General features: G+C 43.6%; 3 protein-coding genes and 1 pseudogene across 11 annotated transcripts in view; 2 read left to right on the forward strand and 2 right to left on the reverse strand.

The window, feature by feature from the left end:
- Positions 1 to 5,032: 5,032 nt before the first annotated feature.
- PHF21B (PHD finger protein 21B) lies at positions 5,033 to 170,079 on the forward strand. Its single transcript, XM_088149773.1, has 13 exons — positions 5,033 to 5,383; positions 6,390 to 6,455; positions 114,278 to 114,370; positions 127,302 to 127,652; positions 129,186 to 129,305; positions 144,405 to 144,456; positions 145,629 to 145,705; positions 150,055 to 150,109; positions 151,842 to 151,864; positions 156,172 to 156,330; positions 158,604 to 158,679; positions 160,191 to 160,294; positions 167,220 to 170,079. The coding sequence occupies exons 1-13, from the start codon at positions 5,327 to 5,329 to the stop codon at positions 167,445 to 167,447; spliced, it is 1,461 nt and encodes a 486-aa protein (XP_088005899.1). The 5' UTR covers positions 5,033 to 5,326; the 3' UTR covers positions 167,448 to 170,079.
- Positions 170,080 to 179,532: 9,453 nt separating this feature from the next.
- Positions 179,533 to 222,734, reverse strand: ARHGAP8 (Rho GTPase activating protein 8). 3 transcript variants are annotated; one of them, XM_088149895.1, is made up of 14 exons: positions 222,540 to 222,734; positions 220,585 to 220,679; positions 211,930 to 212,035; positions 207,859 to 207,999; positions 204,828 to 204,915; positions 203,892 to 204,023; positions 201,912 to 201,998; positions 198,319 to 198,417; positions 196,712 to 196,822; positions 193,520 to 193,593; positions 187,597 to 187,674; positions 186,150 to 186,278; positions 184,669 to 184,772; positions 179,533 to 179,930 (listed from the first exon to the last, which is right to left on the reverse strand). In XM_088149895.1, exons 3-14 carry the CDS (start codon positions 211,964 to 211,966, stop codon positions 179,733 to 179,735), a joined length of 1,278 nt encoding a protein of 425 aa, XP_088006021.1. In that variant the 5' UTR covers positions 211,967 to 212,035; positions 220,585 to 220,679; positions 222,540 to 222,734; the 3' UTR covers positions 179,533 to 179,732. The 3 variants fall into 3 exon arrangements, with proteins under 3 accessions (XP_088006021.1, XP_088005969.1, XP_025026216.1); XM_088149843.1 differs by lacking the exon at positions 220,585 to 220,679; XM_025170448.2 differs by lacking the exons at positions 220,585 to 220,679; positions 222,540 to 222,734 and adding an exon at positions 217,889 to 218,271.
- An 8,235-nt stretch (positions 222,735 to 230,969) lies between these two features.
- PRR5 (proline rich 5) overlaps positions 230,970 to 288,358 on the reverse strand; it is a 58,161-nt gene continuing 772 nt past the window's right edge. Inside the window, exons 1-10 of one of the 7 annotated variants that reach the window (XM_088150094.1) lie at positions 274,183 to 275,621; positions 268,953 to 269,086; positions 260,403 to 260,516; positions 249,533 to 249,613; positions 244,399 to 244,447; positions 242,574 to 242,631; positions 239,622 to 239,713; positions 237,847 to 237,987; positions 234,031 to 234,169; positions 230,970 to 232,254 (exon numbers count right to left, since the gene is read on the reverse strand). In XM_088150094.1, the coding sequence (XP_088006220.1) occupies positions 231,716 to 232,254; positions 234,031 to 234,169; positions 237,847 to 237,987; positions 239,622 to 239,713; positions 242,574 to 242,631; positions 244,399 to 244,447; positions 249,533 to 249,613; positions 260,403 to 260,506 (1,203 nt within the window). In that variant the 5' untranslated portion in view covers positions 260,507 to 260,516; positions 268,953 to 269,086; positions 274,183 to 275,621 and the 3' untranslated portion in view covers positions 230,970 to 231,715. Of the gene's footprint in view, positions 232,255 to 234,030; positions 234,170 to 237,846; positions 237,988 to 239,621; positions 239,714 to 242,573; positions 242,632 to 244,398; positions 244,448 to 249,532; positions 249,614 to 260,402; positions 261,491 to 268,932; positions 269,087 to 274,182; positions 275,622 to 288,358 lie in introns of those variants that run through there. The other 6 variants (XM_088150034.1, XM_088150223.1, XM_088150277.1 and 3 more) reach the window with 6 other exon arrangements.
- LOC148217192 (uncharacterized) lies at positions 252,130 to 252,804 on the forward strand (annotated as a pseudogene).

The following is a 288,358-nucleotide window of genomic DNA, read 5'->3' on the forward strand; positions in this document are numbered from 1 at the left end:
CTTGGCTCCTTTAAGATGTGTGGACTTCAACTCCCAGAATTCCCCAGCCAGCATGGGGAATTCTGGGAGTTGAAGTCCACACATCTTAAAGGAGCCAAGGTTGAGAAACACTCATCTAGAGAATCTCAGTGCTTAAGAGATGGCACCAGCTTTCCTTCATCTGTGGAACCATCTTTTGTACCCATATGAGCAGGGGCATCTGTGGGTGGGTTGGTGGGAGTCAAAAAAGTCAAGCTGTCTGCAATCACATGGCTGTGGCCACCAACTTGATTTTTGTCACACACAGAGACACACACACGCACACCATGGATGTCTCTGCACATGAGATAGTTTAAGGGTACCCTCAGATTTCAGGGTGCTCTGTCAAAGAAAAACACTCAACGGCCCCTTCAGACGTCAATCGGTCTTGAAAGTTCCACCATTCATAATGTAGAGGTTAGATAGTTGTACTTTTGACTTAAGCTTTCCTCTGGTTTAAAATGAATGGGAGGGAGGGAGGAACTTTATTCTGGTCAATGGCTAGCTTGAAACAAGGTATAACAAGATCCTGCTAAAGAGAAATATTATACTTAAGTATATGTATAGTAGTCAATGGCTCAGCTGTTTGAGGAAGCAATTCCTGTAATTGTAACTGGAATCTCTCTCAGCCTAGCCCACCTCACAGGGTTGTTGTTGTGGGGAAAATAGGAGGAGGAAGGAGTGTTAGCCAGGTTCACCACCTTGAGATATTTATAGAAAATAATAAAGGTGGGATAAAAAATATAGGTAGGTAGGTAGGTAAATAAATAGATGAATGAATGAATGAATGAATGAATGAATGAATGAATGAATGAATGAATGAATGAATGAATGAATGTAAAATACCACGTGCCACATTGGCACCGATTTAAGACCAAGATTAAAACTAAAGGCTAAAACTAGCTAAGACAGGGGGAGGGAAGAATCTCTAAAATTAATTACAAGCGGAATCTAAAAGTAGATGATGAGTCTGTAGTGCAATGAGTTAAGAATATAGAAATAAAATGCACCGTAAAATCTAATAATCTAAAATATTGACAAGTCACAAGTAATCGTCCATTCGTACACGGCCGAGGATTAACGGAACAGAGACAAAGATATTGCTCATTGTGGAACAGAAGCCAGGTCTTTCCACACATTCACAGCTGCTGTGCAGAATTACATTACTGTACGCCTAATAAGGCTTTTCTTATCAGATTGGAGGAAATTAATATAAAATTCCTCAGATTGGTAAGCCTTGCCAAAGTTTTTTTTTTACATGCACGTGCTCTTTTTCTCATTTGTTATATTTCCCTTGCTGTTCATTTTGGAAGTTTTAGTCATTCATTTACAAAAAAACAACAAAAAAAGTAAAAATGTTAGAGGCAATTCAGACTTTTTATTTCTAAAATGCAGTCTTTCCAGGAGAAAGTCTGAACCGCTAACTACTACTTTACATGGGGTCTGGATTGTACCACGAAGCATGCAGATATAAAATTGCTTTGGTATTCTATTTCTTACAGTTATTTGAATAAGAATCTGGGCTGGGTCTTTCAATATAAGAAATAATTGTCACTTATCTGGTCCTATTTTTTATATTTTCGTTCACTAATATTCATAGGAGCATAACATACAGCAGAATACAAAATGGTCCTCCTCGTTACATCAGCAGGCTGAGAAGAAGTAACTGGTCCAAGCCCTAAAAACTGGGGGTTACCCAGCTGTGTCTTTAGAGAGACTCAAAAGAAGATGGCGGCCATGATTGCAAAAGCCCCACCCCTTCCATCCCATACATGGAAAGGTTCACAGCCACCATCTTGACCTTTTTGACTCCTGCTGCAAATGCCCCAACTTTTTCTGACCCAGTGGACATTATTGTGACAGGAATACGCTAGAAACTACTTCTTTGATTTCTTGCAAGCTCCCGCGTAGGTCATCTAAGTGATGCTATCTAACCACCTTGTTTTATTTTGGGTTTTATTTCGATTGGCTTCCATTTTTCCAAGCATTGGGTCTTCTCCAATGACTCTGGCCTTTGACATGGTGTATTCTTTGATTATTAGCACTTCCAGTGATCTATCTGGTTTTACTTCATGTACTCGTAAATGATTTTATCTCCTTTCTGTCCAAAGTATTCTCAACAATTTAGCATTTGATTGATTGATGTGTTATCAAGTTGGTGTCAACCCTTAGGGACCACATAGACCTTCTCCAGAATTCTGTCCCCAATCTGGTTCCTCCAATGTTGCACCCATTGCCACCGTCTCTACCCACCCTGCTGATGATCATCCTCTTCTTTCTCCTTCCACCTTTCCCAGCATTGGAGCCTTCTCCAGAGAGCTGGGTCTTTGCATCATGTGTTCAAAGTAGGATAATTTGAGCCAGTCATCTGTGCCTCGAGTGAGACCTCTGGGTTGATTTGTTCAAAGATGCATTTTTTTGTTTTCTTGGCTGCCCAGGGTATTCTCAGGAGTCTTCCCCAACCCCAAAGCTCAAACAAATTAGCATTTTTTAAAATGTATCTAATTAATAATTTCAAAGATGTGCGTAGGGCCAATTATTTGTAGGGTTTGTTTCTGTATTGTGCATTATTAACTTGTAATGCTATGAGAACTTTTTTCCGGAAAAGCACAGTATAACTGCCATTTGAAGGCTTCAATACAAGATGGTGAGCTAAATGCTAGTTTGGCTAATAATTCAGGATTGTTTTGGAATTACTTTTCTCTATGTACTCAAGACTGAAGGCAGAAATACTCAATCTGCCTAGGTTTGCAATGCATCTACTTGGTATTGTTCTGCATTCTAACATAATTGATATTCCTCTATTTCTATTCCGTGTTTAATTTTTTAAAGAATATTATTGTTATTCTCCTCTATTGGAATATTATCGTTGCTGCTGCTGCTGCTCTTTCCACAATCTACCAGAGTTCTGACTGGATTTGGTACTTTTGACTATCGGATTCTTCCCAAGGATCTAGGATAGCTATACTATTGTAATATATGTGTTGTTCCAAGTAATGCAACTTTTTGTAAATGAGGAGTTTAAACCTGGTCCATTCTTATTGTCTCCAAGCGCTTCTCCAGATCTTCTGGGATGGCACCATGCCCACCAATCACCACTGGCACCACTATGACTTTCTTTTCCCACACTGGCACAATCTCTGTTTGAAGGTCTTTACATACCCTATTTTTAAAATTTCTTTCACTGACCCTTCTGTCTCTAATTATCATCATCACGGGCATGTGCGTAGGAAAAATAGATGTCCAGGAGCAGAGGACAAATGACCCTAAATACATTAATGCATAATTAACTTTAAATATGAACTCGGGCATATAATAATGCCCCAAAGCTAAAGTGACACAGTGACTACATTCACACAACTCGCTTTACCTCGAGGAACTGAGTTTGCCAATTTTCTCAGTTTGTACAATACTTTCAGCCATAAAGGAACCCAACCATTCATGTTCACCCCCAACCGAAAAACTCAGCAAGGTTAAAATGAACCGCTACAGCTGTCACCCAGTTAGGTACGTTGTGTGAACAGAGCCTCTGACTGCAGAAAGAAATTCAAGACTGGAGAGCCCTGACCTGACCCAAGAGTTTGCTCTAGCGCACACGTGCAACAGAGGAAGACCCAACAGAGACGTCTCTTTGCTCATCCAGACCCGAAACCCTAAGGGCAACATCTTTGTCACTTCCCGGTAATCTGGGCGGTGAATTGCACAAGTCGAATTGTGTGTAAAGGGGAAGAGGCAGGGGAAGGAGGGAGGAGAGGCAGAAAGGGCAAAGCCAAGGGAGGGAGCGAAAGCTTTGACCTCCATGTTGCTAATTGGCACCACATTGCCGCACTGGGAACTCCCACCCTCTGGGAAAGCACCCTGTCTCTGACTCAAGGCTTTTCAGCACCCTAAAATCTCTAAGTCAATGTTTCTCAACCTTGGCGACTTTCAGATGGCTGGACTTCAACTCCCAGAATTCCCCAGCTGGCTGGGGAATTCTGGGAGTTGAAGTCCAGCCATCTGAAAGTCGCCAAGGTTGAGAAACATTGCTTCAAGAGCGCCAATTCACACTCTTCTCCAGCACTTGAGGTCTTTAGATCCAGCTTCTTTTACCGCTGCCGTTCCTTGGAGCAGGGGGGCCTTGTCCTCTCGGTTGGCTCTGAAGACAACTCGAACGGCAGGCGTTGACCCCACAGCAGCCACCGCAACCAGGGCTGTGGACGGTTGACTTTGGCCCTCCCAAGTCCAGATTCTAGGCCTTATGGCAACCTTTCTGGGTCCTGCGGGAAACGCGACCCATGGACGGACCCATGCGTGGCCAGCAAGATTGCAGGCAGGGGAGTCCGCAGGGGGGTCAAAAGAGTCAAGATGGCCACCTCAAGCCCTGCCCCTCCTGCCTCTTCTGGGCCCGCGGCGACCGTCCCACCAGACCCGGGGGGCTCGGCTTGGAAGGGTGCCCGTGCGCCGAGCAAGAAGAGCAGCCCGGCTTCTTCTCGAGGCTCTTAAGAAGGCGGCTTCAGCGCTCCGTCCCCGACAGGCCCGGAGCATCCAGCGGAGCCGCAACGCCCGCACGGGCTTCCCACCCCGCCGACCCCGCGCCCTTCCCGAGCTCCCCGCCGCCGCCGCCGCGTCTCCCCATCGCTCCGTTGTTCTTCCCGAGGCCGCCCAGCGCGCATGCTCCAGCCGAGAGCAGCCTTTCCCTTCGCACTCGTCCCCTCTCCCTCTCTTCCTCCTCTTCCTCCTCCTTCCCCCCCCCGCCTGGCTCCATCCGGGCAACTCCGAATTAGCATTGACAGCCGTGGCACAACTTTTCCCGAGGCAAAGGGAAATCAAGGCGCGCACTCGGAGGAAATATAGTCCCTGCCGTTTTTCAAAGTCTTCTGGGTCCCCGAGCTGCGCGGGGCGGGCCGCGGGGGGCCCGGGCGGAGGAGGGGGCCGCCGCGAGGCCCGGGGGGACCTTCGGCCGGGCGCTGGCGGCGCGGGGGGGGCCGGGACTCGCGCCCCCCCAGTTTGGCGGAAAGTGAGTGATTTGTCTGTGCCCCTGGCCAAGAGGCAAAGAACTTGCTCTGCTGCCGAGTTCCCGCGTCTTCCGAGTGTTGGGGTCGCTTCCCCCTCTGTGGCGACGGCGCCCTGCCCGGGGAGGGCGCGCCCGGCGCTCCGGGGGGAGGCGGGGGAGGCAGGCGGGCGGGCAGGTGGGCAGGCGGGCGCCCAGGCGCGGGGCTCGGCCGGCCCGGGGAGGGGGCCGAGCTCCCTCCCCCCTCCCCCGCTCCCTCCCCAAACTTCCCAGGCGGCGCGAGGGGAGGACCAAAAGTGCCCGCAAGTTGCCAGGATGGAGGCGCCCGGGTGGCCGGAGGCGCTGAGAGTGGAACTCCAGGCCCGCCAGCAGGTAAACACCCGGGCCGGCGGGCGGGCGGGCGAGCCGCGCCGGGCAGCCCCGTCTGGGCGCGAGGAGGCGCCCGGGACGGGCAGGGTCGGCCCCGCCGGCGTCCCGGGAGCTCCGGCGCCCGGCCGCGGGCTGGCTCGGTCGGGGTGGCGGAGGACGGGGAGCGCAGCCCCCCGGAGGGAGGAGGGAGGGAGGGAGGGAGAGGCTCGGCGGGGCGGGCAGAGCGCCCGCCCGCCCGCCTCCCTCTCTCGCCCGGCCGCCCGCCCGCCCGCCCGCCTCCGACCGCCGCCGGGAGCACTTCGGCGAAGTTCCTCCACGGATTGTTTGGCTGACTTTCGGCGTGGGAATCTGCGGGGCTTCGATCCGGAGTCGCCCTTGCGGTGGATCCTCGTACGTGTGTGCGCGTGCGAGCGAGTGTGTGTGTAGACGTACGCCCGTGAGTGTGTGTTGGAGAGATTAGGACGAGACTTGAATATTTATGAGCTTTGCTTGAAACTGACTCGCTGTGTTTACTTGCCTCTTTGTTCCACACCCCTCCCTCCCCGTCCTCCCCGCACACACACACACACACACACACGCACATATACACCCGCACGTTTTAAAAAATCCATTACACCTCTAAGACTTTTAATTCGTTCTCTTTCGGGGTGCTTTCCCCCCCTTTAAACAGAAACTAGTTGCACAGATGAAGCAAAATCCACAGGTAAATGCAGATGGGTGTATTTTTTAATTAAAAGAAGAGCCCGGCTTCCTCAGGATTTCAGCTCTGCTGCCATAAGTGCGGTGACCTCCGGGGGAGAAACTTTATCCATAGGAGGTTGCCTTTGAAGTCCGGGCTGATCTTTGTTACTTTATCTCCATCTCTGCCTCGACTTCTCTCCCTTCCCTGCTCATTGTGCCTGATTTTCCTAGCGCTTTCGCTCGGAGCCATTCCTAGACGCAAGTTTACTTTTAACTAGCTGTAGTTTGCACTTGGTTTTTAATCTGCATTTTGTTGCCATTTTTACAGAACGGGAATCTTAAGAAACAAGTCCAAGAGAGGCAGTCGAGAATAGCAGCTCTTAATGAAAAACAAGTAAGAACAAATCAATTCAGTTCTGTTTCTCTGCACTGAGCGTCCTTCTGTTCTCTTTCTGCCTTTTCTTCTTCTTTTGATCGTACACTTTCTAAACAGCCGGAGAGTCCGCGTTAGCTGAGAAATACCGACCTGTGAGCAAGACGCTTTTATTTTTTGTTTTGTTTTTGTTTCTTGGAGTGTGTGTGTGTGTGTGTGTGTGTGTGTAACGAAAGGTTGCCTAAAGTGAGGAACGGTTTTAAAGATCAGCCTTTATTTCTCTGTGCTTTGCCTTGAAATGCCTTTATGTTAATAATCATAACAGAGGGAAAGAGTGAAGCTGTGCTTGGAACGGTTTTTTTTAACACTCTCTCGCTCTCGCTCTCGCTCTCTCTCGTGCACACACACACTCAGGCGTCCATTTTGAGTTGGTCGACATGTTTTAGGAATATGGAAAATTCTTGGGTCTTGGATTAGTTTGTGTTCACTTCCCTTCAGCGTGGAATAACTCAGAGCTGGGAAGGAGGAGGCTGAGACCAGCCCCCTTGGAACGGCTGCAGATCCGGATTTGGTCGGAAATGTTTATTTTGTGGGTCCGTGGTGTGTGTATTTCTCTCTCCCGCCCCAGTCACCCACCCAGGCACTCGCCGTTTTTTCTTTCTTCCCCTTGATCTGATGCGTTGGCTTTCGCCTCGCCTCGATGTGGGCGCTTTTACTTGCAGCTCCGACCCTCCCCCTCTCCTCCCCCCTCCCCCTCCCCCCGTTCCACCTAGTTAGGCAAATCTGAGCAGGAAAGTGAAGCGATGCCAAAGCAGACCTGCTCTGCTCTTCCCCACCCTTCTTCAAACAAACTTTCTTTGTGTGCATGCCTGCCCGCCTGTGTGTGTGTGTGCGTGCCTGTGTGCCTGTGTGTGCGTGTGTGTGTGTGTGTGCGGGATGCGCGCGCGTGCGATCTTTGTCAGTACGTCTCCAGCTATTGCGGCGAATGACCCTGATGCGCCTGCCATGCAATTACGGGCTCGGAGACGGCTCCCTCCCCCCTCCCCCCCGCGGCTTTCCCAGCTGAAAAGAAAGTTGGTTGGCGGGGCTGAGTTGCTCGCAGCCGCGGAGGGGCCCGGAGGTCGGATGGCTTCGGTTTCAGCACCACGAACAGATGCCCGGGAACGCTCCGCGGCTCCGCCAGCAGCTCGGGAGCTTGGGAGGGAGGCGCGCGCGCCCCGCCCGCCCCCCAAGCGCGCCCCCCGCCCGCCCCAGCCCCTTCCCTTCCCTTCCCTTCCCTTCCCTTCCCTTCCCTTCCCTTCCCTTCCCTTCCCTTCCCTTCCCTTCCCTTCCCTTCCCTTCCCTTCCCCCTTCCGCCTTCCACCACTCTCGAGCCTGCCCGTGCATAAACCGACCGCGGCGGCTTAGCCGACGATCCTGCGGTCTGCCGGATTATGCATCCCCCACCCCCACCCCCTCGGCCGGCGAACTTTCCCCGGGGCGCCCCTCCTGCCCAGACCGCCCCCTCCGCCCGCCCGCCCGCCCGCCTCCCGCCCTCCCGGTCCTCTGGCGGAATCGATGCCGCGATTCCTTCGGAATGCTGCAGACGTTTCAGCACCAAAACTTGGAACAGCGCCCTTTTTCCTCCTGCCTTCGCCGGGGGGGGGGGGGATGCAATAAAATCCGGGGATCGACTTCGTGGCATGCTCGCCCTCCCAACGGGGGTGGGGGGAGATCAGGGGAAGGGAAGGGAAAGGAAAGGAAAATCGCTCTAGGTGGTCTGTTTCCCGTGATAAACGACCTGGTCCACGTTTATAGTACTGTGCCCGGGCTCCTGTATTCCTCCAACCTAGCTGGGGAGCGTGCGGAAGTGTTTGGAAAGGGTGCCCGCAGGATGCGTGCTCCCAGTCCCCGGGATGAGACCCCTCAGCATTCCCACTGCTCTCCTCCCCCCCCCCCCAGCTCCCTGCAACCCTGATTGATCCTCGCTCAGAATTTGCCAGGCTCTCAGTTTGTACTGGAAGCTTCCATTTTGTGACAAAGGGGTGTTGGTTTCTTCCTAACATGGAGAAAAGTCTGCAGAGTTTTAACGGGGGGGGGGGGGAGGAGGGGCTGGTGGCCCATTCATGCTAAGCATTACCATTTTGATTGCTTTGATGCCATTTTGGAGGGGTGGGTGGGGGTGGGGAGAGAAGACCCCTGTCAGCAGAGCACAAAGATACACAGAGATATTTAATCAAACCAGATAGTTTCTTTTATTTGGGGGGGGGGATCATAGAAGGCAAGACGGTAGCTTAGCGCCCTTAGTTCTCTTTCTAGCAGGATAAAACAGCTTGTTGTATTGATTCTGCACTGAGCCAAGGATTTATGTAAAACAAGGCAACAGCCTTATACTGCAAACAATGCATGTTAATGTTTTCTGTTTGATAAGGAGCTAGGTGGCTGCGTTAAAATGGACATGTATCGGATGGCGCTTCTCTGGATTACTGCAACTGTTTCAAGGCAATTTAAATTTTTGATGCTGATAGTCGAAAAGAAGCAATTTTTACGTGCTGTGCTGGAATTTAGATAAAGCAAAGACTCAGACCTGGAAAATAGGACTCGATGCACGCTGCGGGGTGACATTTTTAGCATTGTGAAGCACTTCCTGGACTAAACATTAAATTATGGCTCTCTGCCACTCACATTACAAGCAAATACTCAGTTAACGATTATAGAACAAACAGCCACTACCTCTGTAGAAAAGTGTTGTATGTTATCCTCTGCCTGTTTTACTGCCAGTGGCGAAAGGCTAGTTGAGGCTCCTGTATTTTCACCTTTCCAAGCCACGCAGCAAACCCGTGGACAGGTGGCCTGAGTTTTAAGGCTGATGGTGCTGAAGTTATTGTTTTTTTGCTTTGAGGAGAGGTGAAAAGTGTGTTATTTTCCCACAGCCTCCCTGGAAGAGGATGCTTCATATCAGCTCGGTGCTGGTGGATATGTTGAATGAATGCTGGATGTCCCTTTCAGTGGAGGCCGTGAACCCGGGGATGCTCTTGAGGGATTCTGAAACGGAGTGTAACTCAAACCCAAGGAGGACGAAGTTACTTTCATTGGCTCTGTGCTCCCTGACGTTGCTTTTCCCAAGACAAATATTTCTAAAAATCAGGTTCTTCATCAAAGTGGGCTCTTGATGGTCTGGGGGAGTGGCATAGATTAAAAAAAAAAAAAGCAAAAATAAATGTCTAACTCTTGCAAAGTTCTGCAGAGGATTAGGCACCCTTACCTTACTCCGTTGGACTGTCCGTGTGTACCCAGTGGCTGAATGCTTAATGCTTCACAGAGCATCGTGACTGTAGCCATTCCTTCCCCATGAATTTATCTGATGTCTTTTTTAAAGCCTCAAAATGGATCAATAGATTTCATGCTTCTTTTTCTCTCTTCTGAATCACCCACCGCTCAACTTCCTTGGATAACTGTAGGTTCTAAGGTTGCTCCACACCACGTGTCCTTTTTATAAATGATGGGCAAGTCCCCCTTATTCTCCTTTTCTCCTAAATTAAACATCTTCAGAGTATCCTCTTCACCCCAGCCCACCAGTAATTTGTGATGGCCCCTTGGAAGGCCCAAGTACAGTTACTACCTGTAACTGCCTAAGTTACGGATGTTCTGAAAGTAAAGTTGGCGAGACAAGTTACGTATTTTTCTGAGATCTTTGTGTTTGGGTCTTAGTTTTTAAAGAGCTACCTAATCAAGGGGATCATTCCTTTGAAACCTGTCTGTAGGATGTAGAAGTCACCTCTCGAAACCCCTCCCTGCCTTCCTGCCTCTCTTCTCTCCATCGTTGTCTGGAAATCCAGCTCGAGACAGAGATACCCGTCCTCCATCTTATGGAGCAGAGCGTATATATTTTGGCCAGCTAATAATCTATTCAAAAGCATTTTTGCCTAAATGTGCACCTGCCTTACTTGCTTCTGATGCTTCAAAAGCATTGTTGTTATTGTTGATGTATGTTTCTAATGATACATTCCAAATTTGCATCCTTTTTGGGATACCAGGCTAGGGGGAGATTCAGAATCTGCGAGAGGGTGGGTGGAGCATCGCTCTTGAAGCCCCGCCCCTTTTGTACATGCATGCATCGCGCGCACACTGCACACAAAAGAGATGGGGGTTCAGTTGCGACGCTGGGCCCGCCATCCTGCAGATGGTGGCCTCTCATGTGGACACCGCTGATAGATGCGTATACAATTAGTGGCAATTTGTTCCTTTGGAAAACGATGGGATGTAAGTTAAGACACGACTGCTTTCTTCCACTGAATCCTGTAGGTTGGTGTAAAACTACTTTTCAGAAAGGTAAACTATGCCAGAGGGTTGACGGAGGGTATGGCAGAAAAAACCAAGATGGCGGCTGCAGGGATGCAACTGGAGTTCTGCCTGTTTTTTCTGTGGGACCTTAAGAAACGTTGTGGTGCCATCTTGACTTTTTTGACCGTAGTCTGCAGACACCCCTGCTGTACAGGAGCACTCAGCAAGCTCGTTTAACCCTATACTGTACAGCTATTATTAGATGGTGAAACTGGGTGACCACCTTTTTATCTCATGGATTTCAACCTGATTTGTTAAACGGACTGTATATGAAAAGGAAATAAGAATGACTGCCTCCAGGGACAGCTATGAAATATGTGGAGGAAGGGCATCCACTCAAAATGTGCATTTATAGAAGAAATCAGACCATTATTAGCTTCTGTAGTTAAGAGGGTTTTAAATGTTTTACTTTCATAGACTTTTTCAAAGCCTTACTTTGTATTTTCAACATTATTTTCGAGAATGGCCTGTGACTAGCTTTCTTTCTGATAGATCTTGAAACAGTGAAATATTAGAAATTGAAATACTATCAGATATCAAAGGGCAGAATCAGAGGATCCCCCCCGCCCCAATGCTAATGTCTCTAGACCTTTCCCATTATCCCCTGAGCTTGAAATCTTAATTTCGAAGAGCTGAACCAGGCTGCCCGTGGTGGATGGGAAAGGTGGTTGGGGCAAGGAGGTCAACGGGGGGTTAAAAAGTCAAGACAGTCACCACGGGTGTAGGATCGGCTTCGATCACATGGCAGCAGCCTCCATCTTGACTTTTTTGACCCCTCCTGGGGATGCCCCTGGATTTGGAGCGGATCGCTTTAAAACCTTGATGAAACGTAATATCGGTTGAGAATAGTGTGGCCTCTTCTTTAACCAGACAGAATGCGTGAAAACTCCTTAGTTGCTCCAATTGCTTTATATCTTGAAACCGCCCTGCCAACATAACAGCTGTAACATTTTTATCTATACTGTCATGAAACAAGCTTGTGCTTGTAAATAAAAACCCTTTCCTAAAAAGCAGAGTTATTCTTGCACAGTGCATCCGCAGCACCCAGCTTCGTGTTTTGCCTACGCTTTCTAAACCTCCCTTAACAGCCCTTGCTCCTTTCTCAAACACGCGACTTAATAATTGTACAATTAAACTCTAACCTGACAATTAGTATTGCCTGCTAAACCCAGATCTTGGGAAGCCTTGCTGTGTTTGCATGGCTGATGAACTCTGGATTCAGACAAGCCAATCCTGGAGCAGAGCATTAAAAATATGTCTCCCTAAATGACATAATCTATGTGTCATTCAAGCGTATTCTTTTCATTTCTTAGCTATTATTTACTGTCTGTAGAGAAATCAGCTGTCGTTGCTGGGTTTGACATTGAGAGTGGTGTGTCTGGAGTGACATTTGCAGGCAAATATGTGAACGGGCTGGAACAGAGGCATTGGGGTGGGGGCAATCCAGACCTCCAAGAGGACAGGCATGGGGTTATAATCAGAAGCTGGATTGTCATCCCCCCCCCCTCGATTCCCCTGGGTTAGAAAGACATTCTTAAGATTTCTCAGTCATAAGATGCTTTCTTAAGTACTAGGAATTTGTGAGCAAATTGTATCTTTCATACAGCATAGAATTTGTCTTTTGTTCTAAGCCAGGGTTGCTCAACCTCAGCATCTTTAAGATGGGTGGACTTTAACTCCCAGAATACCCCAGCCAGCCATGCTGGCTGGGGAATTCTGGGAGTTGAAGTCCACCCATCTTAAAGTTGCTGAGGTTGAGCAACCCTGTTCTAAGCTGTTGTCTTTTGGGGCAGCTTGTATCCCAATGCTTTGAAATAGATGGGCGGTTTACTTTTGGTTACAGGGAAAATTAAGGGTCATTTGCGAAAATTCATGTACAATAGCTAGACCTGAAATCAAGGAAGGGATAAATTATCGGTAAAAAGAGGAAATGGGCCCACAATCCAAAGTCTAGTGCAGTCTTTTTCAAAGTTGGCAACTTTGAGATGCGTGGACTTCAACTCCCAGAATTCCCCAGCATAGCCAAGCTTGAAAAAGACTGGTCTAGTGTATTCCTCAAATATGGGGGTAGCAGCAAGGAGCTATTTTATAGCAAAATTGCACGTATTACTCAGATAACATATGTGAAGCAACTTGAACACTTAAAAAAGCAGTAGAAAGACAAACCATTTACGCATCCTTTTAAGAGCTCTTCGTATTCCTTGACTTTTTTGCTATTCATTTAATAAACAAGTTAGTGATTGAACTGGTTCAAAGTAGATTTTCCTGCAAGTAAATGTTTTTAATATTCAATGGCAATGAAGGCCCTATTTCTTTTTCAGGCAACTTTGCACTTTGCACACTGCTACCCTTGGGAATTTTGCATTTTAATCAGTTATAGAACCCAAGAAACTTTTAAGCTTCAGCTAAGTAACATTCTCTCCCCGGAATGAAGTCCTTCGGTCATCTTTGTATATTTTCACTTGCGATATTCTTTCAGCTTTGTTGTGAATCGTAAGATTATGCTAAAATTAAAAGCAGATAATGAGATTGTTGAGTTCAGTTGCAGGTGGAAACAAATGTTCTTCTCGGAAATCCTGGAATAGTTCATTCTTAGGGCAGTTGTTACACTGATGTCTGTAAGCGTGTTTGCGTGTATGTGTGTATACGTGTATCCACGTTTCTTCCGTAAAGTCTAATTTTTTTTTTTTAAGTAACTACTGTATTGTAATATCTCGCTTGGAAATGCCAGAGGTTGAAAAGTGAATGTAGCATTTGTTGTAACTCTTTGAAAGGGTTTGCTCTGGTACAATGTTTCTCAACCTTGGCAAGTTTAAAATGTGTGGACTTCAACTCCCAGAATTCCCCAGCCAGCAAAGCTGGCTGGGGAATTCTGGGAGTTGAAGTCCACACATCTTAAACTTGCCAAGGTTGAGAAACACTGCTCTACTATTTTGAACCCCTTAAAACATCTGCTGTTTTCAGACATTTGCTGTGCTTTACATCTTGGGGAGATTCGTAATCTGCAGTGAGCCAAAACTGAGTCTTAAGCAGCTGATGCTTTGATTGCATGGGCGCTGAAGAAACTTCGTAGATGCTTAATCGTAGTTCTCTTGTAAGTTTAAAATCACTTTCCCTGCATTTCTAGGCTTGCTGTAACTAGCTATTAAATTACTAAATCCGTTCTTTGCACGAAACTTTGCTTAAAACCATCAGATTGCAATCTGGCGTTCAGTGACGTCTTTCAGGACCTCGTGTGTCACTTTGTATGGAAGATTGTTATCTGAACGTACCTCTGTGGTATGCAACGTCTTGCTTACATTACTTTCAGATCCACCCTGAGCAAGGGTGGCCAAAAAAGTCAAGATGGCAGTTTTATGGCTCACACACAAAAACAAGCAGAGCTTCTACCGCACCATCATGGCTGACATCTGGACCTTTTTGATCACACCTTGCAGACATCCATGACCATGAGGGTCTGTGCTGATAGTAGATAAACTTCAGGCATGCTGGATTTATTTTGTTTTTACAACAACCACAGAAATCATGAACAGGAGCCTCCGCCCTCCCTCCTAGGTAACCCTAGTCTTTCTTAATTTACCCCCCCAGCCCCAGCCCCAGCCCCAAAAGTCATTTTATTGTTTTTATTGTGAAGCAAAAGTCAGGCTGTTGTTTCTGTGGTGGAATAATGTGGGGTTTAAAAAAGTCAAGAGGTCAGCTGGGGCTGTGAGGTCGAAGCCCCTCACATTTTTAATAGAGCATCATCGCGTCGTAAAAAGGGGCGGGGCGATGGTAGTGCATTTGTGGCTGTCACAGTGACTTGTTTTACACTCCCACAACTAGAGAGAGATGTACGTGCCTAAGATTTTCTTTGATTGCTTTGATTCATGAAGTTGAGCGGGGATTTCCACGTGTAACTGGAGCTGTGGCTCTGCAAATGTACCTTTAGAAGGAGATTAAGACCAAGACGTGCTTTGCGTTGAGGAGATTCTTTGCGTTTCACGATCCTGAAGCTGCAGAATGTGAGAAAATGTGACACTTGTATTTACATTGGCCCGTTATTTGCTCTCTTTTTGTTGCGACTCGCTTAGTTCGGCGAAGGCGTTTAATCATTTTCTTGTATCCCATAACGGAGGCGGTAACAGACCATGCCTGAGCGAAGAAACTAAGCAGTTTTGTGCCCGGGTTGGCCCTTGGATCAGAGACCACCAGGAGATCTAAGGGTTGCTTGCAAAAAAAAGGGGCGGGGCTTTGGTTGTGCAGTTGTGGGTGTCATCTTGACTCTTTGCACCCCCTGCTTCTTTTCCTGATTTATATACTCTGTATAGACTATAGAAGCTCTTCAAACAGATCGAGTATCTTTTGATTAAGGTAGCATCAGTGTATTATTAGAACTTTCTCTCTCTCTCTCTTTCTCTCCTTTTTTCCCAATCAATATTGTTATGTACTAGCCATTTCCAGAGCGTCATATGAAAATGCTGATGTAGCAAAGTTCTAGCTACGTCCTGCCATCCAATAGGAAAGAGCTTTTGAAACCTAATCGCTGTTATGCTTTTGCACGGAGCCTGCTGCTCTCGTACTTCATCTAACAAAGGAATCCTGGTAGGAAAAATGCATTTTTAAGCCCTAGAAGCATTAAACATGCAACTCAAGGTTAGGACAGAAAAGCAAGGAAGATTTCCTTGGCAAAAAGTAAAGCAGAAGAAACTCTCAGTAGAATAAGTAAGTCTGCGTTGGAAGGTCTGGGGCTGTGCGGAAGTTGAGGGCTTTTTCCTTTGGAGAGCAGATTTACTCCAAGGAGGTTGAATGTAGCAGCTGTAACAGGAGCAATTGGATGTAATATTCACCAGACATTGAATCAACCAGTGCAAGTAATTGGGCTTGAAAAGGTTTTCTTTCCACGGCTATTTAAATTAACAGTGGTTTATATTCTTTGTGAGAGATGGGATACCTTTATTTTGGGGGTAGCTTACATTTCAGTGCGGCATGGAAGAGGATTTACTTGTTTAGTCAATGTAACTGTTGAGAAACGTGCATTATCCCAATTTTTATTTTTTTTTTAAAAAAGGCGTCAAATTGCATTCTGTGTCACTGGAGCTGAATAGTTTGATATTCTGCAGCGCTTAAAAGCGACGTTTGGTGTCATTTCTACTTTCCAGACCTCTCTGAATGAGCCGTGATTGCTGAAAGAGGTCTTGGTAGACTGAAATTTCCTTTACAAAAATGGATGAGAAAGGGTGGTTGATTTAGAAACGCAACAGTTTCTGGTCTCACTTTCTGCACGTGCGCATATGTAAATATATGTCCGCGCGTGCAAGTGTGTGTGGTATAAATCTATAAATTATTCCTCAAAAGTTAATATCCTTATGTAAATGAATCTGTAAGTCTAATGAAAAATGTATAGTGTTTATTGCTGACTGCAATAGGGAGAATTAATTACAACATGACGGTTAATGGTCCCCATTTCTAAGATAAGCGACCTCTTATCTCCTGCCAGGCGCTGGGTAGAATTCGGTACTCAGGTAATCCCAATTCCTCTTTAAATTTAATTCCTCTCTAAATTGAATTCTGTAACCAGTGTGTAATATGCAAAATGACCCCATTTGCATGATTTTTGTTAGCTGGCATAATTTGCTTCTTAGTTTCTACTGTTATGCATACTTTATTCTGATTTAGCGCGGCGTAGGCGCTAAAATTCTGCTTCTGCTGTGCCATTCCTTATCCTGCTGTCCTTCTTATCTCTCAAGACTTTCTCGACAGACGGATGTGGTCTAGAAACATAGGAAGAAAGAAAAGCAGGGATCTTGGAAAGTCAGTTTCTGGGGCTACCCTATGGCCCCATTCGGCTTGGCTCCAGTTAAATCACAGCATACGTGCATGGCTCTTGCCTCGTTTATGGTCACTGAAGATGCCTGAGCGAGGGCATGAATTCCACAAAAAAATCATTTTCAAAAACAGTTAATGCCTTTGTGCCCCTGTTCGAGATCTCCCACTGCCGTTGCTCAGTTTACAGTCTCGAAAGAGGCTAATAATTACGCTGGTCATTGAAAAGTACCTCTGATGGTATATTTTTGGCGAACAGATAATGTATTCAAATAGGCCGTGGCATTAATAAATTAAGAGTGACAGTTTTGCAGATGGGCAATGGATGTTCAGGATTTCATCCAAATTTGGAAAGGGAAGGCTGGCCCATTTGTTAAGGAAAGGAACAAATAGGGTTGACTTTCATATTCCAAGCTTACTAGGAAATCTTGAATAAGCCACTGCTGCTTTTCAGGCACAAACCTTATCCACGAAGTTTGAGTTTTCTTCAAAATACGAAGACTTATTTCCTCCTTTCTCCTCTACCTTTGTGCCTAGGCATTTTGCATTTCTTTGGGTGCATTTGTGTGGGGGTGTATATGTGCGACACACAAATATACACATGCCCAGAGATGCATATGCTATGCGTATAATGACTTATTTGTCGGCGTTGGGTTTATTAACATGGTTTAATGATGTGCCAGGTCCATATAGATGATCTGATTGTAATCATAAGGGACAGAACAAAATAAGCCGTCTTTAAAAGAAAAAGGGGTCTGGAAGCTTTGTTTAAAGTGTCCTTTAATGAACTTCTTTAGCAGCTTGTATCTTAGCAACACATTTTATTACAGAGCAGTGCGGGAAAAGCAGTTTGCAGATGGATAGCAACAATAATTTATTCTCTCGGTTTCCACTATGCCCAGTCCCACCCCCCCTTGCCCCTCCATTTTCTGCTCGGTAGTGAGTCAACTAAAATATGCAGAATAGCTTCCTAACCCTGACGGCTCACTTGAAATCCCTGATTGGTTCATTTGTATGAGCTCTGCCTTGTTAGCTGATGAAAACAGCATTTGCGATCTTAAAGACGGCGCGCTTTCCTCGCCGGATCAAAAGCGGCAGAGGGCTGGCAGCTCTTCTGAATGGGAAGGGGGCTTAAGGCAGTCGCGGTTGCTCGCTCCCCTCCCTTGTCTTCTGAGTAGCCCTATTACATTCGCGAGGCACATCCATTTCTGGCCCTTGTGGTGTATTCATTATCAGCGCCAGTGGGTGTCTTCTCATCTCGCATCCCTGCGTTATCCGGAGTACGTCTGGCTTCTCTCTTCTTCTGCAAGCGTCCTGCAGTTGACGATATCCAACTCCCTTCCAGCTGGAAGTTCTGCTCCCCGTCCATTGGTAGCCTGGGTCTTCTCATCAGTTTTGAAACGTTGTCGATTTGGGTCTATTTATAGTTCAGGCACCTTCCTCCAGCTTCAAATCAAGCCGTCGACACTGATTTCAGTGGGACTAATCAAGGAGATCAGGGTGGCTTAGCATGACTAAGCTCTTTGGAGAGCTTTTGTTCCAAAGTGAAAAGAGAAGACATTCCTACGATGGAATCACACAAATGTAGAGCACCATATTAGCAAAGTTGTGCTGCCTCCATTTCTCCCATCATGTTCAAAAGGAGCAGAATCCTAACCGTGCTCGTATGTAACCGTAGATGGAAAAGAAGAAGAGACTGGAAAAAGAAAGATGGGACATGATATGCAAAGATATGACTTGCATGGAGACCATGTAGGATAAACATCTGGAGAAGATTTCATTGTGGGTGAATTATAATCAGCGGCCCCTAAGCGGCCGTCCTCCTGCTGAGTTCAACAGTATGGCCGGTAGAGTCATGGCAGCTGGGTTGATGGGGCCTATAATGCTACTTGAAGAGCACCTGGTTGGAAAACCAACATCCCTGATACTCTTGGAAGAACGGAACATTCTTTGTAATCTTTCATTAGCAAAAATGAGGATTGGCAAATATATTTCAAATTCCATGGTAATGTTTCTGGGCACAATGATACAACAGAATTGTACAGAAGCCTTTTGCTTCCTGCTGTTCCTGTTTGATGGTCTATATGAATGTGAGCTTATTTTCGTCCTCCTGCAAGAGAATCCAGAGGATTAAAAAAATGGCTGTATAATAGAAGAGTTTCAATAAATATACTTGAGTTTCTTCCCTCTGCCCCCCAGGAGGCTTCAGCTTGTGAACCAAAATAGCAGGATGTCTTTTGAAGCTCAAAGTGATTCATCTGCCATGTGATTCACGTCTTCTGCTTTTTTACAATTCATTCCGCTGTTTTGATAGCTTACAACTGGATTGCAAAAGTAATTTAAGAATGTACTGAGATCTCGTCCACGTGCAAGGGTTAGGGGTGCCCACCTGGGTGGTGGGAAAGCAAAATCATGGTGAAATGCAGGGAGGGTGTGTGTGTCAAAAAGTCAGATGCAGCTTTGAGGGCAGCTCCCGTCTTGACTTTTTGGACTCCCCTGCAGCCAGCCTAGACTGAATAGTTCCTGTAAGATCTGGGCAAGGTAGACCATTGCTAGAATGACCTAGTGAACCATATACACAGGGTGGAGTTTCAAGATGTTTCCTGTGACAGAAGAATCTGCACTACATAATCAGGTTTGGAAAAACAAAATTCAAGGAGCTGTTTAGGAAGGACAGGCTGAATGCTACCTTCCCTCAAACTTTAGGTTGGACAGTTGACCAGGTTTGCTGGTCACTGATTCATTTCATTTTTATCCTTGTCTGCTCCAATAAACTCCCACCGTCTCCCTTACCTAAGCCTGACACCACTTGAGAAGTTTGAAAGAAAGAGTTAGACATCTGTGTACCTCATGTGTATACCTGGAAACGGGTGGAAGTAATTTCTGAATAAACGCCTGCATCCGGATTTCCACATAATCCTGGGCGTTAAATGAAATTGCTGCTAACAGAAATCTGAAGAGCGTCAGGAAGCTTTCAGTCTTGGATTAAACCGAGATTCCTTTCTAAAGATGGGAGATCGGCGCCGTGACAAAGGGAAGTTAAGTGTCGGCTGCATGAATAATGTAACCAAAGTGATGAAAACGCCAAACTGAATGTATGAATGCTTCATCTCACTGGGTTGTTGTTTTTTTGGTAAGAGACACTCTTAAAGGGTTCGTTTCCCAACCTTCCTCTCTTGCAAGGACATGCAAACTTATGGTTCATTGCACCAAATTACCAATTGGAGTTATGCACGACACCAACGTAATCTTGTTAAGGAGCACATTTAGAACAATAAGTCCTGACTTGGATATGAAAATAGAATGGTTGTTAGGTATTTATTTGCTATCCAGGGCACATAAACACAGAGACACAAACACACACGCACCCTATGTCAATGAAAGACGAAACACAACACTTATGCAGCGGATGGGACTGGTACGTGGCTCTCAGAAGTGGGATTCAGTGGGCTTGCCATCCACGTGAACGGCAGTGGATTTGAACGGAAAGGTCACAGAATATGCGAAGAGGCACATTTTAAAAAGATGCCAGAGCGTCTGCTGTCAGCTGATGTGAGATGTTAGCAGATGGTACAGACGTGGGTCTCTGAATATTTCCAGAGGCTGATGCTCTGCAACCCTTAATGCCGTCTACAGCAGCCTTTCTCAACCTTTTGACCCTGGAGAAACCCTTGAAATACTTTTCAGGCCCCGGGGAACCCCTGCCCATTCGGGCTCAAATGTAGGCCAGAAGTTACAAATTTATTATATTTGTTTCATGCGTAGGCCTGCATATGTGAATTAACAGTGTTAAACTAAAAATAAAGAATGAAACTTACCTCTAATGTGAAAGCTGTGCTTGTTTTTTGAGGCACAAATACTCAATTCTGGGCCAAACTTGAGATAAGCACACGCGGATTTCATCTTCAGCTGAAATAAGGCCATTTCTGTCTTTGCTTTTGATGCTTGTTAAATAAGAAGACGCTTGCTGACACATGTAGGAAGTTGAAAACAGCAGCAAAATCTTCAGGGCCTGCCTATGAATGGCAGGATACCCCTCTTTCACAGAAATTGAGACCTTCTCTATGGACAGATCAGTGACTCTCATCTTGAGGGTACGATCAGACCGCAGCTCACGAAGTTCTTCCTCTTCCTTCAAAGTGAACTTCTCAGCCTGAGCAGAAGATACAGAGAAAGGTTCCTTCACCCCAGTCATACATTTGCGTTGAAAGGGAGGGAAAATACTGATCAATTTTGTTCTGCAGTACTTCCAGGCAGTTTTCAGTTAGATTTGAGACTTTCTTTCTCACTCTCGAGCCCAAGCAGCAGTGGAAGCGTTTCAATACTTCCTTTTGCAATGTGGTTTTTCCAAATATCCAGTTTTCTTTTAAATCCAAGAATCTTGTCACTTGAAGTCAAAACATTTTCTCCAGTGCCTTGCAGAGGCTTGTTCGGCTGATTCATGTGATGAAAGATGTCCTCTAAGTATGCTAGTTTCTGCAACCATTCTCCATCTTCAAAGCGCTCAGCAAAACGTGGAATGCTTTTTTATTAAAAATTCTGCCTTCAGCTCAGACACCCTGTTGAAAACTCTTCCTCTGCTGAGCCGCCATATTTCTATGTATAACAGGAGACTTATGTGTTCTTTGTCCAGGTTTTCACACAGTTTTTAAAACATTCTTGAGTTGACTGGTCTTTGTTTAATAGAGCTAACCATTTTTGTAGCAGCCTGCAGAACTTATTTCCTCTCCAAGAGTTTTTGACATCAACACCTCTGTGTGAAAAAAGCAATGTGTTGTGACAACATCAGGATTTTCTTTTCTTACCAGAGAAATGAAACCTCTCCTGGAGCCAACCATTGATAGAGCACCGTCAATACAGATGCCAACACAGTTCCTCCAGGACAGACTTTTTGTTTCCAAAACATTAAATACATTAAATACATCTTGGCCTTTGCGTGTTTCATCTAGTTTTTTGCAGCAGGAAAGGTTTTCTTGAATTTCAGCTCGGTTTGCAAATCTTACAAATGCTGTAACGTGACATTTATTGGTGAAATCTGTTGACTCATCAGCTTGGATAGAAAAGCTGCCGTTCTTCAGTTTATCACACAAAACCTCTTCAGCATCATGTGTCACGTCATCAATGTGCCGACTTACTGTACCGTCTGACAGTGGAACCATTTCAATTTCTTTTGCTGTGTCTGGCCCTAGCATTTTCCCCACTATTATTTTACATGCTGGCACGATTACTTTCTCACCCAAAGTGTGACTCTTCCTTTGCTGTGAAATAAGTTCTGCTACTAAATCACTTGCTTCTTGGGCTTTTTTACTGACTGTCATTTTATTAACAAGAGCTTTACTCTGTTTGTTCTGTGATTCAAATAGCTGTTTAAAAGAATCATGACTTTTACTTGTCATATGGGCGTGATTTGTAGTTAGCTGCGTTTGTAAGTAGTTTGCCACAGGTGAGGCACAACGGATGGGACAACTTGGATCAGTAATCCATGTAAAACCCATTGATAAATAGCTTTCATTGTAAAGATGGACTTTTTTTATTTTTTTGAGTCTGTTGATGTACCAGTGCAGGGAAATGGCTGAGAAGATTTAAATTCTTCATTGTCATTATCATCATTAAACTTATCAGCATTGTCTGTTCTAGAATCCTCCTCTTCTCTCCCACACCTCCTCTTCAAAAATTGCCACATTGGCCCCTCGGACATGACTGAATAAACATGTAAAAAATTTATTTAAAATAACAGGATAAAATAACCACAGGAAAACCTCAGGGAAAAGATGCAGGAGGGAGAGAATGACATCACAGACTAAGTCGGACGAATCCATTAATTTCTTGAAAAATGCACTTCAATACAATCTTCCCTTCCTGCAGTATAGCATTCACCTGTTATCAATGGTCTCCTCTATCTTGCGTCAAAAATTAAAAATGGATTCAATGAAATGAACACGGTCCTTCAGCACACAGAGAGAGAGCTCAGAAAGAGTTGTAACTAGATTTTTGTTCAGTCTCTCTTCATCACTGCAAGAGTGTGTTGCCTGAATTTGAAATAATTTTTTAAAATAAATCATGATCTCCCAGGGGACCCCTAGTGACCTCTTGCGGAAACCTAGGGTTCCACGGAGCCCTGGTTGAGAAACCCTGGTCTATAGTTTTCTAAACTGTAGTTCACTCTCATGGGAGTCTCACAGAAACTAAAAATATGGCAATGGGGCACCACTGCCTTTTGCTGAGATGTGTTTTTACTTCCTGGTCAAGAGCGGTTACGTAGCCAGAAGAAGCTGGAAACCTAGCAGAGATGGAACTGAACTGGGATAAAATTGGATGAAGATCCACCATCCAGGTTTTAACAGGGGTCATCGTCAGGTAAAGGCTTCCATTCTCCTTGACCACCCATCGCTGGCGGTCTAGTTTTTCATTCGTGCGTGTTATGATATCAGTTTACATAGCTGCACATCTGGGAAGCGTGACTTTGGTTGGCAAACATGGGATTCAAAAACCAAGAGAACAACCACAAGAGAAAAAGCCAAAGAAATACGTCGATAAGACAAGAATAGCACACTGGTGCCTGAGGACCACTTAACCCAGCTTTACAACAACAATCAGACTAAGAAGAAAAACTACATGGATGGGCTCACCCAACCTCCAAGCCCCATCTGAGGGAGCATCCAGGTCTTCAAGTACAGGCAGTCCCCAGTTTAAGAACAACTTCTGTTCCCAAGGTCTGTCCTTAAGTCGAATTTGTATGTAAGCCAGAACAGTATTATTGTACAATACTGTATCGGTAGTAGTAGTAACTCAAACCATTGTGTATTTAACTCGAACCATTGTGTATTTAACTTGAATTTTGCTACAGTAGGCTCTGTTCTTAACTATGGGTCATCCTTAAACTGGACGTTCTTAACCCGGGGACTCCCTGTAGTTATGAAATGCCAGCAGGGTTGGGACCAAGGGAATCTCTAGTTCTTCCTCAGCTTCTATGCTCTTCTGGTTTATTTATGTATTTATCATATTTATATAGCCGCCCATCTCACACAAGGTGACTTTTATGGTTAATAGTCACTGGCACACCTCTTTTCCATTAATTTGTAATAATCTGTTTTTATGCCTGGCTGATCTAGACCTAGTTAGATGGGAGCTCAAGTAATGCCAGGCCTGAAGCTGGCAGAGAACTCCAAAAAAACACCCAGAAAATGACACTAAAAAATCACTTTTGTATTGTTGCCAAGAAAACTGCATGGATGCATCCGTGAAGTTACCAGGAGTGAACTCAACTTGAAGGAGATTTGACTTTATTTTTAGCACCATGGAGAGCTACTTATAAATGGACCCGACACATTCATCCTTTTTCCCCTTTTGGTTCCCCGATTGAAATATTATTTCCCCATTTTGAGCAAGGTGCTAAGAAAGAAGCAGAGCCACCAATTCAATGGTTCATAAGGTGAGTCTGGTGGATAAACAGAAAAATACAGAATAGTGATAAATTCTCTGTTTTCTGCCTGCCAAATTCAGAAAATTGGCCAAAATAAATCCTATTTTGTAATTTATTTCTTCATTCATTCTGGGAGGGGCCTCAAACTATGCAGCCCTCCTTGGAGGCTGTGAGCAATTTTGAGGGGGGGTCACAAACTTGGGGGGATATAAAGGACACATAAAAGAGCAGGGGTGTCTGTACAGCATGGTCAAAAAAGTCAAGATGGCAGCTGCAACTCATGCAACATACATAAAAAACAGGCAGGGCTTCGATCTCACCAGTGTGGCCACCATTTTGACTTTTTTGACCGTGCCCTGGGTCTATCCCTGAGGATCATTGCCACCAAATGCTCCCACTTGACCCGAACAAGCCAAGAACATTTTCTGCCGTTGCTGCCGTAAAAGGCAAATACTGAGCCAGAATAAATGTAAAATGAGATGTGACAGGGGCGGCTTCAAAATAAAATCCAGATTTCAAGTATATGCAAGACTCAACAGGTTCATCCTTCCCATATTTTGATTTTTTAAAAAATTAAACATGATTTTATTGTTTATTTTGAATGAAACCTTTTATTATAAAGTTGCAAGGGTCTATCATTCTTTTATTTGATATATCAATTAAAATTATTAAAATTAACTGGTATTTTTATTTATTATTCAATCCTGGTAAGTAATTCACATTCGTATTATTAATATATTTATATGTTATGTGTTATATATTTTATATTATAATATAATATATATTATGATATTTTTATATTATTATTATTATTATATTAGTCATTCCTGGGCGATCACAGAGTCCTTTATCATTTTAATGGGTCATGCCACCACAAAGTTTGAGGACACCTGATTTATTTCATTAAAATGCTGATACGCTGCCAAGCTGAGATTGACTTAAGAAAGACAAAGCTTGAACTTGCAGGGATCTTTGAAGGCAAGGCAGGTTTTAAATTTTAGAAGCATGACAGATGTCTTTTTAATTCCAAACAGCGGGCAGCACGTATTGACTGCTCCAAGCAAAAAATGAGAAAAATTAGATCTCTGCCCATGGAGAAGCAACCTGGGCAGGGGTGTGGGTGAATTTCTTCCTTAACAGGAAAAGTCAAGCCATACATTCATTTTCTTTGCTCTGCAGAGATTCTTAATGTAGGTTGCAAAGTTCTTAAATCGTTATAGGATTTCAGGCTTTGGGTATTTGCACGATACACAAATGCTGTATATCTCCCTGTGGAAATTAAAGAATGGGCAGTTTCTTCAGAAAAGAGGCTGACTTGGACATGACTTTTATCCAGCTGTAGCAGACCTACATTGATTCATGTGGACTGAGGAAGACAGTCAGTTTTGATTTTATTGGATAAAAGACAAGACCGTTGCAGTGACCGGTGGATACGATGGTCAGACGATCCAGTTGTCCGACTGCTGGCCCAGTCCAACTCTTTCCATATTGAAAGATCAAGATGCCTTCAAGTCAAGCTTGACTTCTCATGTCCGCTTGGACTTCATCCTGCCGTTTCTTTGGCAGCAAATGATTTTTTCCAAAAACTTCTTGACCTAGTTCATAATCCTGGTATTTCTTGGTGCTTTAAAAAACAACTGTTCAGCTTCAGAACCCAGAGAAATAAATTCCACTGTGTTCAAGGGAGCTTGCTCCCAGGGAAGTCTCTCTCTGCCAGTGTGCAATTTCCTGGATGGGAGGAAGGAAACCGATAAGGTGCTCTAGTTTCCCAATTGTAGCCAGATCAGCACTTTCTGAAGCCCCCCCCAACAGGTGAGAAAGACAAACCCTTGTACCCCAGATTTATCCCACTTATAATGTGAATGGGAAGTGTCCCTTTTAAAAGTGGCTTTATCTGCTGTGATGAATGCTGTTGGTGGCCTAACAACAGCTGAAACTAATCCATGGGATCGAGCAGGAAATGGGCATCGGTTCCTAACCAGCCATGTGCAACATGTGTAAAAAAGGAGCAAGGCTTTGATTGTGCAATGACAGACACCATCTTCACTTTTTTGACACCCCACCTCACCTCCCACAGATGGCCCCGACTGGAGGGTCGTTAAAGGGCCCGGCTCTTCCTCTGAAAGATCTTCTAAAGGCTTCTGATACTCTCTCAGCCACATTCAGTCCGGCGAGCTGCTGAATGCAAAATCAAACATTTTAGTTAATAATATTTATACTGCAGCTTTCAACAAGCAATAAATATTTATACTGGGTGCAACAAGCAATTCAAAATAATTAAGACACCAGGATATCAAGGACAACCAGTAAATGCAAATCTTTTCACAGTCAGAGTTTCAAAATTATGAATACACAAGAACATCATAAAAACTAACCAATCAAAAGTCTCCAGAACACCACAACTAGTTCAACCGATAACCCCACCCTCTACACATTTGCCATTAACAGAATTCAGTTCAAGAAGGAACCAACGAGCATTGAATGTCAACAGATCACCTGCCTGGCTAAGGATCGGATTTTGCAGCACCGCCTAGACCGTGGTCAGCTTCTTCGAGGGCACCCCAGACTGAAATAGATATATTTTAGACCTTTAAAATGTTAAAATTGGGTCTGAGCCAAAGAGCATTGCAAAAATGAACCCTGTAGCCTAGGAGGAGGTCCCCACAGCTCTTAGCACTGACAGGGCTGGGGAAGAGGAAGCACCCATGTGGTGGCCTAGAAGCACCACAGATGGATTCTCCAGGTTGCAACTGGGCCCATTCTCTTCTACGGAGCCAGGTGCAAAGAGATATGGGAAAACTGGGCAGATCGAAAACATTGCAAATGACAATGTTCTGGATCCTAATCAAGGAGGAAAAGTCCAAAGAGGGTGGACTCTTCCAGTAGTCCAGGGGTTAAGCAAGGAGGGCCTGCCTCGCTGCACCTGTTGTCAGGAAGCAGCTGACTCAGCAAATATACACTGGATGGAAACCCTAGGCTTTAGCCATCCCTGCTACAAATGGCTGCATTTGTAGAAATTAATATAAATTGGTACCTGCAGTCCAAATTTCTAAACAGTTCTCCAGTTTTGCTTGGTCAAAAATAGAAAATAAACCCCAACGTTCTTCAGCCTGGTGTAACCTTATTCTACTGTTGCAACCATAAAAACCCACTGTACAATTTTATCGCCCTCCTGTAAATTTCTCTTATATAGTAATTCTAAAGAACATGGGCATTTACAAAATCCAATGATTCTTCTAGAACAGAACTAAATATGAGAAATAATTATGGCCAAAAGAGAGCTAGTGGAACACATGTAACACATCACATGTTGCCTTGCAAACACATTTCCAACAATTTGCTAAGCCCACAAAAGATGACTGGTTTTCCAGTAGATGCAAAATTAAAATGCTGGTAGAATTAATCATAGTTTTAAATCTATAAGAATATGCCATCTAATTGCCTAACTGATTTTACATTAAGGTTCCTGTAACAGACATTGAAAGTCCTTATTGCACGCCTCCCTGTAGTCTTGAACTTCTAATTAATGTATTTGAACGATCATTTATGAATAGCTGTTATAACAACAATGGCTCAAAATAATAGGCTTATTATTTTGAGCAGCACACAGTTCTTAATTGCTGTTTCAGTTGCAAGTTATCACTGCTGTTCGTAGTTCAACATAACCAAACGTGGCCACCTGGCAGAAGCCATAATGGTGTCATTTGTGTTATGATGTCATCAATCAAGAGATACCAATAATCTAATCCATACATAATTAGAGTCACATGATACTACTGATGCCAGTTGCATAATTCAAACCATTTGCATAATGATATTAGGATTCGTGCCATGCTACTTCCCCACTTGCACTCCCCATAAGGATGGCCTGCATCTAAAGGCTGATCAAGGCTATCCATAAAGTAGTTGAGCTGTGTTTTACCAAAGTCCCCGAGCATGAATAGATTTACCATGGTGTTCGTGCAATAATCTGGAGGGGTACTGAGTTGTCCAAAGGATCCACTTCTGTTTGTTGCTTTATGATGTTATCTTCATTTCTTCTCTCCAACTTGGTACATCTAATTAATTAGAGCAGTGTTTCTCAACCTTAGCAACTTGAAGATGTGTGGACTTCAACTCCCAGAATTCCTCAGCCAGCATGGTTGGCTGGGGAATTCTGGGAGTTGAAGTCCACACATCTTCAAGTTGCTGAGTTTGAGAATCACTGAATTGGAGAGTCAGGAGAGCTCACAGGTGGGGCTTCAGTTTTGTTTCCATAAGAAAAATAAATGCAAAAGGAGGAGGTGGGAGTGCTGAAAAGAGGAAAATAATCCAGAAATATAGGACAGTTCTTTTTGCCTTTGTTCAAAAAAGGATGTTGGGATGTAGACTCTGTAGAATAAGATGCTCCTGTGGAAAAATCTCTTCTCTTGAGACCATGAAAAGAACCGTGCTGGGTCAGGCTGAAGGTCTGTTTTCCACAATACCTGGTCAAATACCTTTTGAATGCAACCAGGAAGTTTGGTTAGCAATCAGCCAGGTATTGGGGGGTGGGCAGGTGGGGGGGGGGAGAAGTATCGATCCATAGTTAGGGAGCAAAAAAACAGTCCAGCAACCCTATATCTTCTGGATGTTGCGATCGTCCTGATTTTATAAAAACAGGCTGTAATGAAACAGGCAAGCCGCCTTTCGAGAGTAGTTTGGGTAATTTTTCAGATTTACATGATACTTTTTTTAAGAAATGTAGTCTTATTTATACTATGAAGAGTGCAATAGACACTTGGCAAGATATGAAATTCTTCTCCATGGTGGCAGACAGGGACTTCCACGGTGTGTGTGTGTGTGTGTGTGTGTGTCAAAAAAATCTAGATGCATAGCCACAACCATGCAATTAAAAAAAACTGCTGTTTTTTTTAAATCATGTGTTGCATATAAAAATGGGGGAGGGGAGGGGAGAGCCTCCGTCTTGACTTTTTTTAAAACCTCCCCCCCCCCTTTGGGTTCCTCTGGTGGTACCCTTTTCTAACTAACCTCTTGACTTTTGGGGGGGGGTATGTTTGATGGATTTATATTTTTTTGGTTTCTTTGCTGATATTTGATTTTTTTTTTAAATGGCGTGCAATGTTTTCAACATAGATTGGGATAACAAGTGTGAAAACGGGCATCTCAGGAAATAAGCGAGCAAAGAAAATGTCGCACTAATACCCGTGAAAGGCAAGTCAGAAGTTGCGTGCCAGAGCCCGCGTTAATGTGTGAAGATGTGATGGAATGGACTTATGAAGGCCAGGCTCAGGGAGATAAGCGTGTTCTTAGCCCCCAGCAGGAGTGTGGGAAGTTCAAGAAGATGAGGCTGGCACCTCCCTAAGGAATTCACGGTGTTGTGGCTGACTGGCTGGCTTGGGAACTTGGGTTCAGTCTGAGGAGATTCTGTCTTGAGGTGGAAGCTAATAAACGCAACAGAACTGTATTTGCATTGTCTCGTGGAGTTCTTTGGGCTAAACCTGACAGAAGCAGGGCTGCCAGAAAGAAATCATCCACAGCCTGAGTTCTCCTTTTGTGACATCCGGGCGGGATGGTGTGTAATGCTTTCCAATGGAGCCGTTAACATTTTACATAAGGTGTTTCCATTTGGTTGCGTTCTTTCACACTTCACGTTCCTGTAACCCCCTGTTTGGCATCCGCAGCGGTCCCTGAAAGTTCAGCCATCATCTGGATTATGACAAATGCTACGAAATCGGGAAGAATTTAATCCACTGTCTCTTTCCCACAAATAAAAACCCCCATGTACGTACTGGGCAGAAAAATCAATCAACACATTAAATTACAATGCTGCCGAGGCTTGCTCTGCAAGACAATTCTGCATTATATTTCTAGGTGTTAGATTTTTCGCTTGACAGGTATCTGGTGAGAAAATTCACATACGGCTGAACTTTCCACTGTCTGACAGGTTTGGGACAGAGAACGAGGCCTGCTGGCTAAGTGACGGGGAAGAGAAGATGAATTACTGATTGGACTGTCCAGCTTTGATCTGTTTTTTGGGGGGGGGATCCATGAAAAAGAATTTTTGGCAAATGCAAACTGAGCAGTATATTGGTTTCTCTGTGTAAGTGGCTCCTTGTGTGATAGATGCAGAAAGAGTTTGATAGAAACTGACATAGATGAGTTTGGAGACAAATGCAGAAAGTTTGTGTCACCCACGTAGACTTCCCATGGTGCTCACTGAGTCTGCTGCTCCAGTCCACTTTTAAAATGTTAATACTATGGTTTTAATCTTAATCAAAATTATAAAAATCAGTTTGAATCAATATTAAAAAGGAGGCTCCTTCAAACCAAAGCACCACCCAGGGTTGCTGGGGAGAGGTGGTGGTGGTCAAAAATTACACTGGCCATTGCAATGGTGTGGTTGTGACTGCCATCTTGACTTTTTTGACCTGGCTGCAGATGACCCTGGGGTCAGCATCCCAGATAACGTTCTTTCCCAGAATGCACTTAGTTTCCACCTTTGGCTCCAAGGGCATTGTCTGCAAACCCAAATGGTGATCCAGAACGTGGTTGGTAAATGAGTCCCCCATCTAGAAGAAAAAAGGAGGAAGAAGATAAAATGAAGCTGAGGTTGATGGATATCCTAGGGGGTAGAAAGGATGGTGGGACGTAACCTCACCAGTTAGTCTTCTGGTAGGTGTTGTAGGAGTAGCCACACCCTGGAGGACCTCTTTTGTGAATGGGCAAGCTCTCCAGGGAAGCCATCTCTTTCTGGTGTGCCTCCATCAATTGAGCAGGAGCTACACTGTAGGCCCAGTAATCAAACCTTTTTCAGGTGGAGATGCAACTGCACATGAGCTTTGTAGTGGATTCAAGGGCAAGACTTGGGTAGAGAGTAATATTATTCCAGACATCAGGGAACTACATAAACCAGCTCCTATTGAGTCTATGAATCCTGCCCTGTTTCTGTCCCCCACCCTTTATTGTTCTGGACCAGTGTTCCTCAACCTTGGCCACTTGGAGATGGGTGGACTTCAACTCCCAGAATTCCCCAGCCAGCCTCTTTCCCATGACGCTCCTGAAAATCTGCTTTGGAAGAGCAGGACAATGGGAAAGACATTGCTAAGGGGGAAAAGAGGAAGGGGAAGATCATCTCTTAAATCCAGTTCAAAAATGGATCGATGGATCTGTTTCTGGTGCTAGTCAGTTTTATATATTATGCATACATCAGTTCTGTTTTCACAACCATCTGATTTTTTTTTTAAAAGAACAAGTTCTACATTTGATAGGCATTTTATTCTAAAATAGGAATCTGTATATTCACTGCCTTCTAAAATGCGCATTTCAGAGTGTGTGTCAGCACAAAAACGCATCCAGAAACGATGCACAAATTCCATTTACAAAATTCAAGTTAGTGTGAAGTCAATTTGATATCTGAATCTCAGTCCACGTCTTTGTCTGAGAAGTGCAGAGCAAGTGCGTTTATTTTGAAAAGGGGGCTGGATGTAAGATTGCTAATCTTTTCTGTAAAGTTTGGAAAGCAAGAAGGTTTAGCTTTGGGAGATGTAATAAAATAATAGTAATAACTGTTGTATTAGAAGTTATCAGCACAGTTAAAAATAAATAACCCAAACCGGGGTGTCCGCAGAGTTTGAAGCCCCGTTCCTTTTTATGTGCATCAGATATACATCCTGGTTTAATCAGGGTTGGGGTTTTTTTTTTGCATTTGTTAACCAAATAAAGCCAAAGAACAGCAGTGAAGTTGGGATCCTGAACATTTAGAAGTAGGGCCATCAAACTTCAGATAAATACAGCATGCTTAGGACGGATGGTTGATATTAGCTGGGAAGACTAAGGATAGTTTCTGTGTGTGGCCAATGCCTCCTTCATGTTGTGGATGTGACTGGATCGTTTTTGATTTGTTTTTTTAGCCTCTTCTTTGACCTTGGGACAGATTGAGGAGGTGCCTTTGAACTTAATTTTAATATGTGCACACATGTACCGGAATTGCTTGTTGTTTTCACCTTCACCGTGATTCAGTCGACTATAAATCCCACCAGGAGTAAATGCATGCATGTAAAGTGTGCTCTTCAATGCACCATCTTGAACATTAGGGCACCATCATGTGCACCGAGTGCTTTGTCAGGTGATACAGCTGGTCAAATTCAGTTTAGCTGATGGTGTCGGAAACACGGGAGAGTAGAAAGAAGTCAAAAGCTGTGTTGGCCAAGGGCAAAAAAATCTAAAATCCATAGGAGCAGTACTGTTATTTGGCGATCATCGCAAAAAGAGTTGCACATTTTTGAGTTTTCGATCAGTTTTCCTTGGGCAAGATGGCCAAAGGAAGTGGGAGGGAGAAAAAAATATAGGCAGTCCTTCAGCCATGGCTATACAAGTTTCCATTCCTGGATAGAATTATGGGAATTCTCTAGATACCCAAACTGGGTCCAGAGGTCCAGAATGGTGGTGGGAGCTCTCTCAAAGCTTGCTTGGAAGAAGAAACAATTACCATGCGTGTCCTCATGGATGTCAAAGAATTCAAGATGGCAGTTGTGGCCATGTGGTCGAAGTATGACTGGTAGTCTAACAAAGTGGTGCCCCCAGTAATTGGTTAGGAAATTTGAATCTCAACCAAACAGTAAGATGCAATGAAAATGCCAAGTGCTAGCTTAGAAACAATTATTAGGATTGTTTTGTGGGAAGATGGAGAATCACTGTTTTCAGAAGATACCTGCTGCCTTTCTTACTACCGCTACTGAAGATCCCTCATTGACAGTTCCCTTAAAGGAGGAAATTGGGGTGTGGTCAAAAAGGTCAAGATGGTGGCCACAATTGTGTGATCAAAGTTCTGCCTGTCTTTGATTGCATCATTGTGGCATCCTATGGAGATATTTGACCACACTCTGCAGATACCCCTGGAAGAAATTATAAGTAAACATGCAATAAAATGCCAAATGTTAAAAGCATAAATGCTTGTGAAATAACCTATAACCCCAATGGTAAAAAAGAAAAAAGAAAAGAAACAGTGGGATTAACAGGCATAAAAAAGGGATGTGATTCTGATTGCATAGTTGCAGATGCCATCTTGAATTTTTTACCCCATGGATGCCCCAAAGAATGGATGTAGTCCAGTCTAAAATTCTATCACTTGAGCCTAGCTCTTCCTTTTGCTTCATGTCTACAAGGACTCTCGGTTTGTTCAAAGGACGGAAGGAAGGAAGGAAGGAAGGAAGGAAGGAAGGAAGGAAGGAAGGAAGGAAAGCTGTACAGAAGGAACATCTGGAGAAGATGCCCTAGCTTTCCATAGTAATGTTCAGAATGAACAACCAGCAGAAATCTGAATAAAATAAAGTTATGGTGTGCATAATCCCATTTATACAGTATTTTATTCCGAATCACCCCAGATCCTATAAAGCATGTTGGAAGTCTTTTGAAGATACTTGCATGCCTCCTGCACTAAGCTACCTCCACTACAGACAGAGCAAATAGCTGCCCTAAGTCGACTTAGACGTTTGTCAAACGTGTTTCAGGATGGAGCGCCCTGGCTGTTCCGCGCTAGGTAGCTGGCCGGTCATTTTCCTTGTCAGCATTATGTAAATGGAGGCCGCTTGATTTCATAGCTTGGCGACAGCACCAGCTTGCAATATTCTATACAAAGATGCACGTGCTGTTACTGCAGTGATTTTTGTAGATGTTCATCTAGTCATAATATTTGCACATGGAACAATGGTGCCCTTGGAATGGTAATTGGCCTGTGGGGGCAGCCACGAGGGTCAGAAAATTCAAGATGGTGGCCGTGACAGTGCGATCAAAGCTCTGCCCCTTTTTACACACACTGCACGTGGACAATATGTGTAAGAAGAGGCAAGGCCTAAATTACACAGTTGTGGATGTTATCTTTTTTCTTACCTTCCCCGTGGCCATGTGAAAAGTGCGTTGTCATTCTGGTCATTCTGTTCTTTTCCCTCTCATTTGCACCCATGTTGGGCGTGTAACTTTTTGGAAAGCAGACTCGGGTCCACCTTGCTGCCCAGGAGGAAGGCTGATTCATTTTTCTTCTGCCTGATTTCATAACTCCTTATTCATCCTGACACCTTTTTAAAGGCTCATTGGCTGTTTGAAGTCAAAAGAGAAAAATGCATTGCGACCTTCAACATCTGTCCGCTGAACACACCTGTTTTGCAGGAAGTGAGGTGCTGAGGTGTTTCTTACAACCTGCAGCAAGGCCTCCATTACACTCAGAGTAGAAACGCGTACGTATATTTGGAAAACAGTATCATGTGGGTCAGGTTAATAACGTGACCATCGTTTCTATTTAACTTATTTCCAATGTTACCAGAAGGGTAAGTGATGGACTTCAGATTCCATGTTCCCATTAATAGTACGTTGCTCGGCCTTTGCAATACGGTAGGGGATGCTGTCGGATAAACCAGCTCCTTCTTGTTGGATGGCTAAGAAGCTCTTGAGAAAGAAAGAAAGAAAATGCTGTACGAAAAATTAGTATGCAGCCCAGCGCTTTGCCAATGAATGCTGATGTCATGTTCTTTTCAGAGACATTTATCCATAGGACCATGTCTTCATTTATTTATTTGACTATGTTTATAAACCGCCCCAGTGTGAACACCTCTGGGCTGTATGCAGCTCAAAAACAGAACCTCTCAGTTTAAAAATGACACAATTATTAATCCAAAGTCAGGATAGTGGCCATAGCGGTACAATCGTCGTTTGGGTGAAGCCTCAGTCACAGTGTTGTGGCTGCGATCTTGACTTTTTGACCACGCCCTGCAGACAAAATCCACTGCTAATAGCATCAATTGAGATGTTTGGTCAGAAGAAGGGATGAACCCCAAGTTGAGGAGGTGCAACCTAGCCTATCTAAGGTCATTATGATTGTATTGTCGAAGGCTTTCACGGCCGGCATACGATGGCTGGTGTGGGTCTTCCGGGCTGTGTGGCCGTGTTCTGGAAGTTTTGTTTCCTACCGTTTCACCAGCACCTGTGACCGGCATCTTCAGAGTGCAGGAGCACAGACAGGAACCCAGAGAGAACTGCTCCTGTCTATGCTCCTGCACTCTGAAGATGCCGGTCACAGGTGCTGGCGAAACGGTAGGAAACAAAACTTCCAGAACACGGCCACACAGCCCGGAAGACCCACACCAGCCATCGTAATTATGATTGCCCATGATTCAAGAGAAGGACAGCTCTCCAGTGAGTTCAGACTACCTCCCCAAACAGAAGCCCAGCTCATTCATTAAGCAAAGCATTTTCTAGAATTCTAAATCAGATCATGAAAAAGAAAGTCTGTTCCAAAACAGACGAGAGGGGAAAGAGACACCACTGTCTCATGGCCAGAAGTTTTGGACAGCCTCCTCACCAGGATGCCAGAATTCATGGTTTCAGCCTTGGATAGTCTACAGTTTGTAATCAGATCGAGGGCCTTGAGCATACCAGCAAGGTGGAGTTTATGCTCAGGCACTGGGAAGTGGATCACCAGTCAAGAGCCAAACCTTATTGGGGAAGAGAACTATGCAGGAAGTCTACTGACTCTGTGTTGATAGAGAACAAGGATAACAAGGAGTCCTTCCTTTCTGTAATTATAGGAGAAGACCATCTGCATCCTTTCAGTTCAAGCTTCATTTGAACAGGAAGCAGGCAAGGAAGCAATGGTTAGAGTATTCAGGGCAGACACTGAAAACACAAGGCCAGCAGTCAGGGTAGAGGAGGCATGTCCCAAGGAACACATTCCTCAGATAATACAACCACATCCAAGGTTGATGGATGACTGCAGAGATTTTGGCACACTGGGAACAAGCCTGCAGAGACAGGTGGGTTTTTAAGGAGGCTGGGTGGGTGCCATGCTGGAATGGAGAACAAAGCCAACGGATGGGTCTGCCTCATCTTCAAGAGCAGGGAGAAGAAGCAGAGGATGAAGGAGACCTTAGAGCATATACCAGGCCTTGGTGGAATAGAGTGAGTTCCAACATGGAAAAACTCTACACCGTGTTTCCTATTTTGTTTGTTTTACGATTTATAAGGGTGCCCATGTCATCCTCCTTCTTTACTTTCCACTGCCCCCACAAAATTAATGCCCAAGTGCAATCATTTTCAGAACTTCAAACCTCTCTGAAATCTGCACAACACTGATTATTTAAATGTGAAGCGCAGTGTCAAACGAAGGCTGCACAGCCAACCATTCCAGATGGGGAGCGTTGAAGACAGCAAGGTAGGAAGCAAAGAGCTGCTGGCCAGGCCAGACCATCACGTCCACATGGCACTGATGTCCTTCACCTTCCGTTCTGGGAAAAGCGCAACAAAGACACTCTGAAAGAGAACTAGGATTTAAACTCTCTCTCACACCCACCCACATGGCTGGATTCCTGTATCCCGCAGTAGCTGATCATCTGCACAGATCCGATTTTAATAAAGATTGTATCTAACTGTATTTAGCCCTTGAAAGCCCAAACCATGTCTGATAAGGAAGATGAGGTACTGCCACTCCCAACACTGTGCCCCCAAAACAATGGCTCCCCATCCTCTTGCAACTCTGTCCTTGGGGATTAGTTGCCGGTGTCTTACTCCAGCATCGGAGCCAAGTGGTGATCCAGATGGACCAGTTACTCAAACCAATGAGTAAGCAGAGGGAGGGGGGCAATTGGCCATACCAAGTGGCTCCAGTCCTTTCCTCAACCCAGAATCCGCAGTACCTCTCCAACACCAAATTCTTGCTTCCTTACCTGACAAGTATTATGGGGAATCAGGGACATCCACAAGGGGAGGTCAGAAACATCAATATGGTGGCCACAACAATCCAGTATTCCAGGTAGAATTTTCATAGTACAGGTAATCCTAATAGGGACCAGAAAATTAGTCATTAAGCAGGGCGGTCGTTAAGTAACCACATGACCAGATCCGATTTTATTACCATTTTTACGACAGTTGTTAAGCAAATCACCATGGTTGTTAAGCAAATCACATGGCTGTTAAGCAAATCACATGGTTGTTAAGTGAATCCAGCTTTCCAAATGGACATTTTTGCCAGAATTCACTTAACAACCATGTGATTTGCTTAATGACTGTCATAAAAAAGGTCACAAATCGTGATCATGTGACTGCAGAGGGATGGTGTGATGGTTTGTGATGGTCGAAAGTGTAAGTATAGGTCATAAAGCACTTTTTCTAAGGCCGTCATAACTTTGAACTGTTAAACAGTCATTAAGTGAGGACTACCTGTACTTATCGCTTAACTTTTCAGAAAGCTGGTTTTCCAGCAGCCAAATGAGAATTAAGGCTAAGTTACTAGATCTAATAAGGACACCACTTTGACTGAAACATGTCAGGAGATTAGTATTACAGTTGTTGAATACAGTCAACTGTGAGAAAGTATAATAGTCTGGGTCATCTGCCGGGGTCAAAAAAATCAAGATGTGCAACACACATAAAAAGAGGGCAAGGTTTCAACTGCATGGTCGCAACCACCGTCTCCCGTGGATCCCCCATCTGCATCTCTTTTTTACAAAAGCCATGGTGTATTCAGAAGAAATGAAACTTCTCGCTAATTTTTCACTGCTAGTTTCCATGCCTCGATAGCAGTTTGGCCAAAATGCTCCTTCGTCCCGCGCAGGGCCCCTGCCCTGTCTCCATGGCAGTGAAAGCACAGGGTGTGCTTTGTCCTTTGGTTCCTATTTAAATTCTAAAAGGGCGGCCACGCCACTTGAAAAACAAAGGGAGAGATCTCAGCCCCCCATCCCCCTTTTCCAGATGCTGCCTGCTCTGAAATACAACTCACACCATCCCGCCAGGGTCACTCTTGGGTCCCAAAGGAGCAACTGCAGAGTCACATAAAATTGGCCAGAGAAAGACCTGGGACCCATTTTCTCCTCCTTTATGGGATCCGGAGCAACTCTTTCTGAACTGATGAATAAACATCATGGGGATGTCCTTCATCAAAGAAGTCTTGCATGATCCTGCATCAATCTTATCTACAAAGCAGATTCCAGAGTATTTTTCACCTCTTTTATTACAGAGCATGACACTTACAGGCGCCGACAGCGAGCCATAACATTGACAGCAATTTGATGATGACCTCTCTTTATAGAATTCAGTAATTTGATGGATCAAGGTTGCAGCTGGCCAACTGGGAATGCAAAATTAGTTCATTTGAATGGGTTTGAAAAGATGTACACATGGGGTGCCTTTTAAAATGTCTGGATCTGGATGCTTAATCCATCCTTTTTACAGCATTTTTGCTCCAGGACAACGTAGTCATCATCAGTTACACCGAACGTTACATGTGGAAGAGATGGGAGATGGCACGAGAGAGATTTTCAACTTCCTATCATCTTCTGAAACCAGTTATAAAACATTTTCCAGTGAGAGATGCAGATGTTTTACCCAGGAGTACCATGACAAAACAAAACTTTTGAATGAATACCGTTATTTTATTGGATAAACATTTTATCTATTCTCAGTTGATAGGAGTATCTGCAACAGAAGTACAGCTTTTCTAGGTATTTCTTAGTTTCCACTTTGGATTAGAGACCAGCCTTTTCTGTAAGGCAATTTCCTTCCTTCTTAATGTTTTAATGTTTTTCTCAATTTTTGCAGACAGGCATTGTTCTTGTACATTGTTCAGTGCCTTGTTTCCCCAGATTCATACACAGCTTTTCCCTCCAGCGTCTCTTGCTCCCTCTTTTCAGGGTGGAGGTGGCATAAGTCACATGGATGATCTCATCCAATCAAAGTGATATAGTGTGCTCATTTGACGGTCGATCAAATTAAGGTATGTGTTCATGGCATTATGGATGCTGTGAACACCTTTGGCTTGCCAGATGTTGCTGAACCAGCAACTAGCATTCCAAATCATTAACTTCTCTGGCCAAAGCTGTGGGAAGCTGTAGGTCCTGTGAGACCTGCTAAGAAATCTCCCAATGATTTTGCTAATATCTGTACTAGTGGCTGCAGTGTATTTGTTCCAGCAGCGCTTTTCTTCTTTGAGAAGCATTTTAGCTCCATCTTCTCTGGAGAACAAGTTGAGTCTGGAGATAATCCACCTGGATTTTTTGCACCTTGAGTGCAAAAAATGGTTTGCTTGAAGAGCTGGTGTGAGGGGTATCCAGAGGGAGAGGATGTCTAAATGTCCAAGATGGAGACTGCATGTGTAAAAAAGGGCAGGGCTTTGATTGCGTAGATGCCAACACACGTGCTCACCCCTGGCTGGTGTTGACCCCGGCTGGCATTGGCCCCTGAGCCAATATTGGGTCAGTGTTAGGATTTGAAGCTGGAAGGGCTAGCCATGTTTTAGGTATTAGAGTGTTTCTGTTTTCACTTTTGTTGCAATAATCTCTCGAAAAAGATCAATGCTCTCATGGGCTTTGCTGTCCTAAACTCTCCTCATAACCCTCTTAGATGATCTCTCTTTTAATTCCCTTTGAAATTGGTGTGAGAAGTGAGAATTCTGTTAGAAATCACTCTGTGGCTGAATAAAAATAGTTCATTACTTAGGACATTAAGATGTTCATACAAGAGAACCCTTTGATGGACCGATTAATTAATTTACTTCCTGCCCTTGGTGTCCTCTGACATTATATCACAACTACAGTCTTGTTTAGTCCAACTTAGATTTTATTTCTTAGCTATACTGTACTGTGAAACAGCTGTTTTAATATAAAAACAGATTGTACGTACCTATATTTGATGTTTAAAAATAAATTTGATTAAAGCACATTGCTGGCACTTAGGAATGGGGCAATTTTAAAAAAAATCTCCATTAAAGTTCTCATTGATGTCACATGAGCCAACTTTTCTGTTTCTGTATTACTTTGGCTGACATTTGACAAGTGAGCGTACTTCTGAACAAAGCACAGGGCTAAATTCATTTTCTGTTTTATATTCTCAAGCTACCTATGAGGCATCCAGAGATCATATGGAAATGTAGATGATCCTTGAGATTGGCGCTTTGCTTTGCAACAGCCTAGTTTCCATTTTTAAAGAATGGAAAATAACCTTAAATCGATAGTTCTTGAAAGCTGGTGGCTGCCATCAGAATTCTTATCCAGAACATTGGCAATGGTGGACATCGTCATATGAATCTAGGGCTTAGTGTAATTTGTTTTCCCAGTCACTCTGTTGTGAAAATTGCTGCACTGAATACTTTGCAACTTTGGGGCAATAGATCTGGGAACTGATATTCTTAAGCTTCACTTTTGCTCTTTTTGCAATTTAAATAGTGTACTATTAATCATCTCAGAAACATAAATGTTTGGGGTAGTCTCCGGACACTTCTAATAGGATAATATCCAGTTTGGATCTCAAACAATTAGCTATTACTGATCCCTTTGTTTTTTCCCAGGCCCCAACAACCTGCTTCAAGCTGTAGGCAATCTTTTGAGGTCTGCCAATGACCTTAGTATTTTGGAGTGAAGAAGTGCCGATGCAAATGGATACGGCTGGCATTATTTTCCCTTGAATTCTGGGAACAGCCATCCTAGCCTTTCTAAAAGTGAAATTAAGCCTGTTTTAGGATGTACTGTGATCTTAATGTGGGAAGCACCCCACACAGCACCAGTTTCCAGTTATCCTGGTGACAGCCAGGACAAGCCCAGGGGCCACCCAAAACCAGTTTAGGAATATGTGCTCCCCCAGTGCAAAGCAAGATAATATGAAGATTAACCACGCAATCCCTACAAGTGCATTATTAAAAATAAGCCCCATTTAGTTCAGTCCGACGATTATAGAGTATCTCCATAAATACCAGTAAAAATGTCCCTACTGGATGGTACCAAGTGCATTTAAAATACTTTCATCTTAATTTTCTACTTGAAAAGCATTCCGACCATGGCCAGCCATCAGTGCTAGAACACGGGGTACATTTTCTTTTTTGAAATGAACTCCAATTCTTACCTTCAGTCTTGCTAAATTTGAAAGGGAATCCGTTGCTCACCTTTAATATTAGCTGATTTCCCCCAGTTATGAGCAAAAAACCCTCCCCTCTTCTCTTCCTCCCCGGACATCCCACTTGTTAAGTATGCGTTGCCTAAATACCTTGCTTTTTAAAATCTTTCCTCTGGATTTAAAAAAAAAATCCCTTGTTAATCAGTTTCTGTAGCCAATAGATTTCAGTTGAATAATAGCTGGGATCTATTTGGGACACTGTTGTAACTTAAACAGTATAAATTATATTAAGGATTATTCTTTGTAAAATAGAGTGCATCTATGATCAACCCTCTCCTAATTACATCAATGGGTTTTGTCATCATCCTGATATTTCCAAGTGCGATCCTATACAGGTTTACTCCAAAATAAGGCCCATGATCCCCAATGGGACTCCCTTCAAGATAACAGGCTTATCACTTTTAATAATTCCAGGAAAATGGAATTATTGAAAGTGAGAAATACCTCTGAAATTATGTGAGGAGTGGCTCACGCCCCGGGGTTTTGTCTGACCTCCTTCCCACTAACTCTGCCACGTGCCCCAGATCTGCTCTGGAGAATTGTAGGGAGACCACATTGGAAAAAGACACCGAGTAATACCTCCTGATTAAATTTGAGTTATTACCCTACGCTGTCACCTTACATCTTAGCTTATCTTAATCTTAATGTATTGATTTGTCAATTTGAACAGCACATATGTGCATATGATTTAAAAATAATATGACTGCTCTTGTTATGTGTTTAACCCAGGGGTTTCTCAACCTTGGCAACTTTAAGACGTGTGGTCTTCAACTCCCAGAATTCCCCAGCCAGCATATGAAGTCCACACGTCTTAAAGTTGCCAAGGTTGAGAAACCCTGGTCTAACCATTTCAAATGTCTGATTTGGTAACAACTTTTGGCAGTCTTCTGAAGCCCTGGCCAAGACTTCTGGGACTTCCTGTTGTGTGTCTAGAGCAGTGTTGTCCAAACCTGGCCACTTTAAGATGAGTGGACTTCAACTCCCAGAATTCCCCAGCCAACCATGCTGGCTAGGGAATTCTGGGAGTTGAGGTCCACTCCTCTTAAAGTGGCCAAGTTTGGACAACACTGCACTAGAGCAAGGCTTTGATATAAAATAGTATTTATTCTTAGATGAGACATGGATGTGCCACAGAAGCATTTCCTCCAATGGGGCAGAGAAGATGGGGGCGAGGGGTTTGTCTCTTCTTCTAAGAAGGCATTTTTCTGCCGTAACTTGGTAATTTTATTATCATTTTTTTAGAAAAAACTCCCTCTTTAATCAATAAATACATTATATTATTCATTTATAAAGCGAATTGTCATTTTTCCCACCGCCACGTTTTAAATATTCCATCAATATAAAGTAGTTGAGAACTTCTAAATAAGTGTTTTCATTATGTCTCGAACTGATCTCACAGCCTTTCTTTCACTGGAACTGGAATCCAAGTGATTGGATTATTATAATACAACAATAATATAATATATAATATAATAATGTATTATAATAAAAATCTTCACATTATTTATACATAGACATAGAGTGATCCTTTTATTTTAGAATAAGGAAATAGCAGGAGATTAAGGAATCTGAAGTGTTCCAACCTTGCCAAGTTTCTTTCTGGCCGAAAAGTCATTTATTTGCATACACTGTCTTTTTCTCCTCCTTTTTTTTTGCAAACTTTGGCCGCCAGCCTTACCTAATCAGTCCTGACTGGTTATTGAAGAAGGTTTATATTCAAGGAGAAGTGAAAATGAGGCTCAGCTCTTCTTCTGTGTTTGGGCTCGTGGGACTGAATACGTTCCTGTCCCCTAAAATTCCCAGCCTGTTTGAGGTTCAGTGTATCTATTGGGGTAGAAGGGGTCTAAGCTTTTTCTTCAGTGGTTAGGGTTTATCAGGGGAGGATTTTATCTGAACTTCCCTACTTCAAAGGGAATAATCACCAGAACCCCTATCAACAGTAAGTACCACTCAGAAACAAATTCTGAGTTTGTTTATTACTCATGAGAGACTCTGAGCAGTTTACATCCATCCATAAAAATACCATCAAAGGTCCACAGTATAGATGTAAAAGAAACAAACAATAATATGAAGCCAATTACACATAAAACAGACAATCAACGATCAACAACTGATGACATTAACTCATACTCCCAAAGGCTCTATGAAACAGCTTGGTTTTTAATAATGTAGAGCAGTGTTTCTCAACCTTGGCAGCTTTCAGATGGGTGGACTTCAATTCCCAGAATTCCTTGCTGGCTGGGGAATTCTGGGAGTTGAAGTCCACCCATCTGAAAGCTGCCAAGGTTGAGAAACCCTGATGTAGAGAAAGCCAGTAGTGTATGGGCTGAGTGAGTTTCTGGTGGGAGGCTATTCCAAAGCATAGGCCCTTTGGCGATAATCTCCACTGTATTTCATGTTGGTCAAATCCCACCTTGAGTCCTATGTCCAGTTCTGGACATGCATCTTAAGAAGGGTTTAGCCAAAGTAGAACTGGTTCAGAGAAGAGCCACAGGGATGATCAGTGGACTAGAAACCAAGTCCTGTGATGAGATGAAAGGATCTGGGAGTGCTTCAGTTTCAGAAGGGGAGACTGTCTGGAGGGATGAGCGTAGTCTTGAAATGCCCCCAAAGATGTTCCACAGAGAAAGAGGAAGATCTGTTCTCTCTTGTTCCAGAGCAGATATGGAGGAATAGCCTTTAGTTATAGGAAGACCAGTTCCAATTTTATATTAGAAAGGACTTCCTAACAGTCAAGGAGCTGAACGACCATGGAGGTGGTGAACTCCTTCCAGCTAGATGTGTTCAAGCAGAGGCTAAACACCATTTCTTGAGGGTGTTTGAATTGGAATTCCTGTTCTGAACAGAGGTTGGACTGGGTGGCCTGATTAGTTCCTTTCAAACCTTATGAGTCTAACGAGGCATTTAGGACAACATATTTTTTAAAATTATTATTGGAGGCTGCTGTATGTAAAACAAATCAACTGACTTGCAAAATCTTTTGCTTTGCACTGTTCATAAACAGATGTTGAAGGAGTTTTAAAAGACCACAAGAATGAAACATTGAGACTATTTTTAATCAGGGAAGTTTTCTCGTTCCTTATTTCTGTTTTGCTTTAATTTAAAGCAGCACCTCCTGGAATGGAGGTGGGTGAATCCATGGGGTGGAGGGGCATGTCAATTATGTAGTTGTGGCTGCCATCTTGACTTTTTTGACATCCCCTTCCTGTGGACACCACTGAGTGGATGTTTCATTGCCTTGTGGTGTGTCAGAACACCGCCCTCCTTTGATGGGGTTGGGACATGAAACAATGGTGATGAACCATGCTGAAACTCGCTCTGATGACCACTTGAGGCAGAAGCCCTGCTAAATCTCGTCGTGCTGCGTCTTGGCCTTAAATGCTTCCTGGGTGCACTCAAGCCTTGGAAGACTTAGAGGTTCTTTAAAAAGGCATCTGTGAATTTGCTGGAGTGTTTTCATTTTCAGACTCCCCACCTGTTCTCTTGCTGACCATGTAGGAGAAGACAATGTCTTCATCTCCTGCTGCTGCTGCTGCTGCTGCTGCTGCTGCTGCTGCTGCTTGGAAAGTCCTCCCGTTCTTTCGATGATCATGCATGGTCAGCAGCAGCAGCTTCCTCTAATTAAGGGAGAAGGCTTTCAGACTAGTCAGAAGACAGCCCACCTTTGGCTGCAAAACAGGTGGAGCGACAGCTGTCTCTTCTGTGAAGGTTGTTCAGCTTGACCAGCAGTGCTTCAGCTGCTTGTAAGGTGGTTCGTCTTTTTCAAATCTGGCAACTTTAAGATACAAGCATAACTCTCGGAGTTGAAGTTCACCCATCTGAAAGTTGCCAAGGTTGAAAAACACTGGGTTAGTGTAACCCTTCCATTCTGCATAATCCTTGAGATCCTTCTAGGCAGCTTTAAGTCTGAGCATCTTAGTCCTTTTTTAGAATGATGGCAAAGACGAGAAGGAGCTTCCTTCTCAAGAAGGAACTGGATTGTACCTACACACTACTGGAAGGCACACAAGTGTGTTCTAAAATAAAGGTTTTTTTTAGAAAACAAAATAAACTCCCTCTCTCACCTTGATGAACAAATCCACGTATGCAGAAGGAGCTGAACATTATAGCTAACTGTGAAGTTGATAGAAAGACCATAGCATTTCCTTCAGAACAATTGCTTCGGTTACGCTATCTAAAGATAAGTACATATTTGAAATTGGGTGTGTTGCTTTTCGGAGTTTTTTAAACTAAAAACAAAACAAAACCCAGAGCTGAAAGTGCTTAGTTAACTAGTGTTTGGGCATAGGACCATCCATGTGTGTCTCTGTGTAAAAATCTACAAGTGAATGGGTTCAGCGTGCGAACAAAGCCCTATTCCTCCTGTACACCAGGTACATAAATGGGACTGGACAGGAGAAGCCCTTATAATGCTGGAATACTGTAAGGCAAAGTTGCTGGATGAAGAAATCTCTGTGCAAAGCAATGCTTGTCCCTCACCTTTAGGTGTGGTGATCTCAGCAGGTGTTAAGAAGAAAGTGGAAATGCTTGAACTTGTCCTATATTTAGCCTCTCGGCTGCTGTGTGAAAGAAGAGAATCAAGATTCAACAATTTGCTGGTCTTGTTTTTTCCAGCTGCTGTTGCACATTCATGTTTTATCGGGAAACTCAGATCAGAACCAACAGCCTTCTCAAAACTGTGTATCATATTGAAAGACAAAGCAATGCCCTAAAACTGAGCAGGGGTGATATTCCCGTGTCTGAAACTGTAACTTTTGAAAAAATGAGGCTTATATTAAAGGAAGGAGAGTAACTAACGGGAGTTATAATCACAAGGGACCAAAATGCCATATTTAAATCATGTTCTTTAATGACCACTTGTTGGGGTAATATTATTAAAATTGAGCTGCAGCTACAAAAATACGATGTATCTTCCATAAAATTATATGGGCACGGATGAACATGAGTCCAAATTATTTGGCTGCAGAAGCGTACCAGATCGGTTGCTCCCAATGAACTGAATTTCTATCAAGGCTCTGTGCAGTTATTGCTATCAGGGCCATCTGTGGGTGTGTCTATGTGTGTCAAAGAAGTCAAGATGGTGGCTTTGCCCATGCAACTGGAGCCCTGTGTGCCCTGTCACCCCTCGCCACGGACACCCCTGATTACAAGTGGTGGTATGCAATGCATGATTTATATGCTGACAATACTGTTCAGTTAAAATGGAAGAACCTCTTTTGGGCTGTATGAAGTTAGATTCTTCTCTGCAAAACAAGGAGATTTGGCCATAGAAATGCCAATTAAAAGAAGTCCTACAAAATGAAATGTATTATGTACATCCATGTTTCCCAACCTGGTGCTCCCTAGATGGGTTGGTCCAACTACCATAATTCACTACTGCCACATCCTAGTTACAGAATGATTATAGATTTATGAATTACAGAGGAGAAAATAGGAAGACAGGCCTATACACCTAAGAGTTTACTAAGCTTCGTATTTCCATTGGATATGCGAATGTACACATGTGTGCAAGAACAACCCAAAACCTTTTTGTAGCAGTGCTTCACTGTTTTATATTTTGTATGAATACTTCTTATGGACATGCCTTGATTAGATGTTGCCAGGAGAAATTAAAAACAAATGTTCACATTTTTATAGGAACTTAAGGCCAGTGCAAGCCAGTCTGTTATCAGAGACTGATGGTTTAATCCAACAGCATGATACAATCCATTTCTTAATGGCAAGAGTCTAGTGAGCAAATCAGAATATTAGCTGACATTTGGACATCTTCCTAATGATATTTTGGATTTGAACTGGAGAAGAAAAGAGGATTTTAACCATCTTGGATTGCGTGAGATAGTGACTACTGAACATCTGCTCTAGGTTGCATTATTGAGATGCAGCTGAAGGTTTTTCACGTTCACTTTGCCACACGCAAAGCACAATCCCTGTTGACATCCCCTATGTTTTCTCCTTCCTCCTCTGGAATACCTGCCAATATAGGCCCAGTCTTCTGGTTACATCTGTGTAAGTAGTTTAGTAACTAGGCCGTTCAAAATCCTCAGCCCTGTCTCTGAAAGGAAGAAAATACTGTGGGCTTTTAAAATTCAAACGGTGTTAAAATGTCTACCTCTTCTTGATGAACTCTTTAAGTAGTCAGAAGGTTAATCATGAACATTACTGATATACTTTCCAGTGAAACTTTTTCCCAACTGTGAGTAATAGTTTGTTCTTTAATTACATTCAAAGGTCAAAAGAGCAGAGAGAGATTCATCTTGGAAAAAGCTGAGAGGTTGAGCCTCTCTGAATTCTGGTCTTACACTGGAACGGCAGAACCTGGAAGAAGAATGCAACGTACAGTTGCATTTATTTCTGTCTCATTCCTGGTTGTAATCGATTGAAGATCAGCCCAGATACACATGCATGCAAGAAGGTTTCTGGGGGTGCAGAGGGGGATGAACGTCCACTTGCATCCCAGGGCCAAAGTCTGCATCTTACCCTAGCAGAGATTCAGTGGCAACCTCCACCAGAAGGAAGTGAGGCCACTTTCAACTTCTCTCGCCTAACTCCTTCCTGCTGCATAGATCATGCTAAGCAGTCAGCCTACTACAGTCTCTATTTTCTGACAAATAATGGAAAAGTGACTTCTTAACGTTGCGCACGCATCCTGCAAAGTACAAGGGCCTTCTTTTCGTTCAGCGCATAAAAAAGTGATAAACGCTAGTATCTCTGCCGTTTAACAATATCATAACCAAAGTTAAATTGCCACCTGCAATGAGTAAATTAAATATTGACTATTTCATTGACTGTTAGATTTAATTTGAAGCAATCATGCAGGAGCAATAATGGTGCAGAAGATGACTGGCTATTTAATTTTGCTGTCATCCCTGTTAAGTGTTGAATAATGAGAAAAATATGCACTTGACAGAATAAGGGAGTTCACTTCATCTCCGGCTTCTGTGTCAGGAGGACCACAACTTCATAAAGCCGTTGGGAACAGCTGTTGAAATAACTCTCCGCCTGGCAGCGCGCAGCCGAGGGTGGATGACATTAATGCTCTCTCTTCCACTTGATTCAATTTCAAGGTAATTGTTTGCATTGGTCTCCGCTAGTCACGGGCCGCACCTTCCCCTTCTGTTTGCACACCTTTGCTGTCAGGTGCTGCAATAAATCAGCCCCGATGTTTACAAGAACTTAATAGATCAAACCAAGTCCAGGTAATCCAGCTTCAATTTTTCATAACCAGTATCTAGAAGAGAGGTGGGAAAATCAGGGCTCTCCAACATCTTTGGCCCAGCTGGTGGGTGTCAAAGGAAATTTATGTCCAACAATATGTCGAGCCCTGCCGGTTTTCCACCCCAGACCCTCTGGATCCTCATAAACAGGACATGAAAATGATGGCCTTCCCACCCCGCATCGTATGGTCTGATGGAGCTGCAATCCATCTACCCTGGCTGACGGCTGTTGATAGATTTATCTCCCTGGATTCCCTTAATTTCCTTGGAAGGCTGCGGTTTAGACCATCCTAAGTCCTCCCCTTGGTTTCAGCATCAATAAGAGCAGCTCCAGATCTGTCCAGAGGAGTGGCCACTGCTTATCCTATTGGTAAATTAAAGGAAATTACTCGCTGGCTGACATTGGTAGATTGCGGAAGCCCATCTGGCGTGGCTAGTTTATGGCTTGTGTTGTGCAGACCCAAGCAAATTGGAATAAGCTGTTAGCCGAGAGTTCACATGATGAGGGACGCAGGCATTACCCTAAGCCATTATTTCTTTCGATCATGGCTTGTTGAACCAACCGCAGTGGTTGAGCTGACACAGAATGCTAAAGCATTCACCGTGATTAATAAACCACAGTTGTACTAAGCCAGAGTCAGATCAAATCTCTTCTTGGCTTGCTTAAAGGGCAGTAGGCAAACCTATTCCAAATTCTTCTTCTTTTTTTTTTCTTGTTCTTATTTATTTCTTATTTTCTTAAAGAAACAAGAACATTTTAAAATAAAGCACCGGAGAAGGCAGTGTTGTGGGGCATGGCGGTGTGTGGGTCAAAAAAGTCATGTTGGCAGGCACAACTGCTTGATCAAACCCCTGCTGCTTTTTTATATGGATCACAAGTCTTTTTCTTCCTTTAACGCATTGTTTATATGGTTACAATTTGGTATTCCACCCTAATAACTTGAAGGCTGCAGTCTGACAATAGATTTGTGCCATGTTTCTCAAGCTCAGCAACTTTAAGATGTGTGGACTTCAACTCCCAGAATTCCCCAGCCAGCCATGCTGGCTGGGGAATTCTGGGAGTTGAAGTCTACGCATCTTAGTTGTTGAGCTTGAGAAACACTGCATTCGACCATTCTCTGCTGTAGTTCCATTTGTGCTGATGTTCAGTAGAATAAAATCATTTTGTAGAAGTAAAGTCCTCTTCAAGATGGGATTGACTCCTGAACCTCTCCACATGTCTTCTTGACAACAATATAAATGTGGTTTCCCATACCTGTGTTCCAGGAAGTTTTTTTTCAACTTCCTAGTTCAACCTACAAGCCTGAGATGTCATAGTTGTCTCCCATCCAGGGATCAGCCAGGTCTAAGCCTGCTTAGCTTTTTGAGCACCTACAAGGTTGGCTGTATGTCCACTTCATGGACAGATCTATGGAACCTTCTTGGCAGCAGTGTGGAAGAGGTTAGCCGTTGGTTTAGAGGTGTCCACAGGGTATAATAAAGAACCTCAAGGTGGTGCCACAAGAGTGTGGCCAAAATCTGCCTGTTTTTTACGTGGGTCACAGGAGGAGCTTTGATCACACCCTTGACTTTTTGGACCATTGCTTGCGGACATCCCCGCGTTGCCTCCTTTTTGTTAATCCTTGAAGAAGCAACAGCAGGTTTTTTTTCTTGCACTGAACTGGTTCCTTTTATTTCCCCCTCTATCCTGCAGCCCTGCAATTTCTGGTTTTTCGACAAGAATTTTTCCAACACCACCTGGCACTTTTGCACGGAAAGCTGTTTCTCCATAAAACTGATGTAGCCAAGTTATCTTGTGCAGATTTGGCCCAAGTAGTTTGGGATCTTGGCTCTTTCAAAATGTCTTTTCTGACCCCAGCAGTATTACATAATTTGGAAAGAGCTCTGAGTTTTAGTTGCATAATTAAAAAGCAGAAACTAGGAACCAGTTCAGAACAAGGAAGAAGAAAAAAAACCCCTGCTGTTGCTTTTTTAATGTAGAATTTTGCCTGACACAACTGGAATCTAGTTTTCTGTGCTTTAAAAAAAGTCCTTTCCCACACTTTTGCATAATTTAGTCTTTGGAATGGGAAAACAAGCTGAAGCATTTAGTTGCATGACAATCAAATTATACACTTTCATGATCTCTTTTCTTGGCAAAATAAGTTCTCTGTCTCTTGTTGGCTGGAAACCAGTTCTAGTTAGTAGGGAAATTGCTATCTTTGCTATATATGTTATAAAAAATATGTACTGCAATGACTATATTTTTTTAAAAAATGAGTGCCAGGTCCACTTCAAACACGTAAATAGCACTCTCCTCAGAGTTTTCTTCTTTTTCTTTTTCCTTTTATTGTAACGTTGTAAATCATGATACGTTGTATTATTTCAATGCAGATTTCAGTGCAGTGATGTTCGTATAATATAATTAAAAATGATTAACAGTCTATTATTTAAAAAGCATGAAGTATTGAAAATAAAAAGAGAAAAGTAAGAATTCTAGCAGTAGGAATTGCTCTTTAGGATGTCAGTGTTACAAGCATAAGATTGTTTAACTTTCATCCAAGGTTGAGTATAAGATAAAAAAGAAAGAATTACTGCAATTCACATCAAAGTATTAGTGACATGTCAACAGTTTCAGTTTTGAACTAATTATTTAATATTAAGATCTCCATTGTATTGTTACTTAATGTGTATATAAGTATTTGTGTGTGTGTCTTCACACACACACACACACATTAAGGAACACACACATATATCTGTGTGTGTTGATAAAAGGAAATTAAAAAAATAGATGAAGCAGATTTAACAAAAGTTACAATAACGAAGGTCTTCACAATTTTCGAACTCTGCTGATTATTGCTCAACCCGTTCATGTCTTGTTTGCTCCCTCTTCATCCTTCACATATCTGGGCATCCCTTTGGACGCACTGCAGTTAGATCAGGGGTGTCCAGGGCGTGGTCAAAAAAGTCAAGATGGTGCGATTGAATGGTTTCAGTGGTGCGATTGAATGATTTCAATGGTGCGATTGAAACTCCACCTGTTTTTTAAAGTGCTTGGTACCTATGCTACGGAACCATGAATGGATGCAGGTTGAAGCGGGTGGGGTGGGAACCTGATTCTCCCAGCCGAGAAACAAGGGACAGGTGGCAGAAGCCATATTGCCATTGATCAAAAAGGTGGAAGGAAGGAGACCATGGCGTGAATCTGGAACGGACCTCCAGAAAGGACCGGATTCCGGTGTGCTGGTAGACCGAAAACTCCTTTATATGTACGGCTTCCTAATTTTCTGACCTAAATCTCGTGATCTGATTCTTGAATCAGCTTCGGGAATACAGAGGACGGGTAAGTGCTGCGGTCGATACGAAACCATGACAAATAGGGCCGGTTTTCCTTTTCTAAAAAGTGCACATTTCTTCACCTCGCCCCGATTTATGGGTGGCAATTGTTAAGGGTGTATTTCACATCTTCTTTTCCTATTGATCAAGCGTAGAACAGATCTCTGCTAAAACTCAGCTCTTACGACTTTAGCCGTCATAACATAGAGCTCATAATTATTGTATCATTTCTAGGCGTTCCGTTTTTAATAGGGTCTCTTAGAGGCTTTGCCCCCAACATTTCTTAACCTGTGCAAAGCAAAGTTCATGTTACAGACAAATCCGATGTGACTAGGAGCATCCTTGAGATTCTAGTTAGTGTACAAAATCACAAGTAGGTAATTTCACTTCCAAATTAGCTAAACTGAGAGTAAGCTTTCAAGAGAGCTTGGACACAGGTATTTCCATCACTCATCTCAGGTTGCACTTTTCACTTTTATAGTTTCAATTCAATTTACATACATTTTAAGCATTCATACTAAGTTGTCCTACAACATCTCACAAAAGCAGGAATTAGGGGCATCCTGGGGGGGTTCAAAAAAGCCAGGATGGAGGCTGTTGTTGCACAATTGAAGCCCTACACATTTTTTAGGTGCAACACGGTGTGATCCACTTAAAAAAACAGCCGACCCTTCCGTTGCATGGTTGCAGACAACCATCTTGGTATTATTGTCCGTGTCTTCCGAATACTGGATGGCCCTGGATGCTATGTTATTTCCAACCTGGATTAAAAAAAAAAAAATTAGCACAAAACGGCAGCACAGAAGACCGTGAGAGTAACAGAGGAGGCAGGGAACTACAACAGCAATGGCACGGGAATTGAGTTGTGCTCCAGTTTGTTCCTTCTCTCAGTGGAACCAAGAGAGACGGTGGCTCCCCTCTTCACTGAATGTATTCAAGCCCCCAGACATCTCTCTGGGATGCGTGGATTCTCCTGCCTGGACCCGGCCGAGGCTGCCTCTTCCAGCCTACGGTTGCATGATTCTTTGTGTCATGGTGGAAACATCACACTCAGAAAGAAAACCAGCCACTAGGGAGGATCCAGACAATTGCTTTCTTGGCCTAAAACTAGGAAGCTTACAGTGAGTCTCTGGTCTCTTGCAACTGGAGGGAAGATTGCAAGCTGCAAGCAGAGCTTTTCAATAAGGATGCAGCAAAGCGACAGAGATTTGCAACCGTCGGAGTAATTGTTTTGCAATGGATAAAAGTAAACAGGTAAAGGGAAGAATGTCCTGGTCTCATCCCATTCTGGGGAGACATCAAGTCATCCATTTTATTTATTTATATATTACAATTTTTAAGCTGCCCAATGGCCAAAGCTTTCTGGGTGGTTTACAATGGAACGCTCTAAAAAGACAATTTGAATAAAAACCTATGCAATAAAGTCAAATACATTGCAGGATGAAAACACCATATAAACTAGGCAAACAGCAAAGCAGTCATTCGGAATCTAAAAGAGTATGAATTCAACGATAATTCAAATCCAGTTAAAAAGCCTGGGAAAATAGAAATTGTGGCAATATGGGCACCAGTCGAGCTCTCGCTTGGAGAGGCCCAGATCACCTGCTTTGGTGGGGGGACTTGGAAGAGGACCTCCTTAGATGATCTTCAAGTCCAGGTAGTACAGTTTTGTAATGTGGGATTGCTTGTTAGCACACCCTGGAACGCAGAGTCATTCGCTCTGAAATGCAGCAGTGTGTTTAACTGTTAATATGCAGCTTTGAGAGTATGAACTCTCATCTCCCCAAAGAGGCTATCAACCTATGGATGACAACCGCCCGTGAAAATGTCGTCATTTTCAGAGAATTATCAAGGGAAGAAAGATGACATGAGAATGTTACAAAGGGTATACTTCTACTGAAAGAGCTATATTTAAAGGATACAAGTTTATATCCTTGGAGCACAAAACACACCTACATTAATGCGGTATTTTATGTTGCCTCCTCCTACAAATAGATGAATTGTGCATCACTCCCAAATTTCCTTCTAGAGCAGTGTTTTTCAACTTGGACAACATTAGGGTGGGTGGACATGGACTCCCAGAATTCCCCAGCCAGCATGGCTGGCTGGGGAATTCTGGAAGTCAAAGTCCACCCATCTTCAAGTTGCCAAGGTTGAAAATCACTGCTCTAATGTATATTCCTACATAGATCCTGGTGGTCCATAGTTGACCACAGTTGATCTAGAAAGCTAGGCAGGATCTGCCCTGGCTAGTAGTTGGATGGGCTGTCTGGAAAGACCAGGCTATAGACCAGTCTGCGAAGTTAAAGAAAACACCCTGGAAGAAGACAATGGCAAAATATTTCTGTATTGCTGCCAAGAAAAATATCTGTCCATGTCCATGAAATCAGCAGGAGTCAAGACAAACAAATAGCTATTAATATATCCGGGTTCCTGAAAGCCAGACTTCACTGGGGAAGGTGGTAATTATCTCTTAGTCAAACCCATGATCGGTAATCCTCATTGCACCTGTGCTAATAATGGAATATTTAGCTTACACCGTAAAAAAAAGACATTAAAAATATATATATATATAAGCTTATGCAGTTAAACATCTGTGTTGCTGACATAATGCTCAAAAATCCCCATTGCTGAACACCAGGTGAGTTTTTGCTGGGATCAGCACAACTGCTTTTCCATTTCGCAAATTAAGAATTGCATACCGAAAGGGTAAAAAGGAGCAGATGCAGTCAACATTCATAGCCCTTTTTGAAAAATAAAACATCTCCAGTTTTCAAAGGAAGATTGTCTAAAGCAGCGTTTCTCAACCTCAGCAACTTGAAGAAGTGTGGACTTCAACTCCCAGAATTCCCTAGCCAGCATGGGGAATTCTGGGAGTTGGAGTGCACACATCTTAAAGTTGCTGAGGTTGAGAAACATTGGGCTAGAGTATGGTGCTGGAGGGTATGTGAAGCTTTCACATAGAGAGGGAGAGGGTTTCTCAAGGACCAGGTTTTAGTTAAATCACCATTTATGTACTTGGTATAATTTCCAGTCAATAACTGAAAGAGAAGAAGATTAAATGCATCCACCCAATATTTCTTTAGCTCTGCCTCATAGCATTCCCTGCTTCAGTCTTATTACCAGAGCTGGTACCGAGTTCATCAACTTTAGGTGAATAAGCCAGGGAAGTTTGCCAGACGTAGCTCAAAATCCTACTTTTATGTCCCACTGCTAATGCTAATCAACGTTGCCCTGACATTATAGATTTTATATATGGAAGGAGATTCTGGAAGTTAAGCCATTTATATGTAACTGATTTATTGCCAGCTAGTAGCAAAAGTGCAAACGTGAAATGCACTCAAGTATATTATGGTATCACATGGATACAGATATATCCTTGTAAGTCACAAGGAGTCCAGGTGAATCCACTAAGATGCCCTTGAATCAAGCTTGTGACTCTTGATGACACCCCTTGTACAGTAGTTACTGGAAACAGTTTGGAAATTGGTGTGCTGTTGCCTTCTTCTGGCATTATTTTGAGGGGAAGGGACTTCTCAACCCAGATTTCCAAAGCTCTGGATTTCTTGGGAATAGCAACAGCCTAGGCTACCTTTGCTATCCTTACTCCTCAATCTATAGGGCAGTGTTGTCCAAACTTGGCCACTTTAAGATGAGTTCTGGGAGTTGAAGTCCACTCATCTTAAAGTGGCCAAGTTTGGACAACACTCCTTTAGATGATTCAAGGAGAACTCTCACAGTGAGAGTGGAGTTCTGTTTTTCTCCAAAATTGTGCTCCAGAACCTGGAATGAGTGAGTCCTGTTGCTTCTCTCTGGGTTGGTTATTTTGGGAATCTTGGATCAGGCCCATGAAGTCGCTTGGATGGCTGGGCAGGGTCTTCGATTTCATCTTTCTTGACTGCTAAACAGAGCCGCTGCCTTGGTTTGGGTCTTGCGTTCGTCCTGGAGATGCGGAGTATGCGTGGAACGGAAATGAAAAGCAGGGGAGGAGAAGTTCGTGCTTTTTGGTAAACTGAAAGTCGTGCCCCGCGCAGAGGGTGGACTGGTGCATGTCTGGAAGCTATCTTGCTTTCTTGGGAAAGGTCATCCTGCTGACGTCGGCATCTGGGTTTGGGTCAGGCCTTTGCGGCTCTATAAAGTTTGGCTAGTATGATGGCCACCTCCAGGAGCATTGTCTCACAGAGAAGTAGAACTTCTGCTATGAAGGCCTCTGCTGCCAGCTACTTTCCCCAAAATCAGGAGCCTCCCCAGCGTGTGTCAAAAAGTCAAGATGGTGACTATGATGGTACAATCGAAGCTCTGCCTGGGCTGTCATCTTGACTTTTTCTATCCTACCCTGGGGACATTCCCAGACAAGAGGTTGTAGGGCTGCTGTTGTTTTTCGAACTAAAATTATTACAGAAAAGAAAAACTGATTAGGGTTTGCCTTTCTTGCTGAAGCTGTAAGTACAAGCGTTCCGGTTCCATATATGGACATTTCCAGGGCGAAGCGTTCATGAAGTTCATCCTAAGTGAAGGATTTCTGCTTCAAGGAGAAATGACGCTTCCTCTGAATGAAAGGAATGGGGTTCTTTTATTTTCCACCACCCTTCCACTTTGAATGGAATACTTTAATGTTAATGTAATTAAGGGCATTACTTCGGCTACATTCATTATGGAAATCCTGCTGGCTGGCTGACTCTGTGGATTTAACTTTCCTTTCTCCTTTCTCCTTTCAACTCCAGATCAGAAACGGGGTGTTGTAAATACCGCTAAATGTGCAGACTTTTCTAGAAGTATGGAAAGAAAAATCAGGCTGGTGCATTCATCCTTCCCAAACGTCATTCTGCTGCATCTTTTCTCTCGAAGGCCTGGTTCTTCCAACAGTCCGTTTCTTGAAGAACTGGTTGCCCAAATAAGCTAGGGGAAAAAAGCTCCTCCGCCCCCACCACTCCCCCACTTTCCCAACCTTTTATCCTCCCTCTGTTTCCCGTTTTGACTCCCCTCCTGGAGGATAATAACTGGGGGAGAGCCGGTGAAAGGAACAGCTGGCAAGTGGCAGAAATGGTGGTCAGGAGGGCCACCAAGGGAGCCATAGGCCCCCTCCCCAAATGGAAGCTTGTAAAGAGATTTGCAAAACGCAGATGGACCTCGTTCTCCCAATTGCCACGGGCAGATGCAGTTCTAAAAGCAACAGATTTGCAAGTGTCGGTGGTTTGCTCTTTGTCGTGCGTGGCTGTTACAACAGAGCTGCGGTGTCTGATTCAGCAACAGCCCTTGCAGGTAGCAGGCTCATGTCCCCTAAACGTTGTACGTAGCTGGTTAAAGGGACATTGAGATTTAATAGCGCTGAATGCTGCCTTCCTCAAAGGAGGGGAACGTAATGAATTCCTCTGAAAAATTAATCAGAACACTGGTCTGTTTTCTTTCTTCTTGTAATAGTTCTGATAGACATGGTGCTAAGCTGGAAAGTAAGTTTGGCATTTCTTCCCAGTCTGAGGCCCTCCAGTGTGCTGGGTTACAACTCCCGTGATCTTCAGCCAGCGTGGCCCCCGACACCCCTTCCTTGCTGTTGATTATTTCTAGGAGTGACTTCTAGCAACATTCTGTAAAAATTGCTACAGAAGTTGATTGCATGTCAAGTCAGATGCTCATGTTTTGTTCCTATCTGGGGGCTATATCCTGCCCAAGGAGAGTGAGTGTCTGTGAGTTCTTCGCAGCTTGGCATGGAAATCCAAGACCTCTTAGGCGCCGGTGCCAAGGGAGGAGCTGAAGCATCGGAGGAGCAGCGTGGCGGGGTGGGCTGGAATGAGGCAGAGGTGAGGGGACACCCCCTCCTCGTACTGAGCAAGCGAGAAGCAGAGGACGTGGTTCGCACGCCAGCAAGAGTGGGCAGCCCTTCTTCAAAAGACAGAAAACGTGCCAAGCGGAGACTGCGGGTCTGAGATTTACCAAGGCAGCTCCGTTTCTGTCCCCACCCTCCTACCCCATGTCTGGGGTGGGTTGCTGGTTCTCGTCCCCCCTCCCTTTCGTCTGCCTTTAAACTTGGACATGTTGGTGCGGAGGAACTGAGCGTGCAGGATGGTGGGTTGCATTTTGTAAAAATGCACCTGGTGTATTTTCGGGGGGATTTAAACCCCCGTGCAAAGCTCTGGCTGCCGGTATCTGGCCCCAGTGGGAATCTGTGCTGGGCAGCCAGTGGGCGCTGGATGTGTGGAGGAAAACGGGGCTTGGGTTGTTTGGCAGAGCGGCTGCAGTTGCCTGTGGCCCGGGTCGAGGGGGCTCTCCCTTCTCGCTCCCAGCTGGGGACAGTGTGTGGGTGTCGATATGTGCCCCCCATGGCTCTAGTTGCCACCACGTGCATCCCCTGAGGCTGAAATCTTGCCTGTCCTTGATTTACAAAATAAGAGGAGGCAAAAGTAAAGCCCCTGCAGATTGTGCTTGACTTCTGGGGACTTCACGGACACGGATCTGTAATTTTCATGGTAGCGGTATGGAAGTGGTGGTGGTGCCCCACGGGCTTTTTCCAAATGCATTGTTCAATTTCCCAGGATAGCCTCACATTTCCTGGTGGTCCCCTATCCAATTATTAACCAGGTCCATTCTTGCGTTCCCTTTTTCCGCCCCCTCAGATTAGCCAAGGTTGGCCCACCTGAAGAGTAAATTCAAAACTTTCATCTTACTCTTCTGCCTTTGGAAGGCCTTTTTTGCTAGAACCATTCTTAAATGAAGTCTTTAGTTTGATTTAAAACAACAGCAGCACCAGCAGAAACAAAGAACCAGGTCCATTCCTGCTTGAAGTTGGTGAGACATCTGCCGTGAATGTATGCCGTCAATTTCTCCTGTTTTAGTCTCCCAATTCTGTATTAATAGCAAGGTTTATATTTTTCAGCGTTGCGCCATCCATACTTCAGTGATTGATGCTCCCTCTTGCCCAAAAGATTACAAAATTAGCCATTTCAATACTCTTGCTAAAAATTGGCCAGGTGCAATATTTACTTTTGGGAACCAAGAAAATATGTATTTTATGAAATGCTTACTATCTCTTTTATAAAGTGGTGAATACAGATTTCCCCCCACATAAAACTCAGATGCTTTACACTCCTGCCTGTTCCGTAGCCACAAAGAAAGAGTGTTTCCATGGAGGTTGAAAAATAAGTTGAATGAAATTTAAATTGCCATCTACATGGAGGGGCATCAATCATACATAAATAAATAAACTACAATTACCTAGCCAAGGGAACCCGTGGAGTCGATGTAAGAATCCAAAGGTGGTCTCAGCAGACAATGAACTTGTAATTAGGGTATTTTTTTTTTATTCTTTTTCTTTCTGCATTTTCAGATATTTGAAAACATTGAAAAGAGGAAAAATCTCAATAGCAGAGGCCGTGCTTTGTATGGAAAGTACAAATTCTGAAATCCGCGGAGTTTTGGAAATATTAGAGAACTGAGCTGACGCTGTTAGACCAGATAAACTGTTGGTCTGCCCAGGGGCGCCCACGGGAAATGGTCAGAAGGTCAAGATGGTGGCCGTGACAGAGCGATTGAAAGTCCACCTGTTTGTTATGTGCGTTGTGATGGACGTAAGAAATGGATGACGCTTCAGTCATAACTTCATGGACGCCATCTGGACTTGTTTGACCACCCCTGTGTCTGCCTCAGCAACATGTCCTGCGCATTGCCAACATCATCTTCTTGCGGCTCTTTCTGGAAAGGAAGCCTGCAAGATAGCTAATCAACTGTGAGTTTGAGGCTTCCAATCTGGTCGTCATCCTTTCTATTAATGCAGCCCCTGAAAATCTTTGTTGTGCCACCATGCATGGCCAGCAGAATTTATTTAAGTAGGGGACAGCTTCCTAACAATGCGTTCAAGCTTAATTATTCATGCAGGAAACTACTATACAAAGCAGATTGAATATGTAACTCAGCAAAGTCCTTATGTTCAAGGATGTTATATTCTTCTGATCTGATTGTACAGTACTGGCTCTTTGGGGAGAAGATGGCAAAGGGAGAAGGTCCATTGGAAGTTGGTCCTCTTTGGCATAGCAGTCATGCAGTTATTGCAAGATATGGTTTGAACATCAGAAACTGCTAGAAAATGAACCTCCCCCTGAAAGGCCTATCATCACTGATTGACGTTGTTTGGGTGCATGGCTAAAATCATGCCACAGTTTCAGAGTACATTTCCTTTCAAGTGAATTTCAAGGGTTAGTGAACACAAGTGGAAGAGCCTTCCCAGGAAATCAGATGGTTTTCTCTAATATTCTTATCATCCTTTCTGTGTTAGATAATTATGTTGACTTAGACCAGTGTTTCTCAACCTTGGCAACTTTAAGACTGTGGCTGGCTGGGGAATTCTGGGAGTTGAAGTCCACACATCTTAGAGTTGCTAAGGTTGAGAAACATTGACTTAGACTGTCAGCCTCTGAACTCACCTGCTTGTATTTTCCTTCAAGTTTAGGATGGGTGCTTGGTTGAGTTCATGTAGTAGAGGGACCTTTTGCACAATTTTGCTTTGTCAAACTGGGTTTTCTTTAATTATTCGCTAATTTTTCTGTATTTGGCAGATCCACTGGCAGGGAAATACATTCTTATGAAGGTTAAGAAACTCAGTTTCCATCCTTATTATAAAAAATGTAGGTTGTACTTCCAAAGTATGAAGCTCCAGAACAAGCCTCCATTTCTGATTGACCAGGAAGGCACAACCATCGTTGGGGTGGACACTCTTCAGGGCGTTTTCTCGGTTGGCTTTTGAAGAGCTAATATAATGGAGGCCTTGGACAGTATCTCAGCTAGACTATAAATATGACTTCTGGTCTCCTCAGATTATGTATTATGTCATGCAGGAGCACAAGCAAAAGTCCTCTAATAATTTGTTGGGTGTTTAAAATAGGAATCCCTTCCCTCACACATGTTCACGTTAGCTACTTAAATCTAATTTTCTACTAAATGGTGCTTCCAAGGACAAGCACACCATGATTAAGGGAGAAAGGTGACAGCACATTTGGTCCAGAAATGGATATTATTTTAGGACATGTAAATACCAGGCAACTAATGTACTTTACTAAAGGGAAGTGATGTTGACTCGATTTCTATCCGAAATTCAAGGTTTCTTTTCACCCAGAGATGCTCTGGTGAGAATAGAATAGAACCCAACCTTTGTTTAGTTCTAATGAGAAGTTCAGTTTGAAGTTAAGCTTTATTTTCAGGCTGATATTTTCTTTTTCTTTCTAGATACGTTGCATCTATGATGCAAATGCTAATGTTTTTAATTTGAATTGTGCTGTTTTGATTGTTGCATTTCCTATTTTGTACTTTTAAAGAAATTATTATAAGCTGCCTTGAGTGCTTTTATCAACAGAAAGGCAGAGCCCCAATTTAAGAATGCATAAACAAATGGATAAAATAGACACTGCACCATTATTCATTCTCTTTTAAAAACTTCCCTCCTTCACTGCAATGAAATTAGGTTTGGTACATTTTAAAGGTGCTTCATTTTCCGGCCTTGAGAACCAGCACGATGGGTGATAATCCCACCATGTTGGCTTCTTTGAAAAATTATTAGCCGCACTTAAGAAATGTTTCCTGATCCACATTTTATGGCCAGGTACCTCTGTGTGAACATTACCAACCCTGTCCTCCACATTCTGACAATTTTACAATAATTAGCCCAGAACGCACAGTAAGACTGTGATTAAGTGTTTCTATTAAATCATGATGCTCAGTTGCTTTATGTTCAATAAAGTCTGTATTACTCAACACTTTCTCTTCTAGGAGGAGAATTGGGGGGACGGCAGGCGGCGACCGCTAATGTTGGTTTGCATGTAGAGATGTGGAAGTCATACTTGAATTATTTTGTTCTGGTGCTGTTGCACTGTTAGAACGAAAAAGCAGCAAGACCCAAGTCTTGAAAAAGGTGAACCCCAAGTGGGATTTCATTGTTTCAGTTCCATTGTTTCTGCCAGCCACAGCGTTCATTGCAGGAACAGGTATCTGTTACAAGCCCCAGTGACATCACAGACACTATGATGTCATCGTGCAAGTAATCTGTGCAATATTATGACAAGCGTGGCATCTCTTATCCCCCCCTTGCCCCCTTTATGGATGCCCGTGAGAGAACTTTCAACTTTCTAGCATGAACAGACTAACTAGAAACTATTTGGTGCCTCTTGGAAGGGACCTGTTACCTGTAATAGGAAGACGAGTCCCCTCTGTGGTGGCCCCATTTCTTCAGAGCATCTCACTACAAGGGCCCCTCCATGTTATTGACATCTCACAGGGCTGTTGCATATTTTCCATCATAGGGACTTTCAAAGCTTAAGGATGAGCAGATTTGGGGGAGTGTTAGTTTACTTTTGGTAAGCTGAGGTTGAGAAACGCAGCCCCCTTTGTTGAGGTGTCCATGCGAATCTGAGAAAAACCACACGGGGTCTCCTATCTTGCATTGGCTCCTAACCCATATGCAGCAAAATCAATTAAAGGTCTAATGCAGATTCTCAGCGAAAAGCATGGACCTGTTTTTGCAGAAACAACTTGAATCTCAAAGCAAACTCCACTGTTCCTTTTCCTTGGATTTCCTTGGCTTTTGGGGGTAATTCCAGATGTTTATCAATGCTGTTGGGAAGATGGTATGCCCCCTTTCTTCATCTCAGCTCAAGCACAGCAAATCCTTGTCTTGGGCCCCTGGAGTCTTGTCTTTTCAAAGGAAAACCTTTTCTGTATCTAGCAAAGGAAGGGTTGAAGGAACACCTTGAGCAGATGAACTACAGTGCATGGCAGGGAGAAGGTGGGTGTTCAAACTCAACTGCTGTCTGGCATTGAGACTGGCAGGAAGGCTGTGGTGTTGCGAATACTGGCCCGCTATTCACAAAAGAGCCTTGAAACACTTATTTATTTAATGAATTTATTTTATATCATTTATAAATTACTCCCATTTAACCAACTCTTGATGGTGTACTGTAGAGAGTAGAGAGTGGTGTTTCTCAACCTCAGCAGCTCTTAAGATGTATGGACTTCAACTCCCAGAATTCCCCAGCCAGCCTGGGAATTCTGGGAGTTGAAGTCCACACAACTTAGGGTTGCTAAGGTTGAGGAACACTGGTATAGAGGATGGCCTTGAAAGAGAGAGGAAAGATCTCTTACCAAAGCAACAAACAGATAAATGTAGCTTAAGCCCATACAAAGATAGAGATTTACAAGAATACTTAAGACAGGTGCCCCCCTAATTCACATGAAGATAAAAGAGGGAGGGGAAGCACATTCAGACTTGCAAGATTCTGGGATTATAGCCATTCTAACAGAAATAGTTTTAGGCCTACGCAGCCTCCATTTCTTGATCTGGTCTACCTTGTAGGGCTTTCGTATACATGAGCCAACCCCCCAAAATAGAATAGCTCAAAAACTAAAATAATAATATATCCACCAATCAGTAATAATAACAGTAGATGAATGTCTGCCAATTATCCAAGAGTCTGAAAGCTGGCTGAAACGGAGTGGCTTTAAGGACCTTACTAAACGAGAAGAGAATAGGAGGGAATCTCCCCTTCAGGAGCGATATCATGTATCAAGTGGGCCCACCTAGTCCAAGTCCATTCACTTTTAATGGGCTAGGATCTTTACAGGGCCGCAGACTAGATGGGCAAAATCATATTTGACACATCCCTGGGGTGGGTGGGTGGATGGATGGATGGATGGATGGACGGACAGACAGACAGACATAGATAGATATAGATAGATAGATAGATATCCAGCATATTTGGGCATTGAATAGCTTGATTAGAAGGAGCCAGTTTTATGGCACAGACACCTGTGTTTGACCAGTAGACTTCAATCTTCCAATCATGCCCCACTGACTTTTGACATGCAGTAACTTTCTCTGAAGGTAGAACAGAGGATGGCATGGAGTCATCTCTCAGGCTGTAGGTACCTGGGCCATTGAAACGATGAGTAGCCAAATGAGCTCTGCATCCTGCGGGTTGACATATGATGTGAGTGTGAAAAAGCGAGCAATCCAGATGTTCACCAAAAATTACTTTGGGAGGTTGGTTTCACTTTTCACTGATAAATGAGCTCATAGTTATAGCCATAATGCTACAGTCTGGCATGTATTTATGTGTGTAAGCTACTTGTATACCACTGAATCAATAGAATCATGGTGGTTTGAAAAACAACCAGCAAGAACATCCATAAAATGGCCACAGCAAGTATAAACACACCAAAACAACCAAAAACTAATCAAAGTTACAAGGATACAGTACATTATAACAATAGTGATAATGGAAAATAAATAAAACAGGTCAAATTGAAATCAATTCAAATAATATCAACAAATAAATCGATATAGGTAATTCCAAGTGAAATAAGGATGGTGAGAACTATTCAGTCAAATGCTCCTTGAGAAAAGTCTCATCTTCAGGAACATGAAAAGGAATGGAGTAAGTTTTAATTCTAAAAGAAGGCTATTCTACAAGTCCAGTATAGCGACAGAGGAACAGCTAGAAGTAAATCTCTTGGAAATTTGGCTAGGATCAAACTGATCAAAATAATTTTCTCTCTTTTCCACCCTATTATTTCCCATATAAGACTATTTCATTGTATTATTTATCTTAACTGTCTAGAAAATCCACAAGGAGAACTTCTATATACTGTAACTCTCCTCTAGAAACCCCAGTGTTTCAGGGTCTGTGAATGTCACAATTTACCTTTTGACATAGCTTTGGAGGTACTTTGGTTTCTTTGAGGAGGTTTTCCCCAACCAGGGTGTTATCCAGATGTGTGAACTCCCAGAATTCCCCAGCCAGAATGGCCATTGCAGAGAATTCTGGGAATTATAGTCCATACCTCTTTTGGGCATCTGGGTTGAGAATGTTTGCTTTGAGGTATTTTTTTATTCCTTAATTTACAAGTGAGTTATACATTTTCAATTTTTTGCAGGTAATCAGGATGTCTTTGATTCCAAGTATAATAAAATTCAGAGTTTTTGCATCTCTGGAAGTACTGTATTCTAATACTAATATTCAGTGCACATATTCTCTTTATATATATCTGCATAATATGATGACAAATGCTCATTGAGAAGAGTGCATTGACATTTATTTCCACTCTGATGATTTTATCATTCTATTAATTTGTTGCTATTACATCATAGATTACTGAAATCTGTCAGTGGCTTACAATAAAACATGATATGAAAAAACAATGTAGGAACACAATATCCCGTCAAAGAGCTTAGGCCTCTGAACTCTGCAGGGGGTGCACACCAAAGAACTAGGGGGAGATGCAGAGAAGACATGACCCCCAAGTTCCCACAAGACAGGCTGTTGCAACTGTAACCAGTGTGTCAATCAGAGAGAAATTGGCAGAAACTTCTGTTTCTGGACTAGATTCAAAGACGGACTCAGGTAGAACATATTAGAAAGTCAAGCTTAGAAGTTGCCACACATGAGCACAGTTGAAAGGCCAAAGCAGCAGAGTCACGTCATCAGGCCAAGATAGGCTCAACCCCACGCTAAGCCCAGCTTGAAAAGGGTGAAGATCATGTGCTTCTTCCAACCAACCCTAAAAGGCTAAAGACTGGCCTAAAAATGTGCATGTCCGAGAGACCCAATGCAGACTTCTTTAGGAAAGACCTAATTATTCCCTGCCCAGCTAGGTGGAAATAACTAGCTGACTTTGGTTGGTCCTCAAAGTGGCATCAGACCTGAGTTGTACTTTGCATGTGAACCAGCCTGAAAGTCCATAACTGTAGGATAGAATGGGAAGTCTTGGACCCCTGACAAGCCACTGATGAACTGTTGCCAAGAAATCTCTGTGAATGGGTCCGTGAAATTCCTAGGAGTCAAGCTTGACTTAAAGGAGACTTAAAGGTAGAGGTGTCCTCCAAGAAGCATTTCTGATTAATGTGACAATTCAGGCCTGCCGTCTTCTTCATATCAGTTTATTAACAATGGACAGCCGAAGGAAAAATATTGGTGACGTGATACCTTGGATGGCATAATTTCAGAAAAACTAGAAACAGTATTGTGTATAAACATTTCTTTTTTAAAAAAAGTATGTTTTATTATAAGAAGGCTTTACATAGGTTTAAAAAACTACAGAAACCATAAAAGGAAATGTAGGAAGAGAAAGAAAATACACAAGAGGAAAAGAAAAAGTGAAAGATAACCAGAAAGAAAGAAAAAGAAAAAGAAGGATATCTAAAGAAGCAACTTCTTTGCAGCAGTTACAAACCCAGCAACTACCATGTCCACCTTCCCATATTGCATTTCATGGTTCTCTTCTTCCCATAAACAAAACTTTTTAATCAGTAGATCCCGAAATCAGCAGTTCATTTTCATCCATTTTCAGCAAAAAGCCCATAAAGGGCTTATGGCTTTTATAAAACAAATCGTAGCTCCCTCCTTACGAAACAAGGCAATTTAGCCGTTTCTGCCAACACAGCCATTCTTCACAATCCATTCTTCCACAATGGGTGTTTCTGTAATCTGTCTTTGTGCATGTTTATAAAAATTTCTGAAGCTGTTGTTTTGTAGGATCTTTTAGATGGAGTTGAAGTATGGAGGTCAGACTGTAACGTGAGAAAATAACTAAGTGGAGGCAAGCATTCCTCTGTAATACTTTTGTTAATACTGGGCCATGAGATCCATTTTCAATTTGAATTCTAGAGCAAGAGCTGGAGAGAGAAAAACTCCCTAATAACAGGGTGGACAGCTTCTTAGCACTTTGACACACTCAGCGTACTTCTCGGAGATCTTGTTTTCCAGTCATCCTTTCAACCGACCTCTAGAAGAACATTATTATTCCTGGGTTATAGATAGGGTTAGGGATGGGGTTTGACACTGCAGGTTGCCTCACGCCACCAAGCAAGTGAAGAGCAGAAGCAGAAGTTGAACTGAAACTTTATGGTTCATAGCTTAGTCTCTTTGTTGCTCCACTACACAAGCGCTTTGACCAACGTTCTTGTAACAAGACTCTAGTTAAGCACCAGGATAGAAACAGCAAGATACGTCGTATATTAAAGGTTAGTATCAAAAACCCTACATCTGTCAAGAAGCCACGCCATCTGTCATGGACAGCCCGCTTTTTGATTTATGTCTGTGAAGACACAGTGTGAGCAACCTGTTCTCCTAATGCGAGAGGTGGTTTATTATCAGTAATAACGCTGCACAAAATGTTAAAGATAAAAATCCTGCTCTCTAGTTTACAACTACTAAGACGTAATACCAGTGGGGAGAACAGAGGAAAGCCAGCTGGTACCATTTTTTTCATGAAGTTTCAGGAAAGCTGTAATCTCACATCTTCCTCTGATGGCATCAGCCACATGAAATGTTCAGAATGAGGCCATTCTAGGAGCTGGCATAAGTGTTTAAATCAGTCTCTCGGACTGATGCAAGGGAGCAATCAGAGGAGATGTGACTCTGGCCTTACCAGCTTTGTGATGGCCCTGTTTGTGCATTTGGGACTGTACTTAGGGTGTAAAAATAAGAGATACTGTGGTTATATTGAGATCTTTTGGGTTTTGGGTGCAGCATGGACTTCTTGTTTCAACCAAGCTTGGAAGGAAGTTTTTTCTATTATACATTCAGGAAGAATTACTTGGGAAATTTGTCCATTTTGGTCCAGCAATTCCCAGTTACCAACATGTTTCTGGGCACTCATAAGTAGAAGATGGAGACCTACATTCTCCCACAGCTGATATTTGGAGACATGCTTTCCCCCACCCTGATGGTACCACTGAGTCTTCAAGACTGACAACCCTCGATCGACCTGACCTACATGAATGTATTGAAAGCTATTTAAACTAGCGGCCATCACCACATCTTGCCGTGATGAACTCTACAGGTTAATGAAGCTGTATGTGAAGATTGTTTTCTCCTGTCTGTTCTAAAATTTCCTTCCTGTCAGCTTCACTGGATGATCTCTGATCAAATGTTTTGAGGTAAGGAGAAAAATGTCTCCCTGTCCACTTTCCCATGTCATGGAGGATTTTACACATGTTCCCACTGAGTCATCTTTTTTTCTTCAGCTAATGAGTCCCAAACCTTCCAGCCATTTCTCAGAAGGAAGCGTTTGAGGCTCCGAATCATGCTAGTTGCCAAGAGTATCGTTTTTGAAATGTGGCAGCGAGAAATAGATACTGAACTCCAGATGCAACCAGGCTTTAGAGTCGCATAAGTCCTGAAGACAGAAAGAGCTTTTCCCATTACGGAGGGGCCCCAGGGTGAGCAACGTGCCACAATCAGTTTGTTGTGTGCCCTGAAAAATTGGTTGACCTGCTCATGTGCATTAACAGAAGCGTGATCTGAAGAATCGAAATATTTCCGTGTTTGAAAGAAAAAAAACCCAACATTTTAGTGGCTTGATGTTTGATATGATGACCTTTTGCAACGATTAAATTTACACTGAGCTATTAGTTTAGTGGCTGGAAAAGCATCGATAACGGTCACAAATGCAAAACAGAAAGATTAATCTTAATAATAAATGGGTGATTAAAGTCTCATCCTTTCCTTCCTAGTTACAGGTGTTGCGATTTCATATTGTGATATAACAAAGGGCCAGTTTTTGTGATAGCAAAGAGAAGTCCAGATCATTCAGGGCTTATGAAGGTGGTTTGGAGCCCTGATTGTCCCAGAAGAATGGGGGAAAGAAAGATGCCAGAGAGAAAAGCACTTTGGGGGCAGGTAAAGTAAAACTGAGAAGACATTGCCCAGGGGAGATCATCTGAAGTCCACATATTCATCCAAAGCACCCAAACAACGAAAAAGAGAGTCTAATGTAATATGTGCAAAAATGTTGAGTAGAAGAATGCGGTCATAGCAGGTGGTGGCATCAAGTCAAATCTGGGCTGATTTTGGAAAGCTAAGCAAGGCAGGATCTGGTTCATAGGTCAATGGGAGGTCCCAGGTCTGTAGGAGAGGAAGGCCATTCTGGAATAAGTTAAAGCACTGTTTCTCAATTTTGGCAACCTTGCTGGCTGGGGAATTCTGGGAGTTGAAGTCCACAGGTCTTAAAGTTGCCAAGGTTGAGGAACCCTGTGTTAAAGGCTGGGATTCAGTTCTGGAATATGTTAGACACAAACCAATCATAGTGTTGCCAAGCAGATTACATGGATGCATGAAGGGGACCTTGCATCTAAAGGAGGACACAGCTCCGATTGTGGGTGCCATCTTGACATTTTTACCCCCTTCCTGCAGGAACCCCCGGCTCTTTCCCTTTAGAAGAATATGAGACAGCCTGCGCTGAATGGTCATTAAAATGTGCACAATAATTGAACAGTAATTACAATGACCTTATTCAAATTCATTTTCATGATAAATATTTGTGGGATTTTATTTGAACAAGCGCCTCCTCTGTATATCACTTTGCAATAATTTTCTTTCGAAGGCTGTAATTGACATCATTAGAAATATTGATTCGGGGTTTCAAATGAAACAGGTTAATCATAAGAATACCCGCAGGTAAAACAGAATGATCAATCTACAGTCAGATTTATTTATTTATTTAAATCGATTCATACGGCCACCACTCTCACGAATGTGACTCTAGGCATTTAAAAATTCGGTATAAATACAACGTATATATAAAAAAATATCATATCCAACCAATTAACATAAGGTGGCTCCCCAAAACACCATTTACCAGCTCAATTAATCTCCTGGCCCCCATGCCTGGGAAAACAGCCAGGTCTTCAAGGTTTTCTGAAAGGGGAGCAGAACTGGGGCCAGAACAAACCTTCCCACCTGACCTAATGGGGTAGGTAGAAATGGTGATAGTAAGGCGTTCCCTCAAATACCCTGGCCCCATGTCATGTACGGTGCTCTCGATAACAGCCAGCACCTTGAAGAAAATTGGGAGCCAGTGAAGCTCTAGGGACAAAGGTGTAACATGGGCTCAGTGAGAGACACCCCTAATTGCCTGTGCCACTGCGTTCTGGACCAATGGAAGCTTCCAGATATTCTTCAAGAGCAGCTTCATGTAGAGCACATCCATTCGGGAGGAGACCGAAGCATTACATGTTGCCTCCTTATCCAAGAAGGGGCACAACATGAAGACCCCCCTGGAATGGGATCTTGGTAGAGTCAAATAAAATTAGGAATAGTGAAGATTATACCAGTTCCTAGATCTCTTACAGCAACAGAATTCTTGATCCACCCAATAGAATAAGTTAGGAATATATTCAAGACAAAGATGGGACAGTTCCGCTTTAGATGGCTTGTAGCGGCGATGAGACATATATAGGAAAATCTGTAAATATTAGTAAGTTGTTATTGTAGATAACATTACTGTATTTATTTTATAGCCATCCTAGCTAAATGAGTTTCCTTGCCTGGAGACATTGCATTTCCAAATGCCAGCTGTGGGGAACATATAATAGGGAACCCTATTTGAAAAACATCCAGTCAGATTTATCAGAATATGATTCTGAAATCAGTGGACATGTATCTCATATTTATCTTAACTTTGATGAAGTATGTCTGAGTAAAATGACTGCTTGGGGCACAGATTTAGGTTACCCAAGAGTAATCCTTTTCAGTGGTGGTCGGCTGACCCAGGAACACCAACCCAACCGAGACATACCTGGTGCTAACTTGAAGGTCTTTTCTGTTCCAGATAAAGGCCCTTAATTTCCCCCGACCTTTTAATGAACTGTTAATTCCACTGGGATATTTTTAAAATTTTACTACTGTTGCTTTTACTCTTTATTTTATCTTATGTATTTTACACAGTGTCGTAATGGGTGGTTTTATTAACGCTTTTAACCTGCCGTTTGAACGGTTTGGATTCAAACCAAAACAAAAAAACTTAAGTTTGTAGATTCTGAATAAGGTTCTTCCAGGGACGTCCTGGGAGGGGCGGGAGATAAAAAAAAATCAAGGTAGGATCTGCAGCCAGGTGATTGAAGCTCTGCCCCTTTCTAGATGTGATGTGCGTGTGAAAAAGGGGATGAAGCTTTGATTGTGTGGTTGTGATTGCCACCTTGACTTTTTCGATGCTCCCTGTGGACCCTTTGCTCATCTTTCCTAATACGGAGAAACTTATGGTCTACCAGTTTCACTGAACATAGACATGCTTTGATGTTCAAGTACTTTTGTTGGGAAGTGTAAGGGAACACGAGGGCATTGTGACCTTTAGCTGGGAACCAAAGCAAATGGATGTTGATTTGTACCTGAAATATGCAGATATGCAATAGTTACCGCTGATAATTAATGCATACATTGTGTGAGGAATAATACATTATTGACGTGCTACATGAATGTAACTCTTTCATTGTCTGCAACATCTAAAGGAAAGGACTGTTGGGCTCAACATCAGAAAAACGGCCTTGAGTTGTTTCCGTTCTTTTTCAAGCCGCTCACCATGAGGCCTTTTAATTAACACATTGATTACTAAGTTCTTCTTTTATAGCTGCAGCACAACAATCGTTCCTTTCACCAAATGCCTTTGGAAAGTTCACCTGATGGCAGTTCTGTGTCATACGTAGCCAAGAATGGAGGTTGGAGTGGGGAGGTTATATCGCGATGCTTCTCCCAGGGCCCAACAATTCAGGGCAGAGCTTAGGGGGGGAAAAAAACCAAGATTTGGTATAGTTTTTGGGTTTTTTTCCTGGATTGCTCAAATTCCAAGAGATGTCTTCACTGCTTTTAGCAGCCCCCCAGCGTCACCTTGGACTGAAAACCCAGCGCTGTGTTGTTTCCGACGTGTTACACATGTTTAGTTTACGAACAGAAAGTGCTATTCCTTTTCTAAAATGTGGGAGAGACACCTGCCATCTTGCAAATGTGGGCCCCACAGCCACCACAGTGGCATCCACGGAAGGGGGCAAAAGATGACAGCAACATTGCACCGACGTGACGCGAGCCCTGCCCCCTTTGACATCACTCACAGGCACAAAGGTGTCGAAGATTGCATCGCCACAGTGCAAAGGTGCAATGCTGCTTTGTCATTTTGACCGAAACAGTCGATCCTGCAGGTGATGCTGTGCGATATATAATGATCCTGTAGCCTGAATTCTCCTATCTACTCACTGGAAGAGAAAGGGTTGTTTTTCCTTAAATAATTACTTGTGATTCGGGTGGGTCTTCTTACATTAGCTAATATGGTCAGCAGTGGTTGTTGAAAGCAAGGGAATTAGTCCAAGGTACAAATGGTACAGATGTCTTCCACTGCCTTTGAAAATTAGCCTTTGCTTGGGAGGGCCTGCTTGCCTGGTGAATTTAACCCTTTCTGTACCTTAAGCAGAGCTTTTCTCTCTCTCTTTTCCTTCCTTCCCAATTTCCCCTATCTCATTTCCATTCACTTTTGTTCCCCCATTTCTCTTTCTCTTTCCAGGGCATTTACCTCTTTCTTGTACCCCATTTACATCTTGTTTTTCTCCCTTATTTTTCAGCCATTTCTGCTGGTACTTGTCTCTTTCTCTGTGGAAGAGTGATTTGTACCTGCAAGAGAATTGTTGGTATATGTAGATGAGGAATCATATAATTTTTTTTTAGGGGTTCTCTCTTTTATGGCCATTTAATTGAAATTAATAGTTCAGTTCCTTTCTGGGGGGAACAGAGTGTGGCTTTGATTATATTTATTTATTTATACGTACATGCATACAGCAAGCTGGCTGGGGAACTCTGGGAGTTGAAGTCCACACATCTTAAAGTTGCCGAGGTTGAGAAACACTGCTTTAAGGGTTTAATGCATAGCAAAAAACACCCTATTCTCCTTATGATTCTCTTTGCTGTCTTTCTGCTCACCCAAACACAGGTTGCTTTAAAATGGTCCATTCCTATCACAGCTCTTTGTGAAAGTGAACTCTTGATTAGTTAAGAAACCAATCAAGATTTAGTCAAGACTGCCACAGTACGTACCCAAAACCAGAATAATAATAAAGGTCAAAGCTATAAGGATATATAATTGATAAAGTAATCCTGAACCAAGTTAAAATAGATTAGATCGGGGTAAAACTAGAGCCGTGATAAAATTACCCTACATAAAATATACTGATGTGTAAAAAACAGCAACGTCAGTGCATTAAAAAGTGAGTCTATTAAACCCTGTCTCATCTGATATGATTCCAAATCAAATCTGCTTGGTTAAAAGAAAAAAGAAAAATCACTTGTTTTTGTTAGGATTGACAAGCGAAGTAGAGATGGAAAAGTTCAAAGAAACGTACTGTACTTTATATTTCACTAGCAACAAGCAGCTCTCTTGCTGTGGTGTCTACGAGGGGCTGACTCGTTCTTTAAATACTTTTCTTTCTGTAAGAGATTTAAGGAATAAAAAGAAGGATGCATGTATTCCCCCTCCCCCAGCGTTGTACAATTACATTGAAAATTCACTGCACATTAGTGAGCATTACGTTTGTCTGTTACAACCTGGCCATAAATTCTCCTTGACTTCAGCTGCTGTCACTGCAAACAGAAAGAAAAGGTGCAGATTCCAGGAACCATGTGTATGGAACGAGAAACCAGGACATCTATTATGGTTTGTACCTTTTCCAGTGACCTTGAGAAAGTAATGCATACTGAAATAACATACCTACAACGTCAACCGAGCCCCAGTGGAGTAGACAGATTAAAGATAGCGTGTCAGGGCTGCTTATTTGCAGTTTTTCTAATAGGGTAACCGATAAACCGTGCTCTAGTTACTTTTACCGGTAACCAATGTGGGAACTTTAAAGACAGCCATAAGTTGAGTTTGATGCTTGGGGACTTCATCCATGCCACTTTCTTGGCAGCGCTGGAGAAGTGTTTCCCTACTGCTTTTTCTAGGTTAATTTTTTTTATTCCAAAGTCTTGCCAACGACTCTGGATTTCTGGTGACCTTCCATCCAAGTCTGACCTTAGATTTTTGAGAAGTCAGTCAAGCTCAGCTAAGTTCAGTCACTTGCTTTAGACACAACTGGAGCTTTAGACAACACTAAAGAATCCTGAGGGTTCTTTATTGTACAGTAATTCTGTATTTTAATCCACTAAATTCTGTGAGTGAGCAGCAGGTAGTATCTCCAGGTGGCTTCCTCAGGTTCTCCATAACTTGTAAGGTTCTGAGCCTTATTTACCAAGGTTGATCAAAACTTCAGCAGAAGTTCTCTAGTTTCCGTTGTGGCTCTGCCTTTTCCTTCCAGGTTGTCTGAACATTTGAACGGTTGGGAACAGCCTTTGCGCAAAGAAAAAGAAGTGGAGGAATGCATTACTACAGCCCTGTGGGTCTACTATCACAACTGCCCATCTGTGAAAGGGTTCTAGACTTTGGACAGAACACTGAGCTTGCAGTTATTTGGAACTGGCTTTCTGTGGGGAGCTCTCATGAGGGTGGAGATGATTGTGTTGTTGCAAAGTGGTCAGGTCTCATGAAACAGCTCTTTAGAGTGGATCTGAGCGGAAGGAGGCACTTTGTGATGATACATTTCCTGCAGTCACCATTTCTCCCTTCCTTCTGGATTCCTGCACTGGGCAAGCATTAGATGTTCCATTCCAACCAGGGACGGGGAATCCGAAAATTCAAGACGGAGGCCACCCCAAAGGTCCTGCTGTGACTTTTTTGACCTCCCCTGCTTCCAGTCCTTCTATTCTGTGGTTCTGGTCCTTGGCCCTCAGGCCTTACTTTCACATCAAATGGTCCAAGTGACCAGCGTTGAGTCTGCTGAGGGAACTAATGCTTTTTTCCCCTGAATCCTTAATTCAGTGCCATAGGGACCCTCCTCCCTTCTGACTCTGTGCTAGGACTGCACGTTCGCTGGATATAGATTTTGTGTAACTGTGGAGAGGTTTTTATGCACACACCATTAGTTAATGTAATGAGTTAATCTTATACCAGGCAACGGAGAAAGCCCAAGAGCTTCAAGCTGAGCGTGTAGCTGGTGCGTTTGAAATACGCGCACTCTGATCCTTCTGGTTTGACACAGAGGTAAATACAATTAGAAGCAACCCATAGTTTAAGATACAAAAAGCATTAAAGTAGCAAAATTATGCACTCTTATTTAAAATAGCATATTTAAGTCCCAATCTATTTAAATCCCGGAGTCAACTGGAGGAGAAAATTTTATTAAAAGAAACAGAGATATTACAATGGATGTGTGCCATTTGCAATTAACAATTCTGGATGTATGTGTGGGTGTGCATTTATTTTACTATTTTCACATACACCCTACTTTTCATAAGTAGGAGCATCTCGGGGGGGTCAAAAAAGTCAAGATGGCAGCTAGACCTGCACAAAGTCCTGCCCCTTTTTTACATGTATTATGCATGCGTCACGCATCAAGAATGGGTCGGGCTTGATTTGGGTGGTTGCAGCCACCATCTTGACTTTTTTGACCCTCTCCCACAAATGACCCTACTCGTCATTCTAGGGAGATTAAAAACTAGATGAAAATCCTTTGCCCTCAATTGTCCAAGTTTGTTCAGACTTTTTCTAGTGTAATCAGCTTGGTAGCATCAAGGGCTTCCTTCTGATGCTAAGTGGATTTAAGCCATCGAATCAGTAAAGAGGTAGTTTCTAATATGGCACCAGAGGAGTTTATCTCTTTTTGTTCTTTTTTGCAAAAACTGGTCAATTTCTATCTTTTTTCCATATAGCAGATGAGACTAATGAGACTAATTCTTCACATGTAAATCAGCGGGGAATGGAAAACTGAATCAGAAACAGCTTTAAAAAAGTAATTCTTTGTGAATCGTGTGAAGAGCATTTTTGGAAAAGTGATTTACTGCTACAAAACGCACCCATGCACACACACGGGGTAGGATGGCCTTCTTTCTGTGTTTGAAAGGAAAGAAGGGTGTTTGAGGAAGGAGATGAGGCTTTTGCCCCATCCTGTCCCCTGCACCTTGTTTCCCCAAACATTTTTCCCTTAGTGGGTTGATTTCTAGATCCGTAAAAGGTAAAGATGTCCTCAAGTCAGTCTTGGCCTCTGGTGACTTATGGACACATTAATAAAATTTTCTCATTTACGGTTCAGAAGAATTTGCCATTTCTGGCATTTGGGGACGGTTTTTCAACTTCCTACGGTGCTTCCCAAACTTTTTCCTTGATTACCCAAAGCCCTAACTTCAAACGGTCGCTGAACGAATGGTTGTAACTCGAGGACTACCTGTATTATGAAAACAATATCATTGAATGATCTTGATGTCATTTCAACAAATTGCCCTTGGTAATGTCATCAATTTTTGCCTTAAGAGGAATACTTTGGGAGATTTTCAAATATATTTTAGTACACGTGGCAATCTTGAAGTCAATTTAAATGTCCCTGTTGTGATAGGGTAATGCGTTTGTGTATTGTTACCCGAAGAAAAACCACTTTTACCCAATTTTGGGTAATTTGCCCAGGTTTGGGAAGCACTGCTCTAATATCAATAGAAATGACAAAAATAGAAATCAAGGGTCAAAAGTCCTGCTGTTCCTTTTTCCACATTAGGCGATGTGGGAGTTATTTTAGCGTTAGCTTAGTTTATAGGACTGCTATAAGAACTAGCATGACCATTGTTTTGGTCTTCTCCACCCCCACCTCCCATCCCAAGCCTCAATAGGACATGAATAGTTTGGCCCTGATTCACCATGCTGCCCCGGGCAAAACTAATTGCTAGTGGAAGAGACTGTCCTTTATTCACACATTTACCTAGGTTTTTGCATGCTCTTTGGAAGGAAAGAGAAGAAGAGGAGGATCAGCAGCAAGGGGGACCACAACTTGATGGCACGTAGTCAATCAATAATCAATTTTACATGCTCTGAGGAAGTAGACTTGAGCTGAAATGGTTCCCACTGAGGTCGTGTCTAAAAGCAAAATATTTGAGATGAAAAAGTGAAGCCTACCCCCAGTACTGATTTGAAAAGAAAATGCGCTCTGGCTGCCAGAAGTTTGGAGACTAAATTATCCCTAAAAGGTATATGTTGCTAGTGTTGACGTTCCCTTTTCCTTCAAGCTCAAGATGGCTAGTGGCCGTGTTGGCCAGGGAGAATAAGAAGAGACGTTTGATACAGGTGGACAAGTCCAAACTGGGTGAAAGTGTATAGTTAAATAAAATATGGACGCTAATGTTTTGAAACAACCTGTTCTACATTTTGTTTTGCTTATGAGTTTAAAAAAAGTAATCTTTTCAGAGATATTGATAGGTACTTCCATGGTTTCTCCCATTGTCCCATCCAAGGGCTTCCTAAGATAATAGATAAAAAGGCAGAAAAACCAGAAGGCCCTTCTCCCCCCTGTTCTACACAGAGGGACTTGACTAATGGTTCATTCAGCTCCACATCAAAACCTCAGAATGAATTACAGCGTTTTTTAGGTGTTTTTATCTGTCTTTAGAGTGTGACTCTCCATTACAGCTTCGGAAAGAGAACCGCTTATGTCCTTGTGCACCGTTTAGCTTTTTCTTCACGTTCTCATTGTTGTCGTAAAGTGGAGCCATTCTTCCTCTCCCTCTGTCTTTGGCATTCCACACAATGGCGTTTGGTGCCATTGACATGGACAACATTATCTACCGCTCATCCCCCTTCATGGTCCGGGCCTCAATAGCGAGGCTTTCTAGCACTTCAATTCCATTAGTCACCTCCTTTGTTCATTCTGAAAAGGCCCCCCCCCCCATGCTGATAGTTTCTCTTCGGCATCTCTAATCTCATCGTTCTGCTTAATTCACTTTAGAGCTACACTTTATGTTCTGAGAATGCAACCTTACGAGCTACACACTTTTGCAAAACGTATCCTCAGACAGCAAATACCTGGACTGAATTGCTGTAAATGTCTCGTCCCTCAGAAGACTTTCTTCCACCTGATCACGGAGCTGGTATTGCTCAAACTGTCATTTTTGTATTACGCTTCCTAAAGTCTTTGGCTGCATATAGTCTTACTGGAATTGACTTGTGATACAACTGTTGTTCCCTTTCACCTCCTGTCAGACCCCGAGAGGAGAAGGGGAGGAAAGAGGAGACACGCTGGAAGTTTTGCACTTGATCCATCTTCCATCTTCTCTCTTGCGTTGGGATGGGAGAAAACACTGAGCCTCAGCAGAAGATCTGGTGGTGGAAACCAGTTTCCATGATTTAATTGCATCCATCAACAGTCCTATCTAAAATCTATTCTTCCTTGAATTAATAGTAAAGATATTCACATTTTTTCCAGCAATGATGAAGCACAATGAAAGAAAGAGAGAAAGAAGAAAAAAGAAAGAGAAAGAAAGAGAAAGAGAAAGAGGAAGGGGAAGGAAGGAAGGAAGGAAGGAAGGAAGGAAGGAAGGAAGGAAGGAAGGAAGGAAGGAAGGAAGGAAGGGACAGTCTTCTAAATATTGGGAATGTGGACTGGGCAATGCCGAGGGGGTATATTTGCTATTAAATCCGAAATGGAGTTTGCTATATCACATAGAAGACACAAGTTCCTTAGTTTTTTTCAGGAGTAATGACAGTGGGGCCAAAGGAAATAAAAGAAAAGGAGGATAAGACCAAAATGTAAAACCCAAATTGAATGCTAGTGCTTGGCCTCCTTCACCTACTGGGAATGGTGTTAGATGTCCCTCTCTTTTAAGTTTAGAACAGATACCAGGAGTGCTAAATCTGATAGAGCGACAGGGCTGTGTAGCATTTATTCAGGTCAGAATGGACTCCTGGTGACAGCCTGGACAGCTCCGTACAGTTTTCTGTTCCAGGCAACCATTTTCAGCGGCCTTCTTCCTCCTAGGGCCGAGAGAGAGGGGCTGGCCCAAAGCCCCCCAGCCAGTTTGCAGCCTACGATCAGACTAGAACTCCCATTCTCCTAGCCTGGTGCTTTAACCACCTCACCAAACTGGCTCCATTCTTCTCTTAAACCGAGCATTAATTTCCTTGGCAGGAAATTAAATTCATAATTCATTTCTATAATAACTTATTTCCTTTGGGGCCTTTTAAAATTTGATAAAGTTCAGAAATATTTCAGACATAAGATGCAGTTTCAGAAATAAAGAAATGCTTAGTGATGTGCAGAATACACTTTGCAGTCAACCGGGTGACAAGTAACCCAAAAGCTTAAGTACTGTAGATCATATTGTGACTAATTCATTAAACTGGCAACTTTTTCTACCTGTGAGCCATTCAGCTGCATTTTAAATCATATTCCAGTAAATCTAATAGTGGTAGAAAGCATGTTTTGCATGAAACAGAGTTAGGTTCAATCATCACTCTCTCCCTAACTAAAAGATCTTTATATATTTTTTTATTAGAGAAGTTTTTCCACAGAGTAAAAACAATACAAAATTTAAGTTAAAGATAAGAGGAAGAGGAAAAGTAATAGAGAAGCAAAAAAGAAATGAAAAGAGAAAAGAAAAAGAAAAGAAGAAAGAATAATAGAGAAGTGACTTCTGATCTTCTTAACAGCAGTTATAAGTACAGTACATTTCTATTTTATCCTCTCTCTCTAAGGCTACATCAAACTTTCCTTCTTTCCATGATCTACCCTTTCTGATCATCAAATCCATAAATCATCAATTCATTTTTTTTTCCCAGCAAAAAGTCCTTAAGGGGTTTCCTCTAACTTAAAGATCTTAAGTAACTGCAGAATTTACTAAGCCACTCAGTTATGGTCCCAGAAAACAGAATGTCGCGTGGTTGTTATGCAGTGAACAAAAGTTTTGAACGTGGCAATTGAACGTTCAATGTGAGAGTGACTTTACATAGACATATGCTAATACAAGGGAAAAAATGGGCATAGTGTGATTGTTCGTTTGCTAATACAGGCTAAGCGGCCATGCGTTGCAAACCTGGATGGTGTATATCAGTGTTTCTCAACCTCGGCAACTTTAAGATGTGTGGACTTCAATTCCCAGAAAACTCTGAAAAAGCCAGCCACATTGGCTCAATAACGACCCCAAAGAATTATTTTCATTACCGTTAAACTTCTTTTTTCTTTTTAAAACACAGCGAGGAGTTGAGAGTTGTCTCCTTTGGAAGTCTAACATCTATTCCACACCGGGCTAAATCCGTTTCAGAACGATTGCGTCTTCCTCTCTGCTTGCTTTTTTATCCTGTCAACGTCTCCATTTGTAGCTAAGAGAGAGACGTAGTTGCAGATTCAGCTTGGAGAGGTAGAGAAAATGTGGAAGGACAATCAGGTGTGTTGATCTTCGAAAAGTCTCAGGGTATTATAGGGAATGTTGCTCAGAAGGGTAGGCCCTTGAAATTAGATTTCATAAATTCCTCTGTGTGCATTAATTCCACGGAACAGAGACAGTTTCTTTTTGCAGCTCTCAGTTTAAAAGGGTTGCGCACTTGGAGGCAGAATATTTATAAAGCCAAGTTCACATTTGGGTTGGAAACATTAAAATGCAAACTTTAACAGGATGCAGGCAGAGGAGGAAAAAGGAGGCAATGAATTTGTGCCTTCTGAAAAACAGGATTATTAAGAAAGGTGGGCCCAGAGCCATTATGCAGCATGCTTCTAATTTATCCAGATTTGACAAGATGTACCTCTCCAAAGTACAAAGTCTGCTCTGGAGCTGTGTAATGGAAGAGTCATTGCCCAGTGAAATATCTGCCTGATTCAATGGCACTTCCCAAGTCTCTGTATGCTTCATGTCTTTTCAGCGTGATGTCCTTTTGCTGTTGCAAAAACTTCAATTAGAAGCATGCCCATATTTTGAACTGTGCATAAACTGTTATTTTATTTTGCTTATTTTAAAACATCTCAGCTTAAAGAAACCTCACAAAGGCAGAAAACTTGTGAGTATGGACCAGGATACAGCAAAGTATAGAAAGCAATGACCACAGAGTGGCTAATCATATGTAAGTTGAAGCTTTGGGTGATGAGATGCTTGGGGTTACCCAGCGGGAACAATGTAAATACTGCACAGTCTGTCAAGGGAAGAATCCATGACCCTCTTTCAATTATACTTACGCAACCAAGTTGATCCCCTCTCCTTTCTTTTTCCTTTTTTTTTTGTTTTGTTTTGCAAAAAGATAGTTTCCAGTCTTTTGCAAATCAGTTGCCCAGGGGTGTCCATAGGGTTCAGTCAAAAAAGTCAAGTTGGCAGCTACAGTGATGCAAGTAGAGTTCCACCTGTTTTGAATATGTGCTGTACACAGGCAGAGCTTTGATCTCCCTATTGTGGCCTCTATCTTGACTTTCTTGACCACGCTCTGTGGACATCCCTGCAACTGCCTCTTTCCTTCTCCATGAAGAATAAGGCTCAGCCCTTGAAGCTGTGTGAATCGAGTATTAATGGACTTCAAAAGGTCTTGACTTCGTCCGGTGTGTTTTACTGAACAGTGATTCCCCACCTTGTTGTCTCTGTATGCTGTAGTGCTGCTAATTGATGGCCCATTCAGATCCATAGGCAGGTTTTTTTTGTTGATGTATTATCCCAATTCCTAGACCACTGAATGCATGACTTCTGAGGTTCTACCGAATAGCATTTCTTTAGTTCTTATTCTTTGGGTTCCAAGCTAAGATCTTTGCAGAGAATAAAGACAGGACAAAAAGAGAAAGAAAGAAAGAAGGAAAGAAGGAAAGAAGGAAGGAAGGAAGGAAGGAAGGAAGGAAGGAAGGAAGGAAGGAAGGAAGGAAGGAAGGAAGGAAGGAAAGAAAGAAAGAAAGAAAGAAAGAAAGAAAGAAAGAAAGAAAGAAAGAAAGAAAGAAGTTGCATTATTTCTGTGATCATATCTGCTAGAAAAGCTAAGCCCTTAGCCTTGACTCATTCTCTCTGAACTAACCCTTGCTATTACTGACATGATTATCTGTCCAGCAATCTCTAGGATACTTTGGGAATAAATCTAGTCATTGTCGTGGCATTTTCCTGTGAAACCCGGTTTTGGTTTCTTGGCTTTATGCCTACAAACTTGGCTGAGAAAAGAAAAATCTGAGCTGAAGGCAATCACCATTGCTTCACCCCAGCCTATCCTGGTTAGTAGTGAGAGCCACATATAGGCACATACAAACCTATTCCTTCCGTAGCATATTTAAACTAGTGAGGCTGACACACGAATGCACATTTCACTTGCTATTTCCATTATTTGTGTGTGCATCTGGCTACACAGCAGTCTGTATTCCCCATTAGTGACATTCCTGTATATCTACATGGCTCAAGAGAGATTCTGTGTAGTCATTGCCATAATGGGAGGAAATGCAAGTGCTGGGAAGAGCATCTGAAATCATACCAGTAGCATCGAATCTTCAGAAGCATCCATTGCATGTCCTTTACAGGTGGAGCTGACCATAGGAAGATCTCCACATGGCTTTGCACACCCAGGAGATGCAACCAGCATGACTTTGGAGGGGCAGGGCTAATCCTTGTTATTGGTACGGCAGGTTCCTCCTTGTGGGGTAACATCTAGAGCAGGCCTAATGTGTTCCACCTAGTTGGTGCATGTGAAAATGTAGCCTACTGTACTTTAATGATTGTAGCATTCCTTCAAAACCTGGATCCTAACTGATCCGAAATATTTGCACACACAGTTCCCATGTGCAATGCCATTCTATACCAGATTGCTTCCACATCATGAGTAGCCATGTAGGGTTCTGAAAGTGAGATGTGTACTCACATCAACTAGTTTGCTGAACTAGCCTTTGCAAAAAAAATTATAAAACGTTTCAATAAATAATATTTATCAAGAGGCACAGAAATCCCTTCTAAATACAGGACGCTGTACTGCAAACAGTGAACAAACACTTCTTAGGATTTTCTACAAATACTCATCAGGTTTTCTTTATGTATAAAAACTCCATGCTAGCCTATGATGGTGAAAGAGATTGGTGTGCTTTATGTGTAAATCTTTGTATGTTGAAAGAATCCTGGATCGTATGAGAAACTGCAGGGTTCAAACACTGGGACTGAAACTATATTTGTAGATTTTGCCTATTGAAGCTCAAAATTTGTTAAAATACGTGTACTGGGAATGAACGGAGGGTAAATTAACAGAGGTCAAGTCCCTGATGCTGAAGAAATTGCTATTCAGAGATCTGAAAATATTGAATTATTAATCAATCCTTCCGCTCAGTCTTGAGTTGTGCAGAATATTTTTAGAATTGGCTACATGGGAAATAACAAAATAGGGATGGATTTTGCTCAGCTAAAGAACAGCAGAATTCTAAGATCTTTATTCTCACATCAGAACCTTTGATCAGAGGAATACCATTCTGAAAGAATTAAAGGAAGAAATAGAGTATATTTATATTTAAATATTTAGTGTTAAAAATATTTTAAAAATATTTATATTTAAAGTATATTTAGCAGCATATAAAGTATATTGGAGTTGTGTTGTGGATAGCAACTGTGGGTCTGGTAAGCCAGGATAAAAAAATGCTTCATTGAAACGGTACATTATTCCCCCAGAAGAGCAGCACCTTACATCCTTCACCCTACAAATCCTGGGCTTCAAGCCAATATTGTGGAAGACAGGTGGGGCGCTGGTGTTTCCCAGGGCAGGAATGCCTGTTATGTCAACAACCCACTCCCATCCAGCCCTCAACCACAGAAGGGCAAAGCAGGGGGTCTGTCAAGCCAAGAAGAAGAAATGCCAGATTGAAACTGCTGTGGGAATAAGACCAGTGCTGATGTTTGGCTGAGGGAATTCAGTGCTCTAAACGGCTCCTTTCCAGCACTCAGCAAAGGATATAATCGGTGGGGTCCTTGGTGCTCTCTGAGCAGGGAGGTTGGCTTGCAGGCATCTGGAAGCCAACCACCCAGCTCAGAGAGCACCAAGGACTCCATAGTCCAACCCTGAGCTATAGAGGCTCTCTTCTGTTCGAATATAATCCAGCTGTGCCATGCCTGGGGCCTGGATAATTTCTACTGACTTTGGACCGGGGGGAGAGGGGCTGATCATGAACATCCATGGCCAAATGGTTGAAGGTTGGCCTCCATAGTTGCAAAGGGATGGGAGCCCTAGTCCCACAAGATGTGAGATCCTATCAACACATCTTCCTGCTGGTTCTGGCGAGAGAGCCCCCATTTACTTTTTTCTGGGAAGCCCTTAATATCTCAGGAACCCTTGTCTCAGGAGAGTGCCAGCAAGGCTACCTAACGTCATGTGCCCCTTCCCTATTAGAGCTAAGAGAGCAGGAGTAAGCCCGGCTTGGCCACCGTAGCTCCTCTGTGTTTGGAAGGTGGGTTCTGGGCTGCCAGGTCTCAGCAGTGACCTTTGTGATGGAGAGACCACCATTTTCAGCTGTCCTTGCCCTCCACCTCTGCTTTGTGGAGGACCAGGTAGGGAAAGAGGTTAAGTTTAGGTTTAAGTGTAACCACAGTACAGTTGACTGGATGGAGGTAGGTTAACTTTGTGCATGATGGGTCTGTTTGGGGCTAAATTTAATTCTCTTGGCCTTAGTTGCTTGGGTCAATTGGTTTCTTTCTGGAGTTCCCTCAACTCATCTGTATTAACCTAGTAGGCGTGGTTTGGAAATAGGGCCAAATTGTGATTTCTGTCTGTCTGTCTCTCTGTCTGCATGCCTGTCTGCCTGTCTACCCTTCCCTGTCACTTCCATAAATGGGCAGCGTTTACACAGAAAAGAGACCTCTCATGGTTTGCAATTAAATATTACAAATGCCAATCTCCCTTCATCGTTCATAATCGCAAAGCAGCATTCTTGAAACCTGATCTTTTAAATCCATTCCCAGATATTTTTAAAAGAAAGGTGGCGATTTTTAATAAATAGCACGGTAGGCCTATTTCACTAAATCATCATTCGTGGTTGAGATTTGCTTCCCTTTTAGAGAAGGCTGCCTTCTCCCCCCCACACGTGTTAAATTATTTTCAATAGCAGAGACCTCTGAGATGGCGTGCCATTTGCATTTTAATTACGCGAGTAACAGCACAGCTATTTTGATGAATGAGGAGAAAAAATGCTGGCTCTTCTTCGCATGGTTTTATATTTATGAACAGAACTCCACCATGTAAAAAGCCAGAAATCAGAAACAAGCAGTTGCTTTCCCAGCACTTTGAGGAGCGTTCTCACGTGACTCGCATACTTATTCCAAACGCCTGCAAGCCTGTGGCCTCCTGCCATGAAAATAACAGTTGTGTTGCCACTGAAAGATGCTGATTCAAAGATTGTGGTTTCGTGGAAGCTGCTGGTTTCAGAGGAAAAACTCTGAACTTTCGGGCGTTAAGAGTGTTTTATATATGGGGGTCTCCTTTTATGACTTCAGGTTTTCAAAGGGTGCAACTGAAGCAAGTTTTGAAAAGCCACCTTGTTTAAATAATGCAATAAACGGGGGGATCAGTTCTGCTGACTGTTTCCCGAAACGGAGATTTCCCCTCCCTTAAAAATGAAAATATTCCCTCTAATTAAATTTGGCAGAAATAAAAGAGGGCAGATGTAGCTTTTGTTTGAGAATTTTTTTCCCCCACCTGCCATTTCATAATCCGTATTGTTTCTGCCAGCACCCTTTTATCAGCCTTTCGATTGGGTATAAAGTGAAGAAGAAAGAAGTTCATTAAAGAAGAAGACCAAAGTGTTTTTCCTGGCAAGAGAATCTAATTAGGAAAGATGTTCTGCTATGTTTGATCAATGCTTGGTTCCTTTTTTTTTTTGTTTCAACGTGAAAATGTTGAAGTCAGGCCAACTGTATTGGTGGCTGGGTGGATCTGCAATGGTTTAGGCGTCGGGTTTTCACTCCTTGCACTAAAAAAGATGTCTAGAGTTGGAATCTGTGAGCTCCCTCCACTCGCATCTGTGGCGCTCCTACCCATTATTCCTCCAAAATGTACTGGAGTGAGATATGCCAGCTTCTGTCCATCTGTCTGTCTGTCTGTCTGTCTTGAATGGTCGTAGACCCAAAGAACCCATTTCTGTTGAAGCAACCTGGAAAATAGATGACTTTTTGTGGGCTGACCGTTGTATCCCACACGTGATTACCCGTTTTATGATTTGTCTTCCTTATGTGCTTAAGACTGTAGCCAAAAATGAGCAGATGATACAAACAGTTTAACATCTCGTCTCATTCTTCAAGCAAAAGTAAGCAGGAGATGCAAAGAAGCAGGGGGCCAAATATAAGTTATTGGCGAATAAGAGTTGGGCATGGGGGACGCATAAAGACTTGGGAGTTCATCGTAAAGAAACATCAGGAAAATCACAGCTTAATCGGTTTTCTTAGGAACGTCATCGGTTAGAAATAAATAAATAAGTAATAAGCAGTTATAAATAAACGTCATGCTTTTCTTCCTTTTTAATTTTTATTAAGCTTTTTTTTTTTTAAGTCCTGTTCGCTCAGTACAGGTGAACCAACCAACGTGTGACATAATCCAGTCTGTAATCCAAATTAGATAGCTTGTTAATATAGTTTAAAGTCTGGGGCTGTCAGACCACTTCATTCTTTCACATCCTGTAGTATCTTGAATTTAATCCTCAGTTTTTTATTAGACCATATAACATTTGTTACTTCTCTCTGCCAATCATTTAGTGCCTTGTGTTCCATTTTTATTGGAATCGTTTGGAATTTTTAAAAAATTAAGCTTTGGTAGAATGTGCATTTCTGCAATTCTTCCTAACCAAGACAATCTTAACTGTCTTCACCTTAAAGGATCTGCCTTTATATTTTTCCAGATTGGTGAATGGTTATTTTAAAATAGGTGTTTACTATTTTTGTCAAATAAACAGGTATTTAACCTTTTCAGCAGTGATATGGGACCCCATTATTTGATACAAATATTATTTTTCTTCCTCAGTTAAATTCTCTGTCAATATTTCAGTTTTATCCTTATTGATCTGATATCCTGATAGCAAACTATACTGTTGTATGTATTACGTTATCAATTCTAGAGAATCCTTCGGTTGAATAATAGTAAGTATGACATCACTGGCATATAATTTCAATTTAGGACCTTATGTTGCTAATTTAATTTCTGAAATTTTATTTTCTTAATGTACCTTCTTTGCCAATGGCTCTAATGCCACTAAGAATAAGGAAGGAGAAACAGAAGAATAAAGAAAAACAGAATAAAGAAGAATTGCAGAAATGCACATTCTACCAAAGCTTAATTTTTTAAAAATTCCAAACGATTCCAATAAAAATGGAACACAAGGCACTAAATGATTGGCAGAGAGAAGTAACAAATGTTATATGGTCTAATAAAAAACTGAGGATTAAATTCAAGATACTACAGGATGTGAAAGAATGAAGTGGTCTGACAGCCCCAGACTTTAAACTATATTAACAAGCTATCTAATTTGGATTACAGACTGGATTATGTCACACGTTGGTTGGTTCACCTGTACTGAGCGAACAGGACTTAAAAAAAAAAAAGCTTAATAAAAATTAAAAAGGAAGAAAAGCATGACGTTTATTTATAACTGCTTATTACTTATTTATTTATTTCTAACCGATGATGTTCCTAAGAAAACCGATGTCTTGTCTTGTCACATTCGTTATGGTACATTTTAATGATAAATTACCATTTACTTTGATCTCGGCTTCTTGTTCTTTATAAATATTTTGTATCCCTGTTAAAAAGTTAGAGCCACAAAGTTAGAGTATAAGCATGAAAGACCATTCCAAATTATCAAGAGCTTTCTCTGCATCAAGAAAAATCATAGTTGCCTTCTTGTTGTTCTGATTTATAGTTTTAATAACTTTCAAGACATATCTGTTATTGTCTCATGTATCTCTTTGGGACAAATCCATCTGATCAGGATGCATTAATTTGGTTAGAAAACCATTGATTCTTTTTGCAAGTATTGCTGTAAAAAGCTTTTGGTCTACATTCAATAAAGAAATAGTTCTGTACGGCTCTAGATGAATACCGTAGGCTGGTTTACTTCCTTATAGATCGAGGAGATGAAAGCTTCTCTCCATGACAAAAGGAGTTTTTGAAGTTGTTGTCTGTCAAAATTACTTGAAAAGCCATGCACTATACTGTAGAGATGAGAGCAGGTCATGAAACCTTTTCCAGTTTGGGATCTTGCTTTTTAAATTGCTTTTTTGGTTTCATCTTGTGTTATGGGTTTATTAAAGATTTCCTTTTTTTGGTCTGTAAATATAAGTAGTATTCAACCCCTCCTGGATCAGATGTCTGTTTACTATGTAATCTTGAATTGCTCCATCAGGCCCTTCACTGCAGAATACATCTAGTTCCATCCCAAATAATAGCAGTAGTTCTTGAATCTTGTTCCTTACCAGCAACTGTCTGACTCACTGCCTTTTTCAAAATATTTCTGTTTGCTGAACTTCTAACCAGTCTCTCATTTACTTCCATTAAACCTAGTAGATTACAAATAGCTTTAATCGTTTGTTCCAAGTCCGAAAATAGCTTATACTTATGCCTTAATTTTTGTTACTTCATTTCAACTCAGCAGTATCTCCTACTTCTCCAGAGTTTTCTTTTGTGGATGCCGGAGAGATTAACAGTCTTCTCATAAATACTTTGCTGGAATTCCATACTGTAAATAAAAAGGCATCAGAGATTAAGTTAATTTGGAAGAAGTCTTTTAATACCTGTTGACAGTTCAATTTAATGTCCTCTTGTAACAGTAAAGTCCATTAAGTCTCCATTTCTTTGGTCTAGAGCCTCTTCTGATTAATTTTATAATAAATGGGTTATGATTTATATATGAAGGAGCTACAACTTCCATGTCTATAAAATTAGTTGATAATGAGTTGGAAATCCATCACATACCTATTCTCAAATAGGTTTTATAAACTCAGGAATATTAAGTATATTCTTTCTCTGCAGGATATAGTCCAAGACTATATTGAGGGAGTTTACCAGAATTCCTTTTAGTTGAAGGAGATTTGTCGATATACAAAGGAAAAAGAACATTCATATTTCCAATATTTGCTGTGATGTGTCTATACAAAGATCAGAATCGTGCAGGCCATGGTATTCCCTGTGAACTTCTATGGAAGGGAAAGTTGGACTTTGAAAAAGCAGGATAGCAAGAGTATTGACGCTTATGAACTTTGGTGTTGGAAAAGACTCCTAAGAATACCCTGGGTAGCCAAGAAAACAAAAAAATGCATCTTTGAGCAAATCAACCCAGAGGTCTCACTCAAGGCACAAATGACCAGGCTCAAATTATCATACTTGGGACACATGATGCAAAGACCTAGCTCTCTGGAGAAGGCTCCAATGCCGGGGAAGGTGAAAGGAAAGAGAAGAAGAGGACGACCAGCAACCAGGGGCATGAACTCAGTTACAGTGGTGATGAATGCAGTGTTGGAAGAGCTGGAGGACCAGGTTATGGGGAGATCATCATGGAGAAAATCTATCTATGTGGTCGCTAAGAGTCACAAGGACTTGGTGGCACATAATCAATCAGTCAAAACTTCTGGTAGAAACCCAGTTATTACATCTGCAAGGTTTAAATGTTAGTTCTAGTGTTGTTTTTTCTATCTTTTGATATGTGCATTTAACAAGTATATCATGAAGAGTTTTGTTCTTCATGCTGTCCATTTCTTGATTTTCCAAAGTTCCATCTATGTCCAAGTCAACATACAATTTGAGTATGTTTTCCACTTCTTTTTCTGAATCTTTCTCCAAATCCTAAGGCATCTGAACTTGAAATTATTTTTAGGAAGTTTCATTTCAGCTATTTCCAGTTTAGCTTCCAACTTGATTAACTCTGGGTTCTCGGAACTGAAGCCATCTCCTGGTGACCTGTTGCAAATCTTTAATTTCTTTATCCTGCTGTTCTAATTTGCTTGTTAGTTTGTCTTATTCATCATTAAAGTTAGACTTAAGAGAATCCAATTTTACTTCCAAGTCTTTCTGGTTTTTTGTTGAATTATTTTGATGATATTATCTTCCATTGCTCACAATTCATCTGTGAAGTTCTTTAAATTTTGATAAAGTAACAGAAGGATCCTCTTCTCCTTTAGCTGGGCCTTCTTTACTATGCCATGTTCTACTTATTCTTGATAAATAAAAAGTGATTTTATGCCATAATTTCTTTTCATTAAACCAAACCAGAACAAATTATTTTGTTAACAAAATATATTTCATGTCATAACATATATGCAAATGTCCAGGTAATATAAGATAAAAAGAGCTAAACAAAAACCTTTAAAAAACCTACAAGTCTTAATGCTGAACTCTAGCTATACACTAACATCTTAAAAACAAGTAGTTTCTATTCATCCTTTGTAGTTTGCCATTCTTTATTTTAAAAATCCAAGCATTTCCCTGTCATGTTTTTCCCAAAGACTTTGAACATGTCCTAAGACTGAGATCAGATGTAAAATCATGATTGTGTTTTTCCCCTATAACATACCCAGAGTAACTTGCAAAGCATAAAATGCAGAACTACAATTAAACAATGAAAAAAAAAAACCCACTATAAAATGAAAGGGCATCTTATGTGAATGTGAGAGAAAGAAAGAGAGATCAATTTCAGAAAAATGTTTCAGCCATAACTGAATGAGTATTTATAAAGTCCCATAATAGAAGGAAGATACCTTCTAGCATATCACACCCCAGCTATTTCTAAAATGAATTATCTTAGTAACCTACTGAATTTAGCCACAGCAAAACCATTTTGAAGGAATAGGATGTTAAAATGCTTTGAATCTGACTGAATTATAGTTAATGATGGGTTATTCCTGACAATGTCTTTCGTATATACAGTGGGGCAAAAAAGTATTTAGTCAGCCACCAATTGTGCAAGTTCTCCCACTTAAAAAGATGAGAGAGGCCTGTAATTTTCATCATAGGTATACCTCAACTATGAGAGACAAAATGGGGAAAAAAATCCAGAAAATCACATTGTCTGATTTTTAAAGAACTTATTTGCAAATCATGGTGGACCAAAATAAGTATTTGGTCAATATCAAAAGTTCATCTCAATACTTTGTTATATATCCTTTGTTGGCAATGACAGAGGTCAAAGGTTTTCTGTAAGTCTTCACAAGGTTTTCACACACTGTTGCTCGTATTTTGGCCCATTCCTCCATGCAGATCTCCTCTAGAGCAGTGATGTTTTGGGGCTGTCGCTGGGCAACACGGACTTTCCACTCCCTCCAAAGGTTTTCCATGGGGTTGAGATCTGGAGACTGGCTAGGCCACTCCAGGACCTTGAAATGCTTCTTACGAAGCCACTCCTTCGTTGCCCGGGCGGTGTGTTTGGGATCATTGTCATGCTGAAAGACACGTTTCATCTTCAATGCCCTTGCTGATGGAAGGAGGTGTTCACTCAAAATCTCATGATACATGGCCCCATTCATTCTTTCCTTTACACAGATCAGTCGTCCTGGTCCCTTTGCAGAAAAACAGCCCCAAAGCATGATGTTTCCACCCCCATGCTTCACAGTAGGGATGGTGTTCTTTGGATGCAACTCAGCATTCTCTCTCCTCCAAACACGATGAGTTGAGTTTAGACCAAAACGTTCTACTTTGGTTTCATCTGACCATATGACATTCTCCCAATCCTTTTCTGGATCATCCAAATGCTCTCTAGCAAACTTCAGACAGGCCCGGACATGTACTGGCTTAAGCAGGGGGACACGTCTGGCACTGCAGGATTTGAGTCCCTGGCGGCATAGTGTGTTACTGATGGTAGCCTTTGTTACTTTGGTCCCAGCTCTCTGCAGGTCATTCACTAGGTCCCCCCGTGTGGTTCTGGGATTTTTGCTCACCGTTCTTGTGATCATTTTGACCCCACGGGGTGAGATCTTGCGTGGAGCCCCAGATCGAGGGAGATTATCAGTGGTCTTGTATGCCTTCCATTTTCTAATGATTGCTCCCACAGTTGATTTCTTCACACCAAGCTGCTTGCCTATTGCAGATTCAGTCTTCCCAGCCTGGTGCAGGTCTACAATTTTGTTTCTGGTGTCCTTCAACAGCTCTTTGGTCTTGGCCATAGTGGAGTTTGGCGTGTGACTGTTTGAGGTTGTGGACAGGTGTCTTTTATACTGATAACAAGGTCAAACAGGTACCATTACTACAGGGAACGAGTGGAGGACAGAGGAGCCTCTTAAAGAAGTAGTTACAGGTCTGTGAGAGCCAGACATCTTGCTTGTTTGTAGGTGACCAAATACTTATTTTCCACCATGATTTGCAAATAAATTCTTTAAAAATCAGACAATGTGATTTTCTGGATTTTTTTCTCATTTTGTCTCTCATAGTTGAGGTATACCTATGATGAAAATTACAGGCCTCTCTCATCTTTTTAAGTGGGAGAACTTGCACAATTGGTGGCTGACTAAATACTTTTTTGCCCCACTGTAGATGGCTAAATGAATCGGTAAATAGAGGGCCTCAGGAGCTCACTACTGCAATAATTTGATATACTATTAAGTGCCATTCGGCCATGGGGTTCAGCTGATACACCTCCATTTGAATGCAAAACCCGGAACACACTCCAAATTTAGGACTCTTAACAATCTTATTTTCTGTTCTAAAACAGACGTTATAGTTATTCCCCCCCAAAAAGACTGACATCCTAATTTTGCTTATTTTTTTTTTTCTATTACCCTATTTATAAGGGTAGGTGGGAGGCACATCTTCTGCAAACTTAATTAATTATCAATCTAAATTAAATCAGTACATTTAATTAATTAAAAATTATCTGATGTAACGCAAACTTGATTCTGGTGAACAGTATTTGAGTACTTAGAGCCAACTAGATCATTCTACAATAGTAAAACTACCAGGGGTGTCCACAGCGTATGGTTAAAAGAAGTCAAGATGGTGGCCATGACAGAGTAAATGAAGCTCTGCCTGGTTTTTAGGTATGATGCTTCTTGACTTTTTTGACCACACTCTACAAACACCCCTGAAGACTACATTGAGTTGAGCTTGACTTCTATGACTTGCCTTCTTCCAGGATTTCTTACAGCCCTCGATTTCCTAATCATCTCCCATCCAAGTACTAACCAGATTAACCCTGTTTAGTTTCTCAAGGTCAGCCAGGAGCTGCCACTTACTTAGTAAGTAAAGGTGCTTACCTTTACTGGGCAAATCTAAATAGGCCCTTGAACTGAGCTTGGTTATTGGTGACTGGGTGGACACATCCATGTAGTTTTCCTGGCCACCATACAAAAATGGTTGACCACTGACTTCCTATGGAATGGTCTTTGGACTGTCCAGTTTAGCCTGAAATCTACTGGTGGTCTCCCATCCAAACACTAACCAGATTGACCCCACTTAACTTTATTGAAATTAACCAAGGTCAGATGAGTTGCTGTCACTTCCTGTGCTAAATAAACAATGTTGATAGACATGTTATAGCCGTTCTCTCATGAATCTCACATTAGAAGCGAGGCTGTAGCTTGTAGGAAGATTTTGGCTGCCGTTCTAGAGCGTCCCATTGAATGATATTAATAGGATTGCACAGCTGAATTTGAAGGCCCCAGCAGAATTTTATTTTAATAGATCCACACAATTGTAACTGTTTTCACGCTTGCAGGGCATGATTGGAGGTCAACAGAATGTCCAAAAACAGATGTATTTATGTAAAGTTACACTTTAAAAACAAACAAAGATTACCTTTAAACTTTATGGTTTAAAGCAGTGCAGCCTAATTTACTTTCTGCTAATCTGAAACAATGAGCTTTAATTTCTCTGATTGGAAGGGAGCTAAGCCATTTAGCATCCCTTAGTATTCGCTCTCCTCTAATCTCTCCGTTAACGTATCTAGATCCATTCGCAGCCGTCATTGCCGGACCCCCTGTTAAGAATATGGATTGACAGGGTCTTGCTTTCTAATATCTTGGCTCAAGATGTAATGACTTGGCTAATGAAGCTTTCTCACACGCAAAGGCTTCTCTGAAGGCACGTTTGACCTGCCACAATTAACAGGAATTGTTTCCTGATTAATAGCTCCATTAGTGTAAATCAAAAATACTGTTAATGTTGTCGGGAACAGAAAAATATAACTGAAACACGCATTTCTGATCAATTTCAGCAACACATTGAAATTGTGATAGAGAGAGAAGAGTGGAGGTGAGTTAAAAACCAGAAATGAGGGACAGCTCGTGACTTTCTCGATCCACTTAGTTCCCTCCAGATGTTTCAAACTGACTAGGCCCAGCAGCAGTCTTTTCTTTTCAGGTTTCACTTGGCAAGATGGGCTTTGAGCCTCACTGGCACGGAGATCTGGACTCACTAGGTGCTGCCAGAGAAATCCAAGGGGGGATAGATGAGACATCTGGCATATCACTTCTGTGCTCTTACACAACTGGATGCAGTTTTGAGCTGCTGGGGACATCAGGAGCCAAAATAACGCTCACAATCACAGTGATTCTCCATGCTGATGTCATACGTGCCATGATGTCACTGTGCAAAGGATCGCCAGTTAGGTCATATGCACAATGATGGCAGGATGCGTGCGAGAACATTGGCCTGTTGGGTGCTTTCTCCAAAATCCAGAACGCGTTTACCATTAGGAAAGTAACCCGGAGCAAATGCCATTCAAACCCAGCGCTGAATCCAGATCCGCAAGTTCGGGCGCCTGCTGTCACCGTAAACCTCCCCCAACAGGACAGGGCTCGTCTGCACGAGCCTCACCACAATCCGTCCGTAAAGAAAGGTCCTGCGTAAAAATCTTCCATATAAAAAAAGAGCACTGAGCAACAACGAATGAAACCACGAGCGGGGGACGGACACGAGAGCGCCGAGCTGCCCCGCTTCCGTTCATTTGAATCCTGCGCGCCCCGGAGGACGCTTCCGACCGGCGGGGACTGGAGGATGCTGTCGCTCACTTAGTGCGGAAACTCCTCTCCACACCTCCCTCTCGCCCCCCCCCCCCGCTCTTATTTGGTTGGTTCCAAGCCGTGGGGCCCCAAAGCTGCGGCGGAGCGAGCGGGATGCGGGGAAAGCGGCAGGCGGGGGGCATCGCTCTTCCTGCGCAGCGCTCCCCAGGTTCGGCGGCCGAGGCGAGGGGCGCGCGCTGCCTTCGGAGCTGGGGGCGGGGGAGCCCTTGCTCCCGCCAGTCCAGACCCCCCGATCCCAACCTGCCTTGCGAAGCACCCCCCTCCCTCCCCAGCTCTCAGCGGTCAGCCGGCGAGCGGCCAGCGGTGCGCCCAGGGCGCTCGGAGCTCCCCTTCGGCGCCGCGCCGGCTGCCCCAAAGGCATCGCCGAGCGGGAGGAGCCTCGCTCGCCCCGGCGGCGGCCAGAGGCGAGGGTCGGGCGCGTCCTCGGGCCGGCTTGCGGGGCTGCGGCTGGCCGGGAGGTGCTGCTGCGGCGGCGGCAGCGGGAGGTCGCCGAGCGCAAAGCCGGCTCTCGCCGCCTCTGCCGGGCGATCCTCGCGGCCCTCGACCCCGGCCCCGGTCGCCATGGTGACCGCGCAGCCCCTCGGCCGCCTGCGCCGCGGCGCCCGCCCCCCGCCGAGCGCGCCCGCCACCTGCGGAGCGCGCCGGGAGCCGGCGCCCAGGTGAGCAGCCCCAGGCCGCGGTGCGGCGGCCCCGGATGGCCGGGCGCGGCGCGGGCGGCGTCGCCGGCTGACCGTCAGCGCCGAGCCCGCGGGGACTCTCGGGAGCCTCTTCGGGAGCCTGCGTCCGCGCAAGGCGCGCAGCCCGGGCCAGGTAAGGTAGGGAGCTGGCCGGCGAGGGCGAGGGCGAGGGCGAGGGCGCCTGCTGGGAGGCCGAGCGGGAGGGGGCAATCGGAGGTGGCCGGGCGCCGCGCAGCTCTGGAGCCGCCGCCTCGCGAACCTCCGCTCCGTCCGCCCGGAATGGGTTACGGCCAGGGGCAGCAGCGCCCCGGAGCCCGAGACTGGGGCTCGCGGGTTGGGGTGGCGCTGCTCGCTCAGCGACCCCAGCAAACGCTGTCGTTCTGTAAGGCAAGACGAGCATATTTATTAGAAAGAGTTTTCGAATAAGGCGGTTGGTTAGTACGAGCTGGAGAATTTCGGACCCCTTTCTTCTCCTGCTGCCAGCATTGGCGTGATTGGAGGCGTTTACCCATTTTGCGGAGGGGCAGCGGGAAGGTTCACGGCGATGGCGGTGCTGAAGTCTCCTGACCGCACGGAATGCATCTGGAACTGGGGCGGTCCAGAATCACAGGGGAACCTGCGGAGGGTGATTGGGGGACCAAAGGAGGACGCCTGGCACCCAGACCACCAGAGCCGTCTAGCCGTCTAAAAGTTAAGCCAAGCCTCAAAGCCCAAAGATGATATTCGATAAAGTTTCTCAGTCGGATGAGATCTCTGGTGGCATGAATGATTAGGGTTTCTCGTTGGCTTGTCTCTTCCTTCCTAAAGTCCGCAACATGTCAGTATTGTGCAAAACGAAATAGGCCAACCATTTGAACCCATGGCAGACAATTCCAGTAATACAAAAAGTATATGTGCGTTCCTGGCTATGTTTGGGGAGATAGACGTGTAGAATACACCCCCTGTTTTCTATATGCTGTCTGCCCTTCTAGTTGCTGTCTGTCTGTTAAGAATGAAGAAAAGAACCCAAGTCCTTATGAAGTTATATTCTGTAAGGTTTACCGAGCTGTTTGTTGAAAATCATTTGGGAAGTGAGAAACTCCAGTTAGACGTTTGGCTAGCTGTGAAGTTTTGTGGCACTCGCGGTTCACGTCACTCTTCACTGAGGCAGAGCGCTGGTTTGGCTCATCAAATGTCGAAAGCCTGTTATTTCTTCTTGATTTAATTCATGTTGTAACAGAGTAAATGGGAGATTTACATCCCTCTGAACCAAAACACACTTATCTGTCAATTATACAACTGTCCATCCTCATTGCAGCATCTGAGGCATAAGTTTATAGGATGCAGAACATGAATTCAGTTCTGTATCAATTATAAAATCTTTGAGGGGCCACAGATGTCAAAATAGGTGCAGACAGCAAGGGTGGAATAAAATGGTTTTATTTGCTTCTAGTAAGAATGTCGTGCTTTGTATGTGCCAGTGTGATCTGTTGGAGCAACCGCATTGATGATAATGGGTTGCGAAGCCTCATGATATACTGAGTTCAGTATGAAGTTATTTGCATTACTTTATCATGATTTTGCTGAACTTTTGTTAAATGGAATAAAAGATTAGGGTTGCGTCCTGGCATTCTGCAGTAACTGTGCTTCATGGGCTGTAGGGGAATGTCTGAGTAAGTGTATTTAGTCTTACTTTGCGGAAATATATTCCTAGAGTAGTGTGAAAACTAGCTCTCCATTTTTTCTTTTATCTACAGAGCTTTTTCTGTGATCATAATAGTCTTTCAGCATTTACCAGATTTTGTGGAACCAAAGAACTAACATTTGAATTCCTTTAGAAGCTGTAATAATAGTATTATTTATCTATACTTCTGTTTGTCTTCTAATAATCACTGCCTCTCTGAGAAATCCGCATATTTTTGTTACTCTTGATGTCCATGAGAAACTGGAGATAGCCAGAAGCTTTCTCCCCAAAGAAGTATCCTTTGAATCTGACCAGCTTCTTTGCTTCCAAAATTCAGGGATTAAGTCAAAACCCGAATTTGCTTCCCTTCCAGCTCCAAACTTGCACTGAGAGGGGCGCTTTGTACATTGAGAAAGGAATTCCATCCCTCTCTTTAGAACTGTAGGAGGATAAGGTTTTCTCTTCGCTTTCCGTGGGGCTGAAACATATCCCAAAGTTTGGGACTTGTGTGTGTGAGAGAATGTGTCTCCACAATTTCCCTACAAAGAAAGAAGTCAATCATTACGTAAGCTCCCAACACTTCCTGGTGTAAGTGTGAGGAATGAAAATGTGTTTAATTTGAAACTTGAGTTTGAAACTTGAATTTCCTTCCTAAACATGAGTATCAGTTCCTTCTCAAACCCAGTTTCTTTCATGAAGACTGGCTTAACACCTTTATTGTCAGGCCCAGAGTTAAACAAGGGTCAGTGGATGTAATTAACTCAGCTAATTCGCTATTGGGCTTATTTTTGCCACTCCAATTTCTTTCTTTCAAGTCAGTTTTGACTCCTGGCGACTGCCTGGACAAGTCCCTGCAGGTTTTTTTGGCAAGATTTCAGAAGTGGTTGGCCATTGCCTGCTTCCTAGGGCTGAGAGAGAGGGACTGGCCCAAGGTCACCCAGCTGGCTTTGTGCCTAAGATGGCACTAGAACTCACGGTCACCCAGTTTCTAGCCTGGTGCCTTCACCATGACACCAAACTGGCTCTCTCCCTCCAATTTATACAAGCTCAAAGTGGTTTACATACCCTTATTTTTGTACGTAAGGTTAAAAAATGTAAAAAGAATAGCAAAGCAACATTATAGTTCAACCTACCATTTAATGCTAGAGATCATCACCAGTAAGCAATGGGAGGAATCAGGTTGCAAGGGGCCCAGCTGGGCAGAATACCCAGTCCAAGAAGTTCAGAGCTTAACTCCTCAAGAAGCAAAGGTGCAGATGTGCATAACTCAGCCACGCCTGCATCTAGGCTATTTAAGAGCATCTGCCAGCAGCCTGCCTCCTGCTTCGGGAACAATTTGCCAACCTTGAGTTTGCAGGCTTGTATCCTTGCTTCCTGCTCTGCCTCCTGGATCTCAGCTTTTCAGTCCAGTCCACCAGCTTCCTTGGTGTGTAGACTCTTGGACTTGTAGACTGTGTCTGCATCTCTGAATTCATGATCAATTTTGATTCTGGAGTGAACTTTCTAAGTGCCTGGTTCTCAGCAAGACCTTGTTCTCCTGTCTGTATTTCTGGGGCATCCGTGTGCTTGCACAACCATCTCTTTGCCTGCTTATGTGTGTGCTTGCTTGCTACTCACCAGTAAACTGTTTTTAAATCAGGGTGGCATGTCCACGTTCTGCCTAAAACAGGACAGTTGGAAACAGGTTGATAATTGTGCAATATTTTGGGGCTAAGCAATGGCTACTGAAGGAGAGGTACACCACTTCCCCCTTCAAGGCAGGTGCACCATCCCTCACCCAAGGTTACCTTTACCACCACCCTGACCAAATGCCTCTCACCTCCTGGAGACTTTCATCAAGGAAGGGTGGGAATCCAGATTACAAGAGTTTGATGTGACCCAAAACTCTGTCCGCTTCCTAAGAGTAACCAGTTCAGGCTCATCCTAGATAATTGTTATGATTTGTGGGAAAGTCCTTGGGAGATGGGGTGAAGAGATGCTGCTGAGGGAACGGTCAGATAAGAGACAGCATTGTCCACAGCTGTATAGTGGGCAGAGCAAGAGGCTCAGAGGGGACCCTCCTTAAGTTCCTGGGCTGTAAAGGTGAAGGTGGGACTCAGTCATCTCAGCAGGGCTTGCCCAGATGGAGTCCTGAGTCTGAGCGAATCCTCCAGATGTGGAGAATATTGCTTACAACGATCCTGCGACTGTTCTTCTGCTTCATCCTTCTTAAGTAGGATCCAGGTCATCTTAAACAGGTTCTTTGAGCAATAGTCTGCAGATGCAATAAGAGTAGAGAAATATTGGCCTTCTGCTGCAGATATCACTGGTGTTCAAACATTCACACTTGTTCCTCATCTGCCAGTGGTGCTCTAGGGATCTCCTCTGTCGCTTCATTACCTAGAATTCCTCAAGAAATCAAGGAATTGCTGTGGATTGGTGAACAAGAGAGACCACAGTTCTACCCAAAGCTGCAGTTGCCTCCTCTTTACAGGAGAAACTAAAACCTCAGGAGAACTGCCCACCAGAGCAGTGGGAAACATCATCGTCATTGTCATCATCATCATCATCATCATCATCATCATCATCATCATCATCTATTAAACTTGTATGCCACCTGACTCTCAACGACTCTGGGCGTCTCACAACAATCAAGCAAAGTAATTACAATCAAATAAATAAAACATAAAACTAAAAGATGGCAAGTGCAATGAAGTGAGGGATCTCACTGTCCCTCGCCGAAGGCCTGAGTGAAGAGCCAGGTCTTCACTGCTCTTCTGAAAGAATGCATGCTTCTGGGATCCTGATAGATGACACTGCTTAATTGAAGGAGTGTTGAGACTTTTGGAGGGCCTCTAATGACTCACTTAATCTGGGCCCTCAAACTTTGGGGCCACCCCTTCTGGGAAAGCTAAGAGTTGTACCAAGTCTTCTTCTGGAGGACATGTTATCCTCAACCCTTTGGGGAGAAGTGATTCACTCATATCAGTGCACTCGATGAAGTGCCCTAATTTATTTGAGACTTCACTGATGTGAGATTCAGTACACTTTAACGCTCTATAATAAGTGAAGAATACTTTTGTGATGTTTTCATTCCTCTCACTGCATGTGCTGAATATACAATGCAAGTCACGTTATCCATTATCAATTCATGACATTTAAGTTTGGGGGACATAGCATAACCCAGTTGTCTTAAGCAGCACCTTGGAAATGTTGATTGTGTTCAGGGACTGTATCAAATTATTCAGGTTTTCCTTTCTTATTAAGAAAATAGTAGTGAGAATTAATTATGTAAATTAACTCTATAATTAAATTCAAAAGCTTTGGAACAAGAGCAGGTTTTCAGATCAGAGGATGTCAGAACAAGTATATTGTCCAGAGTACTCACATGCATGAGAAATAGTGAGGCTTTGATTTACACCAATTTATATTTCTATTTATATTGATTTATATTGCAATCCAATATATTGATTTGTGTGTTCCAAAAACAGGCAGAGCTTCAATTGCAGCCATTGCATCTTAACTGTTATGACTATAACCTATGGGTACCCCTGCCCCCCAGTTGCCCCTCATCGCCCCCAGCGTGCCTTCCAAGATTTCAAAGACTACCACAAGGGACATTCTTGGAAAGAAACATTTCTTGGGACTGGAACTTCATTTAGCAGTGTAACAGTTTCTGACGTCTTCTTTTTTAATGTTATCATTAGTTAAAAATTGGTAAGGCAGGAAGCCCTGTGTCCTCAAAACAGGTCCAAGTGTCATACTTTGGGAGTCCATATGGGTTTGTCTAACCATGAATGCCTGTTGGCAAGGTGTTCGTTGCAGGTCCCATGGTGGCAAACCCTAATGTGTCTTGATTCATGCTGGAGTAATGAGTTTTGATTTTTTTCCCCCCTTTTGCTTGTTTTTGAACTATGTTCTTTTCATTCCCATTCTATCATATACGGCTTCTTTTTTTTAAAAAAAAGTTTTTTTTTCCTATTTAAATTACTGTTTACAGTACAAATCCACTGTGCTTGTTTATAATCTAAGATTTGTTTATATTTATGCCAGTAGGAGGTACAGATAAGTTAGAAGTTTTCTGTAAAATAAATTTATACGTTCCCCAAACGTATCGAAAGAAGTTGGGTGATCAATTTATTTATTTTTTTAATGTTGCTCGCAGACCTTGATAGCTGGGGTCCGGAGCGCCTGTGGATCTCATATTTGTTGCCTGTCGAGTTCCTCTCCCTCTTGAATTTATTTTTTTTAATTAAACCAAACAATGGAGAGGCTGACATGCTGTACAGAAATACATTCGCCCTTAGCACTGCCTTCATTTCCATGGGGGCACAAGACTCAAAACAAAATTACGGGATGGCTGTGGTCCATCACCGCATTTGTAAATGCTCGTGCTTGAGGTCATGATGAGAATCATCCTGAAGGATGAAGAGATGGGTCAGCATCTTGGGGGCTAAAGATGTTGGCACGTTGTAGGGAAGTGGAGTGTTTTATCCTCTCTGCTAAGCAGGAGAACAAGCACACTTTCAGGACAACTGGCAAGAAAAACATGGGGATGGTTCAAGTGTTCAGGCGAAAAGTATCTATCAAAAGAGAAGGCGGTAAGGTGGGGTCAAGAGTTGGACAGAGTTCAAAATATTTGGATTTTTACATGCGTTGTTCCAGTCCCGTCCAAGGCCTTTGTCCCCAGAGCTGCTGATCCACACCCAAGAATAGTTCAGGCTGGATTATGTCGCTGTTGCATCCCTGTGTGACGGGGCGCTGGTTCTTCTCCATCCCTCGATGTCTACATCTGGAGTTGCTCCTGGAGTCATGCGTGATGTCTGGGTCCCTGTTTTGGGTTCTCCAGCTACCCTCCCAAGAAGTGGGTCCATGTGAGGGAGCCATGAAAAGTTTGCCTGCGACTGGATTTTTGTCTGTGGGCATATGTATCAGATATGAGTACACAATTGTGTGATTAATTAGATTTCTAAAAATCTGCCATGCCCCAGGACTGAGTAAAACATATTTCCTTAGTAGCAGCCTTCTCAGTTTCACCTTAATAATATATTTCTGAATAATCCCTGATCTACCTCCCCATAGTAAAATGAGAAAGTTTGAATAAAAATGCTAATGCATGAATATGAGTAGTTATTCCTTACTAGAATTTAAAGTCTCCCCATCATTTTTAATACACGGTAGCTTAATTCACACCACATTCCCAGCAAGTTAATATGAGGTAAAATTGCATTTTCTAAATGGAAAGATGAAAAACAGATTTCTCAAGGTATAGCAAAACTGCTGATCTTCATTGTCATTATCTGTCTAAACACTGAGACCATCAATTATCTTCATCATAAAACTGGAACAGCTTTCATTACAACTTTTAGATAAGTGGGTTCATTCCAGCCCTTATTTGTATAGTACTTATGATTTTTTTATAGCAAGAAATAGAAATTTATCTGCAACGTTAAAAAAAAAATCTGTGGCTTAAATCTTGACATGGTGGACATTATATTTTTTTTGGGGGGGGGGAGAAGCTGTTGCTCTGTATTAGCAGCCATTCTGTTGCTAACTAAATTAAAAAAGCTGAACTTCCATTTTGCTTTACAGCTTTTAAGTCTAAGGAAAGACTGTATCCAGGTAGTAAAATTTCAAAGCTAATTCTGTGTCTTATATCTTGTTGTTGTTCAGTCGTTAAGTCGTGTCCGACTCTTCGTGACCCCATGAACCGTATCATGCCAGGCCTTCCTGTCCTTCACTGCCTCCCTGAGTCTGCTCAGTTTCATGCTCATTGCTTCAGTGATGCCATCTAACCATCTCATCCTCTGCCGTCCTCTTCTCCTTTCGCCTTCCATCTTTCCCAGCATCAGGGTCTTCTCCAAAGAGATCTCTCTTCGCATTAGGTGACCAAAGTATCTGAGCTTGAGCTTCATTATCGATCCTTCCAATGAGCAATCAGGGTTGATTTCCTTTAAGATTGACTGGTTTGACCTCCTAGCAGTCCAGGGGACTCTCAAGAGTCTTCTCCAGCACCACAGTTCAAAGACATCAATTCTTCGGCGCTCAGGCTTCTTTATGGTCCAGCTCTCACAGCCATACATTACTACTGGATGTCTTAAATCTTAGAGCTGTAAATGATTGAGAAATTAAAAATGATTGTTACAGCATTGTTTGAGGACACTATGGAAACTTCAGAAAGGTGAGAAGTTATCAGTGTCCAAAACTGTACTTTTAAAAAAGAATCTTATCTGGAAACAAGTTTTTAATGTTAGAAAATGGCATTTCTGCAGTTAAGGTTTAGTTGGAAGAGAAATTACATCTCTTCCTCCATATCCTCCTAAAGACATTTTTTTTTCTGTACATAAAAATATAAACAATAAAGAAGAGAGGAAAAGAGAATACAAGAGGAAAAGAAAACCTTTAAATATTTTTACTACACGTTTGTTGTGATTGAGGCTCAGTCGTAAAGTAAATAGTGGTTTCAGATTAGTTTTACTCTCATGCAAAAATAATAAACTTTGAATATGAATTTTTCTAACAGCTATATTTGGTACAAGGCCCAGATATATTTGCAAGAGTGGTTCCATGCCCTGAAATTCATCCTGTCCTTCTCATTTAAATTGAAAATATTATTAGCTTGAGTATTGAATTTATGATCCTGAAAGTTTGGAGCCAAGGCTGATGCAGGCCAAAAAGATGATTTAAATCCTTGATCTTGATACAGTTGTAGTTACCCACCAGCATTTTTTTTAATGTTTGCTGGTCCTGGAATGAAGGATTGTTGCTGAAATAGAAAGAAGTAAGTCAACTTGGGTTCCGAAGCCATTTGCAGATCAACAGTTGTGTGTATTGGCTTAGAGATCAAAAACTGGAACTGGGAAACATGAATGAGCCATCAGAGGTCCTTCAGAACCTTGGCTAGATTCCTGAGAACAAACTATTTATTACGAGGAATAATAAGGTGCCAAATGGATTTCTTGAAAACCTTCCTAAAAGGGTTTCTGTTTTTCTAGCCTAGTCTAGGAGTACGTTGCATTTTTTTCTACCCACGTTTCTTTGGTGATAGTTCTGCATTGTTGCTAAAAGGTAGAAAGGGCCGTGCTGTTAATGCTTTGCCGTCTTGGTTCCTACGTGGCTGTTTCACTCCCAGAAATGCGCAGACAATCCTTGAAGCAATCAGAGCAGCCCATTCCAGAAAGAAAATACTTCAGAAATGAATTGCTCCATTTTGGACAGCTCTTAAGCTTTAGTTATCTTTTCCTTAAGCACAGTTGTATTAACGGTTCATTAACCAGTTAATCAACTCACCGGTTAAAATTAGTTTGTGCAAACAAAGTTACTTATATATAGGAAATTCAAAACACTTCAAGCTGCCCACGTCAATATACTGTACTGTTTAACTTGTTCCAGACATCCTCATTTTAACATACCAAGAGAAGATTGAAAATAATGGAATGGAATATGGGAAGTTGAAGATTACACAGTTCATTTCATAAGGAAGAACAAACTAAAGTCGTTGGCAAAGTTAAAGGATTTAATCTGCTTAATAGGTAGCCATACACCCTTGTTGGTACCATCAATCTCTTTAATCAAGTATAAGAAAGCTTTTGTCAATTTCACCCCTGCTACATCAAGCCAGCATTTCACTTAACAGAGTTGCTAAGCTGAAGAAGGACGCAGAGGCAAGTTCTCCCAGTGGGGGGACGGACTGCCCGCAGACCCTCCAGACTCCACTGCTGCTAAAGAAAACTACCCTGGGGTAGGAGTTGTGTGTTAGGTACAGCTGAATTGAAACACAGCGGTTTGGGGCTCGAAACCTTTCCAAACGGGCACAGCCTCCTCAAGAACTTTGGGTAGGATGGGAGCAACCTCTTTTGAATTCTTCTCCTTCTAAATGTTCTGCACGCTCCTGTGTTCAGCTCCATGTAGTATAGAATAGACCAGTGTTGTCCAAACTTGGCCTGTGTTCAGCTCCATGTGTTCAGCTCCTATGTTCAGCTCCATGTAGTATAGAATAGACCAGTGTTGTCCAAACTTGGCCTGTGTTCAGCTCCATGTGTTCAGCTCCTGTGTTCAGCTCCATGTAGTATAGAATAGACCAGTGTTGTCCAAACTTGGCCACTTTAAGATGAGTGGACTTCAACTCTTGGCCTGTGTTCAGCTCCATGTGTTCAGCTCCTGTGTTCAGCTCCATGTAGTATAGAATAGACCAGTGTTGTCCAAACTTGGCCACTTTAAGATGAGTGGACTTCAACTCTTGGCCTGTGTTCAGCTCCATGTGTTCAGCTCCTGTGTTCAGCTCCATGTAGTATAGAATAGATCAGTGTTGTCCAAACTTGGCCACTTTAAGATGAGTGGACTTCAACTCCCAGAATTCCCCAGCCAGCAAGGCTGGGTGGGGAATTCTGGGAGTTGAAGTCCACTCATCTTAAAGTGGCCAAGTTTGGACAACACTGGAATAGACAGACTCCTTATCCGGTAAAGATAATTCGTTACTGTTTGCAACGTTTCTTCAACTTTTTTACCCTGGAGAAACTCTTGAAATAATTTTCAGGTCTTGGGGAGGCCCTGCATGAAAATTATTCTATCTACAGCACAGTGTGGAAAGTTCAAAGACAATGTTTATTTGTTTATTTTTCCATCACGATCTCTTGCAGAAACTCTGGTGACCTCTCGTGTCACCCTAGGGTTCTGCAAAACTCCCGTTGAGAAAGGCTGGATTAGAAAGAAGTTAGTTCTCTGTGTCGCTTTGGGCTGTGAGAGCAGCTTCTCTCTGTCAAAAGAGTGGCAGAAAAGATGGCTCTGAGTGTTAGTTTTCTGGCCAGGTGTGTGCAGTTGGACCTGTAGTACTGCCCACAAGGTAATGGTTGGATGGTTAGTTGGTTGGTAGGTCAAGTTCTTTCTCCTTCTCTCTCTCCTTCTCTCTCTGACTCTCACCCAGCGGTTCGTAGATTTCAGAAGGTCTATGAACTTGGATAGGAAAAAAACACAACATTATTTTCCCTAACCTCTAACTGAAATTTATCATTCAATTTAATAATAAATGTAGGCAACCAAGTGATTTATGGCCTCTAGACTCCAAAAAAGTTTGTTAACTTTTTTAAACAATAAATCTCAGTGTTTTACCCTAAAAACATCAAAAACAAAACCAGAATATATTTGATTGTACGAAGTACCTCTTTCTCCAAAATGTGCAATTGATAATGGCTTTGCATTTCAAAGGTTCTTTTCTATCTAAATATCCATGTAAGCCATTAATCCTATGATTCTAGAAATCTAGAATCCATTGTGCTTGCTCTCCATGAAGCCTTTTCTATATCTATACATTTTATGCTTTGTATTTTGGGCATTTAAATATATTTTTCCTGAGAAGGGGTACGCAGCTCTCAAAGAGCTCCGTGACACAAAAAAGGTTAAGAATCCCTGCTCAAGATTATGAATTGTAAGAATATCCATGAATGACTTGATTGAAGTAGGAACCAATTAACAAAGAACATTTTCCAGAAATTCCAAGCATGAAGGACAATGAGTAGAAATCACTTCCACTTTCTGTTATTCTGATGGCTTTAAAAGGTGGCAAAGTCCCAGAACCAGAAGGCCCAAAAACAGTCTTGCCAGGGTTCAGCTGAAGCCTGTTGTTCCCCCTCCAAACCCCTACAGCCTCCAGGCACCAGGACAAGATGTCAACCGCATCACTTAGTTCGCTGGGGCGGAGATATATAACTGAGTATCATCAGCACACTGATGATACCTCACCCCATGATGATGGATGATCTCACCCAGCAGCTTCATATAGATGTTAAATAGGAGTGGAGAGAGTACTGAACCCTGAGGAAACCCACATAATAAGGGTTGAGGGTGGGACTACACCAATGTGCTAGAGTGTATTCTGGATATAAGTTTCCTGAAAAGTGGGGCTTGGCAGTGCCTTGCATTGGAAGGAAAAAGGAGATGCAATTGATTGAGCAGATCTTCTCGCAGGATCACCTGGCAGTGTCATTGGGTAGCCATGCAATTCCGGGAGAGGATGCAGTTGTTTTAAAAGGTTGTCACAAGGTGCTACATGAGTGTTGCCACCCCCTGAAGCACCTTTTCCCCTTTCAACCCAAAGTACTGCAAAAGGCCTTCTGAGGAGTTCAGTCATTAAGAGATGGCTTCTGAAAGTCATTCAGAGCTAAGCTGTTGGGAAAAAATGTGTCCATTGAGAGCTTAGAGAACATTCTTAAGGATCTTCATATAGTTTACTTTGTAAACGCTTCCTATTTTTCTCCCAATGTCGGTAGTGTTACTCCTGAAAATGCTTCCTGGCCCCGTCCTCAAATAGTTCCTAGCCTGATCCTCTTTCCCAGGTAATATCCTTCATCTTCTTGGACTCTCTTCCTCTCTTTTTTAGTAACGCTTTTAAATTTTTATGTTTTATGTATTTATATGTATTTATGGTTTTAATGTTTTGTGTGAACCACCCAGACTCCCCCACTAGGGGGAGATGGGCGGGGAGAAATTTAATAAATAAATAAATAAATAAATAAATAAATAAATAAATAAATAAAATATACCATGCTAGAAATGTCTGAAATCAGGTATATAGTTTTATTTTCCTTAACATTAATTTAATTTGCCATATATAAGCATTTTATCCTTGCTTATTTTCTTCTGCATGCAATACATACGGAGTCATTCTAGAATTGGGCAGTGCGTAAATCAAATGAATTAAATTCATTAACTTAAAACGTTCAGGTTTGCTTCCAGTCGCTGAGACACACTTTATGTACATTTTGTTTTCCTGCACTAGTGTTTCTAGAACAAAAAACTTGGGGTACAGTTACATATCTAGCAGGATGGTCACAGAAGTCATAACAGGCGCTGCTGATTTGAAATGAGTAAGTTTCACATGTCTGTGTGGCCCTTTGAGCTTGATGCATGACTTTCAATATGGACAAAACATTCTTGAATGGTCAAAAGTTCTGTCTTCTATGAGGCCCGTCTCATACTTACTTATTTATTCATTCATTCATTTGCTCGTTCATTCGTTGGCTGCCCAATCCATAAGAGCAACCCTGGGCAACTTACAGAACACAACTTTGGAACATAAAAACAACAGAGGAACAGATAATAATAACAGCCACAACCGAAGCCAGTCAACAACAGCCTGACGTAGAGAGGACCGAGGTTTTTAGGGCCTTGTGGAAGGGCAGAAGTGTTGAGGAACACTAGAAAAGCAGTTAATAGTTTTGTGTTATGAATATTCCGAATAACGAAGCCTGGGAATTCTGCCAAAACTAAGGAATAGCTGCTACTTCTAGATTTTTTGAATCTAAGGTGGCTTTGGGTTAATGCTACCAGCACTGTAAGCATGATTTCAGTTGTCTTTCATGGGAAGCTTTGGGTCAAGATTTTAGATGGAGCTTATTGGTTTGCCCCGGGGTTGAGTTTGCTTCATGAACAGCACAGAAAATCTGTATTATGGCCGAAGAGATTTAGTTAGGACGCTGTATTTGTTTTTCAAACAGAAGTTTGCTCATCACTGGCAGATTTGGCAAATTATTTTAAAATCCCTTAACTTGTTTTTAAGAGTATGTCTGTTGGATTTGTTTCCAGAACAGGGTCTAGTAACGCCTTCTTTAAGGCAAGCAAATAAAATCAAATCCACCGTTGAATAAGCTTACCGCGGAAGCGTTTGAGAGTAAAATTTAATATTCATCGGATGTTTTGCAAAAAACGTGTTCTGGAAATGTGGGTTTCCACATAAAAGAATGCGGTTTTTCGTTCTTTCTTTCCCCAGCTTTTCTGCCGTGTATAAAAATAGCAGGTACAATGTTTATTGAGAAGAAAGCTTGAGGTTGTCTTTGAGTTCATGTTCGTCAAGTTTTTTAAGAGCAAATTCAAGGTTGCCTTGCAACATCCTTTGTAAATAAATGCACGCACGCACACACACATCGCGCCCTGCAATTACTTTTCTGAATGTCCATTCAAGTTAAAATTTTCATCTTTGCCGTTGCCATAGTAATCTGTTCCCCTGTCCCTACTACATTAAAAATCCATTCAGTTGCCAATACGGAGCGTGGAACAGACAAAAACATTTCTTTAAAATAGCTTTAGCGTCTTACATGCAACAGGAAACAGCATGGGCTTTTATGTTAGGAAAGGTGGGTGGTCACTGTAATGTAACAGCAAATTTTTACTGCAAAACAAAAAGTTGTTTAAAAATACTACAGACAAAAATAAGTCGTTTAATTTTATATTATAAGGAAACCAACTCAGAGGAAGGTGATGCAAATATGTCCTGTGTAACTTTACTGAATTAGGAATCAATGGCCCAGTAACCTTTTAGTAGTGAAACCGTCAAGTCCGCTCTTGTGTAACTGCTGATTAAGTATTTTGTTCAGTTGCCTGAATGTTGTTTAGCCAGCTCTTGCTTAATTTGGAGTAGGATGGGAACGCATCAAACCTCCGTGATTTAGAGATGTAACAAGTAATTTATATTAATAGGTCATTGTAGACTTTGTATTTGATACCGATCCCTCAAATCTCAGCTGAACTATCTGGAAGTCTTAAGATGCTTTCATTCTGTTCTGGGAACCTGCTTTTCCTATATCAGGTGGCAGCAATAATATATTTTAACCAACATCTTTCTATTTTTATCTTGGTTAACGATTATTTTGTTGAAATGCACATACAGTCTGCATAATTTCTCTTTAAAATGGACAGACCTTCTTCAATTAACTGACCATTGGGTACCAGAGTGTATCAGTCTGTTAAAAATGGTTATTATTGAATAACTTTATTATGTTATTAGTCTGTTGAATAAGTGTTATTGCCATTTTTGGAGGGGGGGGGAATTAGTGCTGTTCTTTTTCACTTTTGATCGTCACCGTTATTTTCAAAAATAGAGCGTTGGTGTCAACCCTGGCTTTTTCTTGAATATTGCCTTACACAAACTCTCATCTCAAGCTGTTGTGAGCGTACAAATGGAAGAGCGACACAATCATACAGTACTTGTCTTAGCTCCTTCAAGAGGGGAGCTTAAAATAAAACTGCCAGTAACATCACTAGAGATGTGTGATTAAATTCACCCCCACATTGTTTAATACCCTCCCTCTGCTCTGATTGCAGGACATGCAAGTTATTGAGACATATTATGTGTGTCGGAATTTATTAAATATCCCTAATAAATTTCAAAATCTTTCAAAATGCATAGGGAAATGCTCTTTTATATGCATTTTAAATTTAATGCATGTATTTTTTTTAAAAAAAACAGCATTTGTTGAAGATTCCTTTGATATCTCCCCTTTGAAGTGCAGAACAGTGCTGGTATTGGGGTGGGGTGGGGGGGCCCTGTTGCCTGCATGGAGTCTGCAGCCGTACAACAGATTTGAGGTTATCTTTTGACTTTTACAGTCCCTTTTTATTAAAATGCTTAGCATCATAAATGTAGTAATAAGAAACTAATTTATCTCGACAAAAGTGCTACTATAAACTATTCTGCACTTATAAAATAACCTTTTAAAATTATTGTTTCTGCTGGTATCAATAAATTCATGCAAAGTGCTTAAAGGTCAGGCTTTGCCGGAAAAATGTCTTTTCGGCTTGTTAATTAAAGGTTCATAAGAACGAGCACCCGTTTGCTCTCTTGACAAAGGGGGGGGAGAGGGGAAAGATGTCTATTACCAGAAATAGAAGGCAAAGGCAGAACAGGAAATGAGAAAAAAGAGGGTCAATACAGTTGATTGGGAAATAACCTGCACCGTTCAAGTCATGGTGGATGAAAGTTTGGACAGGTGCTGGCAGAAGTGCAGTGCATAAGTTTTACTCCCATTCGTGAGCTTGTTCCTTGTGAATGATGCAAAGAAAGAACTGACAACAGGCCATTCCACTTAGATTGTGAGCTGGGAATTCATAAAGAAATTGAATTTTACCACCACTTTGATGACCTAAGGCTTCTGTGTCCTTCAGCGCTCTATCTTCTGTCCTTATCAGCCTCCAACTGAGAAGATGTGACGTCAAGCTCCTTAAATTCTTGCTAACGTGTAGGTTAGAAACTTGCTGCTTGCTCTTCAGTTAGATGCTAAGCCAAATATATTGAGAGTTGTCAGTGGGAGAATTAGCCGTAGCCACATTTCTGTGTGAAGCTACCCAAAGACATAATGATGATGTCGTATGGAGCAGGAAGAGTTAGAAGAGTTGATCTTGAATTTAGCAAGATGCTGTGTTGTATTCAGTTGTTAAGGCAGAAGGCAGGCATGATGGTAAACTTTAATAGCAAGGTTATGGTTAAGATCTCACTGTCCATTGCATGGGAAAGTAGTATTTTGAACTGGATGCAGTTCCAAACACGTAGCTCCTTCACCTGGGTAAGGTAGACAGAATTCACGTAGCCAAAATCTCTACTACATGAAGCATCTGAGCCATGTTCAAGGGCAGTCCTGTGTATAATGCATTACATAACAAAATGTGGAAGTTAGTTGTTGTGTAACTAGACTACCCCTGACCAAGACAAAGCTGGAAGAAGTCCTCAGGGCTCCAAGATACAACTCTAGAGCCAAAAGCGTTCCCAAGCTAAACAACCACATCTTTGTCATCTGGGCAGACCCAGTTGTGCTTAACAGTTTTTAACACTTTCATTCATCTGCAGTTTATCACTTATCATCTAGATCAGTGTTTTTCAAACTTGGCAGCTTTGAGATGTGTGGACTTCAGCTCCCAGAATTCCTCAGCCGGCCATGTCAAAGCTTCATCTGAATCTGATGACAATGAAAAATAGACCTGGCCTTCATCGGCACAGCAGTTACGCTTTATTTCGGACCTCTGGACGACATAAAGATTTTAAAAGTGTGGGATGGCTATTGAAGCTGTGCAGGACTCCACAGATACCACCAGAAAGTAGTGGGAAAAGCTCCATTTTGTGCCATATGAGTCTTACAGGGACCACCCGTGCATGTCTCACCAGTATCTGGAGTACAGTGTGAGAATCAGAGATTCCCACAGAAATTAATGGAAAATTGGGTGTCACAACGTGGCTTTCGCTTAGCTGCTTCATAGTTGTTTTGGGACTATCACCTCTGCTTCCTTATTCTTGAAGCAAAATTGGGAAAGTTCTGATAAAAGAACCCCCCAAGTTACAGCATTCAGCTCCAATATAAACATATACATATGCATATATGTAACCATAACAGTATAATTGGGGGGTGGGTTTTTGTATTGGGGATTTTACTTTGTAAGTTGCCCAGAGTCACTGTGTGTGAGTTGGGTGGGCATATAAATTTGTTAAATAAATAAATAAACCACCAGAACGTGTTAAGATCTCATCTCAGAATATTAGCTGGTGGTAGATATCTTGGATTATTTCTGTATGGAAATACAGTTAGGTGAATTAGGCATCCTGTCTTTTCATCTTGTCTCTCTTTGACTCCTTATATTGAGTGTTTTCTTCTCAGGAAAAGTGTGTTAAAGTAACATTGCAAAAGAGTTTCTTGAACTCATATGGGACAGTAGCAGCCTGTCTGCCCACCCAGACATTTAATAATTTAGTTAGAACTGCCAATAAGCCGACAAGTGATTTACTTTTGAAAGAAATATAAAACACTGACTCCAAACACATGTAACAAATCCAGCAGGTTCAAGAAGTGAATAATTAACTTTTGGGGGGTACTAAGCTTAGTGATCGTATCATCCTATAATACAAGAGAGTTCCGTTGGGCATTGGTTGGGTTCTGGAACACCTTGAGGTCTTCATTTAACTTAGACTAGGGATAAGGGAGACTCTGTTCCTCCAGCTGTTGGTGAATTAGTTTGCACGAGCTTCAGCAAGCATGGTCAGCAGTGAGAAGGTGTCCTTTAGAACTCCATAGAAATGAATTCTGGGAGTTGAAGTCCACATATCTATCTCAAAGTTGCTGAGATTGAGAAAAATTGCTTTAGAAGACCGTAAGTCCTCTCCTAAACAGTTGGTTAGTTGGTTAGGACTTAGAAGCTTGCCTAGGAACGAATTATTTTTCACTTATACCTCCTGTGTGTGTGTGTGCCTTTGAGTCAGTGTTGACTCCTGGTGACTGCCTGGACAAGTCCCTGCAGTTTTCTTGGCAAGATTTCTTAGGCCCGAAGCCAGCTGGGTGACCTTGGGCCAGGCCCTCTCTCTCAGCCCCAGGAAGGAGGCTTTCTGGGGCTGAGAGAGAGGGGCTGGCCCAAGGTCACCCAGCTGGCTTCGTGCCTAAGGCGGGACTGGAACTCCAGGTCTCCTGGTTTCTAGCCTGGTGCCTTCACCAATACACCAAACTGGCTCTTTATACCCCTGAATTGTTCTGTAACTAAGGTTCAGTTGTGATCATAATTAATGCTTGATATTAGAAGTTTTAAGAGGAACATATTTTTGGAAATCACTACAGCAGGCCTCCTCCTCCTCCTCCTCCTCCAGTTGAATGTTTGGATAGCCAGTAGAGACTGTTCTTTTATGTCAGATTTGGAGCGACAGAAAAGCAATCACATTTTTTTTCAGTTTTGATGGATGCATCTGGCTCTGAACCGAGTCCGCACTGCCACACACTGAGTCTGTAGAAGAGTTATATACCTGAAAGCAGATAGGGTAGAAATCTTGACTGATAAAGGATAGAAAGAGAAGGAAAGGATGGGGGAAGGTTGGAAAGTGGGAAGCAAAGAGCAAGAACAAGACAGGCAGTGGTAGAGCTGTTCTGTTGCTTAGTAAGGCAACCAGTCCATGAGTATGCAGAACTCCATTTTCCACGATGCAAGCAACTCTAACAATATGTAGAGAGTTCTTCTGGGCAAACGCACATCATATTTGGGGATTGCACACAATTCGTGGAGCACTGTCTTTCTCACTTCTGCCTGAGGTGGTAGCAACTCCCATAACGTAGGAGTGGGGTCTGACGACTGCATTTATTCTCATTTTAGTCGTGCTCAGGGCTACACCCCGAATGACCACTTTTTGCCCTTATCAGTTGCATTTCTTCCAGTGGCCGAAAGTTCTGCCTATGCGTAACTCATTCCAGGTGAAATCAATGGTATTTAAAAATATTTGGCTGGACGGTACCATGAATAAATAACCAGCAATGTGTATCATTCTCTTTGCAGTTGGCTTCATACTGTTATGTTATCTCCTAATTATTTAAACTCATCTGCTTTTTCTCTCCCATCCTAAGCACTTGGAGGACTGATAAATAAAATAAACATATTTTTAAAAAATCAACACATTACAATTCAGAGAGAGTTCCGTGCAGGATTCGCTGGACAGCTTCTCCGCAGAACTCACATAGGATACAGGCCACGTATTGCATATGCGTCCAGATAATCAGAGAAATAAGAATCAGGGATGATCTACCCTATATTTTCATAATACCCTCCCTTGTTAAATATTAAATAGCCAAGCTTTAATATTAAGAGGTTGGTAAACATTAAGCACATATTGTTTGGCACTAAAAGTTTCGTAAGCGAAGAATACCATAATTTGTCTCCATTCTCCCAAGAGATAGCAGCAGACTTCTTCTTGGAAATAAGTCGGTGGCATTTTTGGAGCGCGTAGGTGACAGGACTAAAGATAACTTCATTGGAAAACATCACAGAACCAGCTTTCCTGGCCGTCCATTACCAAGAGAAATGAATCTAGCCATACAAAGAAACTGCCTGGCTGAGTTCTTCCCTCTTTTATTTTCATTTTTAAAAATTCTGTGCAGTTTTTGGTTTGCTTCAATATTTTTCTGTTTTCCCGATCACGCTGTGGCTGCTCAGATAAGCTGGGACGTCAACTCCCAGCTCAAATGAGTGGACTTCAACTCCCAGAATTCCCCAGCCAGCATGGCTGGCTGGGGAATTCTGGGAGTTGAAGTCCACACGTCTTAAAGTTGCTGAGGTTGAGAAACACTGTCAAATGCATCCTGTGCGCCATTCACACGACGAAGTGGTGGGAGATATGTCAGAGGACGGATCGGTAAGGAATTCTATCAAGTAACGCTTTTGTATTTCTTTTAATTTTCCCGGCAGGCTTTGGGAACCATTCCTTCAGTGCCGATTAAAGTTCCTCAGGTCAGTTCCTTACAGAGGTTGGCAGGACAAAGGCCAGCAGTGCTACCTCAGGTAGGAAAGCAACTTTTGGACGAGGTCCCTGTGCTGATATCGCAACTAAACAGGGGCGTCTGGGGGCAGGGGGTATCAAAAAAGTCAAGAGGGCAGCCCCAACTGTGTGGTTGAAGCCCCAACCATTTTTCAGCTGGAAGAGGGGGGCAGAGCTTCAACTGGACAGTCATCCTTTTACTGATTCACTACTTTCGCCTTGCAATGGACCTGTAGCCCTTTGGCTTTCTGCTTCTAACACACCCCCAAACCCTCTGTTAGTATCTCTTACAAGCTCAGCCCTTTTGGAGCTTTAGCCATTCCGAAACAATTCCTACACTTTTTGGAGACCATCTTGCCACTCCTTATATTTTCTGTGCATGCCCTTTCTTTCTTTCTTTTTAGCGTTTTGGAGAGCTCTCTGTGTATTGATGCAGGCCTCTTGTAGTTCTCCCATTTTTCCTTTGTGTAGAAATTGTTTGCAAATGAACCTTCAGATTCTCATTTCGTAGGATGTCCCATCCTTCGTGGATACTTTTCTCCTCCAGGATTTCAAGCCGTTGGATCAGACCTACCTTCCCCAGAGTTCATCAAAATTTGCTTTTCTGAAGGCCAGGATGCAGGTCTGACTCTTCTCACTCCCTGCTTCCCTGGATGGCCCAGATCCCAGGATAACACAGTCCCTCTCCCCCAGGTGCCACTCACTGTCACTTCTTCAATCAATTCCTCCCTGTTGGTGAGGATTAAGTTCACCTAATTAGAAGGCCTCCTTGCTCTTTCTTCCACCTTCCGACAGATGAAGTAGTCACCGAGAGAGGACAAGAATTCATTGGACCTCTTGACTCTTTTGCAGGGCTGAATTCCCAGAAACCTCCAATTATCACCATCACATGCCTCTTTGAAAGACTAGTCATCTGATGCATAAAAGCCTCATCAGCCTGCCCAGGTGGTCTGTAGCAAGCTCCTACCATAGTATCACTTTTGTTTCTTTCTCTTTTTATTCTTACTGAAACCCTTTTAGCCACATTCTGATTCATGAATTTCAGAGCAAGTATACTCTTTTTCTTTACATGCATTGCAGTACCCCCACCCTTTCTGTCGGCTCTGTTCCTTTTGAATAAGTTGTAGCCTTTCAGAGCTACTGTATGTGCCAATAATAAGTGCCTTTGCACTAAGTTTCAGTGAGATCTATCATTTTATATTCGTTTTTCTGAGTTGCCTAGTTCTCCCTGCTTATTTCCTATACTCTGTCTGTTGCTGTGGTGGCATCTGAGGTTTTGAGTACCACCTCCTGGCTTCTCTGCTACAGTGTCCTACAAAGCTTCTGACTCTTCACCTAGACTCTTGGTTTTCCTTTTGTGTTCAGTTTCTTTTGCTGCAAATTCTGTTTCGAGTTTTTACCACCCTCCCCCATTTTTGTTTAATGGTCTCTTGATTGGATTGGTGAGGAACCTGCCTATGACTTCCTTCCCAGTAAGATGTAGCATAGAAATATTTCATGAGGGTAGCATCGGTCATTGTGGTAGGATCCAAACCCCTTCTGGTGACACCATCTATATAGTCAGTCGTTGGCTTTCAGGATCCTGTTTCCTCTTGCACCATGAGTCAGCTGGAAGAATTGATAAAAAAGCTACCTGTCCCATATAAGACCACATAGTCTCCATGGGTACTTCAGAGGTCTATTCTGGCTGTGCATTCATCCCCACATGTATCAAAAGGAAAGGATTGTTGTCAGTAGATTTGAAGAGTCTTGGTGGCCTCTCTGTCATATCCTGCATTTGAGTGCATGGAAGACAGCACACCTCTTTTGACATCTCATCATGTCTGTACCTTTAGCTGACCACCTACCACCACCACATACCTCTTTATTTCTCAAGATGGCTCTTGAGTCAGTCCGTGGGGACTGAAGGATCTTCAGCAGGGAGTCAGAGTTACCTACGGAAAGTTTGCTCAGGAGGCTGTAGGTAATCTTCTAGAGGGAGAACCTGATACTGATTCCTGAACTTCAGAGGGCCCAAGTACCTCCCAATCCTCTTCTTTAGGTCAGATTGTTTTGTGTTTGCCTCTATCAAATGGATTTTTTTCCTGTTCTTTGGCATTTCTTCCTCTTCTCTACCCCGCCTAGACAGCCATCCTGTCCAGGAAATTCTCTTCTTCCCTGATGCCCTGCAGTGTAGACACTATTTCTCTTCCAGTATCTTAAAAAGCTTGTACTTGCATCAGATATAGTTTGGGTCCTCTTCAGGTAGGAAGACAAACTTTGTAGACACTTTGCAGTACATGTTGCTTGGAGCCTTCCTCACTGACTCTCCTAGCCAAACTTCTACACAAGTCTTCTCTGGTTGCTTGTTGTGGTTGCAAGCTCATAGAACTTGCTTCTCTGAGTGAGGATTAGCCTGGACCAAAAGAAGGTCATGGAAAAAAAGAGGGGGAAAAGAAGAAAGTGGAATGAGTGTCTCCCCCACTAAATCCCCTTGTCAGACTCCTGTATGCTTGCTCAACTTGCTGCTGGGAAACTGGATTCCTTATATGCCTCTTTGAGCTGCCTCAACTTGGCCAGCAAGAACAGTGTTCCAGTCAGGACCAGTGTGCTCCAGTCAGCAGTACTCAGAAAATGGTCAGCAGCCGTTAGCAGTCATTCAGTCAGCAGCAGCAAACAGTCAATAGTCTTTTCCCCTCCTAGATTCTTCCTCTGCTTCTGCCTCTTTCAAATCCCTGCAAAACTCCTGTTTACTTGATCTTCTGGCAATAAACAGCAGGAATTTTCACTTGGAATACTTAAAGTATTCTCATGCATGAGACAGGCAGCTGTATACATTTGACAGATAAATAAACAAATAAATAAATAATGTTTCCCCCCCTATTGTATAAGCTTTCTGTTTTGCTCTAATGTTTAAGATTAATGTCAGTAAACATTCTTTCATCACCTGCAGTTATTTAATATCTGAGTGATATCATAAGTTCTGTAAATTGTGAGAGAAAACCAGAGATGTTATGTAGAAAAATAAGTGGGTTTTTTGGGGGGGGGGGTTAAGTTCATCTATAGTAAGTGATGATAATTATATCAGGATGTCTCTGTGCCATAGAAATGTCACACTACTCATGCAGCTAGTAAAGTATTGCTAGTTATAAACGCTAAATTTGTAAAAAGAAGCTCTGATCACCTCTGATAGGAATCTCTTTCAAGCAAGGCTTTCTTTCTCTTCCCTTCCTTCCTTGTGAATGTTGGTATGATATAGTACAGTAACACTACGGAAAATTTCCCCCTCTGCATCACTGGACTATCCAAAATATCCGTTGAAGCATTGTCTGGGGGTGAATATGTTGTAAGGTTTGAGATGAGTCTTCTTTCTTGAGGTGAGAAGAGCCACAGGACAAAGGTTATTGCATTTAATAGACAGAAAGAGATCCTTTCAATTAAAACATGGAGTTGGGAAAGGAGTTAATTGCAGTTCATATAATTTGAACATTATGAGCCTAGCAGTGCTCTGAGCATTGTGTTTACACTGATTCTCCACCTTTGGCTAATCAAGTACGACAATTGCTGCAAGTAGGGGGAGATCTTTTTCCCCCAGAACAATATAAATGGGAAACGTCTCTTGCTAAATGATTACTGCATGGCAAAATTGTCATATGAATGAATTTGTATAAGTCAATGAAATTCCACTTAAGTTGATCTATGTACACTGGAGGTTTTTGCCAGTTATTCAGGGTGTGGCTTTCCATGAACGAGGAGAACTGGGGAGGGAGAAAGTGTTTCACATTTATAAATAATACATTAGAAGCTGTTCTTTGTCTCTAAGGAGGCCCTAAATCTTGTTCATGGCAATGGGCCTTTCAGCCCAGAAAGTTAAAACCAGTTATGTCTAGAAGAACATGCTTTTATCGTGAAACATCTGGTTTTGCTACCAGTAGAAATAAAAGTAATATAACAGCTTCTTCTCGGAGAGGTGCCATTAGTGATTTTTGGACAGCAGTTGATAAGTGTTCAGACAATGGCAAGTGGGTTCTGTAAATCTTTGTGACGCATCCACACAAACCAGCGGCTAATATTTTAGGGGCAAAATGCTTGGAGTGTACTTTTCCCCATTTGTTCCTAAATGGAGATGGTTGAGTTTTTGAATATTTTTTGCTTCTGTGACCTCAAAACAAATTGGCAGCAAAAAACACTGTGTGTGTAATTGTGATATCCCTTCACTTGAGAGAGGTGTGATATCTCTAGCATATTAAGGAAATGATATCTCGCTTGCCCCAGAAAAGCAAACCCACCGTAATTGCGTCATGTTCCCCAGATGCGAGGAGTAATAGCTATTTATTACGTTTTCCTTTGTCTACTGATCTTTGCAATGTCTTTCTGCCGAATGTGGAAGTGCTTCCTCAGTTGTGGTTCCTACTGATAATTTACACGGCTCGGGAATTAGAGGTGAATTAGATACTTTTGCCTTATTTATTTTTGAAAATCTGGTAACTGCCCCCTGCTTAATTAATGTCGGGGGGACGCGGTGGCGCAGCGGCTTAATGACGCTGAAAGTTGCCGGCCAGAAATGGCTGACGCTTCGGTGGTTCGAGTCCAGCCTTCGCGCTAAACAGGGTGAGCTCCTGTTTCCTCCCCAGTTCCTGTCAACCCAACAGTTCGAAAACTCATGTGAGTAGATAAATGGGGACTCTCAGTCCGGTGGGAGGAAAAATGCTGGCGGCGCCTTGCAAAAGGAGTCAGGAGCAGTTGCCAGTAAGCACGAAACCGTGCGCGCCCAAAAAGGGCGCGAAGCAACAGAAACCCCGCCTCCTGCGCTCGCCAGCTGGGCTCTGCCCTAGGAAGGAGGCTCTGGCAAACCACTTCCGAAAAACAGTTGCCTTGAAAACTGCAAGGACTCGTCCAAGCAGTCATTGCAGGGTCAGCAATGACTGAGCGCAGACCAAAAAAAAAAATAATAATAAATGTCAGCCCCTATCCGAACGAAGAAATTCAGGATGAGCTCGCTCTACTATCTGTCAAGTGATTGTCTGGAACTATTCACAACATGTGTTAAATGTATCTTCATCGAGCTTACATGATTAAATTAAACGCTGTTGCGTGTATTGTCATCTTCTAAATACTCCTGCAAAGTAATGGAAGTGGAGAATCAAGAGTCCTTAATTTCACCAGGACATATGGATTCTCAAAGAAGTGAATCAATGGATAAACATAAATAATATTTTGCATAATGGCCTGTGTTTCCTACGTACGTGCCAGAATACTTGTCTGGAAAGTTGATGGCAGTTTGATTTAAGCAAAGGGAGAGGTAAGAGAATTCTAGATATTGTGGAAATATTTTGAGGATAATCCACCTTTCAGGAATAGGAACGATTTTTTCTCTTTTTACATACGGATAAAGGAATTTTATTAACATCCTCTGTCATAGGGCCTCAGAGATCTAAAAAGCTAATCTACCAGGACATATTCCGAAAAGTCTTTTAAGATCTAAGGGCCTTGGAAAAATAGAAAATCTTTTGAAAAACGTGGCAAAGAAGATGGCCCGTTCTAGAGAAGGAAATGATTATGTCCTGTGTTGTAGCTATGTAGAAGAGGAAACTTCTTATCTTCTATGATAGACTTCACACATCAAAATCCTGTGTCATTCAGCCAGACCGTTAAGATAAATGTGTAGTGTTGCGTAATGAAGGGTGATAGGAAGAAGTATGTTAAAGATGAGCATGGAAAATGTGGGCGACCTGCAGGGTGAATGTTTTTTTTTTATAGTAATTTTATTAAAAATTACAATCGCAGGATTAGGGTTAGTGGAAGAGTGAATGCTGAAGAAGTTCGAATCGATTCCTCTGAAGGGGTTTACTTGATGGAAAGCTAAACCATAGTTACGTGAGCAAGCTGGCTTGTGAACTTTGATCTTCTCTTCCCACACCCTCTTGTGCTTTTCTGTCTTCTGATTGCACAGCTAACCATAGTTCTGTAGCAGACGGTTTCATTAAACCTTACTGATCAGGCGCTGGTTTAGATCAGAACTGGAAATCACAGCCAAACTGTGTGTTTTATGCTCTGGGATGAAAGCAGAAATCAAGATGAAATGCAAAAGAAGGTTTTCAAGGAGAAGACTGAAGGAAGAAGATTGTAACTTTGCATCTCAGCTGAACCTAAAATTTAATAAAAGAAGTGCTGAGTGGCTGTTTATTAACTTTTTCCTTATGTGCCTTTTCAATGAGCACCCTCCAAATTTTCACACAGTGGAGCCTCAAAAGGTTTCCAGCCGCAGCTACAACAAAATCAACTCTGGAAATGAAATGTTGATAGAGTGTCAGTTTTCTTTTGTCAAAATGTTCATATTTCGGATCAGCTTTCCCCAGCATATTCTAGTAAGTATATAAGAAGCATAGGCCATAACACTCATCGTGTCTACTGACCTATTGTGGCAATTTTTGAGTTGGGTGCATAACCTCCTTTTTATACTTTTATCATCATCTAACATATTTATGCAGTGCATACTGCTGAAGTTTTTTTTTTTTTTGTATAAACCCTCTAATCCTTTAATTATGTACATTAACACGGTTAGTTAAAGTTTCACTGCGGAATGTGGAGCGTGAGGATTAAAACAGTGAAGGAGGAGAACAGCTCTTTGTTTGATGCTAATTTTTCTTGGCCCCTGCAGGAGGGCAACTATTTGATTTTTTTAACTTCTGTTGTGGGCTCAGTCCCAATGGCAGGGCTATTTGTTCTATGTAAAAATGAATTATTTCGAATATGAAATGGGTTTGAGAACAGGTGACGACTAAGATGTAGATAGAATGTGCAGCTGGGCTGATGTTTCACAAGGGGGCAGCAAAGAACCAGGGTTATCCTCAACTATTAGTTTTCATAGCCATAGAAATACTTACGTTAGGATTTTATACAACCCAGTGTGAAATTTTATCTGTGGATCTAAATTATGCAACAGTGTCAAGTGTATTTAAATTAGCCTAATTATAGCATTCATTCTATTTTGCTCTTAGGACGTGTGAATGCAGAATGAATTGTTTTATCCTTAGTAATGGGATTTTGAATTCAGAGGGAAGAAGGCAAAGGTGAGAGTTAGGGTGCTGACCGCCAAGGACGAGGTTTGAGTCTTCACTGTATTCTTCTAAGGTCAGATTTCCAAGGTTCAGCACTCAGTATTTTGATCTCTGATTATTACCGCAGATAAATGCCACCTGTATAAATGCCACTTTAGAGAGTAAGTGTCACCATCAAATAGAAAGTAGAACAGGCTGGGCTTCCCGGGAAATGTCAGTCCAAATCTTGACCATAGGGAAGACAGTTAAGGGAGGGGAGCTCTGTACGTTTGTTTAGGTTGATATCCTGCCTTTTGTACAAGTGCTGAAGGTGGCAGACATAGTGTTCCCCCACTCTCTTGCTCCCCCCCAACCACAGTCCTATGCGACAGGTTGGGCTGAGAGAAAACAGCTGGTCCAGTTGCTGAGGAGGCCTGGAACCCATGTCTCCTCACTCCTTGTCCAACACCTTAACCATTATACTACACTAACTTTGGTGGGTGCTTACCCTAAGGCAGTGTTCCTCAACCTTGGTCACTTGAAAACAGGTGGACTTCAACTCCCAGAATTCCCCAGCCAGCCATGCTGGCTGGGGAATTCTGGGAGTTGAAGTCCACCCGTCTTCAAGTGGCCAAGGTTGAGGAACACTGCCCTAAGGAGTGAACCCCAAAGCTTCCCAAGCATTGAGATAACATCTGGGGGAGGGAAGATGTGGTGGGTGAGACGTAAGGAGGAAAGAGATAGCAAGAGCAATGAACTCCATTAGGAAAACCGGTTTGCAGGGGTGGAAGTTAGAGGCAGGGACAGATCCAGTCATAAGGGCACGAAAGTATCCCGCAAATAATGCTGAAGAATGACTGCCGTGTGGTTCACCGTTGGCTGAGCTGACCAGAACCAATTCCAATTCTGCAGCAGCTGGACGTGGACATCCTTTTTGTAGGATTCTTCCTCCCCCTTAAAAGTAAGGTTATGCAGAAATTAAGACACAAGTAATGCCATATGAGGTGTACCCCGTTACCATGCAACCCCCACCTCCCCGGGGGCAACTGGAAGCTCTGCCAATGTGTGTTGTGTTTTGGGATGACGGGAAAAGTTCACCAACCTTCTGGCTGGCTTTGCCGCTTGTCTTCAAGCTGCAATGGCTAAAATTGCATGCTGGAATGCAGAACCTGGAAGGCGATACTGTAGTACAGACGGTTGCTTTCAGTATTCAATTATTGGGAAATGACGGCGCTGAGAGCCAGTGGATTGGAAGAAACGGAAGTTGAGTTAACGGTGTAGCCCAATAAATTATTTGTACAGGACCTTGAGGGAGTATACAGCATATTGTTTAATTGCACCAATAGAAGGCATTGTATCACCTGCAGACTGTCTTTGTTTGAAGGTCTCCTCTTTAATGTCATGCAGAATACTCCTTAGAGCTTTCCTACATTTTCACAAAACCATTTTTTCTCTCTATTTTGATCTTGTCTTCCTCATTCCAGCTCCCTTAGCTGCTTTAAAGAAATAAAATGGGAAGCCTAGCTTCTACTGATGAACCTCAAAGAAATCTTCACCTTGTTGTAGTCTATGACAGTGTTTCTCAACCTTGGCAACTTGAAGCATGGCTGGCTGGGGAATTCTGGAAGTTGAAGTCCAGACATCTTCAAATTGCCAAGGTTGAGAAACACTGGTCTATGATCTATTCTTATGGAAATATCTACTCCTGAAGATTTGCCCTTCAAGACTCTGATTAGATGCATCATACTTGTAGGCATTGTGATGTGATCTAAGAGATGTGGGTATTAGACTGAGGAATTGTAGGAAGTGTTGTACATTCAACAGCATGATAAATCTGTTCCTAGGCTGGATAATGCCAAACTGCAGGAATGCCATTCTATGCCTCAGTTCTCCCACTTGAAGACCACTGCCTTTATAATGAACTGGCTATCAAGAAAGGCACAGCTCCTCTTCAAGTTATATGAATTACCTTAACTGCAACTGTCCTGTTACTCAGCATCATGAACTAACAGACTTTGGGACCAGGGGTCAACATTTCCTGAAAGAAAAAGCTTGTTACCTTCTGTAGTCACCCATCAGAGGACAAATAGGAAGTGCAAGGCTATTTTACAATCATGCTTGTCAAACACTGAATAAACAAAGGTGATGGTTTGGCTTGTCATTTCTCAGTGACACACTTGGCGCTGTTACTGATGACTTCCTACCGTATCTTCTGTGAGAGGGGAAGATTATTTAGCACTAAGATTCATTATGCTATGAATTAGGTGCAAAAGATCAGAATGATAACATCCATTTTGTTCTTGGCCGCAGTCCTGGAATCAAGCTTTCTGCACAGTAGTCGTAGGCGCAGAAAGCAAAAATTCATCTTCACCTCCAAGTCCAGGACATTTACTCATCACAGAGGAGGACTTTCAGACAAGACTTTGAATTGTCTCTCAGACATTTGCCCCCTTCAAGTAGAAGCCCTCTTTGTCGATAGATTCACTTGTTTATCAGCACATGGGAGATCAGATCAGTGGATCCTTGTTATTACCCAGGAAGATGATTAATTAATTTGATTTATATCCTACCTGGACGTTGAAGTCCAGACATCTTCAAGTTGCCAAGGTTGAGAAACACTGGTCTATGATCTATTCTTATGGAAATAGCTACTCTTGAAGATTTGCCCTTCAAGACTCTGAGTAGATGCAGAGTCTACAAGGTGGTGTACTTAGCACTCCCTCTTCCAATGTTTCCACAGTAACCCTGTGGAAAATCCAGTGGGTTTCCATAGTTGAGGGTGGACTTAAATTTGGCAATCCAATGCAATACGGCACACATTGTCCTTTTGCCAGGCTATGTGGCAGATTCACATCCAGACGTCCAGAAAGCATGCCCTCCCATTGTCACCACCGCTGGAAGAGGGTCTGTCACTTCTCCAGTGCAGCTAGTTCAACTGCAATTAGACCAGGACAATTGTACCCCAGATGCTTTGCAGGTTAAACTTTAACTTCTGTCCAGTGGGCCTGGCTCCTCCGATAAATTTCATTCTACCTGGAAGATGCCCCTATTGACTGACACTTCTCACATTTTTTGCTATTCCTGGACTACAACCAGGCTCAGGTACTTCTTGAACTGTGAGTCCTCAGCGGCCTGATCATTGCATTGCCTTTCTTCAGGCTCAGGGTTGGAGTTCCTTCCATCTACTTTGCTGAAAGGCAGATTTAATAGACTCCTTTGCAGCTGCCCTTGTAACTCAGAGGTAGGTGAAAGAGTTGGGCGTGTTCTCCTATATGCAGGTTTTATAGGGATCTATGCAATAAACATATGTCGCTTTTAAGTAAACCTTTCAGACCACCCAGATTAAACTTCCCACCATTTACTTAGGGACAGTAGCTGGTGTCACTAATCCAGTAATCCATCTCCCTTTCTGTCTGTCTGTAATACATAATCTATGACATTAATGTTACTGTTCGTTTTGTAATGAATTGTATTATTGTCTGAATGTCCTGTTTCTGTAGGCTGTTATATGTTGATGGCCTTTGGTCAACTCAGCACTCATTCATTCATATGCCAAGTGCTTCTCTACCCTGAAAAAGGGTAGCAGACAATATCTGTCCTGGACATCTGCGATTGAAGGCCTTTCTCTCAGCTCAGAAGTTCCTCACCGTGAACCTTTTATTGCGTTTGATCAAGAAAACTGATTCATAACAATCAGTCTGGAAGACGCTCGTTTTCAAATTGCATTCAGTCCATGTTGCAAGCGATGCTTGTAGTTCGGCTTCACGATAGACCACAGCACTTTGAGTCCTTTCACTAAACCTTTTGAGCTGGTGGGAACTTCCTTTGTCTCTCAGGGATGATGTGTTCTGCTATATAGACAAATCTTTGCTGGTCATTTTCTTCCAAAGCTGCTTTCTGTATCAGATCAAGATCATCAAAGTTACTGGGTCAGAGTGATCTTGCTTCGTGCTGCCCTTCTGCCCACATTTCAGCAAGAAGGACTGGATTCCATCTCGAGCAGAACCAGACTCCCAACAGTAGATCTCTTTCTGTTGCAAGTATGGAAGGGATGCCTCCCACTGGAGCGCTGTTTTCAATCTCCATTCAGAAGTTAAGCCAGCAGTCACTTGCAAGTACCATAGTTGTTAAGTTATGCATTAAGGTTTTGTCACATGAGGCGTAGAAGCCCCATAAATCTGTCTCATTCTTTCAGAGTCAGCCTGCCATTTTTTCTTCTGGTGGGCCAAACACCAGAAAAGGGGGGGGGGGACAGCGGCCAATGAGGAGATGTGTATTGGATGCGGAATAATTTAGACCCCCTCTCTTCTTCCTATGGAAATGCGTTCAGAATCGGTACAGTTTCAGAATATACACGGCTTGATTTTGGTGAAAAACATGCACAAACTCATGTTTATGTAAGTGTTAATGACTAAAAGCTAAATAGGAGATATTAACATAGTTACGGCAGGAGCAGGTGGCATCACACAGACAATTTTAGCCGACCCCAAAAATACTCAGCGGGAACGGGCCTGATTAGCACTTGGATGGGAAATGACTAGGAAATCTCAGGATTTTAGAACAGCTTGGGAAGTTGAAAAAACATCCCATTCCATATTTCTGCCTGTCAGCCCTCCAAGGTAGACCAGACTAGGAAACCAAAGTCTTGCAACTAACACTACTTTTATTATAAGATCGTAGTAACAGAACCTTGCGAGTCTGAATATGCTTCCCCCCTCCCTCCCTTTGACTTCATGAGAACCAGGAGGGTTAAGTCTGAGACGCTTTCTCAAATTACAGTTCTGCCCCGGACTCAGGTTTCTCTTATCTGACTGATGCCTTGGTTGTGGCTGTTCCTCCTGTTCCTCAAGGTTATTCTCACACTGCTGAGAAAGTAAATGTCTGCGCCCATAAAATCAGCAGAAGTCAGGTTTGATTTGAGGGGGTGTTTACTTTGGATATTTACATTAAAGTTGTTTAACTGATTGAGAGCCAGTATGGTCTAGTGGTTGGGGCACCAGGCTAGAAAGTAGGAGACGGCGAGTTCTAGTCCCTCTTGAGGCACGAAAGGCGGCTGGGGGACTTTGGGCCAGTCCCTCTCTCAGCCCCCGACGTCAGGCTCGGGCGTCAATCAATTCCTGTCGCAACCAATGGATCAACATTAGGTCGATCTGAAAAGCGGACCCTGCACCTGCTAGGAAGGGGAAAAAATGACTGAATAACTTCACACATTTCAAAATGAAAATAAGATGCTTGTTGGTGAGAACTCTGAAAAGTAGATGCAGTTTTAGTACCTTGTGAGTAAGTGAGTCAGATGTTGCCTAGCTATCCACCAGGAAAATTTGGAAGAGGTCCTGAATCAGGATCTCCCATTGTGGTTTTAATCATACGCTTTATTGTTAGTTAAGGAAGCAGAAAAAGGAAGGTGGGAAGGGATGATTTATTCATTTATGTATTCCAGACATTGCTTATCTCCTGTTATAGGCTGAAGATTGCATAGCTGTGGGCAGAGGTGTCTGCAGGGAATGGTAAAAAAAGTCAGGATGGGAGCCATAATGGTGCGATCAAAACTCTGCCCATGTTTTATGCGTGATGCACATAAAAAGCAGGAGGAATTTCACTTGCACCTTGACTTTCTGGGGGGAATGAGCAGATCCAGAACAACTGAGCTTCAGCAGGTGCCTTTAGACCACGATGCTAGCTATATGAAGCTCCCTTTCTCTGGGTCAGGGTTTGATGTGGAACTTACAGGCTCCTCAGCTGTAACCAACATGGCCTTTGTGAGATGCTGCCTTCATGTAAGCAGGACCTGAGAACGAGATTGGGAATCTCCCGCATCTCGGCCAGCTGTTGAAAAAATGGTCCGAAAAGGCTCCAGGTCCTCTTTTTGTTGCATGGCATGAGCATGGCTTCCTCTGGAGTTACGGAGAAGCTCTTCTTTTCCTCTTTCTTGCAGGTTAGGCCAAAGACTCTGATTCCAGACAGCCTCCCAATTTCTCCATGCAGAGATCAACCTTCCAAGCAACCTCCGACGTTTCAGAAGGCAACGGTGGTCAGCATCAAAAACCCAACGCCTGCCCTCCCCACTGCCAATAATACTGTTAGCCATGTACAGACGTCCAGCAGCCAGTCACAAAGTGTCTCAGAGACGGCAGCCATCTCCTCGTCCCTGAGTAGTGCTGGGGTAGCGTATGCCATTATCTCAACATCTCCCAATAATGCAATGCCCATCAATACCAGCGCTGCTGTCTCGGTGGTTAATGACAGCATTAAAGTGCAACCACTTCTCATCAGTGCTGACAGCAAGGTAGGTTTCATTAGGGAACTGCAGGCATTATAAATGACTAAGTTAAGATGATATCAGGGCAGTAGATCTGAATTTTCCCTTGCCACAGGGACTGCCCTCATGAGTAAAGGGAGAATCTTGTATTCCTTAGTAAATGGGATTCATAATCAAATCTTATCGCTTGACTTTGCTTGACAGTCGTGTTCATGCAGTAGAAGGGATTCATTCATATATCCCAGAACTGGGCCCCAGAGGAGGTTGAGGGTTAACCGGCTTGAAAGCTAAGCGAGAGAGCTTTTGCAGAATTGGCGTATTCGTGATTGGCCTTCAGTTGTTATTTTGACATTTCCTTTGGTTGAAGGCACAGATCAGAGAAGCTTCTGAGGACGTCCAGGATATGGCTGCAGGATAGTCTGAGAAGTTGAAAGAACATCTCAGAAGGAGCCACTGGCAAACAACTTCCATACTGTTAAGAAAACCACTGTTGAGCTTGATTTGAGGGCATTTTCATCTTTGTTGTGCATACAGTATTCACATCATGCTAACTTCATGGGGGCAAGAAATAGCATAACAAAATGCAAAATGGAGGTGGGATCTTCACTCCAAAACACAGAACCATTATTTGGAACCCATCATTTTCTCCTCCAGCACCCATTTCATAGAAGGCAGACTAACAAGATTCAGAAACAAGTTACTTGACCAGGAAATACCACACAGGAGAATCTTGGCCCCAGATGTCAAATTTCCAATTGCTTTACCAAGCCCAGTGCAAGCAAAATTAGTAATGCCTACAGAAATCATTATATGTTCCCTGGAAGAGCATGGATGTGTTCCGCACACAACTTCATGCAAAACACAATTCCGTACTGAAGCCGAGTAACAGCAACCAGCCTGCCAAACTCAGCAGAAGCACAGAGCACAGGACAAAAGGCAGACCACTTCCATATCGTGGACGTGGCCTGCAGGCTGTATGCCTTGAGGAAAGGAATTCTGTTCATCATGTAGCCCATGTCTGACCTTGAAAAAGCTCAACAATTCAGGCCTTGGCAATACTTGGGTGGGAGATAAGCAGGAAACCCCAGAATTGTAGGCTAGATTGGAAAGTCCAAAAACGTCCTCAGAGAATAGGCAAACCACCTTCCTATTGTTGACAAGAAACAAGCAAACCCCACATAGATGAAATTGTCAGGAGTTATGCTCAACCCAAAGAACACCTTATAGCAGTGTTTCTCAACCTTGGCAACTTTAAGATGCCTGGATTTCAACTCCCAGAATTCCCCAGCTTGACATTCAAATCTCATTGCAACTTCTGTATTTTTATACTGACAGAGCAGACCTCGGTTTAAAGGTTTTACAGAGTTTCCCAGAGTCTCCAGAATTTCCAAAGTGACTTTAATTCTGGTTGGGGAATTCTGGGAGTCGAAGTCTACCGTCTTGAAGTTGTTCATGTTGGAAAATGCTGGCTTAAAGTCTTCCTTTCTTTTCCCTGTATATATATTTGTTTGTTTTCAGGGAGAGATCATCTCTTATTTTCACCTATCTCTTGATTTGCAGGTCATCATCATTCAGCCTAAAGTTCAAACTCAGACAGAAAATAAAGTGGAGATAAAGAAACCTGCTGAAGAGTCAACTCAGGGACCTGCTACCAAAAAGAAAAAAGATGAGAATCCAGAGGTAAAAGCCCCCTTTATTATCTTTAAAAATAGCATGCATGCTTGTTGTGCACACAGACACTCTAATAAGGGTGCTCTTTGTCGAAAGGTGAAATAGATCAAAGATTTATTGTGCATTTCTCAGGTATTTTCCTTTTATTTTCAACTTTTGCCAGTGACAGAAGGTAGCCACAATATACAGCTGAGGCAAATGTAATGCTCTTGTTGTCTAGCCGTAAGATTGAGTATTACCTCCTCTATGTTCTCCATGACTTTCCCCATCCTTAATCTTCTGAGGAGGACATTTCTCCTTTCAGCCTTCACTCCAGTTTATGTTGTGCTTGTACCACACTAGTATCTTGATGAGACAATGAAGGTGTCAATTTGCTTCTCCAAAGTCCAGTAAATAATTGTACCAGGAAGAGTTCACCGGGAAGAGTCCACACCCTAACAAGTTAAATAGACCAATATCCGCTTGCTTTTGCTCTACACAGAATAGTTCGTGTGAAAACATGGCACTGGGATAAATAATATACGAACCTGCTTTCCCATCCTTCCCTTAGAATGTGTTGAAAATTGATATTTGCTTGTATTTTGCACAGAGTTGAAATGGATCATATAATTGAAGGATGTCTTAAGGTTTAAACTTGTACATAAACTGCTTTTCTTGCATCTGCTAAAGTAATTTTGATCAGAGGTTTGGGGATGGTAGAACTTAATTTTTAATAAAATTACCTTTTTGGGCTTTGTGCAAAGCTATTGCTTACACCGCTAATATAGCTGCACAGAACTTACATTTGGTTTTAAAATTAGATGTTGGGTTGAACTGTAAAGGTGTCTTTGCAAGATATTCCTCAGAGCTGAATTTTAGTTGTCAACCAGAACATTGTCTAAAATTTATCTAGCTGATACACACAATTGTTCATTAGTTCACTTTCTGAGGTGAAAGTGACTCAAGACAGAATTCCTGGAGTGACAATGTTTGAGAGATAATTTTAAAAATATACCTGTAGTTCTTAGAAAAACTCATTTTTGGATAAAAATGGTTACAGGTGAATTGTAAAATGATACTGTTTCTAAAGATTTTAAAGTGTAGCACAAATACCTCACCATCATTACTCACATTCAGTATGTTTAGTAATAGTTTTTGAAATAGTATGGTCTAGGCAGAGCAAACTTCTGCAACGTTTGCATTTTTTTTTCACTGTAAAACATTCCACATGGAATATTTTTAGTGTTGCATCTATTCTATTAAATCTGTTCTAAATCTAAACCAACATTTACCTATTGGCAGAGGATCCTTCCCAAGGACCCTGATAGGCCACCCAAAATATGTTTCGCCGAACAACTAAGTATGGCTCAGCCTACCTCCTGGGAAATTCGACTTACCAAAGTGATTTTACAGCGTGGGTTTTCCACCCAATATTTATTCGCAACAGCTTCCCAGGCAAAGGAAACGTTATAATGCATAGCTCCATAATTTACATCGGTTGGCTAAAACCACTTTCCAAACTGAAAAATGCCTTCGGTGAGTTTGACGCAATGCTTAAGAAGAGCCTACTCTAGAGCAAGGTTTGAGTGGTGGGATTCCATGGCCAAATATGGGCGCTTCCATCACCTGCCATATCACGGCAGGATGTGGATATGTATTGCCCCAGCCATCGAAGATCTCACTCATGTTCTCTTTGACTGTCAACTCCATGTCCCTTTTAGGCTTAGCTATCTAAAATCTCTACCTGAAAGAAGAGCCCACTGGGGTCTGCATCTCAGATTGTCCTATTTCCTCCTGGGCTCTAACATATACATTATTAGCAGAACTGCTGAGTTTATAGACAAGGCAGTTCAGCTAAGAATCCGTTATATGGACAGATCCGGGTATCAGGTAAAGACAATGTATTTATCTGAATGTTGTTTGTATTAAGCACCTGTATTTTATTATTGTATTTTCTTTCACCTATTTTATTCTGGAAACAGACTTTGTATTTTACCTTTATTTTTAATTTTCAATATGGTCGTAAGACTAATCAATCAATAAACTATTTATCTATCATCTATCTATCAAATCAACAGTTTCATCTTGAGTTTATTTCCTGTTTAAAAATAAAAAAATGATGTGCAGTGCGTGAATCATTGCACTGTTTATAGATTTGTAAATGGTATAATTTTATCAATAATTGTTGTTGTTTAGTCATTAAGTCGTGTCCGACTCTTCGTGACCCCATGAACCATATTGCGCCAGGCCTTCCTGTCCTTCACTGCCTCCCTGAGTTTGCTCAGTTTCATGCTCATTGCTTCAGTGATGCTATCTAACCATCTCATCCTCTGCCGTCCTCTTCTCCTTTTGCCTTCAATCTTTCCCAGCATCAGGGTCTTCTCCAAAGAGATCTCTCTTCGCATTAGGTGACCAAAATATCTGAGCTTGAGCTTCATTATTGATCCTTCCAATGAGCAATCAGGGTTGATTTCCTTTAAGATTGACTGGTTTGACCTCCTAGCAGTCCAGGGGACTCTCAAGAGTCTTCTCCAGCACCACAGTTCAAAGGCATCAATTCTTCGGCGCTCGGCCTTTTTTATGGTCCAGCTCTCACAGCCATACATTACTACTGGAAAAACCATAGCTTTGACTATGCGGATCTTTGTCGGCAAGGTGACGTCTCTGCTTTTTAATATGCTATCTAGGCTTGCCATAGCTTTCCTCCCAAGGAGCAAGCGTCTTTTAATTTCATGGCTGCAGTCTCCATCTGCGGTGATCTTGGAGCCCAAATAAATGAAGTCTGTTACTGCTTCCATTTCTACCCCTTCTATTTGCCAGGAATTGATGGGTCCAGATGCCATGATCTTAGTTTTTTTAATGTTGAGTTTCAAGCCAGCTTTTGCACTCTCCTCTTTCACCCTCATCAAGAGGCTCTTTAGTTCTTCTTCACTTTCTGCCATTAGGGTGGTATCGTCCGCATATCTGAGGTTGTTGATGATTCTCCCTGCAATCTTAATTCCGGCTTGTGATTCTTCCAGCCTGGCATTTCTCATGATGTACTCTGCATATAGGTTAAATAAGCAGGGTGACAGTATACAGCCTTGTCGTACACCTTTCCCTATTTTGAACCAATCGGTTGTTCCATGACCGGTTCTAACTGTTGCTTCTTGGCCCGCATACAGATTTCTCAGGAGACAGGTAAGGTGGTCTGGTATTCCCATCTCTTTAAGAATTTGCCACAGTTTGTTGTGATCCACACAATCAAAGGCTTTTGCATAGTCAATGAAGCAGAAGTAGATATTTTTCTGGAACTCTCGTGCTTTCTCCATGATCCAGCGAATGTTGGCGATTTGATCTCTAGTTCCTCTGCCTCTTCGAAACCCAGCTTGTACATCCGGTAGTTCTCGGTTCATGTATTGCTGAAGCCTAGCTTGTAGGATTTTGAGCATAACCTTGCTAGCATGTGAAATGAGTGCAATTGTGCGATAGTTTGAGCATTCTTTGGCGTTGCCCTTCTTTGGAATTGGAACGTAAACTGACCTTTTCCAATCCCGTGGCCACTGTTGCGTTTTCCAAACTTGCTGGCATATTGAGTGCAGCACTTTAACACCATCATCTTTTAGTATTTTAAATAACTCAGCTGGAATACTGTCATCTCCACTAGCTTTGTTGTTAGCAATGCTTCCTAAGGCCCACTTGACTTCACTCTCTAGGATGTCTGGCTCAAGGTCAGTGATCACACCAGCGTGGACATCAGGGACATTAAGATCTTTCTTGTATAGTTCTTCTGTGTATTCTTGCCACCTCTTCTTAATCTCTTCTGCTTCTGTTAGGTCCCTGCCTTTTTTGTCCTTTATCATGCCCATCTTTGCACTAAAGGTTCCTTTCATATCTCCAATTTTCTTGTAGAGATCTCTAGTCTTCCCCATTCTATTGTTTTCCTCAATTTCTTTGCATTGTTCATTTAAGAAGGCCTTCTTATCTCTCCTGGCTATTCTCTGGAAATCTGCATTCAGTTGCTTATATCTTTCCCTTTCACCCTTGCTTTTCGCATTCCTTCTTTCCACAGCTATTTGTAAAGCCTCATCAGACAGCCATTTTGCTTTCTTGCATTTCTTTTTCTTTGGGATGGTTTTAGTTGCTGCCTCCTGTACAATGTTACGGACCTCCGTCCATAGTTCTTCAGGCACTCTGTCTACCAAATCTAATCCTCTAAATCTATTCATCACCTTCACTGTGTACTCACAAGGAATATGATCTAAGTCATACCTGAGTGGTCTAGTGGTTTTCCCTACATTCTTCAATTTAAGCCTAAATTTTGCAGTAAGAAGCTCATGATCTGAGCCACAGTCAGCTCCTGGTCTTGTTTTTGCTGTCTGTATAGAGCTTCTCCATCTTTGGCTGCAAAGTATATAATCAATCTGGTTTCGGTACTGACCATCTGGTGATGTCCATGTGTAGAGTCGTCTCTTGTGTTGTTGGAAAAGAGTGTTTGCTATGACTAGCTTGTTCTCTTGACAGAACTCTATTAGCCTTTGCCCTGCTTCATTTTGTACTCCAAGGCCAAATTTGCCTGTTATTCCGATTACTCCTTGACTTCCTACTTTAGCATTCCAATCCCCTATGATGAAAAGGACATCTTTTTTTGGTGCTAGTTCTAGAAGGTGTTGTAGGTCTTCATAGAAGCGGTCAACGTCAGCTTCTTCAGCATCAGTGGTTGGGGCATAGACTTGGATGACTGTGATATTGAATGGTTTGCCTTGGATACACACTGAGATCATTCTGTCGTTTTTGAGGTTGTACCCCATTACTGCCTTTCCCACTCTCTTATTCACTATGAGTGCAACTCCATTTCTTCTAAGGGTTTCTTGCCCACAGTAGTAGATATAATGGTCACCCGAATTAAATTCACCCATTCCCGTCCATTTCAGTTCGCTGATTCCCAAGATGTCGATGTTCAGTCTTGTCATCTCATGCTTGACCACATCCAGCTTGCCTTGGTTCATAGATCTTACATTCCAGGTACCTATACAATATTGTTCTTTGCAGCATCGGACCTTTTTTTCGCTTCCAGATACATCCACAGCTGAACGTCCTTTCGGCTTTGGCCCAGCCGCTTCACTCTTTCTGGAGCTACTTGGAATTGCCCTCTGCTCTTCCCCAGTAGCATATTGGACACCTTCCGACCTGAGGGGCTCATCTTCCGGCGTCATATCTTTTAGCCTTTTAACATTGTCCATGGGGTTTTCTTGGCAAGGATACTGGAGTGGGTTGCCATTTCCTTCTCCAGTGGACCACATTTTGTCAGAACTCTCTGTCATGACCTGTCCGTCTTGGGTGGCCCTGCACGGTATAGCTCATGGCTTCACTGAGTTACGCAAGCCCCTTCGCCACGACAAGGCAGTGATCCATGAAGGGGTTATCAATAATAATGCTTAGCATTTACACCAAACTTTGTGGTGGTTCGTTTATGTTAGCCCAGGATTTCTTACAGTGGCACTGAGAGAAAGGTTAGTGTTATCTGTATATTACAGAAGGGAAGATGCAGAAACTGTAATTTATCAGGGTTCCCTGTTAGGTTTATAGCAGAAGTGAGATTTTAATGAAGGATCTCCTGTTTTACAGATTACCCCCTGAGCCAACGCACTAACACTAAACTTGCCCCTATTAATGTTATGGTTATTAATTATTTTGTTATTGGGGTAATTTCAAATGCGTAAATTTGAAACAGTTATGAAATCTGACAGTTATGCTGTACCATAAATACAAAATGTATACATATTTTTGAAATAACCAGATTTAAAATGATTTGTATTATAATATCTAAACTGATTTTCAATATTTTGCTTGCCTTTATTATATGACTAGTTTGTTGATTTTGCAATTTTAATAATTAGCCATAACAACAAGCCCCTGTTAGGTGTAAGGAATTCTGCCAGTTGTTCAAGGAGTTTTCCCTAGCTCAATCACGTCTCCACATTTAATTTTGATATCTTCTGCTCTGCTTTGCTTTTCTATATCAGGGTGAACCCCAGGATAATTACTCCATCGCATAACTGGTCTACCAGAAATGAGGCTCAAAACAACACAGAGACAAGCCAGTTGTATAAAATACAACCATGTTTTCATAATTGCTATGGGTAACAGGGGAAAAAGGAATCTAAGCAAGCTATCTCAAATTAAGTGTTGCTAGGCCAACCAGATAGAAACACTGACCTGGGAAAAGCTTATTTACAACAGACAGAAAAATCCTAACCCCGTGGCCAGGAGCCATATTAATTGACTTAATTTAATACCCTCCTGGGTCTTAAGAGGTCTTCTGCCTGCCCTCTCCCTACACATCCATGTATGTAATTCTCTTTGGGGTTGATGCACACCTTCCTCCATTTCTATCCTTTCAAGAGGCAGCCCTGATACATAACTGTTTCTACAAAACTTAAAAACTCACGGGTGAATTTCAGTTCTCATTAGAATAGACCTATTGATACTAATAGGACTTAAGTTAGTTATCATTATTTTAAGAGCCCTGTTAACATCTCCAGATTAAAAGGTTTGCTAGATTGGGGCCAGGAAGGCCATATTTACTCTCGTGACAAGCGTAAAAGCCTTCTACAGAAGCTGTAGATTGTCTTCTTCCCCATTAGCAGGAGACAAACTTCTTCAGAGCTACCATGTGTAAGTTCTTCTAAAAGAGAGGCAAGAAGAAGAAAAAGTCAAGCTGTCTCTCTTGACCACTTGCCTGCAGCAAACGTGGCTATCTCAGAGGGAAGGCCAACGGCTCCTTCCTCACAGTTGGTGAGCAGAAGGCTGCCCTCAGTCTTCCTCCATGCCAAGACTTGAGAGGTGCACAGGAAGCAGCTGCAGGCTGAGCATAATATTGGTACTCAAATTCAAGGGGAAAAATGAGGCAGAGAAGAACTTTATTGGAAGAGAAAACACACGTTGGAGGCCACTGGAGACCCAACCACTCAGACCTGGGTGCCACACAAGGAGGAGGGTGTGCAAATCCTTTTGGCAAGTTGTGTGGCAGTGCCCAAATTGCCACTAGTCATCATATCCCTCTTGGTGGATCAATAAAGAGGAATCCCAGATGAAGATCATCCTAATGGTCTTGGCTTACTTCTCTTTGCTCCTCAGTTGAGGAATCAACAGATTTTAATGAAATCTTTTCCTCCTAAAATAACATTCTCCTTCCCAACTTCATGTTTAGATATGGAGAAGATGCAGAAATGGTGGCCTTAGTAACCACAGACTGGCCTAATTCTTCTCACCTTCCACTAATCTCCAAGACACATCACAGGGTCAAAACTGAAACAGCAGAGATAAGCCTCATAACACTATGGCTGAGTGTAGTGGATTTATTGAGAGATTCTCACCTGCCTTATATAGGGAGGGCATCAGAACCTGGGCTTCCAAGAGGAAGGAAATAAGGAAGAGGTCCTTGATCAGGATCTTCCACTGTGTTTCTGCTGGTTGGTTTTATGTTAGTTGAGTTGGGGAGCAGCAAACAGAAGGTAGGAAGGAGAGCTGTATACCAAATACAGAATGAAACAATTCCTAGATCACTATCCTCAATGATGACTAGCTAGATTGTAGTCAGTTACTGCCTTCTTAGCATCGAGCAAGGACATTTCATCTGCAGAACTTAGAGAGCGTCCCTGACCTTTCCATCGTGTTGTCCCACCTCCGACCTCAAGAAGCAAACTTTGCACTGTAGAGCACTCTAGGTGATCTAGGGTCATGCCCTTTCCATCCAGTCTCACAGAGCCCTTTTTAGGCCTCTGGGCAATTTCTTACAAGATTCTGACTTTGACAAGCCTTTTCTTAGTGGCCATCAACTCAGGTAGGGAGGTTTTAGGACTGAGTGCCTGCTAGTAAAAGAACTTTCAATTTTCCATCACAACAGAGTTATCCTGCAAGATCAGATTGTTATTCCAAAGATCAGTTAAAGTATAACAGGATGCAGGTTTTAAAACTGACACCCTTCTTCTGTGATCCAGCACTCTCAAGTGAAAATGCAGCATTTTAGATGTTTGCATGCTATTTAAAATCTCCAGAGACCAGTTCTGTTTTTCTGTTCTTCAGGTATAGTTCCAGGAGAAGACGTATCCAGCTTTTTCCTTGCTAGTTTCAAGAATTATTTGCTCTGGTCTATTAGAGTAGCAGTTTATCCAATCCAGGATAGCCAAGAAAATTATCCTGTCAGTGATAGCTGGGAAGGGGAGACCTCACCTCCTTGAAAGAATGAGGAGATGGTTCTCTTGTTCCCAAGTTGGTGTATCCCTACCATTTGAAAAGGATGGGAATTCACAGATGAGCACTGAGTGACTTACTCCTACCTAGATATCGTTCCATAAGGGTTTTTGTTTTGCTTTTCCTGTTATTTCCATAGCTACCTTGAAAAAAATCTAGTCAAGCATACAGACTTCCATTACAGACATCACTTAATCAGTGTATCAAACTAAAGTATTTGCATATTGATTGCCCACTATTGAGTCATGCCATGTATGACTTTAAACAGATATAGTCAGGCTGCATTAATGTGGCAAGGCTCACATTAAACCATGCTCTAGATTTGTAGCATAACTAAATAAGCCCTTTCCTTTACATTTCCAATCTGTCTCTCTTCCATTTCTTCACTCATACTAAGCCATGTGACCTCCAGTATTGTATTCTTTGTCATGGTTCATCACACTGTGCTTTTCTTAAGTGTAAGGAGTCTCCGAACTTGTATGAAACAGTAATGCGGGGTGCTGTAGCAAGAGCTTAAAAAATAGTACTCCACAATTCCAAATTCCAGTTTTACCTGCCTCCTGTTTATGGATGTGTTGATTTAGCAGGCGTGTTTTGTTATGAGGGTCTGTGGGTTATCACAGGGGCATAAATTTGAGGTCTGCTTCTTGCTTCTCCATTTTTATGGAGCTAAAGAAACAAGTATATATTATTGTCTTGGCATTGACTGCATAAGCTTTGGGTTAATTTATTTTGTTCCTTGAATAAGCTTTAGTTGATTAACATGCATTTATGCAATTAGTGTAATTAGACCTAACTGTGTAATTAGTATAAATGCATGTTAACGACAACTAGAACATATAATTACAACATGATTTTTTTATATATATAAAAAAACCAAAACTTATTGAATTATGCAGAGAGAGATATACTGCTGATTTCTTAAGGCATTTATTGATATTTTTACCACACCATGAAATGAAGAAAAACATATCAAGTATGCTGGCCTTTGAAAAAGAAAAGCAAAAAAGTAGATAGAAATACGATAGTTAGCTTCTGCGTAACTCCAGCTGGATAACAGAAGAGCAGATAATGCATCATACTTTGCAACATGATAAAATGGTTGAAAAAAACCCGACAACAAATAAGTGTTTACTTACTTAATTTGCATTGCCCCTTAGAGTTGTACTTAATATTCCCAGTAGTGGAGTACACTGGATATTTCTGATTTTTTTCTCACTAAGATGGATATCATGGAGCTCCACCCTTGCTTCTCTTCACGGGTTCCCACTTTGAGGGAAATAGGGGAACTCTAAAAGTGGTCCCAAAACCCTAATGTTGGAAGGGACATTTTAGGCCATGGACTCCAACTCCCTGCTCTGCTGAAACGAAAGCTTCCCAGATACTGGGTGAAGAGAAATTCCTATTAAACCACCTCCCTTTAATCAGTCCTGCTTGTGAAATGTATTGACCATTAGAGTTGTCTTCCTAACATTCCACTGGATTCCACGTTTCTGTAATTTAAGACCATTATTCTGCCCATTATTCTCCCTGGGGCAATAAAGAATAGGTCTCATCCTTCGGTGTGACATCTCTTCAGTTGTTTCCCCATCAAGCATCTTTCCATGGGAATAAAGATTCCTAATTCTCTCAGTCTCACTTGGTTTCCAGTCCCTGATCATTCTTGTTGCCCTTTGAGGGTGAGACACTCTCAAACTAGAGACGGCACTCAAGGTTGCACCTGACTAATGCAGAATGTAATGATTCAACATACTACAATGTTCTAAGTAATGCTGATGACAATTTTGCTGTTGACTTCCCACTGTGTCTGATTGGAGCGTTGCTCTCGCTGACCAACTTGAAGCAGTTCAAGGGGACATGTAAGGGACTGAGGAAGTTTGAGTGGCTGGGAAGGGGCTAATCCATATGGACAACAAGGGAAGAATGCCTGAGACCTGCAACGTCTGTGCAAAGTGTTTCTCCTGCCTGAAGAGGAATCAAACTACATCTACTGCAAATACAAGCTTGGTTCCTTATTGGAAGAGAAAGTGAAAGGGCTTGAGGAGAGAGTTTCTACCCTACAAGGCATCAGGGAAGAAGAGAGGTTCTCAGACTGGACAGCTGAAGCTTGCCATGAAACACTATGGAAGTCACTTGAGTTTCCATGGATCAAAGAATCCCAAGATCCAGGCTGTGCTGGTGGCTGGTTCCCTGCTGAAAGGAATCAAGGTGGCTTTGTGCTGACCTGCTATGGCATCATAGATATGTTGGCTTCCAGGTGCTGAAATGCAGTATGAGACAGAGAGATTGCCAAGATTATTCAAACTCACAACTATCCTTTCTTTTTGATCTATGTGGGAATGAATTTCATGGCCAGAAGAGACTGTGGAAGAATCTCAGGTAACCATGAGGCCTTGGGCAGGAAGATGAAAGAACTGGAAGTATGAGTGATATTTTCATCAGTCAATGTATTGTCGAAGGCTTTCACGGCTGGCATATGATGGCTGGTGTGGGTCTTCCGGGCTGTGTGGCCGTGTTCTGGAAGTTTTGTTTCCTAACGTTTCGCCAGCACCTGTGACTGGCATCTTCAGAGTGCAGGAGCACAGACAGAAGCCCAGAGAGAACTGCTCCTGTCTGTGCTCCTGCACTCTGAAGATGCCAGTCACAGGTGCTGGCGAAACGTTAAGAAACAAAACTTCCAGAACACGGCCACACAGCCCGGAAGACCCACACCAGCCATTTTCATCAGTCCTTTCAACTGAGGGTCATCATGTGAGAATTAAGAAATAGGATCCTAGAGCTACGTGGATGATGTCAACGTGAGAGGTTTGCATTCTATGACAGTGGCCTGTGCTACCTTCACAAAAAGCTCAGAGGAGATGGGCCAGATCTTACAAAAACTAGGAGGGAAACGTAGCACAGATATCTTGCCAGCCTCATCAAGAGGTGTCAAACTACAACAAAAGTGGGAGGGTAGCAAAAGCCTACAACCAGATGTGCAGCCAAGAATTATGGCCAAGGAAACAGAATACAAAGGGAGACATGGGAGTCCAGGGTGGGGACCACACATTTGGCTACAGAGGCACCAATAGAGGTAGTCCTTGGTTAACGAGCACTCATTCAGTGACCATTTGAAGTAACAACGGCACTGAACGAGTGGTGGTTATGACTGGTCCTCCAGGTTCCAGCTGTCCCAGCACCTCTGCGCTCATCTGATCATGATCTGGGTGCTTGGCAACCGGCTCGCGATTTGCAACCTTCCCTGCTTGACTTCCCGCAAGCAGAGTCAATGGGGAAGCCAGCAGGGAAGTTTGTAAGTTGCTCAGGTAAGTCTCCCCCATCCACATACCCACCCCCAGCTCCTTTGTGCTTGCCCCGGGCTGGCCACTCACACACCGTCCCTGGCCACTTGCACATCTTCCCCAAGCCTCGCTGTGCTTGCTCTGCGTCTGCCCCGCCACTCGCACACTCTCCCCCACTCTTCCCCATCCAGCAGCAGCTGTCCCAAGCCTTACCACGCTCACACTGCACCTCCCTGCCACCCATGCACCCCTTCGCTCCCTCTCCCACCTGGCAGCAGCCACTTACCTGCCTGCCGGCCTGCTTGCAAGCCCCCTGGGTCTTGCAACTTCCTGCCGGCTTCCCCACTGACTTTGGTTGTTGGAAGCTGGCAGGAAGTTGGGAGAAGGTGCTCGCTTAACGACCCATGATCCTCGCTTAACGATGGCCACAGGGACTGCAGGGATTGCCGTTGCTAAGCGATGTGGTCCCATAACCCTGTGCTTTACGATCGCACCACTTAGTGATGGAAATTCCAGTCCCAATTGATGTCTTAACTCAAGGACTACCTGTAGGTGGTACTCAAAACCTGAGATGCTTTTACAGTAGTGCACAGTGAATGGGAAATAAGCGGATAATCATGACTCAGGAAGACAAATTGAGGCAATAGGTATGACTGACACTTGGTGAATTGATACCATGATTGGCCCACAGCAATTTATTGAAAAGAAAGAGACCCAACAGAATAGGTGGGAGTGTTACACTGTACATAAATAAAAATATATATTCATACAGAAATTCAGGAATTGGAGTCTTATTGGAAGTATTGGGGTAAGAAGAAAGAAAAAGACAGACAGAGGAAAAGGAAGGGAGGGAGGGAGGGAAAGAAAAAGAAAGAGAAAGAAAAAGAAAGAGAGAGAGAGAGAGAGAGATGATACCTGGGCAAGCAGATGAGGCTTTTATGCATCAGATGACTAGTCTTTCAAAGAGGCATGTGATGGTGATAATTGGAGGTTTCTGGGAATTCAGCCCTGCAAAAGAGTCAAGAGGTCCAGTGAATTCTTGTCCTCTCTTGGTGACTACTTCATCTGTCGGAAGGTGGAAGAAAGAGCAAGGAGGCCTTCTAATTAGATGAACTTAATCCTCACCAACAGGGAGGAATTGATTGAAGAAGCGAAGGCGAGTGGCACCTGGGGGAGAGGGACTGTGTTATCCAGGGATCTGGGCCATCCAGGGAAGCAGGGAGTGAGAAGAGTCAGACCTGCATCCTGGCCTTCAGAAAAGCAAATTTCGATGAACTCTGGGGAAGGTAGGCCAGATCCAACGGCTTGAAATCCTGGAGGAGAAAAGTATCCACGAAGGATGGGACATCCTACGAAATGAGGATATTCTTCTCCTCTCTTGGAATTCCTTTCTAGATTAAAGCCTTTGGGATGTCTAGTTGCCGATGTTGCCATACAGGAAAAGAAAATCTGAAGCAGCAAAGACAGAATTACAGTGGGAACATGGAACATAAGCAGCATGAACACAAGAAAGCTCAACACAGTGAAAGATGAAATGAATCAATTACCAGTTGACACCTTAGGTATCAGCAAATTGAGATGGACCTGGATTGGACACATTAAGTCAGAAGATCACACTGTTTATTACTCAGGACATGAAAAACAAAGAAGAAACAGGTTGCGTTACAAGGCAGAAAGGTAGAAAGAACAGTCCTTAGCTACAAACCAATCAGTGATCAAATAATGTCAATTATAGTTCATGGGCAACCCTTCATATCATATTAATCAACACCGATGCAGAAGAGAAGGTTGATGTATTTTATGATCAAGTTCAAATTGACCAAGATTTGTGTTTTGTCAAAACCAGTCCTACTTATCCGAGGCCCCAATAAAACCGTAGCAGAATTTAAACAGAGGGTCTAGGACCTAGATATTCAGGCGGACGGGCCTAACATTTCCCACCTTAAGATAGTAGAATCACCTGTCCTTGGATACTTCCTATTTTCCCAAGATCATGCGTGTTCCGCATAGAAGGTTTTTTCCTCTGGCCCGAGTCGATGCGCTGCCCACCAGGGCGACAACTGGAAGACGTTACAATCTCCCATATGAAAATTGTGTATGTCCAAGCACAGAAGCTGAATCCGTATCTCACGTTCTGTTAGTATCCACTTTATACACAATGGCAATTTCAATTTCAGTTATTAGAAATTTTAATCTCCCCCACGATGAGGAGATCACTGATTCTCTTTTAAGCAACCAATTTTTATACGTATCAAGAGCAGTGGTGAAATTTCTATCTCTGGCTTTAGCCAATAGAAACTGACTGGTGCCTTCCTCACAGCTTTGATTTTCTTGGTTTTATGTCATTTTTATGCACGCATTTTAATGGTTGTATGTGTTTTACAGTAATTGGATTGGTTTGGTCTTGGATCAAGTAATAATAACAGTAATAATCATAACTATTGTCATCTAGTATTTATAATCATCTTCAAGGTAAACTGAAGATTGAACAAGATACCAAAAGCGACAAAACTTCTTTTGGCAAATTAGGAATAAAGGGAAGGCCAAAGAGGATATGGGCCTGTCGTGAGGAGAGATGGTGATGGTGAGAAGACAGAACTTCTTAGAAGGAAAATACGCTGCTGAGGAAAGGAGGAAACTGTAGCTTAGGATACAGAGAAGGAGGAGATACGTGAGAACTTGGCTAATTCAGACGAATTCACGTCTCCGGGGCCAGGTGGATGATCTCCCAGGGTCCTGAAGGACCAGCAGAGATGGCTGAAGAACCACTCTTGGAAATCCTTGAAACTCCTGGGGGACCGGTGAGGCCCCAGAAGATCGGAGGAGAGCCAGTGTCTTCCCCATCTTCAAACGGGGGAAGGAGGAGGACCTGGGACATCCAGATTCGCGGTAGGCGAGGGCCCTGAACCGGTGATCCAGCAGCCGCTCCGGAAGCCTTTGGAGAGGCAAGGCACGATCTGCAGGAGCCTGGACGGGTCTCTCCCAGACTAACCTTATCCCCTTCTTTGATAGAGTTATATACCTTATGATTCTATTCATGCGGCTTAAAATTGCTGATATATTTCCTTTTTCCTTCCCATCACTATGTTAGGCTGTGAATCTTTGCCATTTTTACTTTCTAAGAATGGTTGTGGGGCCCAGAAGTACTTTTGGGAATAAGTTGGTGCATTGGCCATAGATTATTTTTTTTTTACATTTACTTTTCATAATATCAAAACGAAACAAAAAAATTACGATGTGCCTGTGTGCGCGTTATAGCAGGAAAAAGATGATGTGTCTACGTGCATTATAGCAGGAACTAGCGCTCATAACCCAATACAGCAGGTCAGAGAGGTACATAAATCAAAGCTTTGTTAAATAATGATTTTTAAAAACCCAAGCATCTACATTTCTCCGAATAATTTGGTTTTGTTTCATCTAGACTCCCAAAGGATCCAGAGATTATATATACTTGTGGTGTCTCTTTGGAGGGTTAAAATAAAGCCTTCAGTTCCTGCTTTAGTATGGTGAAGCTGAAATGGAATAGCTGGAGGTTTTAATGGGAATAATCAGAAATTATACAGAAATATTATGCAGAAATAACATTTTCATTCATATTCTTCTTCTTCTCTAGAAAATTGCCTTTATGGTAGCGCTAGGCCTGGTTACGACTGAATACTTGGAAGGTAAGAATGCTTATCTTGCTAGACAATCGTGTTCTGTTTTTAGAAGCAACACATTCCAATATAAGAAATTGTAAATAAGCTGTAAATTGTAAATCAACTGTACAACTAAAACCTTTGGGGGAATGATCAGCATGAAGGGGAAACCTGTGTGCAGTCTGGCAGCAGAAGACCTCGCCCCGTTGTTGAGTAATGATTTTAAGTTATTTATTTAGCTTTTCTAATGCATCATATACTATAATAGGATGTTAGTTTGCATTTCATCAGTTCTCGTCTTTGCTCTTAAATAAAAAAAACCAAAAAGTGAAATGCTTCAAGACCAAGACTGTAATGAAAGCGGATTGATCCAGTGTCATCTGTACTCTAATACCAATAATATTAAGTCCTCAAAGCTTTTTAAATTCTGGTAAGAGTGAAGTGTTTAATATTATTGGAGTTAGGTCTCGAGGGAGAGGAACTTGAAAAATGCAGCTCAGCTCCTTTTAGCAGCTCTTAAGCGAGAACCCTGTTGAGTTATTAGTAAGATGAGTAAACTGATTACGCAAGTCATTACAACAAATAGCCAAGACTTTATAAAGAAATCAGATTTCTTCTTGTATCTTTAGAAGTAGACTCTGCAAACATTACGACATGTCGAAGATAAGAACTCTGCCTTGCATACTTAATTCGTTCTTTAGGGTTAGAAATCAGAGATGGCTATCTGGATCCCCCCCCCCCCCAATTTTCTAAATAACATTAGAAATGAGCTGAATGGTTTGAGTTTTAGCTTTACATTCATAGCCTTTTCTCCCTTCTTTCGGCAAGCAGTGGTTTCTTTGGTATCAACCAGAACACAGCCACGGGGTGGCATTGTCCAATTTGGCCCGGGTTGTGAGCAAAAATTATACCGCAAAGCTTGCAGTAGCAAATTAGCATGACCTAATTATTGTGGGTTTTTAAGCTCCTGTGTTTCTAGGAAAATAAATGTTGCGTTGCTGGATCAGTCCCCCAAAAAGAACTCCAGAAACGGAAAGCTAAAAATAATCAGGGCTGATTCAATCAACCGGAGAGGAGTCATAGGACGTAAGCTCCAATCGGAGGGTCAGCTAAATCGCAAGAGTCACCTGATCAAATGAGCTTCATCTAAATATTTTATTTTATGTATAGAAAAATAACCCTTCTGAAATTGATTACAGAAATCCAGAGCAAACGTCAGGAGAGGAAAAGAAGAAGTACCGCCAACCCAGCTTACAGTGGACTCTTGGAAACAGAGGTAGCCCGGTTCTTAATCGGTTTCGCTTTTGGTTTTGAAGATAAACCAAAGGGGGGGGAGGTAGCCAAAAAAAGTCAAGATTGCATCAGCAACCGCATGATTGCAGTGTCATTTTTGAGGTGTGTTTCATTTATTTATTTATTTATTTATATTTCAAATTTGTCCATCTCACCCATCCCACCATAGAGCTAATTTGTCCATCGCACTGCCCATCTCACCATAGAGCTAATCTGGGTGGCTTACAGTAAAAAAAGAATAAATAGGAATTAAAATAGAATAAATAGGAATTAAAAATACATTACGAAAGGTTCCTGTATGAATAATAAATATCTTCCGAGAAGCTGATGTTATTAGACTCGGGGAGCGTCTTCGAGGGGAGCGTCTTCGAGGCGCCAGCCACCCCCAGGGTTGGTTCGATCCCTTCTCGCCCCACATGAGTTGGCAGAGCCAGGTCTTCACCCCTTTCCGGGAGGCCAGGAGAGTGGGGGCCCACCCCACCTCTGGGGGAAGAATGTTCCATAGGGCGGGGGCAACGGCAGAGAAGGCTCTCCTCCTGGGACCCACTCAGCGACATTCCTTCATAGACGGGTCCGCAACATACCTTCTCTGCCTGACTGGGTGGGACGGGTCAACATAATGGGGATGAGACAGTCCCTCGGGTAGCCTGGTCCCATGCCATGTAGGGCTTTAAAGGTAGTAACCAACAGCTTGAATTGGACCCGGAAGCGACCTGGCACCCAGTGCACCTCCCACAGCAAAAGTGTTACATGTGCCATCCTTGGGGCACCCAAAATTGCCCACGCGGCTGCATTTTGCACCAACTGTAGCTTCCAGATACTCTTCAAGGGTAGCCCCATGTACAGCACATTGTAGTAATCTATATGGGAGACGACTAGGGCATGAGTGACTGACCGGAGGGCCTCCCGATCCAAAAAAGAGCGTAACTGGCACACAACACGAAGTTGAGCAAAGGCCCTCCTGACCATGACTGCCACCTGCTCCTCGAGCAGGAGTTGTGAATCCAGGAGGATCCCCAGATTCCACACCAGGTCTGTCTGCGGGAGTGCCACCCCATCCAGAACCAAAGATGCTAACTCCCAGATATGGAGGAGCCCCCAACCCACAGCTGCTCCGTCTTACCAGGGTTCAGCTGAAACCTGTTGCACCCCATCCAGACCCCCACAGCCTCCAGGCACCTCAAAAGGTATATATTGTCCCTTCATCCCAAGAAGGATTTCAGCTTGACTGACATGAGATTCTCAACAGGAAGAACTCAGAAAATATTTGCACAGATTTTGAATTAAAAACTGTAGCAGTTAAACCCATGTCATATTTAGACTGGCTTATATTTGGGTTTTTTGCACCAAAAGCATTGCGGGCTGACACAGCAGCATCAAGTTTGGGTTGATTTTGGGTTTACACTGCGCAGCTTTCACAGTCGTGATCTGAGTTTAACACTAGCTGGTGCTCATGAGAATATTGGGGCAGCTGCTGTTTAGGGATGTGAAACGGCGGATGGTTTTGGATGCCAAAAAAAAGTAGATTTGGAAATGCACAGTTTATGTTCACCTCCCAGTTCTGGTGCAACACTGGAGAAAGAAGTGATGGTTTGTCAATGTGGAAACATAGACTTATTTGCTTACTCCACTCTAACTTAGAACACCCCCAGTTCAGGAAACCTATATTAGTAGTAGCAAATTTGACGCAAAAGGAAAAGTGATGAGAAGTGGGAAGGAAGTTATTCTGAATGGTTACCCTTTGCTTTCTCTTCCTCTGTATGCATGATGTCTGAAACTGCTGACAGTTTTCAGGGTCAGATTTATTTGCTAAATTTTCTTTGATAGGAATCTTTGCTTTGCGCATCACCCCATGATTGGTTTATAAACCCAGTATCTATCCGAGAAGAAGGGTTTAGGTTGTAACTATTTTGTGAGCGTTTAACAAACAGAAGAATGAAGTTGCTGCTGTTCGCTGGGCTTCTTCGGCTAATTTAAGGCAGCAGGAAAGAACAGGGACATCAGTGCCCCCCGCCGCCCCCCAGGAGCGATATCTGCAAAATGAACTCTGTCTTCATGAGGAAATGCTGTTGGCTGCAAGAAGTGGCTTTAAATAAACTAGAATCAGCTGCTTACCAGTTCATCAGTTAGCACCATTGATTTATTTCTTTATCAGCAATTTAAGAAAGTTACTGACAGTTCAGGCATTTCGTGGCCATTTAACTTACAATTGATCTCGTAGGCAATCCTTAATAGCTAGTTGCTTAAATTGGAATTGCTTTTTTCCCTGTCCTTGCTCTGTAATTGCAAGAAGTTACTGGACTGGACTGTTAATATCAGTGATCCGACACCCATTCAGACATACCTGCTGTTCCCTGAACAAAATGGACAAATTATAAAGCGTTAATTACTCAGGAAAATGAAAGCAGTAAAAATGTCTCCACCTCTTTGCTTCTTATATCTCTTCCAAACAAACACTGAATAAATAAATCTAAAAAAACATGTCAAGAAATTCCAGAAAATGATGAGTAAATGTGTACATATTAGCAAAAAAAGCAGGAATAAATTCAAAGATTCTCTATAAAAACACCATTGAAGGAGGCTTTGAAATTCAGAATGTTAGATCTTGCTATGATTAATAATATTTTGATAAAGTCAAAAGAATTGACACCGTGGTTAAATATGGAATATAGAAATATGCAAAAATTACGGCACTTCCTTTTTCCAAAAATATTCATAAGGAGCTGAAACATATTCAAAATCTGTTTCTTTTGAATTTCAACATTTAGAAAATATGGGCCTCTACATTAACTCCACACCCATCATCCTTTAGCCCTTTTATTTCATCATGCCTTTTATTATGAAGAAAAAATTAAATAGTACCCAGCACTAGGAAATGGAAGGACTGTATTATTTAAACGATTTATACAATGGGGACATTCCTAAAATGGGAAACCAATTATAGACAATTTTAGGAAATTCGTGGTTTCAAATTCATCAGATTTCACTGCAGTTCCTGTAAGTAGAATACAAGCAACTAGGGCCATGTCTAAATTTAAAATTAAACTAAATTTGTCAACTGATGGGAAGAAAGGGATTTTTTTTTAAATGTACATTTTATTAGAAGAGAAGCAAAGTTTTTTATTGGGTTAAAAACAATACAGGAATGAGAAATAAAAGCTCTTTACTTTTGACTTAATGGCCATTTGACTGGCATAGAAAACCACAGAAATCGATTTCAGCCCAAATTAGGGAAAATTCAACGAAAGTATTTCATGGATGGTATTTAACACCAAGGAAATTTTTAAAATGTAAAGGAATAGGTACATTTCTGGTGGTCTTCTAAAGTTGTTCAGTCTTGTTAGAATGAAATTTTTATTAAAATAGGTCAAATGATATCTCAGGCCATTATATTAGAACTTACGTTGCCTTACTAAGTTTTTTTTTATTATTATTCAGGCAACACCTTCAGGCACAACGACTTGATGGCTGTCTTATGGGTTGCAGCCAAATAGAAAGTAGGAAAATCCTGGAAAAGAGAAAAGGATTTGAATATTTCTCTATGGTTGCAAATATGCTGGAAAATCACTTCAATGGAAAAATTGACCAAAACCTGACTGCTATATCGCAATAGCACAGAAGATGTTTTTCTTCCACTTCACCGGGTTTAAACTTAGTCATTATGCACCACGGATGTTTAATAATTGTCTGTTACCTAGTTCCTAGGTAATCTAATGAAACAGGGTTATATGTATTCTGTTTCTGTATGCATTCCACTGTATTATTAGTTGTTAATACATTTAAATAAAGGGAAAAATTAAGTTTTTTCTTCTTCTGTTGAGCAAATGGTAGTGAAAAGTATTTTTTGAGTTGAAGGGTGTTGTAGCCCCACTTTCTACCATCAGCATCTGTGGGCAAGATGGCAGACATGGGGTATTGATGCTAGTCCCACCCCGTTTGTATGTGCGCCATCTTGTTTCTTCACCCACTTCCATCCGGTGGATATTGAAACTCTTGACTGAACTAAAGGTCCTACCGCATCCCCTTCTCTCAAGGAGGACGAGTCTCCTTAGGGGCCATGAGTCATCCCCAAAGAAATTTGAGCCAGTTACTGTCACTGCAGGACCAAACCATATGAATATTGCTCACACTTTGATTCAAGCTAGGTGGTAAGCTAAAGGATGCAACAATCCCCAAACACTTGTGCTTTCTCACAAACACACAGATGTTAACATAATATGCATGTAAGCGCTTGGTTAAATCCTTCAGAAGAAAACTCCGTTTAGGATTTTTCAGAAATTGTTGCCAGAACTGCTGTTCATATAAATATGTAGGATTTTTTTTCTCTTTCAGCGGAAACGCCTTGCATCAAATTATTTGAACAATCCCTTTTTCCTCTCCACAAGAGGTAAGCTCTTCAAATTGTTGAATGGAAGATCAGCACTCAAAAGTCGTGGATGAAATAGTTCCTGTAAATTCTAATCTCTTGTACTTGCAACCCATGTGCCATTCCATTGCAAAAGGAGCAAAATCTTGCAAAAACTACACATTTGGAACAAGAGGAAAAATTTTTTGAAGTGCTTGTTACTGAAAGATTACTTGGAAATACAGCTGGCTTGCTATACATCCCTAACATGTGAAAATTTATACATAAATTTTATGTATACTAGGCATTACAACAAAATTAGTAATCTTTAAAATGTTTCTTGAAAAATTGGCAGTTCTTGTTTTATTCTAATAACATTCTTTGGATAAGTATTATCATTTCTTGTTATAACATTTGTATTATAGACACTATACCATTAGTAATACCTAGCTGTATTGTGGTTGTACCAGAAACTGTAATTTTCGAAAGTAATTTTGCTTTTAGTAGAAATTATGCAACTTTTTGGCTGGAGCAAAAAAGACAATCCCTAAAATTTAGAAAGAAAAAACCCCCCGACATAGGTAGTCCTTGTTTAGCGACCACAATTGGGACTGACAACCTGGTCGTTAAGTGAAGCAGTCACTAAGTGAACCCATGACAGTGCTTACGATGTTCCTTCAGCCTTCCTTTGCTTTACAGACCTATGAAGGTTGTAAAAGTGAGGAATGATTGCAAAGTTACTTTTTCATCACCGTTGTAACTGCGAAGATTGCTATAGGAGGCAGTCCCTAAACAAGGACTATCAGTATATCAAAACTTTGCATCACAAATAAAATGCACGTACTCATTAACTCAGATAAGACCTGAGTTCTAAAGATACAGCTTTAAGAATTGCATAAAGTGTTGCAGTATAATAGTGGAATGGATTTTCTCAGTTCATTAATAGAAAACAGTGATGCTTTATCAAAATGTATGCACTGGGGGGTCGATCAGGATGGAATCAAACATTTAAAAGAATAATATTTCTACATTTTAACAACGTGAAGTATCCTTAATTTTTCTGCCACTCCCTTAGTAGTTGTTTTTTTAAAATTGATTATATGCCATCAAGTTGGTCCTGCTGATATCCTCAATTCTTTGAAGGTGCAGCTATCACCTCAACGTTATTCCAGTGGAACTAACCTTGTGCCTAACATGGACAAATGCTTCCAAGATGGGGTGGTTTTTCTTTTTGGGTTTCAGGGAGATGTTTTTATATCTATATCAATATCTATATCTATATCTCTGCTTTGCCACTGTTAGCGCATTTCTCTTCTCTTCTCCTAAGCTTTTCTGGAAAGGACATTTATCTCTGATCTTGCATAGTCCTAGCTGATCAACCTGTACCCATTATTTGTACGGATGGGCATTGAGTGTAATTGCACATTTTCAAAAAAGTGGCCACAGTTCCAAAACAGGAATCGTACAAAAATGGGGAATATAGGAAGGTTATATATATGTCAGTGTTTTTCAAACTTGGCGACTTTAAGATGGGTGGACTTCAAGTCCTTCAAGTTCAAGTCCACATGTCTCAAAACTGTCAAGTTTGAAAAACACTGATATATATGGATAAATGAAAATCAAAGAAAATGCAAGTTAAGCTGATTGTAATTATCTTTGTCTGGATTGCAACCATGAATGACTTTTGGATCATCATTTAGCTGTCACCCCATTAAGCTGGGATCCTAACCTCACTTCTACTAACCTGTGTTTGCCCTTCCTTTCATAACGCCAGCCAATGAGGATCCATGTTGGAAGGTACGTTTACCAACCCTCGTCCATTACTACAGACTGTTTCGATCGTAGCACATGAGAGAGTAATTTATGTCTGACTCCTGCAACACTTTTTCCTTACATGCCTTCCATCGACCCAAGAGCCACCCTGGGCTTTTCACACCATCATGAGCAACACTTCATAAAATGGGCAGAGCCAGGGGCTAAATTGAATTGGGTCACGTTATTTATTATTACTGGTTGCACAGTCAGCCAGATGTTTAGACTGGATGTGGCATTTTTATCCAGCTATCGAGTCCTTCCCAAGGACCTGGATAAGCAGATGTTGTTGTTTGATGGTGTTAAAGGTATCTGCAGGATATAAGGTGTTCCAAGTAAATCTGCCTTTTGCAGTTGACTGATGGTGATTTTGTCGATGCCGATGGTCTTCAAGGGGTGCTCCAGATGTTTTGGGATTGCACCCAAGGCGCCTATTACTATTGGGACTATTCTTGCTTTCTTTTGCCACAGTCGTTTTTAGTAGTAGTAGTAGTAGCAGCAGCAATAGTAAAATGCATTCCCATTTTTTTAAACGAATTCCACCCATCTACCCCATAAGCTGCAGGATTTTTCCTTGCTAATAGAGGGTGTTATGACATGAGATTCATTTCAGTCAATTCTTGATTAAAAGAAGAAATGTTTAACCTGGAGTTTTTAAGAGTGAAAATGGGTGACATAAACTTCTGGAGGACCCCTTTTATCCTCTAGTTTATCTTAACTCTCCAAGTTCAGCTCCTGATGGCTTCACAGGCATGTCCGAGTGGGGGCTGTGGTTTTTTAACATCTGTAGAGGAATGTTTTGCCACTGGCTTCTTCCAAGATGTTCTTCCATCTTCTCAGTCTAGGCGCAAGCCCTCAGATTTCTTGGTGGTCCCCCACCCAGGTATTAAACATGTGTGATCTTCAGAGATCAGCCAAGGTAGCCTAGGTGCTGCTAGATATCTGTTGTGGGATGTGTGTATCTGTTGTGTGATTTCCCAAGATAGTTTTTCTCCCAAAAAATAAAGAGTAGGAACAATACTCCTATTTGCATAATGATGTACAATGTATTTTATTGTAAATTAAGAAGGGAAAAAAATAAGAAAGTGTAAAACTGCTTAATAAATGAATAACCGACATAGAACATAATAACAGACTGAACAGCTGTGTGTCCGTTTAGACCTTCTGCGGTCCCATAATCCATTCCTTAATTTTGCATAATCCCTTACATAATGCTTTTTAGCTGTGGCTAAGGAATGCTGGGAAGAATGTAACGGAGACTTTTATGGGAATGATAGCGATAGGACGGAATTGGAACAAATGCTATAAAGGTTAGCGTCCAAGAAAAAAAATGATGAAAAGAAAATCATCAGGGCAGTGAGAAGGTTGAAAAATGATGTAATTGGAGCAATGTTAGAATAAGAAAGTGACTTACTTATGGCTGGGTGAGTTGCTCAATAAGTGTGGGAGGATGGCTTCTGTGCGTGGTGACTGAAGGAGTGTCATTACTGCTCCCTTAGCAAGAGTGAACGCAAAGCCTACAGGTGGATTAGCACGTTAAACGTGCCCAGGCTTGGCAGAATTGTGATTGAAACAGTATGAGAAGTAACAGTGAGCAACGTTTGTTAAGTGTAGTGCAGATTAGTGCCAGGCAGGGATGGTGCACAACATGTTTTTTAGCTTCTCAGCAGGTCATTTAGAAATGTATGGATGCGAGAAAGAAAGTTAATTGTGCATTGGTGATTTAGAGAAAATGTCTGATTTATAGAATGTTTGGGATGAATGTAGAGTTGAAGTTTGGTTGGTAAATCTGATAAGTACAGTACAGGATGCCAGGAGAGGTAGTCCTTGTTTAGTGACCACAATTGGGACCAGCAACTCTGTTGTTAAGGGAAATGGTCGCTAAGTGAAACCCCATCTGTGCTTATTGTAGGGGAGATGGGCGGGAGAGAAATCCAATAAATAAATAAATAAATAAATAAATAAATAAATAAATAAATATCTTACTTCAGCTTTCCTTTGCTTCGCATAGACCTGTGAAGGTCGTAAATGTGAGGATTGGTCATAAAGTTACTTTTTCATCACTGTTGTAGCTGCAAACAGTTGCTAAACAAGGCAGTTGCTAAACGAGGACTACCTGTAAAGCATATCTGAGAATAAATTAAGCAGAGAGTAAGACAAGGATGTGTGATGTTTCTTTGACCAGTTAATGTATTTATGGGTAAATGTAATAGGAATGCTTGTGGTGCTGTTAGAGCTGTGTTGGTTGGGAACATGAATGTGAGTGTACCTTTCCATGTAGATGATGCCTTGTGCTGGCAAAGAACCTGAATGATTTGCAGTGAAAGTTAGATAAATGTTATCATCAGATCTATAAAGAGCATAGATCTATACGTGAATGTATCAAAGAGACATTTGACCCGAAACGTGGAGTGAACCATTGCAAGTGATATATAAATGGTGAAAAATTAAAGCAAATGGATGAATTTGTGTATCTTGCTGGAATGTTTTCTAAAGATGGGGAAAGGGATGGATATTTTTAAAGATGTTTAAATGTTGACAAAAAATGTAGCTGGTAGTATTACTCCTGTTGTGAGGAATGAATATGGGTGATGGATATGGACATAGGATTGTGCTCCAGATGCTCATGGGATGAGTGAAAATATTGCCACAACTGTTTCATCGTTCATTAACTGTGGGATAAGGGACGAATACTGTGTACCAAATAGTTGGCTTTGCTGTTACCTTATAGTGACTACGTATGAAGGAGATCTTGGATTTGCCAGAATCTAGTCTCTACTCCAGTGTAGGTGGTTAAGGGCTACGTCTGGAGTTGGGCTAGATTGTGAGAGGTTGTGTTGCAGTTTCAGGAAGACAGTGACAGTGGTTTCTTGAACCCCAGCTGGATGCTCCATGTAACTCGGGGATTTGGTGTGAGTATAAATAAATAAACAAACCCAAATAAACCCAACCCAGGCATAATAAATTCATGAAACTTTTTCTGTGATAAAAAACATTATTATTTTTATCTTCCTTAAAAGCCACATTAATAAGTCACATTCTGAGCTGCAAAATATATGGACTCAAAAGCTAATAGACTTTTAATTCTCCTAAGAGTAATTAACATTGCCAGTAGATTAGCAAAGCAATTTAAGTTGACACATTATTTTGTGATACTGGAGTTATTTTTCTCAGCATTTTAATGCCACTCTTCAACCCAAAAAAAGCTTCCTTGAGTGGCTTGCAAAGATAAATAAGAAGACAGTTGCTACTCTCAGCCTTACAATTAAACTTTTCTTCTGATATTTTGCTGCAACATATGCATGAAATAGGAGTTTAATTCAGTTTGGCTGCCCTTGAAGTTTCACTCAGTCCATTTCACTGGATGACTTTCAACTCTATTAGGAGAAAAAGAGAACAATATTGTCCTGTCCATTATCTTTATGCATATGCAGGACTCTGAATAATTTGATGTTATTTGCAAACTTTGCATCTTGACCTGCTTAATTTGGGCACACATGTTTTTAAATGTGTTTTTAAATTATATATTTGAAATACTGTCAGTCGCCCAGAGTCTTCCCAGAGTCGGGCGGCCTTAAAAATCCAATGAATAAATAAATAAAGTCTTTAATCAAACTAAAATGTGGCAGCCTTTCCTTTTAGAGAGGGTTTTTCAGTTCCCTGATCGTTCTGAAAAGCAAAGAGAGATGACAATCTTTTTTTTTTAAAAAAAGAAAAGCCTTTAAAGTCCTCTTTTTGAGATGGATAATGAGAATGGTATTCCATGTGTGTAAGGACAACGTGATAGAGACAATTCTATTTTTGATTGATTTCATAACAATTCCAAGTGTGTAATTTCCCTCTTTCACAGCTGCTGTGTATTAAATTGGCATTTTCATTGCGTTATCCATCAGGGCTACCAGATTTCTTCCTTGATTAGCAGGACTATGCAAGCATTTGAGGGGGTAGAGGGATGTGCAGAGTATATCGGCATGTGCAAAGCACACTTCCTTGAACCATTAAAGCAGCCATGCCATTGGGAAGGTCCACCGTAGCTGCTTTCGTTCCCTGTTCCTCAGAAAGATGAACTCCTACGTCAAGTTCTTCATACTTGGCTCCAAGGCATAGTGATGCTTAGATAGTGATCTTTGATGTGATCCTTTGAGCAATGCTTGCAAATAAACAAGTGTGTCAGTGAAATGTCGTGGGGTGCGATTGTTTACTGAAGCTCGTTTAGAAGAACGGCGGGCCAAAAAAATGACCGGTGTCTGCTTGTGAGGAACCGCTTCACCCTTGCCCTGGTTCTCTTTCAGAATGAGGTCAGCCATGAGGAATACTGTTCAGCATGCAAGCACGGTGCCAACTTACAACCTTGCGGAACATGCTCCAGGGCCTATCACCTCAACTGCTTGGATCCTCCCTTGAAGACTGTCCCTAAAGGAGTATGGGTCTGTCCCAAGTGCCAAGAAAAGGTGAGCTACTTTGCACTGCAAGTACTTAAAAAAAACAACCTGAGAGGTGAATTCCATTTAATTTTGGTAAGATAGAGAGTTGTATGATCTATTCATCTTTTCCGCAAAAACTTTCTTTCTCATCTGAGGGTGAATTATGACCTCAGTAGTCATGTTCCTGTCATAGTCATGTCCTCATCAGCAGGGGAGGAAGACCTGACTCTAAGGATCAAGTCTCTGATGTCTCAAATCCCCAGGTCTCTGTGTCTGTATGTAGCTTTGGGTTCTTGACTGACTAGCCCACAAGAGCGTTATAGATGTTGCATCAAAGGACAAAGAGTTGGGGAAACACTGTGGGAAGGTCAATCACTCTGGAGCATTATGTGTTAATTTTAAGCCAACCGTTGTATTGAAAGAGCCCAGTCTTGCTGACTGGGTGATCAAGATCTCGGAGTCGGAGTCTACAGATGCTGAATCAGAAGCAAAGGGACACGTTTCTGCCTTGTTTCTGGTGCTAGAAATGGTTCCTCAGGATCCGGTTCTGTTCTCATCTTTCTCTGCATCCAGTGTGAAGAGGGTGTGTTATCGTTTGATTAAAGTTAGCCTTCTTGAAAACAGTGGGATATAAATTTATTGTGACTAACTTTACTTTCTTTCATTGTTTGTAAAAATGTTACTGGATTCAGTCCTGGTAGGAGTATACAGAATATTTCAAATTTGAACCATTTTGCATTCAAAACACTCCATTTTGCATATCAAACAGACTCTTTCGGAGTGTTTTGAGATTGAAACAGAGTGTTTGGAATTAAAAACAGCTGTTTCAGGCAAGAGACTCTGCCAAGATGATCAGAAAATCCCATTCCAAAATGCAAAAGGCAGCTGTTTCCTGCCGGAAACAAGTGTGTCCACCTCAAAATGGGGTGTTTCCATTTAGAAGCAGTTCAGATTTAAAACATTTTGCACGCCATCATTTGCAAAATACCTTGTTCGCTCTGTCAACTGTTGTGCAAAATAAATCATCAGTATTCCCCTTTCTACAGATGGGCCTAAACATTTGCTTCTGAAGTACACCTGCATTCCCTTTTCAGAAGTTGGATTCTATTCTTAGGATTTATTTACTCTAGAGTGACTTCCATACAGAATTTTAAAAACGAGTAGTGTTTGAGAGAAAAGCTGATAATGTCTGTTCCGCCAAGAAATTCTAGATTGCTCTTCTGTGAGAAAATATCCGAAATATTTTCTGAAATATTTTCAGATTGATAAATCTGAAACTTTTACACAGCCTGATGCTTACCAAAATCCTGTTCTAATGCATGTAAAAAAGAGACACGTCAGTTGCATCATCGTGCCCCCTCCCCATGGCCAGTGACCTGCAAAATACTCGCCACAATCATAGCAGTGAAAAAAAAAATCATCTCCCTCACTTATTTGCTTATTTAATATATTGGTAGATTATGACTTCTTAAAGTACGGAACACAAACAATAGCAGTGAAATGATATATTCGAGTTAAAAAAAAAAAGAATAATAACAACACAACATTCCTGCAGAGAAATCTTAACTGAAAAAATCTTTAGCAAGTGCTTAGAAGATGCAACTGAGAATTCCTTGCCAATTTTAGGACAAAGAATATCTCCAAGTCCAGGAGTATTATGTTATATTTGCCACTCAGAGTCACGTATGTGATTTCATTGGCTGCATGCATTCACCAAATAAATAAATAATAAATATTCTATTCTACATTTCTTGAGCTACAGAAATTTTAATTTGCCCGTCAATATTATGCAGAATAGGAAGTGTAAGTTAGGACGCCTGTGCTGAGTGATTCCGACTCGTCTTTCCATTCTCTGCTTCTCACCGAGGAGTGCTTAGCGTTCCCAGATTTTTTTCAGTTCAGCAGGAACAGGATTACTGCATGGAGAAACATTTCTTTTGAGACAAGGAAAAAGACATCTTTAGTGGTTATGGAAACAACAAAGGTGTTTCTTTGTGAACACCGACAAGCTAAAGCTTTTCTTCATCCCTACAGTCATAGGCAACCAGTCGGTGTGGTTTAGAGGTGATGTTTGCTAGATGAATAAAAGGGAGGGAAAGAAAGTACATTTTCCTATATGATTTCCCGGGCATTCTTATTTTACAAACCAATGAACCAGTTTTGTGTAACTGTTGGGTATTTCTCATACGATCAACTTTTGATTAAGAAATCTGGGGGAGGAGATGCTGAGGTGCTCACAAATATTGTGTCCTAAGTGTGTCCTTGAATCGTTGAAAGCTGTTATTATCTGAAACCTGTAGGTGTTAAAGAAAGATGACAGTGTCCCCTGGTCTGGAACTCTGGCTGTAGTGCAATCTTACGTTACTCATAAAACAGGTATGTGCTCAAGTGATTGATTATCAGGTAGAGTTCCTCAAGTGTCAGCAGCTTGAAAATGGAAGTCGCCCCAGGGGGTGGATTGCAGGCTTCTCCAAAGGAACGCGCCCGTCCAAACGTAACAGGAATTGTCAGGCTAGGACTTCTACCAACAACTGTTCTTCACACAATTTGCATTGGAGACAAAACTATTTTGAGGGAGAGAGACAGTGGATGAATTTAGACACCTTCCTAATATACTTATTTGAAAGCTTTTTTTTTTTGCTTACTCTTAATTCTTACGTGTTTTGCTCCTTTAGACTTTTTAGATGTTGTCCTTTAGAATCCTAGAAGGTGGCAGCATATAAATGAATAATGAATCAATCAATAAATCAATCGGAATCTCTTCCCCAACTATGTTCACAAGAATGGAACTCTATATAGATAGTCCTCACTTAATGACTGCCCTGTTTAGCAACCAATTCGAATTTATGATGGTGCTGAAAAAGTAGATTTATGACTGGCCCTCAAAGTTGCAGCCATCGCGGCATCCCTGCGGTCATGTGATCGTGATTTGGGTGCTTGGCAATTGGTGCACATTTATGACGATCACAGCATCCCGCAGTCACGTGATCGCCATTTGTGGTCTTCACAGCTGGCTTCCGACAAGCAAAGTCAACAGGGAAGCCAGTAAGAAGTCACAAGTCATGGTCACATGATGTTGCACTTAACACCTGCAGATGATTCACTTAGTGACTGCAACGGAACTGATGTTGTAAGTTGGGCCCGGTCGTGTGATGTTTCACTTAACTGCTGCACCACTTAGCAACAGAGTTGTCAGTCCCAATTGCAGTAGATAAGTGAGGACTACCTTGCATTCTCTTGCAGATCTCAGTGCAGCCACTGAATTGTATGAGAAAAATGGTGGGTTAGGATCTAAAAGTCTGCTTTTCCACATATACTGTCTGGGTCATATCTGCACGCAAGGGAGGCACTGGATTGAGATCAGTGCTGATGTTGCTTGTTCCCATCCTATTGCTGGGCTTCCAACCATCTTGGAAAGCTGAGCAGATTAACACCATATGGTATTCAGCTGAGCTTCATGTCCTGTGGGCAGAAGAACTTCTCCTTGGTGAGAACTCCAGCCTCATCTCTCCTCCAGAACAACACCCGTCCTTCTCTGGGACAACTTTGGGAGATGGGGCTACTCCTACCTTGGCTGGCTGGCAGGGACACTGGCCAACACACTTGCCTGTTGGAGATAGCTGTTGGGCAGTGTAACAAAATGATTATAGTTAGGTGGGAGAAGCTGGCAGCCATGTGGAAGGGGCTTGACTTGAGTCAAGGAGCATCATGTTGAGGTGGGGAAGGCAAATGTGCCCCCTGTGCATCTCCCATAGTTATTGCCCTGAGGAGCTGTCCAGTTCTTACCATCCTTCCAGCTAAATTACAGATGCATTTGTTTAACTGCTGCATTGGGTAGAAAATGTCATTATCTTCATTTGTTCTGGTTTTGTTTGTGTCTTTTTCAGTCAAAGAAGAAGAGAAGAGGAGGTTATTAAAGAGGAGCAATGAATTAAGAGGAGAACACAGACAGCTGGAGGAAAAAGAATGCTTTCTTAATAATGCAATGAAGGTATAATTCCCAACTTGCGAATTATCTCAAGGGCCAGGGTAAACAAATAGACAAATCTGAATGCTTCCCTAAATTCCAGAAGGTGGTAGCCAAAGACATTGCTCCTTCAAGAGCAGTTTTAAGAAAACACGTCTTGGCAATCCATTATAGTTAATTGTCCTTTAAGCCCCATTATGTCATTAAGCATTTCGTTTCCACCGCTGGCTTGCTTACAGCAGTTCCTCATCATTTGGAGCATGATCGCTGTAAAAATAGTTCCACTTGCCTTCTGTGAGGTCTGAGTCTAGGAAGAGGCAAATCCAGCAGCTTTAGAGCAAACGTTGCATTACAACAGCATTGCTAAGCAGGTTAAAAAAAAAAAGATACAAGACTTCTTCCAGTCATGCTTGACTTAAGTCACGCCACCAACATGCCATTGAGGGTTTCTTGGCAGCAAAATACTTCTTTAAAACGCACACACACACACTTCCATTTTCTAACCTTAAAACCCTGATTTCCTGCTGGTCTGTCTACTAAGCAGGTCCAAATAATCTTTCAATATCAATCAGAGTTGGATAGGCTCCATAACAACTGTGATCTTCATGCTTTACCGTTTAATGACCTTCACTGAGATGGACTCTGCTGTGCGTGCTTTCTTAAGCGTCAGCCCCGCAGAACTCAGCAGGGCTTGAGTTAAACCAGTGGAAGAACGTGCTTAAACCCACGTTCCTTTGAAGGAAACCCAGGAGCCTTTCTTCGTCTGTCCCCGCGGCTCCTTGGTGCTCCCCGCGGCTGTTGGAGCTGAATCGCCCAGATGTTACCAGTCACTGCACAGATTCCACCTGTAATTCTTACTGAACCGTTCAGGTGGCAGCTGGATGAATCCTCTGGTTCAGTGGTTCCTGGGTAGAAAGTTTCCATTCATCCAGGGAAAGTTGGAGGTGCATGATCCAGAGGGCAGGTCCGATTTCCAGGGCAAGGCTTTGGCAGATGATCCAGAAGAGGTTCAGAGGGAACACCTGAATTGCGAGGCCTTAGCAAGATCCCATTCACAAGAGCTTTGCTGGGGCACAGCCAGTCAGCTTTTAAACCCATTCGCCCTCGAGCTGAGATGCTCGTTCCTGCTCAGAAGGGGCCGTTTTCCCTGCTCAGCACCCAGAGCAGCTTTTCCTTCTCCTGGCGCTGACTTTCAGCGCCCTCTCACCATCTGATGGTGGCCCGATACGTTGCAGTGTTTGGGGCCTGAATTTTGCTCATGCCGCCTTGGGATGGACAGAAGGCGAGTGCCTTCGCTGCGTGGCGTGGATTTCTGGTTGCGCTCTCTCTCCTTGCCATGCGCAGGGCTTAACGATAGGGTAACTCTTCTCCACTTGAAAACAGAGACTTACGTTGATGCCTAGCTGTATTTTTATCATCTGGGAGAGGCATTATGGATATTTTATGGCATTCAGGATGACACCAAAGAGAGAATAGGACAGTGGTACCTCGGGTCACGAACTTAATTCGTTCCGCGACTCTGGTCGTGACCCGAATTGGTCGCGACCCGAATCAAATTTCCCCATAAGGTTCAATGTAAATACGGTTAATCTGTTCTGAACCATATGTATTTTTTTAAAAAAACCACAAAAATATGACACAAAATACAGTACGAAGAGAGAGAACGCTAACCTTGCTTGAGGCGTGGAGGACAGGAAGGCGGGTGGGGAGGCGGTTATTGTTTGGAGGGAGAGTCCCCCTCCCTACAGGAAGCCACGACCACGTGTCACGGCAGGGAAAATGGCCGCGGATCCTGTTCGTCACCCGATGCGGAGTTCGCGAACGGAAGCAAAATTTTGCGAACGGTGCTGTTCGTGACCCGAATTGGTCGTGAACAGAAGCGTTCGTGACCCGAGGTACCACTGTACTTTAGTGAAAGAGATCTGTTCCCTTTACTGTACATCGGGGGGAGCAGCTTGTTGTTGGGGCACTCACAGCGCATGCGTTCTCCGTTGAGTCCTGCTGCAGCTGCCCTTACCCCTGGATTCCTCCCACATGCACGCACACACTCCTGTGTCATTGGTGGCACCATCTCAGCTTTCTCAGGGCCAATCATAGAGGGGTGATCTTCACTGAAATATAATCCTGAATGAGAATGCTCTTTTCCATGCCTTCTTCCTCATCACGATGGAGAGGAAGCTGGGCGTGCACCCAAACGATCATACCGGGAGTGGGATAGTCGGGTCAAAAACGTCAAGATGGTGGCCACATCCATGTGATTGAAGTCCTGCCCCATGTGACACACAGAAAAAATGGTTGGGGCTTCAATCGCATGGTCCCAGCCACCATCGGGATTTTATTGACCCCCCAGTGCCACTGTATCCGACTTATTCTTTGAGGCTGAAAATGGTGTCCATTCCAGAAGACATAATAATAGAAACCAAAGGGAATTGGATATCTTTGTTGCATAATGATGTTGTGTAATATGAGGGAGTAAAATCAGAAATTTAGACAGCGGCGTACTCGTTCAGACGGGAACTTTGGATGGTGACTGCAGAAACTGAGTTCAGCACAGAGTACAAAACTGATGGAAGCGACGAAAAATATGCCAGAACATGACTGCATTCCTGAGCTTTTTATGAAATTGGAATGGATTAATTGGGAGGCGAGGTTTTAAGAGTGAGGAGTTAAATTAAAAAGTGATTGACAAGTGAGAAACAGAGGAGCTTCTGACTCCTACACTTTGCATTAGAAGATCCTAGGGTGCAAAATTTCATATTAATATTTTATATTGAAATGAAACATGAAACAAAAGTTATTAAAAGATGTTTGGGATCTTTTTTCTGCATGTTTGCAGTTGTGCAGGAATTTATGGCTGTTTTACAGAAATATTGATGGCCTTCTCTTTAAAACAGAATTTATTTCACATAGTGTAGATCAGTGTTTCTCAACCTTGGCCACTTGAAGATGTGTGGACTTCAACTCCCAGAACTCCCCAGCCAGCTGTGCTGGCTGGGGAATTCTGGGAGTTGAAGTCCACACATTTTCAAGTGGCTAAGGCTGAGAAACACTGGTGTAGTTGTTTGTTTTTACTGGAGGTGAGACATTTCTTTTTGTAAGTAAAAGGGACACTCCAAGCGTGTATGTTGACCCATTCCTTAATGCACAGCTTCTCTGCTTCCTCTATTAAAATTCTATCAGAAATATCCTTTGTAAGCCTAAGTTAATTTAATATGCATTTATTCTTTGCAGCAACAGAAATTATCCCTTAGTTCAGACGTTACACGAGCAAGCCTTAAGTAGACAATTCCCTATGAAAATGCCACCTACTCTATTGACTAAGACCACTTTCATGCACATAAAGACTCAACATGTGGGCCAGAGGAAAATAAGGTCGATAAAGAATCCTTCTATTTTCTGTCCGAGTGGGCTGAATATCCAACTTCTAGAAAGCTTGATCTCTGCTTGTCCATGTTGGGTTGGACCTGGGTTATGTGTTCAGTCCAAATATGGAGTGGGATTGTGATGTAGAACTTGTGTCCTTTCTACAAACAAAGGTATTACGGATTGCAAAGCTCTCGAAACAGACATTCTGCAGAGTGTATTAGCTTGAATGTCGCCCCTCTCTTCAAAGCAGCCATGTCTGGGTCAAAACGGCTGGATTTTGTGACTTTTTAGATTTTCTTCCCTGGGAGCCGCATGTCACTACAAATTGCTCTGGAAAGCTCCTGCATTGAAAAATATGGTACCCCCACCCTCCCCATTATTTGGGGGATGGCTGAGACGCCACATTTTTTAGAAATACCTTTGGAGAGGTGGCATTAATAATGCTGATGTTTGGATGCCAGCTAGTGGAAGTAAAACCTCAAAAGTTGAAGTGGAAATCTCCTTCGACTCAAGTATGGCTGCTGGTGACTCCATGGAGGTGGCTTGCTTTCTTCCAGAAGTAGAAAAATATGGTTTGGGGGTTTTAGCTCTCTTTATTGTATGGGTTTTTGCTTATTTTTTGAATAAGGTTCAAAAAAGGTTTTTTTGTTATGTTTCACAGGCTGTCAGATGATGGAGGTATGGTGGAATTTGGAAGGGGGAAGTTTGTGGTTTGGGTTAGGTCCACTGCAGGTCCACCTCCAGTGGCATGGGTTGGGTTTATATGGGGCTTCCCTGGGAATTGAGACTTTTTGAGTCTGCACTGCATTACTCCTGATTCCTGGTTACCTCTGCTGCTTTTTGGGTTTGGGTCACAGTTGAATGGTGATGGAACCTGGTTGGTTGGCTTGGACACTGTTGCTACTGATGACTCACCATTCTGGACCTGCCAGTGAGTAAGTGGAGAGGGTGGTCCTCTGGAGTAGAGACTTTGGGGCTAGCAAGGCTTGCTGTATGACTTCTCCCCCTTGGCCACAGGCCTGGCTTTCAACTTGGATGTTCAACAGGATTAGTTGGTGGGAGTCAGGTCGGGAGGACAGAGGAGCTGCCAGTTCCTGGGGAGGCAGGCTGTGTTAGTGCCCCTGGGTCACCGTTGATGGAGGCACTCGGGGAATATCTCAGCTCTCTAGCCGGCAGCTCTGTTTGGTCCCTGGTGAGCAACTGGAACAGGATGTGAATTGAGCGCTGGACATTACTGCTCCTCAGTGGCCTCTCCTTTGGTGACCAATCTCAGGAGGCTCTCCAGGAGATAAAGCATCACCAGAAATGACACTTAGAGTGCTAGATAAAGAAAGCAAAAAACAAACCTGACTGAACATGGGTATGTACCCATGTTTGGACCTATACCATGGTGATAAGGGAGGCAAAGCATTTTTAGTTTTCCTCTGTTATTACATTGGAGGACTGCTGTTCAGTGGCCTTGTTTAGGGGAGGAGATGGTCTTGATCTCCCCTAAAGATCTTCTGCCTGGCCTTTGTGATCAGTTTGCACAACTCTTTGCCAACAGAGTTGTTCAGTTTTGTTGTGGTCTGCCTCTGCATGGACAGTTGACTAGGGCATTGTCATAATCTATTATCTGGGACTCCTTTTGGCCTGCGACCTCCAAGGTGATGGTGTCCCCGTTGCCTCCTGCCACTTACTGCTTAGACTCCTGCCCATCCTGGCTCATGTGGGAGACAGGTGGAGTGGTGAGCGTACAAATCTGAGAAATCGTCAATGCCTCATTGCAGGAGGGGGAATTTCTTGCAGCCTTAAAAGAGTCTGTAGTTCTGAAGAGGCATCCCTGGATCCAGTGGTCTTGGAAACTATTAGCTGGTCTCCAGCTTCTTTTTGTAGGGAAGGTTGTGGATCCGGTAGTGGCAGATCAACTTCTCAGCATCCTAGAAGCAGAATATTTGGACCCTTTTCAAGCAGAGTTCAGGCCCAGATGTGGATTGGAGACTGTATTGATTGTTCTCTTGGGTGATCTGGGTCAAACCCTGGATGGTGTAAGCACCCCTCCTGATCTTATTGGATCTCTGAGTGGCTTTTGATACCACCGACCATGCTATCTTATTGGACAGCCTGCTGGAGTTGGGGAAAGGAGACATTGTGTTACGATGGTTCTGCTCCCTCTTCAGCGCATGGTTGTAATCTGTTGTGGGGGGGAAAGAGAAGACAGCCATGTGGAGCACTGCAGGGGGCCTTTCTTTCTCCCCTGCTTTTTAACTTCTACTGTATACAAAGCTGTGAGGAGAGGTCATTTGGTGGGTTTGATGGTCAGTATCATTGGGGTGCTGATTGTAACTCAAATCCTAGGCTGTGAGGGCACTTGCTGTCAATGTTCTTTCATGGTGTCTGGAGCCTACCAAGGTCTGGATGGGAGAGAATAAACTGAAGTTGAACCCCAGTAAATCAGAGTTGCTGCTGATACATCAGAGTTCTCTATCACCACCAGAGATGTTCCTTGGCAGGTTCCATGGGGGGCAGGTTTGTGACTTGGGGGTCCTTCTGCACTCTTGAACAGCAGGTGGAAGCCTGTGAGGGGCCTATGCCCAGTTTTGGCTGGTGCTCCAGTTGCGATCTTCCCTGGTGTGGCAGGACCTGGCTACAGTAACTCACACCCTCATTACCCCTTGGTTAGACTGTGGTAGTGTGCACTACTTGGGGCTGCCTTTGAAGACTACTCAAAAACTTCCGTTGTCCAATCCACGTCCTTTTCAGCTCCTGGCACTGGAAGGATATAATACTGGTTTGGTGGACTCTGCCCTGGTGGCAGATCGATTTCCAGGTAAAATTTAAGGTGCTGGCTTTGACCCATAAGGCCCTTTATAGCGTGGCACCTGCAGAACCACCTACCCCAACCAGCACTGACTTAACCTGTTAGAACAACCAAGGAAAAACTGCTGCAAGTCCCACATTTTGGAGAAGTTTCCAGGGGTTTTTCCTCTGAGTTTACACATAGCACAAGCTTTTCTTTTCTCTTTCCGTTTTATGGCTTTATTTTTGCAGGGGTTTGTTTTGTTACATGTTAGTCTGCGTGTTTTACATGTCGTCACGGACATTTTTTGGTACATTCCATGTAAGCCTCCCAGAGTAATGTTGACTGCAGTGGGGTAGGAATGCCTTTAATGAAAAAGTAATAAAAACAAGCACATGGATTTTTGGCTTTCCATTCTTAGAAACCTGGCAGTTCCCGGGGTCTCCCCTCCAAGTAATAGCCAGGCCGGGCTGTGCTTCTTTATTTCTTTGCTGAATTTAGATCCTGTCTTTCTTTCAGGAGGAGATCAGTCAAGGTGAGATAGAGGTGATCTTAGTAAATTGTGCATTACCTCAGGCCGAAACTGGTTTTGAAAAACATCCCTGCGTCGAGTTACGTAGGCATGCCACCGAGAAGAAATAGGGAAGGGGGGGAAAAATCTGCTTTTAAGCACCCTGACTGATACTCTGGCCATAAGGATGTGGCAGCGTAGCTAACGCGGTTGCAGGTCCTCTGTGAAGTCCGTTTGCTGGGGTCATTTCTCGTTGATGATTTCTTCCTGTCTCTCCGTTTCTGATTTGACAGAAATGCCTAGAGCTAAAAAACAGCCTGTTGGCCCGGCAAAAAGGGGTTCAGTCGTCGCTGGAACACCTCAAAACCCTCATTAGACTGATTCAGAACGAGCAGATGCTTCAGGTGACCATGACAACGACCACCACCTCCTCCCTGCTGACTGTCCCCTGGACCAAACCCTCCGCTGCCTCGGCCGCCGCTGCTCCCCAACCCTTGCAGCCGGCCCAGGGCAACAACTGACTGGGGCTGCCCCCCGCCGGCGGGTCTCCCCCCTTCTTCAGGAGAGAACCAGTCCAACCGACCAGGACGCTTTCGTGCATGCAGGCGGAGAGGCGCATCCGGGGGGAAAAAGCAAAATAGACTGGCAACGCAGGAAACGGCAGCGTCAGTCTTCTTCCATCTCCCAAAGGGCGTGGGGGGAAATAGGAGATCCCGACCCTCGAGGCCCCCTCGGCAGCTCAGCGTCGTTTCCCCCCTTCTTCGTTGCTGGGAATCTCAGCGCTTGCAATCCTCCCTTCCCTTTGTTCGGTTGCGTTGGCCTTAATGCAATTAAGAAAGACGACGAGGCCGGTGGCGGAAAGGTGCGAGGAAGGAGGAATGGCCGGGAAGGCAGTGCGCTAGTGCAGATAGGTGGTGGGCGGGAGCCGGAGCGGCCAAGGGTGGCTCTCTCTTTAAAAAGGATAAGGAATAGTTTGGGACCTAGCATGGATTCCTGATTTTTTGGAAAAAGGATCAAGTGTCGTTTTCATTCAGGGCTATAGAGAAGAGTTGCATTTGTGGACACTTTCAGAGCCTTCAAAATCAAATCTTTTCTTTCTTTCTTTCTTTCTTTCTTTCTTTCTTTCTTTCTTTCTTTCTTTCTTTCTTTCTTTCTTTCTTTCTTTCTTTCTTTCTTTCTTTCAGTATTATAGCTGAGAATTGCAGATATTTAAATAAAAATGTATGAAATTTACCATTTCTAGTGAAATATTGAAGTATTTTCATGCCGAGGCTTCTGTATATGCGTTCTGAAGTATTGAAAGAGTTATGCCTGTGAACCCCTTCATTTTAGCGGGTCCTCTTAACTTATTTTGCTATTGATGTATTTTTCTCATTGGGGATATTTTGGGGGTTTTCTGCTGTTGTTCAAGGTTTGACAGATGATAATAGAGACAGATATCTTCATCAGGTTGGGTCTTTTTCGTTTGGGGGGTTCCTTTCGGGGTGTCTGTAGGGTGGGGTCAAAAAAGTCAAGATGGCAGCCGTGACGGTGCAATCAAAGCTCCATCTCTTTTGCAGGGAAAGCTTTGATTGTGCTGTCGTGGCCGCCATTTTGACTTTTTGGGCTACGTCCTGCAGCAGCCCCGGCTGGTTTTGACCCCCTCCTTTTTTTTAATTTTTTTTTTTTTTGAAGGAAGAAAGCAAATAATATTCATTACTGCTGCTTTTTGTTTATCAAGACAGTACAAATGATATGCCAAAAAAAACTTAACTCTTTTGTACTGCGTTTTTATTGTAAAATAGGAAAGGTGGGGGAAAAATGATTTTTCCCCCTTACTTGCGGAAGTGTCTGCTAAAATTTACAGGACAGGAAATAATCTGCCTCAAGAGGTCATTTCAGGAGTTGGGGGGGGGGGGTATCTGATTGTGAAAACTTTTTTTAAAATTTCTTTTTATAATTTTGTTAAATTGGAACACCTGTAAGACATTAGCTTTAGCTTGAGAAGATGCTAGAAAATTGCCTATATTTCATCTGACTTTCCGCTAGCTAGTCTTCCTGAAGCAACCCAGTTCAGACTGCGCCTGGTGTAGGTCAGATAGCCTATGCTGGCGCCTCGAGGCTTAACCTCTCGAGTTCTTGGGTGGGCAGATGAGTCCCTCGCCAGCGCGGCTTTTCCGTTTTATGGCTCTGTTCCCTCCTTTGCTTCCAAAGGCTCACCGTTTCAAAATTCAAGGGTGGAAGGGGAAATTTAAAGTTTTCTGACGGATATAATAAAGATGAAACTGAAAGTAGCAGAGTATTTTAATAGCATTTGTTAAGGTTACTTTTTTTAGCAGAGGGGTTTGCGCTGTTTAATTTTTTAAGGCAGCCTACGGACTCACAGACGTGGCCAAAAACATACGTGCTCCTGAGAAGTAACGTGGTCGACATCGAAGGAAGGGCAGGGAGGAGGAGGTGTCTTGCCCGTCCGCAGCGGCGCCCCGTGTTTGGCAAGGCTCGGCCTGCGCGCCCCGCGGGCGAAGCGCCTCGCGGGGCCGGAAGAGCCCAGGAATTCGGCTCTGGAACTGGACGCTGCCCCAGGAGGCAGCCCGCAAGCCCTTTTAACCATTTTCACAACTCCGGGAGAAACTGTGCAGTACTATACAAATCTATTTTAATACACGTAACACTCTGTTGAACCAGATTTTTATATTCTTTTATTGATGAACAAAAGTAAAACACCGTCGCGATATGTTGGTGAGGTATACCAATTTATGCATTTGGACATAGCTTGCAATGTAAATGTTATGGGGTTTTGCAGTTTTCTTTCCTTCTCAGATGAATTTAAAGAAATAAAGGGTGGGGGAGGGAAGCATAGGAAGTTTCTTTATTGGGAAAACTTTCTGAAAAAGTGCTTTTCTGGGACTCTTAAAAAGTAGTTATTTTGGAAAAGGGACTGTCCCCTGGATAGTGTGCATAGAAAGCAAATTGTTTGTCTTAAATATACCAATGTAGTTTACTTCTTTAAGATGAATTAAACTTGACTGACAGATTTAAAACTGGTGTGGTCACTGAGGCGTGCTTATATTTCTCCAGACCTTGCATGTGTGCTCTGGTAATTCAATTAAGAATTATTTTGTCATCCTTTCTGTCACCACTGCTCGTCACCTTTTTCTTCTTAGGCCTTTTAAGAGAAAAATATCTTCTCTCCAGCAGTCCTTAAATGAACTCTGCTTTGCACTGTCCAACATTGGCAGGTAGCGGAAGCGACAACAGACGAACAACCATCCGTACGAAAATGAACTTTATAAACCAGGAACTTAAAACGTAATAAACAAAATCTATCGTGCCTTTTAGTTGTCTTCAATACTTGATTTTTGCTGTTCTCTGTCTACATGCCAAAAGTCTTAAAAATAACGTTCGTGTCTTTAGTCTGCAGTGTCGCAAAGTAAAATTAGACCTTGTCTGTTAAGATTTTGGCACATTAAAAATATAGTTTCTTGGGCAAAATGTTTCAAATCCAAAATGCCCTGTTTTGAGGCCCACGCTGTTCCAACTTTACTGGAAATATTTGGACATTGTTCTGACAATTTTAGAAAAGTTCCAGGCTTAAAAGAGTCGCATCCCAAGCCTGGGACATTTCCAGAATGGTTGAAATGGTTCTTTTCATAAGTGATTAAAAGACATCATAAATATTATGGGGTGGAAAACTTGTAAAAAAGAATAGTGGACTGTACACCAGGAGGGTTAAAAGCTGATTTTCTGAGATGTCCCGATAAATCCTCAGATGAACTGGAACTTTCCAAAAGGGTTCAACACCAGGTTATGAGTGCGTGAATTTTCTGCTGTATTTAGATTGGCTGAGCTTACCCGTTTAGTTTTTTACCCAACCCCAAAACCCTCCTACTGAAAGCTTCAGTCAAAACAGTGTGGAACATTTTGAGAAAAGACCCCATAGCGAAAGGATTTCAGTTGTTGACACCCAACTCTGCATTTGCTTTGTACCTGATCATCCGAGAAGGTGGAGGTGCTTCAAATGGAGCCTGCTGTGGGTCAGATGAGAGCAGGTCAAATGCAGAGGAATGCAGACAAGGGCTGGGATGTGCTGTGTGTCTTCTGAAGGACACCCTGCAGTTGTGTTGAGGTCTAGCGTTGGTTTGGATACCCAAATATTACTGGTGATGCAAAGTCCAGTTGAGACTGGTGCTCCAGGGATGGATTTACAGAATTTATATATCGCCTGGTTACTTATCCGTGTTTTGGCTTGACTCTTTCTGACTTGGTGGACATATCCGTGTCATTCTCCTGGAAACGATGGGGAGGACCCCTTTTCTTCTTGGATATTTTCCAACCCTCTGGCATTTCCCACCCGACTTCCCTCACCAAGATCAGCCACCATTGTTGGTTAGTTGCCAACTGCCACCTCGATGGGCCCAGGAAAAAATGATCTTGATGCATTTATAGATCAAGCTGTGCCAAAATAACTCAATCTGTGTGTGCAGCTGGGTCAGGGTGAAGTCTGGGAGCAGTTGCAGGTTAGAGTCAGTCATCCAAATTTATTACTTTTCCAGGACAGGCCCAGGTCTTCCTAAGATTTTGTTCTGGAAAATTAAAAAAGGTAACTTGTGTATAAAGCCAATTGTTTTTCCTCCCTCTGTGCTCTCCAGGGATCTGCATATGTGTAACAGCACACCTTTCTCACTTGGTCAAACTGACATTCACCAGGCCCATTTTTTTTTTCACCCTCAATAATGTTTGTCCTTGATTTATGCCAGTGTTTCTCAAACTTGGCAACTTTAAGATGTGTGGACTTCAACTCCCAGAATTCCCCAGCCAGCAAGGCTGGCTGGGGAATTCTGGGAGTTGAAGTCCACACATCTTAAAAGTGGCCAAGCTTGAGAAACACTGGTTTAGGCTGTTTGTCTGTTGTGAGTCTCAAACTTTCCGGAACGAACCAAAAAGAGTGAAAGAACTATTCGGTCTGCACTTTGTTGGCCAATTAAGTATATTTATTTATTAAATATCTTGTTTAGCAGGCAAGTGAACTCACACAAAAAGAGCGGGGGGGATTCTAACTTTCTGAAATTTGCTTGGCAGAGATTTTGGACACGATGGTTAGAGAGAAGAATCCTGATGTGTTTTTTCTCCTTGTTTGGTTCTATTCGAGACCATTGCTGTCCATTTCTTCTTGCTTTCTGCTTACCTGTATTTAAAAAAAAAGTCAATTTTTTCCCTATTTAAAAAAAGTACACATATTCTCCCATTATTTCCCCTTAAACTGTCAGGACTTTGAAGTAGGGGCCGAACTACACTTGAATTGTATTGTTGAGTTGCACTGATAGTGTAGTATAAATTAAAATGCTCCCTATTGATTGTATAGTTAATGCATCGGGAGGATGTGCAAAAGAAAATAATCAAATCCTGCAAGAAAATATCATGGCGTGTTCCTAGAACGTGATGTTTACCCAAGTCCACTTGTACAAATTAAAGCATCAAAGGATTGTCCGCTCCTGTTCTTGGGTAAAAACTCATTTATTTGAACTCAGCCCCAGGGCTGGGATCTCAGGGGGCAAATCTACATTAGATGTCTTCTTCTACCCCACTCGACAGGACTTCCTGGCCCCCGAAAGCCCCAAAAGGAACAGCATCATGTGAAGAGCTGAAGCCAGAAAAGGTGAGTTATTTTCACAGGCAAACACAATGAAAAAGCCATGAACTATGCAAGAAAGAGGGGCATTATTCTTAAAGGAAGCTACAACACCCACATCAGACAGAAGCTACTTCTTTTCATCTACTTTTTTATTATCCTGATTACAAAATGAAGGCTCTGTTTCAAAGAAACAGACGCCATTCCACTGTACCCGCAACCCACTTTTCACCAAATAAAGATGATAAAAGTTCACATCAACATGGGCGCCCAGGAGGCTCAAAGACTTTGAAGGCACTGGGAATTGTAGTGCAAATGATTCAAACTGGTTCAGTTACAGTTTCTTGAGAAGAGGGTATTTTCTCAGCCACAGTGAAAATTCAGAAAGGCTTTGATTACTGAGAGCATCATAAAGATCTTACAACCTGTGCCTTCATTCACTCTCGCCATTTCATCTATGCCTCTAGATCAGTGTTTCTCAACCTTGGCCACTTCTAGATGGGTGGACTTCAACTCCCAGAATTCCCCAGCCAGCCATGCTGGCTGGGGAATTCTGGGAGTTGAAGTCCACCCATCTGGAAGTGACCAAGGTTGAGAAACACTGCTCTAGATGAAACTTTAATCTCTTCGCAGATTTTTATGTAGAGCTGGAATGAGAATCTCGGGGCTAATGTTAGTCAAAATAACCTCATACCAAGTTCTGCTAAGTCAGAGTTGATGCACTCTAAGGTTTAATACACTCCACGTGACGTCTAAGCTTTCACCAAGCAAGATAATGCTGTTCTATGAAGCAGACGATCTCGGCTGCTTTGACTGGGGGAGATACAAAACATCCTGTTTCGGGGACAGAACAATCTAGGGAATCCCAGTTTTCCTCTGGGGGCCCATGGAAGACAATGGGGCCAGACCACCCCTGGAACACAGTGAACCACTTCCTATCCCGAAAGATTTACTTCTAGAGCACTGCAGAGATCAGAGTTTTGAGGAAAACAGAACTATTCCAGTGTTTCTGCGAACCATCTGTCTCTAAAATGGAACATTTTGCACTTTCCTACACACTTTTCTTAGTTCTCCTGGTCGTTACAAAAGCAGAGAGACTGTCATTTCCCACTCACCCCTTCCTACCTCTTTTACTACCTCCCAGCCCCCACAACCCCCCACCCCCCGGAGGGAATTTGCTGCTGCGGATGGCACTTTCTGCTGGTTTTATAGCAAGTCCTGTTTTTGCAGGCCCTCTCTAGAACTTTGTCTCAGTCACGTAGTTGGAAGGAATAGTAAGTATTATTCCAGCAAGAAGTCCATTTTGCAGAGGGTGTGTTTACTAGAGAGTAAAGTACTTTAACCTTATGCAAGACTGGGTCTGCTTGAAGCCAGATCTAACGCTCTGGAAGTCAGTTGACTAGAGATTGTGGACTGGGTTGCCAGAAACACAGAGAGTCATCTCAACAAGTTTTATCGAAGTGTTAAAAGTGTTACAAGAATTTCAGCAACTAAATGACTTCCTACTGGAACCCATTAATCTTCTAAGTCAATGTTTCCCACCCTTGGCAACTTTAAGATGTTGGACTTCAACTCATAGAATTCCCTGGCCAGCATGAATTCTGGGAGTTGAAGTCCACACATCTTAAACTTGCCAAGGGTGAGAAACATGGTTCTAAGTATTACGATAGCACCTTTTGTAATTTCTATCCTGTGGCTTCTCTGTGAACCGGCGAGGAGGCAGGACTTTTCCGTGATAGTGGGTGAGTCTACAGGTATCTCTGCAATCCTTATTACCCTAAGAACTAACCCTCCCATTGTTAGACTTACTGGAGGCACAAGCCTATAGGGTAACTTGGCCAGTCACTATGACCCATTGCTATCTCTTAGCCCAATATCACAGGGTAGTTTTTGCAGAAATAAAATCAGAGGAGAAGCTGTTAAGGCAACATCTTGAGATCCTAGAGGAGAAGTCTGAATGGACAAATGGACAGGATGTCAGATGGACAGGAGCTAAGGCCGCAGCAGCAAAACAGCAGCAGAATCCTGTGGTCATCCTTTATATGTTCACCTGTCCTTACGTTCTTAGAGTCACTTTTTAAAAATATGAATATAAAGGTCTCACTGAAAATATTAAGACGGGATTTTGAGTTTTAAGGACTTTTTATGACCTTTTTATCCTGTTTGTGTTGCTATTGGCCTAACATCAGGAAGAAAGTTCCAAGAAGTTCATATGCCTTAGCTTGGGTGTCTGCTCTGAAACCAGAAAGTAAGTTCATGGAGGAGATGACTTTGAAAGCAAGATCTATATAGGGCTTCTTCTTTATTCAGCCACCTAAGTTGGACACATCTGTTGCAAGCTTCTTCATTTCTCCAGTGAAGTCTTGCAGCAAAGAAGGAGGAAGTCTTCTGAGAACATTACTTGTTTGTCCGTTCCCTCCTGCCATATGGTGATCCTACTCAATATGGCTTCCATTGACTTTTATTATCTAGAATAACAGCCCTAATTATATCTAGTTCTGTAAATATGAAAAATAGCTTCATTTTTCTCTTCTGTTTTCCACCAGCCAAGGGATCTGGAATTTGCATTTCCAGAAATGGAGACGTTGCAAGCATTTGCTTGTTTTCTCCCAGAAGGTCTAAATCACACCACCAGGCCGACCAACAACGTGGCTGCTGGAGCAAGACAATTGTGATCCTATGCATCAGTTTTGTCCTAAGGATGAAAAATTCAGTACATCATTTATGGGAGGCCATTTGTGCCTCTTAATGTCATTAAGCCGCTGGTAGCCAATTGAAGCTGCCATTTTTCCTCTTTTCTTCCAGACCAAAACCACCATAGCTGGCTATAGATTTGGTGAAGGCTGAATCCCTCCTTTTATCTGCTGAAATCATCACTAACATTATTTACAAATGAGATACTCTTTAAGTCTTTGCTTAAGAGGTTTCATACATTAACTACTGATTTTGTGTTGACTTAAAAATTGTTGACTTAGTCATTACAACGAAGCATATCAGATTATCGAAAACCGTTTCTCATACGTGCCTTCATTTGTTCACACGCTAAACCACAATGATTTAGTGGTAACGCAGCTGCTGTTTTCTGTAATCTAATTATTATCAGCCTCTATCTTTCTTCTAAATGACATTTGTTGAATGCTGACATTTATTGAACTCTCCAAGCCAAAATTATCTTGCTTAATAGATGCCATCGATTCAAATGTTTTGATTATTATCCCCTCATTTAGCATCTGCATCTCTGTCAATATATTTGTTCTAAAAATAATGTTACCTCCTTGCTCCTATTCATCACAGATTGTACCAGGAAAGTAAACTTGCTTTCTAACTGGGGTTCAGAAAAGCCACCTTGATTTTTCCAAAGTGCTTCCAAGAAGTAGACCTTCTCATTTGTGCTGGAACAACCATCTCTTTTACTCCTGGCTGGCACTGTTCGACTTCACATATTCCTATCCAGGAAGGACATACAGATGTCCTGCTTGAAGGTCTGGATTCACTTCATGTCATGGTGCAATTCTGTGAAAAATATTTGCTCCTTTTCAGATTTTCTGAATTTTTGTATATCTTTGGGACTAAATGTTATTAAAGCTTCAAGTGGGTTCTACTGATCTGCGAAAGGAAGTTGAATGAACAGGCAACACTGATGTGGGTACCTGTTTCATTTCAAAGTCATCCAACATCCAACGTGCCAGAGTGGAAAAAGCATTGCCCCATCAGATTATTGGTTGCAACAACTTTAGTTGCAATAACAGCTATCAAACGCTTCCTGTAACTGATGATAAATCACATCAGGAGAGTGCGGAATTGTAGTCTGTTCCTCCAGGGCTAATTACTTTGACTCAGCAACATTTGATTGCTTTCTAGCATGACCCGCTCCTTTCTGGTCTTGCCTCAGCATTTCTATTGGGCTTAAGTCTTGACTGTGACACGGTCATTCCAAAACACTGGATTTGTTCTTCTTCATCCCTTTTTTTGTAGACTTGCTTGGGATCATTTTTTGTTGGAGAACTCCATCTGCAGTTCACCTTTAGGCAATCCAGCAGTGTTTCTCAACCTTGGCATCTTGAAGATGTGTGGACATCAACTCCCAGAATTCCCCAGCCAGCATGGCTGGCTGGGGGATTCTGGGAGTTGAAGTCCACACATCTTCAAGATGCCAAGGTTGAGAAACACTGCAATACAGAGTTGGCAAAATAGTCTCTGGTAGAATTTTCTGATACAAACCAACATTCATGCTCCCTTCAGGGATGAAAAGTCATTCTAGGTCCTGAAACAACAAAGCATTCCCAATCCACGACACCAACATTTCTGTGGTTGACAGATGAGTTGAAGTTCCCAGTGAGGAATGCAGGGTTTGGTTGCTGAGGGTCTAGTGGAGCGGGACTGATTTGCACATCACTAAGAGAGAAGGTGCACAATGTCAGAGTTTGTATATGTTGTTAAGCTCAACAGAAAGTATTGTGTCAAACCTCCCTTTAGCTGACATCTATAATGTCCTGCAAGAATGAGGGTCCTTCCACTGACCTTGGCCGATTCCAAAAAGCTATAGAGGGTCAGGCCTGGTGAGTTCTTGAGTGGGAAACCAGCAGAGAACCCGAATTATAGTTGGCCAGAAGGCAGCCATGGGGAACCGCTTCTATATCACTACTGAGAACTCCATGACTGCATCCAATTCTACAGAGTTTACCTTGAGAACCTAGAAAATATTTCATGCTGTAATGGTACCATTCCTACAACATTAATCCAGTCAAACAAAGACTGAACAGCTGTGTTTGTTCAATATGCTAAGCTGGCATGGTCTTAAACTTGGCCTGTTTTTGGGGTGGTTCAATGGGTTGGGTGGACTCAACCCATTTGGTGAGTTTGTGGTTCAATACATTGCGCAAACCCAGGAAATTCATTAACCAAGTTAAATGTATGGTGTGAATATCCAGCCAAACCCATCTCTTCCCCATGCCCTTTGGGGTCGTACTCCAACTCTTTTGGGGAGTACCCCAGGAAAGATCTGCTTCTTTCTCCATTGAAGAGAAATTGCCCAGGGTGGTAAAAACTGGTGATTGAGAGTGCATTAATTAAATAAATACAGGCACTTTGAACTGTGGGGGCTTTAAAATTCTTGTAGGATTTGTCTGACCGAATGGCAAAATGGCTTCTTGTCCTGCCTTCACATCAGCAACACAAGCACAATTGCTTTGAGGCAGACGAGGAGAAGAAAGGCTGATCTACGTTGCCGTGAACTTGGGAAGAAACTCTGAATCTAATTCTAACAGAATACACGCAGAGCCTTTGGGCCTCTTCTAGATCCCTTCCACGCTGAGTTTCTGATTCATCGTGGGGTGAGGGAGAAAGATGCAGGACAAATTACAGTTTTGGTACCGGGGTGAAGGACTGCTTTTGCCCACCCAAATAAAATGGAGAAACATGGGAGAAGCATGTTTAAAATCAGGCCCGAAAGAGGGAATGTTGTGACTTCTTTTTAGGGACCTCAATTCTGGTCATTAACATGAAAGACCTCTTTTGCATGCACGTGCAAGAGGAGCAGAGCATCTTGTCCTCTGTGTATGTCCCTGACTCAGAGCTTCCTTTTGCTGCCCCCGTGACTTGACAGGATGATGTTAATTAAGAGGCAATAAACCCTTGTGGGTGATTGAACATCTGAAACACCTTAAACTAAGACGCCCATCCTTGTCTAGAGACACATCCTGGCCAAGGAGGAACTACCAATCTTGAGTGAACCCAGACCTTGAGGCCCATTTGGGCTTTGGCTTTGTCCCTTCTCCCTTCTCACGACATTGTAAATCACAAGAAGCCCAGATTCTAGATTTCTTTTCAAAGGTCTTAAAAAGTGCACACCAAGAAATCAATGATACCCTTACCTGCTTCAGAGAAAAATCAATAAACAACATCTCTTTGTTTACAAAGGGACTAAGTAATTTATGAAAATATAGCCAACTATCTACCCAATTTGCACACAGAACATCAATGTCCTAACGGAGTCCATTCCTGGTTTCTAATTTTTTCTAACAGCAGGGACAGGTTTTGACAAGGCGCTCCATTGTTTTCCTTGGCAGGTCTGGCGCAGTAAAAGTATTCAATTCCGCTGATTCTTTCTCAAAGCTTCTAAAGATCAGACAGATCTTGCAACAATTTTAAAGCCCCCGTGGTTCAACTTAACTGCAATATTTACCCCCATTTATGCACTGTCAATCACCAGCTTTCACAGGCAAAGTTTTGGTTTTGCACGCTACAATTTCCTCTCTTTTTTTTAATTGTCCTACGTCCAACTGCAGCATGTCTGTTTCTGCAGATTATCCCTGGTAATCACTCTCTTTTCTGCAATGGAAATGGCCTGAAAATTGCTCTTCGATAACCAGGGATGAGTTCGCCGGCGCCGCAGCACACAAAAGCTAGAATTGTGCAATTATCATTTGTAAAGAGAAACTGTTATCAAAGTAACTGCGGGAGACATCTCCAGGACTTCCGTTGGAGTTGGGGAAATTTGAAGCACATATTTCTCACACCAGAAATTTTCTTATAAACTCTCCTGAATAATTCATGAGGCGTGATTTAACAGCGCATTTAATTCCTGGCATCTGCTGCTTAGAAAACGGAATTCTCTTAAGGTACAGCCGTCTGGAAGCAAAGGGGCAACACAGAATTAAATTCTTAAATGTTCTTTGAATGCCATTCAAAACTTTCATAATACGGTGTGTGTTCCCTGCACTGAGCCAGTCCAACCAGCCCCCAGGACACTGGGGGAGCCCAACAGACGCACACTTCCGGTCCCTGTCTAATTCCCAACTACGCAGAAGGAAAACTGAATTTACCTCTCCGCCAGCATTTGCAGCTCAGGCATTTATGTCCCTGGAAAACGGGCGGGTTTGGTGAATTCATGCACTTTTTAAAGGGCTTACAATGGAAGATGGCCCAAAGGGAGAGCATTCTTTGAACACTGATGCAAATGAGTGGGTGATCTGGCTTGTGGTGCAAAACATCAGAAGTCATGAAACTGCTGCCTTTTAATAGAATGCATGAGTTGGAGAAGATACTGTCACACTCCTGATTTTTTGCTACCATAAACTGACCCAGGTCTCTTCCTCCAACACCTGCCTGGGAACATGGAGATTCTTCCTTCTGCCTCTGCCTTGTATAGAAGAGCGGGGGGGGGGGGGTGTCCTTGCAATCCCCGTTCTTTTGATTTTCAAGGCAACCGTTCACCGGGCACCGTTCGCGAACTGAAGATTATGGGATAGAAATCGATCAACAACTCAACAAAAAGATTTATAGGCACCAGTGCGCTGAAAGATGGTGCGCTGTTGGGTGACCAGATTAAATTCAGACCAAAGACACAAGCGAGATTAGAGCTGGTCATTTTGTTGAAAATGGTTTCCTGCGACACCTGGAGAAGGAAAGACATAGAAGTCAGAACATATACAACACATCTAGCAAGGTACAATCGTGGATGTCAGGTGGAAAGGGTCAAAAAGTCAAGATGGTGACCATAACTGCGGATCGAAGTCCCATTCCTTTTAAATCTGCATGGCACACACAATGCACCAAAGCCCTTTGTGAATGCTAAAAAAACATACTCTTTTTTTATAATTTACACCTTTTCCCAAACCAGTAAAGCTCATTTTTCTCTTGTGGCGCCAGATAAAATAAGAGAAAATGTAACTATTAAATCTACAGGAAGAACATGACATCCACAGAAAACTTTTGAGTGGCTCGGGACCAGAACTCCAGTAGAGTTACAGTAGGCAGGAATAATTCTGCTCTGGAAAATATATACATTTAAAGCTGTATTCTTTCAATATTGTTATATTATACTCTTAAACCACCTACATGCCATGGAAAGGAAATATGCTTATATTTATGGTGGAACCAGCCAAGTGATGAACTCTGGGGGAAGATGTTCTCTCTTAGTAAAATGATAGGTTAACAACCAGCCGGTAATGCAGAAATGGTCTTGCTATGGTTCGTACAGGAACGTTAGTACAAGAATACCGAAAGAGTTGCTAACATTTTTCTTCGTAGCGGTGAGAGGAACAGGGCTGCAGAACTTTATGGCACTAGAAGTTTGCAGGATGGCTCTAGCTGGAGAAGGAAGAAAGCTAGGAAGATCACACAGATCACAAAAGATTGCAGCTGGCATGTCTGACGAACAACGGTAGAGTTTTGTTAATTTTGCGCCTTCGCAGAACCTTTTTAGCCTCAGACTCTCCGGGTGGCCCTTGAAGAGAGAGATTGCCACGACGGAGTTGCTGAGTTGGAGAAGCGAAAACTCCCGGAAGGAGCCCGCATTCTGCTACATTTTTAATTGAAAACCCTTCCTTGGCTACTTGTTACTAAGAACTGTGATTTTGTTGTAAAGCAGTAACAACAACAATTCCACAGGGCTAGTTGACCCTAGGAAAAACATTTTCCCTTTCCTGAAAACTTCACGGAAGAGGAAAATTTCAATGGGTTTCTTCACTGCAAGGGGAAAATTGGAAAGGCGGCGTCTCTTTCCAACCAAACTGTGTTGCTTTTTGGCAACATTACGGGCGGCTTGCCCCTGCTCCCTTCCAGTGGTTTTCAACTTCCCCAGCTAGCCTGGAGCCCTGGTATTTTCTGGTGGTCTCCCATCCAAGTCTTAATTGGCCTGATCTTACTATTATCGATTCAATTTTTATCCTGCCTTTATTTCTGATCAACTCAAGAATATACCTAAAGTTCCCTCCTCCTATTTTCTCCACAACAACAACACTGTTGGGCTGAGAGAGAGGGACTGACCCAAAGTCACCTCACTGGCCTCCATGCCTAGAAGTCATGGTCTCCTGGTTTCTAAGCCAACACAAAGCCTCTCCTGCTTGAATGTGGAGATCAGCCAAGGGCTGAACCCTTTGAGGCCCAAAAGGACGCAATAAATTCTGAAAGAATATGATGCTACCTATTTTCATTCGAGCACAATTGGCTGCATGAACCAAATATACAATTCCAGTTTATGGTATGGATATTACAGGCATGAATAAACTTTCTCTCTTTCTTCTTTGTTCACAGGTACGAAGAAACCTACTAGAACAGGAACAGGATTTTGGTGATGGTAGAGGTAAGCAGCAGCTTTGACCTGAAAAACTTGAATGGTCTTGTCACAAATGGGCTTCAGAGGCTGAAGGAGTTAGGGAAAAAGCTTGGGCTGTCCGTCAAGCAGAACCTGCTAATCCATGTCCCTGGGCGGGAACATCTGAAGCCTGTGAGAAGCAAGGCCTAAAGAAATCAGGAGGAGGACGTTCCTCTCTCTGGTGGGCTTTTAAAAAGGGGAGGGGGAGACAGCTCCATTTTGCTTGCGTTTGTTTCCATCAGGGCTCTTTTCTGGGATGGGCTGAAGGCCAAGAAAGCAGAAGAAGAATGGGGGAGGAGGGAGGAGGGAGGAAGAGGAAGAGGAAGGAGGAGGAGGAGGAGGAGGAAGAAGAAGGAGAAGGAGGAGGAGGAGGAGCAGCAGCAGCTCCACTTTGTGAAATTTGGGATGGACCTTCATGAGAAACCCCTAATGACAGACTTTTTCTAGAAGAAAGAAAGCCTCCCAATGTGGAATCCCTTCAGGGAGCTCCAGCCTTGATGGGTTTATTTAGAAAACTTAAACGCTGCTCCGTCACTGAGTGAAATGCATCGCTTTGGAGTCTCTTGGTCAGGCTTTTATGCACATCCCTTGCAGGGTGTCCCCAAGCGGTGGGGTCCAAAAGAGTCAAGATGGCAGCCACAACCATGCGATAGAAGTATTGCCCCATTCTTACATGCATCAACACATGGGGAAAAAGTGTGTTGCTTTGAACAAGCGGTTATGGCTACTACCTTAACTTTTCGTACCCTCCACCCTGGACACCCTGACAGCTTCCACAGAATATTCTAGCATTGCCATCTCCTTAGCAGGTCTTTGGCCTCAACCTGTGGCCAGCCAGAGGATCACAAGGAGACCCCCTCCTTGAGTTGAATTGCACTGTCATTGCACAAACTACCCTTCTCCACACCCACTGGAGATCCTCCACATTGTCTCCCAGAATGTTTCCAATCACCTTGTCCTTCCTATATTTCACCTTCATGTCCCTCAGATGTTGAAGATGAAAAAGTCAAAGAAAAATCAGCAGGACCTGTGCAGGTAAAGGGCAACCACTGAAAACCAATTCTAGGTCCTTTGACCCAGGTGCAGATCTCATCTTGAATATGCTCTGTTGTTAGAAGTGCACCAAAACGCCTATTGCTGGAAGGAAAAGTTGCTTTGATCTAGGACGCAGAGGGGAGAAGTTGTAGCCAAAATAATACTAAAGGAGGTGAGAATTGTTCATAAAGCTTGTGGAGATGATGCCTAGCAGTGACAGAGGAAGGTAGGTGATAACATAACTTCAGTTATACCAGAAGCAGAGAAGAAGACAGGCCCACAGGACTTACAGCTTGCTCTGTTGAGTCTCATTAGAGGTTCATTTGTTGATTTATTTAAAAGGCGACGGTGCCCATAATGCAAAAGGGAAATGTCTAAACAAGTTATTTAAATCAAGAGAGATGAAACTAGAAGAAAATATAAATGCAGATACTAAAATGCTAGAGAAAGACTACAACACTAAAATACCAAACTGTTATGGTATTTTCTTTCTTAATGACTTGACTTCTTTGGAGTATTTTTATTCTGCTTTGTTAATTGTTAACGGTGATGTTTTAAGATGTTCATTATCTATAAGATTGTTTTACAAAACAATTTACTATTTTGGCATTTCAGCAGCTTAGTATTTTAGCACCCACACATATGTCTATCTTACATACGTAACAGTAGAGCAATGTTGAGGTTCATTTAATCCAAGGAGAAGACTTGTTTTTGTTGGGGGTTTTTTAAAGTAAAATTCCTGCTAGCTCTCGAGAAGTAACGGTTTAAATGCTGGAGTGTGTATTATTTCTGTCGTGACAATGTGCTAAAAACAACGGCTCACAGCAAGTCAGCCTTCTGCTCTAAGCTGTAAGATATTTGGAAAGTCCTACCACGCAGATGGTTGTCATCACATGGCCAAATTTCATTCCTATTTTACAATGTACAGTTTGGGAGAACTTGCGTGAGAGATGCTGGCTTTTTCAGCATCCTTTAAAATATCTGCCACGCATCCCGGACTTCAGTCCCCTAACAACACATGCTGGCTGGGGAATTCTGGGAGCTGAAGTCCACACATCTTAAAGTTGACAAGGTTGAGAAACACTGTCCTAATTCTTGAGCACTTTTCCAAACATAGACAACATTTTAGGCTGTGGGAAACGGCAGGAAGATGACCCCTGCCCACCAACTGAAGTTTCATAGCCTGATTCTCCTCCATAACAGGAACATAACCCTTGCACTGAAGTTGTAAAGAACGCAGCTTACAAATCGGAAGGAAGCTTCAACAAGTCTGCAAAAGAGGGTGATTAACGTTCTGTTTTTAGTGGATGGCTTAACGTTCCTTGTCCCCGCGTGGGGCCTTTCATTTCTTAGGAAGGGCAAGATTATACAATAGTTATCTTGATGGTTATTATTCTGCTCTAGTAATCCCTTTTCGGATTACTAAAAAGAGCAGCAGGACCATTCTGATTCCAGAGGCTCCTTGCAATGTTTAGAATACAAGTTCCATCTGGTACTGTCAGGCCATCGAGGTACTCCAGACAAGGAGGACCAACCATGAGTACTAATACTACCTTTGTTGTAAGGTTACAGTAAGAGAATCTTACAGGTCTGAAAGTACCTCTCCCCTCCCTTACTTTTCAAAACTAGGGAGGGTCTTTTGAGATGCCTTCTCCACCCCCATGCCTCCTTCTAACTTAAATTTCGTTTATCGGACCGTTGTCTAGGCTGCAGCTCTTCCTCCTGTCTCCCAAGGTCATTCCCACATATCATTACAGGTACCAGGGGTGTCCACAGGTTATGGTTGAAAAGGTCAAGATGGATGCAATGATGGTGTGATTGAAGCTGTGTTCATGATACACATGAAAAGCAGGTGGAGCGTCAATCACCCCCTCATGTCAACCACCTTGACTTTTTTGACCATACCCTGCGGACATGTCTTTGGTCTGGTACCAAAAGAATCAGTTAACAGGGAGCTTCAAAATTAAACAGCAACAAGGTTGGAGATTTAATTTGTACCCACCATATGGAGAAAACACATCAGAAACTTCAGCACAGCATAATTTTGCTCAGGAAGTCCACGTACAATTTCTTTGCATCTGGTCACTCGCAAGCTACTTTCCACACCTACAAGAAAACACAAGGGGTTAACTAATTCATTCACCACTTCTAGCTGAAATGTCCTGGATCGATGAAAGTCGAACATACTTCCTAATACAATTAGGTAAAAATAAACACTTCCTTCTGTTGAGTGTGATTCCTCCATGATACATCTATGTAATACCTGGTGCAACAGTAGGGAGGATGAAGTTGAAAAAGACAGGATCAGCAAAATCTGAAGACCTAAATATCTAAGAAAGACAACTGAAAAATAAGGCACCCAATTCCATCACCCAATTGCTGAAGTTCCCACCAAGTGTTTCTGTACACACGTTCATTAACAGCTGAATACGCTCAGTTATTAGGAAACATGACGATTACAAAACCCAAAGGTTGCACAGTTGAAACCCCACCCCTTTTACACCCCATTATGCATTCAAAAATGGACAGGGCTAGGTGTGGCCACCATCTTGACTATTTTGACCTCCTGACACTCCTTGTCTGCAATCTTCTTATTCAATTACTAAATATCTCAACCCTGCTCACCTTTTTTGAAATCAGTCAAGGTCGACTTGGTGCAGGCCCTATCAGAAAGTATAACAGGGAAGCCTGATGGTCCTCTTTCCCTCTTGTTCCTCCGGAAATTGTCCTTTTCTATTTTCTACCCAGTTCCTTTTGCCTAAATCTGGATGTAGAGCCCTAAATAGCACTTCAGCTGGACTTTCCACTTCTGGTATTCCAGCAAAGCCCTGCTCAGATAAGCAGGGAATGTTCCTATTTTCCTTGTGCTCCACACTCACATTGAGAACCTTCAGCCTTTCCCAAGTTATCACCTGCCCCACTCACAACACACAGAATCAGTTTCTCGCTTTTCTTCCTCTCCCAGCAGTCCCAGAATTCAAATCCCAGGTTTCTTCCTCCCACCATGGTAATAGAGTCGTTGCTGCTCTTTTTCCAGACGGAAACGTGGACGGCTCCTTCATCGTGTTTCCATGATGATCTTCTCTCTCTGGGGCTTTCTGCTTCCATCTTGCCAGCTTCAACCTTACACCCAACCTGAGTTCAGTCTTCCTTTTTTTTCAAGTTCCAGAAGATTTGAGTGAGGAGCAGGAACAGAGATGTCTGTGTGTCTTGGCCAATCAAATCTTGTACACTTTGCCCAGGTCTCATGGGACTCAAAGCAAGCTTGCAATAAATATCCTGAAAATCTGATGTTAAAGTGAAAGCAAGTTTCCAGCCCACACGCCTAGAGACCATACATGATGACACGTTCATCTCCTCTGCAGAGATCCATGACTCTGAGAACTGTCTAGCTTCACCACGTTTGGCTGCAACAGAAAATACACGGCTAACAATAGAAAGTACAGATGAGTCAAAGCCATATATTTGAGGAATGTGACTCACTAGTGATTTGAACAATCTGATCATACATCAAGAAGGTCAGTAAAGGTTCAGGAAGTTCTCGGAGTAAAGCCTTCAGGATTGCAGCAGGGATGTGGATATCTCCATATTCATCAAAATCAACAGGTTTTCCTACAACAGAAAATGCCAAAGGATACATACAAGGAAATTTAAATCAGAGGGTTAATTCAAACACGCAAGTATGATTCTGGCAAACTTTTTGTACCCAGGTGTGATTCAGGCTACATTTTCCCCACCCACCTACCTACCTACTTCAGAACCTCAAGACCCTTCTTGCTACAGCTATAATTCGAAGCATCATGTCCATATTTACAGTGGCTTTAAGCTGGTTCAGATGCAAATCTTTTCCACTCAGAGAGTTTGTGAAGAACATTATCAAAAGCTATATTTATTTTTTCAGAGCCATTTGATTTTATATCAGATACAAGATAGAGAAACATATTCTTTTTTCCTTATTGTAGTGACAGTGGTGTTATTACCTAGCAGCGAGATATTTGCATTATAAAAACATTTCATAAAGTGACTCTGGTACATTTCACCAATGATTTCTTTTAACATCATATCCACGAGAAAAAGTAATCTGAAAAACAGAGGCGGCGATGTTGCTGTTCAGAGAAAATCAAGCTATACGGGACTCCAAATTTGTCATTTAATAGCTGTTACGAAATTCATCAATATATTCTGGTCACGACTCGTTGTTCAAACTGGTTCCAATGCTGGCCCTTGCTTCTCCCTCCTTGACTTAAGGTTAAGATAGTGTCTTCCCAATCGCTTCATCGCTTAGCGCTGAGTGGGGACCAATTTGAACTGGTCAGATTAAAAAGGAGGATCTTCCCTGTATATATTTTGAGGCAACTGCATTTCTCATATATTAACTAACTGCGGCGATCGGGAGGAGCCGGGATATCTTTTTCTCATAAAAATGAATGGTGGCATTTGTTTAATAAATCATGCAATATCTAATCTTTTCCTTCAATGTTGCGAGAGACCCGTAACGTGCACCTGACAGATTAAAAGGCTGGTGTTCATTAGGGACTGCAATAATTAAATCAAGGAGACCGCCTGCACTGAGAAGGCAGAAAGTGTCCCCAGGTGGACAGTGCCCAAAAGCAGGGGCCGGTTGCATTTTTGATGCTCTGGGTAGGTTCTCAGAAGGCAAAACGTTTCCCCTTATGCTTTGCAGACGCCACCTTGACTTTTTAAAGCCCCGTCTCGCAGAGGCACCTGCCCAGGGGTGCACACATTTTCCATGCTGAACGTTTGGCCTGTTCCCCACCTGCTCGCAGATGCCCTGACCCCTGGCTTGGCTAGAGTGGCATTTCAGGCTGTAAAGGAGTTTGTGAGAGATCCACCAAGGAATGGAAATGGGTTTGGGTGTGCCTGCTGGCTCCTTGCTTTTTCACTTCTCGCTAACCGAAGGGGCGCTTACCTTGATTATAAAGTTTCCGAATCTCTTGAATACTTTGGGTGCCAGCTGATCTTCGAAACAGCCCTTCTGTTTTAAGCCCTGCAAAAAGAGAAGAATTAAAATGACTTTTTGCCACTCTCTCCCATCTGAGCTTCCAAATTAAATACTCAGCATGCCTGTGAATACAGGTGTCGTTTTCCAGCACTGGCTCCTATTAGCAAATTGATTCCCTTTCAGGGGCTCCTTCTACGGACTTTGCTGCCAGGAATCAGAGAGAAGTCATTTCTCTCCCCTCTGCTGCATCGCTGAGTGTCTGCAGGCAAGGTCTGATCGCTACGTGCCAGTTCTCTTGCATGGCAAAAGCATTTATGCAGAGAAGTTGACTCAAGCAAGCCAGGCATCGGCAGAAATATAAGCTCCAATTTGCATCTCCTATTTTATGAGCTGGAAAAAGCTGAAAATTGGTCTATCGCTTTGCCCGGTTGTGGGAGACGCTGCGTGCGGGGAAGAAGCTGAGGCTTCAGAGAGTGGGACAGCCATTGGCCACAACTTTACAGGTTAGAGCAAGGTTTCCCAACCTTGGCACTTGAAGATGGGTGGATTCCAACTCCCAGAATGCCCAGCCAGCATGTCCATAATTTGAGGTTATTCTAGACATCAAAGCACATTCCCATGGTTTGATTAACTATTCTTCCCTAGAGGGATCAGGGATCTTTTCCAATAAAAAGGCATATAAGATTTTTGCAGCTGTTATCATATATCAAGCCAGTTCAGTAAGTTTGGGAAGAATGTGTGGTTGGTCTCAGGTTGAAGCGATATGATGTCTTTCGAAATGTGTTCCGGTCTATGATGAATTTCCAATATTATTGAGCTTTGCAGCACGGCCACCACTTATGGAGGAAAGATCCCATTTGTTCGTTGCATCTCCAGCATTTTGGGGGAAAGGAGCAGCTCATTTTAGCAATCATGACTGGAGTAATATACCAGTGATAAAACATCTTACACCAGTTCTTTCTAAGTACGATGATCAAAGTAAATTTATTATTCTTTTCCCATTGAAATTCCTATTGTTCCATCTCTATTCAAATTTTGCATCCATTTAATCATATAATCTTCGATCTGTTCAGGTTCTGGATCGCATTTCACTAATAGAGTGTATGATGTACTCAATCAATATTCAGTAATACGAGTTAAAAGATTATCAAATCCAGTCTAATTTCTCAGCGTTCCCCCTTGTTTCTGCAATTCTTTTGTTGCTGTGTTACTTATTTGAGAATATTGGAACCAACCGAGTGCGGAAGAGCACTGCGTAATAAAAGACTCAAGAGACCTTAATTTTGTCTTGTTCGTAATAAAGCCTTGTAATCTAAACAGAATTGTCTCCATTGATCAAATTTCTTAGCGTTTCTTCATCATAAAAGTAGATATTTAGTAGGGAAGCAAGAGGGGAGAAGTCTAGACTTATTATTTTCCTATATTTATCTCAAACTTTCAGTGAGTTGCCTAATTTTAGATAGTCTCTTGAAAATTGTTCATTTCTGTGTATCATCTCAAACAGGTCACCTGTATGTACCCTCTGGAAGAGCTGCCCCTTCTGTTAAGGTGATGGAACCCAAAGGAGATATAATCCCTTCCGAAATTGATGTTGGGCAACTGGCATGAAAGTACAATTTGACATTCAGAGCCATTAGGTCACCTCATTCCTTTGAATCTTGCAAGTTCTTGAATTTAATTCTTGGTCTTTTGTCTACATAATTCATTACTTGTCTATGCCAGCTGCTTAATACATTATTCTTAGAGGTACTGGAATAATTCAAAATTAAAAAAAAATAGTTTAAGTAAAATATTTATTTTGACTGCTGCAACTCTTCCTTAACCAAGGCAAATTTAATTTCTTCCATCTCAAAATATCTGTCATTATATTTTTCCAGGTTCTCCTCCTGGGACCCATTGAGCAACATTCTTTAATTGACGGGGTCCATAACATACCTCCCCTACCTGCCCAGGTGGGACAGGTTGATTATTCTCTTAGCAAGAATTGCTGTGAAGAGTTTATAATCCACATTCAATTATGATATAAGCCTGTATGCTTCAGGATGAGTTGAATCCTTCCTTCTTTATAAATCAAGGAAATGAAAGCCTTTTTCCATGATATTCTTCATGTATCTGAATCTCTTTCATTACTTTCATTCAGAATTTCTTGAAAATTCTTGTAATGTATTGCAAAAATATCATTGGCTCCTGCATTTTATTCAGCTTTAATGGCTTCTTTGGTTTCATCTTGTGTTAAGGGTTTGATTAAGACCTTCTTTTTCTTGGCCAGTAAATTTTTAAAGTAATATTCCATTCAAATATTCCTCCATTTTTGCTGAATCAGATTGCATTTTGCAATATAATTTCAAAAAAAATAATTGGTGAATTGGTGAGTAACATCTATCACTGTAGAGACATATTTGGTTCCAACCCAAATAGAAATTATAATTCTTTTATTCTGTTCCTTCTGTAATGGATAAGCTAACAATTTGTCTGGTTTATTACCTTTTTCAAATTATAAGAGTCAACTTGTTATAAGCTTTTAAGTTTAATCAGTGTTGTTTACTTTCAGTAAATCAAACTAATTCTGTATTACTTTTATCTTTTGTTCTAAATCTGAGGCTGAATTCAGTTTATGACTTGTTTGAGATCATTCAGTAAACTAGAGTTGCTGGGAGTCCGGTGCCTTATAAATTTAAATCATCATCATCATCATCATCATCATCATCATCATCATCATCATCATCATCATCTCTCTGCATTTGCACAACTTTCCTTCTATTTGAAGCAGAGAGATGAACCACCCACTCAAAAATGCTCCTGTACTATAGTTAAAGAAGTTTCAGAAGTTAAATGAATCTGGAAGAAACTCTTCAATTCTTGTTGACATTTCCATTTAATCTCATCTTGCAATAATAACAGTTCATTAAGTCTCCACCTGTTCAATCTAGGAATTTCTCTATTCAATCTTACAATTATTTGATTATGATCTGTGTACATCAAATAATTGTAAGACTGAATTGTGTAATCTTCTATATCAAGAAGATTCGTCAACAATGAATTAGAGATCCAACACCTATCTATTCTCAAATAAGATCTGTTGGCTGAAGAATAGTAAGTCTATTTCCTGTCTGCAGGGTATTTATAACTCCACACATCCGAGAGAGATAACAATGTCATATCATCTAGAACATTTTGAGGAAGTGTGCAAATATTTCTTTTTGATAGGACTGACATACCCAGAAAACTCCATTCATATTCCCAAGTATTAAAACGTCGCCGTCTGCAGTTTCAAGTAGGAGTTGAAAAAAACATCCATAACTTCTTTTCCTTATTGGTGTTTGGAACATACATTGAGGCAATCATTGCCTTATCAAATTCAGCTTGAAAGTAGAGTATTATCAATCTGCCTTCCTCAACCCTGATTTGTTTCTCCTTGTGGGTTTTTCACATTTATAGTTGCTCCATTTTTCCCCATCGGTACACACTTTTAATAAAAGTTGTTGACAAAGGTGCGACCAGACTCCTACATTTTTGCCACCATAGACTAACCGGGCTGTCTTCCTAAAAAATCCTATAGAAGTCTGACAAACTATGATTGCTATTCAATGCTGGTTTGCCCTCTTCCTCATCCCTTCCACTAAGGTGCATGTTCAGTGATGGCCCCAGGCAGTCTTCCACGGGCTCTGCCACCTCTGAACACGCCTGCAGGGCCACACCCGTGCATCCCGTTTGCCCGTGCAAGACTTCCAACTCACAAAGAGGCCTCTAAACTGGGTCTCTCTATGAGCCGTTAATTTTACACTTTTGAAATCCTAGGTACCTTTCAAAAGGTAAAGTCTTCCTTGAGCTGTACTCGTGAAGCTTTCTTAGTAGTGGCGTTGAAGTGATTTGCCACTACAGCGCTGGGGTACCTGCTTAATAACTGGAAGTCTCCCATACAAATATTAGCCAGGCTTGATCTTGCTTAGCTTTCCGAACAGGTGAAGTGTACACCATACAGTACTTAAAATAAAGCAGCAACAGTACGTTGAATTTAAAAAGTCTCTAAGGAGCAAAATCAGTTATAAATCAATTAATTAAATGTCAATTTTAATTGATTAATTGAATTGATTAAAGCATCTGATGCTGAAAGGATAAAGAGGTCAGCAACGGATGGATGCCCCGGGAGGGGGGCACTCCAGAGATTGGGAGCCACCCCCCAAAGCCACAGGAGGATGTTTCTGTCCTGGCTTCAGCAAAGGGAGAAAATGCCCGTGCAACTGGCAGGCAAAATGTGGGCGCCCTGCGGGCACTTGGGGATGAGGCTGGCAGAGGTGCCGGGTGGGCAAACACACGCTGTGGAGGGAGCTTGGTCAAAACGGCGGGAGGAGGGGGAGACGGTGGGAGGCAGGCGGAGAGTTGCAGCAGGGGAGCGTTTGCAGCGAGGCTCGTGAAAGCCTCAGGAAGGCTGGTCTGGAGAGATGGCAGCCGACAGGTAGCGGGGAGGCAACCAGAGAGGAGTGGGGAACAGGAGGAAGAGCGTGCGGGCGCAGGGCAGCTCCCTGGAGGCTGGGGAGAAGGCGTAATCCGAGTCAGACCGCCTGGAATCAGACACTCACAAGGTCTTGAAAAAGACCGAGGCAGGAGCCGTCAAGAGCAAGAATACCCGAAGCACAAAGCCAGATGTCACGCTCCTTCCAGCAACGGTCCCTGCGCAGTTTAAACCCTCTCCCCACCACCACGGCTTCCCTTGCTCAGCGGTTGCCAATGGGGGGCACCAGGCTTGCTTGCCTGCGAGGCGCTGACTAGGATGGGGTGCAGGACTCTCAGGCCCCAAGCGGTCGCCCTGCTTCTTGGCACCCGTGTTGGCTAAAGCAGGATCAGTGCTGGCCGAGGAGGGGCCCGAGAGGGTGCCAGGGTGGCTGCGGAATCAGTGGGTGAGGCGGCCGGTGGGACCTGATCCGCCCACGTCTTGGAGCCTGGCTCTGAGGCCATGGCAAGGATGCTTTCAGACGGGTGATGCTCCACGCACTGCTTTGGGTCATGCCGAGAACTGCGTCACTGCTGGCCTTGAATATTTGCACGGACTATGCCCATACGGCTATCCAACGGTTGACTTCGTTCCAACGGTGACCCGAGTCTGTCGCTCTGTCGTCCTGCCTTGGCCGCCAGCTCAAATGCAGGTTGTCAGCAGACGGAAGAGCTCCTTCCCAGTGCAGGGAAGCGTGGAGCAGAATTTGAGGGGTCAGGTTAGAAACCCCCAACCCCAATACACCTTCCCAGAGAAAACAAGGCTCAGTTCGATGGTGTCTGTAGGGAGCCAGGGAGATGGGCCTGAAGCAAATAGCCCGTTCCAATAAAGTGTCGCTCTGGTCTCCCTTCTGAAAGTGTCACATTAGACAACCACCCCACCACAAAGAACTTTCTCTCAGAGAAACTACACTACCCACCCTTCTTTGGGTCTGTCTTTGCCTCCAGCACTCTCAATTTGTATTTGGATATAATTGTGACCTGGTCTCCAGTTCAAATGCACCCCTGGGAAGATTCTCCTATCGTACAGCAGCTCCCGGATGAATTAGGAAAGGGCCCTGCTTAGCCACTGATCTCATCGTTCAGACCATGGGAAAAAGATGAACTCAGTGTGTGCTCATCATTACTTAGTTTTATGTCAGATTCAGACCCCCCACCCTTTTTTTTCCTTCCAGGCACTCAGGACGTACATAGGAATCTCTCTTTATTTTTCCAGACAGCAACAACAGTGGGAGGAAGGGCTGGACTAACATCGCCAAGTCAGTTACCATGGCTGGAAGAGACCTGGGTCACCTTCACTTTTCTCCGTGCTGGTTCTGAACACCTGCGAAATGGTTTTCACGTTCTAGCTAAAGCGACATTTGCAATTCCTTGCTTTAAAACCGAAGTGAATCCTTACCTCTTTTTTTCAAGTAAGCCACTGTGTGATTCATTACAGGTGGGATTAACTCGCCTTTGTTTTTAGCACGGAGGCTGTTGGAGAAAAGAAAACGGGTTGAAATACGATCTGGACAAAAATCACAGCATTATAAAAGATGTCTTGCTTCTAATCTCTTAACCTGCCTTTCATTAAGAAAGAAAGGAAGGAAATATAAGGGTCTCATTAAAAAGGGGCGGGGTTTTGATTTTGACGCCGTGCCTACCACCTTGCAGATTTTGACAGACACCCGGGCATCGCGAACAATTTTATTTGATAGAAGGTTGTTACTTGGAACATCCAGCGTGAAAAAAATCAGTCTCGGGGCTCATTCAGTTTAGCCTCAGAAGAATTCCTTAACGGGGTAAAAAAGAAACATGCATCTTTGTGGAAAGAGTTTTTGAACCGTGTTCAAAGACATGTTATGATTTCTCAGAAGGTCCTCTTCGGCAAGGAGATGCAATGCTCATAAGCACGTTTTCAGAAAAGTGTCCTGTTTGCAAGGACTTGGATTTGATTCCAAAAAATGGCTTTGGAGCAAACACAGCTCCTGTGTTTTGCTTTAAACACAGTGTTTAAAGTGTTTTGCAGCTTTTTAAAGCGGTTGCACCATTTCCTGACATCTCCAAAGCATGTCCTTCCTTCCTTCCTTCCTTCCTTCCTTCCTTCCTTCCTTCCTTCCTTCCTTCCTTCCTTCCTTCCTTCCTTCCTTCCTTCCTTCCTTCCTTCCTTCCTTCCTTCCGCAACATGCAGCTGTGGAATATCCTGGCACCATGTCCTGGATCATACTGTCCATTCAGGGCAAGGCCCTGGGATAGGGGCCACCATGAAGACATATCTGGCCAATACCATCTGATTCCCTGAAGACTCAAAGGTAGGAAACCTGTGTGCTACAGCCATAAGTCTCCATCGCTTTCTGGAAATCTAGTGCCCAATTTGGGAGACTGTTGTGAAACGGCAAACATCTCAAAGAATTCTACGTCCATAATGGAACCTGTCACTTGAGAGGGATTTTGTTTCTGTACTTGCACAGAAAGCCCCCATTAACAGCACCCGGAGTGGCATGGTCAGCATGAACCTCAGTAGAGCTTTAGAAGGACAGTGAGCGCTTTTCAAGGCTGCCTGACCAAGGGATGGTCCAGCTGATCTACTTTTTATCCAGCAGATGTCATGCTCTATGACTCATCTCCGTTAAGGTTAGCTCAGCACTTGGCCAACTTGGCCTCTCAAGCTAAGTAGATTCAAGCAAGTTAGTACTTGGATTTCTTTATTAACAAGATTTACATAGCGCTTAGCCCAAAGAATTCTAGGCAGTGTGCAATCTCCATGGTGGATGGGACGCCCTCTGGAAATCCCAATTTTTTAACTCAGACCAGGACCAAAAAATAAACCCGAAAAAATGATGATGATGATGATGATGATGATGATGATGATGATGATGATGACACTCCTGCCAAGAAAACTTCATGAGCATCACCTCATCAGGACTTTCCTTCATCCTGAAGGAAACATTTACTTTTATATTCACAAACAGTCTGTCAAATTGTTATATAATTTTCCTGCCCTGCACTTTAGCTATTTATGTGCTGTGGCACTTTAAAAATAACCTCACCAGCCTTGCATGAGAAAAAAAAAAATTATTGGTGAAAGGAAGTAGCAGCTGGAGCAAAACTTTATTCTCTTAAAAGTCCTTCAAGATTTGTAAATATAAATAGCTGTAGCTGGATACAAGAAAGGGTATGTCCCAAGTTGAAATCCACCTGAGCCAAGGATGACTTTGGGCCAATTCCATTCTCTCAGCCCAACCCACAGGGTGGTTGTTGTGGGGAGAAATCAAAGGCAGGTGCCCTATGTATGTCCCCATGAGCTCCTGAAGGGCCAGTGGGATACAAATCTAAGAAAGGAATAAGTAAATAAGTACTCGGCGATGTGATTATGGCAGTGTACAAAATGGAGAAACAAAATAAATCAATGCACGGAGTCCAATAACATTAATTTACTGTATGTTATTGGCCCATTCTCTTGATCGACCCATCTCACAGGATGGTGATTTCAGGCAACATCTGAGAAGGAGGATACATCAATCTCTATACATCTAGGTACAGGTGGGCAGGAATGCTGAAGTCCTTGGAAAACCAACAGTGGTGACGTGGTCAAGGTGAAGACCAGGAGGAGGGAGCCCCCCGGCCAGCCACAGAAGGCCCCTGGGTGGTTTGGGCCATTCCCTTCCTCCCAGCCCAATCAAGTCCTCAAGGTTATGATCAGGTTCCATGTGTTAAAACAAGATATAAATCTATCTAAACCGATGTGAAGCGATGTCAAGGGAGATAATCGAGTTTGGCTGAAATATAAATTCAGCCACTCTAGATTAGTTCTGTAACCCACGGGGTTGAGCCCCCACATCGTTCTTAGAAGTGCCAATATAAAGAAACCATATGAGTTTGATTTAGATAGAAAACACGGGATATTTTTTCCTTCTCTCACCACTACGGTTCACCGCATTTGTCTTAAGCAAAGGAGAAATGACACCATCGGCGGCTATTAATAACTTGGACAGGCAGAAAGGGTCAGCTTGTGTTAGTAGGCATTGCGACGCAAGAAAGAAGCGTCTCCAGGCCGCTCTTCAAGTGTGACAAGGAACCCCTTAATGCATCCTTTGGATTCTCTTTGGCTATGGTGTTTCTTTCCACCCCAAATCTTTAAAACAGAGGAGTGACAAACTTTGGGTGGAATGGCGAAGGGGCAGCAGAAACCTCATGTTTCTGCAATGTCCTGGCCCTCTCAGCCCTGTGAGGTAGGGCAGGTCAAGGAATGACACAGCAGGGAGGCCCAGAATATCTTTAACATTGCTGGGTAGGATAAGAGAATCTCGATAGCCTGTCAGAGTAGTCCATCTTATCCCAAACAGAATCAAGGGTGGGGTGTGTGTGTTATTTTGAGTTCTTTTTCAGGGTCCCCTTTCCCCAGGATGATTTAATTTTATTTGCAAGTCCCCCCTTAACAGTTTGTTCATTCCTTCCCTGTCCCCAAGGTGACCCCACATTCCTTTACAAGCCAGATGTGAAGCTGACAGTCAGGGCAGCAAGAGACCTATCATGCCTGAGGAGGACCAGTTAATCTGGAGGGGTTCCAGGTTCCTTTCAGCCACGTGGTCAAATAAAGTGTGGGGCTTACTACTGTAGGCTGACTCCAAACTGCTGCGTTGGAAGAGGAGGGCGTGGTGGAGGACGTTTTGCTGGAGGAAGGGATCCGCTCTTCTGTTTCATCCGGAGATTTTCATCGTGTCTGGTGGGGAAAAACAATCTCAGTATCCAAGAGATAATTTTTTTGGTTCATTTATGTCTCTCAAACCAAACTCACTCCTGGAGGTGAAGGTGGTGGAGAAGAAGGAAGGAGATGGAGATTATGGAGATGGAGATGGAGATGGAGATGGAGATGGAGGAGGAGGAGAAGGAGGAGGAGGAGGAGGAGGAGGAGGAGAAGGAGGAGGAGGAGGAGGAGGAGGAGAAGGAGAAGGAGAAGGAGAAGGAGAAGGAGAAGGAGAAGGAGAAGAAGAAGAAGAAGAAGAAGAAGAATAAGAAGAAGAAGAAGAAGAAGAAGAAGAAGAAGAAGAAGAAGAAGAAGAAGAAGAAGAAGAAGAAGAAGAAGAAGATGATGATCTGAAAGGATGCAAAATTAAGACTTTGATTTCAGCTTGGAATAACTTCATATTAGAAACAAAATATAATCAGGATGTAACCTGCTATTCTTAATGTTTTCCCCTATTGCTAAACTATCGTTTATTTTATCTTGTACTGAAGATTCTTGATTCTTTTTTTAAGTCAATGTTTGTTTTGTTTGTTTTTAGTTTTAGACGCACATGTCTAAAAATAACACGTTTTAAGAACTACGGAACAAAACTATTTTTAACCTGAGACAAAGCAAAAACCCTTGCCACGGATCCTCCCAACCCAGATACGGAATTGCACTACAATCATACACTTCGTCAGTTGCCTACATTCCTACAATGAGCAAGTCACGTTTCCTGGAGATCAGGAAACCACCATAGTTCACTTCCCACTGCTGCTGAAGCAGCACTTAATTAGGTTTTCTGGATGCTCCGTGCAAACACTGGGCAAACGGTTGCTCCTGTTTGCTCACAGTGGGCCTAAACTTGCTGTTCTTGCTGGTACTCCTTTCAGAAGAGCAGAGAAGACGTCTTTGCGGGCACAGCTGCAAGAGTGCCCCTCTCCCTGCTTATTTGGCAACCTTGCGGTGCCCCGTTCTCCTTGCTAGAAATTGAAGCTCCAGAGAAGAATAAGGGGGAAGAGAATGCCCACCGCCTGTATTTTTTCTGCATTATCTTCTGACTAGGGAGCTCATCACACAGAGAGGATAATCTGTGTGTGCTGCCAGTCATGCCCTCGCTGCTTAGATGATGCCAAGCAGAAAGCATGGCCACTTGTTACACCATGCCAAACCCACTGGTTGATGATTACAGTCAGGGGGAAGGGTGTGTTTTCCTCCAGCGCCTCAGATGAACAATCCCACTGGAGGGTCACCCAAGTGCGTTCATGCATGCTAAGCAGTTTGGGGCAGGCCCACTCTGGACGAGGATGCCACGATGCTCCGGGAAGCAGCTTCAGAAGCTCATGTTGGTTGTGGTGCCAACACAAAAGTGTCTAACTCTACAAAGTGCAGCCTACGCTGAAATCAGGCGTATCGAAATCCATGCAGGCCTCCAAGAGAAATAAAAATGACCATAAACACCTCCACTTTTAAGGGAGAGAGAAATCACATACCGAACAACTTCTTCAGGGATGCTCAAGCGCTCATATTTCAGGTGGTCTCTCAAGTCACTCAAGTAATTCAGATAGATCACCTTTTTCCCAAACTTGTGACTGAAAACACAGAAGAAGTTCTATCAGTATCAAAATCTGGAGCAGGAGGAACATCTGAACTGCTTATTATATAGAACCAGAGCGATACAAAAGGACTGAAGGAGCCATAGCATGGACATGCATGCATTTTCATACCATCAAATGTAGGCACACCAAGCTGGGGATCAATCTGAATAAAAATTACTGTCTTTCATCAGGGCAGAACTTCCAGTTGCATAGACTGGGAAACTATTCTTTTGAGAACTCAACAAAAATAGAGGTGAATATGTGTAGCTCAGGGTTCAACTGTGGAGTCCTTGGGGTTCTCTGAGCTTGGTTCTTTTCTTGCAAACGTTTCATTACCCAGCTAGGTCACATCAAAAGAGACAAAAGATCAGAAGATCGCCTCACCAGCAATCAATCTCCAGCAATCATCTCCAGCAATCATCGCCCAGATAAGCAAAGGTCACCACCAGGCACACAATCAAGCAGCAAACACATGCCAGTCAAGGAACTACAGTACCAGAGGAGCAAAACCAAACCCCCACCCCACCAGCACTGGCAAGGCAGGCCACAGCACATAAACAGAGAGCAACCCCCATCCCATTTTAGCACTGAAGATGTTACCTAGCCAGGTAATGAAACGTTTGCAAGAAAAGAACCAAGCTCAGAGAACCCCAGGGACTCCACTCGACAAAAACTTCACCTTAAAAATGTAGGAAAGTGCATGTTTTGTTAGAAGATTCTCAGTTGACAGTGCTGCCCCAACTGGGCCCAGGGGCCTCCATGGGGAAGGGACACGTGGATCCAAAAATCAAAATGGCACCCAAGGTCTGCTCAGTCAAAGCCCTGCCCCGTTTTCACATGCAAAGGGAACACGGGGAAAGTGCAATTCATGGTGCCATTCAACATGGTACCTCCAGCAAGACCTGGAGCAACAGAGTAAGACCCCAATCGCCTTGCATAACCTGTCACACAACTTTGCGCATAACTCCATCTCTTCTTTCAAAAGATGTGTTAAAACCACGGACTCCACTTTAGAGCCAAAGAATCAAAGAAACTGGAGGGTGTCAAAGAAACCTCCTTCTCTTCTTTTGAGAAAATGTTAAAGTTTCTCTCCCCTTCCTTAGTAATACTGTAATGTACCATAACATCAAACTTCTCTGCAGATCAAAGTGCCGGGACGCATTCCTTTCTGCAAATCCACAAAGGAAGGGGGAAAAGGAACGAAAAATGGGACTGATAAAAAAGCAGATAACTGGAAGCATAGAGCATTTTGTTTTAAAAAGCCACAGACAGTGTTCAGACTAATGTGCTTCGAAAATACGTCTTCCTTCCTCCCTTCTTTTTTGGGTTTCAGAAATAAAAGCAAGGGAATAAGTAGGTAAGCCCAAATATTTAGTCAAGAGTATGCAAACAAAGCTTCTACTTATTTCAAATTAATGTGCCCATTTCCAACCCAATCTTATTGATTTTACTAGCCAAAGTAACCATTTAAATCAATACAAAAACACAGACACTTTGCCCTACAATATCAAGCATATCCAAAAAGCCATAAATTGGAATTAAAATGGACTTTAAACATTATTGACTTTTCTGGAAATTATTCTTCAAAATGCCTATCAGGAAGAAAAGCCTTTCATAATTATTCAGAATAGTATAGAAAACTTGTATATTCAAGCACCCTCTACTGGAAGGTAGCCTGAATTAAATAAAATTCATTCTTAACAAGAGGAAATTCATTGACCCAAAGAGAAGGTTTATCCTAGAAAGAAGCACTTTTGTAGAATTCATATCTTTGATTTTCAGTGTATATAATCCTATGTAGGCCTTCCAATACATATTTCTAGCCAATTAGCTCTCCCTACCTCCAAAACGGGCTGGTCCTTAGAGACCTTACTAAGTGTCATTAATAAACAGTTCTACAATGCAGGTAATTTGTTGTTCCTCTTAAGAGTGCTCTCATGTTCTGCCAAACATTAATGCCTAGGAAATCTCATGATCTCACATGCATATCCAGGCAGAGATGGATAAGTTAGCAGAGCTTCAGAGGGTGATCCAAAGATGATACAGAGATTTGAGCACGTGCCCTTTGAGGGCTGGCTGAAGGAACTTGGGAAGTTCAGCGTGGAGAAAAGAAGATGGAGAGGAGAAATGATGTCAGTCTTCAGGTAGGTAAGAGGATGTCATGGGGAAGATGGTCAGGAACTCCTTTCCAATGGCCACCAAAACTAGGACTAGAAATAAGTTGCTGCTACCAAGATTCCTTTTAAATATAAGAAACACTTCCTGACAGTAAGATCTATACACGAGTGGAATAATTCACCTATGGAGCTGGTGGGTTCTTCATCTCTGGAGGTTATTAAGAAGAGGGTGAGACAACCACCTCTCAAAGACAGTTGAATTGGCTTTCTTGCACGTTGCATTAGTTGGACTAGATAATCCTTGTGGTCCCCTTCCACTGCCCCAGTTCTATGATCATCTACAATTACCAGTGCAGAGCAGCGACCAAGTGCTGGAGTTGGACCAGGGAGTCACCGGTTTATAGGTTTATATCTGACTCACATCTGAGTTACCCAATGAGAAAGGAAGTTGGCAGGGGTGTCCTCAAGGTATGATAAAAAAAAAAAAAAGTCAAAATGACAGCTGCAAGAGTGTGATCAAAGCGCTGCCTGTTTTTAAGTGCGTCTGAGCTTTGATCACAGTCACACCATTATGGGGGCCATCTTGATTTTTTCAACCACACCCTGTGGGCACCCCTGGATGTGAGGCACTTCATGCCCATGGACTCACTCAAAAGTAAGGAGAGGAGGCCTGGCTGGCTTTGACTTCCAGCCCTATCACTCTGCACACATCGACCACCAACAGTGGCTTGGATTATGGGCAGAATCTGAGAAGATCTTGGGGGCTCCTCTGCCCTTCCTACTCTTCTGCAGTGGAGGTGAAAGACACCTGGTGGGACAACCAGCCAAGGGAATTCTTGAGGGCTGACACCGAAAAAGCCACAGAAGAACAGCAGTAACGGCTCCCTTTGCGGCCCTCACAGTGGCAACACAACGCAGCAAACCCATCTCCTTGCTCAACTCATTGCACAAGGCACCTGATCTTCTCTTCCTCCATAATTACAACACTTTTTTAGGTGAATCTCAGTGGCCTCCACGGAGCTCTACAGCCACCCTACTGCAGCAAAACAGGTGCTACCTTGGCTCAAATGGTTTCTGGGGACGATCCCGTGAATAATTCCAAGGAAGCAAAGGCCGAATGAACTTGGTGTGATTTATCAAGGCTCAGGCAATCAAAACAGAAAAAAAACATGTGGTCCAAAACCAGGTTTAGTTGGAAACTTAGGAGGAAAACCACAAGGAGCCCCTCATCTCTACCAGCAAAGATTACTGACTCCGCCAACTATTTCAGTCGTGCGTGTAGTGTAATACAGATGTTTCTAGACTTCCACGAAGGATGGTAAAAGAAAAAGAAATTAGCTCTCCTTCTGCTAAAAAGAAGCCAGTTTGTACCTGATCAGAGGTTTGAAAACGTTCCAGATTATCCTGATGAAGTTGGTGGGGTGCACGACGTAGAGCACTTTCAGATTTTTCTTATATCTGCCAAGAAGAAAATTAAATGGTTAGAGGGCTTCTGAATGCCGCGGTGCAAGCAGCTGCAAGTGAATAAAAGTAAAAGTTTTCATTACTGGGATATTATACAGTTGCCTTCCAAGTACATCTAATTTAAAGGGAATTGAATGCAAAATAAAAAGAGGAAACGGTCAGTTTTAGATGGAATTCAAGTAGGCGAAGATTATACAGCTATTACATTACAAACCACTATCTAAATTGTTTGGTGCGAATAATGAAGACAGAGGGAAAAATAAATCTCTCGAAATGATAAGAGCAGGGTGCTTGAAATGGAGAAAGAAAAAAAAGAGGAAAATCAGAGAAGATCTTTAGAAATCCAGCTAAAAAAACACCCCCATTGGATTTCATGTTTATGTTTCAGATGTTCTTTGAGCTTTGCATTTCTAAAGGGACCTGGAAGCAAAAATGGACCAGGATGATGGACAATGGTTGGCAGTTGGTCCCCAAACAGCAGCTTTTGCAAGGAGAGTCAAAACCTGCAAGACAGCGGATGGGGCCACATGCCTGCATCTTGGAAATATTGACACACACACACACCCCATCCCTAAAACCCATCTTTATAAACCAGCGAGATGTTTGCATTGCCAGCTCAGCAGCAGCATTTTGGACTCAGTAACCAGAGAATTGCATCTATTTATCCCAGAAATAATTTTTGCAGGTACAGTTGTTTTTCTAGGACGTTTCTGCTGTTTCCCAACCTCTGTCCTTTAAACAACTTTTGTTTAAACAACTCCAGTCAGGATTACTGCAGGTAAGTTGCTGAATAACTGGGAATTGTTTCCCAGGGTAGCTGTAATGTGGTTGAAGTCAGAATTTTGACTTACAGCTGCTGTTTTCTTCCCTCTATTTGCAGAAAGCAAGAGGCCCGCTCTCCCCCATCTTACCCAATGCTCTTAACCCGCCCAGCTTCAAATCTGGCCACGGTGCAAAGTTTATTCATTTCTACTACTTTAGGTGTGCAAATCCACCCCATTTGGCCAATCAGGGATTCGGTGTCTTGTGTCAACACACAAAGTGGGGGAAATCAGCAACCGGGCTGCCTTGAATGAACACGGTCACTCGACAGCCTTCGAGGTTCATTTGAACTCCACCACCGTGCGGGAGGCAGAGGGGAATAAAACAGAATGAGGTTCAACGTTGAGACGCTGAGCAAGAGAGATCAGCTTGTCTTTAAGTTCACTGTCTCCAGTCTGCTGTGAATGCTGTTTCCTATTTTTATCTCTGGAAAAAGCTGTAATACAGGGAAAGGAAGAAGAGGAGCCAAGTGGATGGACTTAGTTACAGTGGTGAAGGATGCAAGGCTGGAAGGACCAGGTGGGGACAGATCACCCTGGTGAAGGTCCACCTATGGGGTTGCTAAGAGTTGACAATGACTTGATGGCATGCAGTCACCACCAATTGCAGTATTTTTAAAAGTTTAGAGGGGTTGCTAGATGGTGTAGCCCCCACTAGGTCCCCCTGTACCTCCATCCTTCCTGAGCTTTGGGAAGCGCGCATCCATTTTGGGCTGGGGAGGGAAGTTGTTCTAGGCACATCCCGTTTTATGGCTCTGCAGGAATTGGCAGGATCCTAAAAGCTACTTAATAAACTTGCCTCTTTGTTTAAACCAGTGTTTCTCAATCCTGGCAACTTGAAGCTGTGTGGACTTCAACTCCCAGGATTAGTAGAAACTGGGTTCTAGCCAGTGTCTCTCGGCTTCTGCTCTGCAAGGAGGTTGAGATGGTCCCAAGAGGCAGACCTCAGCAACTTGGTGGGCAGAAAGGACAAAGCTCTGCTCAATATCCAGTTTAGACATTAACATATTTCAGTTTGGCTGAACTGTGCTTTTACAAGTGAGGCACCCCGTTTGCAAAAACTTACTTGCGCTCAAATTCTTTGTAGGCACTTTGCAACCAGCTCAGAGATGGCTTGTTTTGACTATTGAGTCCATAGTGAAAGTAGACAAGTGTGTAATCGCTTTCCACATATTGGTCCAGCGTGTACTTCAAATATCTAGAAAGAGAATTTTGGAAGAGGAGGAAAAAATATATAGTATTAATGCATGCGCTCTGGGTTCGTGATGGGAGAAAACAACTCATCTAGAAAAGAAAAGGAATGTACTTGATCCATATCCTGAACAATTAGCATTTTCACACACATGTGCAGGTAATTTTCAACCAAATCCCAATGTCTTAGCACAGGAGAGTTCAGGGCAGACTTGAGAACATAATAAACCTCAATTCAAGGACCTCTGTGTGGGATGGGATGGGGAAGTGTCAAAATCTGCAAGGCGGCAGATGCTGACTTCCCCCGGAAAATGCCCCTCAATTTCTTATAATTTCTCCTCCAACAATTTGGATTCTGCCAGTTTCTCTTCCTCTAGTCAAAAACTTCCACGAAACCAATACGTATATGAGAAACTTCTGAGAAGATGTGCATCAACCGTGCCTGAAACGCATCTAACCATGAAGAACATCAAAGAAACTGACATTAAAAATGGCTTTTGTGGGAACTGACATTAACACATCCCTTCAGGCACAGGGTAAAAAAGCCCCATCCAATACAGAACACTGTCCGTAAACAAAAATGAAGGGATTGGGGGTTTTTTTACCATGACTTTAAAAAATGTAAAAGCTGGCAGACCACAAAGCAGACTGGATGTAAACTGTTCTGTACAGTCTTATGCGTTATGACGTCCGGTAGCCTCGAAGCTGACGCCGACGGGTGGATAAAAATGAAGGAGAGAGGTCACCTCGGCGAACAAAGTTGAGGACTAGAATAAAGCAGGGAAGATGAAAAAGCAAAGACTAGACTTACTCTAATAACCGGTGGTGGTTGATCTGATGAGAAGGAGGCAGGCGGCAGGAACTGAAGGCAATCACTTTTCTCCCCAGATAGTCGTCACCTGCAAAGCCAACAAGGTCAGAATCTTTAATCGTGGTCAGAACGTCATGTTCTCTACACAGGAGCTGGTTGAAAGGTGAGGTTTAAACCTAAAGCAGTGTTTTTCCACCTTGGCCACTTGAAGATGTGTGGACTTCAACTCCCAGAATTCCCCAGCCAGCCATGCTGGCTGGGGAATTCTGGGAGTTGAAGTCCACACATCTTCAAGTGGCCAAGGTGGAAAAACACTGATTGAAAGCCTCAGCTTTGCAAAATAGAAAGTGTACAAAGCTCAGTTTTACACCTTATTAATTTTGTGGTGGCTGTTAGCAGCAGCAGCAACAACAGGGGTGTTGGCCGGGTGTGGTCCAAAAAGTCAAGATGGCAGTTGCAACCATCAAAGCTCCACCCAGATGCTTATAATAAATGGGCAGGGCTTCCATCGCAGCTGCTATCTTGACTTTTTGGACCACGCGCTGCCAACGCCCCTGAGCAACGGCAGCAGTTGGAAGCATCTGCCTCCTGTCTTTTCTATGAGAGCTAAAGACATCTTACATGGGAATTTAACCTAATGAATTAATTTCATCTAGTTTTACCTCCAGAACAACAACCTTGAGAGGGAGGTTGGCCTGAAAGACAGTTCTCGGTCCCGAGACACCGCTGAACTTGTATGGCTGGTGATAGGCTTGAATCTCAATGTCTTCCTGTCCAAGAACAACAACTTAACTACTGCATTATACTGGTGTTTGGTAATATTATATCTATAAAATATCCTTATTATTATTATTATTATTATTATTATTACATTTATACACTTGCTTTCTGGATTTGTAAATATTCAAGGCAGTTCAAAAGAATTACAAAATACAAAATGCAAAGTATACCCCAACATAAATGCAACTGAAATCACATTCATTATAATAAAAACTAAAATAATTAATACACCTCTTTCATGGTCTGAGATGAGAGCGACACCTGATGCCCAGCTGTTCTGCTTACCCAATGCTAAGAGATCTTGCTCTAATGAAATTACTAGGAAATATGAAACCAAGATGAAAATAAGCAATAATTTGACCTGGGATCTCCAAGGGTGCTCATGCGCCCTAGTGTGGGCGTAGGTCTTGCCCTATCAGCCCGTTCCCTACTCCTTTGTTTAAATTTTTAGATGGATGGATGGATGGATGGATGCATGGATTGATGCATGGATGGATGGATGCATGGGGAGGGAGGGAGGGAGGGAGGGAGGGAGGGAGGGAGGAAGGAAGGAAGGAAGGAAGGAAGGAAGGAAGGAAGGAAGGAAGGAAGGAAGGAAGGACAGACGTGGGGCGGATTTGATCATGCAGTTGCAGCCACCATCCTGACTTTCTGGACCTCTCCATGGATGCCCCTGGCTAACTGGCCCCAACAAGTGTGGGTGGCCTGCTCTCTGATTCCATGTTTCTATTTTTTTAGAAAGCTCTTCACACACCTTTCAGGTTCACCATCCTTCTGCACAGGTCAACACAAACATACGATGTTTTGGAAGCACGGCCATTAAAACATTTGAGGATGATTGATGAGCTCTATTCAAGCACTGAAGAGGGTCCTCTAAGCGGCACTAATTGTTTATCAGTTCTGGCAGCTGAACGCAACACAAAACGTTGGGGGTATTGATTGTTCTGTATTGAAGGCTATGGCTAAATCTGAACATTTTATTGATTGTTTCCACAGGGGCCTGGAAGTGTCACAGGCAGCTTTCAACCACACCTTTTACAAAGATCTTTACACCAGGAGGAGTCATTTAATAGTTCTCAACTGTCAGCTGTCTGGATACCTGTAGGTATCATGGAAACATTTGCAGGTCTTTCCACTCCCCCTCTGAAATAAAACATTTTCCAGGAAAAAAATTGACTAATGTTGGGGGAGGTGGGGGGAAACAGGCACAGTTAAGGAGAAAAATTGTTTTATTGGGGGGGGGGGGGTCAGTGCTATTGATTTGAATGTGACACCCAATTTCTGCTGGGTTGGGCTTTCAACAATCACAAGTTTTCTTGCTCATTGAAGATTTTAATATGTCTTCAATAAGGGGGCGTAATATGAGGATCTCCCACGAGTTCTTAACTGCTGTTAGCAAATCTCTGCTTGAGTTGATAGCACATCACTTCAATGAACATTTGCATTTCTATCACATTTTCTTGTTTCAGCAGGATTTCCCCACTTTCACATGCCCTTGCTGGTTTGTTAGCAAGATTTCATCTCAGATGAAATATTTTCCCCACATTCTTCAATATTCTTTGATGTTTCTTAGTCCTGCTTCTGTCCTTCATTCCTTGCTCCTCAAATGAAGGATCCAACTGCGAACATCATGCTGGGCACGGAATATGCTACGGAGATCTTTCCAGATTTCAGCCAAGGACCTGAATGTTCATTTTAGTTTTAGACGCTAGGCAGGTAAGCGTGATGGGCCTGGTTCTAAAACTAAAATGGAAACTCAGACACTTGACTGAACCGGTTGGTCCAGGAAGTCCTCCTACATGTGTGAGTTGCCCCCATGGTCTTCAAACTTCTTCCCATTGAAATTCAGGAAGCAACTATTGTAACATCTTTTAGGTGCGTGTTAAAAACTCACATCTTCACCATGAACTCTCCTGGTATGACTATCAATTTCCCCCCCAGCTTCCTCCCATCTTTTTAATGAATGTGCTTTATTGTATAGCTGTTTTTCTGACAAAGCACATCAAGATGCTTCAGCATTGGAAGCATTATGCAAATATATCCAATCAAATCAACACCAAATAGTCAGAAAGGTGGGAAAAAAGTAGTCCAAGTATATCTGAATGTGCCAAAGGCCGTGGCTTCAGTTGTGGTACCAACACCCGCCATCTTGCGATTCCCCCCCTCCCACCCCTTGCTGGGCTGGGGAAAGAAGGCGCAATGAAGTGATGCAGAAACCCACAAGAGCCAGTGAGGTTTGCAGCAAACCGACCTGCGAAGTGGACAATGCCGTGTCGAGCTACATCGTAGTAGGGGTGAGTCATTCTTATTCCGACTTCTCGGTTTGACTGCACTGCTGAGAAGCTCCTGATTTCTTCCATCCCTGCGTTTTCAGCTTCTTCTTTCTGCAGTTCTGAAGCAAACCAAAATTGAGAATCATTGTGGGAAACAAGACAAAAATTACTGTTCCTCCAATCATTTGAAGCTATCCATTAAGCAAGGTACTTTTAGCTTAGTTTTCTACTTCCATATAGCGGGTGACAAGGCTAGATCACCAGATTACCCAACTGTCCTTTCCAGTGGGAAAATAATCACACTTTCTGGTAGGGATATTGATCTGTAGACCACCGGCAGATCCCCCTCCTATTAAAATTAGAAAATATTGATCATGCTGTTTTACAACTACAACTTTTCTTTCCCCTTTTTGACGTAACCCTTTTTTTCTTGGGAGGACAGTGGATATTAAAAAAAAAAAAAAAATTAAGTAGGCCTTTCCTGGGGATGCAAAGGACTTGCCCAAACTTTTATTTACAATAAGAAATTTCATGTGGTTATAAATGCATAAAAGTTGTGCATTTTTGTTATTCTGGATGCCTGTTAATGTCACTGCTTATCCCGAATATGAGAGTTGTGTCAGTAAGGAAAGGATCTCAGTTTTTTTAATCTTATATTTAACTTGCACCCGCTTCATAATGTTATAATGCTGCAAATGAGCGCATCTGGGCTGGGTTCATTTTGGAATCACTAGTAGTGAAGATCTGGTACATGGCTTAGGGCCAGGCTATTGTGGGACCACTTTTCTCCCACTGTCTCTACTCACCCCACCAGATCTAGCCTGCTCTGGGTCCCCACTATTAGGTCATCTGCTGGGACCCTGGAGTTGTGCCATCTCAGCGTATCTACTCTATGGAACAGCATCCCCCAGAGATTTGGATGGCCCCAGCGTTGAAGACCCGGTGGCTTCCCCAGGCACTTGGGTCAGGAGATTAGGTGAGCTCTGCTGTTGTTGGTATGGCTTTTTTTGAGAGCGGGGGGGAGTGGGGTTATTGTTTTATGCTCAGGCACCAGGAGCTGTATATTGTGGTTTTGTGTTTTAATTCTTGCATGCTGCCCAGGATCATTTGTTGAGCTGGGGGGGGGGGCATATAAATCATATAAATTAATGATTGATGATGATTGCGCACCACCAAGTCAGTGTCAACTCTTAATGATCACATAGATGGATTTTCTCCATGACAGTCTGTCCCTAACCTGGCCTTTCAGCTCTTCCAATGGTGCACCCGACGCCATTGTAACTAAGTCCCTCTACCCTGCTGCTGGTTGTCCTCTTCTTCTCTCTCCTTCCACGTTTCCCACTATTAGAGCCTTCTCCAGAGAGCTGGGTCTTGGCATAATGTGTCCCAAATACAACTTGAGTCTAGTTCTCTGTGCTTCACATGAGAACTCTGGGTTGGTTTATTTGGTGATCCATTTTTTTGTTTTCTTGGCTGTCCACAGTATTCTCAGTAGTCTTCTCCAGCACCAAAGTTCAAAAGTGCCAATACTCTTCCTATCTTGCTTCTTCAAAGTCCAACTTTCACTTCCATAGAGGGTCACAGGGAATACCACGGCTTGCATGATTCTGATCTTCGTAGGTATACTTCATGGCACTGGAACATTTTTTCCAATAAATACATAAGACATTTTGAGCAGTGAATTTCAAAATATCTTCCCAGAGTTCCTTGAAGATTGTCAGAAATGTCTTCACCACTCAGCAGGGAATGGACAATGAGCTTCTAAGGAAGGCATTTTACCAGCTGGGCTTGCATGGCACTGCCTGAGTACAAGAAGTGCCAGATCTTCTGCAATTTGAGGCTTCAGGTTCTCAAGAACTCAGCAGCAGCCTTGCCTTCAGGAGAGGAGAAAGTTTGGAAAAATTGGTTCCTTTGCTTTTTAAAGGAGTTTTGAAGACTCTCCCTTCTGATTCTTTCAGAAAGTTGGATTATTGCATCACTTCTTTTGGTGGGAGTCTCGGTTGGTCATGTCTGGGCTCAGAAGCTAAGCAGATTTGGGCCTGGTTAGTATTTGGATGGGAGACCCCCAGAAATCCAAGGATTGTGAAGAAGGCGGTGGCAAAATCTTCAGTATTGCATGATGGAGCCCATTAACAGTCACGCTTACCTCCAAGTCTCTGTGTTTTTTCAAAGAAAGCAGCAATTCTGCAGTGGGAAAGTGTCAGAAAGCAAGCCTTGAAAACCTTTGTATTTTAAAAAACCACTTCTCTGCCTTTTTCTCATTCTCTCATGTAAAAAAAAAATCACATAAATAAATAAACTCACCTAAATCTCTGGGAGAAAGGGGGTAGATAGTCCACTTTAGCATGGGGGGAAAATATAGGATGCACCCTACAGGAAACGTCTCCAAGAACTTTGCTGTTCGGTCCCCGAAACCCAGAGATCCCCGAGGGAGGGGAGAGGGGAAGATGGGGTGGGGACTGAGGCAAAGCTGAGAGCAGGCAGCTGAAGAAGAGAGGTATATACAAAATACCTTCCTATAAAAGATGCAAAAGCTGCTTTACCGTCCGTCGCGAAGAGAGAAGCTGCAGCACCACCTTGAGGTCACACGAGATGTGGCCCGGCCGGATATTTGCACCATCCCGTTCCTAAAAGCAGTGGGAGGGCACCGGCGTTCGCCAAGGCGAAAGTGAGCAATTCATCACTGTTTCCAAGGCTCCTTGGTTTTTAACTTCTTTCCTCTCTCCAAGCGCGGCTTGTTTCCAGAGAGGGACTGGATGCACTTCCAAAACTGAAAAAGGGTCTCTTGAGGCTCCCTTGGGTCCTTCTTGGCCACCAGGCAGAAATGGCTCGCTGTGGCTCTCTCCTTTCGCTTCCCACCTTGCAGACCAAGCAGGCGGCTCTTCTTACTCCTCTGCTCTTTCTATTCTCAAAAACAGGCCTTTCCCTTCCACAAAATCCACCAGAGAGGTAAAAATACGGTAGCTCTCTCGTCTGGCTTGGCCCTCAGTACCGTAGCTGGTGTACCAAAAACATTGAAAAGACCGTTTTCTGCGTCCAGCGCTGCTTAATCACCTCTGTTATTAAAAATTACTTTGCAGGGGCTTCCGCGGGAGCGTCAAGAAAGCCCGGAGGTGACTTCAATTGTACAGTCACAGCTGTCATTTTGCCTTTTTTATATATATATATACCCCTCTCCCAGGTGCCCCTGAACAGAAATAAGAAATACCGTGTAAGCATCAAAGTGCAAGGCACCAGATAAAGATTCAGAAGGGCGTGTTTTAATCACACACAAGAACCAGCTCTCCAGACGCACTGAAGCAACGGCACGTTTTATAAGAGTTGAGTAAAGTTCTAATGGCAAAATTAAGGGTGACGGAAATGGACTTCAACTTGTTTTAAGATTGGTTGGACCACCATTTATTAAGGAGAATACAAAATCCCTGCTGAATTGAGAGCCTAATTATTCATGGCTTAAGAACATGAAAATCATCTTGTCGGGTGAAACTCTGGTCAAAGATACCAACATTTTTGGGAGTCCACAAGCAATCGTTTTCTCATCAAGCCATTCGAATGCACCCTTGCCCATTTTTTCATGCGTGTCTTTTTAAATTTTCCATAATGTTATTGTTTTTGGAAGTCAAAGGCCTGGATTATCCCATGTTAACAGCAATTTCTCAAAGGGATGGGTCCTCAACATCACTGGATGTATGGCTAAGTTCACCCTAATGCCTTCAAAAGACAGTTGAGAAGGGAGCATCTCCAGCCTTGTGGCGTTCCTGTTTAAAGTCATTATTCCACTTGTGCCACAATTTATGACGATAGCAATATTATCGCCCAAAATTTCACAGGAAGCAGATACCAATAATTCATATACACTATGTGCATTAAACTAAACTTCAGCCTTAACAACTTTTGATGAGATGGCCACAGGAGAGTTTGTAACTCAAATACGTTACGCAGTCCCAGCAAACTTTTTTTTTTTTTCCACTTTGGGCAGAAGATCTTCCAAATCTCCCAGGAGATATCACTCGGTGGGCCAAAATGTATAGAGAGATTGATATATTTACCTATTTCTGCTAATTTTTCAAAGTCCGTTGCAGACATCCTTTGGGTGAACAAAATCCGTTTATCAAGCCAGCGGTTGACTGATGCTCCTTGAATGCTCGATCAGACCTAAATACAGACAAAAGTGAGTTTCTAAATATCAGAAGGTCTCTTTCCATCATTTAAATTATGCCATGTTTTTCCTTTTCCAGCTGTGCTAAGAGATTCCTGGTGGAATTTAACCTGAGTCTGGCTTTTCAGAAGCCCGGGTTAAAGATACAGAAAGAAATGGCTGTGAGGCCCATCAGCAGCTTCTAGTATTGGGTAACCTGTCAATGAAGCATCTTTCCAGTTTCACTCGCAGGTTAATGCACAGAACATTTCTCAGGCAGGTATGTCCGCTATCCAGAAGCGGTCTATACAAAGCCTTCACTTTTGCATCTGTAAAGTTAGAGGCTGCATAGCAATGAGGATCTTTCTCCTTACATTCGCTGAGATGCAACTTCAGCCTGTAGGGAGGATGGGATGTTTGGTTCAAAGATCTGAATCATTTGAAGAGGGGTGACACTAAGGTTCCTGTTGAGGTGTTTTGCACGCTATCCTCAAAATAAATGCAAGGGATTGAAACATCTTCATCCAGCAGGAAAAGAAAAGCTAATTTAGAGTGAGCATGGCCTGTGTCAAGGTTGTCCTAAAAACCCTCAAGTTGGGCCACCAGCTGACAGCTGGTTTGGAAGGACAACTAAGGAAAGCAGCAGAAGCAACTGAAGATGAATGGTGGACCTCCAGAAGATCAAAATGAAAGCATAAGACAGTGTTTCTCAACCTTGGAAGCACTGTGTGTAAGTCAGACATGACTCTGACTCTACCACAGTCAGAGTCCTGATGAGAAAACACAGAGGAACTTATTGTGAGGGAATCATGTGAGGGGGGGGGGAGGAGGAAGAGGAGGTGGAGGAGGAGGGTTCCCTTCACTGTTCTTCCAGGGAAGAAGTGCACCTGATCTTCCAGAAACTTTCATGGATTGTACCAAACCTTCACTTGATTGGGGAATGGGGTATCTGCAGGGAGGGGTCAAAACAGTCAAGATGGTGGCTGTAATCACACAATTGAAGCCCCTCCCCCTTTATACGTGGAATGTGCTGACATTTTGACTTTTCTTAACCCCCCCCCCCTTATGGATTTATTAATGGATTGATGAAACGTATATCTGGCACTCTTGTGGATGCCCTTTTGGGGGAGTATAATCAGGAAAGAGAATCGGTTAGAACAGTGTTGTCCAAACTTGGCCACTTTAAGATGAATGGACTTTGACTCCCAGAATTCCCCAGCCAGCATGGCTGGCTGGGGAATTCTGAAAGTAGAAGTCCACTCATCTTAAAGTGGCCAAGTTTGGACAACACTGGGTTAGAAGGAAGCAATCTGGCTTTGGAGGAGGAATTTGGCGGACAATCCTATACAGAATTGTTTGCAAGAAAAATGTGTGCTTTAAGCAAAGAGTAGGGTGTTTCCCAAAGAACCTGTCAAGATTCCCCACTGTACCTGTAGGTTTGGCAGCAGTGACCATTTTACCGGCATAATCTTATCTATTACAAATAAACCTCCTTTTCTGACTGCTTCAAGTTCTGCCGCGCCACCTTTATGGTGCAACTGACAAGAATTGGCTCCCCAGACTGGACAGGATGAACGCTGGTCTCTCTTTCTTCACCCGAGCAATTGCCCCCAACGCCCCCCACAATTGTCTGTTGTCGGTAGGAGAAGCACACCTCTGTGCTCACCCATCTTATTTTGAGCGTTATCAGAAGCCACTCCGGAGACATGTGCCATAATAGTGCCAGGAACAAAATCCATAGCAGAGCCTCATAACAGACGGAGAAAATGTTTGGCTCCCAGCCCCAGATGGGCTTTAAGAACAGAAATGTTCTTTTTCGCCGCTTTACAAGGAGTGGAGCTTAAATTAAGGGTAGATGGCTGGCCTTTGCTTCTCCAGACATGGTGTGGATCAGGAGATGGGACCTCCTCTCCTCCCCAAAGAGGCTTCCTTGAGTAGGAGGCTAAACTCTAGGAAGCCGTTAGAACATTCGATCATGCCCTCACAGTGACCATCTTGACTTCTCTGATACTTCCCCCCTCCTGGGTACCCCTAAGGCAGAGTTGTCAAAGTGCTCTTTCCAAATATCTGGAAAGGAACTCAAGGGATGTGCAGAAAATCACCTCGTCGCTTTTCAGTGCATTGTTCCGAGCAGCTCCAATTAAGAAGTTTCCAGTTAAAGTGACTGTGGCACCCTTGGAAATTAATTCACTCCTGTCTACAGCGTTCTCTGTTCCTAAGAGATAACATAATCTCCTTAATAGCATTTGACAGCAAGTGTTACTATTTAGAAGGAACGAGCTGCTAGAATAAACTTTTCCTCGTGATTAAAATGGGGGAGGGGTATTAGAAAAGGAGGAGGAGGAGGAGGAGGAGGAGGAGAAGAAGAAGAAGAAGAAGAAGAAGAAGAAGAAGAAGAAGAAGAAGAAGAAGAAGAAGAAGAAGAAGAAGAAGAAGAAGAAGAAGAAGAAGAAGAAGATCATCGTCATCATCGTCATCCTCCTCCTCGGGTCTTTCCAACAGCCAGGAAGGCTTGTTGCATGAAAGGAAAAGAAAGAAAACTGCAAATACATTTTTTAAATGAATTACGATCACCAGGGAGAAGAAGCGAAGCCAAAGGGATCCTTGCAATGCTTTGGTGCTCCCTCTTTGCACAGCTAGCAGCCATCTGCACAGCTTGCTTCATTTAATTTGGGATATTAAAAAGCAAAGTCTTTCTCAAGGGGAGGGGAGATTGTGTAGTACCACAAATTCAATCTCCAAAAGTGGCTTTGCAGCACAAGAGAACATACGTGTAGAGTTCGCCTGCAATGTAAAACAAACAGGAAATCTGGCGAGAGGGAGGTCAACTCATAAATGGGCATTCTCAGTGACCACCCAGAGCTTGTCCCCGGAGGCAAGACAGGACCTTCCCTGATTATATTTCAGAAACTTGTACAGAGACTTTTTGGAGAATTGTCCTCAGGAGAATTTCCAGGAAAGCTAAGCAGAGTTGGAGCTGATTGATACTTCAACAGGAGACTTCCAGAAAATCCAAGTCCAAAAACCCAGTATGGAGGAAGACAGTGGCAAACCACGTCTTTTTTTTGGTCAAGAGAAACACGTTGGTGAGGCTGGATAGTCAACAGAGATTTAACTCAGTTCTAGGAAGACCACCTTAGCCTACATCTCAGCCTCCCTGCAAGGTGAGAAGAAAGAGGGCTTCCTTTAGGCCCATTCCCCAGAGCCCCCAAGCTCCTTGGCCTCCCTGATTTTATTTCATTGACTCTTCTAGATTCCTTTGGTTCAAAAAGCGAATGGGTAGCTAGCACGCTGCAAAGGAATCGCCAGCCACTTGCAAAACCCACTTTTCCAAACCTGTCCCGAGGCTCCTGATAAACTTGAGAAGCTTTCTCAGAAGTCAACAGGGTGACACCCATCCTGACAGCCATTTTGCATCAGTGCCTAGAAGAAGACACCTGAACTATAGGCAGAAAGGTAAGATAGAAATGAACTAAGCACTCCAAGTTCCAAATGTAGTCAGGTCCAGGGGTGTCTCCTGGGGGAGTCAAAAAAGTCAAGATGGTGCCTGTGACAGCACAATCAATGCAATCAACGTTGTGCAATCGTGGGTACATCTTGGCTTTTTTGACACCCTCCTGATGAACACCACTACCCTGGTCCAAAATATTTGGAGATCCCTGCCTTAGGTCATCAAACCTACTTAAAGCTTCAAGAAAGGAAAATGCAGGTTTTAAACAAACTGTATTTTTTTCTACATTTTAAAAGGAAACATTTCACAGAAAGAAGTGTCTGACTGCAGTAATTCTAGGTTACATCTTGATCAGGCAGAGCAGAGACTTCTGGAAAGAAATCAAGAAACACATCGAGCCAAGAAAGAAATCTTGTTTGGGAGATTTTAAATCTGGCATTTAAAGTTACATTAATGTCCCATAAAGATGGTTGCATCAGAGCCACAATTTTCTTCAGCACTAAACACATTTGCTACATGTGGTGAAGAACAGCATCAGAGCACCAAGGTTTTGTGGCTGTCTCCATGATGAATAGACTTAGGTTTAAACCACATGTTTAAACCAAGAGAATGGTTGAGCCATGTTTCTCTCCTCCTGTCTCATTCTCACCTATCCGTTCATCGCACCTATCAGAATAACACTTCCCCCTGGAGCACATTCACTCAAAAGTTGCGCAACTTCCCCCAAGTTCATCCCTTGGCCATCATCAGATGGGCCTATAAATAGTGACTTTCACCACCCATCATGGCTTTGGTCAATCAAGGCTTGATTGCATAACCTTGAACCTTGCGTAATACTTTGGACTAAGGCAGAGAAGACATAAACTAGGTTCTCAGTTATAGCCATGCCACACACAATATTCCCTGTTAAAGATAAGGCAGGACCGTTCCATTTGAGCTGGTTTTGGCCAGGAGGCCACCAAGACAAAGACCAGTTTTATCCCAAGCGTGCTCATGCTGTCTTGGTTTTTAACCTGGAGACCACATTGTGAGCCCAGTTATTGTGCTCTGCACCCCACAACCTGGGAGTTTACTGTATGCAAACATCCTAACAGATGCTGAGGTCTTTTTCACTTCCTGAAATGGTAGCTTTGACGGTGCTCAGCTCTTGAACTTTTGGGTGGTCAGGATGCATGGCGGGAAAAAGCATGTGATGCTGCGGGTGGCTGGCAGCAGAACAGAGACCGGGGGACGTTCTCAGGCTGTCTAAGAAACTGAAGCAAAACAGCTGCTGTGATGACAGGAGACAGCAACTAACCCCACAGTGAAGGGTTTCAATCCCACAGGTCCTACTCTCACATCCAGATTTAACGCAGGCTGTTGAATTACTGAAGTAAAGGTACCATAGAGGTGAAAGACTAACATTATGCATCTCAAGACTGCAATGGTGAACCGTCAATAATAACATTTACATTGCATTACAGTGTGAATAGAGTATCGATATGACTGGGGACAGTAAGGAAGCAGACAGAAGATGTCACAGCACAGCCAGGCTTAACATTATGTGATGTGAGACCTTGGAAACAGCAAGAATCCAGCAGGTGTGCTAGATAGGTGTGGAGAAGGAAACTTCGTATCTTTCACATTAACTATGGAATGAGAAAGAGAGATGGAAGGATAGGTACAAAAAACCATCAACGTCTTTGCAAATCTCAAGGGTTGTAATATAATGTTCTCACCCTCAGCAACTCAGCAGGCTGGCTGGGGAATGCTGGGAGTTGAAGCCCACCCAAGAGGCCACGGTGGAGAAACCCTGCCCTCGATGGTCGAGGCCCAGCTTTTACAAACATCTTGGGTGAATCAGAGGGCCAAGGCCGTCAGCACAAGGACGTTCAGCGAAGACCAAGAGATATCTGACGGGGTTTCATATTTTCAGTTTTGAGAACGAAAAGGGGGCTTTTGCCTTCAGGCATAGGATGCCATTCCTGATCCAGCTCAGACTGAGACCAGACACACTTCATGGTCTCAGTTCCACTTGGGCTCTTGAAGAAGCAGCGGAGATTAGCTACTGCTCTTGAATTTACCCGCCCAAAGTTCTTGTTTGTGAAGGTGACGGGGGACAAAGCGAGATGAACTCGTGTGCAGCTTATACAGGCACCCGACCTGGCCCCAAGGAGCAATTTTCAGTTGGCCCAGGCCACCGGAGAAGTCATCCGTTACTGGCCTGAGCGTCTGACCCGGGAGATCCAGAATATCGTCTTTCCTGCTCCTGTGGAGCTGACCGAAAACAGAGAGGGGGATTCTTCTCCGAGCCCCGAACACAAAGCTGGCATTTGCTTTGGCGCAATTTGTTTATTGCGTAGGGATGATTAGCTTTTCTAATCACAATAAACATTAATGACTGACTGTTTCTGAAACCGCCTCGGTTAAATTAACTCACTGTAGAAGGAAGCAACGAGAAGGCACGGCAGGCTGCAGCACTAAATCCACACCGAAGCAAAGATGATATCCCTGGGGTTGGGGAGCTTGCACGGAGCCATGTTTTTAAGTTGGCAGTTTTAATTGAATTGAATTCATCTGGCAAAAGTGCCGAACAACCGTCGGGCGCATTCTAGCTCCGCTTTTCAAAGTGCAGAACGATCCACAGGGAAGCCTTCCATTTAAATAAATTAGCCCCTAATCAAGAAAGTTAACGCTTTAAATCATACAGGTTTGGATTTCTTAGGAGCGTTAATAAAACAAGCGCAGAACAAATAGAACAGAAACAAGCCAGCAGCGGAACTCGGTCTCTAAGGGCGATTCAGACTTCGGCTCCTGAAGTCCGCGGGGCTGGCGGTTTGAGGAAAGGAAAGGGAAAGGGTTTGCGGTCAGGACGTTAAAAGAGGGGAGGGGAGGGGAGGGGAGGGGAGGGAGAGAGAAGGAAGGGAGGGAGGGAGGGAGGGTTAAGAAGGGAGGGAGGAAGGAAAGGAAGAGAGAGAGAAGGGAGAGAGGGAGGGGGAAGAGAAGGAAGGAAGGAAGGAAGGAAGGAAGGAAGGAAGGAAGGAGGGTGGGTGGGTTAAGGAGGAAGGAAGGAAGAGAGGGAGAAGGGAGACAGGGAGGGGGAAAAGGAAGGAAGGAAGGAAGGAAGGAAGGAAGGAAGGAAGGAGGGTGGGTGGGTCAAGGAGGGGGAAGGGAAGGGAGGAAGGGAGGAGGGTTAAGGAGGGAGGGAGGAAGGGAAGGAAGAGAGAGAGAAGGGAGAGAGGGAGGGGGAAGAGAAGGAAGGAAGGGGGGGGGAGGGAGGGAAGGAAGACATCTCAGCCTCCACTGAGAAAACTAAAAATACAGGCAGCACACACCAGTTCAGCCACCCTTGTTCTTGCGCTTTCCACACACAAAAGTGCATTTCTTGACTACAAGAGGGGACAGGTGAGTCTTCTGTGTCCTGCACGGAGAACCGGGGTATCCCCATGCCTGCCTGCGGTTCACTCTTCTTCACTCCCACCCCCGTAGATGGCAGCACTGAACCGCCTTGGCTGACTCGCTCACCCGGGCTGCCGGATCCGATCAGGACTTGACTGGGGGAACCGCAAGGACATTCCAAGGCTATCAGTTAGACCAGGAAGCTGAAAAACATCCTGGAAACCCGCTCAGCACGGTCACTAAGAAAACACCACCGTGGGGACGTCCATGAAGTCACCAGGAGTCAACCTGGACTCGAGGAAGACTTTAGAACTTACTCTCCTCCTACACTCAGCCAATTCACAAAGGATTATAGGGTTTGACTTGAGTAATTCATTCTTCCTATTCCAAGACATTAGATGGGGATTAATTGACTGGGTTAGAGTGTTTGCAGGAAGCTCTAATCTATTGTTCTTCAACTTGGCAACTTTAAGATGGGTGGACTTCAACTCCCAGAATTCCCCAGCCAGCCATGCTGGCTGGGGAATTCTGGGAGTTGAAGTCCACCCATCTTAGTTGCCAAGTTTGAACAGCGCTGCTCTAACCCTACCACGCCCTTCACAGCAGCTCACAACCAAGACAGCGAGATTCTCGCAGAACACACAACAGTCTTCCATTGCACAGTTGTGGCTATCTTGACTTTTCAAACACACCCGTGCAAATACCACGGAGACCTGTGCTTGGCTCACATTCATCAGCGAACGCTTTAAGGCCCTTTGCCTTTGATCCTCTTGGGAACTGTGCCTTGATTTGGGAGGGGGGGATTTTCATTGCTTATTTGATAGCCCCCAAACGCCCATCTCTTCTTGCCTTGCCCTATTTTACAAACTGTTTTTTTGGTTCCTAGGCTGAGAGAATTCCATCCCAAACTTCCTCTTGGCCCAATGTATTACGTGAACAGAACCCTTTTGTAAGAACTAATTTTTAATTAGGAAACAAACGCAATCACGTGGATCCTTCAAAGTGAAAGAAGGATTTTTTTTTAAAAAAAAGTGTGTGCTTCTTTGGTGTCATTCAGGCGTCGCTAAGTCCAGACAGGAAAAAACCGAAAACAGAGTACACTCCTACTGATAAAACTGAAGATCTATTTTTACAAGTATTTTCAGGGCAGAGCGAGAGTCCTTGTGCACATGGAGTCAACTTACATTTGCTGTAATAAATGCAGCTTCTGATCCAGCTTCTTGCTGCAAGTTCTTACTCTGAGTTTGTATTTTGATGTTCTTTTACTACGTCTTAGTCTAGTCTTTATATTACCCGGAAGTAAGGACAAGCAACTTTTAGGGATTTAGGACTACAGGCCAATCAGAAAAGCCAATATCTACGTTTATGGAAGCCCCTTCTGAACTTTTTGCGTGAAGCAGAAAAAAAGGAACTTAGGAACTATGGTTTTGACGATTAGATAGGATAGATTATAGAAAGAAGAGAGTCACGTTGTGACTCTAGAGAAAGAGGTAAATCACAATCGTACTTATAACTGCTGTAAAGAAGATCGGAAGCCACTTCTTTATAAATTTTTCCTTTCTTTTCTGTTTTTCTTCTACCTTTTTTCTTTTCTTTTCTTTTTGCATTTTAGCTTTCTCTTTTATTCCTTCCTTTTTCTTTTTTCCTTCTTACTCTATTTTAGTTTGCATTGATTTTTACTCTTGTTTTTAAAACTCTCAATAATATTATATATATATTAAAAGAAGGACTACAGACCAATCTGAAGAAATATCAAATCTAGCCTTCACTAACTGGAGGTCCTTCAGATGTGTTCAGACTTCATTTTCCAAAATCCCCAGTTTCTTAGGGAGCTGAAATTGCAAAATACGTGAAGAGTGTCAGAGAAGGCTGACTTAATCAGTTCACCCGGGCTTTTTTCATAAGGTCTGCAAGCTATCCACCAGCTGATGGTCCTACGGGCACCACAGACTGAGAACTTCCATCTTCCCCCTAAGTGCCACGGGGCTGGCCTCTCCTCGCCCCAGTTCATCACTTACATCACCTTATCAGTTGTGTCCAGAGCAAACATCGTCTTTCCCCCCCTAGCCTGACTCTGTCCTGCCACCGCCTGGTCCCCCTTATCTGGGAGGTGAAGGGAGGTGACCAGCAGTGAGTGTGATCCGAGGTGTGTTTTGGGAGGCCCAAGCACAGCGCTCCCCCCGGCCACTACCAGCCCCCTCTGCGGCCATTTCTCTCCCTTTGCTCTTCCTTTTCTGCCCCTCTTTCTCCTGCCACGGTTTTGAAACCAACTTCTCTGTAGGCTTCCAACAAGGCAGAGCTGGACAGAGCTCCGTGACTTGGAAGAAGAGAAGCTGTTATTTGCGGTATTCCATTTGAACAATTCTCTGAAAATGTTGGTCCTCCACAGTCTTATTTTTGGAAGAGCCAGGGGCTCTAGATTAGTGCTTCTCTGAAACGTGGTGCCAGCAACCCCTTTTCCCCATGGTGGGGTCCTGAGAATGAGGGACCTTTGACTGGATTTCTGTGGCTAATCTGCCAGTTTCCCTGTATTGGTCAGTTTCATTCACTTCCCAAGAGAATCGGGTGCCCAGCAGCTAGTCAGTTTCACCTCTCAGGTCTCTCTGACTAGCTGGCTGGACAGTCCTGAAAGGGTCTCCCTTCCGCCCCTCCAGCACTCCTTCTGCCCAGCTGCCTCCCTGTTTGCCTCTGACTGTAGGGATGGTCAGGGAATCAGAATTGGTCCAAGGTTGCTTAATTAACTGAGACCCTTTCACAGAAACAGGGTCTTCCCCTTCTGCTGAACTTGGGGATGCCTGCACGGGGGTCAAAAAAGGTGGCAGCTTTGGCCCCATGATCCGAGTGCTGCCTCTTACATGCATCGCCACACATAAAAAAGGGCAAAGGTTTGATTGTGCGATCGAGGCTGCCATCTTGACTTTTTTGACCCCCAGGGGAGGACAGGCAGACCAGCCTGTGATCCCCAATCCTGCTGCACTGGGGGATGGTTTCCCTGTGGGCTGCAGTTCAGCTGTCTGCTGAACTAGGGTCCCTGGCACGCTCACAAATCAGGATGTCGCCCCAACTCTAATTTGGCAGGGAGGGGCCACAGAGGCAGGGAGGGCCTTGGCAAGTGGCCAGCCGGTCACGTGGTGGAGTAGCTCGTGTGGACGTCAGGAAGGGCAGTGTCAGCCCTGCAAGGTCGGCCAGGCACCCCAGAACTCGGAGAACTGCACTTCAGCTACGGCAGCAGACTCCGGGAAGCCCGCGGGGCTCTTCCCCCGCCCGCCTTCCGCGCCCGAGAGAGCCGAGGCGCGGCAGCCTGGCGTTTCCTTCTCCCTCCTCCGCGCTTTCCAGGCTCAGCTCCGGTTTCGCTTTGGCTTGCGCCGCCTCGTGTCTCCCGGGCACCTTTCCGGGCAGGGGAGGCTTCAGCCGCCCCGGGAAATGGCCGGACCAGGAGGCGGTCGTGCTCCCGCGATCGCCCCCCGCCCCGCTTCTTGCCCGGAGCCCTCCCCTCAAAGCCCCGCCGGACCGGTCAGTCCGCCGCGCTGCCCGCTCCGGCCGCGTCGCCCCGGCCGCCGCCCGCCTTGCCAAAGCCGGCGCTCGCCCCCTGCCCGCCCCCAAGGGCGCCCCGGCGCGCGCCACCTGCGGGAGCCCAGGAGCCGCCCCGCCCCGGCCGCCTCCTTCCCTCCCCTCCCCTTCCCTTCTCTTACCTGCCCAGCGCCCGCTGCCCGCTCGCGCCCCGGGAGGGAGGGAGGAGGAAGCCGCCGTCCGGCCGCCTCGCGGACACCGCAGGGCCGCTGGCCAGCCGGGCGCCCGGGGAGTCCCTGCCCGCCGGAGGGAGGGCCCGGCGGGCGCGCAGAGGAGGGCAGGGCAGGGCAGGGCAGGGCAGGTCGGGCGCGGCCGGCCGGCCGGCCGGGGAGGCGGCGCTATCTTTGCTCCGCGGCCGGCCGGCCGACCGGGGCCAGGGACGGGCCGCCTGCCTCGCCCGCAGCCCCGCGGCCCGTGCTGAGAAGCGCAGCCGCTCTTCGGGGCGGCCGGTGTCCTACCCCGGCCGGACCGCGTTTCTCGTCGCCGGGAGAGCTGCCGCGATGTCTCCAAAGGCGAGCTGAGCTGTGCGGGGAGGCAGCGCTGCCCTCCCCGCGCAGGGGACGGCACCTGGCTGAACAAGCTCAGCAGGATCAGAGGCAACCAGGGCTTGGATGGGAGACCACCAGGAAACCCCCGAGGTGGCAGGCCACACTGGCCAACCCAAAAACACCCTGGGAGGAGATGGGGGCCAACCATCTGGGGCCAAGAGAAGTCACCAGGAGTCGGGTGTAGCCAAAACGGTCAGGAGGGGACCCACAATGGTGCAATTCAAGCTCTGGCTGATTTTTCTGGGCAGCGCCCATAAAAACCGTTGTGGCTGCCGTTTGACTTTTCGACCGCACCCTATAGTCACCCCTGCAGGGAGTTGAGAGTGTCTTAATGGAATTGTTGTTCCCACTATATTCAGTGGGGGAAAGAAACTTGTGGGGTGGGATCTGGGCATCGAGGCTATGGAGCCGCAGGACAAACCACACAGATGCTTCCTTCCCAGGACACGCTCCCCATCCACGATCAACCCACCCCCTGCTTGTATAACTGGACTTTCTTAGCCTTCATCTCCACTGAACCCTCAATCTGATGACCTGGTAATACACACAACTTGCTCTGCTCAGACACGATTGGCTGATTTGTGACTTGGTTGATTGCACAAGGTGAAAGCCACTGAGCCCATCTCAGCTCCTGGTGCCTTCCTGGACCATCCCTACAGCACTGTTGGCCAAACGTTGGATGGAACTTGCCATTATCATCTTCTTCAGTGTTTCCCAGTCTGGCCTACAATCCTAGGGTTTCCTGGTGGCCCTCCATCCAACCATTAGGGGCAGGCCTGTCTGCTTCGCTTCAATGCCTAAATAAGCTGGGCAGATAGGACCCCTGCTGAGGGCTTTGTCGGGTACAAATAGAGCCACAAATATCTTGATTTTTTTGGTCATCTTCTTGGGAATGAAGCTGAGCGCCATTATTCCCGTGCAATTTGGAGAAGATTGGCTAAGATGAGCTGGTTGCTAGGGAACCAGAAAAACTGTTAGACCGCCTGAAAGACCGACATTTACGGTGACCTAAGATGTCCACGGAATCACTGAATGTAAGTTTGAAGAGCATCTAGTCCAGTGTTTCTCAATCTTGGCAGTTTCAGATGGGTGGACTCCAACTCCCAGAATTCCCCAGCCAGCATGGCTGGCTGGGGAATTCTGAGAGTTGGAGTCCACCCATCTGAAAGCCGCCAAGGCTGAGAAACACTGATCTAGTCCAAACCCTGCCCAGTGCAAGACTCCAACAATCAGACATTTTGTGTGAACCGAGAACCCCTTAATGCTTGAGACATCGCTTCATTTCAACACTTGACTTCACTGAACCTGCAGATCTGTTTTCCAGGAGGTTACAGATCCCACTGCAGGTTGGACCGATGACTCTAAAGGAATCTCCTAAGGAGACCACATACCCCTAATATGGGTTTGGTATTTATCCCAAGTGGCTTGTTTCAAAAAGAAAACCCACCTCCCGCTGAATCAGAAGTGGCTGGTTTATAGTCTCACGGCAACGTCTTATTTTATCCGTTCCCTGCATGAAAGCCTCAGCTCTGAGCCAAGGTCCAGGCGGTCAGGATCCTAGCAAATAATTAATAAATAAGAAAGCACCTCCCACTCTGGACACTTTTTCTCCTCCAGTAGATCAAGGGACACCTTTGAAAACTTGGTTGCTTTTTCCAGCTGAGAAAAAGAAAGTCTGTGCATGGATGTTCCTACAGTTCACAGAAGTGACATCTGCCTTGTTTAATTACCATTTGAAATCTTTTCCTGTCTCTTCCCATCATAATGAAACGTGGTAACTCAGTGCCTTTCTCCAGCCAGGGGTATCTGCAAGTTAGGGTCAAAAGAGTCAAGATGGTGCCCGCAGTGGTGAAGTCCAAGCTCTGCCTGCTTTTCACGTGGTCTTCATCTTGACTTTTTGGACCCCCTCCTGCAGACATCCCCGAAAGAGGGGAAATGTCTTTTGAGAGCAGATGGGCACATCGGATCCTGCCATGTTCAAGGTGTTGCTTCGACTCCCCATAACGAGAGCGAGGAACAGCAACGCTCAACATCGACTAAGACGGGCCTTGCCTTTCTTGGCGTTTCTGGCAGAGAGAAATTGGGTTTGCGTGTCCAGAAAGGAAAAGCCTGCACGCTTGAAGCCTCCTTTTAACTTTTATGATTTTGCTTTGCTGGAACTACTGACTTATAGTTGGGTACACTGGAGAAAAAGGTACTCCTAGTTAAAAATTAACCATGACTGCCTGGATATCGAAATTATTCCAGGCGTTTTGAAGTCTAGAACTTTTATGATAGGGTTGTTGTTGTTGTTGTTTTTTTTGCTCATTTATTGCTAAAGGACAATCCTTCTGCACAGGTAATATAACCTTTTTTTGATATGTATTTGGACTATGTTCCTGTATGTTATTAGCTGCTTAGAGTTACTAGATGGGCGGTCATAGAAATCTGACAAATAAGCTAAATAAATATTCAGCCTGGAATGATACTGTTCCATATTCTTTACCCTTCACTTAACCAATTATTTTCCTTATCTCTTACTTTTCCCTGGCATCATTTCTTCAGAGGCTCAGAGGCACCTGCAGGACAGGGGTGTGAGTGTGCATCAAAAAAGACAAGATGGTGGCTGCCGTTTTGATGTTTTTGGCACACACCCCACAGACACCCCAAAAACCATCTTGCTCATTTCTGTTTACATCAGTGACCTCCAATGCATTCATTTTTTTTTTTAGCTGCCTCTTAAATGCCAATGACTTAGTGGGCACAATATTTAACTGCTCCTTTGGGGTGGAGAGAAAGTCTGCTCTAATCAGGCATCATTTCTGAACACGTTAACGATTGCCATGCAAGCTTTTTGTGATAGATCCTGGATCCACAAGGATCCTTGTGGCCTTCCCTGTTTCTCCTTCCATTGTTTCTATTTTCCTTTTATCCATTTTTGCACATTCAGCACAACAAAAAAATTTATATCCTGCTTTTTCATTTCCTTGCAATGGATCTAGAATTAATTCTTTTAACTTCAGTTGAAACAGGAGTGCTTAGCCTCGGGTCCACCCCCCGCCCTAAAAAAGGATAAATTTCAGAAGGTCTGTGAACTTGGATGGTAAAAAAAATTACACCTTTATTTTAAGTAACCTCTAACTCAATGTACCTTTTCATTCAATAAAGAATGTGGGCAAAGAAGTAATTTATGGCCTCTAGACTCCAAAAATGTTTTTAATTTCAAGAAATCTCATGATTATGCCCTGTAAAAGGCATTGTCTTGTTATTGATTTAATGGATTAATAAAGAAGCATATATATTACTATTGCAATATGAATCATACGCAAATATATTAATAAATGAACATGTATATTACTATATTTCTTATTTTAAAATATTTTGATTTATTTATATTTATTTATTTATTTATATTTCAAATTTAGATACTGTCCATCTCACGAAAAAGTGACTCTGGGAAGTTCACAATAAAACAACAATAAATATTGATGACTGCATTGAGCTTAATTTGTTTCCTAAGTAGTACAAAAGGTGTGCATTTTATTTTATGTATTTAAAAGCATTTTTCTGAGAAAGGATCTGTAGATTTCACCAGATTCTCAAAAGGGTCCAGGGTACAAAAAGGAGAAGGGCCCATTTTAAAACAATAGTCTTAATGTTTGTATAATTTTTTTTCCTGCTGAAATTCACTCTTGATGTGCTGGCCAGAATATAAAACACCACAATCAGATTAAAATCTGTCTCTGATCCTGTAACTGTGCCTAATGAATGCGTGCAGCACTTTATACGTTTTTTGCTGTAAGGAATTCAGAGCTTGAATGCTGCCCTGAACATTCAGCAAAGAGGAAAATAATTCCATTTTATACAGAAGGCTACTCTTTCTAGTCGCGGCATAAGAATTACAATTTGCTTTTTGTTTCTGGGTTTATTGGGCCCAGAAACTTAATCCCCAGAATGAGATTAGGTTTAGGAAGGCATGACCACCATTCAACCAGAGGTGTCTGTGGGGTACGGTCAAGGGAGTCAAGAAGGTCCGTTCCACCTGTTTTTTTACACAAAAACACAACCCACATAAAAAATGGGATACCCATTGATCACACTGCCACAGCTGTTACCTTGACTGTTTTTGACCACATACGGTGGACATCCCTACATTCAACCAAACTTGCGTTGCATCTGGGCAACAGAACAGTGCCTCCTAGATTTCGACCCTTGGACATCAACTGAGGTTCTCCGTGCTGTGTTAAATGTTAAGCAGACAAACCAACATGCAGATTAAAAGACCAATACCAACCCACCTTGATGTCACTACAGTAGAAGCAAATGATGGCCTGCTGCACGCTCAAGTGATTCCAAGCTGTTGTGAGGAATCGCAATCAAAGCAAATGAGCTTTGCAACCAGCCAAGAATCGTCTGCTAATCTCAGCAATGCAGCTCATTGAGTTTCCCTCCTTGTGCCCAGAAACTCATGCCAAAATACAAATCCATAATAGACCAAGAATAATGGAAGATAATTATAGCTAACAATGTCTATCAAGACTGCCGCTTCAGGCGTGAGTTCTGCCTGCTTGGCAGAAACGAATTAGATGCAGATTTCCTGGCAGGCAAATGCATGGGTGGGAAAAATACAATCGATTGCATTCTTGTCTGTTCTGCAATGCTTGCAACGCACACCCCAACTGGTCACACACATACAAAAGTGAGTCTTGTTCTATCACATTAAGAGAATGGGAATTCGTTCCAGCTCTTCCGCTGGCAAAAGGTTTTCAAGACGCAGGTCCTGGCAAAGGAGGCTAAAGATTTGAGATGGAGGTGAGCAGTAACCAAGAAATGAGATGAATTTGGAAGTCCTCCCCAGTAATCCATCTCTTCTTGCCGTCATCAAATTAGGCAAGATAAACAATGTCCATAAGGCACCATAGAGCTCTTCCCTAGTCAAGGTGCTGTTTAGGTTAGGATGGTCTCCATGTTCATAGGGATTAATAGATCATCCTGAGCACATGGTTGATCCAATTGGTAAACAACAATGGGCCACCAGATTGTAACAAGCAAAGCCCCCACCCCATCTTTGCCCAGCCCATCACCCAAATGGCCTGCTCCCCCTCTCCTCCAATAGTTCACCGAAAAGGCTCAGAGAGCACCCTGGTTCAGCATCTTGTTCTGGGTCTTCCTCAGAATGGTGTTGAAAACAGTGACACAACATGACTCTCTGAAGGAACTTCACTTTTCAAAACCACTCTGAGAAGATGCCAGAACAAGGAATCTTAGAGGTCATCCAGTGTAAACCCCTGCTTCCTGCAGGATCCAGAAGAGCATGTCTGAGAGATGTCCAGCCACCCTCTGTTTGAAGATCTCCAGTGAGGGAGAACTCACCATTCATGTGGCACCTGTTCTACCGGCTGCCAGCTCATACAGTTGGCAAGTCCCTCTTGAGGTCTAACCTGAACCTCCTTCCTTGGAATTTAAACCCATTTGTTCTGGGCCCAGTCCCCTGGCAATATAGTTTAAGCACCCTCCCTCTTCTGTCTGACAACCATTCAGGTATTGGAAGACGACTATCGTATCTCTCCTCTTCTGTAGAGTAAATATACTCAGATCCTTCAACCATTGCACACAGGGGTTGGTTTCCAGATCCCTTCCCATCTTGGTAGCCCTTCTCTAGACTTGCTCCAATGCGTCACTGTCCTTTTTGAACAGTGGCATCAGAACAGGACACAATATTCCAAGTAGAGTCTGACCTGAGCAGAGTAGAGAACAATTATTTATCCCCCCCCCCACTTTTGGGGAGGACCCCATGCTCCTGTTAATGTTTCCCAAGATGGCCTTGGCCTTGCACTGCTGGCCATCCACAAGGAAACAAGAGGTGAAAGTGTTCAGAAGCAAGACGCAGAGAAACCCTGCACTCACAGCTCTTGCTTTAGCAGCACGTGGAGGCCATGGATGATGGTGACTCATGCCGCTATCACTGCACATTTAGACTACCGCAACACGCTCTCTATGGGACTGCCTTTGAAGATGATCCAGAAGCTGCAGTTGCTCCAGGTGGTGATGGCAAGGGTAAGTCATTTAGCACCAGGGTGGCAGTCGCTGTGCCCATAGCCATCCATTTCCAGGCTGGATTTAAAGTGCTGGAGTTAACCCATCAACTCCCCCTTCAGGGCCACCTCTTCCAACTAGGATCAGCCCATCCTGTTCCTCACCCACAAGAGTATGGGGCAGTGGGGATTTGGAGGCAGCCTTCTCAGAAGGGACCCCAACACTGTGGAGCAACTTATGAGGTTCACTTGGCCTTCTGTAGCGGCAGTTAAAACCATCCTGTCCTAACAGATGTTGTGGTGGTCATGGTACTTCTGGACCACCTTTTAAACCATCTTTAGGTCTGGACTATTTCATTTGGGGAATAATGCTATGGGTTAGACATTTTGTGTTGTGGGTTTTTTTTTTTTGTTGGTTTTTTTTTGGTTTATGTGGTTGTGTATTTTATTGACCCTGCTGTAAACCACCTTGGGTCATCTCCATTGGATCCCCAATCACATGTAACACAGATAAATGAATAACGATCACACTGATACAAACCCTGTCCTGTTTCTTTCTAAAAAAACACTCTGGACACCGGCTGTCAACCATATTCAGTAGCAAGCACACTATTTATTTAAATTAGTTTTACAAATTTCACTTGATTGGTGAAAGAAGTGTGGATGTACTGAGAGTCATTAAAAAATAGTAGCTGCTATAAATCAATCAACTTCTATTATATTTGGAACAACGGTTTAAAAATTAAAACCCCCTTTCTTCCTTTTGCAGCCTGAAGACACATTTTATCTTTTGAAGAGCAGGGTTTCGCGTTAAGGGAAGCAGCGACAATGGTAGTTAGCTCGATGGGAAAGCTGGACTTTCTAACATGGTTTGCCATAAGATGGTTTCCTATTTAGGAACTTACCAAGGCAGCGAGGTGGAAGAGGGCATGTTTACATGACGCTTCTCCCCAACATGTATGCTAGGGACTTTTTCACACATGCATGTACGATGGTGGTAACGCCGACTGGCAAATATGAATGAAGGACTGCTGATGAAGCACCACAAATATCGTTTTCAAGCCACCAAACGTCACTTGAAGCTTGACGTTGTACACTGTTAAGTACAACTGAGGTCCGTCTAAATATCATTTCACTCAGCGAGACTCACGTTCGTCATGCTTAATTTCGCTCGTTGCTTTCCCCGGGACACAGAGGTAACTCGTTCTGTGTATCCATCGTGGGAGCTTGTCAAGAGATCAGTTCATACAATCAACGGTCTGACGTCGGGGAGCACCGGGATATCCCAGATTTGCTCTTTCCAAGGGTCCAAGCCAGGATTCCCACCTTCGTAGTGCTCAGGGACTGAAAGCACCCATGTCCCTTATTAGTGGCAGGAACCTGTGCTCCTGAGTCCTGCCCTTTCCAAAACAAGGCACTTGCCCCTGATCCAACTTGTCAACGTCGCAGCTCTCTTTGTGCATTTACCTCTGGCTATGACACCGTGAGATAAGGATAAACACACCAAGAAGCCCCGTTTTTACTGAATTCCTGGAAAGGGGAGCCACATACAATAGTTGTCGATCCTTGAATGAATGAAGAAGGTAATTCAGAAGTTAACCCAGGCTGCTGTGAAACCCTCACACTCTCTTACAATATCATCCTGTCAAAAGGATGTTTCCTCTTATTACTAATCCATCTCGTCCCCCCTGATGATTTACATTCTCTGCATTCTGGCTCAACCGTTCAGACAAGGGTAAATGAGAATCTTCCAGCCATGGAGACCTGACAGAGGGGACTCCGCAATTACTGCAACTTTTCTGGATGGCCCAGCAACACAACTGTCTCCTCCTTTGAGAGAACTGTAGTGTTGCAAGGGCTGTGCAACAAGAGGGCCCATTCTGAAAACTGGCCGCGGCTGTGACAAGTCAAGAGGGGATAGGCAGGCAAGGAGGGGACTTCAACGTCCTTCTCCAGCAAAGTTGGTGGTGTCACAAATGCTTGGACAGAGGCTTTGCACATGGGTGGCTAGTTATATGCATATGTGTACATATGTGTGTGTACACATCTGTCCTAGTCCCAGTTCATCATTCACCAGTTTGTCCAGTCCTTGAGCCTCAAAAGCTGCCTATTTCTGTTCTAAACTATCACACCAGGACTTTTGGGAAGTCATCCAAGTCCTACTCTACGTCAAGAATATCCACTGAAAGAATGACACGGATGCTTCTCAAACTGGCAACTGACCTCTTGCTTTTTCTACTTGGTTCCGGTTTGCTGACTCCTGCAGGAATGCAGAAGACCCACAATCCTGAGGAAGGAGCTGCCGGGCAGCGAGCTGAACACTGAAATCAGGAGAACGCTAGGAAAGAATGCAATCATGGGAGGCCACCCTTTTGGCAAGTCACATCGCAAGAGGAGGGGGCCCCTTTACAGGACATTAAAGTAGGCTGAAGGTCAGACAATATCTCAGGCCTGCTACTCTTTGTGGTTCAGTTCAACCTGGCTGCACAACCAGAGCTCCATGGGTGCCCATAGCTCAGACTGGTCACGGATGGACCTCAATGTTGCTTCATGAACTTAGCCTACAACGGATGCAACCTGACAACAAAGATTCAGCGGTACCACCATTTTCCCAAGCCAGGATGATCCACGTTTCTCTGGGGTGAGGACACCCTCTTTATCTGACCTGGAAGGGCAGGCAACGTTCTTACTCCACCCACCCAAAAGAGGCTGGTGGATTTGCAAAGCGCAACTCCTTCAGACGACGCTTTGCCTGCTCACATCCATATTGTATCCGGACGAGCCAGAGCAGTTTTGGCCAAAATCAATGAAAATGCCATCCGAATCGGAGTCAATCGATTCTAAAATCTGGTCCACTATGTTCTCAGGGCTGGCCGTGGGGGCAATGGCAAGCAAGTCTGAGTCCCTGCCTAACTCCAGCGCCCTGGCTGGGTTCTCTCGGGGATAGAAGAGTCCTTTCGACTGGTCAGACACGCACTGCACCGAGCCGGCCGAAAGCCTTTCGGGCTCTCCTGATGGGGGGATCTTCATGGTGAGCATGGAGCTCTTGGATCCACTGTCCGTGATGGTCGTGAGATTGGAGTAGCCCGGCATCTCGGCGCAGGAGGTCATTTCGGAAACCGAGTGTCGTCGGATGCCCGAGCCGTTGGCGGCGGCCCCCTCCGTTTCATACTCGGCTACGGGAGTCAACAAAGGGTTGTTGTAACTTTTGGATCTCACCACCGGATTCTTAGCAAGAATGTCCCCTGATTTAGAGCGCCGAAAGAAGCGTTTTTCTGTTAACAAACACAGAGAACAATTAAAATCCTCACTCTGTCCCTAGCCACCACAAAAGGTCTGCGCCCAACTATTTGGATGGCTCCTTCAAACAGTGCGTGAACTTCCTTTTCTTACATTTGTCTCTGTTTTTTCCTGACCGTTCAACTTCCCGTGTTTTTTTTCCCTTCCCACTTTCCATCTCCCTCGCTAATCTTGCCCGGCCTGTTTCCCCTGTGAGCATCTGGTTCTGCCCAAGGCCTGTCTGGCTCTCTTGGACGTGAAGCAAAAGCACATAATCTGAAGGAAGTCTCCTATTTATTATCTTCGCTTCCCAGGACTCTGTGGATCAGTACTGCCTACCTTCCAAACATTGCGTCCAGTCCTTATATTAACTTTCGGCCTCTGCAAATAGAAGCCTGGTGTTTACTGTCTGTTAGTGCAGGAGTTGTTAACTTCGCCTTTTTATTAGTTCGGTTGTATGTTTTATCCTGTTCTTCCCTGAAGGAACACAACCTCGTTGGTAGTTTCCTATCCGGAAACTGGTGTAGATCCACACCATTTTAGCTTCAGGAACTTCTTTTCAGAGCAGCCACTAGGTGGCACTAGCTGAATACATTTCCTGGAACAAGCACCGTTCTTTGACTGACGAGAAGTTTTCAGAAAGGACGTAACTAGAGACCAGGCAGCCAAGCATTTAAGGGATGGGCATTTTGATTTTCTTCTGTTTTGCTTTCTCCCTTGTAGTCTTCTTTTTCTCCCTACCTCATGCCGCCTACATAGGAAGTTTGCACAAGTGTGTATGTTTGCACATGTCTAACTCCCTTGAGAATCAATGCTAGAGAAGATGAAATTATCCCCGGGAAGAGATGGGTATTTATTTATTTATTTATTTTATTTTATTTTATTTATTTATTTGTGTTCCGTCTTTTATTCCATACTCCCTCCTCCTATTTTTTCCTCAAACCACCACCCCGTGAGAGAGGTTGATCTAAGAGAGAGCAACTAACCCAAAGTCGTGCAGGGAATTCCCGTGGCTGAGGACAGATGAGAACCTGGGTCTCCCCACTTCTAATCCAGCCCTTTCAGTGCAGCACCCTGGTTCTCGGGCTGAGAGGGAGGGACTGGCCCAAAGTCACCAGGGAGCCTGAGGGTGGACTAGAATCCGGGTCTTCCTGCTCCTCGCTCAACACCTTCACCACTGTCCCACCTGGGCTCCTGGGAGAGAGACTGAGGTCCAAAGTTGCAGAGAGACTTTCCACTACTGAAAAAGGGTTGAACCCAGGTCTCCTTGCTCCTAATCCAACACTTTCACCACTATGGAGTATCCCTCTTCCACCTGGAAAGTCTGCTTTCTCAATTCTACAGTCCATGCCCTTCATGAACAGAAGAACTTTTCCTCTCCAGGCACTGCAGAGCGATTTTCACGTGCTTCTCAACTTTGAAATGTAAAGAAGCAAGCTTACGAAATCAGGAATTAGGTTTCAGGATGTTTTCTGACATGTACTAAGTATCTGACACGTAAGCTACTAAGCCTAAAGCTGATTGACTTAATTCTGAAACAAGCCTTGGGAGACCACAGTGGTTAAGAACAGGATGCCATGTAAAACATGTTGTCGGATTACCATGATACCGTATTAATACAATTATTTTCTATTATGTTTATCACTGTGCTGTTTAATTTTTATGATGCGTATTTCCAGCTGTAGACCTCCTAGAGAAATCTACTGCCAGTGATAGGAAGCCACACAAATAAAGAGGAGATGTTGCCATTTGCCAGGTTCTATGAGTAGTACCTAAAATGCAGGAAGAGTGTGTGATTGCACCATCACTGGAGTACAAACCGTACGTCCCCAAGTAAGGGGAAACGACCTTCTGCAAGAGAGTTTCCAACTTCAGATAATCTTCGGTCACTCCTTTTGATTCATGAACACCCTGAAAAACCAACAGCAGAAGACCAGGTTGTACATGCTGAAGTTACTGATCAATATATATGTATATATATAAAAAAGCAGGTCTACCTCAATTGTCTATCAAGTATAACATGTTGGACTGACATGAATGGGAAGGGCAGCGTTGGAGTTAGATTAGTTTGGACCAGAAACCCTTAGCTTGGATGGCTGAAGAGCAGATAACTAGGTGGTTCAACCATCTATGTTCACCTAACAAGAGAGAATTTGATTAGCCTGGAGATACCATCCAACAAGCCCAGTTTCTGTATGATGCATACCAACTTTCCTAACTAGAGCTGCCTCACCTTAAGAGGGTCCAAGGGATCCACACTGCTAGGTCACTGGCCATCAACCTACCCAGTTATCACCTGATGGCTGGCCAGTGGTCCCCAAGTCCTTGCCTGTTTTAGGCCCCTAACCTATTTCTCCTTCAATCTATCTTCTTCCTAAACTTGGCTGGTTTCTTTTTGCACGTTGGCCAATTCATGGTCCAATGTCTTGGACTAACCCAGCAAATGGGGTTGATTCAGCAAGCAGGTAGTCCAGGTTGTGCGAACAGTACCCTGACAATACAGTGCAGAAAGTATTCTTGTACAACAAAGGACCATTTTGTGTCAACCTTGGATGACTCGGGGAAGAGGAAGGAGGCAGGTGTGCTCGTTGCCCAGAATCCTCATTTCTTGACCTAAATCTGCAAGGAAAGGCAGAGCTTGAGCCATGCCTTCCTACTTCAGAAAAAGAATACATTCCCTGGAATTGCTTTAAAGGCGAGAGCGGCTGCTGCCTTATTGATAGGAATCTAAGCAAATGTTTTAGCTTTTTCATGTTTTATTATTTACACAACGTGGCCAGAGATTCGTAAGTGATAAGGAGCTGCAATGGCAGCTTTACACGAGCAGCGAAATAAAATAGCAACCCACAGGAGTGATGCAGCACATATATAAAAAAAGGGGGGGGGTATCATGCCGCTGCCATCTTGACTTGACACCCCTCCCTCCCAGGATGTCCCTGTACAGTGGTACCTCAGGTTACGAATGCCTCTGTTAACGAACTTTTCGGGTTACGACCAGCTCCGGCTGCAAAAATTTACCTCAGTTTGCGAACTCCGCCTCGGGTTACGAACCGGATCCGCGGCCATTTTCCCTCCCGTGACACGGTCCGCGGCCATTTTTCCGCCCCTGACACATGGTCGTAGGGAGGGGGACTCTCCCTCCAAGCAATAGCCGCCTCCCTGTCCTCCACGCCAGGACGGATTAACGGTAATTACATTGAACCTTATGGGGAAATTTGCTTCGGGTTGCGACCAATTCGGGTTGCGGCCAGAGTCACGGAACGAATTAAGTTCGTAACCCGAGGTACCACTGTATTTGGCAGAGGGTCCTCTGCACAAAACAGAAGGAAATGGTCCAGCTGCTTGAAAAGGAGCCAAGAATTCAGAGTCTGAACAAGCATCTCGCTTTCATTTCTGCTATTTCCTTTTCATAACCTTTGGTCGGAGCAGGGGATGACCGGATCATTTAAAAAAATGAAAAAGGGGCGGGGGGCAGGAAGGGCCGAACGAAAACAGCCCAAAGCAAGCTGAATTTGGATGGAAGAGGCAACCTGGAAAAGCGGAAAGAGGGGAGCAAGGGGCCCCGATCCAGTTAAAACAATCCAGCGTGGCCAATTCTGAGCTGGTATCCCCAACGGGACTCTGTCAGAGAAAGCAATTTAAGTGTAAGTAGGACGAGTCACGGGTCAGAAATATTGCTGGTGCACGTTGCTGCACCAGGCTTAGCAGTTAATTACTATTTGTCTTCTCCGAGCAGCACAAAGCCATCTTCCAGCAGAGAGGGGTCTGCCCAGGATGACTTCCACGCTCCCCAGCGAGAGCTTTTCCCCACTTGCATCTAAAGCAAGGGTTAGGGTTGGCCACCCCTTTGTTCTGCTGCGTCCCCAGGATGTGCCCCACACCCCTCCTCACCCCACGGATGGAGGTGCCCTCAAGCCAGCTTCCCCAAAGAGGTCCTCGGAGGGATTGAAAAAGGCCCCGGGGCAGCTGTGACCGTGTGATGGAAGCCCCCTCCCTTTTTATGTGCATCTTGACTTTTGGGGACCCCCGCTTTTGCCTTGGGAAGCACAAAGGATAGGAATAGGTACCCCCTTTTTTAAAATTAGACCTTGCTTTTTAGCTTTGTGGGTTTCTTCCTATGAAGCGCTGTAGATCTTTTGTTTTAATGTTCTTAGCGTCACGATTTGTTTTGTTCTAGTCTATACTGATCCCTAAAGGCAATTTTATGGGATTGTGGAAAACTCTGAGGCTGAAGATGCCGGATTTAAATTACACTTTAAAGCAGTGTTTCTCAACCTCAGTCCCTTTAAGATGTGTGGACTTCAACTTCCAGAATTCCCCAGCCAGCTTTGCTGGCTGGGGAATTCTGGGAGCTGAAGTCCACACATCTTAAAGGGGCTGAGGTTGAGAAACACTGCTTTAAACAAACCAAGCAGTGAGTTAGAAGACACCCTGTAAAAATAAAAAAAACCCCTCCAGATACTTCACTCTTTTATGGCAAATATTTTAGACAAGTTTTTCCAAGTAATAAGCAGTCTGGTTGTTTCTCCACTCAGTGGCTGCACAGTTTTCATTCATTACATGGGAACATGTAGTTTCGTTTCACCGGGAAGATTTCTGTAAAACGTTCTGGGGACTTCTGGAGGCTATAAAACATGACATCAATTCTAAAATGCCATGAAGATAATAAATACCACACATTTATTTATTTATACTCTCTCTCTCTGTGTCTTCCCAGCAATGTTCAACAGCTGTAGAAGCACCTTACATCATGCCGTCTAAAATGCTGCATGATCTTTGGAGGCCTCACCCAGTTCCTAGAAGATAATTGAAAAGCTTCCACAGCCAGGCTGGTGCCTTGCAATCTGAATGCACGAGCAAACCCTAGCCAGTGACTCAGAAAGTCCTCCACCCCAGCCACGCCATTCCTTAGGGTCAGCCTTAATGGGCAGACTGTTTCCCAAGAGCAGGAGGACTGAAAAGCATGACTCTGATCAGATCTTCTATTTAAGATGACCCAGACCAAGTGGAACGGCTCTGTGCAAGAACTGTGGTTTGGAAAGCAAGGCCATTTTGATGGACTTATGTGCTGATTTTATATTCCCATCTTCTACTCCGGAGCTGGAAGCGGCATTCATAGGGCTTCCTCCCTGATTTTCTCAACAACTATTACCCTCGGGGAGAGGGGCTGGCCCAAAGTCCCGCCGGGGAGCCTCCATGGCTGAGGGGGGGTCCTGGAACCAGGGTCTCCCTGCTCCTAGCCCAGCACCTTCTCCACTATACTACATAGTCTAATACCTAAATCCAGGAGAAGGGGAGTAAAACTGGGTTGACGTTCCTGAATCAAGAAAAGGATTAGAAAAGAGATGCTACCTCCGATTTGACATCTTATAAAATATTCTACTGATTGGACCTCCATGAAGGAGGTTAAAAAAAGTCAAGATGGTGGCTGTGACCACAGGATTGAAGCCCCGTTCCTTTCCCACAACCCTTGCACGCGCAGTGCATGTAGAAGAGGGGCAGGGCTTTGAGTGTGGGGGTGCCATCTTGACTTTCCGGCCCCCCTGCCCAACCTACAACTTCAGCAAGCATCCTCCAAAAATCCATACCTGTAGGATGAGTAACATTTGAACGATTGAAGGAGGAACTCTTGCGCGGGAACGGGACAATGCGTCTTCCAGCTTTATATTGAGAGTTATAATATTTCTGAAGTGCAACAGGGCCAGCTGGCGGACAGGGGGTTCCTTCCCCTGAAGGAAACAGACAGACATTCCCAATTATTTGCAGACTCTTCCATTTGAAACTCAAAAAGCCCATTCCCCGGTTGCCACTGATTGACCCAGAGGCTGTTCCATGGACATTGACTCCGAATAAAAATAGTGGGATTCAGGCGTGGTAAACTCTCCAGTGAGGCCCCTGTTTTCTGCTGCAATTTTTATAGATTTGAACTGGGCTGATTCTTTGTAATAAATCGTATTGGTCTGTTATCCCCTCTTATGGGAATTTCTTACTATTCTATCTGCTGTCCTTTTGGTCAACACATCAGATTCTTCCAAAGCGGACAATCAAAAAGCTGAATGTAATATAAGAGCCCAAGCAACTACTTCTTAAACAAAAGCAACAACATTTAATCTGATGGACATCTCATGTCAGTGTCTCTGAACCTCAGCAACTTTAAGCTGTGTGGACTTCAACTCCCAGAATGGAGTTGGCTGGGGAATTCTGGGAGCTGAAGTCCATACAGCTTAAAATAGCTGAGATTGAAAAACACTGTCTTTCATCATAGCACATTAAACAAAACAGCATTTTTCAGAAAGTATTTCTGAGTTAGGAGTGGAATGGGAAACCACTGAGAAGTCCCAGCCCTGCAGAATGCTAGACCAGGAAGTTGAAAAATGGTAGACTGGGAAACAGGTACTATTGCCAAGAAAACTACACACACATGTCCAGGAAGTCACGAGTCTGGCTCAACTCAAGGTTGCCTTTATGAACCTTGTAACAGCAGTTCCAATTATTAATTCCGATGGAAGGCCGGGGTGGAAATGGAGGTTAATGTTATGAAAGTGCAAGGTTCCATGAAATAAAGGCAAAAACAGAGCTTCAGACTGGGGGGAAAACCAGAATTTACTTCGAGGATACACATTACTCCAAGGATAGTTTATTCTCTAGAGAAGTAGGAAAACGTTAGCTAAGAACTGCAGTAATTTTAATTTCTTTTTCTGTGTGTGTTTTGAACTCTTCAGTCTCTGGTGATTATTGTTTTTCTATTAGCGTCTCTTGTACAGAGTTGCTTCTAAATAAGAGCAGTCTAGCATCATCTTGGGATCTATTTGGAGCGTTTCCTTTTCCTGTCCCATTTTCTACTGGAAGTTCTTTTATAACGCTGTGATTTGAGCAGCCCGATATTTTAATCCTTTGACCACAGACTGTTGTGCACGGGACTACTTCAAATTAAAAAGGAATGTTTACCTTTCCTCTTTTCATTTTTTAAAAACTAAGTTTGATTCTTTTTAACTCATGTGAGATGGGCCCTGTCTAGAATTACACTGGAGCTGCAAAGGGCAGCTGCAAGATCCTAGGGAAAGTGGGGCAGTTTAAGAAGATGGCAACTTCAGAGGCTGTGTTTGCACTCTGATGTGCTCCAAAGGCCTTTTTGCCTTCTTATCTGAAATGCTGTTCAGCCCTAGGGAGGAATGGAGGAATAACCTGAATAGGATAGCAGAGAGGAACATTTTTATTTTAAATGCTTTTCCTGCATTGCGTTTTGCTAGGCTGTCCAGCGAATGGCCTGCAGCGCTCTTCATCAACCGCCTGGTTTATCTGGATTCCGATTTATCTGGATTCTGGTTTATCTGGATTCCAAAGCAGCAAAATTATATTTTACCTGCACGGGATAGAATATGGCCTGTAGCATGGGCAGGACGTCGCTGAAGAAGAAATCCCAGGTTTCAGCTAAGGTGTCCAACAGTTTCTGTCCTGTCAGTTAAAAAAAAAAAGTTAAGTTAAACTGAGGAACTTCTCAAACCATGTAGGTAGGAAAGTCAACTCTCTCATAAAGCCCAGGTACGAGAGGAAATTCTTGGTTCCATTCCCTTGGAAGGTAAGGGAGCCAAACCACAGGTCTGGATACCACATTTCCTACCTGAGGACCTAACTGTATAGTTATAGGGTAGATAACAAGCCAGGCAGCGTTCAGAAATAATTAAGAAAAAGGGCTTTGGACCTTGCACAGGTGTGAGCCTGGCACTTTCTTGCTCAGTTAAAGGATCTGCTGGTTTCTGAGACATCTGCTTTGAGTGTTGTCTTTAATGAGGAGATTCCTTAAAGCAGTGTTTCTCAACGTTGGCAACTTTCAGATGAGTGGACTTCAACTCCCAGAATTCCCCAGCCAGCAAGGCTGGCTGGGGAATTCTGGGAGTTGAAGTCCACTCAACTGAAAGTTGCTAAGGTTGAGAAACAGTGCCTTAAAGGAACACGAAGGGTTCCTTAAAGGGTTCCTCCGACTTTCACAGGAGCTCGGAAAACAGGCTGTTTTAATGAATAACAGAAATATGCCAGGTTCACGCTTGGGCAAGGTCCAAGCGCTTTTTAATTATTTTCAAAGCCTGCACAGCTTCCTGCATAAAAAACGGCAGAAACTGTATTTTCAGATAATAGCATGCTGCACATTTTAAGAGGGCTGCCAACGGAAGCATTCCAAACATTTTAAGGTCCAGCCTTCCGGGAAAGGATAGGTCTCCGAAACGGAGGCCAGAACAAATTCTTTCGGCCACGTCGGGAGCTTCAGCTTCCAAACGTTTTGCACGCCGCTGTACAATGTTTTTGCCACACGATTCTGGGTTTTTGTGCTTTGAGCTTCAGCTCTTTCGCAGGTGTATCCGTGATGCAGCCCTGGTTTCATCCTCTGACCCCTGCAAATGCCCTGCCGGGGTCCCAGTTTAGTCTGGGCTGTCTGTGGGGTTGGGTGCTTTAAATTGCTGTAATGTTTTGGTATCTGCAAGACGCCAGCACAGCCACCTTCATTGTGCTGCTGTGATTATGGTGGGTCACACCGTCAGCCAGATGTTTGGACTGGATTTGGCATTGTTGTCCACCTATCGAGTCCTTCCCAAGGACCTGGGATGGGCAGGACGCTGCAGATTGAAGCTGAACGCTTACGGAAAAAGAAATCTGTTGTTATACCACTCATGATGGGAGGCCTTGGAGCAATACCTAAAGGACTCCCTCGATATTTGGAAATTGTGAATTTATCAGACCTCAACACCCTAATGCAGTGTTTCTCAACCTCGTCGACTTTAAGATGCGTGGACTTCAACTCCCAGAATTCCCCCAGCCAGCAGGGAGTTGAAGTCCATGCATCTTAAAGTCGACGAGGTTGAGAAACACTGCCCTAACGTTACAAAAAATAATACCCTGCTTGGAACTGCCTATAACCCCAGATGCTATGTTAAGGTCCTTGGTTAGGACTTGAATTATTAAGTTTTCACCAGTCTTTGACTGTGAATCTAATTGTAAATCACCCATGTAATCATCATCATAATAACAGTCCATTGCAAACAGCAGCGTTACTTGGAAGAGCTTACATCCTGCGGCGATACCTCTAACACCATCGAACAACATCTGCCCATCCCAGGTCCTTGGGAAGGACTCGATAGGTGGACAACAATGCCAAATCCAGTCCAAACATCTGGCTGACGGTGTGACCCACCATAATCACAGCAGCACAATGAAGGTGGCTGTGCTGTTTTCCTTAGCCTTTTCCCCAAGAAATGGAGAAATTTCTCCCGGGTGAAAGGAAAACCAAGGCCTTGGACAAGCAGGGCGTTTCTCCTGCAAACTCAGGGGGGTTATGAATCCAAAGGAGGAGACCCCCTTTTACAAGGGGCAGGGAATGGTCTTAAGGCACAGAAGGGGAGAGGAATCGATCCCACCCGTACCTGAGCAGAGCCCAGGTGGGGGATGGCCAGGGAAAGACCAACCTCAGTGGCACCACCTTTTCCCCAACCGCGCTGGGGACCCCCTTCCCCAGGGTTCACACGGTTCTTTACGACGCAAGAGCTGACAATTTGGAGAAAAGGTAAACGGCCCTTCCAGGCTGCTGCTTGCCAGGCAAACTTCATTCCCTTGCTCGCCAGGCAAGGCTGACGAGACAGAAGCAGAGGAATATTTTGTGGTCTGGCTCGAAGAAAAGGTAGGATGTTGACGTGAGCTCAGCAGGATGTTTAATTAGGGCTGTGCAAGCTTCGGAAGGATTTGGAAGAGGTGCTTCAGGACACACAGGAGCACCCAAGTACGTGTCGGAGGGCGGGTGTGAACAGGAACGAAGCCCCCCCCCCTCCCCACAAGCCCAGAGCTACCAAGTGAACGCAGTGTGGTTGATTATTATACACACTGAACGCTAAGTATATTTACAGTATTTCAAGCGATAAGTGTTTATGTATGTGTAGAGGGACCAAGCGTATTAGTAAGTACGCATGCAAATAAAATCTAACTGTAAGTATATTAACAGAGCTTTTAACGAAATGGATTGAGGGTAGTTTCAGGGTAGTCCATCCTTCCAGATGCAGTGCCTCTTTAAAGCAGCCGTGTCTTTTTTCAGGTTCGCACATGACCCAGGGAAAAAGATACAGCTGCTTTAAAGCGTCATCTCCTTAAAGCAACCCCTGTGGCTGTTTCAGTGTGACTTCTTAAAGCAGCTGTACCTGCTTTCAGGCTTGCACAGGAGCCTGAGAAAAGATACTGCTGCTTTAAAGAGATGTAGCGCTTGGATTCCTGTAGGTTCTGAAGCACCTCTTTCAAATCATTTTGAAACATACACGGCCCTGGTCTTAATTACCTTCATAAAATCGGATCTTATCTCTCAGGATCACCATGCCTTTTGTAAGCAGCTGGTTCTGGAAAGAGAGCATAAAATAGTGTCAATTTTCATTACAGACTGTAGTTTAACTACGGAGGGTTATTTCTTTTAATTCATTAGAAAAAGGAGAGTTTGCAGCTTCCAGTTAATTATTTGGCCATGTACACAGTATTATACTTCCCATCTTACCATTTCATGGCAGCAGAATGATGAAACCTTCAAAGGGTCATGCGCAGAACACTAGAATTATACAGCTTAACTCTTGGTGTTTGCGTGCAGGTGGGGCCAAGGAAAGGCCGCACATTTAGGATGACCTTAAATCTTGTTATTGGTCCTTCAGTTATTTTGAATTCTAGGCAGGTCTGACAGCTTGCAATTCTTGCTGAAAATATGGACTGCGTTCCTTAGTCCAACTATCAAGATATGCTAGAGGACCCATTCTGAGGATGCCCCCACGGTCAGATGCCCGTTTAGCTGGTATTTGGGAGAGAGTCTACCTCCTGTGCTAGCCCCATGCTTGGCAATGCATTTCCTCAGGGGTTGCGTTTGGCCCCACTCTCTCAGCTTTTAGAAAATCAGTAAGGGTGAATCTCAGCAATACTTATTGCATTCATTTTATAATTTAAGTCTTCTATAGATTTAAACAGAAGATTTTGTTAACTCCTTTTAGTTCTCATTTGAGCAGGAGGGCAGAGTAGAGATCCATTACAGCTAGTCCTAGCTTAACGACCACAACAGGGACCAGAAAATTGGTCGCTAAGCGGGGAGGTCATCAAGTGTGAATGGGCCCGATTTTATGACCATTTTTACAACGGTCGTTAAGGGAATCACATGGTTGTTAAGCAAATCCGGCTTCCCCAATGGACATTTTTTGCCAGAATTCGCTTAACGACCACATGATTTGCTTAACGACCATGGTGATTTGTTTAACTGTTGTAAAAATGGTCGCAAATCGTGATCACGTGACTGCGGGGGTGGAGTGCAACAGTTTGCGACGGTCGTAAGTGCGAGTACATGTCATAAAGCACTTTTTCCAAGGCCATTGTAACTTTGAACTGTCATTAAACAAATGGTCATTAAGCGAGGACTAACTGTACACAAGCAAATAATTTGGAGGTTGCTTTAGCATCAAAGGTCAAGATTGTGACTACGACTGGGCAATCAAAGCCTCACTGTCTTTTATGTGTGTTTTGATGCACATGAAAAGGGGCGGGGCTTTGATCCCACAGTTACAGCTGCCATCTTGATTTCTTCTTTTTTCTTTTACTCCCCTGCAGACACCTGCTTGGACCTGATATCTTACGCAGACCGCTTATACTGAATACATTACAATATTTTGGAAAGCGAGCAATTTTTAAAAATTTTTTCTTGAAAATGTATATATTCTTTTCAAATACAATATACAAGGTTTATGTCCTAAACTGTACACGACAATTGTTTGTCCCTACACAGGCCTGCTTTGCAAGTATTTTGCAAATTACTATGACACAAAATCACATTTTTACTGGACTAAGACTGGAATCTTTGCTGCCTGAAGGGACGACGATGTGCAACTAGGGTGGGATCCAGACACACAGCAAGCACTCTGCCTTGGACCAAGTTTATAACGATCTTTCTGAATGTAGTTCTTTGAGCCCGAAGCGGATGAGGCACAGTGCAAATAATTAAACAGAAAATTTTGGTACTTAAATTTCTTAGGAGGGCAACATCAGCTGTCAATAATTCATTCAGTAACCTGCTAACAGTAAAACTTTCCTTAAAACAGTAAAAGAGAAATCACAATAAGACAGAAGACTATACAAACCTGTAAATATTCAGTAAAAAAAGATCCCAACTCCGTTTTCAGAAGCTGCCTGTTCCAAAAAATAACAGTAATAATAAATGGAAAAGATTATCATACTTTATGATACGTTTGCTGAACTTTATGTTATTCGTTGTTGTGATATTACAAATGCACAGGTTATCAGAAGGCATGACAGAGAAGACGATGCTTTAGTGAGATTCTCTGGCTCGAGTCTCCGTGCACACAGCCACGTGCCTTTCTTGGTCGCAGTTCAGAGGAGATTGCCACTGCATTCCCCCCCTCCCCAGTCTAGCCCAAAGCCTCCAGATTTCCCAGTGGTCTCCCATCCAAGTAGCAATCAAACCTAATTCTGCTAAGAGGTGCCGAGTGACACTCTTGTTTCTCAGATAAAATCTCCTTTAAGTTGAGCTCCCATTCCGATGATTGCACAGAGATGTCCATACGACAACCACGCGGACATGCTCTGCCCTGCCTTCTTCTGACGTGCTTAACTAACTAGTTTGTCCTTTCTTACCCACTGCTAGCTAATGTTGGTTGTGTGGTTCTGGACACCATCTCTATTCCACATGCATGCCCCCCCCCCACGGTTGGCCCTTCTGCAGGGACCGGGCTCTGACCTCCCTCCGCATGTCGCTGTTTTTATTCTGCTGGGTCTTCTGCGGTCCGTATTTCCAATGTACTGTTTGAAAAACTCCCCACGATATTTGAGATAAGGACTCATTTGTACCGCTCGGCGGAACAGATTCTCTTCCAAGGTGGCTGCGTCATGGATTTTTCCCACCCCTTTCCTCAGTAGCCCCGGCACAGAATTTGCTTGTTTTCGGTCCTGAGAAAGCAGGGTGCAGGTTTTACGAATGAAGTGACAATGAGCCCTTACTTTCGTTAAGCGAGCAACTACGATCCAAAGATGCTTGCCTGGCTTAGTCCCTGCCAGCTCAGATCCTGACAAGACCTAAGTAAAATTCAGGAGGGGGCGCAGAGGGAAGGAAAAGCGAAGCCTCAAAGCAAATGCTTTCAAGTGCAGCCCTGAATACGCCTCCGATTTTAATTTGGAGAGAAAGGAGGACTCAGGCGCAGTTTTATCGCCTGGTTTAGGTTAGGGTTTCCCTGTTCCTTGTATCCAAATGGGAAGGAGGAATCAGGGGATCAGGAAAGACAGCGGTTAAGGCGTTTGAATTTGGCATCCGAATTTCTCGGCTTTTTAGAGTCTGAGCCAGGATGAGAAATGCGGCCTCAAACCAGCTGGGGGAAATGGGCGGTGTCACTGACTTCCCTGGTTTTAGAAAAGGAAATGCATCCTTCTGGCAGTAAAAATTCCACCCAGTTCAGAAAGCTGAAGATTCTGCTTTCTTGCAAATTTGTCGATGTTCAATGTGGGGTTCTGATTGCTTAATGATAATCATGATTTTGTCTCCGTAACTCAATGACTTTTTAAGGGTACATTTAAGAACAGCGAATACGCTCAGACATCAAAGCTGCAATTAGAACAATCTTTTTTTTTAAAAAAAAGAAGAAGTAGGGGAATATTTTTATTAGAAATAAGCAAAATCACTCACTAGAAAGTGTGTCACAGTTCTTCTACGGCCCTGTGGCCTTCATCTGAGGAAGAGGAACAGGGCCAAAACAAAAGACAAAATGACTCCATTTTACGCAAGCCCCAAAGCTTCAGATACTGCACTGTGGATTCCCGGACAGAGATGTGGCCGCCAAACCCACTCGAGCGTAGCCGCTGAGATCCAGAGACCAAAGCTGGCGGTGTGTGTGTGTGTGTGTGTGTGTGTGTGTGTGTGCAGGAATCCTACCTGGCTTGGAAGACTCTCATGGTAGGAGTGATCTACTCAGGGTGAGGCTATTGCTGTCTACCTAGCCATGATTGACACTCACTACCCTTGAGTGCAGGCCAGCACTTTCCAAGGATGGTGCTTCTCCTCGACAGCTGCAAACGCTTGTAACGATGCAACTTGCCTTGACCAAGGGAGCACCTCTTACCTTCTGTGTCTTGCCTTCAACTCTTGCCTGACCAAGAAACCTGCTTTCTTATTCACCTCGGCCTCTAGACCTTGACTGCTGGGGTCAGACACTGAGTGCCTTGAATCCTGAACTGCAACATTGCCTAGCAAGCCTACCCAGACTGCTTTTTCTACTACTGACCTCCACTGCTGCTCTTCTGGGAACCCTTCAAAGAACAGGACTGTGAGTCAGGGCCATGTGGAAGAGCGTCTTGAACTTTCTTGAAAGTGCCCCCCCTCCAAATTCCATTCTGATCGGCTAAGCGCTTTGAAGCAAAACAGAACTTGCATTTCAAACGAGAAAAAGTGGGTGGGAAGCAGCTCCAGAAACTGGTTCAGGCTTGCACACGGGACTTTCTAAGCCTCTTGCACAGGCTTAGAGTTGATCAGAGTTGCCCGTTCGGTTTCCTGTTCATTTTCCTAGAGGCACAGAGTTTTACTCTTCAGGAAGGCTCTGTGGATCGGGGGCTGGACTCACAACCCGCTTCGACGTCCTTCCATCCTAACCCACTGCCTCCCATCCAACTCCATCCAACGTTTAATATTTTTAAAGCAAAGCTCTATCCGATGTATAAAATAATTTTAAAACCAAACCAAACCAAAATGCAAATCTGAACTGGCTCTTGCATGCACTTTGTTTATAGCTTTTCACAGGGCGTGAATTTTTCTACCGTGCACTGGCACTTGCTGTTTTTTTAATCTAAACACCCCTCACGTAACTTTTTTCCTCTGCAATGTTCCACGGACCCCATCATTTTTCTGCCACTTCCCCAAACCTGTACCGATTCTGTCGTGTCTAGAGGAGTTAGCATGGACTTTCCTTGCCAAGAATACCAGATGTCACCGTTCTCAGCTGATTTCCGTCTTCCCTGCTGCAAGGTAGCCCAGCCTTTCAAACAAAAAGCCCCCCCCCTTTTTTACACTCCTATTTCTGATGCAAGCTGACAAACATCACAACCCCAGTTCCTCTTTCCTTTCCCCAGTCTTTAGTCTCGCATGCATGTGTTAATACGCCCTATTTGTTACCTCTCCTGCGATGCACCCACCTCCTGTTTTGCATTCCCCCCCACCCCGTAAAAAAAAAAGGCTTTATCAAGCCAACAGTGCTGCAGAAACTCAAGAGGGACCTCAAGCATTTCTCCCACCTCGTGAAAAAGGCTTCAGTCTAAATCAATCTAAATCAGTGTTTCTCAATCTTGGCCATTTTAAGATGGGTGGACTTCAATTCCCAGAATTCCCCAGCCAGCATGGCTGGCTGGGGAATTCTGGGAGTTGAAGTCCACCCATCTTCAAGTTGCCAAGCTTGAGAAACACTGCTCAATTTCTCAAATTCTGTGCAAATTTTCAGTGGCCCTTGTTCTTCTCCTTGGGGTCTTCTTTTCTTGTTCATCCATGGGGAAAAGTGATTTAAAAGGGAAGGAAATGTTGCTTCTCCCCCTCTTCCTGTGACCCACCAGCACCCCGTTGTGAAGACAAAAGGCCATTAACACCAGCTTTGTGCTGGTTTTCTCCCTTCAGCAAGAGGCCAGTCCATAAAATTAAAAATAAATGCTTTAAATTCAACCAGCTCTTGGGTAATACAGCCTACATTGGTCCAGATGTTTGGCAGAGCAACTTTTAAAAAGTTTTTCAGCCCTGAGTATTTTGCTTGCAGGGGAAATGACTCTTCCTCTTTTTCTACCCTAATTTTTTTTTAAATTATAAAGCTGAACCAAGAGGCCGGGCCAATTATGCAAACATTCAGTTCGGCAGGCAGTCTTGCAAGCAAAAGGCTTCACTTAGGAAAAAGCCCCTATAGGCAGGGAACCCTGGGAATTGGAGTCCAAAGATGGCCATTTCATTTCTATTTTTATCAATGTTTTCTGCCCTTACTGTCAACTGAATCTTATTTTTGTCTCATTACTTCCAAAGTAATTTTAACAATAAAGACAGGCAGTCACCAGAACTAGACTCTAATTTTTAGTTTGTAAACTATAATCATTCCTTATGTATTATTCTTCCTTATGTATCCCTACATTTTCTCTAGATATAAAATCAATTACAACTTTCCCATAGCTTTTAGTATTACAACGGTTCTATATATTTCAGATCGGTGATTTTACTATTCTATCACTCTAAAGAATCATTTAGTTGCCTTACCTGAATGGTATCATACTTTGCCACGTTAATTCCCACGCCCCAAATTCTTAAACTTTGACTTGCTATTTTACTTGTATTGTATGATTTTACAGCTTGTTTTACTCTGTTCGGTTGTGACTCTTTTGTTTCATTTCGCTGACTGAAATGAAACGGGCCCGGAGCAAAGCAATGGGTGCAGAAAGACCAGATGCGTGACGCTCCGGTATGGGGATTGCTCTCCATGGGGAACGAAACCCGTTTCGGCAGCGAGGCCTGGGGGGCGCAGACGCAGAGGATTCTGCATCTTTGCATCCTCAGCTGCCCTTTTGCAGCTGGACCCACTGACTAGAGCCGTCTGTGCATGGATTTCAGTGATCCTGGAGCAGTCGGAGGTTCAGACAGACGTCGCGTCGTCTCTGGGAACTTTTAATGAACTTTTGCTGACTGGGACTGAATGAGGCAGCTTTAAGAATTTGCTCACAGGTAATTTTTTTGAATCTTTGTAGCTGTAAACTTGAATAAAATTTATTCTTGAGAAAAAAAGAGGTGGAGGAAAGGACATCAGGCACAGAGTCACTGCACAAAGGGCACGGATTATGTCACCTGCGCATAGATGCCATCTGGACATGAGGTCATGGGGCTTCTGCCAGACACCTATGGGAACAGCACCTTACGTGCAGGGGCCCAAAAATCAAGATGGCGGCCAGGGCCCTGCCATTGAAGCCGCCATCTTGCCTTTTTTGACCCCACCTGGGGATGGCAAGCATGCAACTAACCGAATCCATCAAAGGCAATCACTTGCATTATTGGATGGATCTTTCCTTTGCTGACACTATTCTATTGTTTTTCACCCCAGTGACTTCCAGGTGTATTGGACTGTGCATCCCCCCTGCCTAAATTATTTAAAATTATGGCTGAGGATTACCCCATCCCATCCATCAGTCGCTGAGAGTTAACCGTGAGAAATGTATCTTGCAGCAGGGGCAGAAAATGTTGATTTTACTCACCTGACTCCTTCGTTGAGATTGTAAAGCTCGTGGTCTGCAAGCCCTTTTCTCTGAAACACAGCTATGACTCCGTTATGGATACTGCAAGAGAGACGAGGAAATGCATTCTGAATCAATAAAAATAATACGCCAGGAAGCACTCTTTCTTTTGGGAGGCAAGAATCCTCAGCTGCTTGCAGCCATTAAATTAGACTTTAAAGAGAAAAAAAATAAAAGAAGAATATGGAATAGAGTCTTCAGGCTGGAATCACATTTCCTGCTAAGCCGTGTTTCTCAACCTGGCAACTTTAAGAGGGGTGGACTTCAATTCCCAGAATTCCCCAGCCAGCAAGGCTGGCTGGGGAATTCTGGGAGTTGAAGTCCACCCCTCTTAAAGTTGCCAGGTTGAGAAACACTGTGCTAAGCTAAGACACACAACAAATTCAGGAAGCCACTGAAATCTAGTAGCAGCCTTTGGGTTTACAATTTATAATCTCAGGAATACTAGCATCTGGAGTGAAGCAGAATTTAACTCCTTTTCTTTTACATTTACGTTTTCCTTTGGTTCATCTGCTTTGAGAGCAGAAAGCGACTCAACCACCCGCAGAATCATCGTCCTGCATTTGAACAGTGCTTCTATGGGAGTCCCTTAAAAGCAAGGAGGGTACCCAAAAGATCCTGTGCATAGCATGAGGTCACCGCACACATGCTCCCGTTGCCCAATTCGTACCAGTTGCATCTGAACTCAGGCAAATTGTATCATTGCACCATTTGCGCAGCGATGTGATGATGTGCGGTCCCATAGCATCAACCTGTGCAGAGGGCTAAACTCACAATCTTCGTCCATCAGGTTGGGGTGATAAGAATTTTCATAGGCATTCAATGGGCCCTTGTAGACTTCTCCCTACAAAGTGCTACATAAATGGTGGCCTTCTGGAGTTTGTCACACACGGAGAAAGTTAAGCACAGAACTAGCCAGCTAATAAAAAATCAGGGAAGATGCAAATTTCTGATTTCACCCATTTGTCGCTGGTTCTCCTTTCTATTAAACGGTGACGTCCCAGCCCAACGTACCAGAAACACACTAGGCTTGACAAGGTGAGTTTGGTCAAAGCTAGCAAGATGGTGACCTGCTGCTAAAGACCCTTTCGGATGGAGTTTCCATCCCAGACCCTCTTTTGGCCACAGATACCAGGATGTTGGAGGGGTCAAAAAAGTCAAGATGGCAGCCGCAACTGCACAATTGAACCTTGCCTCTTTTTTATATGCGTCTGGTAAGATCCAACTGTTCATTTAAGCTTTGGGGGTTTGTTGATTTTTGTAAAATCAGTTGTGCTTTACTTGCTAATGCATTTTATCTGTTCCAGTTTTGTGCTAATTTTGCCTTGCTGACTGCATTCCATCCTGGGAGCTCTGGATATAGGATGGGTTACTGTTTTAATAAATAAATAAAATTAAGAGTCTCTTTTTTGAATCAGCCCTGAGTGCCAACAGGAGCCAGCTACACCCCAAAGCAATCAAGCATCCTCTTCAAAAAGAAGATGTGCAATTACTGTAAAGCAGCAAATGAAGCAATAAAGTGGACTCTAGGGCGGCGTTTCTCAACCTTAGCCACTTTAAGAAGGGTGGACTTCAGCTCCCAGAATTCCCCAGCCAGTGTTCAGCTTCCACTTATTCTCCATGATTAAGCAGGGCATCCACTGACTCATAAACCCTGGGGTTGTGCAAAGTCACAATGCCGAATCTCTTTCTCTGATGAAGACTGATTTGGTCAACCATAACCTTGTTGACCCAGCCTTCTGGAATTGTATTCTGAAGACTCCAGCCCAGATTCAATGCCCAGGGTGTGGGTAATTTATGTGCCTGTTCTTTCGATAGCAAAAGGCATACACTCCTGTGGCTTACACTCAGCAAAAGGAGTCATTTGGGTCAATGGGCTTCTGCCTAGCTTTAGGTGATCCGCGTTTGCAAAAAGTTCAGTTCCATCCTGGAATTCCAGAATGTTTTGTTCTTCTTCTCAATCAGGTCATTCCAGAGTGGCTTGTGGTTGATGGAAAGAGACCGATAGTGCTCCAATCATAGCATTTTGCTGGAAAGACCCCAAAATGGTCTGTTTGGGGCAGGATCATTTGAGGAACACCACCAAACCACCAACCCTTTCCTGTTCTGGAACATTACCTTCCAAGCAACTCCCAAAATACTTAGATTGGCATTGTCCAGATGAGATGTTCCATCTGGACAATGGAAGAACCAGGGAACAGGACTATTAAGAAGCATGGAAAAAGATTCATTCGACTGCAATGTGGGGAAAGAGTTCAGCTCCTGGCCACAATCTCAGGGTTGTAAAATAATTTCAAAATAAAAACACAGCAGTGCGCTCCTCTGTGATGTGTGAATTCATGCAATTATTTCTGAACTGGCTTTCAGCTGGTAAATGGTCCTTTCCAGGAATAGGAAAACTCTTTTTTTAAAAAAAACCTCTGACACAATTTCTTCCCCTTCAATAGTCAGAAGGTACATATCCCAGCACAGAAGCGTTATGGTGGGGAAAACCTTAACCTCTTAAATAACAACAAGAACAAAACTAGCAGGCAGAGCAGATCACAACAAGACCGGCAATGGCTAAGAGCAGGAAAGAGGCAGAGTGACTCATTCTGGCTGCCCAAGACCAAGCCTTAAGAACAAATGCACACAAAGCCAGAATCGAGAAGACAGCAACAGACAGCAAATGCCGCCTCTGCAAAGAAGCTGCAGAAACAGTGGACCACCTCGTCGGCTGCTGCAAGAAGATCGCACAGACTGACCACAAACAATGGAATGACAAAGCAGCAGCCATGGTGCACTGGAACATCTGCCAGAAATACCCTTTGCCTGCAAGCAAGAACTGGTGGGACCCCAAAACAGGCAAAGGAATAGAATATGAAGAAGCTCAAGTGCTCTGGGACTTTAGAACTCAAAGAGACAAGCACCTGCCACACAACACCCCAGACCTAACCATGGTTGACAAGAAAGACAAAAAAGTCTGGGTAGTGGACATTGCAATACCTGCAGACAGCAGAAGAGAAGAGAGAGAACTGGAGAAAATCACAAGATACAAAGACCTGCAAATAGAAGTCGAACGACTGTGGCAAAAGAAAGCAAAGATGGTGCCAATAGTAATAAGCACCTTGGGTCCAATCCCAAAACATCTGGAGCACCCCTTGAAGACCATCAGGATTGACAAAATCACCATCAGTCAATTGCAAAAGGCAGCTTTATCTGGAAGAGCTTATATCCTGCGATGATACCTTTAACGCCATCGAACAACATCTGCCCACCCCAGGTCCTTGGGAAGGACTTGATAGGTGGACAAAAATGCCAATCCAGTCTAAACTTCTGGCTGATGGTGCGACCAACCACAACAATTTAAAAAGCTAAAAAAAGTTAGTCCCCTTGGAGCTCTGTTGCAGAAGAACACCGGACCCTGAACGCTCCAGATTCTAACAGCTTTCCTTCAGCTCTAAGCTGAAAATTGCATTCTCCTAAAGTCAAGTTATATGACTCGAATAAATTAGGTGTCAATGAATTGCAACAATGCAGTTCCTAATATCTGGCTGCTTATGGCCCTGGGGGTGTGTAGCAGAGGCTACTGGGTCTAAAAAGGATTTGCTTTTGGTCTGAAACAAGCAGCCTTCGCAAGCCATCTTCGCATTAACGCCAGTCTGCCCAGGTTCAAAGGTTACACCACAAACACAAAGGCACATCCTTGAATCCATCTGGCAGCTGGGCCGGAGGAGAAGAAAGGAGGAGGCCCACCAGAGTCCAAGAGTCGCTGCCGTTTACTCTGGTCAACTAAATCACTCAGTGAGACATCTCAAGGCGGTCCAGAGCGTGCAGCCAAGAAAACCCAGCCATATTTCATGTGCACACCGCAGGACATTCTTGGAAGGACGGGGTGGTATCAAGGTTAAAAGGGGTGCAATAAATAACTCTGTAATAAATAAAACCCCTGTCGTCTACTGAAAAGCTGTCAGAAAAAGCTCTTGGCTGCTACTTTAGGAAAGGCTGGAGATAGAGGCCAGACAGAGAGCCCTGGCAGATGCGTTTGGGTGAGTTCATTTGAAGGATTATGCCCAGGGAATGTCAGTGCATATTCCTAAATATCTGTCGCGCTTGCAGGAAACAAATGTAACTTAGGAAACCGTGATTAGGCAACTCTTTGGGAGGGAGATGCATCCCTGGACCGTTTTTAGGTTAGCGCAGAGTTCGAAAGCTGATGAAGCTTTCTAACAGTTGGGAATGGCTCCTACTGTGCAGTTCAGTGGTTTCCCAGAAAACATCCTCGTCCAACCGTGTCACCACCAAAGCAATAACTTTCCTGGAATCCGTAACCTTCTATTTCCTGATAGGTCACCTCTCTCCTATGAAGTACATTTTGTTTATAACCAAGAACATTGTTTCTAGTTTTTGGAACCACTGAGCATGGTATCCTGCTGGACCATCTGCAAACGTTGTGGGTTGGAGGCACCTTTTTATGGTGATTCTGCTCCTACCTGAATGCGCCCGTGTTGGGAGACCATAGGGCTTGCTCCTCTCTCTTATGATTTTTAACATCTATATAGATGTTTGGAGCGAGGTATCGTCAGTAAATAATGCTACTCAACTTTGTATCTGCACCATCCCAGGCCGATGCAGACATCCTGAAGTTAGGTCTGGGGCTGGGTGGGACTGGGTAGGGAGAAGTAAACTTAGCTAAAACCCTAAGAAGATGGAGGTACAAAATATCTAGGATCTCCTGAAGCACTGGTACCAGTGTTGGCTTTAGATAGTCACACTTCCCCTGAAAGAGCGGGCCCGTGACACAAGGATTCCTGTGGACACAAGGGTACGGTCACAATACCAGACAGAAACTCTGGCCAGGATAGCCTTTGACCAGTTATGGTCCTCCCTGGACCATAACACTTTGGCATTAGAAGCTCACACCATTATCACCTTGCATCTTGATCTACATGGGAACGTCTGAAGACATCTCGGAAACTTCAACTGGTACAAACCTGCCACTGTGTGAGAACATCTGTTTGCAACTGCTGCACTGGTTGCCAACAGCTTCTGGGTCCAGTTCAAAGTGCTAGTACCTATGTACTGTATAACGATGAAGCCGTATATGACATTGTACCAGGTTATACCAGGAAATGCCTTACTGAGAGTTCTTCAGCCTGCTCTGTAAGAACATCAGGAGAAATCTTGCTGAAGGTCCTGTTGCTGTGGCAGGTGAACAGGCCTTATCTGTGGCTGCCCCAATACTGAAACACGCTGTCCCCAGAGATAAGTCTAGCCAGGACAGAGACCTTTAGAAGGCTGGCTGGGGAATTCTGGGAGTTGAAGTCCACGCATCTGAAAGTTGCCAAGCTTGAAAAACACTGCCACACTGGGAGCCGTTTGCCCAGGCTTACAGACCCGCAAATGTCTCAACTTATAAAATTGCCCCAAAGAAAACAAGAAATGAAACAGCCATGGTGACCAACCTCCCTTCCCAACACAATTTTCTAGCAACTCCTCCACTTTCTATTACGAAAAACTACAGCCAGGAGGCGAGAAAAGCCGCAGGAGGAGGAATCCCTCTAGGATGGCAAGAAATATATTGTAAGTAAAAGATGAACTGTTATGATGTGAGATAAATCAATGTTAGGAGTAATACTCTGACGTATTATTATTATTATTGTTATTGTTAAAACAGGGCGAATGATTTATGTACCCAAGAAGGGAACCAGTTGACACGATGTTTTTCTGAGTATTGATATATAATTAAAAAAAAAGAAAAGAAAGAAATACCAGCCTGGAGTTGTACCAGTACCCAGCTGGTGGGTGGGAGCAAAGGCAGGTTTTGATAGGATCCGTGCTTTTTAGGTGGGCAGTGAAGGGCCTGGAAGATGGTGATGAATGAGCCAGCAGACCTGGATGATCAATATACTGCGAGCCCTCAAAACAGCTTGGCTAATCAACCAAAGACTTTCTAGTGGAGGAAAACAGGCAGAACAAGTTCCTAATTTCTGGTTTCCCTCTTTGATGAGGCAAGCGGTTCTCTCTTTCTTTCCTAACATTTGGATGCTGAATTCCTAGCATACTCGCTCTCTCTCTCACCAGGAGGTTTCCCTCGGCTTCAAAAACTAAGACAAAACGGTCAGATCACAGTGAGTCTGTCACCGAGTTTCTCCCCCTTATGGGGTCCCGCTCTGAGCCAACGCAGGAAAACCACCCCAACAGCACGGCTGAGCAAAGTTCAGCGCTTACCTTCCAGTTTCATTAGAGTAAACCATATCCTCTTCTTCCTTTGCATTGGTTTTGGTCGCTAACGGGGCTTTGTCACTTCAGTTTCGAAGAACTGAAGTGAGTATTTGTGGCAAGATCACGACACGGCTTATTTCTGACTTTTCTGAAGTTTGGAATTCTGCTGGCTGTTGGGTAGGATCGATTTGCAGAACGGAGTGAACAGCAAAGGAAGAAGCAGGGAAATAGAAAGATGGAGAAATGCGCACTAAAATGATGAAAACAGCTCGGAGAGCCAGATAAATTGGGTCCTTGACGTGTCAACCCCCAACTCTTCCCAACAACTTGGGGAGTCCCAACACATAAGGAGGACCCCAGGCTTAGGTCTTGGTTGAAGAAGCTTTGGAGGAAACCTGGCCTCACTTCACACAGCCACTTGGTCTGCATATTGCTCATTCCTGCACCATTTCCTCAAGGGCCACCCTAAGTACACCAGATTTTCTCTTGGCTTCCCATGTCCTATAGTACTCTCCTCCTTTCTTGATAGCCAACCCTGGAGAACAGCTGGCTGCTGCAGCTAAGAAGGTGGAGTCATACTGTATGAGATTTGTGCACAATGTCACAACCCTAAGACATCCCATTCTGACCTTGGAACACCCTTCGTGGGTTGTTGCAACCTCAAAGTGAGCCTCAGGATATCCTGCTTCAAGGCAGCTTTCAGCCACATCCTGGGCCTTTGGGGCTCCAACCTGTCTCTTCATCCCTGACCTCGTCTGGCTTCATAGCTGTCAGCACCTCTCCCACCTATATAGCCTTCAGGTCTCTTGGTTGCTCTGAGAGTGACCCAGGCTCTTCAGTTATTCATGTACCTATGAGGAGGGGGATCTGTGCATATTTATCCTGGAGAAAAGAGGACTACTTGATAGAGCTTGGATGCAAGTTTCATGTTCTCCCAACCAGAGAAGGTGAGTTAGGCCAAAGTAAAAACCCAATTATGGCGAGCCCTGCACAGCAATGGAAAAGACAGGGCTTTGGAATAACCGAAAGTGTAAAATACATTGTAGATTTATATTGGTTTAGTTTTAATTCTGGTCTGTGACTGAAATAAAATACTGATTGATTGATTGGTTTAGTTTTGCTTTAATATAACAGCTTCTATATTCTCTTACTCTCAAGCTCAGGCTCTGCAATTTGGTGAGATGCTGAAAATTCAGCTAAACACTGTCCTTTTTCAGTCCTCCTGAGAACAATAATTTTAACGTCTTCCTGGTAACAGGAAACCACGGCTGAACCACTTAGACCTGCAGGTGCCTTTTTTCAGCAGTCAATAGTTACAAAAGTAATCCGGAGAAATCTCATTTTGAGCTCAAAGGAATTCTTCTCTCCAGGATGTTAAACCCACCTCTGGGCTGCCTTTCGGACGATTCTGGGGGGCCCACAGCTTTAAACAGGTCTGGTGAACTTGTATTCCCTAGATTATCTTATGCTTCAGAATACAGTTATGCCTCACCTGTGCTGTTATCTCGAAAACTTTAAAAAAGGAAAATTGAAGTGAAATGTATATATTATTTTTCTTTAAAACGGGAGGAAATGGAATGGGTATGTGTGTGGCATTAGAAAAAGCGAAAGACGCCCTTGAATGCAGTTCCTAGCGACCTGCATGGATGTGTTTTCTTGGCAACATGATGGAAATGGTTTGCTACTGCCTGCTTCTGCAATTTCTTGGTGGTCTCCCATCCAGCCACTAACCTGGTCCAACCCTTGGTCAAATAAAGATATTAAGAAACGATGCTGAACTCTAATCTTCCATTAAGAGCTGTTCTGATAGAAGTGGAGGGAGGGAGGGAAGGACAAACTTGTGGTTCTTAAATGATATAACTTCCAGACCAGGGTTTCTCCACCTTGGCTGCTTGAAGATGTGTGGACTTCAACTCCCAGAATTCCCCAGCCAGCATAGCTGGCTGGGGAATTCTGGGAGTTGAAATCCACACATCTTCAAGCAGCCAAGGTGGAGAAACCCTACTCTAGACACAGATTTAGACCTTCAGCAAGAACTAGGCTTATCTTTGTGGAAATGTTAACTCTGGCTACCTGTTTTCCAACAGGGTTTCTGCTCTCAGCCCCACCCAGAATAGATTTCAATTCACTTTCTAATGCTTCAAACAAAGATGTGTAAACTTACTCTCTCCACACAACTGGCGCTGGCACACCCACCACGCCTGTGCACAAGTGCTAAAATTAGCCAGGAAAGCATTTGTACATACTCCAGACCACAATACAGCCACGTGCAAGGTGGAAGCTCAGTCAGCCCAAGGATTCCCTGTTGACTCGCACAGAAACTAAGACCAAATGGACACTGTAGGAAGTAGCACAAAATCAGAATTCTGCCAGCACCTTGTTCAACTAACACATTTTATTAAAGGCCTAGCTGGAAAACTACGTCTGATTTAAAGCCCCAATGGGAGAAAAAACAATGTCTTAAATTGTGTAATTCATGCACAGTAAATGCAAGTTCCCATTCTTGGTTTGCTTAATCATAATTTCATCATCTTCCTTGGCAAATACTGTCGCCTAACTCTTCCTAGGAAGCCAGACTACGTCTCCCATGAACTCTGACACTTGGCCACATTAACCAGTGTTAATGAGAACTGGAATAAAATAGTTTCTGGGGGAATACAGGTTTCCCCATCACATTAACTTTAAATAATACACTTTCTACTGTTCAGCATCATGCCCATCCTATATTGGAATAACCAATATTGTTACAGAAGTGTGTGATTTTCGGAAGAAAAGCTCAGTAGTAATGATATATTACTTCAATGTGGCGCCTTCAATGCGAACAGGTTTATATTATTATGGCTTATGCCATGGTGTGCCCGGGCACGAAGAAGTGAAAGAAGACCAGTTTGCAGATGAAACTTCAGAGAAGGACAAACGTTCAGAAAGAGCGTGGCAACAATCCGTAGAACTGTAAAAAAGCCAGTCTACCATTTTTGTGATAAGAAGAGTGAAATACGTTTGCTTTAAGCACTGATTGGCAAAGAGCTTCCACATTCCTAAATCTAGTAACAAAAACCAATAAAGTTTCTACGGTTCTTTTATAGCCCTCCATGGACCTCGTGGCTCACCCGCTCAAAATTATGGGGAAGCTCTGAAGCCACACCTTTGGGTGTGGTTGTTACACAACAACTGTCATAACACGGAGGGAGTGATCGCCTACTTATGAATGCACATCGATTTGCTGTCAAAAACAAAGGACAAAAGGCATAAGGGAAGACGTTAAGATTTCTTAAGCAGGTAAGTTCACCTGGATACGGATCAAGATCTTGCATCGTACAAATAAGTCCTGCTTTAAGAGGCTTACTGAAACAAACACATGTTTGCTGGAAGAAATGCATGACAATATGTTACCTACAACGAAAGAAAGACTTAAATTACGTGGCCCAAACTAATAAAAAGATTAACAGCTTTAAATGCACATCTGAATCACCTGCAACTTTCAAATATGACCTGAGTATTTGCACTATTGACTGAAAAAGCGTAACTTCTTTCGATAAGAAGTCTGCAACCTTCTTCGAGGTTTCTGAAGAGGAGTTACCCAGGGAGAGGGTAATAACCTCTTGGTTGCAATGGCAATTAGAGTTACTAGCAATTGGCAGTATTAAACCGGATCACCATTGGGCACATAATGGACGTTTTAGCAGCACGCGCAAGAGAGATTCTACCTCCGACTCTGAAATAATAGAAAGTCGAGTGTAAGTAAACTAGACTGAGAAAGGATAATGAGATAAGAAAGAGACAAGCAGGCTTAGTTGTCTTGGTAATGCCCAGGAGCGTCTGTTGTTTTCGTGTGAGTCAAAGTCAAGATGATGGTCATAGTTCTGTCCCTTTCCATGTGTGGCACGTGCAGTGCATATAAAGTGAGGCAAGGCTTTGATTGCACAGTCATGACGATTTTCTTGAGTGTTTTGACCTCCCACCCCGTGGATGTCCCTGGCAATAAACAAGTTTTAATTACAGGACGGGCGAAGGACAAGAAAAAGCCCAATTCCTCCAATAAAATTTCTTTCCAGTTACTACTTCTTTCTTTCTAGTTACCCGCGTACCCAGTAGTTCTGTGCAGCACTCAGATTCGGTCTCCAAAAAGTGCTTTGGAGGGCGGGCGAGTGCAACCCGGCACCTGTCTGTCGTTCCTTAAAGCAGACAGGTCTTTTCGTGGTATCTCCCAGCCACAAAGCGATTCTGCAAAAGGGCCCGGGGTTGCAAGCAGGTACGACTTCTGTGCTCCAGAGGACTTTTGGGAGATCACAAACGTTCAGTTGTTCACCCTGGGAGTGCTTATTACTGATAATCACCAGGAGACATGCAATGCTTCTCATTCCAAAATGCACACCGTTTGTTTCCTTCCAAAGGCAGGCCAATTGGTGCACACCAATGGAATGGAGAAAGGAAAGGATATCCTGGTATGCATTTTTCAAAATCAGCGCGATCCTCAAGGGGCAAACTGCGTTCTGCTGCAGCTTTGGGGGCTGGGGGAAATCAATCAATCGACCCGTCGGTGCCCAAAGCCACCAAGTGGGCGGTGTTTCTTGGGGGGGGGCTCTGCTGGGGAGGGGAGCGGGGGAAGAGGCGCGCCCAGCCCTACCTGTTCCAGGTGGCATTGCAGCAGGCCCGCTGCTGCTGGGTCCCCCGCTCGTCCAAGGCGGCCGTCTCTCTCTTGCCCAGATCGCTGAGGCTGGGCGAACTCATGAACTTCAACCTGCGAAGAGTCCTCATGGTCAGATCGGCGGTATTGTGCGCGGCGGCTAGAGAAACCCCATCCTTTTCACCACACACACACACGCAGCCGAGCCGGGCGCGCCCAATGGGGGCAAGTTCTGGGCAGAAGGTCTCCGTCTGCTGTTCAAAAGTGAAACTTAAAAAAAAGACAAGAAAGGAAAACCAACAGGAAAGAAGAACAAAACAAAGAAAAGAAAAGAGAACCAGTCTCTAGAGAACGCTCCTCTGCCAGCAAGAAGACAAAACCCTTCATCAGGGCACTTCTGACAGGGCACAGCCCGGTTAATCATTGCAACAGGTTGGCACGGCTTTCTGAAGGGGCCCTTCCGGCCACCACCAAGGAATCACCGCGCTTCCCTTCTCCTGGCCCTCAACAGATGGAGACGCTCATTCAGCCCAGATGTTCCACCTGCCCCAGTAAACATTTCTTTCACTGAATTGGCAGAGGGTTCCTCCTCCTCCTGTAACTGGAGATGAAGCCGCCAATGAGGGGAGCTCATCGCAATGAGCCGCCGGCGGGGGGAGCTACCCACAAAATGTGACGTATGGAAATTTCACAGCAAAGTTTCACAACGGCTGAAACTCTGCCACCTTACAACACGCACGCACAGCTTCTCTCTCTTCCGTCGGGGCGAAGAACAAATCAGCTGCTGCGTGCCTGAGCCGAAAAGGGCCAAGGAGCCTCCTCTCGTCTCACCTGTTTAAAGAGGCCGTGCTCGTTTTTGCAAAGCTGCTCAGGAGAGGTCCGGCCCCGAGGGCTGACTGGCACAGGGCTCGGCCTCCTCCGTCTCCCTGAGCGGGGATGGAGATGCGCCATAAGGGGCCTATCTAACCACGTCAGGGTCTCAGCCTGCAGGCAGAGTGTTAAAGTCCCAAAGGGCTCACGGCACACGATTATCATCTGACTTGGAGCATCAGGCATTTTCTACGTATTCACTTCTTGGTTACGCCAACCTGGAAATCAAGGAGGTGGCAGGAATCCCAGTTTCTGGAAATGTTCCATTTTCATGGAAACAGGCAGGCAGAGGACCAAGTAACAGGCAGCACGTACTGCATAATGGTCATGGAGTTCCTAACCAGCAGCATTATTCACTAGTAACAGCTGTTTGATAAGGCACAAGGAAGCAACAAGAATTTCAGGACAAAACAAAATGTGCGCGCTGAAAAACAACAGCCAACACTTCCAGGTGTGCAGCCCCACGTGCAACCCTAGCCTGGAGGCAGGCCTGGTTCTCCGCAGCTCATAGCAGAGACTGCCCACTTTCCAGAAAACCTGGAAGGGACGCCCCGTCTATTTTCCAGCTTCAGGTGCTACCATACTCCAGGGCAGAATGACCGAGTTCATTCAGAAATTAGCCACTTTGTTCCGTGGGAAGATCAGCACACATACACCCTGGGACCCCTATGTTAGTCAGTCAGGGCAATCAGTCATTGGGGACAACAGTCACACTCCCAAGCTAGCATGTCCAATGATATCTGCTGTATTAAATAGCTAGGAATTGCCCCTTGCCCTCCGAATGTGTTTGTTCTCGCATGATCTGAGACGGGACTTTTTGGTGGGAAGGGCTGTTGGATAACGGAAGAGGCTTCTGAAGACTGGAAAGGCCAGAAGGCTATTTGTCAAAGCTGCTGTGCTTGTAGACTATGCTGGGCTAGATGATCTCAGGCAGACCTTTGGCCATGGAAAGTGAAGCCCCTCTGCTTTGTTCCTCTCCAGTTTGTCATTCTCACCATCACTGATTTGTTACTTGTTATTAATCATGTTTCATCTTGTTTTAGTTGATGTGAGCCACCCAGAATTATTGAGAGTCAGGTGGCATATCAAGCAAGCAAGCAAGCAAGCAGTCAATCAATCAATCAATCAATCAATCAATCAATCAATCAATCAAATCTCTGAGGTTCGTTCTAACCCTTACACTCCATGAGTTTATGAAAAGTGAGGCACTGAGATAGCCAAGACAGCTTGTTTGGGAGAAAGGACAAAGAAACACCGTCTAGGTGTGAGTCTTCTTGGTCCACCAAAATGTCCTAAGGCAGCTGCTTCTCCTTCACTGTCAAAACTTCCCCAAGGTGAAGGGCCAATTCATAGGCCTTATACAGAAGCAGTCATAACATGGCTCTCCTCCTACCCCAACCAGGAATTTCTCTGATGCTGTGCTTCACTTTGACCCATTAATGCAGCAAATGACTGGATGAAGTAATCTGCCCCTTGGAAAAAAAGCAAAGTGGTGGGAACGGTAACATCTCCTTTGAGTTGAGCATGATGACTAGTGACTTGGTAGACAATCAACATGCTCTCTTCTTAGCAACTTCCCCATCTAGCCTACAACCTGGAGATTTCCCAGTGTCCTATCTGAAAGGTAATCCTGCTTGGCTTTTCAAGACCATCTACCGGATGGAGAAGAGGGCAGCGTTCATGGGTCGTTCTAGAGCTCCATAAAAGGGAATTATTTCTCATTTGCACCTCCTTTGGTCACCTCCCTTCCAAGAGTTTCCCTCTCCTCTTATTCTGTGCCACTTGAGTGTGCAAAGAGATAACAGCAAAGGATGTATCCCAGCCACTGAAAATCTCATTCAGAAAATGCTCTTCTCTACATTCGGTCCTGAAGTTCAATATTCATCTGTTTCACAAGAACTCCTGTCTTATTTTAGGTCCTGGGAGTCAGACTCTCCTCCAGGAATGGCTCCGTGGCTTATTTCAAGTTCATCTTTGCGTCTTTCAAAGAGGCAGAGACCACCGTGGTGGCAGGGTTGGGCTTGGACGAGGGAACCTGGGCCACCCTCTTTCTCTCAGCTTTCTGTCCTTTGCCAGGCTCTTGCCAAGAGGATCAAACAAGGCCCTGTGTCTTGGGTCTTAAGAGCAAAGGTGGCACGTAATTGCAACAATAAAGAAATGCTGGAAAATAAAGCCAGCTCCCTCTATAGAATAAGGACCTTGAGCCCTAGCAAGATTACTATTCAGAAAATATAAATGTAAGAAAACACAGCATAATTAGGATGGCATAAAAGTGGTCTTTCACTCTTGTTAGACAGATTTTATAATTAATAAATTTGAATTCTACCTTTTGTATTTCTTATCAGATCTTAAAGATTTGACTTCTATTTGCTGCTGCCTATCTCATTTTAAAAAGCGTCCTAGCCAGGATTCTTGTGTTTAACCAAAGATACAACTAAGTTCTTGAGAAAAAGGGAGCAGAAATATTCAACAGTTGCAAGAGAAAACAACAACAGAAAACCACGGATATCCACTGTGGTTATAAATGTAGCAACGCAGATTTACACAATCAGATTGAAACAAGATTTCTTCCTTTTTTATGTCACATCTGTAGGAACAAGAAAGCACGAAGACAGGTCAGTCGTCTAATGGAAGATAGCAAACATTTTTGGGAAGTTTGGGACATTTTGGATTTTTTTGTTTAGCTTCAACAGTGACATGGGGGGGATTGACATGTTAGAGTGTTTTTCCTCACTTTTAAAAAAGAAATAGGAGCATTAATGCTCTGGATGTGCATCTCTTTTCTGCCTAAAATCACAGAGAGCATCCTATTTTTGCTGTCAAAATCATAGCATGCTAGGTAGGAAGGGACCTTGGAGGCCACCTAGCCCTATCTCCTGCCTGGGGCATGAATCCTCAGACCATGTTCAGCCTCTTTGAGAGGCTGAAATGTCACAGGATGCATTTAGTCCACTGGATGGGGATTGCCCAATCGCGTGGGGACAAAATGAAGACTCCCAGTCTGGCAGATTTTTGCTTAGGTCATTTTGACCTACTGCAACACAGTCTTCTAAACAATCTAATCCTGTTTATGAGGATGCAGGATCTATGAGCCAATGTGTTTCAGGGCAAGATTTCCACATGGCTAAGTCCTTATCTCACCAAGGGCTTGTCCTTTCTGTCCTTAAGGCTCCATAAAATTCAAAGCTCTGTGTATTTTTCCACAGTTGTTCTTAATTTTAATCCAGGGCTCTTTTAAAGCTTGTAAAGTCCAGCAGATCCTCCAAGCCAAGGCTCTGGACAGCAGCCAAGTGAAGATCCAATGGGTGGTAGCTTTGGAGTAAATGTTGAAGCTTTGGAGTAAAAGCTTTGGAGTAAGACCCCATCCAATCAATCTTCCTGGATCAGAGAGGGCTTCCTATTCCAGTTCAGCCTCATTTGAGGAACAGGATCCCTGAGGCTGGAGAGGCTCCTTCCTACCTCAGCTGTCCTTCGACATCACTTGGGCTCCTCCCTTGGATCTGCCTCCTGTTCTTTCCTCTGGCTCTGACTCAGTCTTGGTGCTGACTTTCTCCCACAATGTTCCCCATGGCACCCAGAGGGGATCTGACCAGGTTTCTTTCTCTCCAAGTCACTGATGGTGCCCTGGACTTCCTCCGGTTTGGTTTTTTTAAGAACAATATTTCTACATCGTTCTTAATTTACTCCAAGTCACTGATACTGATTTAGCAGAAGGTAAGCAGGATGCCCTGTGGTTTCTACCTGGATGGGCAACGATCAGGAATTGTAGGTCTGTAAGTTAGACTGGGAAGTTTAAAGAACAACCAGGAAGAAGGGAACAGCAAACTGCTTCTATATTGTTGCCAAGAAAATGGTACAGACGTGGACATGAAGTCACAAGAAGTTTGACTCAAGGGAGTCCTTGCAATCTACATCTACGCCTTCCTTTCCTTTAATGGTAATCTCTTACCGATCTTGTCTGGTCTCAAAAAAAAAAAAAAAAAGAACCCCATGTAGTCACTCCAAATTAGGGGGTAGGGTAACCCTACCAAACAAAACGAAGCAAAGTCTTCACTCATGGCAATCTTTACTTGTCCTGATAGTAAATCCTTGGAAATCTTTGTTTCGCTCCAGTTCTCTTGGCACTCAACCCCCTGGCTTGTTCTTAACCAGAAATCACATTTCACTTATTCTGTATTCCTCTATTATTCTCCAAGAGTAGCCAGGCCAATACTTTTTTCCTTCAGTCAGGACTCATAAATCATGATTCTTATCTTTGCCATGGTAGCGTACAGCATTTGGAAGGGACTCAGCTGCAGTGGTGGTGGGGCACCAGTGAAACAGCTGAAGGACCAGGCTGGGGAGAGGTCCTCATGGAGCAAATCTACCTATGTGGTCACTAAGAGTCGACAATGACTTGACGTCACAAAATCAATCAATCAATCCTGAAGGGGGTAGAGAGGTACAGGGTACAGGTTGCAAATCTAGCTTTCTCTGAACTTAAAGCAGCCGGGGAATTTCCCCTTACTTAGCTCCATTTTCATTCTTCCTCCTCACCAGCCCTTGGACATTTCCTTGACAGTCACCTTTAGGCGGATCTGGGTAAGCATGAACAGTGCAAACTTCCTGATTCTTTGAAAAGAGGGTTGAAATTTTTGCTTAGGGAAAATTAGCATTGTCCTTAAGGGATTGGACAAGGATTCTTTATAAGTATTTTTCTTCTCTTTTAGAATCCCAATGACAACCCTTAATTGCAGTATCTGTGGGCAAAACCTACCCACTTATGCACCGGGTAGATGGGGATTTGCAAAACTAATGTTCATACAATTGTCATTCTTCTTAGAGACAGAACTGAGCGTTCCATGTATTTAATGTTATGCGCATGAATGCATAACGACTTCTTCTAAATAATTCTGTTTATTTTTCTTAATTTTAGGAGCAGCGGCACCTGCCGGGGGAATCCAAGGACTAAAGCCGTGTAGGGCTGATGCAATGTGAGTTCCACGCCTTTTGTACGTGCTCAGGGGTGCTGTGCGCATGTCTGAAAGGGGCGGAGCCTGCATCCTTACAGTGCAAAGCTGCTTTTCTCATTTTGACAGAAGCCATGAATCCTGCAGACTCTTACGAGCTCAACATCTGAAAGAGGGCACCCATGCAGGAGCAGGCCTTCGGTCCTGCAACTCTATCCGCCATCTTGCAGATTTTGATAACCTTCCCCGGATGGCGCTGCTCTTTAGATATTTATTCATATTTATTTCCAAAGACCCCGCTTAGCTCACTAGGTCAGCCAAGGCGGCTTGCCATGAGACTCAGCTATAAACTGAGCTTTGCTCAATGCCATATTTATACAGCCCAAAGCACCTGCCCAAATATTTGGCCAGTCATTTCAAATCTAGGACTTCAGCCAACGTTGTTCCAGTTACTTCTGATTATCCTTCCTTGTTCTTCAGACTAAAATGCCAAGATACACAAAGGATGCCTAGTGCCAACTAAATGGAGGGAAAAACCCTCACATCCTTTAAGACCCAAAGCAAAGGGTCATTAGCTCAAAATACCCCATGCCCACACCCTCCAACTAATGTCTGGTTATGCTCCCAGCCTTCACCAAAACACAAAGAACAGGAAGACTGTTAGATCCGCCCTGTAAAACTCTGCATCACCACTAGAGGGCGGCAAAGAGCAGACCGACGAAGCGGCTACTGCCCTCTAGTGCTCATCTGGGGGTTTGCAGCTCAGATCTGGTAGTCCGGCCAACAACTACCCTGAAATACAAAGGGAAACCAAGACTTGCATATCCGTTTGAAAAAGGACATTCCCTTCTTGGATCGTTCAATTCCTTTTCCTTCCAAAACAAAATGCATCCAAAAAACCCTATGTAATTTGTTCCCCAAACTCAGTCCCCTGAGTGTTACCCTAGACCAGTGTTCCTCCACCTTGGCCGCTTGAAGATGCGTGGACTTCAACTCCCAGAATTCCCCAGCCAGCCATGATGGCTGGGGAATTCTGGGAGTTGAAGTCCACGCATCTTCAAGCGGCCAAGGTGGAGGAACACTGGCCTAGGCCATTAGTAATATCAGTAGTAACCAGATAGCAAACTTAAGTTTCCTTGTGGAAAATGGCTCCCTCTACTGGCTGGTCACCAAGGATGCAACCAGAAGCCACTGAGAAAAGGTGTATCTGAAAAATGTGAAAAAATAATACCTATCTGAACTGACATATTTTTCAGCCCCGAGATACCGTGATTTAGCACATGTTCCTCACATGCTGAATACCTTATCCTTATACGATTGCATTTAAAAAATATATATATAGTTATGGGCCTTTTCGCTGCTAATGCAACAGCAGCCTGTAAGAAGCAGACAACATGCATAAATGATGTGGACGCAGCAGCAGCATTGGGCCATGGTGTGGGTGTCAAAATGTGTAAGGTGGTAGGCATGGTGTCATGATCAAAATCCCATCCCTTTTATATGTGGGTACGACCATAGTACAAAAGAGGTGGGAGTTTGATGGCAATGCCATGTCCACCACCTTGCATATTTTGGCCTCCCTCTGTGGACACCCAGCTATTGGGTGAAAATTCTGAATTACCAAATCCATTTCTGGAATCTTAAAGCCTGATGGGACAAACTTAGTGGAATTAATGGAGCAGGCAGCCATTAATCCTTCCTGTGGCTATCAAGCCTGCAAAATCTCAACTTCCGTTGCCAGTTGCACCCGAACATCTCCTCAGTTCCTAACAATTCACGTGATAAAGGAGCAGACGGTTCCTGAGTGAAAAATATAACTGCTCAAGGACAAGTTGGGCTCCAAGTACCCAAAGCTTCTAAACTGGGATGTTTAACAATCATGACCTGATCATTTAATCATTTAACCCTCAACCACAGAAACTCAATGGGGGTCTTTGGGCCAATCACTCTTAACCCAACCTGCCCCACAAGGTTGGGGTAGGTATAAAATGGAGGGAGATTCCCACGTAAACCGTTTTAGGATCCTAAAGAAAAGATAGGATGATGATGATGAAGATGAAGATGATATACATAAGGGCAATATGGATACTTTGGGATTATCAGTGATAAGAAGAATCTAATTGCCTGACAGGAAAGCTAAGTGTCTCCTGCCAGTGAATGTCCCTAGAAAGACACAAAATGATTAAGCTTGATGGGGGGGGGGGAGGAGATAAAATTAAGGGACTATTGGGTGCAAGGGTGAGGGATTCCTGCCTCCTGAGATTTTTCTCCTCCCTCGCAAGCCTCTTTGCCGGCTGAAGGGCAGTTAATCTCATGGGAAGCCAAGAACATCTGCAGGAGTGGCAAAAATAAACGAGGTGGTGTCCACAATGGCCCCGTTCCCTTTTGACTTGCGTTGATGCACTTAAAAGGGAGTGGGACTTTGATTGTGAAATCACAGCCGCCCTCATGGCTTTTTGGACCCCCCCTGCAGACCCCCTGTGCGAGACAGCAGCTGAGGCTTCTAGTAGGAATAGCAGCGGTTAGCAGCGCCTCCAAGGGTGTTTCCTGAAGGATGCAGGAACAGACACGGAATTGTGTTTCTTCTGCAACGGCTGCACCCCCAGCCCTTCTGGTTTCTTGGGGGCGGGGCAGGGGCGGGGCTTGGGAAAGCATTCCCCAAGAGTATTACGGCTGAGCAAACAGCATCCCAACATTGACAAGGAACATACCTGCTGAGGGTTGCAGATACCTGGAGGGAGTAGAAGTGGGCGAAATAATGGGGCTCTTCCCTCACGTGCGTGCCCTCTTTCCCCTTCTGCGGGTCAGAAATGGAGGATCCTGGCAGCTGATGAAAGTTGTGTAAGCAATGTTGGAGAAAAAGCTCTGCGGATTAAAAAAAAAAAATCATTAAAAATGGGAAGTCTCCTTTCAGCTGAGCATCACTCTTGCTGACTTTATGGACAAGCCTGTTTAGTTTTCTTAAAAACTGAACTTTCTTCTGGCATAGTCTGCTTGTTTGCTTACTCCTTGTCTAGTCTGGACTTCCTGGTGTGGTCTCCCACCCCAGGGATGACCAGACCCAACCCTACTTAGTTTCTGAGACCAGAGCGGATCACCGAGGTGCTGCTCACACAACGTAACAGTTAGCATTTGCATCGATGCACCGATTCTACAGCACTTCCACGTCCATAATCCCAGCCATAAGCACAGCAGTTGCAGAAGGCAGGCCGATGAATGATTAATGAACAATTTGGAGGAAATGGCTGGGCCAAAGCTGCAGGAAAGCTGCAGCAAATGTTTCATTATCTGTAAATTAAATAAAGATCAAGGAAAGCTTTAAGTGATCCATCACTAGGAACCAATTTCACCCAGAGAAACAGTGAAGGGGAAGCCTGGTTGTTGCTTGAAACTATTTTAAATCTAGCACGCTTTGGGAAGAGGGAATGTACGAGAAGATAAATATCAAAGTTAGCTTTTGCTCTGCACGTCATTCTGAGCATCTGAAAAGAGAATTGGGATAAGTGAGTAGTCTTCTTCTCTCCGATACACAGCATCCCATCCATTCAAAAGATTTTAAAAAAGGACTCCTATTCCTGGAGTCAACTTTACAATGATTACAGTTATTGTTTCTTCTAATTCGGATCTGCAGACACGGCACCGTCTGCGCATTAGCAGGTGGAAGGGAAAGGACTGGGATGGGGAAGAGGCTGGATCCTGGTGGGCGCAGGCCCAGAAGGCAGGAGGGCGGCTGGGAACAGCGACGAGAAGCCCCCTGCCCCTTCCTTGCAGGCCCCACTTGGTGGTGGTTTGTTAGAACCAGGATAAAAGGAGGGAAACGAAGGCTCCGAGCGTTTAAGCCAAGATATCAACATTCTACACCAGCGTCCCCTAAATTCCGCACCAAGTTGAATTCTGCCTATGAATTAGGCAAAGAAAGCCCATTTTCCAGACTCCATTCAGCCTCTCTCTATTATGGGGAAAAAGCAGTGAAACTGGGCAAGGAACTCAAGTTCTTAACTTCTAGGTTTTCTGGAATGTGAACGTCCAGTGCTGGGGGGGGGGGGGGCGGGGAAGGATTCTTCCCTGTATGTTGTCCCAAAGCTTCTTAAAACTCTTTTTCATGTTATGTTCTCTGAAACAAGATTCAAGGCTCTAAAATATTTGCTTCTATACTCTTAATTCATCCTGGAGCTTCTCCGGGAGATCATTTGCAATGCTAGAGCATCACGTTCCTGTACACACACGTGTACAAAATACGCTCCAGTAAGACCAGAGGCACAGAGTCAAGAACACTTTGAAAGAGAAACTGTGGTGTGTGATGGAGTAGTTATCATTACTCAATGACACACACACACACACACACACTTTAAATACAGCTTCTGAATAACTCTGTGGAAATTCTGTGTCTACCGTAAACATTGGCTGTTCTGGTTCTAGCTACCGTCTTTAGGATCTTTTTTGTCATTTCTAAAAAATGTCTATATTTTACTAAGGTCAACTAAAACTAAAGCTGTGAAATTTAATATAGCAAACAGCATCATTTTAAACCACTGGTTGTCAGTTGCTTGGTGACTAGAGGGAAATGTAATAGCCTGCGCAGAGCTTAATCTCCAAGCGCGATGATGCCCAGCCTTTGCAGATCACCAAAAGATGGAGATGGAGTTATGAAAACCTTCTCGGCAGTTTCATTCCTCCTCCCCAAGCTATTTGGCACCTTCCCTGAGTAAGAGAGATTGACTTTGATCTTCCAGAGCTTCTTCCCAAGTCTATCATTAACTGAACAGCTGCCTAGTTTTATTTGGAGGCAAATGGCCCTATCATCTTTCTCCCCACCTCCTTCTACAAGACTTGGGATTCAATGTGTGAGAAAGAGCTAATGAAGTTCTTCCCCTGACTTTTGTGCATTAACAGTGACATCTGGGCTCCAACAGGGCAGGTGGACGTTGTCAACACACAGCCCTTTTGACGGTGGCAGGCTGCTAGATTTGTAACCTGCAAGGGTTGGACCACTTTGGGTAGTTAACTGAAAGTCAGCAAGACATACTCAGGGGAAAAATAGTTCACCCTGAATTCATTGACTTAAGGGAGGACCTTTGGGTACGGCAGTCCCCAATGTTCCATCACATTCAATATGACCCAAGCAGAACAAATACATCTACTGTATCAGGAGGCCAACAACTATTTAAAAACTGCACCAGTAACGTCCCAGGAACAACAATAGCAAAATGGAGACCACCTGTCCAGGTCCGTCAGCTAGCAACTGCAGGGAGCGTGCCTTTCCCTTCCCTTTCAGTAAATGTTCTCCACTTCTAGGGACAGTTCTCCTGGGATTAGGAAGAACGCTCTGGCCCCATCCTCATCCGGATGAACCAGAGAAACATGGACCACCGCTGTGGTTGAAGCTAGAGTGCTAGCTATGGAAGATCCAGAGTCTCAACAGGAGGATTGTTCAACCACCTGGACTGCATTGAATTAACAGTCTGCAATCCAATTGTATAACCAAGTGTGAATATGTATGGAAGATCAGTTTGTTTGCGAAGAGATATACACTTCTATTACTCTTCTCTTTAGTTCTTTCGGTATATACAATTAAAAATAAAACTGGAGAAGATCAACCAGCCCCAAATTCAATGCTGTCTGATGGCTTTCCACTTTATTTTGCCCTGAATATCATTTTCTCTTATTTCCCTTGAATTGACAGTTCCATCAGTATCTTGCCTTAGTGTGAGGAGGTGTGTGTGTGTGTGTCTCACTTTCAAATAAATAAAATCTCAAAGGGGGATATGTGGATGAATACACATGGCGAAAAGTTCAGACCGGATCCCCCAGAGGCTGGGATTTCCAGCCCCAAGGAGTAAGGGAGCATCTGCATAGAGTGTGGTTTAAAAATACAAACGAATGTGTGTCGTTCTTTTCTCCCAGGGAAGGTAAAATGGTATTTGGAGCTTTGCAGGGGGAGGGGGGCACTTCTATTTTCAATATTAGTGGATTTTCCTGGTGCGTCTGCAGAGGGAGCTCCTTGCACACACAATGAACGCCTTCAGCCGCTTTGCTGAGAGCAACTCCACTGGGAGGGCCTCCTCTGGTTGCGAACCACACAGCTGTGTGTAGCAAAGGGAGGGGAAGGGCCAAAGAGAACAACTGGGAAGATGGAGTGAAAGAAAAGATAAACCACAGCAGCTGCCCGCAAACTAAAAGGCTTTCAAGAGGATCCCAGAATGATGAACGTCAAACACATCTCTCTGTGTGTTAAACATTGCTTCAAGACCAGAGAGAGAAAGTTGACCAGGAACAAACTGGAATTTCAAGCCAGGGGCGAAGGGACTTGCAATCTTTGGCATTCAAGTTTCATTTCTTTCATATACATTTAATTCATACTGTAATGCATAAACTGATGATGATGATAATAATGTAATAGGAGTAGGAAGAACTGAAGAATCAGTCACAGCCGATAATTGATAGTGCTTTGAAATAAATTCTCAAATACGCTGTTGGGTTTTTATTTTGGCGTGGGGTTTGTTTTGCAATGTATTTTTATGTGAGCTGCCAAGAGTCATCTTTGATTGTGGCATCACGCAAATATGTTTAATACAAATTAGTCACTGTTCTCTTCCAGCACGCCGCATCTCCAGGGCTTACAATACAAAACATTAAATCTTATCTGATAATAGCTCTTCTTTCTCTGCTTATCTGATTCTTCCCCTGACTCTAAATTTTCCACCGTGCCAGGCTTTTCACATTCAATACTTCAATTCCAAGTAGAAAGTCAACATCTTAAGAGATCTGGCTGATTCCCACATTTGGGGTGTTCTTATGGTTCATTTAAACTGCTCTCCACCCATCCTTGAACCTGTAACAACATAACATTTGTTATTCCCACTGGCGACCTGATCTTGCCAGTGCTGAAAAATGGTCCTGCCTTACTGCCAACGTATAGGGCATGCTAAGGATAGGGAGAGATGGATTTTCTCCATCCTCTCCCACCAGACAGGATCAATAGCACTGGCTGGGCTGGGGTGGAGGTCAGTTTTGACCAATGGCTAGACTAGCAGAGTTAGCACCTGTCAAAACTCGCTCTAGTTTTGCACCAGTGTTTTGAGTGGGTGTCTTCAAAGACAGACTGTTGATCAGCTGACACGAACATAAGCTGTACCCTCCTGGATCGGACCCCAGGCCCATCTATTCCAGCAATCTGTTCTCCCAGTGGCCAACCAACTGCCCAAGGAGGCCCACCAGTCTCCCAGCAGATGGCCTTCAGAGGCAGCCCCACGGCCATCAAGGCTAAGGGCCACTGATCCCCAGGACTGCCTGCTTTTGGACAAAGGTTTTGCTCTATTCCAAAGAGGGCTAGATCCATGTTCAAAAATAAACCAAACAATAGCGGACAGAGGCGGGAAGGATGGCACTGCAGTTCAAAAAGGAGGCCAAGTTGTGTAAAGGGACACATTTTTTTGCAAGTCTGAATTATATATATATACATACATATACCTATTGTAATGGCATGTGGGAATGACCTTGGGAGACAGGGCAGTGAGACACAACCAAGGGAACAGTCAGATAAAAGGCTGCTTCGTCTGCAGCAGGAATGTGGGTGAGGCAAGAGGCTCAGAAGGGACCCTCCCAAGTTTCTCAGGCTGTAAAGGAGACAGGGAGGAGATTTGTCCTTTCAGACTTGCAAGATTCTGTTGATGTAGCCTTACAATAAAGCAGAATTAGCTCATGTGGTTGTGTTTCCTGTCTGGTCTATCTCGTAAGGCTGACATCAATCTTGCAGGTCTGAAAGTACTTGCAAGACTGATGTCCCCTTTACAGCCCAAAAACTAGGGAGGGTCTCTTCTGAGCCTCTTGCCCCGCCCACATTCCTGCTGCGGGAACAGGAAAGCGACTGGCAATCCTGTATGGGAGAGTATTTTAAGAAACTTGAAAACAAGCAATTTTTTGGTGTAAAATTATAGCTGGCCTATTACCTATGCTATTACCTGCCGTTAACTTGATGTTGGCCCATGGTGACCCTGTGGACAGTCATCCTGAACTGTGTTTGGTCTTAACCAGGCAGACAATCGATGGCATCCAAAGGCTGCTGAGATGCTACCAGTCCATGGTGCCGCTGCTTTTCCTCTTCGGGGTTTTCCTTGTCAAGCAGGATCTCTTTCGCTAATAATCCTTCTCTCCACATGACATGTCCCATGCAAGAACGCTGCAGCCTTGTCATTCTAGTTTCTGAGGAAAGCATAGGCTGGATTTCTTCCAATACCAATGGATTGGTTCATCAGATAGTCCGTGGTACCTGTGTCAACCTTCCTTATTGCCGTAATTCGAAAGCTTCTACTTGTCGTCTTCTTCACCGTCCAACTTTCACATCCATATAATGTTATTAAAAATACCATGGTTGAATACATTGACTCTTTGTTCATAAAGAAACTTCTAAAAATGTACTATTAATATACAGTGCTTTCTTGCAGAGAATTCTTGCATGTGTTAACGTGTTAATATGCAGATTATTAACCAGCCAGGTCAGAACTTTACCACTGTCTTCTGAATGGTGCAATCTTGGAGCCAACCTCTAGCGGTCCAAAGATGTTTGTTTTTGAGAGGACATGTCTATCCTTAGAATGGCAAATGCATATTTCCTGAAAATTCAGAAGCATTCTAGGAAATATAACTTGACCTCAAAAATCAATAGAATACTGCTTTAATAGATTTCCTCAGGACACAGTTAGGGCAGAGTAAAATAAATGAATTGCATATTGGCAATATGTACCTTTCATAATTTAGATAAATAACTGGATTGCCTTGATGCATCTTTATATCTGGACTGTTCTCGGAGTGTATTGTAGAAGGTAGAGGGTGCAATTGTATCTTGACCTTGCGATATTTTTCATTTAAAAGATTATACGGGAGAACTCGAAATAAAGGCGCCCAGCCACCTTAAGCAACAAGTACAGAAGCCACCAGAAAATAAGAAAGGGCAGGGTTGACACCCACGGGAAAAAATGAGTGAAGCTTATCTCTGCACAGGATCTCTTAACCTTTTAGAAACGTGATTCTTGTATCTTTGCCAACTTCAGCTGAAGGGTGAGTATTACCGGTACTTTCATAATGCATTATTGAACGCTGGAGATCTGCAAAGTTTGCTGCCGTAAGCCCACCTCTTCGTGTGGACTTTTCTATGACAAAATACCGATTTGCAATGTCTGCAAAAGCAGGAGGACAGATCCCAGTTGCAGGAACCAATTTCCCCAAGCTGAGTGTATGATCTAAGTCTGCTAATGTTAGCCACGATAGGTGCAGGAACAAAATATATCATGCATTTTGCCATTTTGCCTTCCATTTGTATAATAAAGGCTACAACTAAACCCTGCAGGTTGATGAAACTTTTCGTCATGGCTTGCTCTAAGCCAGTGTTTTTCAACCTTGGTGACTTTAAGATGTGTGGACTTCAACTCCCAGAATTCCCCAGCCAGCCTGGCTGGCTGGGGAATTCTGGGAGTTGAAGTCCACACATCTTAAAGTCGCCAAGGTTGAAAAACACTGCTCTGAGCCATGTCTACAGTTCGTCAAGGTGAACTATTCTATGGCTTTGAGAAACACAACTGACCTGATGACATAAATGGCAAAAATCCAACCACTGTCTGTCAGAAAAGATGCCCCTCATTCCCAAGTGTAGCTTAATGAAAGATGGTTTGATCAAGAGAGCATATTCAGGCATCTTCACACCATTTCCCCATGACTGTTTTCTGATTTTTCTTTGTTCCCTGAAAGCCCGGCGACGAAATTTTAATCTATAACTTCTAAACTATACACTACAATTTGGGATGTAGGGTTTAAAGTTCTGAACCATCATTCATAGTTTATGTGGCCCTATTTTGCAGCTTCCCTAGACTGAGGACGGATCAAACTGGTGCTGACTTTTTTCTCCTGCTTGAATTGAAAAACAACTTGACCAACCTTAATTCTGGTTCATGTCTAGGCTGCTTCAGATCCTAGAATGGGCAGACATTTACAATCCAATTCTGGAATTGAATTTCATTTATATTATGATGCTCAGGGCTTCTCCCAAAGCTTCTATTTTGTAATTTGAAGGGGGAAATAACATTGTCAAGGAAATGGAGAGCAAATGGAAATTTGGGGCATCTGAGAATAAGCATCTGGCCCTGTTCAAATGAGAGATTTTATATATATATGTATGTGTGTGTCTGTGTGTGTGTGTACACATACACTATCTGCTTAAATTTCTTCTACTTTGCACTCTTTGTATGCAACAAAGCGTAGACGTTTGTAAAACAGGAACACCAACACATTTACCAAGGCACTTCAATGAATTTCATTTTAAAAAGTCCAACAAATTCTGTTGTTCAGAACCTATTTAAATCTGCCCCAGCTAAAGATTTAGAGATGCAGAATTAAGAACGGCACAAAGGAGGGATTCTCTGCATTTTGGCACAAATGCAAAAGGGAAATACAGCAGATACTACAGAGACCTGTGTCACACCCAGGACAAAAATTAGCCGTAGCAAAGTTCTGTGCTGAATTCTTAACCAGAAGACACTGAGTTTTAAAATGTAAAAACTGATGATTCTTCTCTACCTGGAGACAGTGAACCTATTTTAGATCTCCAAATCTGAACTGAAGTATGATAGTCAAAGAGATTATACCACAGATGCTGACTTGAATCCTTTTGATGCAGTGAGAACCCCTAGTTAAGGTTGTCTCCAGGGCGTGGGTAGGTAACCACCATGGTGTTGTCAAAGCTTGCTCATTTTTTATGCGCATGGCACATAACGGGCAGAGCTCTGATCACACCAATGTGACCACACTCTTGACTTTTTAACCATACCCTGTGGACACCCCTGTAACTTAACTAAGATGTTCAGGGAATGCAAGGTTAAGAAGTAGAAACTCCTGTTAAACTTTGCAAGTTTCAAAAGAATTACATCACAGGAAATCACAGCTGGTGGCAAAATCTGGATGACTTTGGGTGCTCTCAAAAAAGAACAAGATAGCAAGATAAGAAGACCACGAGAAAATTCCACAGCTGTATATCAGATTGGGAAGTCAACACGCATCTTGGAAGAAAATGCAAATCACTTCTGCACTATCACCAAGTGCATGAAGACACCAGGAGTTCAACTCAACTCGAGGGTTTCTTTTCTTACTACTCTGAGTGGCTGAGAACTGAAATTTTGGGCTGGAGACAGACAACTACTACCAAGCTACAAATGCGTGAAGAGAGAGACTTAGACTTGAATGCCTTCCCCCACCCCTCTCCTGAAATACAATATTGCCTCTGGTCAAAGTCTCTGGAAAAACTGAGGGTGTTTTTGCATGCTGGCTGCTTGAAAGCCATTTTTTATGGCTTTTGGAAAAGTTACCCAGTTAAACAGTGACTCAATGAAATCAGACACCATCAACGCAAAGTGCCCTTCACAACACCTGGGCACCGAGAATTTACACAGGGAGGTTGTAGGGGGGAGCCATTTCAAATATTTGAGACACCCCACACCTCTGCAATCATGTCAACATCCCCAGATGGGTTATGGCTATGGAGTCCAAATGCTGCCATCGCTGGAAAACCAACTCTTGGCTACATCAACTGAAGTCACACCGAACAACCGCAGACGTAAAACCAGAACTGTTAGCAGTGCCATCCACATACAATGTCATCTTTTTCTCATCTCCAGGTTACCACCCATCCAGAGAAGGAAAGGGGATGAACCCACAGACTCTGCTCAATATTAAGTCAAGTCAACTTTCTTGCTCCTTATGGGCCAGGAGGGAGTGATGTCACACACATCATGAGGTCATTATACAAATGATGTAATTGCATTCTTCACACTGTCTGAACCATGATGTCATCATGCCTTACGCCAGGCATTTCCTGCTTTCAGTAACAAATGTGGGGGGGGGGATCTTCTCCAACTCACCTCCTTCCAACTCCGTTTGCTCTGAACTGTAGAATTCAACAAGACACTTGTTGAGAATTGAATTTACCCCTTTCCTGCCCAGCCCTGGTTTAAGGTATTGTAATCAGCAGCTTTTAAAGCACTTCCTCCCTTAAACCTATTGCACAACTACTTCGGTTTTATTAGGATTATAGTGAATATAAAGCAGGAAGGTCTGCAGGGGGTCAATAAAGTTAAGATGGCAGCCGCGACTTCCCTGCCCCTTTCCACATGCATTGCATCTCTATTTTCCTGATTGCCCCCTCCTGGCAGACACTGCCAACATAAGGTGTTAATCAAGTTCCTGCAGACCCTTCTACAGTAAGATATAAATGTTTAAAATAAAAGGGTGTGCAACTGGGGCAGTCTGCACAGAATGTCTTTCAGAAACATAAATTATCAGGAAGGAAAAAAAATCCTTTTAGTCAGAGGTATATTTATATCGTGTAAAATCTAGGAGGCGGCGAGGTACGGGGGTCAATCTAGTTCTTCCAGCCTAGCTTGCAATGCAATATATTCTTCAATTTAGCTGTCAGCTTGCACTTAGCATTCATGGCTGGTCCTGGCTGTTTGGCGTGTCTGAAAAGGCAAGTGCACATTAATTTAGATCGCCTGTTTATAAGCAGCAGCAGGAGATCCTTCTAGCCACAATTCTGCCTTTCAAAGCCAGCTCCCCCGCCCACCTTTCCACCTACAAACCAAAATTCCAAAAAGGGAACAAAGACCAGATGGTTTAAAACAAGCCAGCCCTTCTTTACAGCTCGCCAATCTCCAGCTTAAGTAGGGCGGTATCTGTCCTCTAAAATAACACGTTCCCCCGAATTCTACCCCTACTGAATTTTTACAGTCAGCCAGCTGCTCAAAAGTTGCAAGCTGTTTGGTCGTGGAAATTCAGAATCGTAAGAAAGCGGGGTGGGCCTCCGAATAAATTTGAGATCGGCTGGACTGTTTGCATCGCAACTCACGTTTTGGCTGGCATGGGTACAAATGACTGGTCTAAGATCTCCATGAAAATATAAGGCATCCGTGCCTTCGTTTTCTTAGTATCCTGGAGTATCAAACCAGAGGCTGATTTCACCTACTATGCTAGGCCATAGTTTGTTTAACCATGTGTGTGTGTGTCAAAAAAGCCACCATTGTCCCTTTTTTCCTGCATTGTGGCTGCATTTTTTGACACGCACACATGTTTCCAAATTAATTTTACTTGTTTTAAAGTAAATCCCAACTCGCCTGGTTTGCACTAACACGCTAAATAACAGTTTGCATAAACCATGACTGACCAAGTTCATACAATTTGCTAAACTAAAACCAGCCAAACGACATCATGGCTTAATGCCAGGGATGGATCCTGCTGCAATGTTGGTCTGCGAGGAATTCCATCCGTGCTCCGAATTCGAAGACTGCGCTCAGATAAAAGGTAAGTACAGGAGTTACAACCAGGTTTGTTTCTATTTCATCTGAACCGCTGTCCTATTGTTTCCTCCTCCCCACCACCTTTTCCCACATACACTATTTATCCAAAATATATGAATGTTTATAAATATAAAATGATGTAAAAACCTCCTAACGAAATGAAAGCTGGCCAAAGCTACATTCATACCCATTGTAATATAATTATGCATTCTGACGTTTGGTTTCGCTGGCTTAGAAAAATGTTTCTCGGGGATAATTTTCTCAATCGACCCTAGGCCCTAAGACTCCACAGCATCTGGTAGAAGTCACGAAGCTATGTCACTGATGTCCTTTGCTCAATGACACCATGGCACAGTCCTTTCTCTTCCTAGGCTAGCTTGAATGCTCTGGTAACATTTTTGAGGTTTAGGAAGAGGAAATCCAAACATCTCTTCAATTTTTCTCCTCTAGAGCTGAGCTGGAAAGCTGAGTCCCAATTCCCGTCATCAAAACCACACTCAGCTGGGAAAGAAGCCCTCAGAGAACAGCTGAACACACAAACGAGGCAAATGGAAACTGCAAACCGTGGTCCACCGTAGGGAAATTCCCATGTTCTCTAGGAGTCACCATAAATGCTCACATCTGTCTGCCAGTCCCACCGCACACCTGTACGTGTGTCTGCAGAGGTTTACAATCCAAGTCCAAGTAACAGCACGGCAACGACAACGTTCAATAAAATATCAAAAAATATCCCACTGTCATTGTCGAGGGTCTGTGGTTTTAACAAGATTAAGTGGGAGTGGAATTTAGCTGAGGGTTTATTTTAGTTTACTTGTTCGAGATAACTTCTTAAAATTTCATTTTAAGGACCCATAAAGCTCTAGACTGAGCAGGTTACATCCAGATTAAGATGCACTTCATATCCCACACTTCTGGTCTTTAGCTACAGTTTTTTACTCTGCATTTTTAACTTTTTGCATTTGATTTTAAATTTAGTTAGCTGCACTGAGAGCACGCTATTGACATTAATCAATCCTAGCCTTCCCAGCTCAAATGTCTGTTCTTTTTCTATCAGGCTCGTTCCAAAGTAAAGAATATAATGGCCGTTTTAATCTAGGTATGACCCAATCAATTCAGACAGTGGCTGGGTTCATCCTTTCCTCCAATCCAGGTTTAATCATGGTTTGCTGAATAAGCCTCAACAGCTGGGCTAAGTCAAACAACACGCTAAACCGAAATGCGGCTGGCTTGGGTGCTTTGGACCTCGTGCCATATCTAAACCATTCACTGATTTCTTCTTTTACGAACATTTCTTAATTTGAAGCTGCTTAATCGTACCAGGATGAAAGCACATTTACGTTGATGACCCAAATAAACAAAACTTTCTCTTAAAAACATAAACATTAAATTAAAAAACATAAAATGCCATGACTGAGCCCAATGCATTTGACGCAGCTCTTTGCAACAGACTGGGGCTAAAGGCCTAATCTGGTTATTACCAAAAACGTCCGGGTTTCAATTCACGTATGTCTGATTTGTACTTTATATGTCTAAAAGTTTTGTTCTCTCCCCCCGCCCCATTTTCCAATTTTGCTGGCAGTTCGCGATACTGGCAGTTCGCGATACCACTCTTTTGGCTTTGGGCCAAGCATAACCCTGTAACCTCGCTGCAAACTTTCCACTCTTTTGTAATAAAACACCCTAGAACGCAGAGGCAAAAGCAGAAGGAATCAGAAGCACGACTGACAGAGGAACGTTTCCCTTTTCGTTAAGGCCACATGAACTACGGTTTATTGGTGATCTGAAACTGCGGTCTGGACCTTGATTTGTAAAAGAGAGAAGCGCTGACCTTTCATTGGCCAAGCCACTATGGGGTAGGATCTGTGCATTTTACAACTGAAGTGTGAACATCGTATCTACAAAAAGCACAAGATGAAGTTTGGTTTAATGCTGGCAAACAGCTGTTGACTAGTTTGGGGAGATTCCTTTTCTTTCTTTCTTTCTTTCTTTCTTTCTTTCTTTCTTTCTTTCTTTCTTTCTTTCTTTCTTTCTTCTCTCTCTCTTTCTCTCTCTCTCTCCCCCCCTTCCTTCCTTCCTTCCTTCCCTCCCTTTTTCTTTCTTTCTTTCTTTCTTTCTTTCTTTCTTTCTTTCTTTCTTTCTTTCTTTCTTTCTTTCTTTCTTTCTCTCTCTCTCTCTCTCTCTCCCCCCTCCTTCCTTCCTTCCCTCCCTCCCTCTTTCTTTCTTTTCTTTTTCTTTCTTTCTCTCTCTCTCTCCCTCCTTCCTTCCTTCCTTCCTTCCCTCTTTCTTTCTTTCTCTCTCTCTCCCTCTCTCCTTCCTTCCTTCCTTCCTTCCTTCCCTCCCTCTTTCTTTCTTTCTTTCTTTCTTTCTTTCTTTCTTTCTTTCTTTCTTTCTTTCTTTCTTTCTTTCTCTTTCTCTCTCTCCTTCCTTCCTTCCTTCCTTCCCTCCCTCTTTCTTTCTTTCTTTCCTTTGTTCTCTCTCTCTCTCTTTCTGTCTTTCTTCAAAGAGGAAGATGCCACGACTATTAAGAGTAAACTGTCTTCTCGTGACCAACAACAGATTTTTCTTCCATAATCTCCCCTCTCCTGAATTTTCAGGCAGTTCCCAACTCTCTTGATTGCGCCAAGTCTCAGCCCTTGAAACGGCCAATGTTTAATTTCAGTGACACTCAAAACGGCCCATCTGAAATTGCACACCCCCCCTTCAAAGCTGATGTTACAATTCACAACTCACTCTGAACTAAACCCCGTTGCGTTTTAAAGATAATTACAGGAAACCTCCAAGAACTCCATTAAATTATATTATAATAATATATCACGACATCCCATTGTGTTACACAACTTTTCAAGGAAAAGGGCTGAGATAGCTAAATTAGCAGGTACAGATTTCTTGCTAATGCTCTTTCTATTAGGGTAAAAGAAAAACCAAAATTAAATGTTCACAAAAATGGGCTTCTGTGCTGAATTTTAAGGGTGTTAAGAATGCCTCTGTATGAATTACTCTTCACTGGCTAAACTATTAAACAGCTAGGCTTAGATTTCCCTTTACATGGGGTTGAATCAGGGAAGGGTCAAAAAAGTCACATATGACCATGTGATCCAAGGCCAGCGCTTTCATCACATGGTCGCAGTACCATCTTGACTGTTTTGACTCTCCTGGAGCCTACAGTAGAGATTTCCACTAAACCAGTTGTTTCTCAACCTTGGCAACTTGAAGATGCGTGGACTTCAACTCCCAGAATTCCCCAGCCAGCCTTGCTGGCTGGGGAATTCTGGGAGTTGAAGTCCACACATCTTCATGTTGCCAAGGTTGAGAAACACTGATCTAAAATTTCCAACCAAAGAGAGACTTTTCTATGTATCTGACTTCCCAACAGCAAACATGACTTCATTCACATTGCAATGTGGCCTGCACCTTGTAGAGCTGGGTAAGAAGACTTCATCAACTTAGCCAGTTAAAAGTTAGTGGAGGAACCATGTTCTACCTTCAACCATTCGGCACCCTTCATATTTCTTTCCCAGGCAGCTCTATTTGATCAATTAATCCCCCCCAACCAGACACTTCGACAAATTAAAACAGGAAACAAAGACCCCAACATTTACCTCTGCCCCAGTACAGTAAAATAGAGCATTTATTCGAAGTATGTGGGTGTTCGTTTCCCGTCTGGATGACACACGTTTTTTCTCCTACGCAACGCCTCAGATGAAACCAACAATTTCTAACACCAACGCCCACTGAACATCTGCAGAACTTAGAAGAAATCTTTGCCCTCGACGACCCAAAAGCTCAAAATACACTTGGCAGGCAGCGGTGCCTGCTGGGGATGATGGGTGAGGCAAAAAAGTCAAGATGGTAGCCACACGACGGAAGCCCCACCCCTTCTCTCCGGGTCCCTGGGCTAAACTTTCCCCCTCTTCTTCACGCTCTCTCTCTTTTCCATGCCTCGTTTTGGGCAGCCAGTTTGTCCTAAAACTTTCCTCTTCTCCAAGTATTCGCGGGTCACGTTTTTCCATCCCAGGTGAAAGAAATCCAAACATCGGTCGGTTAAGTATTGATTCACAGTTCCTTCATGGAGTCCTATTTCTTACTAGGCTTAGATCTGAGTTGCAAATTGTGTGTGGGGGGGTCCACAATAAAAAGGAATGGAGCGGTTTGCTATTTCCCTGAACACCGACCTTTCCGTTTCAAATCTCTAGATGCACTTCTCTTCTTGGAAACCTTCTCGCCTGTTTGCATCACAAGAGGCTCCTTCTTCATGCAAAATACCAGTCCAGGCTCTTTCTGTCAATGAAAGGAGCGCCAGCCGCTGACAGTGTAAACCAGCGATTCCCAGCTTGGCCACTTTAAGAGGTGTGGAAGTCCACACCTCTTAAAGTGGCCAAGCTGGGAATCGCTGGTCCAAAGGAAAGGCTAACTTCCAAGGGGGAAACCAGCAGGCAGGGTGGGAGCTAAAAAGGCAGGGAAGGAGTCAAACCGAATCAAAACGGCCGCTGCAACCACGGGACTGAAGCCCCGCCCCTTTTACATACCCCCTGCAACGTCAGTATCTGGATGAGACCCAGTTTTGTCTACACCTGGGTCATGTGAGTGACGCCGTGGAGGTCCTGTCTCAGTGTGGGGGGCTCTGAGGGTCTGGATGGGGAACAAGAGGCTTCAGCTCCACTCTAGCAAGGCTCTGGATTTGAGGGCCCCTGCTTCTGGGGACTGTCCACCTGGGGGTCCTCCTGGACTCGCAGCAGGTGTCCGCCGTGGCCAAGAGGGCCTTTGCACAGCTCCGTGTTGTGCCCCGATAAGCAGGAGCCACTGGAGTCCACAGCCACCAAACTCCAGAGACCAGTTTTGGGGGCTGGAACACAGCATCGGTCTTGGACTCCAAAGCCACCTTCCCCACTCCCAAGCCAGACCTGTCTCCCCATGTCTTATCCCTATGAAATACTCCCCCACTTCCCTCCCCTACCTCCTCCAATCCTGAAGCCAAGGGAACCCTTTATTAAACTGGGACAGCTGATCTAACTAGGTTACCAGCATTCAGCACTTCGACCCAGCAGCGTCTCCCCTTCACATCACCCAACCAACAACCCCCCCTGCTCTAACTCCGGCCCTCCCACTACCTGCTCTCACCCGGGCAGCCGGGAAAGCCTCACCCCAGTCGGCCTGTCGGGCAGAATCTCTCCCCCCACCCCCTTCATCTCTCCCCCGAGAGCAGCAGGCAAGTCCAACCTCACCCAGCCAATGCTCCAGCAAACAGTCCCCAAAACAGTCTTTGCCAGTCCACGTCTTCTCACTGCAGCAGCCGCAGGGTCAGCCCAGCCCATCTGCCCTGGGATTGCCTCCACAAGGCCGACCCCAGGCCACCTCGGGCCTGAGTCTCCAGCGGGAGACCGAGGAAGGTGGCCGGCCGGTCAAGCGGCAGCTGCAGAACGCAAGGGGGCTCTCCCGCAAGACCACCCCTTTGTTCCTGCTTCCACTGTCCACCTGGCCCTCCAAGTCCTACCTTCCGCTGGGAAGATGCCAGAGTCACTGCATGTTAACGTTTGGCTAAAACGAGCAGAGCGGTGAGAAGATGCGGCAGGAATCCGAGCTTTTCTCCAAAAGCTACTTTCATGCATTTCACTTCCTCTCGATTTCTCCTTCCCAACAGGAAGCAGACTCTTAGCTGATCTTCGCGAATATCGAAAAGCTAAGCAAGGCACGGGAAGCCACCAGGGCAGTGGCGTGGCAGGCTGGGAAGTCAAGATGAACGTTTTGAAAGAAGAGGGCAATGGCCGATGGGTTCTATGTTGTAGCTAAGAACATCGCATGGATGCAAACATGTAGCACGAGGAGTCCATCATGACTCAAGGAAGATTACGTTGTTACTCTGGAACAAGGGAACATCCAAAGGGTCAGTCTTCACAGACATGGTTTGCCACTTCTGCGCAGCTCCGGTCGCACGCTGGAAATGGATTGCCGCTCACCCGTCTGTGGCGAATAAACGATTTCCCCGAGCCACTGAGCCCAGCAGCTTACAGAATTGCAATTGCTTTGGAACCAGTCAGGCCTTGCAAATAATAAAAGACTGCAATGGGTGACTGCTTTTCTTCTCTTTGTGTACTTATGTTTCTAGTAAACACTTTTTCAGGTCTTTGTATTTTCCTAAAATACTGGAACGGAATAGCCACACGGGGCTTCATCATAGATCCGTGTTGACTGTAAATCAGTGCGGCGTGAAGGCTAACACCAGTCAGCAGTTCAGAAGCTCACCGAGTCCTTGACATCTGGGGCTTTCTGAAATCCAGATTCCTCCTTTCAAATCATGCTAACTGATCTCATTTAATTCCACACACAAGGAGACACCATTTCCATTAAATAATTCAAATGGAAGAGGCATTTCTGCAACTCTCCTATATTTATTCTAGCAATTCAGAAATGTAAGGCACGTTGAAACTATCTTGGTTAAAAGAGTGGGAGAGAGAGAAAGTATACAGTGCATGAATTGGGTTATTTTAAAGTCCTCCGCTACCGGGTTGATATTTACAGATCTTGAAAACAACTCAGCAGAATAGGACCTGATGAAGACTTGGATGAGAAACTCCATGAAATCCCAGGGCCAGAAACAAGTTTGGGACATGAAAAGAACATCTCAGAAGACCACTGGTTTTATTTTTTACTTTGCTCCAAAATATATACCCTGGCCTTCTGCTTGAAACCTACCATTGAAATTGATCAATCAAGATAAATTAAAAAGAAAATTAAAATCAATCTCATCAAATCAATTAACAGTTAAAACCTAGTAGAAGAGATGTATTTTTGTCACCTTTCTAAATAGGGGAGGGGGCAGGAAAAATGTACCCTATTGGAGAGAGCTTTCCATCCCTTGGAGGCCACCAGGAGAAGGCTCCTTCCTTTGTTCCACAGAGCCAAGCTTCATGATTGGGGGGTGGGGGGGGGCATCCTCAACGGCCTCCCCTCAGGACAAGCAACCCAGTTGCTGCATTTTACACCAGTCTTAATTTCCAGATTTTTTTTCAAGGGTGGCCCCAAGGAAACTACATTGCAGTAGTCAAGACCACTGTAACCAAGGTCTGCACGACCATCATTACCAGCTCAGGAAGGGTCACAGTTGTTGCACTATCCATACCTGTGCACATGCACCCCTTCCCTAAAACGGCAAGGAGAGCGCCCCCAGTGACAGCTGGGGGTCCAGGAGCACGGCCAAATTATGAATCTGCTGTTTCTTGGGAAGTGAAACCTCATTCAGAGCAGGCTTCATCTGTCTTACTTTCTCCTTCCTCAGTGCACCTCAGTCTTTCTGGATCACTTTTTTGGACACTTCTGGGTGTCATCTCCAAAGTCCTGAATGACCCTCCCCAGTGGTTTCATGTAAATGTTAAAAAGCAGAGAAGACAAGATCTGGACACCAGAGGACAATGACCTGTGTGATGAACAGCAATTCCTCAGGATTACCTCCTGGGCAATCCCATGAAGGACACTTGGTTCCACTGCCAAACGGTGTCTTTGAGGCCCAGAAATGCACCAGAGTTGATGGTATCAAAAGCTGGTGAAAGATCCAGGAGAATGAGCAGGGCTTCACTCCCCTTGTCCAGTTTTATCACACATCATCCACCGAAGCAACCAAATTACCATATCCCAGAGGAACCCTTGATTAGAACAAGCCCAGATCATCAGCTTCTAGAACGGCAAGGTCAACATTTGCTCGATTACTCAATCCCAAAATAGAATTTTCCTGACCTAGAATTACAAAGATCTTCTGGGAGTTTTCATTAGAGGTCTTATCACTGGCTCCCTTAAGCAGGCAGGAACTCAAGGAGGTATTGATCACACCTTAACTTCAGGACCAGCACCAACCATGGTCAATTTAATTAGCCGGGAGGGGAAGAATCATGCAAACAGGTGGGGGTGGGGGTGTCAGGATGGTGGCTGTGACTGTGTGACTGAGAGTGGGCCTTCAACCTCAAATCATGGCCACCACCTTGATCCCCTGACAGATACTCTGATCTGAAAAGTTTCCCTATGGACAGGAAAAATGAGAGCCATGGTCCCCTCTGTAGGATCAGCCCCAACTCTAGAGTCCAGCTTGAGCCTCATCTGGTCTTTGCCTGCAAGAAACGGTGAAAACTGTTCCTCTAGCCAGCCCCATCTGCCACACCTTGATGGAGGAGACTATTCCCCAGGACACAAAAGAATTGACAACCTGGTCCACGGAGACACAACTGAAGAAGCTCATTGTGGCCTCCACCAAAAAAGATTTCAAATGGGCCTTTAAAAAGGCCCCATATCCTGCTGGAAAGTTTCTGGATGGACTTCTGGGTCTTACCACATTGTACCAACCCAGTGCACCGGGTTATCTATTTGATATTTTCATTAGATTTATAGATCGTTAGATTTTCTCCAGGAACAAGAGGGCGCTTATGTGGGGATTTCCATTCCTGTCATCAGCTCAACAACCCCATGAGGTAGGCTGGGCTGAAAGGGGGTGACTGGCTGCAAATCATCCGGGGAACCTCTGCGGCCGACGGTGGATTTCGAACCCAGGTTTCACGAACTCTTCACCGCCACACCCTCCACTTCACCGACCCTTCACCTTCACACCATCTTATCCCCCTTGTCAATTCAGGATTCGGCGCACCGCCTGAGCCCAGAGAAGGGCCAGTTCGGGAACCGGGGCGAGTGAGTTGTCAGAATGCAGCAAGGGCAGACTTCAGAGACCCTCCTCTGCCGCTGAGCTCAACATGGCTGCGCTCTTTTCTCCGTTTCTGCGCTTTGTTCCGGGACGTTTCACCCCTTGCAAGCCCGTCCACTC

The sequence above is a fragment of the Python bivittatus genome, unplaced genomic scaffold (assembly GCF_059951505.1).
Source record: "Python bivittatus isolate LINGU-HERP-01145 unplaced genomic scaffold, Pbiv_v1 ctg000010_np1212, whole genome shotgun sequence".
NCBI lineage: Eukaryota > Metazoa > Chordata > Lepidosauria > Squamata > Pythonidae > Python > Python bivittatus.

Excerpts from the sequence above, each read along its gene's own strand:
- PHF21B (XM_088149773.1), top strand. The coding sequence starts at position 5,327 with ATGGAGGCGCCCGGGTGGCCGGAGGCGCTGAGAGTGGAACTCCAGGCC. Across the intron at positions 151,865-156,171 it reads ATGAGGATCCATGTTGGAAG|AATGAGGTCAGCCATGAGGA; the intron begins GTACGTTTACCA and ends GTTCTCTTTCAG. Across the intron at positions 156,331-158,603 it reads GTCCCAAGTGCCAAGAAAAG|GTGTTAAAGAAAGATGACAG; the intron begins GTGAGCTACTTT and ends TGAAACCTGTAG.
- ARHGAP8 (XM_088149843.1), bottom strand. The coding sequence starts at position 211,966 with ATGTCTGCAACGGACTTTGAAAAATTAGCAGAAATAG. Across the intron at positions 196,823-198,318 it reads ATCCCTGAAGAAGTTGTTCG|ACACGATGAAAATCTCCGGA; the intron begins GTATGTGATTTC and ends TTTCCCCACCAG. Across the intron at positions 184,773-186,149 it reads TCAGATTGTTCAAATCACTA|GTGTGGAAAGTAGCTTGCGA; the intron begins GTGAGTCACATT and ends GTTTTCTTGTAG.